This window comes from Marmota flaviventris, chromosome 4 (assembly GCF_047511675.1).
Source record: "Marmota flaviventris isolate mMarFla1 chromosome 4, mMarFla1.hap1, whole genome shotgun sequence".
Lineage (NCBI taxonomy): Eukaryota > Metazoa > Chordata > Mammalia > Rodentia > Sciuridae > Marmota > Marmota flaviventris.
Window position 1 is genome coordinate 33,940,000 of NC_092501.1, and position 288,358 is coordinate 34,228,357.

General features: G+C 36.2%; 2 protein-coding genes and 1 non-coding gene across 4 annotated transcripts; 1 reads left to right on the forward strand and 2 right to left on the reverse strand.

The window, feature by feature from the left end:
- Positions 1 to 2,908: 2,908 nt before the first annotated feature.
- Cyp26c1 (cytochrome P450 family 26 subfamily C member 1) lies at positions 2,909 to 19,104 on the reverse strand. Of its 2 annotated transcripts, XM_027939872.2 has the most exons (10): positions 18,566 to 19,104; positions 17,820 to 18,044; positions 17,110 to 17,385; positions 15,529 to 15,684; positions 5,680 to 5,904; positions 5,147 to 5,437; positions 4,900 to 5,058; positions 4,294 to 4,428; positions 3,622 to 3,774; positions 2,909 to 3,365 (listed from the first exon to the last, which is right to left on the reverse strand). In XM_027939872.2, the coding sequence occupies exons 1-10, from the start codon at positions 18,767 to 18,769 to the stop codon at positions 3,024 to 3,026; spliced, it is 2,166 nt and encodes a 721-aa protein (XP_027795673.2). In that variant the 5' UTR covers positions 18,770 to 19,104; the 3' UTR covers positions 2,909 to 3,023. The 2 variants fall into 2 exon arrangements, with proteins under 2 accessions (XP_027795673.2, XP_027795674.2); XM_027939873.2 differs by lacking the exons at positions 2,909 to 3,365; positions 3,622 to 3,774; positions 4,294 to 4,428; ... (1 more) ...; positions 5,147 to 5,437; positions 5,680 to 5,904 and adding exons at positions 9,293 to 11,308; positions 13,281 to 13,598.
- A 1,575-nt stretch (positions 19,105 to 20,679) lies between these two features.
- On the reverse strand, positions 20,680 to 219,025 carry Exoc6 (exocyst complex component 6). The gene is made up of 22 exons (XM_027939970.3): positions 218,903 to 219,025; positions 182,744 to 182,915; positions 181,445 to 181,492; positions 181,270 to 181,360; positions 177,733 to 177,778; positions 159,379 to 159,583; positions 155,814 to 155,969; positions 153,906 to 153,974; positions 146,719 to 146,802; positions 128,782 to 128,828; positions 128,534 to 128,654; positions 126,955 to 127,026; positions 123,625 to 123,722; positions 117,428 to 117,533; positions 114,358 to 114,467; positions 106,034 to 106,145; positions 105,167 to 105,301; positions 95,240 to 95,419; positions 72,414 to 72,555; positions 54,246 to 54,319; positions 23,613 to 23,725; positions 20,680 to 21,920 (listed from the first exon to the last, which is right to left on the reverse strand). Exons 1-22 carry the CDS (start codon positions 219,001 to 219,003, stop codon positions 21,788 to 21,790), a joined length of 2,415 nt encoding a protein of 804 aa, XP_027795771.2. The 5' UTR covers positions 219,004 to 219,025; the 3' UTR covers positions 20,680 to 21,787.
- A 2,828-nt stretch (positions 219,026 to 221,853) lies between these two features.
- LOC114096498 (U6 spliceosomal RNA) lies at positions 221,854 to 221,958 on the forward strand. Its single transcript, XR_003583440.1, has one exon. It is a non-coding gene; the product is annotated as a U6 spliceosomal RNA (small nuclear RNA).
- The last annotated feature ends 66,400 nt before the right edge of the window (positions 221,959 to 288,358 follow it).

The window sequence follows — 288,358 nt, forward strand, 5'->3', positions numbered from 1 at the left end:
GCTAACCTCAGAGATCACAGACTGTCTTCCAAAACTGAAAGACAGTCCTGCTCAACCCAGTTGGGGTGACCACCTTCAGAAGGGCCAGGACTGTTGTGGAGTAGTTGCTAAGCTGTGGGTACCCTGAGGCCTCTATCTATCTGTGCTCAAAGTGTTCTTGGGCCAGAGTGTTTGGACACTGGATTTCATGGACACTGGATTTCATGGACACTGGTGGGAAAACCACCAGTCCCTGAGTTTGGCATACAAGGGAGAAGCCCGCCCCCTTGTGGACCTCTTGGGGGTGGCAAGGTTCAAAAAGCAAGGAACTGGTCCCAGGAGATAAGGGATCTGGAGGGAGCAGCCACTTCCTCTTACTGCTCCCATTTTACCAGTTGCCTCTGATGGCCTGCAAAAGAACTGATCAGCACTGTGGGAGGAGAGGGGAAAGGTAGCAGGAGAAATGTAGAAAGTTATGAGATGGAGACTCTTGGTCTAGTCGTCTGGCTACAGAAAGTTGGAACAATATCAGGCAGGTATAATTAGCTGTTTAAAAAAAGAGAGAAGGGGAAAAAGGGGTATCAGGAGGTCTTTTCTGATTCCACCACCCCCAGGCAAATCAGTCCCTCTCTGGGCCCCCAAGGGTTGTGCTAAGCAAGGGCCACAATTTTTCTGAATGTCAAAGTTCTAGGCTTCTACATCCTTGCCGTGACAGTGCTCATTGGTGCCACTCCTCTGACTGAAGACAAGAGGTCATGGGAGGCAATAAGGGCAAAGGACATTGGCGGAAGGAGACAGAGGGTTCCAACTTGACCAGCTTAGCGGATATACACCCAGCCCCAGAAAACACAGCACCCCTTCATCTCTGCAAGATTCCAACAATGAGCCCCACAGCATCATTTCCCATACCATCTCCCCTCCTCCCACAGTTCTGGCCAAGTCTGCATCATTTCTCCACTGCATGGACAGTGACCTAGGGGCACCTGGGCCATAAGACACATTTGCCGCAGATAAACAAATCAGGCTCATTTTATGTCCAATACAGCAGCCTACAAATGTTCAGTCTACCCCACACTCACCCCAAAACTAAAGTGCCTTCACTGAGCACTCAGCATCATCGAAAATTGGGTTTTTAACAAGTTTTTTTCAGGTAATTCTATACTACTCTATAACTGATAAGCATAATTGAGCTAAAGGTAGCTCTGGGAAAGACAAAAGTTTTCCTTAAAGCTTGCCAGATTAAAAATAGGTGGAATTTAAACATTGAATTATATGCTAAAATGTCTCAAATTTCTTATTACACTATGCTTATAGAGAAACAGGGACGCAAAGCCACCAAAAACATCGTTGTTAGAGGCTAACTGTCCTCCAGCAAAATTAAGAGTTAAAATCTTTTTTAAAGTAATCTTACATAAATTATCTGAAATAATGATGCCCCTCAGGCTAGTGTGCTCCTGGCTGGAAAGATCTAGGGCAAATGTTATGCAGAGAAGGAGGCATTTTTGTACATTACAGAACACTAAATCTTGGCTGAAACTATGTAAGTCTATCACATTTTTTAAATGGCTTTATAAGGTTATTATAAAGCATTATAAGTTATTGTATAAACATTCTAAAAATCAGAAGATTCCAACAATGAGTGCAATCCAAGCTCTACCTAAATATTAAAGTCAGGTAGAACATGAAATTCTAATTGTATGAACAGAACTTTGTTCAAATACCTGTGTAGACTACCTGGTTTCTTCAGCATTGCCAAATTCTAAAATTGTAATGAAAATTTTAAAGTCCAACCTACAAGCCATCAGAGGTTCAGTGAGCAGATTGTGCCATTTCAAAACGGAAAATGTGCTTGCATAAGCAAGTCACCAGGCCTAACCTTTCTGGATTGAGAGTCTGGCCTTCAGTTCAGAACATGGCCATGCCAGGGTCAGAAATGTGACAAAACTGCGCTTTCACGGAGGTTAGCCAAGGTTCACAGGGTCATGACTGGGCCATTTTATCAGTCATGTCAGGCTCACACCCTATTGCCTGGGATAGATAAAAACTTTATCTGTCAGTTTGTTAAATCTGCTCCTCCTGCCTCATTTTGAATAAAGAAAATCTGGGCTCAGCTTATCTAAACCAGAGACTTGCCTTTCCCCGAACTGTTTTCAAATGCAACTTCTAAGTAAAGGTGACATGCCAATGAATTTTGGTCTCATTTTAGCCAAGGACTGTCCATAAGTGGAGTCACTAGCTTTGTCTTATCTACAACCTTAACTTCAGAGAAAAGTTCTGGCTCTATTCAAGCATATGGATTTATTATGTTTATTAAATGCTAGATATGATGAAGGTGTTATTGTAGAATGATAATTATCAGCGTGTGACCTTTTCAGAATCATCTTTCCCTAAAATGAAGTTAAAAAAAAAAAACTAAAATTGCCCTGGGTTCAATCCCAAGCACCACAAAATACAAAAACAAAACAAAAAAGTAAAATTAACTTTGGGCTGGGGATGTAGCTCAGTAATATAGCACTTGCCTAGTGTGCACGAAACCCTGGGTTCAATCCCCAGACAGCACCACAAAGAAAAAAATTTTAATTAATTAAATTAACCTCAATAGATTTTCCAAACAGGGAATCTAAATTACCTTTAAAGAATTTGCAAAGATACCTTTGAGCCAACACACACCTAATACTTATTTTCAAATAACTATTGAGAGAAAAACAATTAGCTAAGATTTCCTCCTTACAAAAAATAAATATGCACAGATGACAAATCAACCCAGGTAAACATTTAGAAATCTGGTCACAAACGTTAAGTCCAAACATTAAACCAGTGGATTTTTCCATTTCCTTCAATGCAAGAAAAATATTTTCAAATTTTATTTCATTTGGAAGTTATACAAATTCATTATTTTAATATTTAAAGACCATGGTGCTATAGTAGAGACACATAAATATTATAATATCATTTAGAAATTAAATATAATAAGTCAACACAACAGTATATAAAAACTCATATGTACACTTCAAATAAGTCCAAGATTTGAGCATTCATGCCCATCAGACTTCTCCCTGGAAATGAGTGAATCTTGCAGGGAGATTATCCACAGGATACACAGTGGGACTGGTTTTCATTGTAGGAGGTCCATTTAGAAGCCGCCAGTCACAATGCCTGGCCAGCTCCACTGTAAATATTTTGAGAAGAATTTTTGCAAATTCTTTGCCTACACAGCTCCTAAGGCCTCCTCCAAATGGAATGAAGCTGAACCTAGATGCATCCTCTGGGTGAGGCGGCATAAAGCGATCAGGATTAAATTCCTCCTTGTTAGTGAAGATATCAGCCACATCATGAGTATCACAGATACTGTAGATAACATTCCAGCCCTTGGGAATCTGGTATCCCTGCAAAAGATTATGAAGTCCCAAGGGCTGACAAACTGGAATTTAACTTTCACCAACAAAAAACTACCAGGGATCTCCTTGGGGGTGTTATGAGTTAAAAGAAAGAGGGTTGGGAGAGAGAGGGATTGGTTCTAGCACAGGACAATGTTATCAAAAGCATAAAGAATTCAAGCCAATGTTCAAGGAAGCAAGGATAGGTTTAAAACAACAAAAGGGGCAGAGCAGGAGTGGGATGCAGGTAGAATTCTTAACTTACATTTAATTCAAAAGTCTTCAGAGCAACTCGAAATCCTCCTGGAACTGGGGGATTCAGTCGGAGGGTCTCCTTAATAACACACCCTATATACTTAAGTTGTTCCAGGATTTCCATATCCAACTTGTTGTCTTGATTGCTCTTGCAAAGTAAGCCCTGCACACCAATAAAATCAGCCCAGAAGACATAAATAGGACTTAGATGGTAGCTGAACCCAAAGGGCCTCAGGATGGCAGAGCATAGAGGGAAACAGCAGCCAGGAGCCACTTACCTCCACTCTCTGCCCAAATCCATCCTCTATTTACAATTCTAAGAAAATGCTGATCACAATGAAGAAGGGTCAAGCTTCCCCACCCCTGTCACCGCCCCATCAGCTACTTGCACTTATCACACTATTCTATTCATGCCCTTGAACACCCAAATCTAAGAAAGTGGAAACTATCTGGAAATCTCCACATTTCTGCAAAATGTAGAGGACAGGCAGGAATACAAGGTCTAATCCTGCCCAAGTAGGATCACAGCTCAAAATTCTCTCCCCCAACAGGCCCACTCTGCCCTTGGCCAGGCACTTTCAAAATATTCAGTGAAATACTCAGCAGACCTAATCAGGAGAGAAGTTGGTAAGGGAGCAACTGAAATTCCTAAGCTAATACAGAACTCCCAGAATCCTCTTACCTTACTCTTCAGCTCCTCTCTAACTTTCTGGAGAACATGAGGATACAGTCCCAGGTAAGTGATCAGAGATGTAGCTGCACTGGCAGTGGTTTCGTGTCCTCCAAAGAGTAGTTCAGTTGAAGATTGCTTTAGTGCCTAAGAATCGAGTAAGACCGATATTTTTACAAGTTTCCATGCAGGTTCACAGTGATTACTCAGAATCCAACTGAGGGTTCTGGAGGGAAGACTAGAAACGCAAAAAGTTTTGCTGATAGAAAGTCAAGAGACCAAACGTCTTTAAAGAGAATGCAGTCTCTTTAGATTAGCTACCTGTACCTGGACCTCCTGAGTTAAGGCCTTGATTTTATTAAAAACGTCCAAGTTTCTTTATTAACATTTGCAGATTCCGATTTTTCCCTTTGAAATTTGGAAAGACCAGGGGACGCTCTTAGAGTTCGGCGGCAGCCTCTTTAGCGGCTCTACTGACCTAGTATCAACCCTTCGGGTTGTTATTGCTGGAGTCTGGGCAGGGTGCCCACTCTGAGAAGCTTTGAGGGCCCCCAAGCACTGCGGGTTGAAAAGCTGGGGACCCAATTCCACATCCCCCGCTTTGAAGCCATCACTCACCTGCATGTCCAGCCGCTCTCCCCTTTCCCAGGAGTGCTCAATCAACAGCTGCAGCGCGTCTTTACAGCTCCTGTCTGCTTCCCCAGCCCGCAGCCGGCAGATCTTGGCTCTAATGTTCTCCTCGATGCGCGCGTGAATGAGGTTCCGTGCCTTCATGCCCTGAGCAGAGAGAGAGAGAGAGTGTGAGGCGGTGAGCAGACGCCCGGCTCCTGCGCCCCAAACTTCGCACCCCGCCTGCCGCCCTTACCCGGTACAACCCGCTGAAAGGCACGTCGATGGGTAGCGAGAAGAGATTGCGGGTCATCTCCTCAAAGGCTTCGACTAGCTGCTGCTCTGCCTCTCCGCTGCCAGCCCGCGGGGGCTCACAGCCCAGCAGGATGCGCATGGCGATGCGGAACATGAGGCGCTTCACCTCGGGGTAGACCAGAAGGCCGCGCTCGCCGCAGCTCAGCCATCGTTCCAGGCAACTCCCCACTTCTTCAATGATCACTGGCACGTAGCACTGGAGTGCCTCGCGGCTGAAAGCCTGCATAATCACCTGGGTCCCGAGAAGCCAAGATCGTTAAAATCCTCTATCCGCTCCATCTCACCTTCCTGGGTCCCAGGCCATACAACCTCAGCTCCTCCAGACTCTACGTACATTCCGGCTGGGAAAGCTAAACAAGAGCTCGGAGGAGTCCAAGTCCCACCTCTGCTAGCACTTGCCTTGCATTTATCTGCCTGAACCATTCCAGAAAAGGAGTCCTGCTCCTTGCCCAGGAGTCCCCACCCCGCCCTCACCTTCTTGCGCTGCTTGTGCGAGGAATCATGCAGGTTGGAGAGACAGCCAGAGCCCAAGATGGTGCGCACAGACGCGGGCCAGTGGACAGACACCAGCCGATGCTCTCCGAGCAAGATGCGCCGCACGTTGTCCGCGCCCATCACCCGAACCGTGGGCCGCCCAAATAGATGTGTCTTGTAAATGAAGCCGTATTTCCTGCGCTTCATCTGCAGAAACTTCCTCCGCTGTGAGAAGACCGTAGAGAGACGTGGGCATGAGGGGGCGCCTGGGAGCTTCGCGCCTTCCGCTAGCTCCGTTCCTAGCTGCAGTCGTTTCCTTCACCCGTACGCCTAACCTGGCTTCAGCTGAGATCCAGAGCTGAGCCGAGCTCCGGGGAAGCGTCCCGCCCCAAGCTTCCTTACCTGCAGCACCATCTGCAACGTTTCCCCAAAGAATGGGAAGCCCATAGTCCCGGGGGGTAAGGGAAGAGAGCAGCTGCGGTCGCGGCTGCTCACGCAGTACAAGTCCCAGAGCTTGATCGCAGCCAAAAAGAGCAGCAGTGGTAGCACAAAGGTGCAGAGCGCACTGGCCAGCAGCGCGGGGAGCCCCATGGCACGCTACGGTCTCCCGCGCCACCTGCCGCCGCCACCAGCTCTCCAACCCCGCCGCGCGCCCGCTTTATAGGCGGTCCAGGTTACTGCTCACGTTACCTTGGTTAGACACAAATTAGTTCACTCAAAGTTCATCTTTAATTGCGGATTGGGCCCCTGGCTCCTCCCCCCCGCGAGGCGCAGCCCAAAATCTTTAACCGTTTGTTCTGCGCCGAAGCAGAGGCGGAGCGGTAGCTGCTACCCTCGGAGCGCGCCTCCTGGGGTGCTAGGCTAGGAGCGCCGCCTCCCCCATCCAAGGTGTGCGGAGCTCCCAGACAGCAGGGAGTGGGGGCGGACTCTGGGTTCCCAGGAGCGAGAATTCCTATCCTGGCTCTTTCAGGAGGCCCTTGAAATCCCTCCTGCCTGATCCAAGCGTCTCCCCAGCCCAAAGCCGCCTCCACGGGCTTTCCATGTACAAGTGTCGCGTGGGTTCCTGTCCACCTGCTCAAGAAGCAAAGGGAAGCGTGCTCAGCAATCTTTATTCAGTGAACTCCTCCCACAGGTGTGGTAACTTAGGTCCAGAACGCAGGTTTCCCGACTTTCAAGGATTCCAGAGAAGAGCCCAGGACCAGGACACAAGCGAGAACCACTGGGAGTCAAATATGACCTGCGGGTCGTGGATCCTAGCTCCCGGTCACAAGGGAGTACTCATAAAGTCTTGGAAAGTCCTCCGGAAGGGTACAAGTAAGCATCCAGGTCCCTCAGGAATCTGATGCAAACCTGCACAGCCTGATCCCTTATTTTGACTCTCCAGAGGCGGACCCCAGGGGCAATTCATCCACTGCTCCACAATCAACGCCAGGCTGTGTGATCCGGCTACGCCGCCGGTTCCCTAACACCCTGGGTCTTGCAGTTCTACCTGGGCAGCGGGGAAGAAGTCCTTGGTCATAGTAGGGTAAGGAGACCCAGACAGAGCAAAGGAAAGCCCAGGAGTCCTGGCTCCAACTCTACTTGCCTGACCTTGGACAAGTCATTAAACATTCCTGTGCCTGTTTGCTCCTCCTTAGGATGGAGGTGATCGTTCCCAATCTGTCTACAACTCAGGGCAGCTGTGAGTTCCCAAACCTAGCTTCTGGATGTAAAGACTCTTCCTCGTTTCAGGAACGCTAAGCTGCATTACCAGAGTGGCCAGGACGTTGGGCGCTTAGAGCCTTCCTCCGCTCCCCCACTTCCCAACCTGTGTAAAGCTACTGTCCTCACTCTGGCGAGAGGGCATTTTGGCCCTAAACCCAGATGTCTCTCGGCAGCTAATGGGAAGGTTGAGGGAATGTATACCCGGGAGCGGGTCCTCTGGACTCTGCCCAACTCCAATAAGCCGCTTCTGCAGCCAGTAGCTGAGCTCCGGCACTACCGGGTGCGCAAGAGCGTTCACTGTTTCCCACCTGGCCGAGCTACACCGCTTCCGACCAGTCAGAGCCACACGCTGCCTGGGTTTGCGCGCTGAACGTACCGGCGGCCCCGAAAATGAAACAGAATGACGTACGTTTGTTTAGAAGCACTGGCTCTAGCAGAAGCACTCCCTCACGCCTTGGAAAGCGTCCCTTGGAGACGGAAAATTTTAATCCTGAGAGCTTAAATACGTGGCACTAATGGGGATCGCGGTGGTCCCCAAACTCGGAGGGTCAGGAAATGTATGCGGAGGTCTTAGCGACCCGCACAGTCCAGCAAATCTCCAAGCCAGGGTCGCCACAGGGTGTGTTTGGAGGAGTTAGCGATTCAGAATCTCTGGGCAAGACGGTCTCTTACTGTCATTTCTTTTAGTCAACTTCCTGGGCACTAGCAGGAACCGGGGAGAATCGCGCTAGAGGTAATTCTCAGAAATCCCCAACCCTCCCCTTTGTAGAGCGCCTCCGGCTGGTGTGCAAAACTGACTATCGGGAGCGGGAGCGTGACCTGGGGCCCATTCCCAATCCTCGGGCCTGACCCGCCTGTGACCCCTGCAGGCCGGACCGTGACATCCGAGTGAACTCTGCGGGGGCCACCTCGCCAAGTTCAGCTCGCGCCGGGTCACAGGATGAGCGAGGCCTGCGCGCTGGAAGTTGCCACAGACAAAAAAAAAAGAAGAAGAAGAAGAAAGAAAAAGGAAAAACCTGCCTGCTCATCGAGACCCGCGCGGGGGTATCTGTTGCCAGGAAAAAAATTACATATGAGAGTGAAAGATCATTAAAGAACATCTTGAAGGGGGAGAGGGGGTCAATAAATTACCAGCCCCCAAAGAACTTTGATCTAGGAGCCTCGCCACGTTTTTTTGAGTGGTGGTGGGCGGGGAGGGGGGTTTGGCTGGCTGGAAATAGACTGTTTCCAAAATGTTTACAAAACATTTCATTGCTAAGCGGTGGAGGTGAGAAACCTTTTTTGTTGTTGTTGTTTTGTTTTGTTTTGATTTGATTTGTTTCTTTACTGAAGGGAAAGGGAGGATCCAGAGGTAGATAAGTCAGATGAACTAGGGCAGCTGAAGCACCCCTCCATTTTTCTCCCTTCTTCATCTCTCCTGAACATTTTTATCCTCAGGGTTCCATGCCTGCTGTTCCCTCTGCCACTCTCTGGTTCCTTCCAAAGTTGAATATCACCTTCTCAGAAAAGCTTTCCCAGCCCACCACTCTATTACAGATGCTTCGCTTTATATTCTTTACGGGGCTTATCACCACTGGACAGATTCTTGTTCTTATGGGTTTTTTTGTTTTATTTATTTATTTATTTTGCTAGTTCATTGCCTCCTTCCATGAGCAATATCAAGAACAGAAGGGCAAAGGTGGGAGTTCATAACCCACTTGAATCAAAGTGTGGAATATGATATGTCAAGAAATTTGTAATGTTTTGAACAACCCACAATAAAAAAAAAAATAATAAAAAAAAAAAAAAAAAAAAAAAAAAAAAAAAAAGAACAGAAGGGCAATAACCACATCTGCTCCTTCCCAGAGAATTTAGAGCTACTAAATCAGGGAACCTTATTCCTTAAAATTATTAACATGATGTAGCAACGAGAAATTAGAGTAAATTTGGAGCCACTCCTATGGCTTATTTAGTTCAAACCCAAGCGCAGGTAAACCAAGTTTCTGGGAACTGATAGACTATCCTGGTTTCTGAGAGGCTACGCCTCATATTTCTACACTTTCCCTAAATCAGAATCAATCCTGAAGCTGGGGTCCTTTGGCCTCCTCACCCAGACATATGCTTCTCAGACCCAGATGTCCTAAGTGTTTCCAAGAGCACCCTAAGGGCAGACCTGCATCCTGCCACCTTTGCTACCTCTGGCGCCTGCTGAGCTCAGGGTCTGGCGCCCGACCTGTGACCAGCCATGGGTGATGAATTGCGCTGTATGGGGGTTATGGCAGTGTCAGCCCCTCTTGGAAGAGCCGGCTATGCTTTGGAGCTGCCAACCCTGCACACCCCTGCTGAGTTCCCCCTTTCCTTCAGGCCCTAGGATCCACCTTAAGCATAAGGTCAGGAGGGCACTGGCTTCCTTCTGGTTCATTAAGGGGTCAGCTCTGGCCTGAGAGGCAACTTCCCCAGCTCACCAGTCATGTTCAGCTGCCCAGGCCTGTGTGAAGATGGGTAGCAGGTTGAAGTGGGCTAAGGATTCCTATGAAAAGCCAAAGGGGCTAAGCCCAGAGGGTGAAGCAGTGGGGTTAAGTGATGGGGTAGAGGAAGCACTGGTGGGGGAGTTCAGAAACCCATTGCTGGCTCCTTGGGGAGTCTTTGGTTCTTTCCTCCTTAGTTCATCCTCTGTAACAGAGAGGATATTGAAGTAGTAAACCAGGAGATTTCTGCAGCTAGCTATGGGGGAGATAATTCAAAGCCGTCTCCAGAACTAGGCTCAGAAATGAAGCCCGTCCAGTGAAGGATTGGTGCTGTCCACCTTCTGAATATGCTCCGGGGTGGGTCCTTCAGGTAGGTCCTTTATGTGCCTCCCCCACCCTCCACCTGGTGCCTTCCCACCAAGGAGCTCAGCTAAGCCCTAGCCTCCTTGCTCAACCGCTGGCAGGAACTTTTATTTCTTGGCCTTCCTGTTTTGGGTACAAATATCCCAAACCTCTCTGATTATATCTCAGCCTCCCATGAGGGGATTAGGTCTCAATCTCCCATGAACCATCTTTAGAGACATCTTGGTATGCCTATTCTACCCTGGAAAGATTAAATGCGTTCTTGAAGTAGGAATTTTTCTTTTAATAAGTCTCCAGCAGAATCCGGTGATGTTGGGCTGTTCAGGGACCTGGAAGCGCACCCAGTTCAGAGTTTCCGTGAGATTAGACGGGCAGAAAGACCAAGTCGCATGAAACCGGAGGCCCGTTACCTTCTGTTGGGCTCCCTTTTGGTGTTTTTTTCTCAAGGACCCAAATCAATTCAGGAATGGCCCCCCGGCGATTTGGCTTCCTCGAAAGTATTGTAGTTCCCACCACGTGCGCCTGGTCTCTGGGTAACCCCCGCCGCGGGCCCGCGATCCACGTACTCTCTACGGCGCTTTGACGCGATGGCGGTGGCATGACTTCTTACTCGCTAAAGTCCAGCACCGAGACACGTTCGGTGAAGGTTTGTTAAACTAATTAGTGACGGGTGAATGCGCGCGGGATGTAGGGCGCGCAGCAGCCACTGGGCAAGCCAAGTCTCGCAGCGCTGCCGCTCAGAGGTGTAGCTCATTCCCTGAGGCCGGAGGCGCGAGTGGGTGGAAGAGGAGCCGAAGCCCGTCCACCGGGTGCACGATGGGCACCGTCTGCATGGCCGGGAAGGCGGACGTGGCCAGTTCCCAGCGAGCGGTGCGCACCAGCTCCACAGCTAGTAGCTGCAGTACTGCCTGTGCCAGCTCCTGGCCGAGACAGCTGCGCGCTCCGCCACCGAAAGGGATGTAATGAAAGCGGCCGGAGGTGCCCGGAGCATCTTCACGCGCTGCGCTAAAGCGCTCCGGGTCGAAGCCTTCCGGCGGGCTACGATACACAGCTGCGGTCTCGTGCGTGTCCCGGATACTGTACATCACGCTCCAGCCTTTGGGGATCTGGTAGCCCTGTAAGGAGGCGAGGTGCACAACCTGACCACAAAATACCTGGAAACAGGGCCCGAAAAGACCCTCCACCCCCGTGCACCATGCCATACCGGCTTGTGAAACCCGGCAGGAAGGCGTCATTCTGGGCACCAGAATGATCTTCCTTCCAGCCTCCGCTCTTTCATTAGGAAGCTGTATGATCTTGGGCTAGACATTCAATCTGCGCCTCAGTTTCTTACTTGATAAAATGAGAACTGAAATGCCTATTTCGTTGTAAAGATTCGAAAAGGGGTCTGACACATACTAGTGTTCAGTAAATATGTGTTATTATATAGTAAATCTATCGTTTATATTCCCTTGTTTTGTCTTTCTTTTTTCTTCTGACATTAGATCAGAAGACTTATATTCCAGTTCTGCACCTACCAGCTGCCTGAAACCCCAACACAAAGGGCAGAGACCCCCATTCCTATAGGTCTGTTTAATTATAAAACTGTTCTTTTCATTTAACTGAAAACTTCCGGCCGTAACCACTCACTGTTTGGACAATACTTCAGATCTGGTAGACACACTTTAAGAAGTAGCACATGAGATACTGAAGACAGCCTTCCTGTAATTTTTGCCCACCTCTAGCCTTGCTAACCATTTTGCTTTTTTTGTTGTATTTTCCAATCCCTCGATCATCCTGCTGCCCTCAATTCAAGAGATTGCAGCTTTCTGAAGCCTGTTTGCCAACCCCCACCCCACAGCCTCACCAGGGTGATAGGACATCTTGGAGTCACTAAGATTCATCTTGGAATTGCTGGCTCTCCTCTCTAGTACACCCCATCTGTACACTGGAGGATGGTTAAGACTCTTCCTTGATCTCTGCTCACCCTCTGTGGGGACCCTCCCTGATCTTCTGCTCCTCTTCCTGTTCCCCTAAGGTCTTCCAAGGCATACCAGCATCTGCAGAGTAAACTGTGATTTCCAAGATTCGGCATCCAAGACACTTCTAAACACCCACCTTTGTCTGGGCTGTTCCTTCTCTGTGGTGCACTCTCATTCTACCACACTCATGACTTCAGTTCAAATGCCAGATCTCAAAATGTTTTGATTGCACCCAGCATTGGAAATCACTTCTTTTTTTCCACCATTTATGATGAAGCTATCAGTGCTGGTCCCCTCATTGTCCCCATGATACTCAATGCCCTCCCCCTGCACCCTGGTAGCAATGGGTCATGGATGCTCACTGTGGAAGGCAATGCCCACTCTTTGTTTGGAGTTGCTCAGTTATTGAGCGTGGTGCTCTAGAGATGGCTTTTTAGGCCAACAGTCCTCAATTTAGCAGTCGGAATGGGCCAATCCCAATGCTGCCACTTGGCTACACAACCCTGAACCCACCTGGAGAATCAGAGTTGGAGGACCAAGACAGTTTCCTTCCAGGGAACAAACTGAGGCCTGGAGTGAAGAGAGAAATGCCCACTGCATTCAAAGAGGAGTCAGGTCTAGACCTTAACCTTGCCCATCCCAGGGCAGTCAGCAGACCATTAAGAAATTCTACCCTGTAGAATTGCTGCACTTCACTGGCATCCAACCTTAGCTGGAGCCCTGGTCAGGTAACAATGATGGATTCTTTGATCTTGTTAGGGAGCCAGAGGTGAGATACATACTACAGTCTTTGCTTCCCACTCACCTTTGCTGAATGGGAGGGGGATGGTGTGCAGAGGAAAGCAAATTTAATTCTAAAACTTGATTATTATTGAGCAGACCTACCTAGACCGCTGACAAAATATTTAAACGAAATTCCTAACATTTCCCGGTTTACCAGGAGCCAGGCTTTGCATCCCTGTGCCGAGGACCCTGGTAAGTGGAGGAGGGCTCACCCCGTTTTACAGATGGGAAAGTTGAGGTCCTGGGCTAGGAGACCTGCGGCCCTAATCCCCAACCCTCTTTCCACCCACTCACTGCAGCAGGTGACAGGAGGCTGGCAGCTTGGCGGGCAAGGCGCACTTACGTCCAGCTCAAAGGTGCGCAGCGCTGTGCGGTAGCCCCCGGACACCGGCGGCAGGAGGCGCAGCACCTCCTTGACTACGCAGTCTACGTAGCGCAGACGGCCCAGCACCGCGAGACTGAGGTCAGGCTCGCAACCACAGTCTGGCCCTGGCCCGGAGGCCCCAGGCGTGCAACTGCACGCGCGTTCCAGCCCTTGGACTGCCAACTCCTGCTGGATCTTGGCGATGGCCGCCGGATTTTGCAGTAGCAGCAGAACGAGGGACGTGCTGGCACTGGCCGTAGTGAAGAAGGCGGCGAAGAGGAGCTCCACAACGGACTCCTGCAAGACAGCCCCGTCGTCTCTGATTCACAGTCTTGGCCACACGGCGGAGGCGCAGAAAACCTTAAACTATTGCACTAAGGCGGGCGAGCTACCGTGATGGCTGTGTGCTGTGCGAAGGTCCTGAAATCCATTAACTTCCAAATCTGCCACTTGGGAAAGTCGCATAGAGCACCAGGCAAACAAGTATCTACCTACCTTTCTTGTTGAAAGAGTTCCCAGAGGCAATGCTGGAAACTTACTCAGTGCATTACCCTTAGTGTTTTATTAACCCATTGGATTCTCCCCCTAATTCTGTGAGGCACAATTACTGCCATCCTTTTACAGGATTGGAAACTGAGGGCTGAGACGTACTCAAGCTCCCTACAACTAGGAGTTTTAGCAGTGAGGCTTGGGATTCTAAATGCTCTTGACCTCTTGGTGGTGCTGCCTCCAACTCCCACTGGGCCTTCTGATAGCAACTACAGTGAAACAAAGGTATCTTCAGCAGCCTCCCACCAAAGCCTGCATCAGTCCTTCATCTTCTTATCCGTCACTATATCTCTTCCTGGTCTGCCCTGCTCAAGAAGGGATAGCCTTCAGATTTCAAGCCTCACTGCTTTCCTCCACCTTCTCTCTGTCAAGTGTCTTCCTTCCAGGCAGCATCAGTGTTTGTGTTTATAAGGTGAACGAGAACCCTCCCTTCCCATACCTGGGAAATGGGAGGCTGTTTTGCTCACCACTGCACCTCCCATTTCAGCACAGAGCTTGGCAGTGAATAAGTACATAATATTTGTGGAATGAATATTGACCTGTTTGAAGGCTAACTGCTGGTCCTATCTTGGACAAGATGGACATCTGGGATGGAGGACCCCATTGCCCCAACATCCTCCCTGGCCAGTCTGGTCTCCCTTTGTGATGCCCAGGCCAGAACTGAAGATTCCTGGCCAGTGAGCACCTTCCTGAGGGTGTTGTCACCCCTTTCCAGTCCTGTCAAGGCATAGGGATCATCTACTTCATTCCATTCCACTTCCCTTTACTGCCCAGAAATGATCTTATCCATTGGTCACCCCCAGGACCCATGAGCTGATTGCTCATTCTTTTGTAACCATTTTGATGCTTCTGGACCTCAACCATCCAGGAGTCAGGATGGAGATTATTTGTTCCATTGTCAGAGAAGAAACTAAAGCTGAGCCCCATATTCAGTGGCTGGCTGGTAGAAAGTGGGAAACAAGTCAGAGAAAGGATGGAAATTGCTTATGGAAGATTGAGGTCCTTCCATTTCTCACTTTCTCCTAGCCCCCATAGTGCACTTCTTTCTGGGTTCTCAAATAGATCCTGGGCCATTCCAAGCTCCCTCCTTTTCTCCACTGCATCTACATGTAGGTGGAGAGTGGACCTAATTCTCCAGGAGACCCTGCAGAAGCAAAACAGGCAGTTAAAGGTGCCAGGTGCCAAGATGGTTCATAAAATGAGAATGTTGCTTTGGGGAGGAAGATGGGAGTTTTGAGGATGTGGAGGTTTTGGTTTTGGGTTTTTTTTTTTATTTTTAGTTTTTAATGGACACAATACCTTTATTTTATTTATTTTTATATGATGCTGAGATCCTGAGCCCCTTAGAATTTATAGAAAAAGAGTGAAGGGGACTTCATAGGCAGGGGACAGCAGAGACAATGACATGGGGTTGGGGGGGGGCAAGTGGAGGGGTTAGGTCCAGAGCTGTTTGGGGCCAGAACTTATGAGGACAGGCTTAAGATTCATCCTTTCAGTGCTCCTGGAAGGTGGGTACCAGCGCAGGGCTATGCAGCTAGTGTGTGTGGCTGATTCATGGCAGGAACCCAGTTTCCTCTTTCCTTTCATCCTAATATGTGCCTGTGCCTCAAAATGGTGCTAGTGTGTGTAGACACTTGCTGGGAACAAAGAGAGGAAGGAAAAACCTCCTGCCACCTACCTTCAGCTCCTGCACTGACAGTTCATGACCCAGCTCCCTAGCACTGTGAATGATCAGGTTGAAGGCATCTCTTGGCTCTGCCTCTGTATCTTCATGAAGCTTCTCGGCAATGGCCTCCTCCAGGTACTTGTGCAACTGGTCTCTGGCCTGGATGCCCTGATGCACAGGGAGAGAAGGCAGATGTGGCAGGAAGACTCAGGGACCATATTTAGCTGCCTGCCTCTAAAACTTCTCTGGTTTCACATACTTTGCCTAGATCCTGGTGTTAGATCTCTCAGCTTAGTTCCCTCCATGCTTGGCACGTAGTAGAATTCAATAAATGACCATAAATCTGTCCATTGTCTGCAATAATTATATCTTGATTATCATAAGTCCCTCTGAGCAAGACTGTCATCCTCAAGGCAGTACAATGAGGCTCAGAGGGGTCAAGTGATGATCCAGAGTAACACAGCACAGTCAGGGTACAATCATTCAAGTGCCCTTTCCTTCACTAGGCTCAGGCTGGGGCAGTGGGCATCACTGCTGAGAAGAAGGGGCACCCAGGAAAGCTCTTAGGGGACACTATCATATGTTCTAAGCATTAGCCTCTGTAAGGGGCTGGGGAAGAGGGCTGGGATGCCCCTTCAGAGTTTCAGGGAGCAAGCACAACTAAAACATAACTCCCTGGGGCTGGCGATGTAGCTCAGTAATACTGAGCTTTCCTAGCATCTGTGAGGCCCTAAATTCAATCCCCAGGACCATCTAAATAAAATGAAAATCCCCCTGGGGAAGCCTTGAAATTGAGCACTTCTTAACCAGAAGTATAGATTCAAATCCTGCCTGTGCCGGTAATAGCTGTGTGATCTTGGTTAAGGCATTTAACCCCAATGAGCCCGTTTCATCAATAAAATAAGAATAATAATGCTTAGCAGTCTGCAAGGATTAAATGAGAAAATGTATCCAAAGCGAACAGCGCACATGACCCTTTATACAAATCTGTTATTTTTATTCAGGTGACTGAAAACCAGGAAATCTGCAGACTGAAAAGCTCCATGCAGGGGAAAGGGAAGGCTAAAATAGGGCTTTTTCGGTGCTCTCGGAGCCCCGCCTGTCACTCTGAGCTGGAAATTAGCGGCCCAGGGCAGCGGTATTGGGGGCTAGCACCCATCCGCCTTCAACCAGGGCAGGTGCTGGGGTGGGCTGGGGTGTGCCTGCTGCCCTCCGGTTCCCACCAGTTCTGCAGCCATCCAGGCTTCCGAAGAGGCACTGGAGGCCCAGGCAGAAGCCGCCGCTCTGCGGAGGGCAAGGACTGATTGGCTGGACACCCGCCACTAAGACCCAAACTGAGGAAGCCAGTGGTTGCCTTGGCTGGAGTCCAACGCGTCAGGCAAGACTCTGAAAGGGTGTGTGGTCCGCCCCGATCCCACATCCAGTCAGAACAGAAGTAGCCCAGGAGCCCACCACCACAGCAAGCCGCCTCCCCATTCTGGGCGGCACCTCAGCCTCCCAGCAGATGTAATGTCGTGGTGCGCTAAGTCTCAGGGATACCCCCCGTGCCGTGGAACCCAAAAGGATGGAGGTCTGGGGCCGGGGCTCCAGTACCTTGCGCAGACCGCTGAAAGGCACGTCCAGGGGCAGTGAGAAGAGGTTTTCCACCAGCTGCTCAAAGGTCCGGGCCAGCTCGGCACACCGCACCTCGTCCAGCCGCAGACCCAGCAGGATGCGCGCAGCCAAGCGGAAGGTGAGCGCCTTGGCAGCCTGGTAGACAGCTACGGGTCCGCGGGCAGAACACCAGGAGCGCACCTCACGCCGCAGCGCCTCCTGCAGGCGCGGCACGTAGTGCTCCAGTGCGGTGCGGCTGAACACACGTGCCAGCACCTGTGGCGAGCGCGCCGGATCAGCGCTGGCGGGAGAGGGGACCTATTCCGCTGCGCAATTCTCTAGTAGCCAGAAGACCAAGTCTGATCCCTTCCTCCTCTTCTAAGCACCCCAAACCTAAACTTGCTGGGTTTTGCTCTCATCATTCCCTCTAGTTCTGCTGTTACATACAGTCCCTCCCATATATCCACGCTTTTCTAGAAGCCATCCTTGAAGTCTTCCTTGAAGTCCTCTAGGTTTGATCTCCAGCATTTCTGTATAACAGTCACTTTATAATTCAAAACTGGAGAATGTAAGAGACTGGCCCAAGGCCACCTGCTCTTAACCAGGGATCTCGGTCAGGTTCTCAGTGTACCCTTATACCTGGCTCCTACCTGGCCCACAGCAGGTGCCTGAGGATCGCAGTTCTGACGTTGCCCCTAGTTTCCACTCACCTTGCGCCGCCGCCGGTGAGGCTCACCAACCGCACTGAGAAGTGTGTGGGAGCCTAGAAGGATGTGAGCGCTCTTCGGCCACTGGCTGCGCACCAGGCGGTGCTCACCCAGCAGGATGGTGCGCACGTTCTCCGCACCGCTCACGCGGATCACTGGCCTGCCCAGCAGGTGGGTCTTGAACACTGTGCCGTAGCGCTCCCGGCGGGAACTGTGGAAACTCGAGCCCTGTGAGCGAGGGGAGCTTGGAGGGCTAGGGCCTCTGGGCCAGGTTGAGGCCTCTGGCCTAGGCCTCCCAACTGATAACACCTTGCCCCATCCCGGCCCGTTGTATTTAACAAAACAGGGCTCCAAACAGCCCCCGGAAATACCCGATGGGAATACAGATGCTCTTGTTTCCACTGGTAAGGTAAAGAAATAGAGGCTCAGAATGGGGACGTGAGAGCACAAGGTCTCATGACTGAGATACGCCCCCTGACTCCTAACTCTATACTTGAATCTTTACTCGCTCCTCAAGCCCCTCCTAAGCCCAGTATTGTTTAAGCTGCTCTGGGGAGAACTCTGGTAAGTAAGTTACGGTCTTTCTAGGAAGCAGAGAAGCTAGCATAAGCGAGGGTTGTAAGCTCTCCCCGGGGTCCTGGGCGAAGGGAAGGTACTAAGAACCCTGAGAGCATTGACAATGAGGAGAGTCCAGTGGGAGCTGCGGAAAGGGGGCCATATGAGGTTGCAGGGAACGGTAAATTGCTCACCTGAACCAACCAATGCAGCGTTTCGCCGAAGAAGGGCCAGCCCATGGAACCCTTGGGCAGAGGCAGGGCAGAGGTCCGGTCCCGGCTCAACTTCCAGCGGAGGGTCCAGAGGTACTGGGCCAGGCATAGCAGCAGGCCGGCGCACAGGAGAGCGGTGCCGGCCGCCCCAAGCACCGACAGGCAGCTCAGCCCCCAGGGAAACATGACGAGGCTGCGGGGACTAGGCCGCTGCGTGAACAGGAGCACAAGAATTGGGACGCGAGCGGAGCGCAGAACTCACCTGTTCTGTCCCGAAAGGGCCAGAGGTTTGGGGGCCAAGACCGAGATTAGTAAACCTCAGACGAGAGTCCCGCTCTAAAAACAAATTGGCAGTGAAAAGCCGCAGTGACCGTGCGCCCTTGAGGAACAGGTACTCCTCCTTTGGCTGGCGCACTTAAGATATTTTCCCAGCTTCCAGTTCAAAACACCAGTCCCTTTTGGGGGTGCAGGCTATCGGGAATGCTCACTCCAGGCCCCCGCTGGACACTCCCACCTCCTCCCCGGAATGGAAGCAGCGAGGGAGGGCAAAGCAACTCACCGAGATTGTCAACCAGGGCTGCAGACCCCGGCCCCAACTCCTCTCTCTACTAGTTTAACCCTTCTCAGATTATCCTCAACACGTTTATATAGATAATGGCTCCCTCCCTACCGACTGATCCCAGATCCCGCTTTGTACAACCCGACGTGCCTTTGCATATTTAAAGCGCCCCATGCAGAGTAATGATTGGAGGCATTGGGCAGGGGTGCAATCATGGAAGGGATCCTAGAAGGGAGTGGCAGCTAGGCAGTGGGCAGCGCCCGCGCACCCTCGGGCGGGGCTTGCGGTTTCGCGCCAGAACTTTCCGACTCTTCCCAAGAGCCTGGGAAGAAGGCAAAGCCTGCGCTCGGCTTACAGGCTTGCGCCCCGCAGCGCTCTAGGCCCACCCCCACCGCGTCTGTCTCTAGGATCCCCACTCTTCAGCACTAGATGTCCCCTTTACTACCACTCCACAGTTAATGGACTGGGAGTGCTCCCCTTTGCTCCGTCTCTTTCAGGGAAACTGGGGCATCGATGCCGGCCCTTGGCATCCCCAGATTCTCTGACTCCGAACCCTATCCGGGTTCTCTGATCCACCATTCAGGATCTTTGAAGAGATGGTAGTTTCATTGCTGCCAAAATTTCAGCGACACCCCGTAGTCTGGAGAAACAAATCCTGCTTTTGGGGTCTGAAGGACCGAATTCTCTCCTTTTTTTCCCCCCTCTCCCAAGTCCGACCTACGATCCCCTGTAGTTGTGTCTGGGGTTTTGTGTCCCATCCGAGGGTTCCAAACGGACCGGAGCGTCCTTGTCCCTACATCGCAACCTGTTGTGGCGTGGCGGGGTTGGGGGTGGGGAGGAGCATGGGGTCGGTGCTTTCTTTATTGGGAAGAGTAAAGGGTAGCCACACCGGTTGGCTCCAGGCGGCAAAAAGACAGCATCCTTCCTCTCTCTGAAACTCTAGACGCCTCCGCAGACAGGAGACAAAATGGGAGGCATCCAAAGTACCCTGGAGGGCAGGGTAAGGAAGCCAGGGGTAGCCACATTCCATAGTCTTCAGAGTATGCTAGCTGTTCTCCAAATGTCTAGATTTTATTGTTCCTGAAGAATTACCATGTTTTTTTGTATGATATTTTTTAAATGTTAAATACTTTACAGTAAGAGATGGTCAAGAGAACAAATGTTTTTGTTTTGGTGCCACTTCCATTCCAATAATTAATAAATAATATTCCTTTTTGCAAGTCTTTTTAAAAGACATGCTCAAACTTTCAATATTTCATCACAAAATCCAGAGATGTAAATAGTTCTTGACACTTACTTTTTTATTTTTAGCTTTTAGTTGTTGATGGACCTTAATTTTATTAGTTTATTTATATGTGGTGCTGAAAAACCAACCCAGTACCTCACACATGGTAGGCAGTGCTCTACCACTGAACCAAAACGCCAGCACCAATACTTATTTTACAGTTTCTTACAATTTTGACTTGGTTTATAGTTTTGCTTTCTCAAGGAAGCAATTTTAAATCTGGAAACACCAAATAGACAAAATCACAATGCATTTTCAATGATTTGTTCAACCTTTTTAATACTTCACCACAAAATCAAGATGTAAATATAGTTCTCGACACTTATTTTACAGTCAGGGATAGTTTCTTACAGGTATAAATACCAAAAATGCAAAGAGAGTATTCAGCATAAATACAACCAAGAGAAAAATAAGGATTGGATTTACATAACTATTTGGATATCAGTGACTTTATACAAAGGAAAATGTACAGTTGTTTTATGTTTTTTAGAGTTTAGTTGATTTGGTCTGCTTCCACAGTGAGGATACAGTACTGAGATCTGCTATTTAAAGAAAGTAATCTGACCCCTGTGGTCATTTCTATGTGTAGGAAGAACATATCTACCCTAGTTCAAGCTGCACCTGAAGTGGTTAGCCCCAGTTAACTGTTCTATCTTTTAATTTAAACCAAACCAAACCAAATCTAGAATGATATCAACTACAAGCAAATAGAAATATTAACTCTGATGAACAAAAACAACACTAAATCTTTAGAAAATCCAAAATCTTTTCTTCATATTCAAAAGGATTCAATTAAAGCACCCAAGTAGAACATAATTTACACTCTTTATTAAGTTTGATTTCAGGACGCTTTAAAGATATGTGTATTTTCCCCTCAGAATCAGCAGAATTAAAAGCTTAGTCTACTTAAAGCACATCAAGATGAAAATAAGACTGTCATAAAATGACAGTGAAATATTCCCACATTAGACATGATTGCATTCCAAACATAAACTGAAGAAAAAAACAGGTCGCAAGTTTAAATAAGGGGAGAAAAAATACTTTTAAGTAGAGGCATATGCTTTTCTAATGTATTTGCAATCAGTTTTATATACATTTTTTGACAATTTATATATTATAGTTTTACCTTTTCCCCTTAAAATTGAAAAAATTAGTTTCACATTTTTCATATATAAAATAGTATTCAATTTTTAAAAATCCATACAAATGTTATTACTATTTCTTATTTAAGCCCTCATCAGTGTATTTTCTCTATTGTATTTTTGAATTTTGTAAACAAATTATTACATCACGACCTGTGCTTGTTAGAGATCAATGCTCAGTCACAGATTAGTGTCACTGAGTATAAACAATGTGAAATCTATGTGTGCTGGGACATACCATTCACCAAATTTCTTAGCTGTTTCACGACTGTCTCTATCAACTTCTGTTTGTCTCGATCATTCTTCCTGAATTGGGCAAATATATTGTTCTTTTTGCTAGTATCCTTCATCCTAGAAACAAATGTGAATGAATAAGGTTATTAGGAGGAAATTAAAAGCTATGCTATCACAAGTAAAATATATTGGCAAGCTCCAAATTACCTCACACTAATTCTATGCTTACAAAATATTCTTCAAAGAAAAAAGGTACTAATGTAGTTACAGATAGAGAAAACACACACACACACACACATAAATGGTTTTATTTTACATTTTATATGAAGTGGTATTTTTGCATTAGAATGTAAATCTAAAATATGCTAAGTTTAAATATCATACCATTTTCTAATATTATTCCATAAAGTATGCTAAAATACTCTATGTGGATTCTGCAAACTACATTCACAGCAAGACAAGGTAAAAGGAAAAAATGCATTAGAAAATTTAAAACAGCAATGTTTTTGCCTCAGTGGTGTTTCATGACATTATAAATCTATATTTATTTTATTTAAATTTTTTTTGTAGTTGTAGATGGACACCATGACTTCATTTTATTTGTTTATTTTTGTGCAGTGCTAAGGATTAAACCTAGTGCCTCACACATGCCTTTAGGCAAGCGTTCTACCACTGAGCTCCAGCTCCAGCCCCTCTACATTTATTTTAAAAGTTCCTTAAGTCAAATATATCACACATATTGTGAAATGTGGGAAAATAATATATACTTTTAATTAAAAATTGAAGATTTTAGTAGTGATGTGTAAAGTGAAATATGATTAAGTCAAGACAGACTGCCACATAATGAGAAGAAAAAAACACCTTAATTTGTGTTTAGCTGGACAAAGATGTGCCAGTAAATTGTTACCTCAGTTCTGACAGTATTATTTTTTTTTTCTCTCTCACTTTTTGTGTGTATGGCAAGGGGCAGTATTAGGGATTGAATCCAGGGGCACTCTATCACCAAGTTATCCCTAACTTTTTATTTTTTGAGTAAGTATCTTGCTAAATTTCCCAGGCTGACACTGAACTTAAGATCCTTCTGCCTCAGCCTTCCTAGTGGCTGGGATTACAAGTATATGCCACCATACCCAGCAATATTATTTTTTTCAAATTACATATTTCTCTATCTTCAAAGAAACCATCATGTAGATAGCCTAGTGGTAAACATTCCAATTCCTGGGCATGTTTTACAAGTACGTTCTTTCCTGAACCATACAGTTTTTTGTTGTTATTGTTCTCTTTTTTTTTTTTTAACATAGCCTTGCTATATTGCCTAGGATGGTCTCGAACTCATAGGCTTATGCAATTCTCCTGCCTCGGCCAAATAGCTAGGACTATAGGTGACACCGCTGCACCTAATTGGGTTTTAATAAATTCAGTTGTTATTTATATCTGCAGGTTTTTTTTTTTTTTTTTTTTGGTGGTGGTGGTGTTGGGCCTGAAACCAGGGCCTGGAGCATGCTAGTAAAGGCTCTACCATTAGCCACACAAACCCAGTCCCCAATAAACATTTCTAAGGCCTATTAAGCCTGCAATTCAGGACACAAAAGAAAAAGTGTTTTGTTCACATTCATACAAAAAGCAATTGCATATGTAATTACAATTCTGAAGGGTAAGAAAAAAGCTTATTTTTTAGTCATTAAAATAGTGTGAGCTTTTAAAAGCTCCATCTAGATATATCTCTTCGTAAAAATTTCTAGTTCTTCATTTTGTCATTGACTCAAAATCTGTTAAAGGCTATACAAAATGTTTTCAGAATATACTCACTTCTCCAAAAGAGTAAGGGCTGTGTTTGGATTCACCCGAAGGTACTTTGAAGCCGGCTGTCCATAATCAGCTAGGTAAGTAGACCAATCCCAAACCATAAACAGGTCAAGGAGCTAAGAAAAATGGGGGAAATGTTATATTGACTTTTAATTATTGACCCATACACAAATTAAGTATATGCTATTCTTGGTCCATTTTAACATGATTTGCTTCTTAGATGGAATGGAATAAAGAAATTCATATCTAAAACTTCATTAACTGTATTTTATCTTGTTTAATGTTTATTTATTTATTTATTTTAAAAATATTTTTTAGTTGTAGTTGGACACAATATATTTATTTATTTAATTTTATGTGGTGCTGGGGATTGAACCCAGGGCCTTGCCCTTACTAGGCGAGCACTATATCACTGAGCCACAACCCCAGCCCTTAATATTTATTTTTTTAGTTTTAGGTGGACACAATATCTTTATTTTACATTTATGTGGTTCTGAGGATCGAACCCAGTGCCTCATGCATGCTAAGCGAGCACTCCACCATTGAGCCACAACCCCAGCCCCAGGACATTATCTTTTTTACTTTGGAATTACTAAAACTGTCAGTAGTTGCTTTTCTAATAAATACTGAATTTTCAAATGATCATAAATAAAAACTTTCATTGTTCTGTGAATTATATTAACACATGCTAATGTTTAGAGAATTTATGTTTATTCATTGTTCAGTCAGTACTCATATTTAATTAATAGGGGTTGATGCTACTAACTATACAAAGAAATTTAAAGAACCCTTTTCCTTAAAGATATGTTTACCTTTCAAAGGAGTTGTTTGCATGCAGACTTTTCTAAAGTAATTTAAACCAAAGGCTCAGATAATCTCAATTAAGTGCATTAAAGAACCTCTGCTGGATTCTCCCTGGTGACAGATCACCAGTATTATTATGAAAGGAGGACTTCAGGATTTGGCCTGTTAACTTTAGGCAATCATTTTGTATAAACAAACAACAACAAAAAAAAGAAACTCTCTTGTCTTCCATAGTGTCTTAAAATTGACTGTTTGCTTTATAAACTCCAGTTAGAATCATTGTCAAATATGGAAGTAATCTTTTAAAAGCAATGCCATGCCTAACCCAAAGCACCAAACTCCTTATCCAACTTTAAAACCGTAATCCTCTTTAAGCCATTTAAAACCAACTTCCTATCCCCATCTGAATTGTTTCAGAAAGCTAAATGCTTTAGTTACTACTTCCCCTATTTTTTTTTTTTTAAACTCACTGCATAAGTTAGGAGACTACTGGTTTAACTTTCAAATGAAGGAAGCATTTGGATTTACTTGAAGAATACATAAACTGACCTACTGACTCTGAGAAGGTTGAAACTTTCTAGAGTTATTAACCACAACTAAGTAAAGGTTAGAATAAACTAGCTTTTCTTTAGGAAGGCAAGGGACTTGTCTGACTATTTTTCCATCCAATTTACAACTTTCAATAGAGGCTCTTGCAAAAGGTAGAAACTGCTATAAAAAATATTACCTACTGAAAGTAACTACTTATGCACAAAGATGGTAAACTCAAAAATGTTATTTGGATGTTATTTGGTTATCAAAAAACTGAAAACACCTTTAATCCCAGTGTTATGAGTGGTTAAGTAGTGAGGTGTATCTGCATGATGAATATAATAGTATGTGCTTAATATTTACATAGAATTTTAAATTACTTGGGAAGATGTTTATGATAAATGTTGCTACTTAATTTAAAAAAACACATAAAACGTAACTAAAAGAAAAGCTGGGCTTGACAGCGTACACCTGTAATTTCAGTTTCTCAGGACACTGAGGCAGGGAGGATACTGAGTTCAAGGCCAGCCTCATCAATTTAGTGAGAACCCATTAAAAAAAAAGACCTGAAAAATATTAACAATGGTAGTTATTTATATGGTGACATTATGGGTAACTGCTACTTACTTTCATAATACTCTACAATGAACATTTGCTAATACTATAGATTTAAAATTTATATATTCACGTATTAAAATACATTCCAATAATGAACACCCTTCACAGTCATCAATAAAAGCCTCATTCTGAAGGATTCCTCTCAGGTTTATGTATGTGTTTGCACAAGTGTATGTGATCATGCAAACAGTCAGCAGAAAGTAACCACTTAATATATTGGTTGTCATCTCCCTTTCTTTCCAAAGGCATTATTAGCAATGTGACCTTTGGGATGTAGAAGAGGAAGGAGTCTTAAATAAAGTTCTTTTTCTTCCTAAGTTTTTCTACACCCTGGTGAGAAAGGAGGAGTCTACTTAATGAATTAAAAGCCTACACCAATTGCACCTCTGAATACAGTACTGTTTCTTCTACAACACAAAAACAGAACTTTCCTAGATAAACACTATACTTATAATTTTAATATATGGCCAAATATCACATGCAAATCTCTAGAAACTACAAGAATCACAAAACTTAACCTACCTGTTCACATGTAGACAAATATATGTGCACATTTACATTAGTACTTGTGCATAATTGATCTATACATGTATCTGTGGAAATCTGCACATTAAAGATGAAGCAATGCATTGCCAATATGGATTAAAGGTCTAAACATCAAGATAAAAATCCCTTTAGTTATTCAACAAATATTGACTGCCCACCTGTAACATACCAGACACTATGCTAAGTACCATACAGTATTGAAATCAGACAACATCCCATTCCCCAAGCAGCTTATATTATTAAGTGGGGATGCAATAAACAAGAAAAAAGCTGGGCATAGTTACACACACCCATAATTTCAGCAACTTGGGAGTGTGAGGCAGGAGCATGTTTGAAGTCAACCACAGCAATTTATCAAGACCCCATCTCAAAATAAAAAAAAAAATAAGAAGGGCTAGAATATTATGCTAATGAAGTAAGCCAATCCCCCCCAAAATAAATACCTAATGTTTTCTCTGATATGAGGATGCTGATCCATAATGGAATGGGGCAGGGAGTATGGGATGAATGGAGGAACTTTAGATGGGGCAAAGGGGATGGAGCAGAAGGAAGGGGGTATGGGGGTAGGAAAGATGGTGGAATGAGATGGACATTATTACCCTAAGTACATGTATGAAGACACAAATGGTGTGACTCTACTTTGTGTACAACCAGAGACATGAAAAATTGTGCTCTATGTGTGTAATATGAATTGAAATGCATCCTGCTGCCATACATAATAAGTTAGAAATAAGTAAACAAACAAACAAATAAATAAATAAATGGAGGACTTGGAAATGTAGCTCAGAGGTAAGACATCCCTGAGTTTGATCCACAAAAAGATAAAAACAAACAAAAATAAGGTAATATTTTGGTGTTAATATGAAATTATTTTTTAAAAAAACCACTATTCACAGAACATCCTACTATTAAGCTACAGTAAGACATGAGGAAGCTACTATCACTTTAATACAGAATAAGATAGAAACCACTGATTGTTTACTCATTATTCTCATTCTTTGTTGGATTCTTCTCTTCTCTTTTCTTTTCTTGTACTGGGTATTAAGCTGAGGGTGCTTTACCGCTGAGCTTCATCTCTAGACCTTTTTATTTTTTGTTTTGAGACAGGGTCTCCCTAAATTTCCCAGGCTGGCCTGGAAATTGAGATTCTCCTTCCTCAACCTCCCAAACTATTGGGATTACAGGTGTGTGCCAGTGAACCTGGCTTTCATTGAATCTAAAGGCTGAACATTTGAGCACCACTTCAGTGTCTAGGTTCCAAAGGATGAATGGATGTAGATAAGAGAGGAATGGGGCCAGCAAGCATGCTGATCTCATTTTCTGATTTCTCATTTCCATGAATATAAGGATTTTTCAAATGCACACTACTGCTGGAAGGAGTAAAGAGAGAAAAGCTTCACCAAGCTGGCAAGCAAAATCAAAGTGTGTTCAGCATAATGAAACCACTCAGTAGATATTCAAGAAAGAACTGATGGACGATAACAGACTACTATTCCAAGTATACCGAGGAGTTTTTACTTAAGTTTCACGAGTTTAAATTTAAAAAAAGAGCACATTATAAACTACTCTGGCTTATACTGTCTGTAGGCAAACTGACTCCCCTCCGTCTCTCCCAGGATTTCAATGGGGATAGGATATTGATAAAGAGGGTAGATTCCTTCATGATATTATTTTTGCATTAGGTCTAGTTATTGAGTAAAACAATTTCTAGAGAAAGCACCACTAATATTTCTGAATGTTATCTTTGATCCACAACAATTATAAGGTCATTTTCCAATTTTTAAAATACATTTCTGTTGAAAGAACGGTATAACACAAAACCAGGACTTTATTCCTAGGTCCCACTTGGCCAGATTTTAGGGCCTAAATCTATTTCCTTAGGTTGCTACCCATTCCTGTTCTGACTGAGAAGCACAAATCCTGTTTTTTGATTTTGATAGCTTAAAAACAATATGACTGAAAACAGAAGGGAGACCACTGGAGGAGAGGAAGGAAGCCAGGTGAAGGGAGGAGGGAAAGGAAAGGGGAGAAATGGAGAATAAAACTAACAAAATTATGTTATGTACACAGATGAATATGTAACAACAGTCAACTATTATGTCCAATTATAATGCAACAATAAAAAAAAATCAAAATTGCTCCAGCATCAGAGTGTGATGGGAAGAAAAGAGGAAACTTGGATGCTGTCAGGTACAATCACTGACATTCAGCTTCACTCCATATTATAGTCAATGCTTTGGGACTGCCTCTCACAATTGCTCAGGTTTCACAGGATATGCTGTGTTTTTAATATTAAAACCTCAATTATAGAAAATCTCACCTCTATTTGAGTAGTGCTTCCTTCAAATGGCAAAGCACAAATAATACATTTGTTATTAATCACACAAAATCTCTTTGAGTCTTGTAAACAAACAGTAAGACATCGTGTCTCAACAGGTGAATTTATTAGTTAACACATATAACTGAAATTCAAAGATGTGGATCAAACATGAACAAAAACAAAAATCTCCCTGGATTATCCAGAAGTAATTTTATAATTACTTATTAAAGGATAAAGTCAGGTATATGGTAATGAAAATTGGTATTAAGTTATATAAACAGGTTTGTCCCAACAGTTGAGTAAAATAATTCCACCTTAAATCCTTTTGGGAAGTAAGCAAACTATGGATCATATAAAAATGAATAGCAAAACAATGTGCCTCAGTTTTATCTCATCACAATTTATAAGATTATCTGAAATTAGTATCCTTTTTTTCCCACCAAGGATTCAAAAATACCCTTCATAACTAATAACATTAAGTGGATTTATACCAATACTTGTACATGAGTTATAAATTTCATTTCCTCAGTGCTCCCTGTGTGTCCAGAAAACAAAAAGAGCAGCTTAAGGGGAGAAGTGGTTGCATGGGTGGTCCCATTTATAGGCTCAAAATAGTTGAATTACGGAGGAATCTATCTGTGTCAACCCATTTAGCTTGCTGACAGCTTCCCATCCCAAGAACTCACTCCTAAACCACACCCAAGAAACTTGGGGTCTCAGACTTGATGAAGTCACTTTATGCAAATGACAGAATGAATCTAGGCAGATTTAAAACCATTCTTTGGAACTCTTGAAGTGGCTTTTTGCCTTTGTAAAAATGAATCCACAGTGCCAGGTCATTTTTTCCTTGAATCTGGTTTAGCTTTCTTTGTTTTGGGTCTTTTGGATTTTGCTTTTGAAGCACCTCAGGGGCAGTGACCCAAGACAGAAGAAAATAAAGTTAAGCCAACCTCAAGAGAAAAGCAATTGGGGATACTAGGTTTGCTTTTGTAAATGTGAACAGTGACCTGGGGGCTCAGGGTCAACCTTAGTTCCCCAAGTTCCCTTTTCCAAACACTAAATCCACCTGGGACCTCAGGGTTGCTTTGCAGATTCCAAAAGTAAACCAGGAGATCGGTTTTCCTTTGCCACCAAAAAACAAAGCTGAAGCAAAGCTTCCTAGAGTGCTCCAGAGGTTTAAACAACAACAAAACTCCTAAATCCAATACAGCTTTTAGGAAGAATACTTGTCCTTCGAACAATTCCTAATTAGCTGCCACTGGGAATTCAAGAAAAATAGGTCTTACTAAATTAGCCACACTGGAGAAAAAGCAGAAGTCCTTTTTCTAAATAGATAATGGAATCAAATAATGAGCCCCATATTTTTTATTTTTTATTTTTGAGATAGGGTCTTGCTAAGTTGCTGAGGCTGGTCTCAAACTTGAGATCCTATTGCCTCACTCTTCAGTGGAGTGAGGCAATAGGATCATGGAGACTATAGGTGTGAACCACCACACTTGGCTCCATGATTTTTAAAGCACTTGGCTTTTCCTTCTTTTACCACTATGTGAAACCATAATCAGAAAACTCCACTTGCAGGATAGAAGATAATTTTAAGTATCAACCAGAAGGAGCCTGGTCAAAACTATAAAGAAGCAAAACAATACTGTGCCTTTGGCAACCTCCCTTTCTTGCCTTTAGGTTTTAATTTTCCTTGGCTACCTTCTGGATTTCTGATACACTTTCACTCAAGTCTGCCTTCTTCAAATGTCCCATTTGCCAAGTCTAATGTCAGCCAGTCTTGCCACTCTTCCTCTATGAGAACTAGGAGTGACCTCTGAGCATTTCATGCAGAAGAGGCTGCTGAAAGGCACTGGTGCTCTTAAGTCACTTTACTCAGATGAACTGCATATGACAGAGGTAGAATGCTCTTCAAGTATTTTTGATGCTCAGCTATATGGAAGTCCCAGCACCACAAAAAGAAAAAACAAAAACAAACAAACAAACAAAAAAACAACTTCGGTAAGCAAGCAACTGTCCAGGCAGCCCTCTGACACCACCTTGTCTGGGTAAGCTGCTCCTTTTCTGTGTCCTCACAATACATTCCACATATTGCTATCACATTATTTATCATGGTATACTGTACTACTTTATTTTTCAGGGGTTAGTTTCTCTACCCATTAAATAATCAAACATCAGTAATTCATTTTTTAGTTTTAATGATTCATGGCTATCCAAGTCCTTGATATTTCCAATATCCCAGTGGTTGAAGTGCTTTTTCCTCCTCCTGTAACATACTCTGTAAATGCTTCAAGGATGATGACTTTGTTTTACTTAAAATGTACTCTTTCACATTTGACCCAGCACCTGGTAATATAGTAAGCACCAACTAAATGCTGAGATAAACTGTATATGTTACCTTTTTAAAAAAATTTCTTCTTATTTGTTCTACTTAGTTGTATATGACAGCAGAATGCATTTCAATTCATCGTACACAAATGGGGTGCAAAAACATTTCAATTCTCTGGTTGTACACAGTGTAGAGACACACCATTCATGCAATTATACATGTACCTAGGGTAATGATGTCCATCTCCTTCCACCATCTGCATATGTTACCTTTTAACATAATTTCATAAGTCTACACAGAATTTATGTCTTACATACTAACAATATGGTTATGTTATTGTTTACTTTACATGTAAATTACTAATACAACTTTTGAGTTTAAAGTTCTGCTCCTGAGATTAACTTATGTACTCTAGTGATGCCACCACCAAACATGTTAAATAGCATTCCCAGGTCATACATTTAATTTTTCTGTCCAAATTCATTACATCATCTGCTATACTTACAAAATAGGCAGTTATGTAATGACTTCATCAATGAGGCTCAAAGACTTTCAAAACTAAGGAAATTAAACCCTGAAATTCATGAGAGAGGTGTTCACTAGACTTTCATTTTTCTCTGATGAGTCATTTTGTTTCATTGAAGCTATGAAGAAATAAGATCTGCCAGTATGAATGGACTTTGGAAGAACTCAAGCAACAAAGGAAGACAATATGGATTAGTCAATGAAAAAAATTGTATGCTGATGTGTCTATATTACAGGACATGGCAGATGCTTTAATGACACAAGCTAGACTAACCTTGAATTTCTTTATGTACTCCTTTTTAGAGCACCTCTTAAGAAAAACAAGGGGGAGGGAATACTAGTTTTTTTCAAATTGTTAGGAATCTAAGTGGGTATTCTCCACCAACTCCCCCCATCCCTCCTAGCTAATGGTTGTGATTTTAAATCAAGCAAATGAAAACTTGGTGAATTTAATAGCTCAATTAACTTAATCTTCAATAAAATTAGTCACATGTGTGATTCTAAAATTTTAGTAAGTCAAACAATATTCATAATTTGCCATTATGAATGCCATTATGTTATTAATGCTGTTGATTTAAAGGAAAAAAAAGCTCAACTAAAATTAAAACTAAATACTTTAGACACCAGAGACATCTTGTCATTCCCTCTTTAAAAAGAAACTCAGATCAAAGAGAAAGAATATTATAACATAGTAGTGAGTACTTGCATTTAAGGGGGCTTGCATCCTTAGTCAGTTCTTTCTTTCAAATCATATAATAGGTTTTACTATATTCACTCAATTAAAAATATGTATTTAGTTTATTTTTCTTGAATCTAAAAGGCACTTATTTTTTAACCCCTAATTATTCATTTACTTCCAAACCTGATTGTATATGTAATTACCTTTTGTCAGGTATAATAATTTGCTCAATAAACATGTCAGAACACTTGCTACTTAGACTGTTTCAACAGATAAATGTCTTTCCACAACCTTAAGGCATAATTAAATATGGGGAGGAGGGCAGTTATCAAAATCAAACCACACTGAAGCTGATTCACTAAGGCAGGAATTCACAGCATGCAGGCAAGGCCTACTTTGGGGCTTGATGCTTGCCTGAATGCTCAGTTAGTGAAGAGATTTCTAAGACAAGGTAACAGTGATAACACTGCAACATTCTGACTCCCGCAGGTATCCATGTGAACTTCAAAATAGGCAAAAGATGAACTTTTAAGATGCAGTTTAATTAAGAAGCAACTACTGGCAAATAGCTATTGGTAACACATCCTTACTACAGGTTACAGCAATAGAACACAAAAAAGGAAACTAAATAAAAACAAAGGAAACACATTCCTTGGGAAGATAAATGCAGCCACTGGAATTAAATGGATTGTGACCTAAGTCCTACAATCCTCGTATAATGTGAATCTGCACTATGAGAGTGCAAAGAAAAATCCCTACCTGACCTCTGGATAACCTAAACAGGAAATCAGGACATTTCTAAGGAAAATCAACTGTGTCATCCTGTTAAGATAATTGTTTCCATTGACACTTTGCATAAACATCTTACTCGACCATCAGAAAAAAACCTAAGCCACAATGTCTCTTCTTTGTAACACATAAAAACAGTGCATAGCCCAGTTCCGTCAATTCATGTGAGAAGGTAAAATTTCATTGATGATAATTAGGAGGAAAACAAAAAAGAGGAGAAAGATATTAATAGGTAAAAAAGTTGGAAGTAGTTATAAATATTAAAAGTAGAACTTAATTCCTGGTAAGAATCTGGGGAATAACTTTAAAGAAAGCCTTAATAAACACCACAAGTTAAAATGAGTAAGCATTATTTTAAAAGAATAATTAAAAAATATGACATTTTATTATTGTGCTTAAGATTGTTAGAAATTAGCTCCATTGGTTGGGGACAATCAAGTCCTCCATTATCTCATTTCATCAATATTCCATGAAGCTGGATGTGGTGGTGCATTCCTGTAATCTCAGCAACTTCAAGAGGCTAAGGCAGGAGGATCACAATTGCAGGGTAGCCTTGGCAATTGAACAAGAACCTGTCAGGGGATGTAGCTCAATGGTAAAGTCCCACTGGGTTCCATCCCCAGTGCCACTCCCCTCAAAAAAAAAAAAACCTTTGTGGATATTATTTGCTTTTATTATTTGTCACTTGGAATAAGAAAACACCTAGGAGCTAATGCTTTAAGCTCGGGGTATAGCTCAGCAGAACACTTGCTTAGCATGATCAAGGTCCTGGGTTTCATCTCATTGACAGAGCTATGTACAAATGATTAGTAGTAGAGCATTAAATATTGCGAGGCAGGGTGAAAAGACCTGAAAAACCCTCTAAGGTGATACCTAAACTGAGTCTTAAGAAGGAGTTAATCCAGGATACATAAAGATATTTCAAGCAGATGGAACAACATGAGGAAAGGCACAAAGATGAGAAACAGTGTGCTCATTAGGAGTGTGATGCACTTTAGTACTGCTAAATTGAAATATGAGTTCAGGACAGGCTGGAGGAAAGGACAGGGGCTGGCTGGGTCACAAAAGGGTGTGTGCCTTATTTTGGGAATTTTGGATAGCCACTGATAGGTTCTAAAAAAGGGAGCTGACCTGGTCAGATTCACTACTTAGGTAACTCTAATAGTTTTGTGAAGAATGAATTTAAGGAGAAAAAACTTAAGACAAAAAAAAAATATAAGACTGTTTTGACAACCTTATAATAAACTGAGACAGATAGGTAGCTGGCATAGAAGAGGATGCATAGGTGTAGGCAGATACTTAAGATGGAGAGAAGAGGATGGGTCTGAGAAATATTTAGGAGAAAAAATTCCTAGGACATGTTGATTAGCTATAAGACATGCTTCCACCAACCACAACAGAACACAGAAAGAAGACATGATCCAACAATGAGGGAAAATGACATATTGAAAGGATGTGGGACATACATCTAAATAGAAGTATCTACCAAACAATCTGATGTGTATCTGGAGCTCATATCAGTTTACATCAGAGACATGATGAAGAGTGGATCAGCTCACTCAAGTAAAGAGCAGAGACAGAGGAGTATTCTGCAGAAGAAACCTCAGGGATATTTAGGGAACAGGAAAAGGAGACCACAAAGAAAATAAAAGGGGGCTGGGGATGTGGCTCAAGCGGTAGCACGCTTGCCTGGAATGCATGCGGCCCGGGTTCGATCCTCAGCACCACATACAAACAAAGATGTTGTGTCCACCGAAAATTAAAAAATAAATATTAAAAAAAAGTATCACATCATGATTTATAATATGGTTCTGCGTATTGCTGTCATTTAAAAAAGAAAGAAAATAAAAGGAAAAACATTAATAGAGTTCAACTTTCAAAGGAGAGGGGATTTTAAAGAGGACATGATGAACATCATTAGTTGTGCAGAAAGAACCAGTCAGATAAAGGCTAAACACATTTACTAGCCTTCTCTGGTGACCTAAGTGAATATTGTTTTAGCACATGGCAAAGCAGACACTAAGAACTGAGGAATGAACGAGAAATGAAGAAAAATGATAATAAGTTCTAAACTACTCTTTTAAGAAAATTTAATGCAAAAGAGAGAAGAGAGGTTGGAAATAGCTAGAATGAAACCAGAAGATTCTCTTTTGGATAGGAGAGATTTGAACATGTTTTTAGGCTGCAGTAATCAGGAAAAGGCTAAAGGAAAAGAAAGGTAGGTGAATACTGAAACAAAGTCCCATAGAAAAAATAGGGTCAAGGGCAAAGGAGGAGAGAGCCTCATTAAAATGGCTACCTATCACCTGAGAATGACAGAAAGGAAGTGCGGTTCGGTGTGCATATCTGCAAATTCAACAGTGGGAGACTACTGGTTATGGAAATGAATGAAAGCAAGCTCCAAGGGGCTGCAGCTTCTCTCAAGTAAGGAAGAACAAAGGTCTTTGAATAGAAATGGGCAATTAAGGGGACACCAATCTTTTTCATTGCTTAGCCAGTGAAAAAATGTGCATGGCAACTAGAGAGGGCTGCAGTGATAGAATACCCTGAATTTTATGAGGAGAAGGTGAAGAAAGCATTCTGACAACAGTTGAAGCAGTAAGGCCATTTATATTGGAGTGAAGGTTTTCAAGTGATGCAATGTAAGAGTGCTGGACGATATGAAAAGAGAGACTACATAGAATAAGGGAACAAAACAGGAGAAAGGTCAGGAGGTTGGGGAGGGGAAAATGAAAGTGAAAAAAGGGACTTAATTTCACTGAGAAATGGCAGTGTCTGACCAGGTCTCAGAGAGAAAAATGGCGAAGGTTGCAATTAGATTTCCAAAAGGGCAGGGAAACATCTACCTGAATGTGTGAAATCTCAGAACACCTGGAGCAGCTGCAACAGCCCTGTTAAGGGGAGAGTTTTTGAGAGCTGTGGAACCAGTGATTAGATTTCCTGAAGTCCCTTCCTTCTGATTCTCAAGTCTTAGGATATCATGATCATGAAAATCGTAGATTCACAGACTGAAGATAATTAACAATGCCCTGACATTTAAGAAAACACAGAAAAGAATCAAAGAAAAGGAGAAAACTTTACATTGTAAAATACTGTAGGAACTAAAATGAAAATTAACATTAGTATTAAGCATTGAAATATATACCTAAACATAATTTTAGGCAAAAATATTATAAAAGATTGATTTTCAAATTAAAAAGCCCTTCAGTAATTTGTTTTCTGATATTAGTAAAAAATTCATCATGATTATATCCAATTGGCTCTCAAGAGATCACTATTGACCTTTTCACTGATATTAATTTCTTTTATAATATACTTTACACATGCTAGTGGAGGAATGCATTCCTTTGAAATGCCAAAAGTTTTAGCAGTGTTGAGCTCTCTGAGCCTTCTAAATTTCAAGATGGGTAGCTCCGTGGGCTACTGATAATTTTCTGAAGTTTGGAGTAAGTATATATGCCGAGTTCTGGGGATTTGGAACAGAGGTAATAGCTCTCCCTTTAAGGTAATCAATAAAAGCTTACTGAACTATAAACTAAATTTTACTTCATACAACACTTTTGAGAAGCAAAAGATTAAGTACTGTGTCTTTTCTGGCACAAAACAGCCACAAAGGAAAAATAGATTAATACATAAGAAAAAGCTACTTTAACCATTGGAAAGGTTTGTATACAGTTTCAGTCTGAGATCATTTCACATACAGATGGGTTACCTATAGTGGATCCTGATTATGTAAAGTTCACTTAATCTCCTATGGTTAGTTTTTCTTTATCTCCATTCTAGATCATTAGCTATATTTGTGCATACATTTTCACTTGAACATCTGATTCAAGGGAATGCAGGCCTTTCGGTACTTTAAGGAGAAACTAAGTTTCAGAGAGATGTGTCTTGTTCTAATTTATATGTAAAACAGAACTGGAATCTAATTTCTTATTTATTTGTTTTGTTTTGTTTGGGGATGGGTGGGTATTGGGGATTTTACACAGGGGAGCATAACTACTGAGCTATAGCCTCATCTAATTTACTATTTATAGTGCTTAAAAAACTAAAACTAGGATAGCTTAATTGACATAATATTTCCTTCTGTTTGTATGTATACCAATCTGCTCTCAAAAAGAATGCTAAATAGGGCCTTTTAGAGCCCTATTTAGATTCACACTGTATATGGCAAATGCGGATAGGTGCTGTATAGGGAATATTGTTTTATAAAGCGAAAATTTGCTAATAGTGACAGTGGTGATTGTTTGTAATAGTCATTAGTATGTGAAACACTGTATTATTACTGTTTTGGGGTTTTTTTTTTTAGACAAAGTATTTAACTATTTAAAATTTCATAACTATATTCCAAACTACTTATATGGAAAAAAGAGAAACAATTTCATTCAATAAAAGACAATTGTTAGAGACAAATATTTCTTATCCATGAATAATAACAAGTTTGGCAAAAATGTGATTTTGTGTATGTAGAGGGGATTGAATTTGTGTGTTCTACCAATGAGCTTCATTCCCAGCCCTTTTTATTTTCGAGTTTATGATTCTCTTGTCTCAACCTCCTGAATTGCTGAGATTACAGGTATGCAGCACTGTGCTGGCCCAAATACGAATTAATTTTGAAAGATATGCTTCACTGTTGGATAGTGTCAATACTGAGTTTCTATTTAATAATTGAGTTAATGTATATAATATAGTGATCAAAGACCAAAATTCACAATCCTTTACTGTGATCAACTATTTTAAAATTTTTAAGCTATTCCTTTGAGTGAAAAAAATAATAAGAATATTGACGTTTAAAAAAACATTTAAAGGGGGAATGGGGGTGGGAAAGATGATGAAATGAGATGGATATCATTACCTAGGTACATGTATTACTGCACATATGGTGCAATGCTACATCATGTATGTCCATAGAAATGTAAAATTGTGCTGCAATTGTGTAATGAATCAAAATGCATTCTTCTGTCATATATACCTAATTTAAAAAAAATTTGAGGGCTGGGGATGCAGCTCAGTGGTAAAGAGCCTGTCTTGTGCTCCAAGTCCTTGGTTCAATCCTCAACACTGCAAAAAACAAACAAAAAAACAAAAACAAAGAGTATGCACACAAGAGAGAAAGAAACTAAAAATCAACAAAACTCAGCACAGTGATGGATTATGGACATCTGTAATCCCAGCTAGTTGAGAGGCTAGGGTAGGGAGATAGCTAGTAAGAGGCCAGCCTGAGCAATTTAGTAAGACCTTACGCTGGCCAACTTGGTAAGCTTTTATCTCATTAAAAAAATAAAAAGAGCTGGTGATGCTGCTTAGTGATAGAAGTTTGCCTAGTATGTGTGAGGCCCTGGGTTTAATCCCTAGTACCCCCCACCCCCGACACATACACACACATACATACACACACACACACAAAAAAAAAAAAACCAACTTGGGGTAAAAATGGGAGTTCATAACCCACTTGAATCTAATGTATGAAATATGATATGTCAAGAGCTTTGTAATGTTTTGAACAACCAATAAAAAAATAAAGAAAAAAAGAAAAAATAAATAACAAAAACCAACCAAACAGTAAGCATGTATTATTTCATGTTGTTTTTGTAGTTATTAAAGGGTATGTTTACTTCAAGTTTTTGTTTTCAAAAATTATTTGAGAGAGTAATTTTCAAAAGTATTAAACAGCTCAAACTTTATTCTTAAAGTAACAGTAAAACCCCCAAATCAAAATTTGTATTGATAACTGAAGATAAGAGTATAAATCACCAACATATTAAAACACAAACTGTAAACTTTCAGAATTATGACCCTGGAACACAAAGAAGAAAAAGGCAAAAGCCATTTAAGTTCAACTAATCCTTTATAACCTAAGCTCTCCCAAAGGGCAAGCATACTTTTCTAATATTTGGACCTTACGGTAAACTATGTGAGATGTCTGGTCTTGTTACATTCAGGAATAAACTCAAATACATTTTCCTTTAATTCTTTGGTACTTCAAATGAAGTAAAATAGTCTAAAGAAAAAAATGCCTGCTGGAGGAGCTGTGTGAACAAGCTTGTTGTCCTGCTACTGTATCTAGTCAAGCATTCGGATACTACAACTTTGGCAAATCCCATTAATACTTTAAGAAGTCAAAGGCTTTAAAACTTCTAAAGAAAGTTCCTGTGGAGTAGTCACATGGGCAAGTTTAAGCAAGCGGGGTGTGTATACAATATGGTAACAAATATAATACAAACAAAAGAAGATTTGCTTAATTATAGTGGAAATAATTGTTATTTAAAAGTGACTTCTTCATTATAAAAGAATAAACTGGACAAAAGAATTGTATGTTATGATGCCTTAAGACTAGAAACAGAAGACAAAAATTTCAAAGTAAAGTCCTGGCAGACACCCAGTCTCCATGGCAAGAATTCTGGCCAAACAATTCCTTCATAACTTCCAAGGCTTGTTCCTGTTCTTAGAGATAGAAGCTGACGTTGTTCATTTTTAGACAAATGAAGTTTGAGCCCTGCAAATTTTTAAGGTTCTCCTGTTTTTCCATGGTGATGTACATCAGAACTTATTTCCTAAAATTTATAATTATTTGGGCATGGAAGAAAGGAATTTTCAGACTATGTATAAAAGGATGGAAGAAAGCAGTTGATGGGGATAATAAGAACAAGGAGGTAGGTGCCCATGTTCCTTCTTTTTTTAAGCAATATTGGTGAATGAAAATGTCAGCTCCTAATAGTTCACCACAATGTAGACCTGGCAAACTAGCCTTGCCACTGCCCTGATGAAATATGCTAAGTACAGATAGATGGTAATTGCTGACTCCATCCACTATCCGCCTCTTTAATGTAAATGTCAAACAATTCACTAACTTCAGCAATGAAGACTAAGCATGCCAGGAAAAAGATCTTTCCTAGAAATAAACTGTACAATACTTTTTTCTTATAGATTTCATTAAATTATTAAAATATAAAGTTGAAATAGTCCAGGAAAGTTTCCCAAGGTCATGCAATGGTTATTAAGAGAAGCAGGATTCCACCCTGTCTCCAATTTCCTACTTAATAGTACTCTTGTTATTGCACCACTCAGATACTTCAGTAGCTTTCTTTTTATACTCTCTCATTTCTATCCTTTCAATAAGATAACTTTATCTTCATTGATATCAGCTAACTCATACCTCAAATAGTCTGGCTCTTATTTATATTGCTACCATTCACATATGTTTTCCCAGTGCTGGACTATGAGAGATACTGAATAAACATTTGTTTAATAAATGAAACAGTAAGTGAACAAGCAAATAAAGGAAAATCCATCCACATTTAATGCTTTTACTACTGCCAGTTTTGGGACTCCATTAGCAAATGTTTAATTTATTAACACACTACATTGTTCCAAAAGGGCTTTATGGCAACTTACAAAACTACACGCAAAATAAATACAACTCAATAAGTGAGAACAGCCAGGACCAAGAGAAAGTAAGAGGAGGAGTGAAGAGGAAGTTAGTATATGGAATGCAGGTGATGCTATCCTGTACACCTGCATTTTCTAGCTCCAAAATAAAGATGAAAATATAATTAATTATATAATTTACAGTATTCTTGAACCAAATTGCTGAGGATAATTTCAACTATCTCTAACACTAAAAACAGAACCGAGTCCACATGATGACACCATTATGAAATAGTGAAGCATATCATCAGTGATTAAGTAATATCAATTCAATCATCTATAGCTTAGATTACCAAAACAGTTTTCTGACTGGTTCTCCTGATTCTGATTTTGTCCTTTTAAAAAATCTATTCTCTTTAAAGCAAATAATTTTTTTCTTTTCTTTTTTTTTTTTTTTTTTTTTTTTGTGTGTGTGTGTGTGGTGGGGTAACTAGGGATCCAATTCAGGAGCTTCTACCACTAAGCCACAGGGCCTTAATTTTGAGACAGGGCCTTGAACAATCACTGAGACTGGACTTGAACTTTTGATCCTCCTGCCTCAGCCTCCAGAGTTGCTGAGATTACAAGCAAGTGCCACTGCATTTACATTTCAAAATGTAAATCAAATCAAACCCTTCAATGATTTCCCAACATACTTACCATCTAAACTCCTTAATAAGACCCTCAAGGTCCTACTTAATTTGGCCCTGATAATTTTCCTCATCTCATGTACACCTCTTTTCCCCTGGTTCACTAAAAATTACAGCCATACCATTGCCCTTTATGTTCTTTGACCCATCTTAGGACTTCATATTTTCTATTTCCTCTGTCAGGAATGCTATTTCCCTGTATCTTCCAATTTTATTCAGATATCTTCTCTAGTGTCACCTCCTTAAAGAGGTATTCCTGGCCAAAAATCTGAAGTTGCCTACTTCACCTCCAGTTATTATCAAACTACACTGTTTTATTTTTCTCTTACCATCTAAAAGTTATTTCTCATACCATCTAAAAGCTATTTATTTAAAGTTCCATCTAAAATTATTTGAAATTCTCATTATCTATTGGGGATCTCCTTCCAAAAAAATGAGATTACAAAAATGAGGAGAGGATCTTGCCTATCTTATTCACCACTGTACTCTCAGCACTTAGAATAGTGCCCAGAACAAGTGTGCAAACATTTATTAAACACATGAAGAAACACCTAAAAAAGAAACAGCTTCCAGTGATATGGCTTAATCTGAACAGCTTTCCATTTCCCTTAGAGTAGTCAATGGTAGATAGTTGATCATTTTTAGGTCTTATGTACTACTTTTGAGATGAAAACATTGAGCTTTCTTCTCAGAAAAATATACACAATAACAAAAGCTGCATGTACCTCCTAATAACAACCCATGATTCTAGATTAGAACCTGTGATCTAAAAGCCTTAGTAAGGGCCTTTGTGCAATGCAGTCTACACTATAACCAATTCCTGTCCATAGAGATGAAGGGTAAGGGGGGGGGGAAATATCAATAAAAATTTGCATATTATTCCTAACAGATTTCTCTGTAAGGTGATAGAACCTAACCTCACATAGGTAAAGTCCATGACTGATGGTTACTTAGTCCTTTTGTAGTGTACTGAGAAGCCAAGATTTGTAATTTAACATGAAAAAAAATGGTGTATGTGTTATGACACAGGTAATAAAATCTGTATTATGGACTGCCTCTTTTAAAAATGGCAAAGACTATACTCTTACTCTAATTAAACAAGATTGTATTGGCTTAGGATATAGATAAGAACAAGTGAGTTGTAGGGGTTGATAAAGTTAAACAACAAAAACACAGAGAGTGGTCATGTAGCCAGCTCAGTGGTAGGGAGGCCCTGGGTTCAATCCCCAGCAACAAAAACAAAAAGTACAAAGAATTGGCTTACATTCAGAATAGTCTATGAACTCTCACAGAGGCAGAGGCTCTTCCCTGAGTACTATTAATAAAAAGATGCATGTGCAGGGTCATAAAATTACTTTCAAAAAAGTATTATTTTAAAAACTATGTCAGATCAAAGAGGTAGTGGCAGGAAAGAAGAACATTTAAGTACATAACTCGTCTCCTAGCTGGCAAGGAGGACTTGATATCAGGTAAAAGAGATCATCTGAACAAAGTCACTTTTGTTTCTGTACTTTTCTCTTTTTGCATTTGTAAGTGCTTACAGTTAAGTTAACATGTAAATAAAGTAAGTCAACTGGGCAAAGACACTTCTATAAATTCTAAAGGACTTAAATCTTTTCTCCATAATATTTTTTAATATTACTGAATAGTAATACTATTTTCTTTCTGGAATTTTTGGCTTTGTTTTAAGAATTTTATTTTGACAAGTATTAGATATTCTGTCTTAAGGAAAGGTACAATTATCCTGAAAAATGTAACTTTTACTGTATTTCCTCTTTACTACAATAAGACCTATTTACAACAAGCAGAAAAATATAAAACTTAATAATTTTGTCAAAATATCTATTATTCAAAAATTTTCCATCTCATTTATAATATATGAAGTATATTAGTAAGGAAAAAAATCCCAATAATGAGTATATTCTTTCTGAGTATGAATAATGTGGCTCAACAATAATACCTTGATAATTCACTAAGGAATCTGACAACTGTTCACATTTGAACTTTATATGAGCTGGTATTTTAATTTCCCACTTAAATCTTTTCATTTTTCACAAGCCATCCTATGTTACCATTTCATGCTTCTTAAAAACAAGTTATTCTGTGTGACTGACTGGCTGGGTTTACTGTACTTAAGTATCAATAATCCTCTAGTAATTATCATCTTTCATAAAATCAACTGAATGCTTAAAAAAGGAAGTTTGAATTATTTTTAAAAGAATTAAAATTTAAATTTCTTACTTTTTATTATTTACATTTTAATATTTAAACTTTATCTATTTACTTTAAAGTTTAATCTATTTGCTATTATAATGCTCTGTTTTAATCTGATAGTTCTAGGGACCCACAAGTTAATTTACTAGTGGTCCAAACAAATCTGTTTTTAAACTATGCCACAAAACATTGCTTTGTAGGATGAAAAAATTTTTGTTTGTACAAAGTATTCAGCATCCAAACAAGTTTGGTGGTGGTGGGGGGAATATACTTTTACTATTGAAGCCTTTAATTTGCAAATAAAATTCAGAATTTACAAGAGGAAAACAATATATGGAATTTTCCCCATTTACTTGATCACAGTTTACTTTCTTCATGACTCACTGTTCCAGTAATGGTTTGAGAAATGCTGCTTTATATTCAATCACTGCTGATCACTTAATTAAGGTAGACATTGCTTTTGTGCAAATTTTTATAATTCATCTGCCCATAAATTTTTTGTTTTGTTTCTTTTTGCAGTCCTGAAGACTGAACCCAGGGGCACTCTACCATTGAGCTACACCTCCAGCCCTTTTTATTTTTATTTTGAGACAGCTTCTATATTAAGTTGCCCAAGCTAGCCTCAAACTTGCCATTCTTCTGCTTCAGCCTCTCATGTACCTAGGATTGTACCTGAGTGTGCACTATCATACCCAGACAAAATACTTTTTTACCCATTAAAGAAGAAGCAGTTGGTTCTGGGAAGATGATGACATTTCTTAGAAATAACATGACTGTTTTAGGATTCCTAATGCCAATCAAGATAAATCAAAATATATTTATATGTTACTTTAATTTGAGAATAAGTCTTACTTTAGAAACACTCTCACCAAAAATAGGATATAAAAATAGTTCTTTTAAGGAACATTTGTTTGTATGGAACAGTAACTTATGTGTAATACCTCAATTCTTAGCCAAAAAAAAAAAAAAAATCCAACTTTCTCCAAAAGTGGTTTTAAATAGAGCTAAAAGGTTTACATTCACTTATTCAACATTTATTGACTGTTTACTATGTGATAGGAGTTGTGCTAGGCCATAGATAAATAGCAATGAACAAAAAGCATAAATCTTGTCCTCATAAGTTTGTACTTTAGTTTTTTCTCTTTTTAGAAAACATATTGCCTATATTGTTATAAATACTTACTCTAGAATTGCTTTACTTTAATAACTTTGATGTGATAAGAGGATAGTTAGGGTGGTGTTCAAAATCCCCAAACTGCTGGAAATAGTGGAGCACACCTGTAACCCCAATCACTCAGGATCTGAAGCAGGAAGGTTGCCAAGTTAGAGTCCAGCCTGGACACTTATCAAGACCCTGCCTCAGGAAAAACAAAAACAAAAAACAAAACAAAACCCTATCAAAACTGCAATCAACTAATTGCTTCTGAGGATGGAACAAAACATGAAATTAGAAAAAAGTTAGAAAAAGACAACAAAAAATGTTTTACTTGATATTACATGCACATGTCACTTATATGTTATGCACATGTCACAGTGTTATGTTTTATAATTAGTTTACATTAAAATGCTTTGAGATTCAATTCTCTTTAATAAATGGTGCTGGGTCAATTGAATAACTGTGTAGAACAAAATGAGTCATCAACCTATATTCCACATCATATATAAAAATCAATTCCAGATAGATTGTGAACTTAAATATGAAAGATAAAAACAATAAAATTTTTAGAAGAAAATATCTTTATATTAAGTTGCCCAAGCTAGCCTCAAACTTGCCATTCTTGCCATATCAGTGGTAGGAAAGGATTTCTTAAACACAACATTAAAAGAACTAACATAAGCAGGGAAATGATAGACTTGATTTCATTAAAAGTATTTCATCAAAGGCAGTGGATATAGCTCAATGCCAAAATGCTTGCCTAGCATGCATGAAGTTTGTGTTTAATCCCAAGCATGGGGCTGTGGAGGGAAACCAGGCACAGTGGCACACATCTGTAACCCAGCAGCTCAGGAGGCTGAGGCAGGAGGATCACAAGTTCAAAGCCAGACTCAGCAACTTAGTGAGGCCCTAAGCAACTTAGACCCTGTCTCAAAATAAAAAAAGCTTGGAATGTTGCTCAGTAGCTCAGTAGTTGAGTGGCCCTGGGTTCAATCCCTGATAATAACAACAACAACAACAACAAAAAGACTTCCTCAAAAGACATTGAACAGCAGAAAGACAAGCAACAGAGCAGGAGAAAATGTCTCCAATACATATATCAGACAAAGGATTCATACTCAGAATATATAAAGAACTTCTATACATCAGTAAGAAGTAGACAACAAAATAGAAAAAAAGGCCAAAATCTGGATAGATTATCCATAAAAGAGGATATTCATGGCTAACATATATATAATAAGGAGTTCAATTTTATTAGCCATCAAGATATATATATTGAAACAATAATGTAGAATTACTATACAACTACTAGAGTGGCTAAAAATGAAGAAACAGACAATGCCAAAAGATGAAAAGGAGGTACAACAATTACACCACTGCCTGAAATGTAAACTAGCACAATTTTGTGGAAAACTGCTTCATAGTATTTATTAAAATATCACATGTGTACAACATATGATTCAGCAATTCCTCAATATAATGCCGCAACAGAAATGTATGCATATGTTCATCAGAAGACATAAAATTGAATGTTCATGTTAGCACTATTTATAATAGCAAATCTGGAATCAATTAATATGTCTACGAACAGGAGAATGTATAAATAAATTATAGCATATTTGTACAAGGGCTGTCTACTTAGCAGAGAGAATGAATGAGCCACAGATAAAGACAACAATATGGACATATTTCACAAGCATAATATGGAGCAAAAAAAAAAAAGGGCAGAATCAAAAATACTGCATGTAGGAACGGGGGATGTGGCTCAAGTGGTAGGGTCCTCACCTGGCACACATGAGGCACTGGGTTGGGTCCTCAGCACCACTTTATTTTATTTTTTAAATTTTATTTTATTGGTTGTTCAAAACATTACAAAGCTCTTGATACATCATATTTCATACATTTGATTCAAGTGGGTTATGAACTCCCATTTTTACCCTATATACAGATTGCAGAATGGGAGTTCGGTTACACATCCACGTTTTTACATATTGCCATACTAGTGACTATTGTATTCTGCTATCTTTCCTATCCTCTACTATCCCCCCTCCCCTCCCCTCCCATCTTTTCTCTCTACCCCATCTACTGTAATTCATTTCTCTCCCTTGATTTTTTTTCCCTTTCCCCTCACATCCTCTTATATGTAATTTTGTATAACAATGAGGGTCTCCTTTTATTTCCATGCAATTTCCCTTCTCTCTCCCTTTCCCTCCCACCTCTCGTCCCTGTTTAATGTTAATCTTTTTCTCATGCTCTTCCTCCCTGCTCTGTTTTTAGTTGCTCTCCTTATATCAAAGAAGACATTTGGCATTTGTTTTTTAGGGATTGGCTAGCTTCACTTAGCATAATCTGCTCTAATGCCATCCATTTCCCTGCAAATTCCATGATTTTGTCATTTTTTAGTGCTGCGTAATACTCCATTGTGTATAAATGCCACATTTTTTTAATTCATTCATCTATTGAAGGGCATCTAAGTTGGTTCCACAGTCTAGCTATTGTGAATTGTGCTGCTATGAACATCGATGTAGCAGTATCCCTATAGTACGCTCTTTTAAGGTCTTCAGGGAATAGTCCGAGAAGGGCAATAGCTGGGTCAAATGGTGGTTCCATTCCCAGCTTTCCCAGGAATCTCCATACTGCTTTCCAAATTGGCCGCAACAATTTGCAGTCCCACCAGCAATGTACAAGTGTACCCTTTTCCCCACATCCTCGCCAGCACTTGTTGTTGTCTGACTTCATAATGGCTGCCAATCTTACTGGAGTGAGATGGTATCTTAGGGTGGTTTTGATTTGCATTTCTCTGACAGCTAGAGATGGTGAGCATTTTTTCATGTACTTGTTGATTGATTGTATGTCCTCCTCTGAGAAGTGTCTGTTCAGGTCCTTGGCCCATTTGTTGATTGGGTTATTTGTTATCTTATTGTCTAATTTTTTGAGTTCTTTGTATACTCTGTATATTAGGGCTCTATCTGAAGTGTGAGGAGTAAAGATTTGTTCCCAGGATGTAGGTTCCCTATTTACCTCTCTTATTGTTTCTCTTGCTGAGAAAAAACTTTTTAGTTTGAGTAAGTCCCATTTGTTGATTCTTGTTTTTAACTCTTGTGCTATGGGTGTCCTATTAAGGAATTTGGAGCCCGACCCCACAATATGTAGATCGGAGCCAACTTTTTCTTCTATCAGACGCAGAGTCTCTGATTTGATATCAAGCTCCTTGATCCATTTTGAGTCAACTTTTGTGCATGGCTCAGCACCACTTTAAAAAATAAAATAAAATAAAGATGTGTCCACCTAAAACTCAAAAATAAATATTTTTAAAAAATACTGCATGCCTACGAAGTTCAAAATCAGGCTAAATTTATGGTGTTAGAAATCATGACAGGGGCTGGGGATGTGGCTCAAGCGGTAGCGCGCTCGCCTGGCATGCGTGCGGCCCGGGTTCGATCTTCAGCACCACATACAAACAAAGATGTTGTGTCCGCCAAAAACTAAAAAATAAATATTAAAAATTCTCTCCGTCTCTGTCCCTCTCCCTCCCCCCCCCCTCTCTCTCTCTCTCCTCTCTCTTTAAAAAAAAAAAAGAAAAGAAATCATGACAATGGTTATCCTTTGAGAGGAAGGACAATCAAGACTGGAAAGAGGCATCGTATGGTGACAGTACTTTCAAATTCTCTATATGTAATTGAGAGGAATGATCAAGTCCTCTTTTCCATAGTTTGCCCCAAATCAAATACCTGAAAACAGGACTTAATCTCACAAAGGATAAGGAAAATGATAATATTTATGGCCTAGAATTGTATTTGAAAGAAAATGGTATACTTTACTTACCCTAGGCTCAACAGAACCACACATTTGATTTTCTATTACAAAGGTATACCTCTAAGGCTTTGAACTACATATTCCAAGAGTTTTAAAAATGTTCTTCATGACAAGTATCTGATCCCTTACAAACCTTGTAAAGGTATACCAGGAGCTCTGCCATTTGTGAGTGCCTACGTTATCAAGCAATATTTGAGGCACAGTCTTTTGTTTTTTAAATGTATATTTTGTTAGTTGTAGTTGGACGCAATACTTTTATTTTATTTATTTATTTTTATGTGGTGCTGAGGATCGAACCCAGGGCCACACACATGTACTAGATGAGCGCTCTACTGCTGAGCCACAACCACAGCCCTTGAGGCACAGTCTTAATAGCTTCAATCACTGTAGTCTGACCCAAATGCCACACTATTTTATGAATGCAATCTAAGAATTCTCATCACATAATTTGGAGGTTAGCTAAAACTACCAGATCTTTTTCTACAGGTCAAATTTCCTCAGTACGTCGTATAAATTTTTCAATTAAAAAAAGTTAACTACAGCATATAATATATTCCTTACTAAATTTAAGTTGGTTACTTTTGGCTCATTTCTCAAGCCTATTGAGAACACTTTGATTCTGTCTTCTATCATCTTAGGTAACTCTCCTAGCTCTATATAATCTACACATATAATTCATATTTTTGTCTTTATTTAAGCTAATAATTTAAACATATGTTGATCCCAACTGTCAAAGATAATCACCTATAGAGTGCTACCAGAGTTGTCCCAAAGCAGCATTTCCCAAAGGATGTTTTATGTACCACATCCTAAAATGAGTCAGGAGAAAGGTTAGTGAAGAGTTTGGGAAATGCTAAGTTACTGAAGAATGTGTTTTAAAATTCTAATGAACATGATGAGTCTCTAAAAGGGGGGGGATTAGAATAGAAAATACTTCCCAAACATTTGATTTAGAAAACTTTTCTTTCCTTTTCCTTTTGTTGAGATGCTGGGGATGAAACCCAGGGCTGACACATGCTAGGCAAGTGTTCTACCTGAGTTTCCAGCCTGGAATTTTTTTTTTTTTTTTTTAACTTTTCTTACCTTGAGAAATCAGCAGTCCCAGAAAGACACTTTTAGAAATACTGTTCTAGGGTGATAATGATCCATTAGCCAACATTCTTTGGGGCATGAGATTATTTTATTATCTACAACCCACATTACTGCTTTATCATCAGATTACCTCAATATATTCATATTGTCCAAAAGATGCTCAAGACACTATCAAGTGAAACAACATCTCACCAGTCTAAGTAATTTATCATAAAGTGAAATAGGATCGGTTAAATAGGATTTAGTACTAGACTTGGTGAAGCCATAAATGCTCAATCTACTGTGTAATTATGCTACTAAGAAGCTATAAAGTTTATATATATATATAAACTTTATATATATATATATATATATATATATATATATATATATATATATATATATATATATATATGTTTTCTATCAAAATAATTATATTTAAAAAGTTTTGGTGATTAGAAAATAATCTTTAGTTACCTATGGAATACTTCATTTTCCAGTGAAATATTTATATTGTATAAGAATGAGTTATAAAAATTATCACTGAATACTGCATACAGAAAATCTCAAAAATTTAAGATTTTCATATATTGTTAAAAAGAATTTCACATATTCATTGAAGTCCACCTAAAAGATATATAACAAGTTTAACAAAATAGATGGGCTTTGTAAAAGAAAAAAAAACCCAGAAATAATATATTAAAATATATTATATTATATTATATTAACATATTTAGTGACTAAACTTCAAAGGGGTGGGTGGGAGGATGACAGGTTTTACAGGCAAATCATGATCTAACAGCATATTTAAATTGAGGCAGCATATTCACATACTATAGTACCAGTAGCACTAATCCTCCACATTGCCTATTGGGGCAGTAGCTCGTAAGATGTTGTTGAGATAACTGGCTTCCATTAGCAAGTATGTGATTGGCAGGATGATAAAGTCTTTTCACTCACAGGTCAGCTATTTCCTTTTCTTTAGACCAGGGCAATCCTGATGATCCATCTTTTAGCTACAGTCTCTCATTGAGTCCCAATTCTCTTGCCTTCAGCTTTGATACGGTTCTAGCTTTCCTCTTGTATTAGCTCATACTTGTCATCAACTCCTCTATTCAGTAGAGCAAATATCAGGAGTTTGACCTCAGGGCAAAGTCCGGGTGGGCAGGTAAAATTTGACCACTGGACTTACTTCCTAATCTTTCATACCCAGCAATTCATGAAGCAGTATCAAATTCAAACTAAAAAACAGAAGCATGACCTCTTATAAGTACTATGAAAAGGGCTCTTTTGCCTTTCTAAGTATACTTGAAAAGAACTGTCAGCTGCCCTATTAAGACAGAAATGGATCACAGGCTAGAAAAAAAAGAAGGAAAAGTGCAGAAACTGAACTAAAATGTAAATAAAGGTATTAGCACCCCTTTTATGTTTAGTGATATACTATTTCATAAAAGTGTAAAAACACTATGCCTTAAATATCTTTATGAACCCAGAAAAAAAGCATTATTGAAATTTTAGGGCATTCTTATTTAAATAATCACTAACATCTGATGCAAAAAAAAAAACTTGTATATTCTCATGTGAGGCTTTTGTTTTCAAGTTTAGTTTTATTTTTTGGCCTATTCTCATACTTGGCATTTTGCCACTTGTTTATAAATTAATTTAAAAAGCAAATATAGCTGAAAATACCATTTTAAATAGATTAACTACTGAAATCATAAGTTATGATTAAGTTATGCTACAGTGATCAAATAGCTAAGAACAAGAATTACTAACCATTTTAGAATATGAAAGTAGAATAGAATATGACCAGATTTTAACATTAATAATCAGAGAAGGGCTGAGGTTGTGGCTTAGTGGTAGAGTACTCACCTAGTACTGGGTTTGATCCTCAACACCACATAAAAATAAACAAATAAAAATAAAGGTATTGTGTTCATCTACAACTAAAAATAATATTATAAAACAATAATCAAGGAAAAATATTTTATGCCTTTTTAAAACTAGAAGAATTCTCATGAAAATCAGAGAGACCAATAGAATAGAGGAAAGGGTCCAGAGAAGAGAGGAGGTAAGAGAAAGGAGAAATATTGGGGAATGATATAAATGATACCAATTATATTGCTATATATATTCATCTACAAATATGTAACAACAAATCCCATCATTATATATGATTATAATGTGCCAATAAAAGTCCAATTTTCTATTCACTGATCTATAATACTGCATATTTACTACCATACTGCAGAATTGTGTTTAATATTTACATAGTAAAATTTTTTAATTCAGTTAAGTCTATTAAACAAATTATACTGATAAGGAAAAGCCAACCAGGACTTAATGTCTTCTAAGTGTACATACCTGAAAAGTAAATCAACCAAAATGACTTGAGATATTATTAATATTTAAAAGTATGCCTTAGTGACAATTCCCTAGGGAGTTATATTCTTGTAAAAAGGACTTTTATGCTATCAGATATCAATGGTCTTTGAAGAAAGAAAGTAACTGAATCAGAGGGTGTTTTGTTGTTGTTGTTGTTGTTGATGTTTATTTGTTTTGGCTGGGGAGTGAATCCAGGGGCATTTAACCACTGAGCCACAACCCCAGCCCTTTTTATGTATTTTATTTCCAGACAGGGTCTCACTGAGTTGCTTAGGACCTCAATAAATTGCTGAGGCTGGCTTTGAACTCATGATCCTCCTGTCTCAACCTCTCAAGCCACTGGGATTACAGGCATGCACCACCACACCTAGCTGAATCAGAGTTTTTAATCTAAATCGAACCAACTATCTATCCGGACAAATCATGGAATGGAATCATTTTTACTTTTTTATTTTTTCCCCAGGGCAGGAGGATAGAACCCAGGGTCACTGAGTTATAACCCCAGCTTACTAGGAACAGAATTCTTCAAGTTTCATAAGCCCATGGCCCTACTCACAATCCTACAATGAGATTAAGAACTAGTTAATATCATTAAAACTAGTTAATACCACCTTAATTCATATAACACAAAATATCATGTAATAGTTTTCAATTTTTTTTTTTTTGCAAATTCTTTGTGTATTATGGAACTTATCCTCAAATCATCCCCTCTTAAAGTTGTCCTTTGGGGTTAGAGAACATACTATGTTCTTGCAACAGGAAAACTTACCCCAGGTAAGCTGCATAACCTACTTGGAAAACAAAAATACAATGAAACCTATTTCCAACTTGCTAAAGAAAACAGTTTTCTATATTAGATCATTTTGTTCAGGGAAACAGAACTGCAATAGAGAACTTCTTCTACAGGAAAATGACTTACTGCCAGTAGAAAGAAATCTCTTCTGTTAAACTGAAATGGAAGTGGAGAGTCCATTTCCTTTATTTCCTAATAATTTTCCCAACTTAGCAATGTCAATCATCTATAGATCTAAGCCATTCATAAGAGTATTCTTAGTTTGACATAATATCTGAGCACTGAGCAAACAAAAATGTTTAGTGCTATACAGACATAATATGGGGACAGAAATGGCCGTTTCAGTTTCCTTCTAAACCTGACTTAAAGATATACCACTTAATTCCACATGTCTAATTGTCTCATAAGGATTCCTACCCAGTTCGTGGGTATTTTACTTCTATAAAGAATCTTTAAGCTCCACAAGGATGAAACTATCTCTATTACTCTTCTGTCTATTTCAACCACATTTCCTCTCTAAACAATGTATATATAGCCATTGATAAGTACTTATTAAACACCAGTTGGGAATTAGAGCAAAAATAGATCTATCCTCAAATATTTACTGAAATCAAAGTTCCTTAACTGCTCAAACTGGCCATCTGCAAATATCATTATGGTAGAGTGTGTCATATCTATAGAGCTGCACCCCAGTCATATTCATCCCCCAAAGGGAATGGGCATCATTAGGAGACTGATAACACAATGCCTTTGTTTTAATTCAGTCTCCATATGGTTCTTGCCAAGCACTCCTGAACCCTTGAACTCAGATCATCCCCTTATGCACACCCTTGTGATTCCCCAGCTCTATTAACCTCCTTAACCATAGAATTAAGGAAAAAAAAAAAGAAAAGAAAAGGGGAGAAGGAGGAAAGAGAAAGAAAGATATAAAATGAAGAATATGGAAGATGGAAAAAGAAAAAAATAAAACAACAAAGCAGAAATGTCAGAGTTGTAAAATGAAAGGAAGCAGAAAAAAAAGATTTTCACACTTGTTATTAAACTTAGAGTATTATGATCAAAAAAGAATTATGCAAATATCTAGTAACAATAGTAATAACATTATTATATAATAATACGTATTTTATTATATATTCTTTTCTTCTTCTTCTTCTTCTTCTTCTTCTTCTTCTTCTTCTTATTATTATTATTATTATTATTATTATTTTTGGTGCTAGGGATTGAATCCAGGTTTGCTTAACCACTGAGCCACATTCCCACATTTTTTATTTGAGACAGAGTCTTGCTAAATTGCTAAGGGCCTCACTAAGTTGCTGAAGCTGACTTTGAATTTGCAATCCTCCTGCCTCAGCCTCCGGAGTTGCTGGGATACAGGTGTGCACCACCGTGCTTGGCTTATTGGGTGTGTGTGTGTGTGTGTGTGTGTGTGTGTGTGTGTGACTGAGGATTAAACCCAGGGCCTTGTACATGCTAAGTGAGTGCTCTACCACTGAGACACCCCCAGCCCTCTAATTAATTTCTGAAAATTAGTTTCATCTTTCTGAAAATATATAAAGTTTGTAAAAACAAACAAAAAAGGCGTTCTTTACACCACTGGCAAAATTTTAAGCAAGGGGTTACTTTTAGGTTGTAATAATGTACATTTAACTTGGGTCCTGAAATTAATGTTGCTACCATCAATTTTAATATATGGCCATGAAATTCTTAAGAAATAAACTTCAACTGTCACTAAACAAAGCATAAATAAACTTCAATTGCCATTAAACATTATACCTGTGCTTTGCAGGTATAATGACTAAATTAAATATTAATTGTGAGAATGCTCTATAACACTGAGACATTGAATGAATATAGGTTCAGAGAGAAATGCCAAATACATGGCTATCAAGAAAGCATTTTTCAAAAGGTTGTTTCAAAGCAAACAAGCACTCATGTAGCATTAAAAATAAAAAAGATATGAGATAAGATAAAAGGTAGTAAATGAGAAGTACATTATTATATCTTACTTGTCTGAGGTCAATAAATGCTAGCTGTAAGGTATCCCCCTGGAATCCTGGCACAGGCTCAGAGCTGGCAAACACTATTAAAAACATAAAAATAAATTAAAAGGAATTAAAACAAGATTGTAAAATACACATGAGTTGAACTGCTAAATTTTACTCATTACACATATATTATAATATTTACATATAACCATTTCAACTATTTATAACTTCAAATTTCTACTAGTGAGAATGTTTTCCACACCCATTACCACAAATATTTTAATAATGTTAAACTTCTAATCTGCCATTTAATCACTGTAATCCTTAATCACAATAAATTTAGCAGGGTTATCCAACATGCAGTTCAAAAGTTGTAATACACTTCAATCAAGGCAAAATTTTTTGACTCTTTTTAGCCTTAGGTGAATGATTTTTGAAACTATACCAATTCCATGGCTGTCAACATATTCCAAACATTTGCTTTGTTATACAATAGGCTCTACAAAAATCTTACCTCTAGCTAATAGCAATAAAAGGCAGACACCGAGATAAGAAGTCAGCTTTACATGCAGACAACAGGTAAAATATCCAAAGCAGAAAAATCATGATTCAAGAATGTATACTCACATCTTTTAATAAATTGTTTTCATAAAGGAATCTTGTTTCTTTAAAACTAAAAGATATCTTAATATTTTAAACATTCAAAATATCTTTAATTCTTTGCATTTAAAATAAAAATTTTAATACTATGCACACAGCTTTAGTTTAACTAAAGATAATCTCAACAATATTAGTTATTTTGAAGACAAAGCACTCTGGGTTCATTAAAAAAAGACCTCATTATTTTTGTTTCTGTGCTAAGAATGTTTATACTCATTCTCCCTCCACATTAATATTATAATTTTTCTTAGAACATTATGAATTTTCCTTTTTGTATTTAACTGAGCCAGTACGTTAGAAGCCATTAAAAATTTCAGCCTTTATGGTTCTTGGAATTAAAAAAAAAATCTTAAATTTAATGGATTCTGTGTGAAGCATACTTTAGGAAGACACAAAATCAATAGTTAAAATCAGTAGATGCAACTTTAGCACAATTTAATTTATCTGGCATCTTTGGGGAATAAGGAGTAAAAACAAAGTTTTCGTTGTTGCTGTTGTTTTTAGATGATAATTTTTGCTTTAAGTAAAATTTTTCTTTAATCTTCAGCATTTTGTATAGAATTAAAAAATGTACTATAATATTTTCTTACCTCTTATTTTTATTTTTATTTTTTTTTTTTTTAATTTTTTATTGTGGGTTGTTCAAAACATTACAAATTTCTTGACATATCATATTCCACACTTTGATTCAAGTGGGTTATGAACTCCCACCTTTACCCCATACCCAGATTGCAGAATCACATCAGTTACACATCCATTGATTTACAAATTGCCATACTAGTGTCTGTTGTGCTCTGCTGCCTTTCCCGTCCTCCACCCTCCCCCCTCCCCACCTCTCCCCTCCCCTCCCCTCCTCTCTCTCTACCTCCTCCACTGTATAACCCTGAGGGTCTCCTTCCATTACCATGCAATTTCCCTTCTCTCTCCCTTTCCCTCCCACCTCTCATCCCTGTTAAATGTTAATCTTCTTCTCCTGCTCTCCGTCCCTACTCTGTTCTTAGTTACTCTCCTTATATCAAAGAAGACATTTGGCATTTATTTTTTAGGAATTGGCTAGCTTCACTTAGCATAATCTGCTCTAATGCCATCCATTTCCCTGTAAATTCTATGATTTTGTCATTTTTTAATGCAGAGTAATACTCCATTGTGTATAAATGCCACATTTTTTTTATCCATTCGTCTATTGAAGGGCATCTAGGTTGGTTCCACAGTCTTGCTATTGTGAATTGTGCTGCTATGAACATCGATGTAGCAGTGTCCCTGTAGCATGCCCTTTTTAGGTCTTTAGGGAATAGACCAAGAAGGGGAATAGCTGGGTCAAATGGTGGCTCCATTCCCAACTTTCCAAGAAATCTCCATACTGCTTTCCAAATTGGCTGCACCGATCTGCAATCCCACCAGCAATGTACAAGTGTACCCTTTTCCCCACATCCTCGCCAGCACTTGTTGTTGTTTGACTTCTTAATGGCTGCCAATCTTACTGGAGTGAGATGGTATCTTAGGGTAGTTTTGATTTGCATTTCTCTGACAGCTAGAGATGTTGAACATTTTTTCATGTACTTGTTGATTGACTGTATGTCCTCCTCTGAGAAGTGTCTGTTCAGGTCCTTGGCCCATTTGTTTAACCTCTTATTTTTAAAATACATTATTTAGATTTTTTGTAACTCTCTGAATTACCATTAAGAATATTCCATCCACCTCCGAGGGCGTTGGGCATGCTGAGCTACACTCAGCTACTTGGGAAGCTGAGGTAGGACTATAAATTTGAGATCAGCCTGGATAACTTAGTGAAGATCTGTCTCCAAAAAAGTGCTAGGGAAGTAGCTCAGTGGAAGAGAACTTGCCTAGCATGCATGAGGCCCTGAGTTCAATCCCCAGTGCCAACACACACACACACACACACACAAATTACAGTTTAATCTCCATTGGCTTGGCATTAAAGCCAAGAGCTTAATTATAAAACATCATAAATTTATACATCATTTTATCATAATACTTTATTTTAGTAAACAGGGCATACAAATGATGGATCATAAAATCTTATACCTAAAAGTGACATCCCTGCCTTTGGAAATATCTCCAACAGTCCCCTGAGGGCTCAGTTTAAAAGTTACCCAGTCCTTCATTTTAAATGAAAAGTAAAGTGACTTGCCCAGAATCACATAGCTAATTCTGGTCTCCTGGCATTCAATCCATTGATCCAGATCTTGATTAAGAATTTAGTTTCTCATCTTTTATCTCATTTTTTATGAGAACTTAACTAATACAGAGAAACTCACTGATTTATAACTCTCAGGGATTTTTCTCAAATATTTTTAAGGAATAGGAATTTAACAACCTGATAATCACCTGACACAGAGGACATTTGTAAGAATATGCTAGTCAGTTTGATTAGCAGCTTCATATTCTTTTCCTTTAGTACTTTAAAACTTAAGTGTACTCAATCTTACCTTTAAAAATCTCTTAAATCTATATCTGTCTCTACCTCAGTTCAAGCTATCATCATATCTTGTTGGATTATTAAAAGCACACTCCCATCTGGCCTCCCTATTTCCTCTGTGCAACCTCTTCATCCACTTCTCCCAATGTGATTTATGTAAGATGTAAATGTGATTTAGGCACTTCAAAGTAATATCATTTAATGTTTCACCATCACCTTCACAATAAAATAACAAGATTAAGGTCCTTTACAACCTGTCCTTTGCCTATCTTTCTAGCCTCATGTCTTACCACTTTTCTAGGGGCATCTTAAACTTTTCATATCAAATTAACCTGTACTTCCTTGCATACCAGTCTATCTCTCCTGTCTTTGCCTTTGATCCTTCTGCCTAGAGCATCTTTCTATTCTTTTTCACCAAAATAATAACTCTTACTTATCCACCAATTCAATCATCACTTTTCATGGGAAGAATTCCATTATCCCTGCAGATTGGGCTAAATCCTTCCTCTGGACTCCCATTGCAACTTCCTGTGTAAACCTTTCCTCAGCACTCATTTTTGTTGCTTATAACTGTCTGGGTCTCCCCAACAGACCATACTCCCTGAGGGTAGGGACTATACTTCCATTTCTCATTTCTATGACCTAAATAAGAAATATTTAATGAAAGTTTCTCAAGTGAATGAAAGAAAACTGAGCAAGCAATAAATTCTAAGAGGATGTCATTCAGTCTTGGTAATTAATATACTATCTGGGTTGCTGATTAGATAAAAAATAACACTAGCACTTTCTGCCATATGGAAATATTCCATAACTGCACAGAACACAATTTTTAGTTTTATGTCACTTAAACACATACACACTTTTTTTTTTCAGTGCTGGGGATCAAATTCAGGACTTTGCACATGCTAGGCAAGCACTCCATCACTGAAATACATTCCCAGCCCATTAATTTAAATTTAATAGCCATATGTGGCTATTGGATAGTACAAACCTAGAACATTTCGTGCATACTTAGTGTATTTATATCAGAATAAATCAGTGTGGGTGAGAACATTCCTAATGCATTCTTCAATAAAAATTGAAGAATTTCCACTTCCTGGAAAGTAGAGCTGTTTTTGTTTTGTTTTTACCTTTCATATCCTGTGCCTGGTTACAGGAAATCTTAACAAAGTATGTGCTAAAGGAATTATCAGGGATATAAAGAATTCATTTCTAATATTGTTTAATGGTCCCAGGCCATTGTTTAATGGTGTTGATGTGTGTGTGTGTGTGTGTGTGTGTGTGTGTGTGTGTAAGAGAGAGAGAGAGAGAGAGAGATACTGGGGATTAAACCTGGGGATACTCTACCACTGAAATACATCCCCAGTCCTTTTTATTTTGAAACAGGGTCTCACCAAGATGTCCAGGTTGGCCTGAACTTGCAAGCCTCCTGTCTCTCCTCCCAAGTAGGTGGAATTACAGGCAAATGCCATCACACTTGGCTAATGATCCCAGTAATTCTTGAGGTACATGTCAAATTTTTAAAGAACTGTTGACTAACTTTTGAAGTCTTTTGAATTATTACTTAAATTCCTTCTTAGTTCATTCAGATTCTCATTTTGTGTATGTGATTTGTCATATCCTGGGGTTTACTTATTCTACTCCTTTGGGCCATCATATAATTAAAAATATAATGCCTACTTCCCTAAAATGGTATCTCTTGTCTTCACAGTTTAGCCTTGCCTTTAAGGATATTTTTTTAAAAACATAAATTGATCCTGGTCCTAAATAAAATATTTTATTTACTTTAGAAATTTTTAAACAGACTATTCTGAATCTTTGTTTTCTTCTAAATTTTTATTGCCTCCAATATGGTCATTTTTAAAAAGACAAAATAACTTGATAATAAATTAATTTCCTACTATTTTCTGCCATATGGAACTTAGAAATAATAAATGATTCTATGTCTAAAAGTACTCCAAAAAAAGATTCCAGAGAGAAAAGTCTGATCTTGGAAATATCTATGATAAGTAATAGAATAAAAGTCTGCTATGTCAGTCTAAGTAGGAGGAAGACAGAATCAAAGCAGATGAAACTGAGAAGAAAAAGTAATTCATTTCAGGTGGAATTTTTTTGGGTCTTCTAAATATAAATCATGTCATCTGCAAACAGGGATAGTTTGAGTTCTTCTTTTCCTATTCGTATCTCTTTGTTTCTTTCTTCTATCTATTTGCTCTGGGTAGCGTTTGAAGGACTATATTGAATAGAAGTGGTGAAATAGGGCATCCTTATCTTGTTCCAGTTTTTAGAGGGAATGCTTTCAATTTTTCTCCATTTAGAATGATGTTGACCTTGGGTTTATCACATAAAACTTTTACAATGTTGAGGTGAAGAGAGAGCTTACAGAATGGGAGAAAATCTTTGCCACTTGCACCTTAGACAGAACATTAATCTCCAGGATATATAAAGAACTGAAAAAACTTAACACCAAAAAAAAAAAAAAAAAAGCCAAACAACCCAATCAATAAATAGGCTAAGGAACTGAACAGACACTTCACAGAAGAAATAGGAATGGTCAACAAATATATGAAAAAATGTTAAATGTTGACAAGCATGTGGGGAAAAAGGTACACTCATACACTGTTAGTGGGACTTCAAATTAATGCAACCTCTCTGGAAAGCAGTATGGAAATTCCTCTGAAAACTTGAAATGGAACCACCATTTGACTCAGTTATCCCACTCCTCATAGTATTCCCAAAAGACTTAAATCAGCATACTACAGAGATGCATCCACATCAATGTTTATAGCAGCTCAGTTCACAATAGCTAAGCTATGGAACTAACCTAGGTGTCCTTCAATAGATTAATGGACAAGGAAAATGTGATATATATACACAATGGTATATTACTCAACCATAAAAAGGATGACTTTATGACTTTTGCCGCTAAATGGATGGATCTGGAGACTATCATGCTAAGTGAAATAAGTCAATCCCAAAAAAACAAAGGTCAGATGTTCTCTCTGATATGTGGATGCTAACACATAACAGAGGGGAGAACAGAAGTTCAGTGGATTAGACAAAAGGAAATAAAGGGAAGGGAGGGAGGTAGGAATGGAAAAGATAGTAGAATAAATTGGTTATAACTTTCCTATGTTTATATATGAATATACCACCAGTGAATCTCCACAGTATGTATAACCACAAGAATGGAATCTTAATCAAAATAAATTATACTCCATGTATGTATAATATGCCAAAACATGTTCTACTATCATGTATTCTAGAAAACACAATTAAAAAAAAAGTAAGGGGAAAAAAAAGCAGAATAGAGATTACTCAGAAAACTTGGAATGGAACCACCATTTGACCCAGCTATCCCCCTCCTTGGTTTATACCCGAAGGACTTAAAATCAGCACACTATAGCAATTCAGTCACATCAATGTTTACAGCAGCTCAATTCACAATAGTTAAACTATGGAACCAGGACTGGGGTTGTGGCTCAGTGGTAGCATGCTTGCCTAGCATGCGTGAGGCACTGGGTTTGATCTTTAGCACCACATAAAAAAATAAATAAAGACAATAAAGTCCATCAAAACTAAAAAAAAAAAAAAATTAAAAAAAAAAAAACCTATGGAACCAACCTAGATGCCCTTCAGCAGATGAATGTATAAAGAAAATGTGGTATGTATACATAATGGAATATTACTCAGCCTTAAAGAAGAATGAAATTATGGCATTTGCAAGTAAATGGATGGAACTAGAGAATATCATACTAAGTGAAATAAGCCAATTCCAAAAAACCAAAAGCTGAATGTTCTCTCTGATAAGCAGATGCTGATCCACAGTGGACAGTTAGTAGGGAAGATTGAAGGAAATCTGAATTGTGCAGAGGGGAGGAGTGGGGCAGTGGGGATGGGAAGGATGGATTGTGGAATGAGACAGACATTATTACCTTACATACATGTATTACACTACTGGTATGACTCAGCACCATATACAGCCAGAGGAATGAGAAGTTATGCTCCATTTGTATACAATGTGTCAAAATACATTCTCTTGTTGTATATAACTAATTAGAACACATTTTTTTTTTCTAAAAAAAAGTAATTCATGCTGTGTGGGCTGTGATTTTAACAAAAAGGTGTCTTTCAAATTGGCAATATATTATGAAATTTTAGGAGACTAAAAAAGGAATATCTGTAGACAAAAATACAAATTTTATATATATACATATATATGTGTATGTATATGTGTGTGTGTGTGTGTGTGTATATATATATATATATATATATATTTTTTTTTTTTTTTTTTAAATTAGGATAACAGGCCTTTCTGACCTTAGTAGCTATACAAGATGTACTAGGTTTGGTTTAGGAGGGTTGTGGGAGGAAGACTGCTAAAAAGTCAGGCCCCAAGTATTTATTCTGACCTATGCACTGAAAAGTTCTTGAAAAATTTGTACTAGGCAGAAAGAAATTTTTATTGTAAAGTAGAGAATGTGAATTATTTACAATGTAGATATAAAAAACATCTACATTGGGTAGGTAGAATTGTCAGGGGGTAGGGAAAGGGGAAGAATGAGTCTAAATGGAGTCATAAGAGTGAAGAGACCAAGAGCTTGACAAAAGACTTAAAGGGAGGGTAAGGAGGCTAGGCTAGTCTCAAGACCTTGTTTACTGATGACAAAGGCAAATGCATATAAAATGGAGTCATTTTGTAACTAAATAAAGTACTGAATATGAATACCAATTGTTTGGTTATTGACAAATATTTTAATACATTCATTTCTCATATCTGAAGATTTAAAGTGGCTAGTTAGAACTCAAATTTTGGTTAGGCAAAGTATCTTATATGGACTAGATAGATCATTAGAAGAGTGCCACCTAGTGGTTTTTCTGGCAATACGAAAACTCATTCTCCAAGTCAGGAGTCAAGAATTTGGGGCTCTCACACTTACATTTGTTTACATGAGGTTGGCATTAGAGGAATGAAAGCTTTTAGAACATTTATCATCCCATTTTTACATAAGTAGTTTTAGCTCTATCCCTTTCTTGGAATCAAATACTGGTAAACTGCCTTCAATCAAATAGTTCAGGTGCTATTAAAATCCAGAATTGCTGGGTGCTGTGGTGCTTGCCTTATAGTCCCAGCAATTCAGGAGGCTGAGTAAGGAGGATCATGAGTTTGAGGCCAGCCAGGGAAATACAACAAGATCATGTCTTTTATTTTAAAAAAAGCAAGTAAGAAATTCAGGTATCCAAACAGTGTAATAGCATAAAAGTTTAGTTTAAATAAGACACTGCAATATTCTCATACCATCCACATAATTTTGCCATTAATACTTTAAAAACTTTTTTTTTAGTTGCAGATGGGCACAATACCTTTATTTTATTTGCTTTTACTTTTATGTGGTGCCAGGGATCAAACCCAGTGCCTCACACATACTAGGCAAGCGCTCTACCACTGAGCCACAACCCGGCCCCCACTAATACTTTTATTTGGGGGTGTGAGACTTTTTCAAGGCTGAAATTGGGGTTCCTGAGGTCATGGTCATAAAAAAGAGACTTAACCTCTTTTAAAAATTTTTATTTTTTTTTATGGAAGGTTAAGCCTTTATTCAAAATGAAGAAAGATACATGGAGATTTACCTACTTCTCAATAACTCACCTTTAAAGTAGGTGCTGGCACTCTTCAATCTGGAGCTTTTCTGATACCTAAAAAGATGTTAACTCTTAGGAGATAACCTCACTAGATATTTGTGTAGAATGCATGAAAAAGTACATTCTAAATCTATCCTGAAAACTTCAAATATGGGACAGAATTTGTAGTTCTCTGATGCTTTGGAAATATTTTGTATTTTGCTAGTAATACGAAGGATTTCTGAGACTCCTTTTTAATAACTATTTTGGAGGACATATTATCTTTTCTTCTACATGGTTATATCTGTAAGGCACCTATATTAGGCTCAATACAGAGCAGGTATTTAATAAATATTTAAGCAAAGTATATACACAGATTTAAACATTAGCCTTATGCCAGGTTGGCCAATGCATCTCCAACCAAGAAGAAATTTATTTATTTATTTATTTTGATACCAGGGATTGAACTCAGGGCACTTAACCACTGAGCCACATCCCAACCCTTTTTTAATATTTTATTTAGAGATAGGGTCTCACTGAGTTGCTGAGGACCTTGCTAAGTTGCTAAGGCTGGCTTTGAATTCACCATCCTCCTGCCTCAGCTTCCCAAACCATCAGGATTATAGGCATGCGCCACCACACTCAGCAGAAATTTATCTTGAACTTATACAAATCTATAATAGGATCACGTGTTCAATGTAAATTTTAGAGAGGGCTATTATTGTAATTCTCCAGCAAACATTACTTATTATCTTTCTGACTTTCTCAAAAATATAGTTATACTAGTATTATGGCTATGGTCAAGTTAACCAAAAGTATCTACTACATTCATGCACTGACCCTGCTTAATATTTTCAACCTATAAATTTTTATATCTAAATTAGATCTGTTTCTTATACTTTCTCAAAGTACCAGTTACTTTTGTAGAATTTAACACTTTATAAGATTTATCAGTGAGATTATTTAATGACTATCTCCTCACTGGGCTTAAACCTCAAGAGGGTAAGGACTCTTTTCTGTTTGGCTTACCTCTATATGCCCTAAATATCAACTATATAATAGAAACAAAGGAATTAATTAATATGTAATCCCAAAGCCCCTTCATTGCCTTAATATTTAATTGTCTCAGAATCTTAGAACTAGGATGTATCCTAGAAGTCGTTACTTCCAAATTCCATATTTTATGGGAAAAAATGAGGCCTCTAGGTGGTTTGATTAAATTAGAAACAGAGTCAGGACCAGAGCCAACGTCTTAACTTCCTGCCATGTGCTCAGACTATCTTAAAACATTTGAGCCAGGCACAGTGACACAAGCCAGTAATCCCAACGGCCCTAAGCAATTGATGGAGACCTTGTCTCTAATTGAAATACAAAAAAAAAAAAGGCTAGGGATATGGCTCAGTGGTTAAGTGCTCCTGAAATTTCACTAATTAAACTATCTACCCTTGATGTATCATCTCTTCCTCTTTTTCTTTTCTCTATCCTTATTCCCTACCCTCTAGCCATGGGAAGCACTCTTTAGGTTTCTTTCACTGTGTACTTCTCTGATTCTAACCACCTTAACATAACAAATAATACCTCTACTTAGTTCACCAATTATATGTATATATTCCCTCCTCTAAGATGTCTGGAATATACCCTCTTTTCTTCATTCCCACATTCCAAGGTCAAATTCTCTTTATCTTTTACATGAAAAAGTTCAAGAGCCTTTTTGTAGGTCTTTCTGTTTTTGGTCTCTCCCTTATTTCAGTTAAGTTTCCATGTAACACAAAAGTTAACTTTCTATAATATAGATTTCATAAAATCATGGTCTTGATTTAATAGCTTCAGTGGATCCCTACTTCCTGGATAAAATAAAGTTAAAACATTCAGGAGTCTAACTTTTCTCAGTCATACCTTTTGATACTTTCAGCAGGCATCTTGCTGTCTACTCACATGAAATTGCCTGAAGACTCCCTAAGCACAATCCCATCACAATGCTTTTGCCTATGCCATTCCCTCTTCTCAGAATGCCCTTCCCTGCTTTCAATGAAATGTTACTCATTAAAAGACCAACCTCAAATTTCACTTCTCATTGTTATCAATCTTACCAATCCCATGATAGGTAGAATGAATCACATTCTCTTTACATATATATTTCTATAAAGAAGTTGTTTTTTTTTTAAAAAAAAATGTTCTTTTAATATTTTTTGAGTTGTCAACTTTTGAGTTGAACTTTATTTTATTATTTATGTGTGGTGCTGAGGAGCGAACCCAGGGCCTCACATGTGCTAGGCAAGTGTTCTACCATTAAGCCACAACCCCAGCCTAAGAAGTTGTTATATTCTAATCATTTAATGCATCTGTCTCCTTCCCAGCCAAAAAGACTATGAAATATTTGAAGTCTGATTCATCTCTCATTTTCCAATATATGACATGTAAGAGGTTCTCATTAAACATTTGAATAAATGAATAGACTTATGTCAATTAACATGGGAAAAAAAACTTTCGTAATTACTGAAATTTTGGCTTAAGCTAGTTTACCTCACAGGTATGTGATACTCACTGCAAGAAACACCAGGGAAAGGAGTACCATAACAACACACTGTTTGAAGAAATAAGTGAGCCTGTAGATGATTAGTATTAATTCTTCTTCATCATCAGAAAAACACCCAAACAAAAATCAAAAGTACATGGCTGATGATGGTACATAATAATTTGTCAGCAACTGAATTAGTTCCAACTTTCCATCTCTTACATTTCATCCAGATGTGCTATTTGTTTATCGCTGTGAAATGACATTCTGCAGCCTAGGAATGTGTGTAAAATGTTTTAACAAAGTATTAAGGATGGTAAAGTAAATATTTTGGTTTCTGACTAAAGCAAATAGAAGAAATATCAAACTCAGAATAAACGGCACTTTGTTTGTTTGTTTGTTTATACTGGGGATTAAACTCAGGGGCACTCAACCACTGAGCCACGTCCCCAGAGAGAGGGTCTCACTGATTGCTTAACCCCTCGCCACTGCTAAGGCTGGCTTCGAACTCTCGATCCTCCTGTCGCTGGAATTACAGGTATGTGCCATAGCGCCTGGCCTTAAAGGGCACTCCTGATGATGCTTATATTTCATACTTGGAACTAAACTCACTCACTATTGCTTAAATTCTTTAAGTGCCTTTCCTGAGTTGTCCAGGATCTTTGGTGGTTCATGGGCTCCGATCTAAGTTCAATTCCTGTTATCTAATTTGCATGGACTCTGGATCTCTTGCTAATATGCCACAGATTGGTGGGATTTTACATAAATCTTGGGAACCAATCACAGACTATTATACAATGGTTTCTTGGAGTCTTAAAGAGAAAGTGATTACTATGAGTCAATTTGGGTTTATGAAGAATCACAGTAATATCATTTTCTTCTTTGAAAAGATAATTAGATGAGGAAAATTCAATGGCAGGTATTAACTCTATGTGCTAGCAAGTCATCTGACAAGGTGACGTATAATTTTGGGTAAAACATTAAACTATAAATTAGATTCACTTACAGGATTAGAAACTGGTTAAGACAACCACAAGGTACTCATAAGATTCTGAATAATGGATCTAAGTTGATATGAAGGGGGAGGTTCAGGTATTGCAGTGGTTCTCAAACTTTATTGTGCTTCAGAAGTCTCATGGAGGGCCTATTCAAACAAATTGCTGAGCTTTATTCCCAGGATTCCCAATTCAGCAAGTGGGGCTGAAGAATTTGTATTTCCAGTAAGTTCCCAGGCAATGCTACTGCTATTCATCTGGGGACCATGTTTTGAGAACCTATGATATACAGTATCTCAGAATATTAATAACAGGTCTTACCCAATGTTCTGGAAATGACCTTGTTAAATATGCAGACTGCATGATTAAAATCTATAGATAATATTAACCTGTGATGTAAAAAGATCTCAATAGGCTAGTTATAGAATAAATCTTAAAAATAAAAATTATGGAATAATCTTAAAATACTAAAATAAAAACCATACATACAAGTATAAGATTAGAAAAACAAAACTTAGAGGGCTAAAGCTCAGTGGTAAAGCACTTGCCTAGTACACATGGGAGGCCCTGAGTTCAATCTCCATTCCTATAAGTAAAACAAAACCTCCAGAGCTTAGCAATCACAAAAAAAGAAAAAGGTGTACAGATTTTAGTGCACTGTAGCATCAATGATTTAAGTATACTCTGGCCATTAAAAAAAGTCATAATAGTTTGGGCTTCATTAATAAAGTACAGATTATAGAATAATGTATTTGATAGACCACCTACATATTATGCTGGTTCCCCTAAACCTGGGGGATTAGACACTGACATCAAACAGAAACAGAGTCAAGCCAGTTGTTCAAAAAAGAGCACAGGAGCTAAAATTATATGTGAGAATAGGAAGAACTGTTAGTGTCTGGTCTTCAAAAGTTTAGAGGGATATAAGAGCTGTTTTAATATATAATTAGCTTATAGATAAGGATTTGTTGTTTTCTGTATGACTTTAAGCAGACTGCCACATACAGTTGTCAGGCTACTTCCTATACACAGGTACCCAGAGAAGGAGAAAGGGAGGGAGAAGTGAAATTCAGTTTATAGTTCATTCAACGAGTCACATGACTTGGTAGGGATTGAGACCAGCTAGAAAAAGGCTAGACTTTTTGTAATTCATATAAAGGAGAAAACTTTTGCCTTTTGATGAGAACACCTTTCTAATTTGCATAAAGGCACAATATTAACTAATGATAACACTAGCCTAAAGGTAGAACTAGGTCTATCAAGAGAAGTTTAGAGAAAAAGTGCTTTCAGCTCAATGTAATATAGTAATAGAGCAAGATATCATATAGAAAAACAGTTTCTGATGAGTAGCTAATCTCCCACACCAGATGTTCAAGGAATATCTGGACAACTATACTGTAAGGTTATTTTAGAGAGGATTTCAAGGTGGAAGAGTATGTGAGTTTGTGTTATGAGGTCGGCAGTGAAACTCAACAATCTTTTTAGCTTTAGGGATTCTTCATCTAAACTACCTATCTTTTCCTCCATATCCAAGTTGATTCCATAATAATCAGACCCCTTCTTTTCACAAATTTACCATGTACTATAGCCTTCTTCCTATCTAGCCAAATTCCTCTTCCTATCTTCTCCTTTCCCTGACCCATACATACTAAAGCATACATACTAATTAGTACTGAAAATATACTTTGTATACAAACTGCTTTCTAAAATGCTCACTATCTCTAGCAATCAGAGAAATGCAAATTAAAACTATTCTAAGATACCATCTCACTCCAGTAAGAATAGCAACCATTATGAAGTCAAACAACAACAAATGCTGGCGAGGATGCAGGGAAAAAGGTACACTCATACATTGCTGGTGGGACTGCAAATTGGTGCAGCCAATTTGGAAAGCAGTATGGAGATTCCTTGGAAAACTGGGAATGGAACCACCCTTTGACCTAGCTATTCCTCTTCTCGGACTATACCCAAAAGACCTAAAAACGGCATACTACAGGGACACAGCCACATAATTGTTTATAGCAGCACAATTCACAATAGCTAGACTGTAGAGCCAACCTAGATGCCCTTCAATGGATGAATGGATAAAAAAATATGACATTTATACACAATGGAATATTACTCAGCACTAAAAAACAACAAGATCATGGCATTTGCAGGGAAATGGATGGCATTAGAGCAGATTATGCTAAGTGAAGTTAGCCAATCCTCCCCCCGCCCCCCCAAAAAAAACAAATGCCAAATGTCTTCTCTGATATAAGGGGGGTGACTCAAAATGGGGTAAGGAGGAAGAGCATGAGAAGAAGATTGCCTCTAGATAGGGAAAAGAGGTGGGAGGGAAAGGGAGAGAGAAGGGGAATTGCATGGAAGATGGAAGGAGACCTTCATCGTTATACAGAATATATGTATGACAATGTGAGGGAAGGAAAAAAAAAAAAGAAGTGGGTCACATTAGATTGGGTAGAGAGAAGTGATGGTAGGGGAGGGGAGAGGAAGGGGGGAATGGAAGGACAACAGAATAAAATAGACATTATTATTGCTGTGAATATATATGTGACTGCATGACCAATGTGATTCTGCAACCTGCATACTCAGAAAAATGAGAAATTATATCCCATCTGATTCAAATGTAATATATGTCAAGATCATTGTACTGTCATGTGTAACTAATTAAAAAAAAGAAAAACAAGCCAAAAATTACTTAAAATAGAATGAAAATTTAGTTAAAAATTTTCTTAATATGTTCACTAGAGAAAGCTGCAGTTTTTTGTTATTGTTTTGAGGTTTTTCAGTACTGGAGACTGAATCTACAGGCACTTAACTACTGAAAAACATCTCTAACACCCTCACTCTTTTTTTTTTTTTTTTGAGACCAGGTCTCACTAAGTTGCTCGGGACCTTAGTAAGCTGCTTAGACTGGCTTTGAACTTGTGATCCTCCTGCCTCAGCCTTCTGAGTAACTGGGATTACAGGTGTGTGTCACCATGCCAAGCTACCGTTCATTCTTTTTTTTTTTTTTTTTTTTCGAGAGAGAGAGAATTTTTTAATATTTATTTTTTAGCTTTCGGTGGACACAACACCTTTATTTTATTTTTATGTGGTGCTGAGGATCGAACCCAGCACCCCGCACATGCCAGGCAATCACATTACCGCTTGAGCCACATCCCCAGCCCCATACCGTTCATTTTTAAACGATTTATGTCTCAATCACTGAAAGTCTATGAGTTGCAGTAGAAAAGAGTATGGGACTCCTTCATCACTTATACCACACTATTAAAAGTAAAAAGATGCCTTTTGGGGGGGAAAAACATTTAACATCACAAGTTGTGAAATAAACATGAAAATATAATCAATTTATATTTGTTTGGTCATTATTGAAAGTATGATACTGTATTTAAAAAGTAATGATTATGGTGATAGATGATGCGCATTAAGAGGCAGAGTCACCCAAAGGGAAAATCTTAAAAGGAAGCCAAGTTGTCTTTTATGGTTTCTCTTTGAGTCTTGGTCCCTTCCTTTCCCTATCTCCAGTGCCAAAATTTAGCCCCCAACAGGCTAGGATTTATCCTTCTTATTCTTGACCTCAGACTTTCCTAATTGAGTTATACCTCATACTCAGGGTCTTCCTTGGTGTTCTTCAAGAGATTAGTCCTTTAAGAAAACATCACATTTAAAAAGGATCCTTTAGCAATTCTGCCCAAAGTAGTGAGTAAAAGCAAAAAGTTATAAGGCAAAGATTGGCCAGGGGGTGGGGGTGGAGTGCCGACTTAGTTAGGCTACCCTTCATACAAAAGTATGAACAGAGAGAGTTAGACATTGAATTGCCTAACCAAACAGCAACTTCTATCATTCGGCAATAAATCTAATTGAGATGAAATAACCAAACATCAACAAAGGGTTCAACCACCTAATTATTTTGAAGTCACACTAGAGATATAATAAAACAAAATGTCTCAAGCTATATCAATGTAAAATATGTACATAAGCAATGTCATACTGGAATGAGCTCATAAGAAAACTTTTTTTGGTACTGGATATTTAACAGGGGGATTTTACTACTGAGCTACATCCTAGCCCTTTTCATTTTTTATTTTCTATTTTTTGGGGACAGGGTCTCACTAAGTTGCTTAGGGTCTTGATAAATTGCTGAAGTTGGACTTAAATTTGTGATCCTCCTGCATCAGCCTTCTGAGTCACTGGGATCATAGGCATGTACCACCACACCTGGCATAAGGCAACTTTTTAAAAACTTTAAGAAATCAGTTTTTAGCTGTGAGCACAGCTGAGAAGTACAACACACACTTAGTATGTGCCAGACCTTGGGTTCAATAAGAAAGAGAAGAAGGAAGGAAGGAAGGAAGGAGGAAAAGAAGGAAGGAAGGAGGGAGGGAAGGAAGGAAAGAAATTAGTTTCAAACTACTTATAGAATAATAATTTGAGCTTAGATAGCTTGTAAAAATTTTTAAAGTATTTTTTTTGGCAAATACAAAAATATTTTGTAAATGCTAGTTTTATTTTTTATAAAGAAAATAAATGTTTTCTAGTTAGAGAAAATTAGAAACACTTCCTAAGAAAATGAATTTTTTTCTCTAGCGGAAAACCTTATACACAATGGGCACACGAATATTTGATCCTTGTTGGGGAAAAAAAGTTGCAGGCTGCTGACATTTAATTTTTAAATGTCTTTCACAAAGAATATATTGTTGCAAATATTTCCTCAGACAAGTATTTTATAATCCTTCTTGTGCCCCACTGACTTTTAATTTATCAATGGAGGTGCCTAACTCAACTGTCAACAAGGGATTACTCATTTGAAAGTACTGCTTGAAAACTGCTAATGTATACTCATGTTCTATACTTTAAAAGTTATAATTTAAGGGTTGATAAAACCCATATCCAGAAGTACATATAATAAGGCCAATAACACACAAGTAACCAAATCAGTTTTGAAGCTGATTAGCTAATGTCAATACTAGATTATGGAATATGAGAACCTTAGTACCTAAACAAAATAAAGTAAAAAATAATGGCAACTATAAAGGCCTGAGAAATGTTTGGGAAAGATAAACAAAAATTTAGACACTTCATTTGTTATGCAGGGTCTTTTTTAAAAAAATTTTTTAAAGAGAGAGAGATAATTTTTTTAATATCTATGTATTTATTTATTTTTCTAGTTTTCGGCGGACACAACATCTTTGCTTGAATGTGGTGCTGAGGATCGAACCTGGGCCGCATGCATGCCAGGCGAGCGCGCTACTGCTTGACCCACATCCCCAGCCTGGATATGCAGGGTCTTAAGATTGTCCTTCTACCAAATATCTAAAAAGTTATTAATAGAAAAAAGTGACAAACTTAGAATCATCTCATTCATTTATGACAAACATTAAGAGTCCTGGCAAGAAAGCAAGAATGACTTGAGAGGGTTGGAGTTGAGGCTCAGTGGTAGAGTACTTGCCTAGCACATGTGAGGCACTGAGATTGATTCTCAGCAATCTATTCTATTTATTTACTTATTTTATAAAATAATCTATTTTATTTATTTACAAATAAATAAAATAATCTATTTATATTATATTATTTATAAATAAATAATTTTATTTATAAATAAATAAAATAGAGGTAGTATGCCCATCTACAACTAAAAAAATACTTAAAAAAGAAAAAAAAAAGAGTTACCTGAGAAAGAAATATTGGGGATAATGAGTTATCTTTTGAATTATCCCAATTTAGAGTACCATTTCAGTGCCTCTCTAGAAACCTTGAATGTGAAGCTGGTATAATTTTCATTTTTCTCTTCCTTTAAAGAAGTTAGTTCTACTCACAAGGCTGCCAAAAGTTTAGTTATATTAGATCCTTTCCTTCTTCAAAATATCCTACTACCACTATATATATAATTTTTTTCATATAATTTAAATATACATTCCTTGAAATTCATGAACTACCAACATGGTACTTACATTCACACTGTATGACATCTAAGTTAAATTGCTGAACAGCTCCCATGCTTATCTGTTTTAACTCACTATCCAGCAGCATCTGCATCAAGGATGTTGACAGATGCTGGCAGGCTGACATGCAAGCTGTCTGGGCGACTTTCCCCTGTTTAAATCAAACAAAAAACAAACAAACAAAAATAAATAAATAAGCAAATACAAAAATATACTATAAAGTAGTACAAAAATTATATACTGACAATCTTTTAATAGTGATTATTGGCTTTTCTGTTTCTGCATTCTGAATAGCTATGCCTTTGTATTGTAAGAACCAAAATTAATATTCTTAGTTCCCTCATCTTTCTCAGGATATATCATTAAAGATCTAACTGAAATACAAAGAAAACTGAAATACAAGTTAAAAAGCTATTATTATTTCAGATCTCTTGAAATATCTAAGATTAAAAGAATTAATATCTAATATTAAAATAATGTCTTAAAATTTTAAAAATATTGATATTTCAATATTAAAATATGACATTTATGACAAAATCACCATAACATCAAAAAACACACTTTTCCATATAATGCTCTCTAAGCTCTCCTTTGTATATTTAACTAAACCAAAATGAAGAAAGTTAATGTTGTAATTTATTATTACTATTTAAACTGTATCTAAAATTCAAAATATACTTTGAGCCATAAGTCTTTATTTCTACTCAGAATGCTAGTATGTGACACAGCTTTAATTACTGATGGGAGGGAGGCTTATTTACTAGTATGACTTCAAATTGAATTAAATACAGATCTGCATTTAGTTTTAGAAATTGAGTTTTAAAATCATTTGGTAATTTAGAAATATGTAGTAGTTAAGTGAACTACATATGCTTGTGGTTTTCTTTTATTAAGGTATATAACATTTAAATATATTTTCTACTTTAATAAGGTCCTGCAACTACATGAACTTTGATAGCCCTAAGTTTTCTTCTTTTAGCCTCTAGGTTATATAGCTAAATTACAATACTATATCACTTTTAGTATAAACTATTTATTTTAAAAGGCTTTTTTGCATTTGAAATAGAAGTTTAAAATAAAATATTTTAAAGACTCTTCTAGATAAAATCTTCTAGTATAATACTGCTCCTAGAATGGCTACCTCTAGCCATTATGAGATTTGGTGATTTGATGATAAAATTTAAGATCTATGGTTATGGTTAGAAAAAACGACTTTCTGGAGACAAGCCATGTTTTGCTTCATTCCATTAATAAATATTTAACCATTTATATTTAATAATTAGGTTTCTTCCTACTTAACACAAAGGCAATAAAGCTACAATCATGAAAAAATATCTTCCAAACATAATTGCTACAATAAATGGGTACAAAAATGTTTATGTGGATTTGATTTGAAAAGTAATAAAGAACATAAATATATTTTCACATTTGTTAGAACGTTTGTTCTTTAACTTACATATTAATAATCAGACTGGAAACAAAGAACTTTTATGAATGATTCGTTAGCATTTAGACACTATGCACAGTAGAAAACTGAAATGGAATGTCAATTTCTCAATCAAAAACTTGAGATAAAAGCTGATGCAAACAATATACTTGACAGATACTGATGAACTGCCAAAAAGGAATGTAACAAACAATGAAAAACCCAGCATGCTTCAAGATCCCCCAATCCTAAAAGGAATTAGTCTGGGAGACATGCAGCTCCATTCCCCAAGCAGAATAATATCAATATGAATGAGAGGGGGGATAAAAGCAGAAAAAGAAGAAATCAATGACCAGTTATTTAATTACAATATAATAGGTTTGTGAAAATGGAAATGTCATTGTGACCTAATGGAACAACTATTATATTTTAGTTTAATGTACTTCTTCATCAAATCAGCTCCATGTTCTATTTATGTTGCTACTATAATGTACTCACTACAAAAACAGATTAATAAACTGCAAATTTTATTATTAAATTCATTTTAAGTTCATTTAAGCAAATACACTGCACAATATAAGTAGTATTGTTTTCAGTGAACCTTTAAAATTTAACAGATTCAGAGGCTACAAATATATATATGTGTGTGTGTGTGTGTGTGTGTGTGTGTGTGTAACTGGAGCTGAAAATGATGGTTAGAGTACAGATAAAGTTATTCCATAAAATGGTAGAAATAGGTAATGAAAATTCATATTTAAGTTACATATAATAATAAAATCCTAACATTATTTTTTTTGATTAGGCATATTAAATACAGGCTTATTGTTCTCAAAGAAGTTTAAAATATTTATAAAATATTTTATAACTTTTTCAAATGAAATAAATTCTTCGTTACTAGAGATCAAAATTTAAGTTAATAATATCAAAGGTTCAGATTCTTTCCATTTAAAAAATTATGTTCTATAAGATTACATACTTTTAAAATGCCTACTTTCTAACAATAGAAAGTGTACATATATTCTTAGATTTCATCTACTACTTAATTTTATTTATTTATTTATTTATTTGAGAGAGAGAGAGAATTTTTTATTTATTTTTTTAGTTTTCGGCAGACACAACATCTTTGTTTGTATGTGGTGCTGAGGATTGAACCCATGCCGCACGCATGCCAGGCGAGCGTGCTACCGCTTGAGCCACATCCCCAGCCCCTACTACTTACTTTTAGATAGAAAAATTCTAATCTCTCCAAAATATGCACACCTAAAAAATATATTTGACAATTTATTTCTGATGTGTATGGCCCTGCACATACTTTGATATAATTAAACACCACTCTTGAATAATATTACTGCTGTTATTGTTGAAGCTTTTAATAATTTAATAATTTTATAAGACAAAAACAATCTAACAATTTTTATAATTATCTTTAAAAACTATCCCTTTTTATTAGAGATGACCTGGTTTTTAACCTGATAACAAAAAAGCCCAAATAATATATGACTGAAAAAAACACTGCACATTTAATAAATTTTAAGCACCTAGAAATTTCTCTTGCCCTCATCTGAAAAATTAATTGCAACTATTAACATTTTTCTCTTTAACAACACAAAATTCAATAAATAAGTTAAAACACCTGCTTAAGTTTTAAGTGTAACTATGTTTTCATGTTCTAACATTTTGTTGAAAAACAACTTGCAAAGAGAGAAAACCCTTAGACAAACTTCTTATATTTCAAAGGCACTTGTAAAAGAGAATCTGCTGACATATTAGATCCTTTTTGCATTACCCAAAAGCTTTTCTTCTAAGAACAATTGTGGTAAAGAGACATTTGGCTCCTAGGAAATTCCCAAAGGGTCAACCATATGCATCCTTCCATGCACCTTCACAGTGCTGCTTTCTAGATTCATGTCTCAAAAGCAGCTTTCATCATTTACTTGTGTGTCAGTCAATATGATTTATGGACTGCATTCAACAAAGTCAAAGCATATAGAATGAGAAATATGACTACAATCTGCTAATTTGTTTTGTATTGAGCCATTTAAGAGTCAAAGACCTGATGTCAGACTGAGACCAGCAACACAATTAACCAGCCGGTGACAGATTCATCCATCCTCCCTGCCAGGCTGTGCCAATCAAAGACAGCATGAGGTGACATTTGGTGAAATCAGTAAGAAAACTCATTCTCTAAGTAACCTATGTGAGACCTTGATTGACACTTTTTGAATTTAGTTTGTGGAACACAGCCACTCTTTACTCAATAGTTCCTCACTGCAAGCTGTGAAATAAGGCTTTTAATGCCAATCACAGGAACAATAAACCACTAACCATCAACCTCAGTCTAGAATCAAGAAAACAAATGTTTGTATGTCAAGCCAAATTTCCCAAATAATTTATTATTACAGGTTAAGCTAAAGATTGTTTCCTTTGAAATATTATAAAATAACATGGTAATAAAAATACATGTTTTATAAGATTATGGTTCAAATTGTTTGGGTTTCAAAGAAATGTTTTCAAAGATCTACTCTAATAGTGGGAGAAATGTTGAAAATTTATAAATAATTGGCACTTTGACTTTTCATTTGTAGTTTTGTCTCACCATTCTCTTATTTCAAAGATCTAATTTTTTTAAAAAAAGGATTGATTCCAACAGTAATTATTTAAAAGCATTTTTCAAGTCTGTTTCATTCTTTCAAGAACATCTCATGTAAAAATATGCTCCTGAAATCACAACCACCTTCCTGTATTGGTTTACTCTTCCTTAATGATCCCAGATGAGTCAAATTCCCTTTATTTATAATCACCACAAAAACCAACTCTGCACAATAAACTACTCTTTTTATTTAAGTAAAAAAAGAAAAATATAGATACAAATATACTATGCATAATGTTATTTTTTAAATTGATAACAGGTTTTGTTTCAAAAGGTTACATAACCCTTGACAGAAAAAAAATCATGGTGGATTTAAATATTACACCTAAAACTAGAAAGTGAATTTATTAATTCTGATCCTGCCTTTTAAATTATTTAAATTAAAGCAGTAAATTGATGTTATGCATAAACTTACTGCCTCTCAGTTTGCTATATAAATTTCAGTTAGCAGACTATGAAATAGTCTTTCCAGAGGCAAAAGGGGAAGAGAACTATTTTTTTCTTATGTCTTTATTTTTGTTTTATTTTTATGTGGTGCTGAGGATCGAATGTAGGGCCTCATGTGTGTGAAGCAAGCCCTCTACCACTGAGCTACAACCCCAGCCCGGGGAAGAGAATTATTTTGACGGATTCTTCAGTCTCCTAAAGAGCCACAATGTATATAGCCTTCTAAAATACACAGACTGAAAGAATAAGGTCTTTCACCAAATGTGGAGTAAATACTAAAATTAGAAATAAAAAATTCTTAATTCGAATTTAAAATGGTGAACCTAGGTGAAAAGTAGATATTTTAATTTAAAAAATCTATTATTTTCCTTCTGTTTCATACAAGAACTACTAATCAAAAGTCTCACTATATGAAACTACATCTTAGCACAGAGGTGCAAGCCTGCAATCCCAGTTATTAGGGAAGTTGAAGCAGGAGGATCACAAGTTCAAGGCCAGCATGGTAAAAAGTTGGTGAGACCCTATCTCAAAAAATAAAAGGCTGGGGATGTAGCCCAGTGGTAGAGCACTCTTGGTTCAATTCCCAGCACAACAACAGAGAGAGAGAGAGAGAGAGAGAGAGAGAGAGAGAGAGAGAAAGAACGAACTACATACTAGTCTTACTCAAATATAAAGATACTATAAAATCAGAAAAACTAAAACATTAGCATAGAATGTGGAATTTTCCCCAAGATGATTTCACAAATGCACAAGGATTCCTTTAGATTTTGATCCATTTTCTTATTTCCTACACTATATACAATAGTTAAATGTGTAAAATTCTCAATAAAACAGAATGGGTGAGTTATAAGTTTAAATATGAAGATGAATTTCTTTAGTGAGTTTTAATAATTGCTTTAATATTACTATGAAGACAGATTTTTAAAGTTATGCCAAAGAATTCTTAGGTCTATAAAAATATACTGATTCTAAACACACTCAACATTCTCTAAAATACTTCTTTTACATTTCTCTATTTCTCTTATACTTGCTTTTTGTCATCATCTAACCACTTCCATCCCTGAAAAAACTAGCTACCACCTTAGTTAGCCACAATTCTATAGTCAGCTAGGAATTCCCTTTTTCCCCTCTTAGGTTTTTCCACTCTCCTTCTAACAATTCCCAATCATAAGGATGCCAGACAGTAACATAAATACTTATTCTTGGGACACATGCATGTGCAAACACACACACACTGGGCGGGGCAGGAAGACAGAATAGAACATGATTATCTTAAAGTTGAAACAAAATTGTTTCCCAAAGTAAGAAAACCTCAGGACTAAGAGTAATACATGGCAAAATTCTAGTTCCCTCAAAACTTCCTTATCCCAATCACAGGGCTTATCAAATTTTGGCAGTCTTTGTTTTTAAACTATCTTTTGAACATGGACTTAGATGGCATGCAGTATCCACATTTTAGCTTTCTAGCAAGTATCATTGCTGCTGTCTGTCATGGTAGTCTCAGGTTATCTTTAAACACATCCTAACTTTAGCAGGAAGAAAGAGAACGCAAGGACAAGCAGAACAGTAAAGGTCTAGAAAGTTACAAGGTTTTGAAGAAATGCCTCTGCTTCCACACTACTCATTATTGGGCTGTTATGTTTATGTTTAAATAAGGAAGCGACGTAACATTAATGCCCTATCACTGTTCTCATTTGGCAAACATAAGAAAAGCAAGAAAGATAAAGATGTGCTTAATTTTCCCTGTGGCTGACAATACTACAATGTAGTACAGCCAATTTACAGAATTCAGTTTGAAAAACTGAAGCATTCCAAGAATCATTAAAATAGTAACTCTGTAATAGCAGACCCACAACCTTATTCCTTTACTATCATAAGCATATAGCTCTTGAGTGCCAAGACCACTAATAATGAAAATATTTTACAACCCTAGTAAAACTTAAAATTTCCAAAGAAACTGCCATAATACTAAGAGATTAGATAATATAGGTGGTTTCCAAGTATCATTAGTAAACTGGACAAGTGTCACCACCAAAAGCCTACAGGTTATCTCTTATTAATGCATGTTTGTGGTTAATACATTATAAACACAGCCATAATTAAAGACATAGCACAGAGGAGATCTTAGTCATTCAAGGATTTATATTTCAGTGCCAACCTTTTAAGGATGATTCTGAGGGTCTAGGACTAATAGGGCATCATTTATTTAGGTACACATTAGAATAGCATGTTCTGTGAAATAAGTATGATGGGGTAAAAATCATTCAAAGGCTGACTGCAGTCAAACCAACTTCCCCATCTCTATGTGGCTTTGCTGTCTTGGCATGGATGAAATAACTCTCATTAAGGTCTTTGGTTTTCAATTATATTTCATAGCATTTTTCTGAAAAAAATTATATAGCATAGTAGTATCCTCAAATTTGAGGATTCTCAAAGCCCAGGCATGTACTTATCCTGAATAACAAGGACTTGTGAATAGGTAATTCTGTTAAGAATAAGTCTTTACAGACAACTACAGCAGATCTTTGCCAATCGCTCCTCTTTTGCTTCTAACAATTTTAACCTTGGGGCTGGGGTTGTAGCTCAGGGTAGAGCACTTGCCTAGCACATGTGAGGCACTGGGTTCAATCCTCAGCACCACATAAAAAAACAAACAAACAAATAAATAAACAAATATTAAAAAAAAGAATAAGAAAGGAATATGCTCTTTAAAAATATTTTTACCTCAATACTACCATCTATCACATTGATTTCCATAAAAGATAGAAAGACTTAAAACATGACAGCTTTCTTACAACAACTAAAGTCTCCTGGATGAAAGTAAATGATTAAAAGGTGGTTTCCCACAGTCTGAACCTTCCCCCTCATATGTAATATTAGCCTGAACATACTACTTTGGTGGGACTTTACTCTGCAAAGCCTAATCTCTTTAACTTGTTGGATTTTAGTACCTTGCATAAGTTTTTACTAAGTGTATATCCACATGTTGTATTTTCTTTTATCTCTATCTGACCTGCAAACATCCTGTAAATGTATTGAGGTTGTTCTCCCCTCCCATTAGCTCTGCCCTTACCTTTCTCCATTATTGTTCCCTCTTTACAGGAGAGGGAAAGAAGAAACAAAGGAAAAATGGACTCTTTATGGCCTCACCAGATCTTGACTTGCACAGGAAACGTCTGACTCTAATATCTTTCTCTACCACCTACTTTCTTTTTCCTTAGAGATCTGACCTCCCTTTTGATTTTTCTGCTCACAATAAAAGGTAATTTCAATTTAAACAATCTGTTATCCACATATTTTAGTCCCTTTTCTTATTCCCCATTTGAACTTTTGCCCCTTAACTTAAAGAGGAAAAAAATCTTTCTTTTCTTTCTATTGTGGAATACAGATTAAAGGGGAAGATATTATTTGAATCCCTAGAAATTTGCCACTCCTTTCTGCAAAAAAAAACCTTAATTTTCTAAACATAAACCTCTGTTGTTATCAGGAAGTAAAGTGGCAGGATACTACACTTTAATTTTTAGTTTTTTAATATTGAATCTTCCTATTCAAAATGGTACTTTGCTCATAAAGCCTGAACCAATGATCTAGTCTATTTTCATCTTTAGCTCTGTCAAAGAGTGAAGTTATAAGATATGTAAGTGTGCATATTATGTATGCACACTAATACAGTGCATATACATATAGTCTATAGACTGAAAAGAGTCCATTATAATTATTTCTATTTATATCCCTCTTATCTGTCACAGGTCAGGTCTGAAGTCATATCCTAATTCACAGATTTCCTACTAAAACTCTCATAGTGTTCCCTTCTAAAATCCCTTCTAATACTACTACTACTTCCAACTGAGCCTTCACCAAAAGCAATTCAAAATATTGTTTTTTACAGTGTTTAACAGCAGGGAAGTATTTAAGTATGCTATGCTATATATACACACAATACTTACAAGTTATTAAATAAATCTCTCACCAAGATTAGTCAGCATTTAACTGAGATGCCTACTTAATAAATGTCTAAAAGTATTAAAGTTATAAAATAAAAGTATGCTCACTTTTGACAAAGAGGCAATTTTGTTTTGCAATTAACTTCCTACACTGAAAAATCACCTGTTTTAAAGCATTAAGAAAAACCTTCATAAAAACATAAATTCTACTTCACATAAAAGGCTTTGACTGTTTTCGACCTTTTCATATACTCTCTGTCTCAAAAATCTTTAGCTTTATCTAATGCAATGATTATACTGTCAATGGTTGGTTTTTGTTGATGTTTTGTGTACTTGGAATTAACTCATTATAACAGTATGAAAATAGATAGCAAAACATGTCATAGAAATGCCTAATTTATATCCATATAAAGAACTATTCTACATAAATAACTTTCAAAACACTGGACATTCAAGTACCAAACTTTAAAAATTTCTAATTAAAATTTATCTAGAACAATCCCCTACCCTCTAAAATCAAAGACAATAAACAATTTGAATTTTGGGACAAAGGGTCAGTCTCACTTATGAACACCATTTTTGCTTTCTGAATATATAAATGGTTTATCGGTAGGAAATATGTTAGCAAATTTAATATGTCTTTTATACTTTTTGCTAGCCTCTGGAATTTTTATTTGATTAAACAAACAATCAAGAGCCCCAGAAGTTTTTGAACAGGGAAATAGATTAAACTGTACTTTAGAAAGAATTATCTGACATTGGTGTATAAGATGGACTGAAGTAAGGAGAGACTGGTGGAAGAGATCAATCCAAAGACAATTACAATAATCAAAATTTGAACTTCAATAATAGGAATAAGAACAGAAAAAGAAGGATTCAAATTAGGAACATTTACATTTCAAATGCTAGATGAGATTTTTTTCCCCTAAGAATTTTCAATATTTATACATTTTGAAAATATTTAATTACTTCTTAATCTGGTTGTCAAGAGTTCAAAATTGTATGTTGAAAAGACAAATAGAGTAAAAAGAAAAATATGATAAAGCTATTTTAAAAAGAGAATTGCTTGGGCTGGGGATGTGGCTCAAGCAGTAGCGTGCTCGCCTGGCATGAGTGGGGTGCTGGGTTCGATCCTCAGCACCACATAAAAATAAAATAAAGATGTTGTGTCCACCGAAAACTAAAAAATAAATATTAAAAAATCCCCCCCCCCTCTAAAAAAAAAGAGAGAGAGAGAGAGAATTACTAAGGCAATTCAGGAAAGCAATACTGGGCTGAATTGAGAAAAATTTATACTGGTCATGAATCACATTGGCTCACAATGGGTCATGTACTAGGTTAAATTTCTACAAGTTTGGCTAATAGAGTTGCAGAGAAACTCAGAAAAGGCATAAATTGTCTTGGAAGTGACTAATAATAACAATATTTTTAAGACTGTATTTTATGCCAGGCACTGTTCTAAACATTTTATGTATACTATTTCACGTAAGCCTCACAAAAATCTTTGGGGTGTATATTCCCATTGACATGATTTCACAGATCAGGAAAGACCACAGAGAGATTTCCAAAAGTACAGCACTCCCCACAGATATGCCTTCAATATTAACTTTCATAATCAAATCACAGAGAATTCTATTTCATCAAAACAACTACTATTACCTTCAAACTTGTTTCTACAAAACTACAAATATATAAAAGTCACTGCCAAAAGAATTAGAAGTTAATTTAAATACAAAAGCAGAGAAAAATAAGCCTGTAGGAAGTTCATTATTTTCTAATGTTATGTGCTAGCTTTAGTTTGCATCTACTTACCGACATGGCTGCATAATCATTGTTGGTCTGAGGAGGAAGTCAGCAAGGAAATCAAATAAAAAAGGAAGATGTATTCTAATAACAGCAGAAACAGTGTTTAAAGCACCAAAAGAAAATATATTATACAACAAGCAAGTTAGTTCTACAAATGTTACTCTAATTTAAAGGTATTAATTTATCACATATATTATCAATTTATTTTGGAGATTGATGTGAGTTTTTATGTTCACATTAATCAGATAAATCTTCGTGCAAACTTTTGTCTATCTAATCAAGTTGTCTAGTCAGCGTTAAATTACAAGGATGTTAGCAAACTACTAAATGTCAGCTGTGTGGAAAATTTAGAAAACAACAGTTCTTCAACAGTGTTTTTTGCTATAAAGGAATGGTTCTCGAACTTCAAGGAAAAAAAAGCATATTTGTAAGCTTCAGAAGTTTTAGTGCAGTTAAGTCTACACCAAGCAATGGTATCTGAATATTTAACAAGCATCTCTTCTCAGAGGTGATTTTAATATAGACAGAAATAAATGTCTATTTTTTCACAAATAACAGGAAATAATAGAGCATACATGATTCTGAAGCTACTTAGGATAAATCTCTGTGTTCTCACATAATCTGTTAATATAACTTGAAATAAATTACTAAAGAAATGATGGCTAAGTTACCTTTTTAAAAAAATTTTTATAATTGTAGATGGACACAATACCTTTATTTACTTATTTTTTTATGTGGTGCTGAAGTTCGAACCCAGGGCCCCACATGTGCTAGGCAAGCGCTCTACCACTCAGCTGCAACCCCAGCCCTCACTAAGTTATCTTACAGCTAATTATTTACATGTATCCACTAGCAAATGAATAATAGTAAGCCAAAGTAAAACCAAATTTCTGGTCTCAATTTAAATGCAGATAAGCTCCTGTCAGAGTTCTATATTAACTATATATTTACTGGTTTATTCTTTACAAATATTAAGCATTAATTAAATATCAATATTAATTTAATATTCCTTAAAATAACAAGGATTAAATAAATTAAAATAAGTGTTAATTTTTTAAAAAATTAACTATTTTACTTTTCAAATTTCAATAACATGTAATATTTAAACACTATTAAAATTTTTATGAAAAAGTTATTTACTCAGAAATATGAATCTAACCTAATTACATTAGGTCAAAGAAACTCAAAACTATTTATTAGTGGAAGTTGAACTTCTGGTATAGACTAGACTGAAGGTTCTCCTCCAAAAGGGAAGTTGTCCTTTTTACCAAATAAAATACACAATGAGTAAAAGAAAGACCACAGCAGAAACTCAACTAGTCAGGCTGATCAATCTAATTAACCCTAGTAAGCAGTGCGCTGACAGGTGTATTAGCCAAACAATTAATTCTTCTGGAAGACTGGACTTGATCCCAAATAATTACTAAGTCTTTTCTAGATTTAACTTCCAATAAATTTTGTATTGATTATTATAATTATCCCATCAACATAGTAATTTGTTCAACAATTTTTTGTAGACTCTTTCAAAGTGTATGTAAAGATGTCTTGGGAAATATATAAATGCCACAAAGTGAAGACAAAATTCAGTTAAATTTAGAAACTTGTTGATAAAAGTCAGACAACAGCATTCAACATATGACTGCCATCTACATCATTGGATGTGTGATACTTTCATCATATTTCACATAATACCATTTTATATGAATTATATTAATAAATCAGATAAACATCATTCATTACCCTCTACATTTAAAAATTAATATCCATACCATCTCACTCCAGTAAGATTGGCAGCCATTATGAAGTCAAACAACAACAAGTGCTGGCGAGGATGTGGGGAAAAGGGTACACTTGTACATTGCTGGTGGGACTGCAAATTGGTGCAGCCAATTTGGAAAGCAGTATGGAGATTTCTTGGAAAGCTGGGAATGGAGCCACCATTTGACCCAGCTATTCCCCTTCTCGGTCTATTCCCTAAAGACCTAAAAAGAGCATGCTACAGGGACACTGCTACATCGATGTTCATAGCAGCACAATTCACAATAGCAAGACTGTGGAACCAACCTAGATGCCCTTCAATAGACGAATGGATAAAAAAAAAATGTGGCATTTATACACAATGGAGTATTACTCTGCATTAAAAAATGACAAAATCATAGAATTTGCAGGGAAATGGATGGCATTGGAGCAGATTATGCTAAGTGAAGCTAGCCAATCCCTAAAAAACAAATGCCAAATGTCTTCTTTGATATAAGGAGAGTAACTAAGAACAGAGTAGGGACGAAGAGCATGAGAAGAAGATTAACATTAAACAGGGATGAGAGGTGGGAGGGAAAGGGATAGAGAAGGGAAATTGCATGGAAATGGAAGGAGACCCTCAGGGTTATACAAAAGTACATACAAGAGGAAGTGAGGGGAAAGGGAAAAATAATACAAGGGGGACAAATGAATAACAGTAGAGGGGGTAGAGAGAGAAGGGGGGGGAGGGGGGATAGTAGAGGATAGGAAAGGCAGCAGAACACAACAGACACTAGTATGGCAATATGTAAATCAATGGATGTGTAACTGATGTGATTCTGCAATCTGTATATGGGGTAAAAATGGGAGTTCATAACCCACTTGAATCAAAGTGTGAAATATGATATATCAAGAACTATGTAATGTTTTGAACAACCAACAATAAAAAATTTTAAAAAAATGTATATGGAATAAAGATCTAAATAAATATATTTAAATAACATGAAAAAAAAGACAATGAGAACTGTAGCCTCTATAGAAATATGACCCAGTACATGCATTACTATCCCGTTCCCCTAAAGAACCAATGCATGAAAAACACATAATTTATGAATGGCATATGAAAAGAATCATGACAACACATGAGGAATATTTTTCCATTGTCCTCTCCTACATTTTAGACCATATCATTCATTTAATGACACCTTCACTTGATGTTTCCAAGGACAGATTCACTGGCTAGGCACACAGCTGTACCGAAACATAAGTCTCTGTTGTGCAATGGACTCTGTATGTGGGGAGCTCTCCTTTGTATTACCATTCATAGAATTTCTCTTCATTCTACATCTGATTTGTAGAACTCACACCCTACCCACGGATATAGAAAGCAATGAAATTTTGAGTTTGTACTAATAATTGTACATCATCATCAAGTCCATGATGTATGGAGGAAAAATAAGGAAAACGTTCGAAGTCAGCCAAGAAAACATGTTTAATGTGTTTAAATAAATTTTTAATTGAAAAAAAAAATAAATAAAAATTAATATCCAAATAAGAAAAACTAATTTATAAGAATATATGCCCAGTATATGGTTATATTTTCATTTAATAGGTAAACACTAAATGTATTCCTAATTGCTTGTGCCGCAATATAAAAAGTACAATACTTGTATTTTAAATACAATTCTTTCTGGTTACATAAAAAGAGGATGGATTAAAGTCAATAATTCTACTAAACTATTAAAAGTTTTCTTAAGTTTTCAGTCAAGTTAAAGGCCACTGGAACTCTTATACTTAACTCATAAATAAGTGTGAGCCAAAAAAAATGAAGTGCAGGTATAAGAGTAAATGAAGTGCCAGAATCAGTAAGGCCACATCTAAGCTGGGACTTGACATTCATCTAAAGGGATGATGCTTAGAAACATACAATATTATATATAGGGACCCTTGAGGTAATCTAATCCAATCACTTAACTTCCAGGAGAAGGTAGCAGGTTGTTCAGAATCATATGACAGACTAAGTTAACTTGTTTGCTTCCTCCCCATCCTGAGATACAAGTGAAATAAAAAGCACAGAATGGCAAAGCACAAACTGCTCAACAACAAAGGAAATTAAGATGCATGGGAAGATTCATCAAGAGATTATTTCTGGAAGACAGAGGCAGATGAAACAGAAAAAAGAAAGTCACTGACAGAGAACTAACTACAGTGGAGCTGCGAACCAGCAGTACACTGAAGTCCAGAGTTAGAAGTATGAAAGGGAAGAGAAATGAGATGGAAACAAAGATTTCTGGAACAACTGTGCCAATGATCCCCCACCTACAGAGCACAGGCAATTTCCCTAATGAAAGAACTCTTCAGGAACAGCTGAGGTTCCTGACTTAAGGGGAAGAGAAAGGGAAAGGGAGCAAGGGGTAAGGGGAAGAAAGCAAAGGAAAGAAAGAAATGAAAATAAAGCAAAGAAAGGAAAGGGGAAAAAAGGAAAAGTCCCTTTTCTTTTGGCAAGGTGATAATGGAAACAAAGGAAGGAAATAATATATAATTTGTGGAGTCAGTGCAAAATGGAAATGTGGGGACCCTTGTTCAAACATTAAGAATGTGCTGGGTGCACACCTTTAATGCCAGCCACTCAAGAGGCCAAGGCAGAAGGATCAAAAATTAGTTGCCAGTCTTGGCAACTTAGTGAGTCGCTGTTTCAAAATAAAAAGTGCCAGAGATGTAGCTCAGTGATAGAGCACCCTTCAGTTCAATTCCCAGTACAGGAAAAAAAAAAAAAGAATTCCAAGACTGTAAAAGATAAGAACCAATTCACATGAAGGGCCCTTCTAAACATGGTATTCTATAACTATAAGGTTGCATACCCAGGAAGTTAGTCCTGAATATAGAAGACCACAATCTCATGACTAGTTTCATACCTGCTGACTATAAAGGTAAAGAATCCTGGGCAAAATGCCCCCAGCAATGTATATAAATATTTCCTGCTCAAGGGAAAAGGTCTATCAAAAAAATAGGATATGTATTTACACAGTAGCAGAGTAAATCCATGTCAGATCTCAAGGCCTTCTTTGTTAAAAAACAAACAGAAAACCAAGGATTACCACACTGTGGAAAATATCAGAATAAAAAAGAATATACAAAATAAAGAAACAAAAACCTATTCCAGAGTAATAAAGGTAAGACACAGAAAACGACTTTAAAAATTTTCTACACTCAGATTTAAAAGATAATAAATTCATTAAAAAAGAAAATTCTATGAACAAGGAACACAAAAACAGAGATGATTCCTTAAAAATTAAAAATATAATTAATAAAATATCATATAGAAAGATGGAAAAATAAAATTAAGCAAATCTTCCAAAACATAAAACAAAAAAGATGGGGATATAGAAAGAAAAAAGAGTACGAAACACAGAGAACCAATCTGGGAACTCTAATGACAGTCTAGCAAAGAAGAGAAAAATGGAAGGAACAAAATTATCAAAAAAATTTACAGGAGGGCTAAGGTTTTGACACTTGCCTAGTATGCGTGAGGCACTGGGTCTGATTCTTGGCATGGCATATAAAAAAAATAAAGTCCATTGACAACTAAAAACAATTTTTTTTTAAATATAGAGGATAATTTCCCTCCCCTGAATAAGAACACTCATTTTCAGCAAAGGGCCACTGAGTAAATAGCTAAGTGAATGAAATAAAGGCTAACATCTCTACATGTTTCTATGTATTTCTTAATAGTAAGAACTTAAAAATAGATTCTAAAACCCAGATGACAGAAGACAATGCAGGCATGCAATGAAAATTGCCAGAGAAAAAACTACTTAACTTAGAATTATATAACTAGCCATATTATTAATAAAACATGAGCACAGAGATATTTTCTGATATTCAAGGACTTAAATAATGTACTTCCTTTCCAGGGGAAGTTATTAATTATTGAGGAAGTTCTGAAGCAGTACAAGACAAATCAGTAAAGCAATAAAAGACACACACACACACACACACACACACACACACACACCACACACCAAATCTAGGAAACAGTTCTCAGCCCAGGAGAGCAAGAAAGGAAAATAACTATGCAGCTATTATAGAGAACAACTGGTACAGATTAGAGACAAAGGAGTCTGGAAGAAAGGCCTCTGTGGAAGATTTTTACCCAAATGAAGGAAAGAAGGTTAGAAACACTTGATATTTTGACAATACAACACTCACTTATCAACAAAGATAAAATAAAAACATGAAGTCATCTAAAATGCAGTATAATTTCAGTAAATATGGAATATAATAAAAAAGAATCTATTTGGCCATGTTGAAAAAAATAATCTCCTTTAAATGACCAGAATTTAAAATACCAGACCCCAAACATGAAAGGGGAAAAAAATCCTAGCGTACTACACCTTGCCTAAAGGGAACAATATTGTCATAACATTAAAAAGTACTGTTTTCTGGTATTCACCTTGAAAAGCCAACCTAGGACAAAGCATAGATTAGGTGGTGGTTGTCAAAATAATGTAAATATTAATAACTTCAATAAAGGTAAAAATAAAAGTATACTTATCGGAAAACAGTACCAGATGGAAGAAATGATGGCACAAAAGATAGGGAAGCTAATACTATTACATTACATAGAAGAGAATTAAGATAGTGATTAAAGTAGAAAGAACTGAAAAATCGAAATACAACTATTTTATATAAAACAATAAATAAAATATAAAAATATATGGGAGGAAAAAGGAAAGGGGGGAGTTGCTACCTGTGCTTTATCCTTCATAGCAAGAAATTACTAGCTAGTCTCTATTTTTGTATTATGGTAACCACCAGAAGAAACAAAACCCAGTGGTGAAAAATGGTAGTCTGGGAGAATGGCAATGAGGATAGGAAAGGGCAAGAAAAGAGGCTGTTTTCCATTCCAGACTTTTCAGGACTACTGGACTTACTACCATTTAGCATATTAATTGGAATAAAAGTAAAATAAAACAAGAAAAACTTTATTTTCAGTTCTATGAAATAAAATATATTAGTAAATCAATCCAGATGGTAAATGATCTGCCTGCTTTCACAATGCAATTAATTGGAAGAAGCAAATCAAGTACCCAAATCTCAAAATATTAGTACAGTGCTACCTACATCTTGAAAAAAATTTTCAGGAGAGAATATTTTCAACAGTTAAGATACTATCCATTTCTGCCTAAGTTATGTATCTTCATTTAATATTGTGTGTGTGTGTGTGTGTATGTGTATATATATGCTTCTCAATTAAAGAGAGCATAATATGCTTAAAAATCATTAACAAATAAAAAGGAAATTAAAACTTCAGTCCCATCAGATATCTACAATTTAGTAAAAAAAAGGGACTGCAGCCTTAAGCACAGAGAATTTACAAAGAATATCAAATTAGCACATCAATAGAACCCTAACAGCCTAAAGCAAACAAATCAAAAAAAGGGAAGCACCTTCAAAGGAAGCAACTGAAAGAAAACACCTTGAAAGGGAACTAGATAGGAAATACAGCACTGCATTTAAAGACTAACAACACTTGCGACACATTTCCCTTAAAAGTTATTTCTACTGTAGTATTTTCATTTTATTTTTTTTAAATATATATACATATTTTTAGTTGTAGACAGACACAATACCTTTATTTTATTTTTGTGTGGTGCTGAGGATTGAACTCAGTGCCCAAGCATGTCAGGCAAGTGCTCTACCACTGAGCCACAGCCCCAATCCCATATTTTCAATTTATTGTTGAGCAACTCTATGTTTTACTTTTTGAGTTAAGTTTTTTGTTTGTTTGTTTGTTTTACAGTGTGATTTTTAAGGTTAAGCTGTATTTAGTGGTGTGCTAGTTAATTTTTAACAGTGATTCTCTGGAGGGAAAAAAACTTGGTTTGTATCATTTGCTGGTTACAGTGGTCTAAATACTCCTACCATGACTACCAGTGTAATGTAACTGAATACACAGTTGGGAAGAGGTATGCTCAATATCAGTTTCCCAGTATGATCTTGAGGTCACTTTCTCTCAGTAGGAAGGCATCTCTAATCTTAGAATACAAGCTATTGGGAGGAATAATTTGATTAACAGATATTGCTGTGAACAGTTTTTCAGACATTTATTCTCTAAAGTGAGAAACACCTATAACCATATAGTGATTTTCTTGAAAAACATCCAATTATATTTACATTTGATTAGAGAATTACATGCCAAAGGTAAAGTCATTTCTAAAAATGTCTTTTTTAGGGGCTGGGACTGTGGCTCAGCGATAGCACATTTGCCTGGCATGTGTGAGGCACTGGGTTCGATTCTCAGCACCGCATATAAAAAAATAAAATAAAAGTCTATCAACAACTAAATTTTTTTTTTAAAAAATGTATTTTCAAAAAACTGTCCACGCCACTTTCATTAATGCAGGAAAAAAAAGTTAAGTATATTTGAAAGCAAAAGGAAAAGATATTTCTGGGAAGAAAACATTGAAAAGTCAAATAGAAATCAGATATATCTACAAATCTAACACCTCTAGAGTAAGTAAAGAAGAAGAAAAGATTACATTATGGTTAAAAGTAAAACAAAGGAAAGTTCTTAAAAAGGAAGAAATATGAGCAAACTGATCATTTGAGAGTTTCCATTTATTTCTACTATAGAAGATAATTATTTGTTAGTACACATTTGAATAATCGGGGCCCTTTTGTTAATAAATATTTGTGATGAAATTAAAAACTATCATTTATATATATCCCTTAGTGGTTGTAAATCAATAAATTATCTTTATTAAAGCAAACGCATAGGGATTCCACCTCTTGGGTCCCCTTATTCCTCCGGGAGAAGTCTTTTCTGCTGTCCTTTAATAAACTTCTAATTTCTACTCTGAAAAAAAAAATAAAAAATAAAGCAAACGCATAAATAACATTTATGAAGGAAGGAAATGTTAACTCTTCTTTCCAGAAATAGACCAGTTCTGGGGTCTTGAAGCAGTAGTTGGAGTAAAATGTTACTGAGTTCCATTGGCAGGCATGGAGAGAGCCTAGATGTACAAGTGGCTCAAAATTTTCTTTCATTTATATTCGTGTTAACAGTAAGTAAATGTTTAATGCTTTTAAAAAATTTCCTTAGTATAACATTTTCTGGCTTATATAAAATCTTACAATACAAAAAAGTTTGCTTATAAGTTAGTTTAAAAAATACATGTCATAAATGCATAGGAAAAGACAACTGGCAGAACACAGGCTAAAATAAAAACACTAATCATCCCTTGACAAAATTAATTTTTTGTTGTCTTTCTTCTGTATTTTCTAACTGTCAGGGAAAGTTTATAAAAAAGAAGGGTTATTTACACATTTTGAAATAGTAAAACTTGTTTATTTCCAAGGGCACTGATACAGGGAAAAAGTAATTTTTATTTCACATATTAACTAAACCTTAAAAACATTTATTAATAGTGTCTACTTCACGCCAAGCACCCTGTCAGGCAATGTTTTTACACAGCATTTTAATTCATCCTATAATAGTCCTATGGAGAATGAATGGATTATATATTATACATATATATTTTCCACAAATATATATATTTTCCACAGTCCAAAATATATTATTATATTTTACACAGTCCACAAATAATCTGAAACTAATATATATATATATATTATATATACATTATATTTTGTGGAAGGGAAGAGGCACAGAAAGGTTACGCAAATTGCCAGGACCCTATAGATAGCAAATTATAAATTAAGGTTCAAACTCAATCATCCTAACTCCAGAGCCCATCCTATGAATATCGTCACTTCAGCACCTAAGCCTGTAGGAACCATAAAAGATTAATGAGTTTAATTCTAAATGAGCCATGAAAAAGGCAAGTTTCCTTGAAGCAGAAAACATAGTTAGCAGGGAAGCTTAATACTTTGAGTAATGGAAAAACAACTGTGATTACTACAAATACTGACTATTTCAATTTCTGTTAATTCTTCTGGCCAGAAAAGAGCTTGTCTTATCTGCTGGAGCACAATGAAATGAAGAGGAATAGCTAATTAAATATGGAGGCAAAAAAGCTCTTTTATTTTTCCATTTCCTAAAAAGGTTTATACTCTCTCTTAAGAGAAACAAGTAAGAGATATCCATTCTCTCACTCATTTAACCCTGGAGAGAAAATAAAAAGTGGACATAACTGGTAGTTCTCCAAATCCTACAGCTTTCTACTGCTACCATAATTTGAAAATGACAGAGTTCTTTCCCTAGGCTCCATCAAAACCATGATTATCTACTAACTTCTACTGTTCTCAGATCTTGTAAGCAGAGAACAAAACTCTGTTAGATAATTGTAACTTTTCTGGAATCAATTAAACTATTCACTGGGCAATGTGGTCGCCAATTGTACATGATGAAAGTCTTTGATAAAGAAAACATTCTTTTGCAACAGTGATAGAAATGACAAAAAAACCTAAATATTCAGTAAAGTTACAGGTGGAGATTTTAAACAGAACATGTTCAATTTTGTGTCTTTTCAGAGTTGCAGGGGAAGTAAGAGCCACTTTCTTTTATTGCAGAAAATCTACTTCCATGTCCCAATTTTTTGCACTTTTGGCCAATATTAGCACTGTTTGAAAGGGTCATTAGTTTCACAGCTTCCACTGACTAACTCACCCCATTTTTCAGGAACATTGCTAAAACCAAAGATAGGGCATGAGTCTAAAATTAGACACATTATTTAACCTCGTATGTCTATAAGTAGGATAACTAGTTCTGCTTGCTGCCTGAATTGGGACTAGATGTGATAAATAAATATATTCTGAAGCTTCTTTGAGGGTTGAAGAACTTTGGAATTGGTCTCTCTATCTCAGTCCACAAATAATCTAAAACTAAGAAATCATTTTCAGCTTAAAATATTTAAAAATGACAGCTTACATAATGTCATATTTGGTTTAGATAAATTATGCATTTAGTAACTATGTCAATTTGCTTGAAAGAAAACAATCTAGTTTAATATTTTATATAATTTCAGAGTTTCAGGGAATACACTAAGCCACAATATAGTTGCTCTATTAATTATAATTAAAATCTATCACAGTCAATAACTTAATATTTTTGCTTAAAAATTCTTTTAGTTCATCCTTAAATAAGAACATACTATTGTAAGAACATTCTCTTAGCTGTGAATTGTTTGGTCATGTCCTAAATTTATTGTTGAATTTATCTGTCTACACTGTATAAAAATTTATTTTCTTTATAGAAAAACCCATGTAGATAAGATAAAAATTTTAAATGGCATATGAATACTCACTTAAAATCAGACAAAATATCACAATGTATCAGGTAAGTGATTGAATCTAGTTAGACTAAGAGTCTGTTTCTCACAAAGTAATCAGTCTCTTTTGAGAAACTGGGATTTCCTCCAGGATATGAGCCTTCTAAAGCGAGGGATTTATCCTAAACATTTCTAACATATAATCTCTCTTAATTTTATCCCATGTATACACAAAATTCCTACCTATCACTTCTTACCAACTTGTGATGCAGATATTACAACATAAAAACACAATATATACATTGTGTATATATTTATCCTTGAAGATTGCTTTTGGCTAGAAGCATAGAGATTTATACTGACAAGGTGAATTCAAATTAACTCAATAATTATTTAGTGCATATACAAGAAAAGCACTTCTTTAGAAATCAGTTGATGTAAAAATTAATTAAAAATATTTACAGGTTTTTTAAATAAATTCAAGGACAGCAATTAGAAACAAAATATCATCCCCAGGTAAGCACCTAAAATTTCTTTGACCAAGAGCCATGATTAAAATCTCTTTAAGATGTTCTTCTATTTATTTCTATAGAAACACCTTCCCTCAATTTCTCTAATTAGCTCTTTGGAACAACTCCTGATGGGGAAAGAGGATAGGGTAAAGATAAGGAAAATACTTTTTTTTTCCCCTCCATTTCAAACAAGGAAGAGGGTTGGTGGTAGTTAGCTAAGTTTTGAATTAAATAGTTTATTTTTTATGTTCAGCTACATCTTCTATCATATGATAAAAATGTTGATAAAATTTATTCCTATTTTATTTGTGTAAAACTACTGTATTTCTGTTTTCACAGTGGTTATATTATTTTCTAGATACAGTTAATAAGAGCATGTTAATCCCACCCTTTGGCCTTTGTAGTCCTCATCTGGAGAATCCGGTGTTCAGCCTATTTACATCCAAATGTCCTTGCTCTAATTTTTTTTTTTAATTGTTTCATCAACCGAAGTTCAAGATATACATGAACTAAGAACATGTACCAGGACAGAACATGCTTGTTTTACTTTTCATCTCTTGTATAAAAACTACTCAGTGACTTCTTGGCCCTTTATAACTAGAAAAACCATTGATTATACTGATTTTTCCAAAAACTTCTACTAGTATTTATTTCTATTTAAGTCTACATTGTCAATTTCAGGCTTTTCCTTTGGTTTTAGTGAAAATAAATTTTTTTCGTTAGAAAGTAAAATAAATTAGAACCTCAAAAAACTGGCTAAGTTATGATGCCTTATAAACTGATTTATTAAAAGGACTAGACTAGACTAGACTAGACTAGACTAGACTGTTTTTGGTTTGGTTTTCTTTCTTTCTTTTTTTTTGCAGGTTGGAAATTGAACCCAGGGCTTCACACATGGTAGGCAAGTGTTCTATACTGAGCTACATGCCCAGTCCTTATAAACCGATTTATAATAATGGAAAAGGAAATATACAATCTAGGAATTTTATTTAAACAAGTAAACCCAATCTAGAGTTAAATCCTAAAACATATTTCATAAGCAAACTTATACTACAATTTTTAAAAATTGTTTATACTTACAGGCAGATGAGTAAACACTTGAAAGATACTTCTCAAAAAATTAATAAGATCCATTAAATAACCACTAGCTCTTCCATCTGGTTCAGACATTGTCCAGTCATAATCAGCAAGCTGAACAAATTCATCAATTTTTTGATTGAGTTTGGTATATATTTCTCCTTCTGCAGCATGTCGAGCATCCTGACAAAACAAAATAATAGCAAAAAAGAAAAAATAAGAAACAATTACAGAAGCAGATAATAAAGCAAGTTTGCTTAAAATTATAAATTTTATCTTATACTTTTCTTTGGTCTTTGGTCTAATATTTTAGTCATTTATTCAAAGCCCAGGAAAACTGTTAACTTCTTTATACTACTCTGTTTATTTGACTGAATATCACATTTTTTCTTCTTTCTTTTTCAACCTGTCACCTGTTTTTTCTTTGTGTGACCAGATACTTTATGAGATATTAATTCCCAACTTATTCTCATAACTTTAAGAAGACCCTAAGGAAAAGCAGAAATGGGAAAACAAAAGTCAATAATGCAGAAGATCATGCCTTCCCACTGAGGAAAAGGAAGCCAGATTATCATAGAAAAAAAAATATGAAATATAGTTGCCTTTCAGTATCTCAGGAATGAAAGTGGGGTTTATTCCTAAATGTCTCCATTATTTTCCCCCATATGCAATTCCAAGGACACATAAGTCTCTTATATAAAATGGTATTTGCATATAACCCAGAGCGTCCTCTCATGTATTTTAAATCATCTCTAGATTACTTATAATACTTAAGACAATGTAAACACTATGTAAATAGTTGTTACACCGTACAGTTTAGAAACAATGACAAGAAATGTCTGTACATGTACAGTACAAACAAAATTTCTTCCCTGGGTATTTTTGACCCAAGTTTGGCTGAACCCACAGATGTGGACTCCATGGATACAGAGAACAAACTGTTATGCTTTGAGTTTAAAACGTAGTAGAAGAAGTAGATGATTAATTTCTCTGAGGACAAAAGAAATAATGGGAGTAACCTCAACAAAAATAGCAGAGAATGGATATCTAAACAGTCTTCAAAATTTTGGTTGAAATACCTTAAATTTTTTTAAAAAAGTGTTGTGTACTCAAATGTGTTGCTAAGTGGGCCACATTCCAGAAAACAGCATATGTTAAGACATAAAACAAGCCTGAAAAGTACTGAAGGCACACCAATTATGTATGTTCTCTGGCCACAATGAAATGAAAAAAAAATAATAAGAGAAAAAAATTTATAAAATTCACAAATATGTGACAGTAGCACTTTGGAGTTGGATTTAATTTTATTTAAGTAGCTAAGCACTATTTCTGAAAAAAATGAATACCTATTTAATGCCTTGAGAGACCTAGTATCACTCACCATTATTAGTCACATTGTACATTTGAATATAATTTCACCTAATATACAATTTATATCATGTCTATGAGTAAGAACACTATAAAGACAATGGAATGGGTAAGATAGTTTCTAACATCAAGGATTTATAATGCAAGAAAAGATGCAACATAACAAAATGTGATTAATGTGACATTAAAAGTTTTGCAAACCATCCTGAGCAAATAAAGGAGAAAATAATTAGTACATATTTGTCAGATAAAGCTTTGTGGAAGCAATGCTACTTGAGTCAGAACTTCAAAAATACAATCAGGATGGGCTTAGCATGTAGCTCAGTGGTAGAGTGCTTGCCTCACATGTGAGAGGTACTAGGTTCGATCCTCAGCACCACATAAAAATAAATAAATAAAATAAAGATACTGTGTCCACCTACAACTAAGAAAATATTTTAAAAACATAATGCTCAAAGGTATTTTTGGTTTGAGTGCCTTAAATTTTTTTTTCTAAAGTGTATATGAGAAAGTAGCCGGGCATGGTGGTATATGCCTGTAATCCCATAGCAAAAGCAAGGCACTAATAAGCAACTCAGTGAGATCCTGTCTCTAAATAAAATACAAAATAGGGCTGGGGATATGGCTCAGTGGTTGAGTGCCCCTGAGTTCAACCCCCAGTACCAAAAAGAAAAAAGAGCATACAGGAAGTAAATATGAATGATCAAAATGTATCATCTTCACATTGTAACACTTTTTTGTTCCTAGTCCAATTTTCATACTGTCTAATCACTTACTACTCACTGCCACCCCCTGCTGAGAAAAACCAACTACCAGTAGATATCTTTCCATCTGCATGTTTAGCTTCACAGTAGAACTGGAACAGGAATTCCAAGAAGGATTTTTCTTCTTTCTACTCAAAGATCTAATACCAATTTCACATAAACAATAAAAACCTTCAACAGTGCCTCTCCTCAGCTATAGAAGAAAGTAAAGATAAATACCACTTTAAATAAAAAAGGAATTTAAGATAAGTTAATGTTCATGACATTAGCAGAAACCGTTATGAAGAACTACTAAATATGATAGTAGCAAAATGAGGTGACTCAAAATAGTTATTTATAGTAACTTATGCTTTTAGTCTCTCTTCATTAAAATTTCTAACCTCATCTCATAGAAATCTTGAGAAGCTAAAAACTAGTGTTTATCAATAATAATTTATCAGTCACTATATGTGCAGCACTCTGAGCAATGCAGGAATAAGTTATACAAAAATAAGTGAGTTCAATTAAGGCAGAAATTTGTGCCTATTTTTGTTCAACAATGTATCCCCAGCACCTAGAACAGAACTTGATGTATAGTAGATAGCAGCTAAGTACTTATTAAATGAAAATGTTGAAGAAGTTTATAATCTATTTGGAATAGAAAAGAATCACATGTAAAATACTCACAGAATGAATAAATAAATATGAATAAATCAGTATTGACTACATGTATAGTGAAAGTACAGCAAGAAAGAAGAGATCATTTAGGCTGGAAAAAAAGGTGTCATGGAAGAAAAGCTACCAGATGATATGCAAAAATAGGAACCTAGGGAGAAGTGTTTATATCAGTTGCTATTCCAATTACTACTGCTGAATAATAAACTACCCCAAAACTTAATGGTTTGAAAAAAGCATTTTATTATGTTCTCAGGTTCTAGGGGTGGGAAATGATTTTACTCTATAATAACTGGGATTCAGCTGGAACAACTTGAGTCTGGGAATAATATTCAACAATGAAGAGTTAGAATCATTCTGGAGGCCCCCCACTCATATGTCTGGCACCTGGTATAGGTAATTTCTCCATATGGCTTGGCTTCCTCATGAAATGGCAGCTCAGGGTCCATGCCCACATGCTTGGAGTAAAGCGGAAGTTACACTGCCTTTTATGTCCTAGCTTCAGAAGTCTTACAATGCTTTCACTGTACTAGTTGACTTGTGATCAAAGCAATCACAAGTCTACCCATATCAGGAAGGAGGGACATAGACCCCCCCCCCCACACACACACACACACTGCTCAATGAAAGAAGTGTTAAGAATTTGTGGCCATTTAAAAAACTGTCATCCTTGCTAATAATAAATAATGAAGAAATGGACCATAAAGTTTTCTTTAATGTACTTAAAGAATATGGGCCAGTATTTTAATTTACTTAACAGAAAAAGTGGAAAGGGATTTGAGAAAAATGGGAAGGGGTTTGTGTCCCACTATATCTTTACATCTTGCGCAAAATAACTTTTGTAGATCCTTGGATTATTATTATTTCAAAGGAAGTAACAATCATCCCTATCTCACAGGACACTATACAAGCTTCTATCATTAATTCAAAGTAACCATACTAGGCACCTATCATTTAAAAACACGATTAGTTTCCTTACACCTACTAGTGTTAGGTAGCTAGTAATGGTCAATAAATGTATATTAAGTGAACTGCATAAAGATGATTAATATATCAGCATTTCAAGCCTTCCAAATTGCCCAAGTTAACTTAACTTACAAAAGTTATTTGCATGTAGTGGAGAAAAAATGAATATTGAACATTCACAGAAAGATTTTTTTAAATGTGAAACACTAGCAACTAGCTAATGGGATCATAGATAATAAGTATTATCAATAGCAATAATTCACATCTCTCTTCAACTTCCCTAACAACATCAGGGAAAGGTAATTAAGATGACAAATGCTTATAACCTACAGAACTATACCATAACACATCTTAATACCACTTGTAAGTCAATTTCTTGAAGCCATATATTTTAAAAAATGCTCATTTATCACTTTCCATTTTGCCCCAACATTCATAATTAGTCCTTTTTCATGACTCACTGTCTTTGTTGAATCTAAATGGATTAATATAGGTCACAACAGAAGTGAAGCTAAACAACAATCCCACACACCACTCAGATAAAAGAGACCTAAAGCTCAGTGTTGTATAATCATCCTGTATTCAACATTTCTATTATAAGGCAAAGAAAATTGAGAGACTGATTGTTTCTATCTTCTGTTAAATTTCCTATATACATTCAGACTGTATTTATGATTTCTCTTGCTTTTCTGGGAAGCCTCTTATGTAGGCAAGAAAAGAAGATTCTTAACCAAAAAAAAAAAATATATATATTTATTTATTTATTTGTTTGTTTGTCTATTATAGTGCTAGGGATTGAACCTAGGACCTCACACATGCTAGGCAAGTGTTGTGCTGCTAACTATATCCCCCACCCCTAACAAAATATTAAGCCAGTTTCAAGAGACTCCTTTCCTCTAAATTTATGGATTTATAGCTTTTGATTTTTATAAAATGGAAATTCTTTAAAGATTCTAATTTAAATTCACTTTTAAAATCAATGGTATATTTAATACCCTCTTTTACTATACACAGTGTTATTAAAATAAAGAAGGTATTAACTAATATTTTCCTGAATTTTTAAAAAGTAATATGGGACAACTAAAATGCTAACCAAAAATTGAAAGAGTGAGAAAATATCTACAAAATTTGAAGCCATGAGGAAAAACAAAACAGTTTTTTATCTGAAAAAAGAAAAATTATTAAAATGATGACAATAAAGTCATTCACATTATAGTCATTACAATTGCGTGCGTGCTTTCTAGACTTCATGTTTCATGATAGAGTGATTCACAAAAAAGAAAAAAGAAAAGAAACTAAGCAACAATAAAGTGGAAATATAAAAATTTATTATTTTCATTGTTGTTACTGTCAAGAACTTTGGTGTTTAGTTTACTTTTCTGAGGTAACACCAAGGGTAGGTTCTACTTTCCCTATAAACTATTTAGGTTCAAACCAACTTTTTTCAAGATTTTTTTTTAAATTGGAAGGAGAAGTATTTAATATTTTAAGAAGTTTATTATAGTCCATAAACTATAAAAGAAAGCTAAGAAATCTAAATCAGGAAGTTAGTGGCTATGCTATGTGAAAGAAAAATTCAGACAGAAGTTCTGAGCAGGGACACATTTTAAGACAACATTTGAAAGAAATTTTCTAATGACTAAAAGTTTTACTTATTTTGTAATCCAAATACAATCATTAGGAAACATATATGACCTTGATACTGCATGAAGTGATCTTATGAAGGTCAGTTTAAATATTTTATTTAAATCTTACATAAAATTTAAAAACATTCAGCTTATAAACAAATTCATTCATTCTTCCTTTGCTTGTTAAAGAAACAGTGCCCTCTGGAGGCAGAAATGTATTAAGCAGAATTTGAGAACTATTTTTTATTGCAATGTATAAAAATTAAATGAGGTCATACTATCAGTAGTTTTCAACCATTGGTGCACAGCAGAACTATCCCAGAAGGATTTTTAAAACATGTATAAACTCCATCTGTACCTCCTAATCCATAAGCATGTGTGTTCTGAATGAAAGCTAAGTAGAAATACACATCTATAATTTTCTGTTTGTCATTTATTCTCCCTTTTGGAGCAGTCTTCAAACATGTTTTGGAAAACATTCACAGATATATGGTTCAGGCAGGACTGAACCTATATCTGGCTCCAAGGATGAATCTTGATGAGTATAAGAAAATTAGCAGTTTCCATCCTCTTACACAGGGAACTCCACAGCAGCTAGTGAAAGAAACATTGTCTCTCTCTTCAGATGATAAGGCATGAAAATGTGAGGTTTGGAACTGGGACCAGGCAACCATTCTGCTACCAGGAGAGCACCTACAGGTACTGGGTCATCACATGGTGTCTGAAAATGAGGTCAAAATTGCATAAAGTAGAGCTAAATAAAGGAGAGACTCTGGGTCCTTGGTGATATATCCTGAGCAGCAGGCTTCAGCCTCACCTGAAATCTGCCCTGTCTTTGGACTTTTCAGTTACTCTGGCAAAAAATTATTGCAGTTTTTTGTTTAGTTGGTTGTTTTTGTTTTTGTTTCAAGATGGAGTGCCATTATGTTGCTCAGTGGCTTTAGGAGCATGTCACTCCACCAGGCCCCATTATTGTTTAAGAAAGTTTTAGTTGATTTTTCTGTTAGTTTCTATCAATTTTTTTCTTAGTAGCTCTATTACAAGTATCCTATTTGAACATTTTATTGAGTATCTAAGGGGAAAAAAAGGTTATGTTTAATTTTACTCATTTAGAATAAGGCAAACAGTTCAATAACCTTTTTGGGGCCTTAAAAATCTAAGTAGTAGATGGCACTGGAACTGTCACAAGACTATTTTCCCTAGTTAATTTTTTCCTGCTTTTCTTCAAAAAACAATGTTATAGTAAGCCATAATTTTGATCCAGAAATTTCTAAATGTTAATTATACCACACATAGCATCCAAATCATTATCTTAATATCAGTATTGACAAAACAGGGGAAAAACAGATAAGACAATACAACAAACCTAATATTTAGTCATGATGGGGGAAGGAGTATAATAGTGAGTAAGATGGACAGGAGGATAAGCCAATTTAAGGAATCATAGTTTTAAAAAATAAATAGCTAATTTCATTAGATGCTTTAGATACCAGTTTGACAATCAAGAAAAGTTACTTTATTCTTATATTTGGTACCTAAAATCAACTTTAAAATGAAAGAAAGATTTGCCTCTTTATGCTTCTAATTAAATTAGTAAAGGAGCACTAATTCACTTGGCTACTTTTCAACACATTTTTTCATTATGCCATATTATTTTGATTGACTTACAGTTGCAATCACTACCAGGACTCAGAAAGAAACTCTTCAGGGTGACAGACTAGAAAAGTTCCATGGAACCAAGTTAAAAGATCCCTGGTGCCAAAGAGAGAGAACTGGGATCATTCCTCTACATCATAAACCAAAAAGGAAATGATATTCCCATTTCATCCCTCTGTCTTGATGCTAATTTTTTCAGTAAGCGTAACTCTTACATTATTTTTAAGTGGCTCTGTGTGGGTCCAAGTTAATTTCAATAAGTTGAAGTACTGTTTTAGGGTAGTAACTACTGTTGTACCTCAAATACCACTCACAGATTCAGCAAAGTGAAAGGTAAGCTAATAAGAAAATCTATAATAATTCATAAAATAAACAGATGACATACATGAGCACATATAACATATGTATGCATATGTGCATTTTGGAAGAAAAAAAATAGAGGTATGGTAAAGGAATCTTGAAAGTGCTTGTTTCCATGACCTTTAAGAAACCAAACAAGAATGTTTTGTAGGGTTATTGGATTGAAAAGAATTAGGCTAAGAGGTTAACTAAGCAATTCAATCTAATATCCATAACTAAGACTGTACCTCAATCATCTCTGTAGAATAGGCAACACATTGACTATTCAATATGAATGGAAATTCCCCAATGTCCCTGAGTAATTCACTCTAACATTGAGTTAACAATTCTCCCTGCTGAACCACTTCTTCATATCACAATTCAAGACAAATTCCTCTTGAAATAGATCAAAAGGTAGAACCAAATACTTGATTTTCCAATAATGAGCACAAAACAGCTCTTGTTATATTATGAAACATAGGATGAAACAAAGAAATATTTACTAAGCTCTAAGTGAAAACAAAACAAAGAATAACAAAAAATGAGGAAGCTATGCTATTTGTAGTGGCAGAACTTGATTTCTGATTTCCAAGGAAACCCACCTAAGGGTATATGATGGTAGTTGGTGTTTCAACTAAATATCTACAACTATGGAGTGGTGAACCAGAGCTAATATTTCGAAAATTCTCTCCCTACAGACAGATTTTGAGAAACAGTTTCAAGATCCCCCAATATAAGAGCACCATGTTCCAGCATCTTTGATTCTAACTGATAATAAACAATTGCTTGAAAATTCCTAGAAACACCAAGGTATTTCATATTTTATTCAGAGTACTGAGTAAGCAGATCAAATTTAATGTGAGCAGTTAATTAGGCTTACAACTCTAAGCCTAAGTAAATCCCCTCTTGTCAGGGACTGAAGCATACATGAATATAAGGACAGAAAGAACAATTAAGAGAGAGATTATTTAAAAAATCTAATATAAAAGCTAAGGATTTCTGAAGGCAGTGGCACACATCTGGAATCGTAGACACTGGTGAAGCTGAGGCAAGAGGATCACAAGTTCAAGGCCAGTCTGGGCAATTTAATGAGACACTGTCTCAAAATTAAAAAAAAAAGAAAAGAAAGAAAGAACTGGGGATATAGCTCAGTGGTAGAGCACCCTTGGGTTGAATCCCCAGTACCATAAAGAAGGAAAAAAGAAAGAAAAAAGCTGAAGATCAATGCATCTTTGGATAAATAAAGGTCCAAAATTGTACTCTCCCCTTATAATACTTAAGTGATACTGTTACGTATCTTTTACAGTTTTTTCTTCCTGTGAGCTTCTTGAGGGAAGTGACAGATATTTGTATACTTGGGGCCTAATAGAGAGCTCAGAGCATAACTGATAAACAATGAATTGCTCTGTGCTATCTCCTTTAATCTTTATAACCTCATATGAGGTATATAGTATATTGTTACTCTGATTTTACAGATGAAGAAATTTGTAATCATTAAGGTTAAAAAACTTGCACAGGTCACATAGCAGTCTACTCCAGAGTGTATACTCTTAATCACTACATTATATTATTGAATAAATGAATGCCTGCTTTTTCACACCGTTCTGTCTCAATTCTAATTTTATAAATCCACTGACACAGATGCCATTCTTAATTTGTCTTCTGTATCAGGCTGACAACATGAGCTTAAGAGTCATCGGGGAAGCATAAGATTTAGGGACCAAATAGATAATTTTAGGAACCCACAGTTGTTTCTGGGCTTTGCACATTCAAAGTCAGAGTAAATATTAAGTTAATTATATCTAAATACAAGTGCACTTAATTTTAAAAATAAATTATTACAATATAATTTTAGGAGATAAATTGAATAATTTATAATATAGAAAAAGTAGGAAGATAAAAATTCTTTTGGATTTTTAAAGTTAGAAGGGATCAGTAAGTGGTTTATAATTAATTTAATAAAATATTCCTTACAAGGAAATTTACAATGCTAGCCTATTCCAATGTATCATTTGTGTTTCCAAATCAAAAAAACAAACATAAAATTATTGAATCTTGCACTCTGCTGAAAACAACCATCAATTCATCTTTCAGTATATCCCCTGCTACTATACAAGTATAAATCTTTTCATCCAGAAAAAAGAACTTCTGTGACATATTTTTTTCTTCAGTATAGAGTCAATAAGGGATGAAAAGCAAATCTCACACTTATTTATCTCATATTTTTCATTTCCAAACACACACACATGTAAAATTAATTATTGAACTCTAAAATTCAGCTAGCCTAATTCAACCTTATCATTTGTTTTCAAAACATAAACAAAATGTAATACATTGTAGAAAATCAATGTTTCTCTCCACTTTTATTGAAGTTTAAAATGTTTTATTAATATTTAAAATGCCAAAAAGGAACTGACATTTATCTGTTTGTTGACAATAATTAGCTCTAATTCTCAATATTTAGAAATACAATGAAATCACACACAAAAATTGTCTTTAATTACCTAATTTTGCTAAAGTAATTGAAAAGAAAACTTTGGTCAGATTTTACATACCTTAAAAGTAGAAAGTCCATAAAGTCTTGTGGTATGAACAGTTTCTTGAGAAATATTTGTAATGTTAGTTATAAAGTCCTCAAGGTATTTACAAGCTTGTTCCAGGTGTGTTGTGTTTATGATGATTTGCACTAGCTAGAAAACACAAAATATATACAGTAAAATGCAATTTACACATATACAAAACTATCTGATTTTTAAAAACAGCATTATTACTTCCAGACACTGTACCATTTCTGCATAATTATAGCAACACAGGAAACAACTGATTATCTGATGTTAAAAGCCTGATGCAAATACTGCTAACATCATTAAAAAATATATATGGATACACCAAGAATCCAACTGCCAATAATTTAAAAATAACTTTCCATAGTACTTTTCCAATCTCATACATTAAATAAGTAAAAAAAAAAAATGAGGATTGAGGATTTTGATCCTCCATGTAAAGACTGGCAATGAGATATTTAAATGCATTTTCTCACATTTCCTTTATTTCTGGTGTAAATAAATGAAAACATGAGAAGATGCACATTGGATTAGATACAAGGGAATGAAGGGAAGGGAGGGAGGATGGGGTTAGAAAAGACAATAGAATGAATCTGACATAACTTTCCTATGTTCATATATACATACATGACCAGTGAAACTCCATTATCAAGTACAACCACAATAATGAGATCCTAATTAAAATAAATTATTCTCCATGTATGTATAATATGTCAAAATGCTCTCTACAGTCACGTATATCTAAGAAAGAACAAATAAATAAAATACCAAGCCAGTTTTATATTATGATGTTCATCAATAATCTATAAATTTTTTCAAATAAAAAACTATTTGGTTGTATGTGTCTTCTTAACCTACCTCTGTCAAACCTATATGAGGCTTTCTAATAAGGTTCAGTAAACAGCTACTCAAAGTTCTGGTCAGCAGCAGATTTGTTGCTTTTCTAAGCATATCATCTATTTCTGTTGAACTAAAAAGAAAGGTTGATATTATTAAACTTTCCAAGGGTATAGTTAGTTAACATTCTAAATAATTTAATATTATTTGTTAAAATAATTTGTTCTAATCCATTCTTTCTTATCTTTAAATGAATTATAATAACTCATACTTACTAAATCACAAACTTCAATTCAATTTCATAAATTCACAAAGCAGAATATTCTTTTGTGGCAATAATTTAAATTCATCAAATCAATCACTACAGAAAAATCATGAGGTACTTAGTACAAGGAAATAAAACTATTCTTAAATTACAACTACATTCTACAGTCACTTTGCAAGACACTTCATATATAACTATAGCTAAAAATTACTTTTTTAACACACATTGATGTGAACTTTTCTTAGATATAAATTTTCAGATTTAAATTTTAAAATAATTAAGCTATCCATTTCCATTGAGATTTTTGAAGACACTTATATTTTAAACTAATTTCAATTTAGTGCAAAAAAACCTATGATGCTTCTGAACATCCTAAAGATTGTTAAGCTGGCACTATTCTTATGCTTTCCTCCTCACCACTAGGCCTTCAACCGAATAATAATTTCTTGGGATTCTCAATCTCAGCACCATTAACATTTTAGACTGAATAATTCTGTGCTGGGGGGCCCATTCTGTGAATTGTAAGATGTTTAGCAGTATTTCTGGTCTCCACCTACTAGTTCCATGTAGCACCCCTCCCCGAAATTGTAACAACCAAAAATATTTCTAGACATTGCCAAAGGTAGAGAGGTGGGTGGCAGCAGGGAGGAGGCCAAAATTATTCTCCGTTTAGAACAACTGCCTTACACCTTTTACTTTTTTAAAATTTTTTTTGGTATTGCCCAGGGGCACCTTACCACTGACCTACTCCCTAGTCCTTTTTATTTTTTGAGACAGGGTCTCACTAAGTTGCTTATGGCTTCGATAAGTTGCTGAGGTTGGCCTTGAATTTGTGATCCTTCTGTCTTAACCTCCCAAGTCATCTCCTTTTATTTTTTACTGTATTAAAATAACATTTCTAAAACTATATAAAGCACAAATATTTATTACATTTTAAAATTGTTTAAAAGATGGACACAATATCTTTACTTTATTTATTTATTTTTATGTGGTGCTGAGGATTGAACCCAGTGCCTCACGTGTGCGAGGCAAGGGCTATACCACTGAGCTATAACCCCCAGCCCCTACATTTATTTATTTTTTTTTTAAAGAGAGAGAGAGAGAGAGAGAATTTTAATATATTTTTTTTTCGGCGGACACAACATCTTTGTTTGTATGTGGTGCTGAGGATCGAACCCAGGCCGCACGCACACCAGGCTAGCGCGCTACCGCTTGAGCCACATCCCCAGCACCCTACATTTACTTTTAAAGATGCAAATAAAGCAACATTTGACCAAACATGAACACTTCTTGCTACTGTTCTAATGTTCTCTCTTTTAATGCAGGTCCTTTTCTGTTTACTTTATTTAGTTTTTGGTGCTGGGGTCCAACCAAGAGCTTTCTGCTTGCTAAGCCCCTGCTCTAACACTGCTTCCACCCCAGCTCCAGTGCAGGGACTGTACTATTTCTGCTAACCCTAATTCTAGTAGGCCCAAGGAGGCTATTTCTCTCTGATTTGTTTTAAAATATAGAATCAAGACTTCTCCAGAAATGAGCAGGGCTTCAGGGTTACTTGGTATCAAACATTCAAGACAGAAAATGTTTTAATTGATCAATAGTATCCCTTGAACAAGCCAATTATTCACCCTAATAAAAGAAAGGTGGTTGACAACTCCTCTGGTTTTTCAGATACACTGAAATTGTGCTTAAAGACACACTGCATAGCATCTTTTTCATGTGAAAGTTATCATTTACAGATAATATCTTTTGTTTAATTTCCCTATACATCCTTGAATGCTGAGTCTGGTTTCTTCAAAAACCAGAGAAAGAAAACCTATCAGCACCTGTGTCCTATTTGGGCCAGCAAGATTTACCTTATGACTAGTATTCCCCCCATGTAGTTTTTAATATCAACTGAGCAATTTTTTCCTTAAGTCCTTGCCCTTTGAACCTGTAACTTATACTCTTCCTAAATTTTAAAGAACACTTCACAATAATTAAATTTAATATGCAATAACTCTCCTAAATATCTTACAGCTTAATTTCTTATGAGGACTAAAAAAATGCTTAAAGACAACATTCAAATCTTATATTATTCCTCTACAACCAAATAATCATGAAACTTTGGAGTCTTTTATGAAGTCATTTAATTCTCTGGCACTACTTTTATTCATAATAAAAACATTCATACTATAAAAGCTATAAAATACTTCTTATTTAAAAAATCTTAACTCCAAAATATGTTTAAACAAAAATAAAATATGAGCTTTAAACACAGACATGATTTTTTTTTATCCATAACTTTTTTTTTTTTTGTAATGGGGATTGAACCTAGGGATGCTTTACCACTGAGCTACATTTCCAGTCCATTTTATTTTCTTGTTCTGAAACAAGATCTCAATAAGATTGCCCAGGCTAGCCTCAAAACATGCAATTTTCCTGCCTCAGCCTCCCAAATCACTGGGATTAGAGGTATAAACCACTGTGCCTGGCTTCCATAACTCTTTAATGACAAAAAACATAACAACTCTTAAAGCTCAATTTTAGGTTATGTATGTAGAGTTTAAAAATAAAAATGTCAAAGAACCGATAATCTAGAGTAAATTTAGATTTACGTATCTTTTAATTAATCATTGTCTGTTCCTTCATATCCCAATTTTTTTTTTCTTTTTTGTAGTAGTGGGGATTAAACCCAGAGTCTTCACATGCTAAGCAAATACTCTACCACTAAGCTACATCTCAGCCCCATATTCTGAATTTCTTTTTCCTCTTAGTAACAAAATTAGAATAGTGAGTGTACTTGGCAAAGCATAATTTTTTAAAAATGTCAGCATAAATACTTTCTTGAATAGATAATGATCACAGCTTATTAAAATGAGCAGAACACCAGGCACAGTGGCACACATCTGTAATTCCAGTGGCTCAGGAGGCTGAGGCAGGAAGATTGCAAGTTCAAAGCCAGCCTCAGCAAAAGTGAGGCACTAAGCAACTCAATGAGACCCTATCTCTAAATAAAATGCAAAATAGGGCTGGGGATGTGGCTCAGTGGCCAAATGCTCCTTAGTTCAATATCTGGTATCCCCACAGCCCAAAAAATGATCAGAATCAATCTAACAAAATTAGATATTTTTGTCAAACAGAGAAGGAGAATACTGTAGCCTTTTCAGTCGTAGCATTAGCACACAATCTTTGCCTTTTAAACTTCATATATAAAAGGAGTTGGAACTGATGTTCTAGTTTTATATTCGGACATTAGGTTTTAGGGAAGATTATACATAATAATATGATTAATGACTTTTATCTTTGGTATTATAAATTCAGTTTAAAAATAAAATCATAATTATTAGAAAGCCACTATAACTCCTCTGTAAATAAAAAAATAATAATTCCAAAATGCTATATTTCTATGCTTTCTACAAGTGGTTTTTTGTTTGTTTTGGTTTGTTTTGGTTTGGTTTGGTTTTGGTACTAGCGATTAAACCAGGGGCGCTTAGCCACTGAGCTACATCCCAGCCCTTTTTTATATTTTATTTAGGGCCAAAGTCTCACTAATTGTTTAGAGCCTTGATAAATTGCTGAGACTAGCTTTGAACTCACTGTCCTCCTGTCTCAAGCCTCCCAAGCTGCTGGGATTATAGGCATGAGCCACCATGCTTAGCTCTACAAATTTAATAATATCTTAATCAGGTATGAGTATTGTGTTTCAAGAATCCACATTAGAGTAGGTAATAACAAGTACATGTTAGAACATTCAAATTGTCCACACAACAAGTTTAAAGTAATTATATTTAAAGGAAAAGGTAAAGGGAACTAATGCTATAGATTAGGATTGCAGTTTCAAGAATAACTCTCAAGACCAGGGATGAGCCAGCACATTCTTTAGCATGCACAATGTCCTAGGTTTAATCCCAGGATCTCCCCACTTCAAGAATAATTCTCAATTTTACTCTATTTAAGTCAAGTTGTAAGATGAGTGCTAAAGAGATACTTTTTGTTTTTCCCTTTCGCTAGCATTTGTTCACCTAAAAAAAGATGAATATATCCCCATCTTTAAAAACTTAAAGATAATAGCGATTTCAGTTATAGTTAGTTATTAGAGAGTATATAAACAAATTCAAATCCACTGAAATATAAGTCAAATTATCCTCCATCCCTTTATTCACAAGTACTCCTATTTCAGGCTCCTAACACTTCTTGTATATGTTCCTTTCTCTTTGTAACCATTGATCCTATTTCAGTCATTTTTCATCTTTTTCTTGAGCCACTGACTTCACTTCCTTAACATGATACTTTTTGTTATCCTTCTCCAATCTACCATCCGTGTTGAGCCAGAGGTAAACTTTTGAAAAAATAATTCCAATCATGTCACACCTTAAACATTCTTCAATAGTTCCCCAACACTTTTATTTTTTTTTAATTTTTTATTGTTGGCTGTTCAAAACATTACATAGTTCTTGATATATCATATTTCACACTTTGATTCAAGTGGGTTATGAGCTCCCATTTTTACCCCATATACAGATTGCAGAATTACATCAGTTACACATCCATTGATTTACATATTGCCATACTAGTGTCTGTTGTGTTCTGCTGCCTTTCCTATCCTCTACTATCCCCCCTCCCCTCCCCTCCCCTCCCCTCTTCTCTCTCTGCCCCCTCTACTGACATTCATTTGTCCCCCTTGTATTATTTTTCCCTTTCCCCTCACTTCCTCTTGTATGTACTTTTGTATAACTCTGAGGGTCTCCTTCCATTTCCATGCAATTTCCCTTCTCTCTCCCACCTCTCATCCCTGTTTAATGTTAATCTTCTTCTCATGCTCTTCGACCCTACTCTGTTCTTAGTTACTCTCCTTATATCAAAGAAGACATTCGGCATTTGTTTTTTAGGGATTGGCTAGCTTCACTTAGCATAATCTGCTCTAATGCCATCCATTTCTCTGTAAATTCTATGATTTTGTCATTTTTTAATGCAGAGTAATACTCCATTGTGTATAAATGCCACATTTTTTTATCCATTCATCTATTGAAGGGCATCTAGGTTGGTTCCACAGTCTTGCTATTGTGAATTGTGCTGCTATGAACATCGATGTAGCAGTGTCCCTGTAGCATGCTCTTTTTAGGTCTTTAGGGAATAGACCGAGAAGGGGAACAGCTGGGTCAAATGGTGGCTCCATTCCCAGCTTTCCAAGAAATCTCCATACTGCTTTCCAAATTGGCTGCACCAATTTGCAGTCCCACCAGCAATGTACAAGTGTACCCTTTTCCCCACATCCTCGCCAGCACTTGTTGTTGTTTGACTTCATAATGGCTGCCAATCTTACTGGAGTGAGATGGTATCTTAGGGTGGTTTTGATTTGCATTTCTCTGACTGCTAGAGATGGTGAGCATTTTTTCATGTACTTGTTGATTGATTGTATGTCCTCCTCTGAGAAGTGTCTGTTCAGGTCCTTGGCCCATTTGTTGATTGGGTTGTTTGTTCTCTTATTGTCTAATTTTTTGAGTTCTTTGTATACTCTGGATATTAGGGCTCTATCTGAAGTGTGAGGAGTAAAGATTTGTTCCCAGGATGTAGGCTCTCTATTTACCTCTCTTATTGTTTCTTTTGCTGAGAAAAAACTTTTTAGTTTGAGTAAGTCCCATTTGTTGATTCTAGTTATTAACTTTTGTGCTATGGGTGTCCTATTGAGGAATTTGGAGCCCCACCCCACAGTATGTAGATCGTAGCCAACTTTTTCTTCTATTAGACGGCGTGTCTCTGATTTGATATCAAGCTCCTTGATCCATTTTGAATTAACTTTTGTGCATGGCGAGAGAAAGGGATTCAGTTTCATTTTGCCCCAACACTTTTAAAATAAAATATAAACACTCCAAGCTCCAGTCTCACATCTAGCATCCCATGCTCTCCTAAGCTCTGTGAGCCTACCATGTGCTAGGTATTGTACTCGGTGCTTTATTGCACATGCACTACCTCCTTTCATTCTTACTACAAATTATTTTCCTCATTTGACAGATGAGGAAACTGCAGTTTAAGGAGATGAATTGACTTGTTAGCATCAAGACTCAAACTAAAGCTTATGTTATTAAGCACTGCATAGCTTCTGTTTAGAACAGAATGTTAAATGAAAAACAGGATAGGAATAAATTGTTGATGGCTCTGATATATCCACTAGAAAAACTTACCATTGTAATCAGACTTACTCTTATGTTATTCCTTTTCAGGTAATACTCAACTTATATTCACTACCTTTTTCAAAGGCTATATGATGGTGTGTGTGATATTTTATGCTACATAACCTCTAGTATCTAAAGCTAAAGTTAGTGTCTTTAGAAACTTTGGTGTAAGTGGTTGGTAAAGTATGATGAAGCTTAAGCAGTGATTTTTTTAAAAATTTTGCTATACAACAGAGTCACTCAGAGAAGTTGGTAAAACCTTGGAACTCACCCTCAGTTTCTAATTTAGGAAGTCTGAGGTAGTATTTCTAATTATTTCCTCTGTGATACTAATGTTACTGGTCTGGCAACTACTTGAGAACTGCTGGCTAATGGGAATCACATAGCACAACAAATGCTATTTGTTAGACATTTGCCTTCCTTTCTTCTTCTATTCTTATTACTCATGAACAGGAATTACAAAATCTTTCAAAGAATCACTACTCACAAGGAAAGAACAATGTAAGACTTTAAATCAGATACTCATTCACACTGGCAGAACACATTTCTTTTTCCATTTATTTTTATCTTGTTTAAATCCAAAATAGTAGTACTTTATGATAAGAAACAGATACAATAAAATTTCTGCTTGAAAAACAATTATAACATATGAACTGCCTTTTTGTGATTTAAAATTTTGAGTTTCCCTGAAAAAGAATATCTCCTGCTATTCCATACATAAATTCAGAAGAATGAATTTCAGAGTAAACATGAAAGCAAGAATTACCACTTCATGTGTTCCAGAGTGTTCACAATCAGAAATGTATCACCTGACTATAATGCAGGATCTTTCTAGATAACTGGATGTAGCATAAAGATTAATGCTTTGCTTCCATTAACTGAACCTTTTTTATTATGCCAGACATTTTTACAGATGTGAATCAGAAGACCTGCTCTTCATCCCAGCTCTCAACCTAATGAGCATGATCATTCTGAATTATTGATTTAGCCTTTCTGAGCCTCGGTTTCCTTATCAGCAAAAAGGAATAATATCACATTTCCCATTTCCATAAACATAGAATATTATTTTCATCATATCAGATAAATGACATTTCTTGCCTATAAAATTAAATTGGCTATTACTACCAATAGTTGTGCTGCTCTCCATTATTGAGTGTATCAACTTGCTACACCATTCTTTACTTATTCTATTGATTTTGTCTGAATCCTCACTTTAAACCTTTCTGAAAAAAAAAAAAAAACAAGCTTAATGATATCAGATCTCCAACAAGGCAGTCAATGTCACAGATAAAAAGGGAACATCATGAAACAAATTGAATCATGAATGCAAGGTGTGAACCTTGTTTGGACCCATTGAAAAAGATAATCAAGACAACATTGACATATACTAGGAAACTGATACTATGGAATCATATTAATTTTGTTACATTTTGTTAACTAATGAAATGTCCTCATTGTTTATAGAAACACATATTGAAGTATTCAGGGATAAAAGATCATTATATTAGGAATTTGCTTGCAAATATATCAGCAAAAAAAAAAAAAAAAAAGAAGATATGGCAAAGGCTGGGGATGTTGCTCAGGGGCAGAGTATTGATCCAGCATAAGCAAGGCCCTAGGTTCAATCCCCATCACTGCAAAAAAAAGAATATATGACAAAATTTTTATTACTGTTAAATTTAGATGCTGAGAACATAGAAGTTTCCTATAAATTATTTTTACTTTTATGTACTTTGAAGATTTACATAATTAAAAGTTAAAAATACAATATTAGATTTATATCAACTAAACCCTAAATATAACTAAATAAAATATGTAAACTTTTTTTATGAGAGAATAATTCATTAAAGAGTCATGGTATGAAAACTAAATGTTAATGATTCATAAAAACAGTATGATAAAGACACATTTCTTATTAGTAAGCTTACCTCCGGTGCAGCGATTCTGAAAATTTAAGGCTGGCATAAATAAATTCTTTAACTTGAATGTATATATGAGGCACTGACTGAGACATGGGGAATTTTTTGGGGAAAGATTGCTGTAGAAAGAGAAAGTAAATATTGTTTTTGAAAATTTTGAAAAAGTCAGTCTAATCATTACAAAATATAAAAATTAAATTGACCTCATATTTGAATTAATAGTAAATAATTACATAAATTCTATTGCTGCTTTTCTACTTTATTTTTTATATTTTAAAGAAATCCAAAATAATTCTGAAAAAACTGCAGCAATTTAATCTTATACTTAAAATCATTTTAGTATACTTCCAACAAGCAGAGACAGCACATATCAATACCTCTTTGTGTTCTGATGATAAGCATTGTACAGATAAAAATCTAATAGCTTACTACTTTGTATCCATAATACTTGTATACTTTGCATGATCTCATACTCCCATGATTTCAATGACCATGTAAATGTCAGTATTTCCCAAATCTACAATTCCAGATTGAATCTTTCTCTTAATGTTCAAATCCATATATCTAACTACCTACTGGACACTCCCATTTAGCTGTACTATTTCAGACACAATATATCCAAAAGTGAAATGATCATCTCTTTTTTTTTTCAAAACCTGTTCCTTTTGTGTTTCCCATCATAGTGAATGCCACCACTATTCAAGATAGAAATTTAGTTATTATACTTGACTTCTTTTATTTTCCTTATCCCTCATAAGCAAATAACCATCAGCAGCTTCTGTTGTTCAACTTCCTAATTACCTCCTAAGTCAGGTTCCACAACCATAGGCCCTATTCAGGTCACCAACCCCTCTCAATTGGATAACTGTAAAAATGTCTTAGCTGTACTCCCTGCTACCAGTCTTACTCTTTCCAGTCATCACAGGTTAGCCAGAATGATATTCCTAAAGCACAAATCTAATTATGTTGTTACTGCTTAAAACTTTTCGGTGACTTGCCTCTGAGGCTAAACTCTCCAACATTATTGACAAGGGCTATTATGGTCTGACCCTTTCTATTTCTCCAATTACATTTCTTTCTTTCTTTTTTGGGGGGGCTACAGAGGATCTAACCCAGGGCCACTTTACCACTGAGCTATATTCCCAGCCATTTTTTATGTTTTATTTTGAGACAGGGTCTCACTAAGTTGTTGAGGCTAGCCTCGAACTTGCAATCTTCCTGAGTCACGAGGATTACAGGAATCTTCCAATTACATTTCTGGATCTTCATCTACTAAACTTCATCAACTGTACTTTACACTACAGAATTACAGCCTTTCTACATGCAGAAATGATTTTTCTAAATTAGGAGCTTAATCTAAGGGATAAATGAATATATTGGAAGCTCCTCACAAGAAAGTTTTATTTTAAATTATAAACCTACTTAGAATTATTTAGCATAATTGGAAAGGACAGTAAACATCACTCAGTTCTACCTCATTTGACAGATTAGATTAGGCCCTAATACCCAAATAAGGTAAGTCACTTGGCCATAGTAAGCTACAAGCAGAGCTAATGTGCGAATCCAGCCTGGTTCAGTGCTTTATTTTAATGGCAGGTGGGTGTAGGTATTGAGGATTTAACCCAGGGGTACTTTACCACTAAGTTATATCCCTTGTGCTTATTTTTATTTTGAGACAGGGCATCACTAAGTTGCTAAGACTGGCCTCAAACTTGTTATCCTCCTGTCTCAGCCTCTCGAGTCACTGGATTATAGGTGTGCACCACCACACCTGGCTGGTTCAGTGCTCTTGATACAGATGCTATAGTCTGAATAAAACTCCTTACCAGTAACTACAAACAAAAGAAAACAAAACCAAGCCATGAGAGGGAGAATATTCTAGTAATGTTTCTTGACACAGGGACAACTCTGGGACTTTAAAAAATATAGAATTAGAAGAATTATTCTGATCTTTTAGCAATGTTAGCTATAATCTAAAAGCTATGCATTTAATTGTTTTTTCTATATTTAGTGATTATTACACATTTATGACTAAGTTGTACATAAAAATATGACAAAAATTTATAGTCACAATTCACTCTGAATTCATTCTTGCTTATTCTGACAACAAAGATATAGAAAATAAGCAGAGCATGCCTGTAATCCCAGCAGATAAGGAGGCTGAAGGAGTCAAGAAGATCACAAGCTCAAAGCCATTATCAGCAACTTAGCAAGGCCCTGTCTCAAAAGAAAAAAAGGGCTGGGGATATGGCTCAGTGGTTAAGTGCACCTGGGTTCAAACCCTGGTACCAAACACAAAAAAAGTAGGAAAGCACTGAATTTATAAAGAACTGAAAAAAAAAAGAAAAGAAGCAAAAACAAAAATAAAGAAAATAAAATAGGTGACAGCTGTAGGAAATATGCTATTCATATTCATATTCAAATCTCATAAGATTTGAGTCTCTCCAGCAACACTGGATAATTGTAATTGTGTGTGTGTGTGTGTGTGTGTGTGTATGCACTCATGTGTAACCCAGAATATCCCTCATATTGATCTACTTCCTTTCTCTACCCTGTCTTTTATTTAGGTATCTTGACTCTAAAAATATATCCCTTCTTCCAGAGGAAATATGCAAGGAGCTATTGCCTCCATGTATCTTTTACTTAACCAAGATAAAATTTTTATAGAACTATACTTCCTTTAAAAAGCCACAATAAGATCTTCCACAGTGCTGAATATTTCAAAGAAATTCTCTTCTCTTTCCCTCAATTTATTCTTATTAAAATAATTCATTCAACATTTAGTATATATAACTTGGAATTCACTCAACGTAAGTACTTGCCATAAGAATCCACCTAACATTTGGGATAACATTTCCTTCTAGCATCCCCAGGAAAGCCCTTCTTCTTTTCATCAAAATAGTAGAATAATAGCATAATCTTTAAAAGTTAACAAAATATAAAAAATTTTCTCAAATAATACAACCAAAAAATTGTTCCAAAAAGCCATTCTTACTTAAAATATCAGGTTAATTTTATGTCATAATACAGATCATGAATTTATTTTTTTTTAATTCTTAAATTAAAAACTAATTCATACCTTCTCAAGGTCTGGATCTTGAAAGGGAAACTTGCTGGTGACTATTTTATATTCTTCTTCACTGACAATAGGGATGGGGCTATAATTATCTTCTTCAAAAATATCCCTGTTAAGAAAGGAGAATTAAAAAATTATTAGAAAATATATCATTAAAGCATTATAAGACAGTATCTTAAGAGCCCAACTACAACAAAAGCATTTTTTATTTGTCAGTTACAAGTCCAAATAGGAAAATACTGTCTAATCATCTACAATTCTAAAATCCAGTATAAGTCTTGTCTCTCAAAATCCATGTGTTATATCCTGTCAGTACTTTTAGTTTTCTTGTCTAGAACAATTCTTAAGATATAGTCTGAACAAGAAGTTCATCATTGGCATTAAAAACATATCCACGAGATGAAGCATATTCAAATCAGATTTTTAAAAATATTTTCAGTTGTAGATGAACATAATACCTTTAATTAATTAATTTTTATGTGGTGGTGAGAATTGAAACCAGTGCCTCACATGTGTGAGACAAGCGCTCTACCACTAGCCAGAACCCCAAGACCAATCAGATTTTTTGATACAGTTTTCAAATTGTCTTGTGCCTTCTCTCTTCCCAACTAGAGCACTTGATGAACCAAATATTATATTTATTTAGTCTCTCATAATGTTGTGATTATAAAGGACCTTTTATAGTTAGTGAGACAGAGACATGTACTACTGATCACCTATTCATGTGCTCCCCTACACAGCCCCCCTACAGTTAGGAAGGACCACATAACTAGTTGTTGTCACTGGCTATGAACGGAAGGGATACTTTGAGTCTAAAGTATTTATGAGCCAACTGTGTAACCCTCCTCCCCATAGTGACAAGGGAAGCAATATGTTGAGGAGGCAGAATCACAAATATAAATAGCTTGGATCTCTGATTACTAAACCCACTGTAGACTTCAGTATAAATAAGAAATTGTGTAGAGATTTGGGGGGTTTTGTTACTTTTCTGTAGCTGCAGCATAATACAGCCTATCCTAAGGTAGCTGCTGCTGTTCAATTAATTATATATATATATATATATATTTATTTGTAGATGGACACAATATCTTTATTTATTTATTTTTATGTGGTGCTGAAGACTGAACCCAGTGCCTCACATGTGCGAGGCAGGCGCTCTACCACTGAACTACAGTCCCATCCCCAGTAACTTATTTTTATTCAACAATTTGGTTAAATATTTACTATACCTAGTATATTCTAGGCTTTGAACTGTGATGAAAATTCCTTACTTCATAAAGATAAAAGCAAGATCCTGGCCAGGCATGGTGGTGCACATCTGTAATCCCCATGGCTCGGGAAGCTGAGGCAGGAAGATAGCAAGTTCAAAGCCAGCCTCAGCAAAAGCGAGGCATTGAGTAACTCAGTGAGACTCTGTCTCTAAATAAAATACAAAATACGGCTGAGGATGTGGCTCAGTGGTTGAGTGCCCCTGAGTTCAATCCCCAGCACCACTCCCCCACAAAAAGCCAGATCCCTGTCCTTGAACCAAATACAAGAGACAGATATACAAATTATGTATATAATGAGATGTTTTACATATAATAGTTACAAGAATCAAAAACAGGACAAGGGAAGAAGTAACTATGAGAGCAGGTGGAGGAATATCTCATGGGAAATTCTACAGAAGAACTATGGACTCTGTAGATGAAAGATGAAAAGAAACACTACTGATGAGATTATGGGAGAAAAGCATTTGGGACAGAGGAACATATGTTCAAAGGCATAAAGAGTGAAAAAGTATAAATATCAGGTGGTGTCAAACAATAGGTATTGAGATACTGCCGGAGTCTAAAGTTTATTAGGCATATGTTGAAAGACGAGGTTGAGCAGCTTGACAAACTCAGGTACATAGACTTTATCCTTGAGGTAATAAAGGTTTTAGGAAGGAGAATGTCATAGGAAGATTGCTACTATATGGGAGAACAAATTGGAAAAAGGCCAATAATGAGTACAAAAAGACCAGTTAGAAAGACTGAGGAATAACCTAAATAAAAGGTGAGGAGGGTTTGACTTAAAACTATAGTAGAGAAGGCAGAAAAAGGTAGCATAAACAAGTGCTTTTAAAAAAGTAGAATATACAGGACCTAAAATTAAATAGGATTGTGAAAGAGAATATATTTATGACAAATCTGGTTTCTAGAGAGGGCAAATGAATAAATGATACATAACTCATCAGAGACATTTTGTTGAGATAAGGCACATAGAGAAATGTGTGGTTTGGGTAGTGGATGATGTCCACTACCCAATTTTTTGATAAAAATTTATTCTTAGGTCTTAATAACAGGATAGAAATATAGACACGGGTTTGTAAATCATGATGGCACACAAAGTAAGGCATAGTTCACTTAAAACATAGTGAGAAGCTTCCATTTATTCTATTCCATTCTAAATATTGTTTAAAAATAAAGTAAAAAGATTAAAAAGCAAGTTATAGGACTAAAGTTATAGTACCAAATTCTACAAACATACAATGAGTGCCTATTCTGTGCAAAACAGTGCATGAGGGCTAAGTAATCAAGAATATATAAATAGCTCCACAACACTGGTCTGGGCAATGATATTTTGGATATAATCTTAAAAGCACAAACAACAAAAGCATAAGTAGACAAATGGGACTACATCAAACTAAAAAGCTTCTGCACAGCACAGGAAACAAGAGTGAAGGAACAACTTAGATTGAGAAAATAGTTGCTTATATACATCTGATAAATCTGGTAAGAGATTAATATAAAAAAATAAAAGGAACTCAACAGCAAGAAAGAAAATGTGGTACATATATACATTGGAACCATTTGACCTTAAAAATAAAGGAAATTCTGTCACTTGCAATAAAATGAACAAACTTTTAGGATATAAGTGAGATAAACCAGGCAAAGAAAGACAAGTACTAAGGATCTCGCTTGTAGAATCTTAAAAAAACCAAACTCATAAAAAGTAGAGAATAGAATAGGTAGCTACTGGAGGGTGGTTACCCCTCTTTACTAGAGACAAGGGGTGAGATGAGATGTTGGTCAAAGGGTATGAAGTTGCAGTTAGAGAGGAAAAATAAGTTTTTGAGATCTGTTGCACAGCAAGGTGACTATTATTAATTATGTGGCATGTGTTTCCAAACAGCTAAGAGAGTAGATTTTAAATACTTGCACTACAAAAAAGTATGCATATAAGATGATGAGTATAGCTGGGCATGGTGGCTTAGGAGGCTGAGGCAGGAGGAGCAAAGTCAGCCTCAGCAACATATCAAGGCCCTAAGCAACTTAGCAAACAAGACCCTATCTCAAAAGAAAAAATAAAACAAAGGAGCTGGGTATGTGCTCAGTGATTAAGCACTTCTGGATTCAATTCCTGGTACCAAAAATACACACACACACACACATATACAATGGGTATGTTAGTTTGATTTAATCATCAATAATATATTATTAAAACATCACATTATGTTCCATAAATATAAACAATTATTATTTGTCAACTAAGAATAATAAATAAATAGCCAGGTGTGGTGGAACACACCTGCAATTCCAGCAGCTTCAGAGGCTAAGGCAGGAAGATTGCAAGTTCAAGGTCAGCCTCAGCAACTTAGTAAGACCCTGTTTCAAAATAAAATATTAAAATGGGCTGGGGAAAGGGCTCAATGTTTAAGTGCCCCTCGATACAATCACTGGTAATAATAATAATAATAATAAATAGGGCTGGGGATGTGGCTCAAGTGGTAGCGCGCTCGCCTGACATGCGTGCAGCCCGGGTTCGATCCTCAGCACCACATACAAACAAAGATGTTGTGTCTGCTGAAAACTAGAAAATAGATATTAAAAAATTCTCTCTCTCTCTCTCTCTCTCTCTCTGTAAAAAAAAAATAATAAATAAAAAGTATGGGTATATAAAATGTATAAAAAATTAATAAAACATTGGTACTCACAATGTGGTCAGAGAGAACTACATATAGATAAAGTATACTAGTAGTGAAATTATAAATTCTGCCATGGATATGGTAGAGTTTTAATTATTCAGTACTGATGAAAATTTTTACTTTTTCCCCCATTTTACTGTTAGATTGTCAATTCACTACTTGTAAAATATTTGAAGATATAAATCAGGGTAAGTCAAGCCAAGCTAAAACTTTACTATTTCCAAAAAATTTAGGCAAAAAATGTGACCTACAATGATGTTGAGAATTATGTATTACAATCTGTAAACTATCATTTGTTCTCCTCCACTATTACTTTGAAGAATAAAGTTCATCTTAACTCTATTTGAATGAACTCCTTAGCTTTCCAAAGAAAAGGTACTTCCTGATTTCCTTAATTTGGGGGAGTAATGTCACTGCTAGAAGTCTTAAGATAGATAAAAGAGAATGTCTGGCTCAATATAATCCAGCAACAATTATAAAATCTCAAACTTTCTTCTGAAGAGGCCAAATAAATAACAACTCTAAGATTTTACAAGTATAAAGATATTATATCATGGGGCTAGAGTTGTGGCTCAGTGGTAGAGCACTCGCCTAGCACTTGCAGGGCCCTGGGTTCGATCCTTAGCACCAAAAAATAAATAAATGAAATAAAGGTATTAAAAAAAGATATTATATCACATCATATCATAGTATATGTTATAGATAACTGCCTCTATTAATAAGCACTATTGTATCTCTTAAATAATATAAAAAATTGATGATAATAATATGGACTTATCAGTATTGTCAATTATTTCAACCAAGACATCATCTTGACAGTATTACTCCTAAAAAATGTTAACACAATAAGCTCAAATAAGAATCTATTTAGTTTATTTTAATTTTAATATAAATGTATCATCTTATAAATATGATACAATATAAATATAATTTTAATATGTATATCACCAATTAATAAGATTTCTATTATAGAATTCGGAAGGTTAATTTCCCTACAAACTGTTGGGGTAAGTGTTAAGCTGGTATTTTTAATTTAAAATCATCAGACATTATCGACATATTACTTTTATCATATTTTGGACAACCTAGAAGATCTCAAGATCGACTTTTTTTTCTGAAAGAGAAAGAGAGGGAGGGAAAGAGTGAGAAAAGGAGGAACAAAGTAAAAAGGAAGAGAGAAGACAGGAAGGTAGGAAGAGGGAGGGAGGAAAGCTTTCAGTAAGTAAAAGCAAGGGCAGATTTCTCTTTTCATGGCAATGCAAAGTCTCACAGATATTAAAATACTTTAATCCATGTCTTCAGGTAAGTGGTTATAGTAAAGGCAATTTTCCTATTTACAGTCTCCACAATTCTTAATCTACTTAGGTTATTTGTTAAAAAAAATAAAAAAATTTCCCCAAACCAAATTTAATGGCTATAAATTTCAGTTTCATATATGAAATTCCTTTGAATATTCATAGACTTTTAGGTATCTAATTATTTGCTGAAAAATTACAGATATTAGAACTAAAAGTAAGTATAATTAAAAATTGATTCTAAATGGTATAGTCACTAATAGTCACTATAGAAGACAGTATGGCAGTTTCTCAAAAAATGATATATTTACCGTATCCTGGGTATAAACTCAAAAAGATTAAAAGTAGGAACTCAAACAGATATATGTATAGGAATGTTCACAATAGCATTACTCACAATAGCTAAAAAATAGAAACAACCTAAATGTCCATCAACAAGTGAATGGAAAAACAACATGTGGTAAAAAGAAACAATGGAACATTATTCAGCCTTAAAAAGGAATGAAATTCTAATTAATATATTCACTGTGAATGAACCTTCATGATATTATGCTAAGTAAAATGATCCAGACACAAAAGGACAAATATTGTATGGTTCCACTTACATGAGTTACCTAAAACAGTTAAATTTTAGAGATAAATGAAATTTTAGAGGATGGTGGTACTGCCAGGAGCTGAGAAAAGAAGAAATGGGAGTTATTGTCTAGTGGGTACAGAATTACTGTTTGAGAAAATAAAAAGTTTCTAGAGATAGATGGTGGCAATGGTTGCAACAAGGTAAATATACTTAACAACACTGACCTGTACATTTTAAAATGATTAAAATGGTCAATTTTATGTGTACTTTACCATATTAGAAATTGATTATAAGCATTTTTGGGGGCTATATGCAAAATCAATTGATTAAGCATTTGACAAACTTATTCACTACATTAAGGCACATGGCTTAGACTAACCTGAAAACTCCAGCCCATTTCTTAAGCAGTGTTTCATTATATTGATCTCTTATTTCAAATAAAAGGTCAAAAAGTCGGTTCACTGGAAAACCATAACCCTAAAATACCAAAAAAGAAACAAAAAAGCAGATAAACAAATGTATAAAAATATTTATAAAAAATGGTGGGAACACTAAAGAATCATTTGGAAGAGTTCACTAAAGCACGTTGTATGTCACTCTGAAAGCATACAATGATTTTTAAACTTTCTACTGAATTGCATTAAGATAGAGGTCCACAAAGAGTTTTAAAGGACTGGAAATTTTTTTCCACTTCTCTCTTTTCAGTCAGGACTTCAGTGTTAGCCTCAAAAAGTATTAAAGAGTCAAGATGGGAAAGAGTTCAAGATTAATATTCTACATAGCTCTGTACCTAAAGAGTAAACAAAAGGAAAAGGAACAAATTTGTCTGGAAAATGGTAACTTCCTTTTGTACCTTCAATTTCAGATTTACTTTTTTGCTTATAAGGAAAATTTGTATCTTTCCATTAATTACATATGTACTCCCTAAACTTCAGTCCTTTATACTCCGAGCTCACTGAAATCCTACCCATTCTGGGGCCAGACATCTTTTCTTACTTTGCAGAGTTGTCCCTTTTCCTCTCCAAGGTTTTTCCTTCATCTCTGTTCTTGATTTTATCTCTTTCTGTAAGAACTATTCCATGGATTATCTACTTAGTCTATTATGTCTTCAGTTTTCCCTAGCTCCTTTCCCTTAGCTAAATAAACATGCTAAATTGTCTCCCATCTTTAAACTAAGAACAACAAAGAGACCAAAAAAGTCCTCTCTGAAATTTCTGTGGTTCCTAAGTGTTTCCCTTTCGCTTCTTTTATGGCCACCCCTAATGCAATCTAATTCCCATTCCTACTCCTTTATTTAAACTGCTCAACAATGTGAAAGATTATCTCTTAAATATAAAATTCCATGATCTCAAGGGAGACCTCTTCCTTGAAACTCCTCTGCTTTGAATTCTGTAACACCACCTTACTCTCCTTGTTCTTTACATCTATAAACAATCCTTCCAGTTCCTTGTTTAATTTCTATCACTGTCCTTCTACTTTTTCTTTTAATTCTCTAGAGCAATATTAACTCTAATGACTTTAATCACTATTTTTCTGATTATTCTGAATCCATATGTCTAGCTAGACCTCTCTAAATTCCAGACAATTAATTCCAATAAATTACAACATCTTGTTAGAAAATCCACTCAGTTAGCCAACAATCACATTAAAATTAACTTATTTTCTCCCTTTCTAACTAAACCATGTGTCTTCTTACTTTCTATCTATGGTAATAATTCTATCATCAATACAGTTTTTCAAGAGAAAAACTTTAAAATCACCTAAACTCCCTTATATATATTTAATCAGTCACCGAAAACTTCATTTTTTCCTCCTTCACAAATCTCCTTCAAATCTTTCGTTCTTCTAGAAATATTCCCAGGAAAACTGAATTATTTCAGGTCCTTCACATCCCTTGCATAGGCCATTGTAAGGGTTTCCTAAACTAAAATCACACCCACCTATTTCAACTGAATAGATTCTCAACCCTCAAAATTACCAACCATTCAAAAGTGCAAACCCAATCATACCATTCCCCCTAAAAAGTAAAAAAGATTTACTAAACTCCCTCCCACAAGACCTGCCACAATCTAATTTAAACTACTTCATCAATTTCATCACCACTATTTGTACTTCCTTGCTCATACCCACATACTAGTTTCTAACATAATCAAGTTGCTAAATCAGTCTCGAATTCACCATCCCAAACTAGATCTATACTTTGCACATGCTTTTCTCTTAATGTCCTTTCCTTCCTATCAGCTTGCTGAACTCATCCTTCAAAATCTAGCTTAAATTTCAACTCTCTGTATATAGCCTTCCCCAACTCCTGGAATCAAAATTAGTCATTCTATCTTCTGTGAGCTAGTGCTCTTTAACATATTGTTTTATTATATTGTTTATTAAATTCATTATTTGTTTACAAGTAAATTGAATTTATTAAAACTAAGGATTTCTATGCCCATACTTTCTTACTAATTTCTATGGCTCCACCATTTTATATATCAAATAACTGCTAAAAGGATGCTTAAAAAGTGTTAATGAATAAATCAATCTATGTTTACTTTCAATTTGCCTAACAGTCAGTAAGCAGAACTAGAAATGTGCTGGTGTTACTTTTTATTTTATTGTTTAGTCACCTTGTTTTAAATGATAAAACACTGGTACTTTAAAAAGCAAAATTTCCTTAAGATGGCCAATTTAAAAAACTAAAAATTAGTTGGGTGCAGTGGCACATGCTTGTAATCCCTACTACTTGGGCAGCTGAGACAGAAGGATTACAAGTTCCAGATAGGCTTCAGCAATTTTATGAGACTTTGTCTCAAGATAAAAAACATTAGAAGGAGTGGGGATGCAGCTCATGGTAAAGCATCCCTAGATTGAATCCCTAGTACCAGAAAAAAATTATATGACATTCCTTAACTGGTTTTAATGAAAAAGACAGGTCCATTCTTCAATAGGTTTAAATTTACAAGCCAGATAAAAATCCTCCAAATAATAAGTCTGTCAATTTTCAGCAAAATGAAAACTGCAGCATTTCTGAATAAGTGAAAAGAACTGGTGTCCTCCTTAATCTTATTTTAAAGTAGTAAGATTAGAAAGGTATCCCTGGCAAGGATTTACATAACCATCACTGCTGCTTTTCCAATGCAACAATTTTCCAGTTTTCTTTGATTTCCTGCAAAGGTCCTTAGAACCATGTCAAATACTCTAGATTTAGTCGTTCTGAAAGTGCCAATCCAAAAACTGTTTGTAATGATCTACAAAGAGATAAGGAGCTTGTACCAGAAGATAAATCAATGTTGTTAAACTACACTGACAAATTATCACCCATAGCAAGATGCCAATTGACCTAAACACTGTACTTAATAATATAGTTAATTCACATTCTGACAAAAACTCCTTTTTGTTGCATATCTAACAATATGCAAATATAGCTGTTTCATACTTACAAAAATGCTAGCCTGTGTTTAATAAAAAAACTTAATTCTAACCATAAAATCCCATAAGTTTAAGCATAAAAACAAAAATGCAATCAATTCTCTGTTATTTTAGAAGGAAGTGGTATGAATAGTTTGAGGTAATAGGAGAATGCTAATACATAAGTAAACATTTATTACTACCTATTTACTACCATTAATCCACAATAAAATAAATGAGCATGCTCTGTATTTTGTATGTCTTTAAGTGCTCAAAACAGCCATTAATTGAACGTTAGGTTATTACTCACCTGCAAAGTATCTGCAAAAATTACAATGAGATTCTTCAGCTCCAGAACAAGATCAGGATCAGTGCAATAAGACTGAGGGAACAAGGATGGGTTAGTGTGGAGATGGAAACACAACACAGGGTGGGAGGGTGGGGGGAAGACAGAGACATTTAATTAAAAATTAAGAAATAAGAACCCCAAAAAAGTTTCTTTTAATTTAATAGACTTCACAATAAAATTAAAATCTTTATTAATCAGATCCACAGCTGGCTTCTTCTACTTGGTATAAATTTTTAGGGAGATATTTAAAGTAACTGTATTTTTTTCTGAAATTTGCACATGATAAACCTTGGACAAAACAATAATACTTATATTTATAAAATTTTTAAGATTTTAAGAAACTAGTTATTTTAAACTGACACAATGGATTTAATATAGACCATGCATTTTTAGTTTTCATTCATTTATTCCCCTTCTTATAAAAAGATATAATGTATTTTTTTAACATAAGAATAACAATTAAAATATCTGGGATTATTTTTTAACAGCATTTAATGAGATTCTGAACATGATATATTGCATTTAATAATATAATTTAACATTTAATGTCATGGAATTAATAGGAAACATACCATAATTTTATATACTTAGAGCTGATCTGATAAAATGTATTATTCAGTGGTAGAGCACTTCCCTAGCACGTGTGAGGTCCTGGGTTTGATCTCCAACACCCACCCCCCCCACAAAAAAAAAAGTATTACTCTTTATTAATATGTCAGAAAAAGTTCCAGTTCATAGGATAGTGCATCTAGATTCCTGATAAATAAAAATGTAGTGTGTTTACAATCTAAATATTATATATGATAATTAATCCTCCCTCAAGATATTTTAAATCTCTATTTAATCAATAATAAAATTATTATAAATATCAGATTATAAAATTTGAATACGGTGATATTTTACTGAGGGTTAGTAAACTAAGACAGTTTAGACTGTCTTATTAAAGAAAACTCTACAGTGACCAATTTTTAATTTCAATCTTGCTTATGACACTAACATATTTATGATTTCCACAAAAAGCCTTAGGAAAATATTTGCTCAATTTTAGTCCATAAAAACTTCTCATTACACAAAGGTTCATTATTTCAAATGAGTTCAACTTTTTAAAACTGAAAATTTTTCATAAATTCATAATTGTAGTGTACTACTGCAAATTATAAACATTGAAAAACAAGTTCTATTGAGTTTTAATGGTGGAGCTTATTTTGGAAACAAAGAATTTGGAATGATAATTAAAAATCCTTTCTTCATGGTGCTTTTCAGTGATCCAATAAAGAGGTCAGTTGAGACTAATGAGACCAGCTTAATTCTTCATTTTCTATAATGCTAGAATAAAAATGTCTTGGGAAGCCCCCGTCAGTTGCAAAATCCAGAGTGATATTACCAGAAACATAAAGGCCTAACATTACTGCTTTCAAATTGAAGAAATTATCAAAAAAATGCAGAAAGATGGAAGTACAGTTTTCCTTTGAATTGTGTAACTCCAAAGTTCTTGAAGTAACCGAATTAAAATTTTAGTAACAAAAATTGTCTGACTTACTGAATGAGCTCTAAGGACAGCAATTATCTTTGAGAGGGCCATGTTCCAAAGTTCATCAGTGTATGTCCTGGTTACTAATCCTTGAGTTACATGTAAAATATGATCTTCCACAACAAAGAACCTAGAATAGCAATTACCAACACAGCATGTGTTAAAAAATTTTTTTAAAAGCCCAAATAGAAAATGTTTATTTCTTATGTTTAACATAATTAAAATTAATAATAGTTGCTTCCATATTAGATACATACCCTACAATTTGAGTGAAATATCTTCTATAGCCATCAACTGTTTCATGCTTTAAATGAAAAACAAAAACCATTTAAACCAATAAATACCAGTGATATAAAGGTTCCAAATTACTACAACTTCACTAACAAATATTTATTGACAGCCTACTGTATGCTACATATATTTTTAGGTACCAGAAATACACATGTAAATAACAAAAAGTGCTTACATATGAAAGAAGATAAGACATTAAATAAGTTAAAAGTAAATAGGATTTCAGAACCCCCTCTCAGCACCCAAGTTGAAACTACCATCATCTCTTACTTGGGTTAACGCATCATTTTCCTACCTAGTCTCCCTAGCTTCCAGCCTTGCCTCCTATGGTATATTCTCATATAGCTGCAGGATAATGCTTTTCAAACAATAATCAGAACATTACATCTTCTGCCAAAAAGAACTTTTAGTGCCTGATGCAGTGGCATACACTTGTAATCCCAGTACTCAGGAGGTTGAGGCAGGAGGATTTTGAGTTCAAAGCCAGCCTCAGCAAAAGTGAGATGCTAAGCAACTCAGTGAGACCCTGTCTCTAAACAAAAATACAAAATAGGGCTGGGGATGTGGCTCAGTGGTCAAGTGCCCCTGAGTTCAATCCCCAGGAACTTCCCCCGCCAAAAAAAAACTTTTAGTGCCTTTTCATATAACAAGTTTAACTTCTTAAAAATAGTCTACATTTGCCCATTGTTTATCATTTTAACAAAAGGCATAAAAGAAAACATTTGATCACCTGACTTGTCATTGATAAAAACTTGCTGGTAGAAAATATTTCATATTTCTATTGTTCAAATTATATATTTGCATATTTCATAAATGTGATCAAATTTTCAAATTTCTGGGCCTTTTTTTTTTCAATTTTTGCAGGGAGAAGACTGTTAATACCTTCTAACTTAAAAAATACTGTGCTCAGAAACTATAGTTTACAATGACACCAAATGTTTGATATTCCTTGATACTTGCTTTATTCTATACAGAATGTAATTAAAAATGTTTTTTATTATCCCATGTGTACTCTAAAAGAGTATATATATGTATGTGCAACTGTTGAAATAGGGTTCTCTATGTTCCATTAGATCAAGCCTCTTAAGTGTACTGTATATTCTTACTGGCACTCTGTCCACTTGGCTTTCAAGATACTGAGACAACTGAAAATCTACCATGCTTGTGGATTTTTCCACTTCTCCTTGTAATTATGGCAAATTTGCTTTAAATATTTCCAATCAATGTTATTAAGTGCACACAGGTTTATAATTATAATTTTTAACAACTCTAAGACACACATATATTTTATTTTTTTATCATTATAGGCTTTATCTTGTATTATATGAAAGTATATACTTGGTTTTTATTCCTTTAGAAATTACCCTAAACACCACATTATATATCTGTAAGTAATCAAACTCTAAAATTAGTCAAACATTTTTGCTGCTCTTCTGGACAATTCAGACACTTTCATTAACTCCAATCTCATTCTAATGTTTATGTTATTATTTTGTATTTTAATTCCATCTTAAGTCCATAATATCTTATTGAAAATTTTGTACCGTCAACATAGGTTTATCTACATATTTATACTTTCTTCACTATTCATTCCTCCTCACATCTCCTATCTTCCACATGGTCTCACTTTCCTTTTTCCTTTTCTTTTAAATTTTCCTTAAGTTCTGCTTTTCTTTGTTTAAAATATGTATCTTTGACCTTGTTTCCTAGGTTGACAGTTATTTTTGTTCAGCACTGATAATATTTCATTGTCTTGTTTACTTGATAATAATCTCTTCTGAGGATTTTAAGATTGATTTATCTTTGTTTTTATGTACAGTTTATTGGCATATAATTTACATAGCATAAAACCAACTCTTTTTCTACAGAGTTCACTAAATTTTGACAGATGTAGACAGTTGTGTAATCACTATCAAAATCAAAAAGTATAACTAGATTTTTAGCTCATAAAGTTTCTTTATACCCTTTTGCAGTGAACTATTTGCCCAACTCCCAGTCTTTGACCACCACTAACCCATTCTGTCCCACAGTTTTGCCTTTTCAAAAATGTCAAATAACATAACTTCATTATCTAATTTTCTTACTCAGAATAATGCTTTTGAAGTGTATCCATTTATCTATGTTTATCAATTCCTTTTTATTGCTGAGAAGTATTGCATTATATGATATGCAACAATTTGTTTATCTACTCATGTGGATTAACCACAATTTATCAACTAGTTCACAGAAATTCAGGTTGGTTCAAGTTTTGACATTTATTAATAAAACTACTATAAACATTCACATATGAACCACTGTATAAAAACATATTTTCATTTCTTCTGAGTAAAAATCTAGGATTGGGGATGTAGGGTTTTATGATAATTCATTATCTTAAATTGCCAGACTGTTTTTCAAAGTGGCAGGGTAATTTCTATACCCACCACAGTATAATAGAATTCTAACTGTTCTACATCCTCATCAGCACTTGGTATTATCAATTTTTTTAAAGTCAGTTATCCTAGTAAGTATGTCATAGCAATTCACTATGGTTTTAGCTTACATTTTCCTGACAAAAAATTATACTGAACATTTTTTCATGTGTTTATTTACCATCTGTATATCTTTGATAAAATGTCTATTCAAATTTTTATTGTCATTTTCAAAGCTAGTTTGTTTGTCTTTTAACTGTTGAATTATATGTTATTTTTATATTCTGGATATAAGCCCTTTGTTAGACATGAGTTTTGCAAATATTTCTCCAAATGTGTGTCTTGCCTTTTGATTTTCTTGAAAATGCCTTTTTAAAAAATGTTTTTATAAGTTCATTATAGTTACACATAATAGTGGGGTTCATTTTGACATAATCACATATACATGGAATTTAGCTGTCTCCATTTCAGTCCCTAGCACTTTCTCTCTCCCGCTCACCCCCCTCCATCTCCCTATCCTTCCTCCTTTATTCTACTTATCTTCCTTCTGTTACTTATTTATTTTTAAGTATTTATTTTTTAGCTGTAGGTAGACACAATATCTTTATTTTCATGTGGTGCTGAGGATCGAACCCAGTGCCTCACACATGCTAGGTGAGCAGTCTACCTCTGAGCCACAACCCCAGCCCTATTTATTTATTTCTTAATTGGTGTTTTATAGATGTACATAAAGATGGAATTCACTGTGGTATATTTATATAGGTACATACTGTAATTTCCTCAAATTCATTCTGCATTTCCTTCTTTTCCTCCCTTTTCCCATTCCTCCTCCCTCCCCTCAATCTCTTTCCTGTAACACCACTGTTTTCTCTCTTTTATTTTTTTGAGATCTGATTCCTACCTCCAAACCCCCATGCCCCCCTTTTTCCCTTACTTTGCTTTAACTTCCATGGATGAGAGAAAACATTTGACCTTTGACTTTCTGAGTGTGGCTTAATTCATTTAGCATGATGTTCACTAGTGTTATCCATTTACTAGCAAATGCCATTCTTTCATTTTTCTTTATGGCTGAATAAAACTCCACTCTGTACATACCACATTTTCTTAATCCATTCATCTGCTGATAGGGACCTTGGCTGATTCCATAACTTAGCTGTTGTAAATTACACTGCTATAAACATTGACAGGCCTGTATCACCATAGTATGCTGATTTTAGTTCTTTTGGATAAATACCCATAGTGAAATCGCTGCGTGATATGGTGGTTCTATTCCTAGTCTTTTGAGGAATATCAATACTACTTTCCAAAGTGGTTATAGTAATTTGCATTCCCACCAACAATGTACGAGTGTACCTTTTTCCCCTCATCCTCTCCTACATTTATTATTTGTATCCTTGATGACTGCCATTCTAACTGGGGTAAGATGGAATCACAATATACTTTTGATTTGCATCTCCCTGATTGACAGGAATGTTGAGTATTTTTTCATATATTTATTGGTCATTTGTATTTCTTCTTTTGAGAAGTGTCTGTTTAGTTCTTTTGCCCATTCATTAACTGGGGTATTTTGACAATGGCTTTGAACAGCAGAAGTTTTTAATTTTGCTATTCAATTCATCAAGTTTTGTTTGTTTGTTTTTGAGGATATCAAAATTATTTTAATAGACATAATATGACTCATAAGACCAGTCTATATAATAGCTCTTTAAAAATAATCTGTTATTGGGTTTTATTTTTTTAATTAATTTTTAAATTTATATATGATAAGGGAATGTATTACAATTTTTCATATCTTTGGTTGTATAAAAAGTATATTCACACCAATTCATGTCTTCATACATGTACTTTGAATAATAATGTCCATCACATTCCACCGTCATTTCTAATCCATTCCCCCTTCCTTCCCCTCCCACCTCTCTGCCCTATCTAGAGTTCATCAATTCCTCTCATGCTTTGCCTCCCAACCCCACTATGAATCAGCCTCCTTATATCAGAGAAAATATTCGGCATTTGGCTTTTGGGGATTGGCTAACGTCACTTAGCATTACCTTCTCTAACTCCATCCATTTACCTGCAAATGCCATGATTTTATTCTCTTCTATTGCTGAATAATATTCCATTGTGTATCTATGCCACACTTTTTTTTATCTATTCATCTATTGAAGGGCATTTAGGTGGTATCACAATTTAGCTATTTTGAATTGTACTGCTATAAACATTGATGTGGCTGTGTACTGTAGTATGCTATTTTTAAGTCCTTTGGGTATAGACCAAGGAGAGGGATAGCTGGGTCAAATGATGGTTCCATTCCCAATTTTCCAAGAAATCTCCACACTGCTTTCCATATTGGTTGAACCAATTTACAGTGTGTAAGTGTACCTTTTCCCCACATCCTCGCCAATACTTACTGTTGTTTGTGTTCTTAATAGCTGCCATTCTGACTGGAATGAGATGATATCTTAGTTTTGATTTGCATTTCTCTAATTGCTACAGATGATGAATGTTTTTTTCATATATTTGTTGATTGATTGTATATTCTCTTCTGAGAAGTGTCTGTTCAGGTCCTTGGCCCATTTATTAATTGGGTTATTTGTTTGGGTTTTTTTTTTTTTTTGGTGCTTAGCTTTTTTAGTTCTTTATACACCCTAGAGATTAGTGCTCTATCTGATATGTGAGGGTAAAGATTTGCTTCCAAGATGTAGGCTCTGTATTCACCTCACAGATTGTTTCTTTTGCTGAGAAGAAACTTTTTAGTTTGAATCCATCCCATTACTGATTCTTGATTTTCATTTTTGTGCCAAAGGAGTGTTATTAAGGAAGTTGGGGCCTAATCACAGATGATGAAGATTAGGGCCTACTTTTTCTTCTATTAGATGCAGGTTTAATAGTTTTATTCCTGGTTTTAACCCTAGATCCTTGATCCATTTTGATTTGAGTTTTGTGCATGGTGAGAGGGGTTTAATTTCATTTTGTTGCATATGGATTTCCATTTTTCCCAGCACCATTTGTTGGAGAGGCTATCTTTTCTTCATTGCATGTTTTTGGCACCTTTGTCTAATATAAGGTATTATAATTTTGTGGGTTAGTCTCTGTGTCTTCTATTCTGTATCATCGGTCTACCAGTCTGTTTTGGTGCCAATACCATACTGTTTTTAAACTACTCCACTTACAATAGCCTCAAAAAATATAAAATATTTGGGAATCAACTTAATGAAAGAGGTGAAAGATCTATATAATGAAAACTACAGAACCCTAAAGAGAGAAATCAAAGAAGACCTTAGAAGATGGAAAGATCTACCTTGCTCTTGGATAGGCAGAATTAATATTATAAAAATGACCATACTACCAAAAGCACTATACAGATTTAATGAAATTCTGATCAAAATCCCAATGACATTCCTCACAGAAACAGAAAAAGCAGTCATGAAATTCGTCTGGAAAAATAAGAGACCCAGAATAGCTAAAGCAATCCTTAGCAGGAAGAGTGAAGCAGGTGGCATCACTATACCAGACATCAATTCATCAAATTTTTAAAATCGTTCATGCTTTATGTATCTTACCTAAAGAAATGCTGCCCAATCCAAGGTCACAAAGGTTTTACCTTTCTTTCTTTCTTTCTAAAAGTTTATAAATTTGGCTCTTACATTTAGGTCTACGATCCATTTTTTAAATTGCTAAATGAGGTTAAGAGTTAATATTCCTTTTTTCTATTGCATGGAATCATATAATATCTTGTGAATAGAACACAAACTTTGTATGATTTCAAGCCTTTTATATATGTTGATATTCGTTTTACGGCCCAGAATATGATCTGTCTTGTGAGTCTTCCATGTGCACCTGAAACATACATGAATTCTGCTGTTTTGGATGAAGTATTCAATAAATGTCAGTGAGATCAAGATAATATGATAATGTTTTTCAGTCTTCTACATTATCTTTGACATTGATATTCTGAAATCTCATTATAGGGTTTCTGAGAATATGTTTCTTTTTCTTTAATCTATTTAGGATTCTTTGGGCTTGACTGTGAATTTTCATTTCTCATCTCTTTCAAAAAATTATCAGACATACATCATCAAATATTCCTCTGTCCCATTTGTTCTACTCTCTTTCTGAAACTCCCTTCTTACACACACACATGAGAACTCTAGTATCTTTGTATCTTCTATGTCTCTCATCTGATTTTTTTTCTTTCATTTCCCTGTGATGCTTTCTAGGTGATATCTTCAGATCAACAAAGAAATGATTAATGAACTGTTAACACCCATTCATAACATTTTAACTTCAGTTAATGTATCTTTAATTTCTAGATATTCTGTTTTCTTCACATCTGTTTGGTCATTCTTTGTAGTTTCTGTTCCTTATTATATTTCTTAGAAAGCTTACTTTTTATTACTTTAAGCATATTAAATAGTGTTATTTTATACTCAAAGGTTTGTAACTTTCACCACCTTTTTCTGTTATCAATATTCTTTTTTTTTCATGTCTTCATACATGTACTTTGGATAATGATGTCCATCACATTCCACCATCATTGCTAACCCCCTGCCCCCTCTCTTCCCCTACCACCCCTCTGCCCTATCTAGAGTTCGTCTATTCCTCCCATGCTCCCCCTCCCTACCCATCTATGAGTCAGTCACCTTACATCAGAGAAAATATTCGGCATTTGGCTTTTTGGGATTGGCTAACATCACTTAGCATTGTCTTCTCCAACGCCATCCATTTACCTGCAAATGCCATGATTTTATTCTCTTCTATTGCTGAGTAATATTCCATTGTCTATATATGCCAATTTTTTTTTTATCCATTCCTCTACTGAAGGGCATCTAGGTTGGTTCCACAATTTAGCTATTGTAAATTGTGCTGCTATAAACATTGATGTGGCTGTGTCCCTGTAGTATGTTGTTTTTAAGTCCTTTGGGTATAGACCAAGGAGAGGGATAGCTGGGTCAAATGGTGGTTCCATTCCCAGTTTTCCAAGGAATATCCATACTGCTTTCCATATTGGCTGAACCAATTTGCAGTCCCACCAACAATGTATGAGTGTACTTTTTCCCCCACATCCTCACCAACACTTACTGTTGTTTGTTTTCATAATAGCTGCCATTCTGACTGGAATGAGATGATATCTTAGTTTTTATTTGAATTTTTCTAATTGCTAGAGATGATGAACATTTTTTCATGTATTTGTTGATTGCTTGTATATTCTCTTCTGAGAAGTGTCTGTTCAGGTCCCTGGCCCATTTATTGACTGGGTTACTTGGGCTTTTTTGGTGCTTAGCTTTTTGAGTTCTTTATATACCCTAGAGATTAGTGCGCTGTCTGATGTGTGAGGGGTAAATGATTCTCACTTATCTGGTAATTACTTTTGACTGTGAATTGCTAAATTTTCCTTAAAACTTTAACTATGAATACTCTTTAATTCTGGAATGAAAGTGCAAAGATCTACATTCACTTCTGCCAGACACTTGAAAGCAATGTCACCATGGAGCAACTTTTTTTTTTTTTTTTTAATTTTTTATTGTTGGCTGTTCAAAACATTACATAGTTCTTGATATATCATATTTCACAATTTGATTCAAGTGGGTTATGAGCTCCCATTTTTACCCCATATACAGATTGCAGAATCACATCAGTTACACATCCATTGATTTACATATTGCCATACTAGTGTCTGTTGTATTCTGCTGCCTTTCCTATCCTCTACTATCACCCCCCCCTCCCCTCCCCTCCCCTCTTCTCTCTCTGCCCCCTCTACTGACATTCGTTTGTCCCCCTTGTATTATTTTTCCCCTTCCCCTCACTTCCTCTTGTATGTACTTTTGTATAACTCTGAGGGTCTCCTTCCGTTTCCATGCTTTTTCCCTTCTCTCTCCCTTTCCCTCCCACCTCTCATCCCTGTTTAATGTTAATCTTCTTCTCATGCTCTTCGACCCTACTCTGTTCTTAGTTACTCTCCTTATATCAAAGAAGACATTTGGCATTTGTTTTTTAGGGATTGGCTAGCTTCACTTAGCATAATCTGCTCTAATGCCATCCATTTCCCTGTAAATTCTATGATTTTGTCATTTTTTAATGCAGAGTAATACTCCATTGTGTATAAATGCCACATTTTTTTTATCCATTCATCCATTGAAGGGCATCTAGGTTGGTTCCACAGTCTAGCTATTGTGAATTGTGCTGCTATGAACATCGATGTAGCAGTGTCCCTGTAGCATGCTCTTTTTAGGTCTTTAGGGAATAGACCGAGAAGGGGAATAGCTGGGTCAAATGGTGGCTCCATTCCCAGCTTTCCAAGGAATCTCCATACTGCTTTCCAAATTGGCTGCACCAATTTGCAGTCCCACCAGCAATGTACAAGTGTACCCTTTTCCCCACATCCTCGCCAGCACTTGTTGTTGTTTGACTTCATAATGGCTGCCAATCTAACTGGAGTGAGATGGTATCTTAGGGTGGTTTTGATTTGCATTTCTCTGACTGCTAGAGATGGTGAGCATTTTTTCATGTACTTGTTGATTGATTGTATGTCCTCCTCTGAGAAGTGTCTGTTCAGGTCCTTGGCCCATTTGTTGATTGGGTTGTTTGTTCTCTTATTGTCTAATTTTTTGAGTTCTTTGTATACTCTGGATATTAGGGCTCTATCTGAAGTGTGAGGAGTAAAGATTTGTTCCCAGGATGTAGGCTCTCTATTTACCTCTCTTATTGTTTCTTTTGCTGAGAAAAAACTTTTTAGTTTGAGTAAGTCCCATTTGTTGATTCTAGTTATTAACTTTTGTGCTATGGGTGTCCTATTGAGGAATTTGGAGCCCGACCCCACCGTATGTAGATCGTAGCCAACTTTTTCTTCTATCAGACGGCGTGTCTCTGATTTGATATCAAGCTCCTTGATCCATTTTGAATTAACTTTTGTGCATGGCGAGAGAAAGGGATTCAGTTTCATTTTGTTGCATACGGATTTCCAGTTTTCCCAGCACCATTTGTTGAAGATGCTATCCTTCCTCCATTGCATGCTTTTAGACCCTTTATCAAATATAAGATAGTTGTAGTTTTGTGGATTGGTTTCTGTGTCCTCTATTCTGTACCATTGGTCCACCCGCCTGTTTTGGTACCAGTACCATGCTGTTTTTGTTACTATTGCTCTGTAATATAGTTTGAAGTCTGGTATCGCTATACCGCCTGATTCACATTTCCTGCTTAGCATTGTTTTTGCTATTCTGGGTCTTTTATTTTTCCATATGAATTTCATGATTGCTTTCTCTATTTCTACAAGAAATGCCGTTGGGATTTTGATTGGCATTGCATTAAACCTATAGAGAACTTTTGGTAATATCGCCATTTTGATGATGTTAGTTCTGCCTATCCATGAACAGGGTATATTTTTCCATCTTCTAAGATCTTCTTCTATTTCTCTCTTTAGGGTTCTGTAGTTTTCATTGTATAAGTCTTTCACCTCTTTTGTTAGGTTGATTCCCAAGTATTTTATTTTTTTTGAAGATATTTTGAATGGAGTGGTTGTCCTCATTTCCATTTCAGAGGATTTGTCGCTGATATACAGGAATGCCTTTGATTTATGCGTGTTGATTTTATATCCTGCCACTTTGCTGAATTCATTTATTAGCTCTAATAGTTTCTTTGTAGAGCCTTTTGGGTCTGCTAGGTATAGAATCATATCATCTGCAAATAGTGATAATTTAAGTTCTTCTTTTCCTATTTTGATGCCTTTAATTTCTTTCGTCTGTCTAATTGCTCTGGCCAGTGTTTCGAGAACTATGTTGAACAGAAGTGGTGAGAGAGGGCATCCCTGTCTTGTTCCAGATTTTAGAGGGAATGCCTTCAGTTTTTCTCCATTCAGAATGATGCTAGCCTGAGGCTTAGCATAGATTGCTTTTACAATATTGAGGTATGTTCCTGTTATCCCTAGTTTTTCTAGAGTTTTGAACATAAAGGGATGCTGTACTTTGTCGAATGCTTTTTCCGCATCTATCGAGATGATCATATGGTTCTTATTTTTAAGTCTATTGATGTGGTGAATAACATTTATTGATTTCCGTATATTGAACCAGCCTTGCATCCCAGGGATGAATCCTACTTGATCATGGTGCACAATTTTTTTGATATGTTTTTGTATCCGATTCGCCAGAATTTTATTGAGGATTTTTGCATCTAGGTTCATTAGAGATATTGGTCTGTAGTTTTCTTTCTTTGAAGTGTCTTTGTCTGGTTTAGGTATCAGGGTGATGTTGGCCTCGTAGAATGAATTTGGAAGTTCTCCCTCTTTTTCTATTTCCCGAAGTAGCTTGAAAAGTATTGGTATTAGTTCCTCTTTAAAGGTTTTGTAAAACTCTGCTGTATACCCATCCGGTCCTGGGCTTTTCTTAGTTGGTAGTCTTTTGATGGTTTCTTCTATTTCCTCAATTGATATTGGTCTGTTTAGGTTGTCTATATCCTCCTGACTCAATCTGGGCAGATCATATGACTTAAGAAATTTATCTATGCCTTCACTATCTTCTAATTTATTGGAGTATAAGGATTCAAAATAATTTTTGATTATCTTCTGTATTTCTGAAGTGTCTGTTGTGATATTGCCTCTTTCATCCCGTATGTTAGTGATTTGAGTTCTCTCTCTTCTTCTCTTCGCTAGCATGGCTAAGGGTCTGTCGATTTTGTTTATTTTTTCAAAGAACCAACTTTTAGTTTTGTCAATTTTTTCAATTGTTTCTTTTGTTTCGATTTCATTAATTTCAGCTCTGATTTTAATTATTTCTTGCCTTCTACTTCTTTTGCTGTTGTTTTGCTCTTCTTTTTCTAGGATTTTGAGATGAAGTATGAGATCATTTATTTGTTGGTTTTTTCTTTTTTTAAGGAATGAACTCCAAGCAATGAATTTTCCTCTTAGAACTGCTTTCAATGTGTCCCATAGATTCCGATATGTTGTGTCTGTGTTTTCATTAATCTCTAAGAATTTTTTAATTTCCTCCTTGATGTCTTCTATAACCCATTGATCATTCAGTAACCTATTGTTCATTCTCCAAGTGATGTATTCTTTTTCCTTCTTTCTTTTATCGTTGATTTTCAGTTCCATTCCATTATGATCAGATAGGATGCATGGTATTATCTCTACTCCTTTGTATTGTCTAAGAGTTTCCCTGTGACATAATATATGATCTATTTTTGAGAAGGATCCATGTGCTGCTGAGAAAAAAAGTGTAACTGCTTGATGTTGGGTGGTATATTCTATATATGTCAATTAAGTCTAGGTTATTAATTGTGTTATTGAGTTCTATAGTTTCCTTATTCAACTTTTGTTTGGAAGATCTGTCCAGTGGTGATAGAGGTGTGTTGAAGTCTCCCATGATTATTGTATGGTGGTCTATCAGACTCTTGAACTTGAGAAGAGTTTGTTTGATGAACATAGCTGCACCATTGTTTGGGGCATATATATTTATGATTGTTATGTCTTGTTGGTGTATGGTTCCCTTGAGCAGTATGTAGTGTCCCTCTTTATCCCTTTTGATTAACTTTGGCTTAAAATCTATTTTATTTGATATGAGTATGGATACTCCTGCTTGTTTCCGAAGTCCATATGAGTGATATGATTTTTCCCAACCTTTCACCTTCAGCCTATGTATGTCTTTTCCTATCAAATGCGTCTCCTGTAGGCAGCATATTGTTGGGTCTTGTTTTGTGATCCATTCTACTAGCCTGTGTCTCTTGATTGGTGAGTTTAAGCCATTAACATTTAGGGTTATTATTGAGATATGGGTTGTTCTTCCAGCCATATTTGTTTATTTATGTTACTAAACATGGTTTGTTTTCCACTTTGATTATTTTCCCCCCTTTAGTGTCCTACCTCCCACTGTTGGTTTTCATTGTTATTTTCCATTTCCTCTTCCTGTAATGTTTTGCCAAGGATGTTTAGAAGAGATGGTTTTCTAGCTGCAAATTCTTTTAACTTTTGTTTATCGTGGAAGGTTTTAATTTCATCTTCCATCCTGAAGCTTAATTTCGCTGGAAACACAATTCTTGGTTGGAACCCATTTTCTTTCAGTGTTTGAAATATGTTATTCCAGGATCTTCTAGCTTTCAGAGTCTGTGTTGAAAGATCAGCTGTTATCCTGATTGGCTTACCCCTAAATGTGATCTGCTTCCTTTCTCTTGTAGCTTTTAAAATTCTCTCCTTATTCTGTATGTTGGGCATCTTCATTATAATGTGTCTAGGTGTGGGTCTCTTATGATTTTGCACATTCGGCGTCCTGTAGGCTTCTAGGATTTGGGGTTCTGTCTCATTCTTCAAGTCTGGGAAGTTTTCTCGAATTATTTCATTGAATAGATTGCTCATTCCTTTGGTTTGAAACTCTGTTCCTTCCTGTATCCCAATGACTCTTAAATTTGGTCTCTTGATGTTATCCCATATTTCTTGGATGTTCTGCTCATGGTTTCTTAACAGTCTTGCTGAGGTGTCTATGTTCTTTTCAAGTTGAAATACTTTATCTTCATTGTCTGATGTTCTGTCTTCTAAGTGTTCTACTCTGCTGGTAGTATTCTCAATTGAGTTTTTAAGTTGGCTTATTGCTTCCTGCATTTCTAGGATTTCTGTTTGTTTGTTTTTTATAACCTCTATTTCCCTGTATAGTTGATCTTTTGCTTCTTGGATTTGTTTATGTAATTCATTGTTGAAGTGATCTTTCATTGTCTGATTTTGCTGTCTGATGTCTTCCTTGAGACTCCAGATCATCTGAAGCATGTATATCCTGAATTCTTTATCTGACATTCCATCAGCTGCAGCTATTACCTCTTCTAACGTTGAGTTGACCTGCAATGCTTGTGGTCCTTTCTTTCCTTGTCTCTTCATACTGTTCGCGTTCCTTTCTTCTTGGTGAAACTGTTGTGCTATTGAATTTTCCCCCTATATATTTATATTGGTCTTGTATAGTTGCAAAGTCTCCCTCGAAGGCGCGGGCGGCGGCTCTGCCCCTCCGCCAATTGGGGCAATGTGCCTACCACGCCGGCAGGCCGCTGGGCCTGCTCTGCCAGTGGGTAGCAGGTCCGCCGACCTTGCAGGCGCGGGCGGCGGCTCTGTCCCTCTGCGGGCCGCTAGGCTTGTTCTGTCGGTGGTCGCAGTTCTGCCTACTTTGCAGGCGCAGGCAGCGGCACTGCCCCTCTGCAGGCCTCTGGGGCTGTAGTGCCAGTGGGTCGCAGGTCCGCCTACTTTGCAGGCGTGGGGGGGGGGCGGCTCTACCCTTCCTCAGGCCACTGGGCCTGTTCTGTCTCTCGGTTGCAGGTCTGACCTGTTCTGATGGTGGTCTCAGTTCCGACTACCTTGCAGGCGCGGGGGGGAGTGGGCGGCTCTGCCTCTCAGCAGGCCGCTGCTCCTCTTCTGCCGGTGGGTCGCAGGCCCGCCTACCTTGCAGGAGTGATTGGAAGCTCTGTCCCGCCGCGGGCCACTGGGCCTTTTCTGTCGGTGGTCACAGTGCCCCTACCTGGCAGGCGCGGGGGGTGGGGGGCGGCTCTGCCCCTCAGCAGGCCGCTGGGCCTGCTCTGTGTTTGGTCCCAGTTCCCTCTACTATGCCGGCGCAGGGGGAGGGGGCGGCTCAGCCTCTCAGCAGGCGGCTGCTCCTCTTCTGCCGGTGGGTCGCAGGCCCGCCTACCTTGCAGGAGTGATTGGAAGCTCTGTCCCGCCGCGGGCCACTGGGCCTTTTCTGTCGGTGGTCACCCTTCCCCTACCTGGCAGGCGAGGGGGGTGGGGGGCGGCTCTGCCCCGCAGCAGGCCGCTGGGCCTGCTCTCTGTTTGGTCCCAGTTCCCTCTACTATGCCGGCGCAGGGGGAGGGGGCGGCTCAGCCTCTCAGCAGGCGGCTGCTCCTCTTCTGCCGGTGGGTCGCAGGCCCGCCTACCTTGCAGGAGTGATTGGAAGCTCTGTCCCGCCGCGGGTCACTGGGCCTTTTCTGTCGGTGGTCACCCTTCCCCTACCTGGCAGGCGAAGGGGGTGGGGGGCGGCTCTGCCCCTCAGCAGGCCGCTGGGCCTGCTCTGTGTTTGGTCCCAGTTCCCTCTACTATGCCGGCGCAGGGGGAGGGGGCGGCTCAGCCTCTCAGCAGGCGGCTCCTCCTCTTCTGCCGGTGGGTCGCAGGCCCGCCTACCTTGCAGGAGTGATTGGAAGCTCTGTCCCGCCGCGGGCCACTGGGCCTTTTCTGTCGGTGGTCACCCTTCTCCTACCTGGCAGGCTAGGATGGTGGGGGGCGGCTCTGCCCCTCAGCAGGCCGCTGGGCCTGCTCTCTGTTTGGTCCCAGTTCCCTCTACTATGCCGGCGCAGGGGGAGGGGGCGGCTCAGCCTCTCAGCAGGCGGCTGCTCCTCTTCTGCCGGTGGGTCGCAGGCCCGCCTACCTTGCAGGAGTGATTGGAAGCTCTGACCTGCCTCGGGCCACTGGGCCTTTTCTGTCGGTGGTCACCCTTCCCCTACCTGGCAGGCGAGGGGGGTGGGGGGCGGTTCTGCCCCTCAGCAGGCCGCTGGGCCTGCTCTCTGTTTGGTCCCAGTTCCCTCTACTATGCTGGCGCAGGGGGAGGGGGCGGCTCAGCCTCTCAGCAGGCGGCTGCTCCTCTTCTGCCGGTGGGTCGCAGGCCCGCCTACCTTGCAGGAGTGATTGGAAGCTCTGTCCCGCCGCGGGCCACTGGGCCTTTTCTGTCGGTGGTCACCCTTCCCCTCCCTGGCAGGCGAGGGTGGTGGGGGGCGGCTCTGCCCCTCAGCAGGCTGCTGGGCCTGCTCTGTGATTGGTCCCAGTTCCCTCTACTATGCCGGCGCAGGGGGAGGGGGCGGCTCAGCCTCTCAGCAGGCGGCTGCTCCTCTTCTGCTGGTGGGTCGCAGGCCCGCCTACCTTGCAGGAGTGATTGGAAGCTCTGTCCCGCCGCGGGCCACTGGGCCTTTTCTGTCGGTGGTCACCCTTCCCCTACCTGGCAGGCGAAGGGGGTGGGGGGCGGCTCTGCCCCTCAGCAGGCCGCTGGGCCTGCTCCGTGTTTGGTCCCAGTTCCCTCTACTATGCCGGCGCAGGGGGAGGGGGCGGCTCAGCCTCTCAGCAGGCGGCTCCTCCTCTTCTGCCGGTGGGTCGCAGGCCCGCCTACCTTGCAGGAGTTATTGGAAGCTCTGTCCCGCCGCGGGCCACTGGGCCTTTTCTGTCGGTGGTCACCCTTCCCCTGCCTGGCAGGCTAGGATGGTGGGGGGCGGCTTTGCCCCTCAGCAGGCCGCTGGGCCTGCTCCGTGTTTGGTCCCAGTTCCCTCTACTATGCCGGCGCAGGGGGAGGGGGCGGCTCAGCCTCTCAGCAGGCGGCTGCTCCTCTTCTGCCGGTGGGTCGCAGGCCCGCCTACCTTGCAGGAGTGATTGGAAGCTCTGTCCCGCCGCGGGCCACTGGGCCTTTTCTGTCGGTGGTCACCCTTCCCCTACCTGGCAGGCGAAGGGGGTGGGGGGCGGCTCTGCCCCTCAGCAGGCTGCTGGGCCTGCTCTGTGTTTGGTCCCAGTTCCCTCTACTATGCCGGCGCAGGGGGAGGGGGCGGCTCAGCCTCTCAGCAGGCGGCTCCTCCTCTTCTGCCGGTGGGTCGCAGGCCCGCCTACCTTGCAGGAGTGATTGGAAGCTCTGTCCAGCCGCGGGCCACTGGGCCTTTTCTGTCGGTGGTCACCCTTCCCCTACCTGGCAGGCTAGGATGGTGGGGGGCGGCTCTGCCCCTCAGCAGGCCGCTGGGCCTGCTCTCTGTTTGGTCCCAGTTCCCTCTACTATGCCGGCGCAGGGGGAGGGGGCGGCTCAGCCTCTCAGCAGGCGGCTCCTCCTCTTCTGCCGGTGGGTCGCAGGCCCGCCTACCTTGCAGGAGTGATTGGAAGCTCTGTCCAGCCGCGGGCCACTGGGCCTTTTCTGTCGGTGGTCACCCTTCCCCTACCTGGCAGGCTAGGATGGTGGGGGGCGGCTCTGCCCCTCAGCAGGCCGCTGGGCCTGCTCTGTGTTTGGTCCCAGTTCCCTCTACTATGCCGGCGCAGGGGGAGGGGGCGGCTCAGCCTCTCAGCAGGCGGCTCCTCCTCTTCTGCCGGTGGGTCGCAGGAGAGCAACTTTAAACTAAACTTTCAGTTGATTTTTTTTTTTGACTATCCAACAAGAATGCATTTGAGCTGCAAACACATGTGACAAACTTCTAATGAATCCTCAAAAGAATTTTTTCTCCCTGTTCACTCAGCAATGACATCTGAGATAAGTAATTTTCTTTATAGTATTTGCAAGAAGGAATAGAGAAGATTTTAGATGGTTTTATTTGTAGGACATCCTAATAATGGGGCTTTAAAAGGGATATAATTTCTAACAGGACATCTACTTTGGTTTGGCCCTGGGCTTAACCCTCTGAACTCCATATCCTGAAACGTATGCTTTCCAATTCAATATATGCTCCTACAATAAAAACTACATTCAATCCCCGTTATGGTCTAGATATGAGGTGTCATCCAAAAGCTCAGTGTGAGACAATATAAGGAGGCTTAGAGGTGAACTAATTGGATTATGAGAACTTTAACTCAGTCAGTGAATTAATTCCCTGATGGGGATTAACTGAGTGGTAACTGAAGGCAGGTAGGGTATAGCTGGCAGAGGTAGGAATTGGGGGCATGCCTTTGGGGTACATATTTTATATCTGATGAGTGGACTCTCTCTCTGCTTCCTGATCATCATGTGAGCTGTTCCCCTCTACCACACACTTTCGCCATGATGTTCTGCCTCACCATGTGCCCTGAGGAATGGAGCTGGCTATCTATGGACTGTGACCTCTGAAACTATGAACTCCCAAATAAACTTTTTCTCCAATAAAATTGTTTTTGTCAGGTCTTTAATCACAGCAGTATAAAAGCTGACTAAAACAGTCCCTCACCAAACCTATCTGAGTTTCTCCTTTCCTTTAGGTTTTCTTATTTCACTCATCTGTTTTGTAGTCAGATGTATTGAGATAAAGATTACATACAACAAAATTCACTCTCTTTCATATGCAGTTTCTTATGAGCTTCCACAAACTAGTCACATTAACTATTACCACAATCAACGTATAGAAGAGTTCTACATTCACTTAGTTTTTGGCCTGATTATACTATTCTGTCAGGTCTTCTGTGCTTTTAAAAAGAAATTTAAAAAAAACTTAAATGTCTATCCAGCATCTTTAGGTGTGACAATTAATCAACATACACAGTTTCCCATATGATCAGGAACTAATTATTACTCCCTGACATTTTACATATTCATTTTTATCTTTTACTATTATTCATTTTCTTCCCTAGTAGAAGGCAAACTCATGGGAAAAGGGATTTAATTTTGTTCAGTGCTGTATCCTTGGCACCTAAACCAATTACTACAAAAGGTAAATGTTCAACAGATATTTGTAGTTGAATGAATAGTGACACATGCTCTGAAGAAATTAAAGCAGGATAAGGGGATAAAAAGTACCAACAAAGCTAATAAATAATTTTAACATACTTACCATACTTGATTGGGGTTGTAATACCAGTCTTGCTTGTTTCTTTCTTTGTTTTCGGTAGTAATTTTCAAATGTTTCTTCATCACCCTAAATAATAAAGTCAGTAGAATAAGAAAAATTCAAGCTTGCATGTGTGCACATACACATACATTTACTGCTAAGAGTAATTAACCCACTAAGAGTCATTTTAAACTTTCTAACTGGAAAATAAATGCTGAATGGATTTCATACTGAATGTCAAGAAAGGGTTTTTGTCATTTTAGCAAAGACAGCAACTTTATTTGGTATCTTAAATATCATGACAAATAAAGTGCAAACATTTGACACTTTCCCAACTTATCACTTAAGCTTTATATATTTTTGAATGCCAAGACAATCTGGAAGTTAATAAGAGAAACTAGAGATTAGCTGTCAAGCTGGTTGTGTTGGGTGACATTTGAATCCCAGCTACTCGTGAGGCTGATGCCAGAGGATCAGAAATTCAAGGCCACCCTGAGCAACTTAGTGAACTCCTGTCTCTAAATAAAATCTAAAAAGACTGGAGGTGTAACTTAGTTGTAGAGAATTTGCCTAGCATGTTCAAGGGCAAGAAAGGAATTCCCTAATGCAACCAGAAAAAAAAAAAAAAAAAAAGGAAGGAAGGAAGGAAATAAAGAGATATTAGCCACCAAGCCTAAACTTCTGAATATGTTATATAAGGTCCTATATAATGATCTGGTTTCTTCCTCAATCTCCTGTTTCATCTCTTGCCACACCTTAACTCTTAGAATATCTAATACAAAATTTCTTTTCACTGCCAGGCTTTTGTGCTGGCTATTTCTGAAATATACTTGCAGTTTCCCTTCTCTGTACAATTTTTACACATCTTTTCAAGATTTGCCATTAATGATACTTCATTTAGAAAGCTTTCCCTAATTTCTACAGGCTTGTTATTTTCTATTATACCACAACAATCTGTACTTCCCTATCACAGCATTTATACTGTGCTGTAATTCCCCAATTATTAGTCTATCTCAGTGCTACCCAATGAAACTTTCTATGATGGTAGAAGTATTCTATGTTTGTACTATTTACTATGGTAGCCACTAGTGACATGTGGCAACAGAGTATTTGAAGCAGCTTAATAGGACTGACACACTTCAATTTTGCTTAATTTTAACTAATTTCAACTTAAATGGCTACATTTAACTAGTGGCTACCACAGTGAACAACAGAAATCTAACTTTTCCTTTTTTGGGGGGAGGGTACCAGGGATTGAATCCAGGGGCACTTAACCACTGAGCCACATCCCTAAACCTTTTATTATATTTTATTTAGACAGGGTCTTGCTGAGTTGCTTAGGGCCTCCTAAATTGCTAAGGCTGGCTTTGAACATTGTCTTCTGGCTCTGAATGAATTCTTTGAAACAGAGAAGAAGATAGAGAAGATGGATATATAGTCATTCATTTATTTGTTTAATTATTCATTCAACAAATATTTTTGAGTGCCTTCCACATGCCAAGCATTCTTCTAAATGATGAGCTTATACTGGTGATCTAGATGAATATGGACAATTTGTTAACAGACTAAGAATGGAAAAGTTAGCTGGGTGTGGTGGCGTATCCTATAATCCCAGGGGCTTGGGAAGCTGAGACAGAAGGATCCCAAGTTCAAAGCCAGCCTTAGCAATTTAGGAGGCCCTAAGCAACTCAGCAAGACCCAAATAGCTCAATCAATAAATGGGCCAAGGAACTAAACAGACACTTCTCAGAGATGGTAAAACATTTATAACCATTTCACTGAATCGTAATGTACATGAATTCAAGAATGGGATTGGTCAATGTCACTTAAAACTTTCAACAACCCCAGAAAACATGCCAGTTCTGTTCTAAAAACTCAACTTCACTAATCCATATCATTTTGGCTACTGAAAGTTATTTTTCTTTACAGCAAACAACACATCCTAAAGAAGGGTATTAACATCTGCCGAAATCATTTAATGCACAAGACATAGTTTAAGCATTCAAACTTTTCTATGTTTTCCATGCTATACTATTAGACGACTCTCTCTTAAATGTAACATAGTAAGGAATAACTATATTGTCAATAGTTAGAAATAAAAGAAATCAGGTCATTAAGAGTAAATTGGTGCTGTGCACAGTAGCACAAGACTATAAATCCAACGACTCAGGAGGCTGAGATAAGAGGATCTCAAGTTCGAGATAAGCCTTGGCAACTTAGTAAGACCCTAAACAATTCAGCAAAACCCTGTCTCACAATAAAAAAGAGTTGGGGATGGGCTCAGTGGTTAAATGCCCCTGGGTTCAATCCCCAGTACCAAAAAAAAAAAAAAAAAAGAGTAAATTAATATTACTGGCAAGTATGTCATTATTCCCTACTATGTATGTGAACTAAGAACACCCCACCATAGGACAAAATATATTGTTTCTAATATAATTTACCCTTAACAGGAAACTGTGTAAGACAGGAAAGAAAGGCACCCTTATGTGTATATAGTTTCTTCTTTTTTCTGTGACATTCTGGAAGCGTTTTACAGATCAAGACAATGCATCGTGGTAGTCTTGAATATTAGTGAAGGACACAACTTTCTTTGATAAACAGTGGGGTTGTCTATAAGATAGCTTCCAAAGAATACCTCATGATATTCATATTCTGTGTAGTTCCCGTCTACCTTATATCACAGTTGGTCTATGTGACCAATAGGATAAAGCAAACATAATAGCTTTATGTTTGGATAAAGCTATTATGTTTGCTTTATGCCACTTTGGATACTAAGTTATAAAAAATCTTATGGCTTCCATCTATCTTGATTTCTCTCTTGTATCACTCCAGCGGAAGTCAGCTGCCATGTCATAAGGACTGTAAAGGCGGCCTTGTAAAGAGCCTTCTGCCATCAATCCATTGAAGAAAAAAATCCTCCAGCCCCTTTCAAGCCTTTGGATGACTGTAGCCCTCACTGACTTCTTAACTAGAACTCATGAGAGACTTTAGGCAGAACCAGCAGGTAAGCCACACCCAGACAGTTGACCCTGTGAAGCAGTAAATATTTATTATGTTAAACAAGTATTTTATGCAGCAAATAGATAATGAATACAACAGTATCTTAGGTAGCTTTCCTAGGAACAGAACTAAGATCAATAATATACTAAAGAAATGCTTCAAAAAGGAAACTGCTCAAAAAATGAAGAAAGCAAGCAAAAGAACAACAGGAAGCCAATCCAGGATCCCATCTTAGGTAAAGAATTGCCAAGAAATTTGGCTTCAGCTTGATTCCACAATATAAAGTTAGAGTATAAGTTGTAACTCTAGAGTTGTCCTAATTGAAGCAAAGAATCTAGGTTTCTAAACTGCCATACCCTCATACAGTGACTGACTAATTTTAATCCTGGTCACATGGTATGGATCGTAGTGGTAATAGACTCCAAGGCACTTCTAGCTCCTAAGACAGGGCTTCAAAGGGATTTAGGCAGAGCATCAACATTAAGAGAAGAACTATTATGCAAACAGGCTGTGTCCAAGAAAGGTCATTTTTAGGAAAAAGATGAGAATTCAAACATTTTTTTTTTTAATTTTTAGCCCAGGACTCCTTGAAAAGCATTCATATACTTTTAAAATGCCTAAGACAGCAATTCTCACACAAGATTTTGTATTTGTCTAATACATTCCAAAAATTAATTCATTCAGATTTCTAACAAAATAGTCCCTTAACTCACCAAAAGTTTAAAACATGGTCACCTAAGAAAATTCACCACGCACGCTCTTAGGATGAGTGTGATAAGCTATAATATAGATGTTGTTTGCACCATTTTCCAAAGAGAGCCCTGCTTTTTAATAGTATACCTATTTGCTTTCATGAAACACTTATAGTTGATTAAATAAAGAAGGAAATGCTCTCTTAAAATTTTTGAACATGGGGCTAAAATGGACCTACAGTAAACAGATCTATTTCATACATTTTAATGTAACCCTTTTATAACATTTTTTAAATGCTTTTAACATAGAGGACAAAAAGACATATGACATGTTTAAACAAATGGCAAACAGCAGACTCAAGTCCTACCATATCAGTAATTACATTAAATGTACATGAACTAAACAGGCCAGTGAAAGACAGAGATTAGCAGATTAGATTTAAAAAAAAACAAATTAAACCATATATTATCTGTATAAGATACAATTTATGTTCAAAGACCCAAAGATCTTAAAAGTAGAAGGATGGGAAAACTGCACTATGTTAACAGCACCCAAAAGATAGACTTTTATCAGCTAAAATAGATTTCAAACCAAAAAACATTACCAAAAAAAGGGACATTTAAGATGAAAAGTGGATCAGAATCAGGAGTATGCAATCCCAACAACTCAGGAAGCTAATGAGAATTTTATTTTTAACTCACTGTATTCCAAAAAGAATTGGGTGGATTTAAATGGAGACTTGAAGAACATATAAATTACTATTAGCTATTCTAACCAAATAAAAACAGTGAAAAGAAGTATGGAGGAAGATGAACAAATTTAACCTTCTAAAAATTTATAGATCTACAAACAAAATTAAAAAGCAATGATGATAAACTGGGGAAACTATTGTAAACAACAAATGTTTGATTTTTTTCCAAACATTTGATTTTTAAGATGTAAATTAACTAGCAGTAATATAGTTTCCCCTGTGAATTACCACAGTTCTATTTTTGTTTTACTTGAAGTAAAATACCAATTTTGTGTGGAGTTACTCTTTTGTATTGGTGGTGGTGATGATATGATCTGCTCTAGTCTTTCAGGAGGGCCCTTTAAAAACACATGTAAACCAACTACAATGGCACAGACCTGTATTCCCAGATACAAGTTCAAGGCCAACTTTGACAACTTAGCAAGACCCTGTGTCAAAATAAAAAATAAAAAGGGCTAAAGATGTAGCTTAGTGGTAGGGCACCCTAGGTTTAATTTCCACTACAGGAAGGAAGGAGAAAATAAAAGAAAGGAAAGGAAGGGAAAGAAAAGGTCAATCTATAAGGAAGACACAACAATTATAAACATATATTCACATACCAACAAAATCTCAAAAGCATATAAAGCAATAATTGGCAGAACTGAAAACAGAAATAGACAATTCAAAGGTCACAGAGGGAGACTTCAATACTCTCACTTTCAATAACAGAATAGGAAGATAACCAACAGGAATATATTAGATATTAAATATAAATGACTCTAAAAATCACTATATCAAAACAGATATCTATAGAATATATCACCCAGCTACAGTCAGAGATACACTCTTCTTAACACAGAAACATGTTAGGCCATAAAGCAAGACTCAATAAATTTGAAAGGGCTGAAAACATATAAAATATAATTATAATCTTTGACCACAAATTAGATTAAATTTGAAAACACTAACTGAAAAACATTTGGAAACTCAAAAACATATAGAAACTAAACAAATACTCCCCTCCCCCCCAAATAATCAGTGGGTTAAAGAAAACAATTACAAAGTGTAACTAGAAAATACTTCTGAGATAACTAGAAACAAAAACACAACATATCAAAACTTATGAGATAAAGCTAAACCAGCACTTACAGAGAAATCATAGCTGTAAACATAAATATTTTAAAAAAAAATCTCAAAAACCTTTCACCTACATAAAAGAAGCCAGAAGCTAAAAGCCACATATAATATGATTCTACTTAAATGAAATAACTAGAACAAGCAAATAGAAACAGAGAGTAAATCTGTGGTTGCCATGGACTGGGGGAAGAAGGCAGAGAATGAGGAGTGACTGCTAATGCAAGGGGTTTCTTTTTTAGGTAATAAAATGTTTTTTTTTTGGAATTAGTACAAACAGTTGCATGTACTTGTGAATATGCTAAAATCACTGAACTACATACCTTAAAAGGATGAATTTTTGGTATGTGAATTATATTTTAATAAAGCAGTTTTTTTTAAAAGGATAAGGGATTGGTTAACCAAAAATAAGAATAACATACTTTATAATAAAACATATGTAGAAATAACATAATTATAATTAAATGTGATGCAACATTACCACAAAAACAAGGGGAAAAATGGAAGTACAGTCATGTGTCACTTAATGACAGAGATCTGTTCTGAGAATTGCATTGTGTTCGTTGTTGTGTAAACATCATAAAATGTTCTTACAAAAAAACTAGATGATACAGCATACAATACACCTAGGATATATGGGATAGCCTATTCAATTGTTTTTTAATTTAAAAAAAATTTAGTTGTAGATGGATACAATATCTTTATTTTTTATTTTAATTTAAAAAATTTAGCTATAGATGGACACAATATCCTTATTTTTTTTTAATTTATTGCTGAGGATGAAACCCAGTGCTTCACACATTCAAGGTAAGCACTCTACCACCAAGCAACAACCCCAGCCCTGTTTTTTAATTTTTAATTTTACTTTTAAAACTTTTTTGTTAAAGACCAAGACCAAAACATAAACACTACACATTAGCCTAAGCCTACACAAGGTCAGAATCATCAATATCACTATCTTCCTTAGCTACATCTTATTTTACTGGAAAGCAGCAACAAAAGGAACTGTCATTTCCTTTGATAACAACGCCTTCTTCTGAAATACCTGCTGAAGGACGAGGCTGTTTTATAGTTAACCTTCTTTTGTGTTTTTTTAAGTAAGACTACACTCTAAAATAACAATAAATGCTAAGTAAATACATAAATCAGTAATATAGTTTTTACTATTATTATAAAGTATTAAATACTATAAAGAAATTTGTGTGCTCTACTTTTAAATGACTGGCAGCACAGTAGGTTTGTTTATATTAGCATGACCACAAACACATAAGAAATGACTATGCTAAGATATTACAATGACTACAGCTATCAATAGCCAAGGGGAATTTCTCAGCTCCCTATAATCTTACAGGGCCATTGTCATACTTGAAGTCCATCATAATTCAAAACATTGTTATATGTACATGACTGTACACAACTGTAAGGTTCCTATGATATACATAAATATGTTACTTGAAATTTGATCATTGTAAGTTAAAAAAAGAAGTGCATATACACTGGATATTTCACAAATTTTTACTGTATTAAGATTTATAGTATCTAAGATTATGATCATTCTTTAAGGCTTAAACTACATATATGCCTTTTAAATAATATAAATATGTATACATACATAAATATGAAATATTCTTACCAAAACAGAATAAATGTGTAAACATCGGTAAACAGGGGAAAAATCAACAAGGTCCTGAACAGTTAAGACCTGAAAAATAAAATCAGTTTTTAAAAAAATCATAGTTTAAAATATTAATCTGCTATTGGATAACACAGTCAAGAAAACTCATGGATTTTGTTTTATAATATTCAATTAATCCTCCCATAGAAAGCATACAATATAAACAAATACCTGCTTTATTTTACTATAGCATTTTTGCAGTAGTTTATTCTTCATCTATTTTTACCATTGTTGACTAGTTTAGATTATAAAGTTTATTTTTATTGTACTTGATAGAGTACCAGAAAATTGCTACAAATACCTACATGCTTCATTGTTGTTTTTGTAAAATGATGCATGAACTTATGGTTTACCTATAAAACAAAAGTTCCTTCTGCTAAGCAGCTAAATCATATGGTTTACCATTATACCTACAAATTAAAGACACCATCGCTATTATTTTATGGGACACTAAAGAAAAAAATAATGCAGCAATTTGAAACAATGACACCAGCAATTTTGAGATGTATACCAACTTCTGGAATGTTATAATATGAAAAACTACAGCTTGGAATTAATAAAATATAGTAGAATGAAACCCTTTTTTAAAGAACACATTTCCTAAATTATTTTTATTATAATGTTACTTATTAGGGAAAAATGATAGAAACAAATTGTACTAACAGTAGAAGAGACCCAAGAGAACAGGCAAACCACCACGGTAACTCTAAGAGTGTAGATCTGGGCTTGTTAAGGCATGACTGTAACACTCTAAGTAGCTAAAGATACACAAAACAGACCAGGGAAAGCAGAGATAAGAAAACTAGATGGTCTGTTTTTACTATTTTGAACTCCTAGAGAGAATAGAAAATAGAGATCCTCTGAATATTACAAAAGAACAAAAGTGTATATTTTAAAATCACTTATATAATTTCAAGGGATGAAGCAAGACACACTAATTCTACATCAAGAAAATGTTTAGCTGCCTATATTCAGAGTGATAACAGACATTCACTGCATATATATGTGCACCAATATATGTTATATATACACAGATACATACACACAGAGAAGAGTGTTTTGTCTTATCCTCAGACATACAGCACAAATGTATATAATGAACACTCAGTTATTTCCCCATCTACAGAGGAAGCTTTGAGCACATATTCACACAATTCAGAGTTCTTATGGTGTCCCAATTAGATTCTTAGAAGAAGAATTTAAGATTTCATTGATAAACTTATAAATAACCAAGAGTAACTAGGTTCCCTATGATATAAATGAAATTCAACTAAATTCAAAAGAATTCAAAGAAGATAAAAGACACAAAAGAAAACTTTGTGGAGGGAATAAAAAATGCAATAAGATAAAAGAATAAATTTGGATACCAATGGTGACAGAAAATAAACACTTAAAGATAATTTCAAGGTTTGTAGACTTTTTAAGACTTCAAAAAAATTTTAAACTTAACTGTAATAAAAAATAGAATTACTCTGCAGTATTTCAGCACCAACTAGAAAAAAAAAAAGCATAAGCTAGCCAGAATTGGGGCAAATGGCAAGGTCAAAACCTTATGAAATAAAAAATTTGCCAAAGATAATTCAAAAGTGAGACTACTATAAAAAAGTCATTAGGTTTACATTTTTACTGCTAATTATGGCAAAACACCCAGGCTCAACTATCAATGGTTTTTGAGTACATAATATGCCCTATTTGTCTATCAGTTATGTAGTTTAGAATTTCAGATGATTCCAAACCTACTGCAATCTGATCAATATCAATGGAAAGATGAAGAGTCAACATGAATTCATGGGAAAACTAAGAGTCACACAGATATACATTATGATCCAAAAAATTATCCAATAATAGATAAAGAAACCCCATTACCTCCTCTTCATTCTCATCCTCTTCCTCAAGTATATGTCTCAATACAATTTCACGCTTTTCTTCTATAATTCTATCATGATTTATATACATATTCTTCCCAAATTTCACATTATTTTGCTTCTGCAGAGCAATACTGAAGGCTTTTTGCTGTTGTGCCTATTTTTGGGAAAGCAGAATTCAAATTATTTCAAAATTTATTATGGTAAAAACTGGTTCAAAATATTGTCCATACTTCCTTATATTTTTAATGTAGGTATAGTATCTGTAGCAGTGTTTGCTTGTTTACTCATGACATGTGCCTCCTCTCTTCCTTTACAAACAATCTTGCAGGAGTTTATCAACTTTATTTGAAAAGATGAAGAACCAACTTTTGGCTTTGCCATTCAACTTACTATATTTTATTTCCTATCATGTTGATATCTGTCCTTATTTATATTCTTTCATTTTTTTTACTTCCATGTCCTTTAATGTATGTCTTAAACCATGAGGAAAATTCAGATCACATTGTTACCCCCCAAACTGATCAAAATATGTTCACATTTTCAAATTGAGAAAAATAACATAACTGATATCTCATTTCCTATATTGTTTTATGTAATCTGACCATGAAAATTTAATTTATAACATTACCAAGAGGCCACATTGTTTATTTTTTAATTTGTTCTTTTTAGTTACACATGACAGGAGAGTATAATTTGACATATTTATACAAACATGGAGTACATTTTATTCTAATTAGGATCCCAGTCTTGTGGCTGTACATGATGTAGAGATTCACTGTAATATATTTATACTTGTCCGTAGGAAAGTTTATTTCTATTCTTTTTTTCTTTGAGTTTAATTTTCTATTTCTCTAAGTTCCTGAAATGGAACTACTAGATCATTGACTTCAGCCTTTCTTTCCTAATTTGTAAATTTAAGGCTATAAATTTCCCTCTAAACATGGGGCTTTCCTAACCTTGGAAGAGTTCTGTGGGTAATCATAGTTTCTAGATTCAGAACCTCTGGATTCTTTTCCTCAACTATGACTTTGAAATTTATTTTCTCATATCTTCTTAGATTCTACTTTTTTCAAGTTACTAACCAGATGTTGGAACCCTAACCCATTGACCTACAATTACCATTTCTATTCCTACACTATCACTCACAACAGACCACATTCTCATTACCACATTGGTAGGGGAAATGACCTCAAACCTGGCTTCCATAGAAGAGAGAGGTAGTAAGTTTGGCTTAAATTCTATTTTGTGGCTTTATTTATCTATTTATTATTTACAGCAAATAAAGTTTTTTTTGTCAACTAAGTATTAAATGTTAAGCTAAATGAAAGATACTATCAAAAATCATTTGAAAATTGAGTCTGTATAGTTCATCTACACATACGCAAGAATTAACTACAACTGAGAAAAAAACTAAGCTATTTCAGAAAACATTATTGTATAAGTCCTATGTTACTATACATGGTTCTAATTTTATAAAGTAAAATGGTTGTGGTAAAGAATTTCCAAAATCAATAATCCTACAAGTAAACAATCTATTAATAAAGAAAATTAACATGGAGGAGCCAGACACAAAAGATCATACATTATATGGTTCCATTTATACAAAATATTCAGAATAGATAAATCCACAGAGACATAACACAGATTGGTGGTTGCCAAAGGCTGGAAGGAGGGAAGAATGGGACATGACTAACCACTTAATGGACACAGGGTTTCCTTCTGAGGTGACGAAAAATTTTTTGAAACTAGACAGAAATGATGGTTGTACAAAATCTTTACCAACTAGCTGAATCTTTTACTTTAAAGTAATTAATTTTGTTATGTGAATTTCACAATAGAAAGAGAAAAAAAATAGAATACAGTATATTACTATGCAATGCTGAGAAAATTAGAAGTAAAACAGAAATTATCTGATTTATAGATAATCCTTTAAAAGATTAAAATAGGGAATTCAATTCATATATGGAATTTTAATTTCCTCTGATTTAACACTGTTCTGTTACAGATGAACTTTTTAAATTACAAAAATAAAATAAAACCTCCCTAAAAGTAGTTTGTGATACTTGGGGGAAAAAACTCAGGCATCAGAAATCAGGTTGAGCACTGTTTTATTCTTAAGATGTAATTATTATTATGAGTTTTAACAGTTCTTAGAAATTTGAATTAAATCATAATCATTTTAAAACTTTTCAACAATGAAAATTCTAAACATAAGCAAAGTAAATAAAATAATATAACATACTCTCAGGTACCCACCAATAATCTCTAACCAAGTAATATTTTTACATTCTTATTTATTTATTCATTTATTTTAAGACAGGGTCTTGCCCTATTGCCTAGGGTGGCTTCACAACTTGCAATCCTCCTGCCTCAACCTCCCAAGTCACTGGAATGAAGGTGTGCAACACTCATCCACCATAAATTTTTACATACTTGTTTCATCTATACATTTACCCACTCATTCCATATATACCCTTTTTTTAAACAATTTTCTTTGGAGTACGATTTATATACATTAAAATACACACATCATAGCTGTACAATTTTGACAGTACACTTTCATCATGTTACAGAATATTTGTCTTCACTTGTTTCCTTTCCCAGGCAATCTTCCCACTCAAGCTTCTAGTTACCTACAACTATATTGATTTTTTTAATCTTGTTTGCCTGCTTTAAAACTGCATATAAACAGTGCCTTTTTGTGCTCAACTTCTGTTGTTCAGCATATCTATCTGAGAGATCCCTATGTGTTATATTATCAGTAATTCCTTTCTTTTTACTGCTAAGTACTATTCCACTGTGTGACTACACCATAATTAGTGTATCCATTCTGCTTTCCTTGTGAAAGCAATTTGAGTTTTTTCCAGTTTTTGACTAATAGTTGATATAAACATCATAAGGCCATGTTTTCATTTCTAATTGATAAATAATCAGGAGTGGAACCACAGACTCAAATGGTAGAACTATAACTTCATAACTGCTGAATACTTTCTATTGTTTGTATTTTTTAATTTTATTTATTTGTTCTAATTTGTTATACATGACAGCAGAATGCATTTCAGTTCTAGTACACAAATACCATTGTTTGTCTTTTTATTATTGAACTGTAAGAGTTTTTAATTCAAAAACTTTGTTTTAAAAAAGAGAACAATTTAGAATTTTAGCATAAAAGGGCTACTTCCTGTCTCTGTGGCTGTCAGTTTTAAGATAATTTTATAACAGGTTTGGCAATGGCAAAAGTTATTGTAACACCACACAAGTGGAGAAGATTACTGAGAATTCAGGTGAAGTTCTGAAGTCTTTAGACTTCTCTGAAGTACACTTCTACAGCAGAGTGACTGAAGAATTAAAATTAAGACTGACTTTATTTAAGTATAGAATAGCTATAAATCCAAAGAAAACACTTACAAAATCTATTCTAAACAAGAACCAGGAAGGATAAGAAAATGGTAAAACTAAACAAACAAACAAAACCATTTCAAGTAAGTTAAAGAAGTAAACCTTGGAATATATTTTATATCCTAGATTATTAAATATTAAATTAAAATTATTTTTAATCTCACCTGTTTCATTGCTGTTTCACCTATTTTGTCAGAATGTTTTCGAATGCTTTCCAAAAAGTCTTTGAGATCAGACATGGAAATTTCTTTAATATCCTCACGGAGTTTAGGAAGATTTTCTATCATTAGCTGACAAAACCGGTATTGACTAACCCGGGGAAAGTACACGTTCTCTAATTGTTCCATAGTTTTTAGGGCAGAGTAATACCTGTGAGAAGTTAAAAATAAAACTCTATAAATAAAGTTTTTATCACATTAATTTTTAAAGTCTAAATAACTAGCAAGAAGCCTTAGGTTTGATACCCAGCACTGCAAAAACAAATGGGGCAGTGGGAGTTACTAGTTAAAATAAGAAAAATTCCCATTTATTTCTATTCACAAAGCACACATTATATACCATATACAATTTACAGATTGAAACCATCACACTAATACAAACTTCACTATTTAATTTTATCTAAATATATATCATAAAGAGCATCATCATAGTCCTCACGGTGTTTTAAATAAATAAGTATAATATTACTATCCCTTTTGTCTTTTTATTATTTTGTCTTTTTATTATTGAACTATAAGAGTTTTTAATTTTACAATGGGAAAAAATGGAAAAGTATAATATTTCTGAATGATAATAGTTACTTGATATATAATTTAGAGTCTCTCCCATCATAATATCAATTCATACCATTACCATCAAAAAGTAATAGATTTAATTCTAATTAAAGGAATACTAGAATAGATTCTACAGACGTTAAAAGGATGGCTAGAGAACACTGTTAATTATTAATAACTCTATACCAGTAAATTTAAAAACTTACAAGTCTTTTTAAAACACAAAATGTACAAACTAACTCAAGAAGAAATCAGAGGTCTTGCTGATTCAACACATACTAAGATAATGGAATTAATATCAAAATTCTGCCAAAGTATTTTGTTAAAGAGAACAGGGTACTCTATTTCAAACTGATTACTTTTTTTTCTTCCTCCTTCTGAAGTTTTTCTCCAGTCTTCACCTTGAGAATCTAGTATATGGCTCCAGAAAGTTTAATATTGTGGGAACCTTTCTAAGAGGGGACCCCCACACACACACCATTCAACTAATACACGCTTAATCACCTTTTAAGTGTTGCTACTAGGCTCCCAGTATTGCAGTATTCTATCTTTGCCAGTCTCTCCAGTTTTGGGGGGAATCAGTTTGCCTGTGAACTCAGTTCTTTGGTAGATTAAGGAAACTTGCTGATTTTCAATTAATTTCACTTTCTGCTTTTTTTTTTTTTTTTATTATTGAGGATGGGAGCAATGGCATCCAAACCATTCACATAGTAGTTTCCAGACAAGAAACTAGAAGTTTCTTTTTTAAATCTTTTTTATCTTTTTATTAGAAATTCATAGGAGTTCTTTACATATTATGTAAACACTATAAATGTTTTCTCCTTGTGCCGGGCACAGCGGCACACACCTATAATCCCAGTGGTTTGGGAGGCTGAGGCAGAAGGAGAGTGAGTTTAAAACTAGCCTCAGCACAACAACAGATGAGGTAGAGAGGGAAGATGGGAGGAGAGGGGAGGGGGGATAGTAGGGGATAGGAAAGGCAGCAGAATACAACAGTCACTAATATGGCATTATGTAAAAATTGTGAATGTGTAACTGATGTGATTCTGCAATTTGTATTTGGGGCAAAAATGGGAGTTCATAACTCACTTGAATCAAATGTATGAAAGATGATATGTCATGAGCTTTGTAATGTTTTGAACAACCAATAAAAAAACAAAAACAAAAAAAACTAGCCTCAGCAATTCAGCAAGGCCCTAAGCAATCGAGTAAGACCCTGTCTCTAAATTAAAAACGGGGGGATGGGGCAGAGGGGGCTGGAGAAATGACTCATTTGGTGAGTGCCCCTGTGTTCAATCCCTAGTAGGGAAAAAAAAAAATGTTTTCCCCTGTCTGTGACTTATTTATTAATTTTCTGAAAGATGTCTCTTTTTAGCTGGGTGCAGTGGTGTGTGCCCATAATCTCAGCAGCTTAGGAGGCTGAGACAGGAAGATCCCGAGTTCAAAGCCAGCCTCAGCAACTTACCTATGCAAGTCAGTGAAATCCTATCTCTAAATAAAATTTTAAAAGGGCTGGGAATGTGGCTTAGTAGCAAACACTCCTGTGTCCAATCCCTGGTACAAAAAAAAAGTCTTTTTTAAATTATTCTGATACATAATTTTACATATTTGTGGGATTCAGTGTGATAATTTTATACAGTATATAATGTAATGTGTTTTGATGAGAAATTTTTAATTTTGAAGCTCCATTTATCAATTTTTTGAAACTTTTTGTCTAAAAAAAATCTTTCCTTACCCAAGGATTATGAAGATATCCTATAATTTCTTCTATAACCCTTATGATAAGCCAACTATATTTCTCTAAAAAAATATCACTTTAAACATAAAGACACAAAAAGTTCAAAAATAAAGAGATGAAAAAGATATACTATGTTAACACTAATCAAACAAAAGCTAGAACAGCTATATTCATGCAGACTTCAGAACAAGGAAAATTTCCAGAGATAAAAAGAAGGATTACATTATAGTAAAATGGTTAATTCTCCAAGGAGACATAACGATCCTATTATGTACATGACTAACACCAGTGTATCAAAAACATGTGAGCTATGGCTGGGGATACAGCTTAGTGTTAGAGTGTCTGCTTAGCACACTCAAGGCCCTGGGTTCAATCCTCAGCATTAACAAAGAGGATGGGAGGCAAAAACCGATAGAAATGCAAAACAAATAGACAAATCCTTTATTATAGCTGCAGACCTCAGCACCCCTCTAAATATAATTAACAGATCCAGCAAACAGTTAATAAAGACAAAATTGAATCAAAAGTACCAACAATTAAATGGATCTGACATTTATAGAATACTTCATCTAACAACTACCAAATACACATTCTTTTCAAGCTCACATAAGATATTCACCAAGACAGACCACATTCTGGGCTATAAAATATGCCTTAACAAACTAAAAAGAGTAGAAATAATATAAAGCTAACTTCATATTTAATGGCAAGAAACAAGGTGCTTTACCCCATGAAATTGAAAACAATGAAAGAATGTCACCTCTCACTATTTCTTCCAACATCATACTGGAAGTTGTAAATAACACAATATAAAAAGAAAAGGAAATAAATGGTATTCATAGTGGGAAGAAAGAAAGAAAGTCTTTGTAGTTGACATGATTGTCCATGTAGAAGATTCCAAACAACTGACAAAAAAAAATCTGAAACTAATACCTGATTATTAAAAGGTTGTAGTGTATATACAAAGTTAATACACAAAGCCAAATACTTTTCTTATAAACAAATCCTTTCCAGAAAGGAACAACTGGCATTTGAAATTAAAAACAATACTATTGGGCAGGGGATGTGGCTCAAGTGGTAATGCACTCGCCTGGCATGCGCGGGGCGCTGGGTTTGATCCTCAGCACCACATAAAAATAAAATAAAGATGTTGTGTCGACCGAAAACTGAAAAATAAATATTAAAAAAAATTCTCTTTCTCTCTCTCTCTCTTAAAAAAAATACTATTCACCCTAGCACCCCTCCCCAAATGAAAAGTTTAGGAATAAATCTAACAAAAAATATATAAGATCTATGTGAAATAAACTACAAAACTGATGAAAGTAAAGAAAATCTAAATAAATGGAGAGAGATTCCATGTTCACAGGAAGAAAGACTCAATATTATCAAGATAAAAATTCCAAACTTCATCTTGGCAATCACATTCAAACTCCAGCAGAAGGCTGGGGTTGTAACTCAGTGGTAGAGCACTTGCCTGGCATGGGTGAGGCACTGGGTTGGTTCCCAGCATCACAAAAACAAACAACAACAACAACAACAACAAACTTCAGCAGTTTACTTTGTGGATATTGTCAATCAAACTCTAAAATTTATATAGAAGGGCAAAAAAAAGACTCAGAATAGCCACAAAATATTGAAGAACAAAGTTAAAAGATTGGCACTACTCACCTTCAAGATATAATATAAAGCTACAGTAAAAGAAAAGATAGTGTTATAAATGTGAAAGGATTGAGAAATAGTTCAAAGAAATAGAATACAAAGCACAGAAATACATCCACACAAATATAATCAAATGACTTTTGACAAAAAAAAAAAAGCAAAGGAAATCCAATAGAAAAGTGTAGTCTTTTCAGGAAATATTGCTGGAACAACTGGACATCCATGTGCAACAAATAAGTAAGTAAATAAATCCACTGATTTTCACTTTTCACAAGAATTAACTCAAAATGGATCACAGACCTACATGTAAAACACAAAATTCTAACCCTAGAATACAACATAGGAAAAAAATCTTAGATAATCATGGTTTTGGCAATGAGATATTAGAAATAATACCAAAGCACAACCCATGGGGAAAAAAATAAAAGTACTCTTTATTTAAATTAGAAACTTGTGCTCTGTAAAGACACTATTAAGAAAACGGAAATACAAGTGATAAAATGGGAGAAAAATTTTCAAAGCCCGTATTTGATAAAGGACTTGTATTTAAACTATACAAAAAATAAACTTAGTAATAAAAATACAACCAACCAAATTAAAAAGTAGGCAAAAAACCTAAACAGAAAACTAATCAAAGAAAATAAAGCATTATGACCTAACAATTGCACTCCCAGGTATTTACTCAAATGAATTGAAAACCTATGTGCATAAAAACCTGAAAATGAGAGGTGGAGTTGTGGCTCAGTGGTAGAATGCCTGCCTAGCATGTGTGAGGCACTGGGTTCAATCTCCAGCACAAATAAAATAAAGGCATTGTACCTGTCTACAACTCAAAAAATATTTTTTAAAAAACCCTAAAAATGAATGTTTATAGCAGCTTTATTCATAATCACTCCCAAATTTGAAGCAACTAATATGCTCTTCTTTGGTGACAGAATAAACACTGTGGTACATCCATAAAATGCAAAGTTATTAAGTGATAAAATGAGTTATCAAGCCATTAAGAAGATATAAAAGAAGCTTAAATGCATACTATCAGGCTAAACATGTTATATACTGCATACTTCCAACTCTCAGCCCTCGAAAATGTACAAAATTACATATAAGAGGTTGTGAGGGGAATGGGAAAATAAACAAGGAGAGAAATGAATTACAGTAGATGGGGTAGAGAGAGAAGATGGGAGGGGAGGGGAGGGGGGGTAGTTGAGGATAGGAAAGGTAGCAGAATACAACAGTTACTAATAGGGCATTATGTAAAAATGTGGATGTGAAACCGATGTGATTCTGCAATCTGTATTTGGGGTAAAATTGGGAGTTCATAACCAACTTGAATCTAATGCATGAAATATGATATGTCAAGAGCTTTGTAATGTTTTGAACAACTAATAAAAAATAAATAAATAAAAAACATGATTTGGAAACTTCTATATAAGAGGATTTTTTGTTATAAACACAAATGCCATTTCTCTATGGTTAATTCATCTTTTGAAGAAAAATTGCTGTTTGTGTGACTCTTTGCATTAGCAAATAAAATAAATAAAACAACAAAACAAAAAAAAAAGAAAATGTCAAAACTATAGAAATGAAAAGAGACAGTGACTGGCAGGGGTTTGTGAGAGAAAAGATAAAGAAAAGATGGAGAATAGGGGATTTTTCAAGCAGTGAAATGCTTCTGTATAATACTACAATGGTGGATACATGTTATTATGTAACTGTCATAGAAATGTACAACACAGAGTGAAACCCCCCTCCCCAATGTAAACTATGGACTTCAGTTAATAATGTGCCAATATGGATTCACTGATTATAACACATGTACAATATAAAGCAAGATGTTAATTATAAGGAAACTGTGCATGGGAGTAAGCGGAGAATATATGGGAACTCTGTAAATTTTGTTCAACATTACTATAAATCTAAATTGCTCTAAAAATAAACTCTATTGTTTTTAAAATAAGCAGAGTCTGGTAGTGCGCACCCAAAATCCCAGCTACTGAGGAGGCGGAGGCAGGAGGAGCACAAGTTCAAGGCCAGCATGGGTAATATAGCAAGACCCTGTCTCAAAATAAAGAGCTAGAAATGTAGCAATGGTAGAGAACCCCTGTGTTCAAACCCAGTACTACCAAAAAATACACACACGTGGACTTGAACAGACACTTCCCAAAAGGAAATACAGAAATGACCAAATAGCAATGAAATGAAATACAACATCAGTCATAAGGACATCTGTAATGCAAACTGAAGCTAAAATGATATGTTATTTTACATTTACCAAAATGACTCAACTAAAACAGATTAGCCAGATGTTGGCAAAGATGTGAAACAAATGAAATTCTCTTAGATTGCTGGTGAGAGTGTAAATTATACAGCTATTTTAGAAAACTATTTAATGGTTTCTTGTGAAGCATAGCATACATCTATGCTATAACCCAGTAATTCTACTCACATATACTTATTAAAGGGAAATATAAACACATGCCTACAAAAAAGATTTGCACACTAATAATTGTTACTAGTCTTAGTAACAATACCTCAAAACTTCAGGCAACCCCAAATATCCATCAACTGGTAAATTCTTCAAAGAAACAATAGAATTGAATACTATTCGGCAATGAAAAGAAACAAACTATGCAAAAGCAGATCTCAGAAAACATTATAGGGAGTGACAATGATTTCATTTATATTAATTCTAAAAATACATAAAACTAATAATATGGTGATAGAAATTAGAAAGTGTTATTTCTGGAACATGGAGGAGGAATTGTTTTGAAAGTGGGTGAGGAAACTTTGTAGGAGTAATGGAAGTATTCTATGTCTTGTGGCAAAACCTTTACAAGTAGTAATAACATTCAACATCTTGATCTTGGTGGTTACACAGGTGTGTTTACATATTAAAAAATTCATGAAGTTGCAGATTTATGATCTGTGCATTTTTGTTTATGTTATAATAAAAAGTCAACTGAAAAACTACTCAGCAAAAAAACTAAAAAGAAAAAAAATGCACTATAAATACAGAAAATATTTTATAACACATATGACAGAAAACAGGCCAAGTTCCAAAATATACAGATTTTAAGCCTACCTCAGACATGTTGAACATGATGAGTGAAACAACCAAGTGAAAAGATTCAAAAAGAATCAAGTAAACTTGAGCTTAAGTCATGAGAATCAGACTAGGAAGTCATATGAATAGAAATTAAGATTTTTTAAAAAAAACAAATTTGAAGTGATAGTAACTACTACAAAATTTGTAAATACTATATAAGTTAAAGCAAATACATCTGTGAGTGTTTGACTCTGTAGGTCATGAACTTGCAATCTCTGGTTGACTGGCAAGAATAAAATCTGTCCATTCTGTTATCTACCTTATTACCTAGTATAAATACTTAACCTTTACAACAAAATGGCAGGGCACCTTTACAACAAAATGACAGGGCACCATAAATCAAAGAAAGGGAAATGGGGTCCTAAAATGCAGCAAGTTTGCAGACTGAATACATGTTTTCACTTTCACTTCTTTATGAAACATCAATGAACAAAGTTTTTTTGGTTTTTGGTGGGTTTTTTTTTTTTGGTATTTTGGTGTTTGTTTGTTTTTTTAAAAAAAAAAAAGCATAAGCCCACTCCAATGGAAAGAAAAGAAAAAAAAAAGAATAAAATTTTAGAAGCTGGAAAACTGATAGGCAAGTGGTAAGAACTCAGCAAACAGGAGAAAACTGAATCTTAAGCCAAAAGTGGAGAAACCAAGAATGATCTAATTTATTCTGTAAAATCTGCAAAAGACTCAGGGATTGATAAGAAACCTACTGTTTCTGGAAGTAGGGGTGAAAGGAGGACAAAAATAAGGAATATGTTGAATGTTTTCACCATAAAGAAATGATAAATGTTTAAGGAAATAGATATATTTATCCTGGTTTAACACTATACAAAATATATATGTATCAAAACATTAAATGTACAAACATGTACAACTTTTATGCATCTGCATTAAAAATTAAATTAAAAATCACATAAGGAATGTGGTTGAAAATGTGAAACAGACTCTAAATTCTCTTCTCCATTCCAAGCCTATAAGTAACCGTCCTTTATCCATTCTGGAAAAGGCTAAGGAGACTGAAACAATCTCTGAATAGGGGACACCAGCAAAGACTGAGGACCATAGTACTGGTTCAGAAACAAGAAGATTAGTTGAACCCACATACACTAGAGTCCTCTTCATCAACTGAAATCCCAGAATGCTAGCAGTGAGACTTTCTACCCTCTAGACAGAAGACAGAGGAAGTTTCCTCTGGGTAATCTAACAAACCCAGAAGAAAGACCTCAAGATATTAATTAATGATAGAAATTTCCCAGCCAAAAAGAGTCCAACTAAATAACCAACCATACAGGGAATCTATAATTAAGTATCATTAGAAGCTCCAGAGCTTCTAATCAGTTTGTTTTATATACCACATTTTAATAAGAGTAATCAACCAAGGAATTACCAAACATCTAAGAAATGTCTGTAACAGGAAAGGCAGAGATAAAAACAAATATTAAAATTTAGAGGAAATATACTATGTAAGGAAAGTGCACATCTAAAAATCTCAAAAGAGTTCAGAGAAAACACTATAAATCAAAAAATTAGAGATCAAAATTGAGTTCTATTGGGTTTGATTTCCAGTAGGGGTGGGGGAAACTTCCTAGAAATTAAAATCAGACAGCAGAATAGGAAAATAAAAACTGCATACTCTCTGAAAAATAAAGATAAAGAAATTACATAGAAATAATAAAGACAGGGCTGGGGTTGTGGCTCAGTGGTAGCGCACTTGCCTAGCATGCCTGGGGCACTCGGTTCTAAGTCTCAGCACCACATACAAATAAATAAAAAAAAGGTCCATCAACAACTCAAAAATATTTTTAAAAAGAAATAATAAAGACAAAAAAGATTTTTACAAAGCCAAGAAGAGACCCAATATAAAAGACTGAACATTAATACCTGTCCTGGAGAGAAAATCCAGAAAACAGAAGGAAAAAAATTATTCAAGAAAATTTCCTAGCATTTAAAGGCATTATCAGATTGAAGAATAGTTTCTAAGTTAAAAGGAGTCTCCCCTTTTATTAAATTTAAAGTATCCAGCACAATGGAAGTAAATAGACGTATACCAAAGCATGTCATAAAAAAAAATTAGATCTCAAGAAAAGATAGATCACTGCTGGGCATGGTGGCACACACCTGTAATCCCAGCAGCTGAGGAGGCTGAGGCAGGAGGATTGCGAGTTCAAAGTCAGCTTCAGCAAAAGCCAGGCACTAATCAACTCATTATTTAGAGACTCTGTCTCTAAATAAAATACAAAATAGGGCTGGGTGACCCCAAGTTCAATCCCCAGTACAAAAAGAAAAAAAAAATAGGTCACAAATGAAGGAGAAATCACAATGACTTCAAACTTCTCAATGGCGAAGGTGGTAATCTTCAAATTTCTCAATGGCAATCTTGGAAGACAGAGGAATGAGACAGAGGAAGGGGGGCACTGTTTGTATATGTATGTGTGTGTATGTGTGGACAAAGAGCCCATCTTACATGCAGATCTTAATTATTCTAAATACCATTACTGACTTAGAGGGACCAATGTGCCTTAGAGAATTGTTTCCAAGTTATTTTGGGGAAGAAAAATAAAATGAGATGCTAGATCATCTTATTGTACAACAAGCAAGAAAGTATACAAAGACAAATGAGGACAAAGAAACTGGCTTGAGGGTTTCTCTAGCAAAATTTATAACAATCTATGCATCAAATAGAATAATGACATTAATAAATTATGAGACATTTATTTTTTAAAATTCATAAATCCATAGCAATAATCAGAAGCAAGGAAAAGGGAGATTAAAAAGGAAAATCCTTTATATTTAAAAGTCAGCAATGATAGCATTTTAAAAAGAAACTATAAGTCCCGTATAATAACTGATTGAAGCAAGAATCCTAAAACCACTGGGTAAAAGATTATTAGGAAACAGGTATCAAAGTGTCACTTCACAGATTACTTATTAATTGCAGAGATAAAAATAGACCTTTCCAAAAGAGATCTAGTCCCCTTAACCAAATGATCAAATTTAGCATTAGCTAGAAACAACCTAACAGTAAATGCCTTCTAATGTCATAAGATGAAGAGGTACACAATGACCACTTATTGCCAAAAAGTGGTCATTGTGTACCTCTTGCCAAAACATTTACCTCTAATCATGAGGAAACAAATAGACAAATCTAAAATGCAATCTTTAAGAACTGACCTGGACTTTTTCGTGAAAAATGAAGAAAGGCAGGAGGACTGTTCTAGATTAAAAGAAATAAAAAAGACATACCAAACAATGTTTTCAGGGAAGAAGATATAAGACCTTCGGGGGATAATTTAAAACATTTTAAAATAAATATTAGATTTTATTATTGAAAAAATAAATTAATGCCCTAAACTAGAAAATAATAAGATAATAATAAAAGTTAGTTATTTGAATACATAAATGTAAATGCCAAAATAATCAGTTAAGAAAGAAAATTGGGATCTGGGGTTCAGTGGTGGAGCGCTTGCCTAGCCACGTGAGGCACTGGTTTGATCCTCAGCAGCACCACATAAAAATAAATAAATAAAAGTTTTCTGGGTAGTAGTGAGGGGAGGACCAAAGTCTTGCCAGATCTCACTGCGTTGGCGGTAGTGGCGGCAGAGGAGGCAGCAAGAGAGGTTCCTAATGAAGGTGATAAGAAAGAATGTAAGGCAGGAAAATAATTAAATATTTTTACTGTGGATCACTAGGCAATGCTGAGCTGACGTGGATCTGGGGCGAACAGTCTGGGCCCCTCAGAACACACACACCGAGCCCGGATCAGCTGCATTCAAACTCCGGTTCGCCTGCTTCTCGTGACTCAGCACTAACGATCCCCCTGAAATAACTGGTCGGCCTGTCTGAACTTACAGAGGTAAAAGCCAACCGAGCCTTCATAGGCAGTGGCCACAGGATTGAAACGGGGCTTGGGAGAGACAGTCAGGACCCACCCATTGCATTGGTCACCCGGCAAAGGGAACGAACGGTCACCATTTGCACGGGATACCACCATGGCAGAGAACTGACGTCACGGGCGGAGGAGATAACTTCATTGAAACCAGCATGACAGGTGTGTAATCCCCTAGCCATCTCTCTCCACACAGTGGGGAAACCTTAAGGGCCCCTCCCAGACCGAGGGAATCAGGAGTGGCGCAGGACTCGCGGCGCGGAACTCCCGGCTACCGCTCCCACCAGTGCTGACAACTGAGGTCTCTTGCACCAGCTACCGGAGGCGTGGCTACCGGAGGGCAAGCAAATTCGCTGGGGGTTCTCAGCCCCAAGCTCTACAAACTTAGGGTCTGAGGGAGGCAAACAGGGAGAGTGTGCCCAGGCGTTCATGAAAACAGGGCTCCCAGGAGCAGCAGACCTGGTGTGTAGCCAGTATTGTGGTGAGCGTCACAGGTGAGCGTGGCCTGGCTTGAGGAAACACAAGAGAAGGCCCTAGGCACTCAGGATTGGAGACCCGCCCAGTCTGGGACGAAGAGCTGCTGCACAGTGAATGGTTCCCACCTATTGAGAGGAGAAGCTTGGCCCAGTGGGCACTGCTCCACCTACTGGAAGAGAAGTTAATCGAACTCTATGACTGCATTTATTATTATTTTTTTTTTCTTTTTCTTTCATTTTCATTTTTTGTTGGTGCTGTTGTTCTTTAACTTTTTAAAAATGTTTTTATTTTTTTTTAATTTTTTTATTTTATTATTATTATTTTAAATTTTCATTTTCATTTTTTATTATCATTATTATTTTAAAAAAATTTTTTTTCTTTCTTTCTTTACTTTCTATTTTTTTTTCTTTTGTCTTTTCATTTCTTTTCAATTTTCTTATTCCCCCTTCCTTGAACTCTACCTGCCTACTCTCATTCTCTTTAGTGACTTCTTCCCTTCCCTTCTAATATCTTTCCTCCCAAGCATCAAATAAATTTATAAGAGTAAACAGTAACTCAGCAGTCAAACAGAACAAGAAGTAACATGAGCAGCATAAAAAAGCAAGGAAGAAAAGGAGTACAAACAATGAAGGACAGCCTAAATATTCAGGAGGATCTAGAGTCATCAGAAAAATGGTCATATAAAGAACTCAAGGAATACCTTAGACAGATGGAATGGAACCTTAAAGAGGATACGAGACAGCAAATCCAAACAGTGAAAGAACACACTGAAAATGAATTACATAAACAGATAAAAGAAGAAGTTAAGCATCTTTATAAGGAGATAGAGATTATAAAAAAATCAAACAATAATTCTAGAAATGAAGGAAACGATAAACCAAATTCAAAACTCAATTGAGAGTATCACCAACAGAGTGGAGCAAGTAGAAGCCAGAACGTCAGATAATGAAGACAAAATATATCATCTTGAAAAGAGTCTAGCCAACTCAGAAAGGCTGGTAAAAAATCACGAGAAAAACATCCAAGAGATATGGGATAACATAAAAAAACCAAACTTACGAGTCATCGGGATAGAGGAAGGTACAGAGATTCAAACCAAGGGAATGAGTAACCTGCTGAATGAAATAATTACAGAAAACTTTCCAGAAATAAAAAAGGAAACGGATATACAAATTGTAGATGCATACAGGACACCGAGCACACAAAATCACAGTAGACCAACACCAAGACACATTGTTATGAAGATATCCAATATACAGAACAAAGAGAAAATATTAAAAGCTACAAGAGAAAGGAGGCAGATTACATTCAGGGGTAAACCAACAAGGTTAACAACGGATTTTTCATCACAGACGCTAAAAGCGAGAAGATCCTGGAACAACGTATTTCAAACACTGAAAGACAATGGATGCCAACCAAGAATTCTGTATCGAGCAAAATTAAGCTTCAGGTACGACAATGAAATAAAAATCTTTCATGATAAACAAAAGCTAAAAGAATTTGCAGCCAGAAAACCAGCATTGCAAAACATCTTGAGCAAAACACTACACGCGGAAGAAATTAAAAACAATAACCAAAACCATCAGTGGGAAGTGCCTCTGTAAAGACAGAGGGTGGGGGGAAAGCTAATCATGGAGAAACAAACTAAATTAAAAAAAAAAAAAGATAAATAATCAAACATGGCTGGAAGTACAAACCATATATCAATTGTAACTCTAAACGTTAATGCCTTAAACTCTCCAATAAAGCGACACAGGCTGGTAACATGGATTAAAAAAACAAATCCAACAATATGCTGCCTCCAGGAGACACATCTGATTGGAAAAGACATACACAGGCTGAAGGTGAAAGGTTGGGAAAAAATATACCACGCACACGGTCCTCGTAAGCAAGCAGGGGTGGCCATCCTCATATCGAATAAAATCGACTTCAAGACTAAGTTAATCATAAGGGATAAGGAAGGACATTATATATTGTTAAAAGGAACCATTCACCAACAAGACATAACAATTATCAATATTTATGCACCAAATAATGGTGCTGCGACGTTCATAAAACAAATTCTCCTCAAGTTCAAGAATCAAATAGACCACAACACAATAATTATGGGTGACTTCAACACACCTCTCTCACCATTGGACAGATCCTCCAAACAAAAGTTGAATAAAGAAACTATAGAGCTCAATATCACAATCAATAACCTAGACTTAACTGACATATATAGAATATATCAACCATCATCAAGTGGATATATTTTTTTCTCAGCAGCACATGGATCCTTCTCAAAAATAGACCATATATTATGCCATAGGGCAACCCTCAGTAAATATAAAGGGGTGGAGATAATACCATGCATCTTATCTGATCATAATGGAATGAAACTGGAAATCAATGATAAAAGAAGGAAGGAAAAATCCTACATCACATGGAAAATGAACAATATGTTACTGAATGATCAATGGGTTACAGAAGACATAAAGGAGGAAATCAAAAAATTCTTAGAGATAAATGAGAATACAGACACAACATATCGGAATCTATGGGACACAATGAAAGCAGTTTTAAGAGGGAAATTCATCGCCTGGAGGTCATTCCTCAAAAAAAGGAAAAACCAACAAATAAATGAGCTCACACTTCATCTCAAAGCCCTAGAAAAGGAAGAGCAAAACAACAGCAAATGTAGCAGAAGGCAAGAAATCATTAAAATCAGAGCGGAAATCAACGAAATTGAAACAAAAGAAACTATTGAAAAAATTAACAAAACTAAAAGTTGGTTCTTCAAAAAAATAAATAAGATCGACAGACCCTTAGCCATGCTAACGAAGAGAAGAAGAGAGAGAACTCAAATTACTAACATACGGGATGAAAAAGGCAATATCACAATAGATGATACAGAAATACAGAAGACAATTAGAAATTATTTTGAAAACCTATATTCCAATAAAATAGAAGATAGTGAAGACATCGATAAATTTCTTAAGTCATATGATTTGCCCAGACTGAGTCAGGAGGATACACACAATTTGAACAGACCAATATCAATGGATGAAATAGAAGAAGCAATCAAAAGACTACCAACTAAGAAAAGCCCAGGACCGGATGGGTATACAGCGGAGTTTTACAAAACCTTTAAAGAAGAATTAATACCAATACTTTTCAAGTTATTTCAGGAAATAGAAAAAGAGGGAGCTCTGCCAAATTCATTCTATGAGGCCAACATCACCCTGATTCCAAAACCAGACAAAGACACCTCAAAGAAAGAAAACTACAGACCAATATCTCTGATGAACCTACATGCAAAAATCCTCAATAAAATTCTGGCGAATCGGATACAAAGGCACATCAAAAAAATTGTGCACCATGATCAAGTAGGATTCATACCTGGGATGCAAGGATGGTTCAATATACGGAAATCAATAAATGTTATTCACCACATCAATAGACTTAAAGATAAGAACCATATGATCATCTCGATAGACGCAGAAAAAGCATTCGACAAAGTACAGCATCCCTTTATGTTCAAAACATTAGAAAAACTAGGGATAAGAGGAACTTACCTCGACATAGTAAAGGCTATCTATGCTAAGCCTCAGGCTAGCATCATTCTGGATGGAGAAAAATTGAAGGCATTCCCTCTAAAATCTGGAACAAGACAGGGATGCCCTCTATCACCACTTCTATTCAATATAGTTCTCGAAACACTGGCCAGAGCAATTAGACAGACAAAAGAAATTAAAGGCATAAAAATAGTTAAAGAAGAACTTAAATTATCACTATTTGCGGATGACATAATTCTATACCTAGAAGACCCAAAAGGGTCTACAAAAAAACTACTAGAACTAATAAATGAATTCAGCAAAGTGGCAGGATATAAAATCAACACGCATAAATCAAAGGCATTTCTGTATATCAGCGACAAAACTTCTGAAACAGAAATGAGGAAAAACACTCCATTCACAATATCTTCAAAAAAAATAAAATACTTGGGAATCAACCTAACAAAAGAGGTGAAAGATTTATACAATGAAAACTACAGAACCCTAAAAAGAGAAGTAGAAGAAGATCTTAGAAGATGGAAAAATATACCCTGTTCATGGATAGGCAGAACTAACATCATCAAAATGGCGATATTACCAAAAGTTCTTTATAGGTTTAATGCAATGCCAATCAAAATCCCAATGGCATTTCTTGTAGAAATAGATAAAGCAATCATGAAATTCATATGGAAAAATAAAAGACCCAGAATAGCAAAAGCAATTCTAAGCAGGAAGTGTGAATCAGGCGGTATAGCGATACCAGATTTCAAACTATATTACAGAGCAATAGTAACAAAAACAGCATGGTACTGGTACCAAAACAGGCGGGTGGACCAATGGCACAGAATAGAGGACACAGAGACTAATCCACAAAGCTACAACTATCTTATATTTGATAAAGGAGCTAAAAGCATGCAATGGAGGAAGGATAGCATCTTCAACAAATGGTGCTGGGAAAACTGGAAAATCATATGCAACAAAATGAAACTGAATCCCCTCCTCTCGCCATGCACAAAAGTTAACTCAAAGTGGATCAAGGAGCTAGATATCAAATCAGAGACTCTGCGTCTGATAGAAGAAAAAGTTGGCTCCGATCTACATATTGTGGGGTCGGGCTCCAAATTCCTTAATAGGACACCCATAGCACAAGAGTTAATAACAAGAATCAACAAATGGGACTTACTTAAACTGAAAAGTTTTTTCTCAGCAAGAGAAACAATAAGAGAGGTAAATAGGGAGCCTACATCATGGGAACAAATTTTTACTCCTCACACTTCAGATAGAGCCCTAATATACAGAGTATACAAAGAACTCAAAAAATTAGACAATAAGATAACAAATAACCCAATCAACAAATGGGCCAAGGACCTGAACAGACACTTCTCAGAGGAGGACATACAATCAATCAACAAGTACATGAAAAAATGCTCACCATCTCTAGCAGTCAGAGAAATGCAAATCAAAACCACCCTAAGATACCATCTCACTCCAGTAAGATTGGCAGCCATTATGAAGTCAAACAACTACAAGTGCTGGCGAGGATGTGGGGCAAAGGGTACTCTTGTACATTGCTGGTGGGACTGCAAATTGGTGCGGCCAATTTGGAAAGCAGTATGGAGATTCCTGGGAAAGCTGGGAATGGAACCACCATTTGACCCAGCTATTGACCTTCTCGGACTATTCCCTGAAGACCTTAAAAGAGCGTACTACAGGGATACTGCCACATCGATGTTCATAGCAGCACAATTCACAATTGCTAGACTGTGGAACCAACCCAGATGCCCTTCAATAGATGAAAAAAAATGTGGCATTTATACGCCACGGAGTATTACGCAGCACTAAAAAATGACAAAATCATGGAATTTGCAGGGAAATGGATGGCACTAGAGCAGATTATGCTTAGTGAAGCTAGCCAATCCCTAAAAAACAAATACCAAATGTCTTCTTTGATATAATGAGAGCAACTAAGAACAGAGCAGGGAGGAAGAGCAGGAAGAAAAGATTAACATTAAACAGAGACATGAGGTGGGAGGGAAAGGGAGAGAAAAGGGAAATTGCATGGTAATGGAGGGAGACCTTCATTGTTATACAAAATTACATATAAGAGGTTGTGAGGGGAATAGGAAAATAAACAAGGAGAGAAATGAATTACAGTAAATGGGGTAGAGAGAGAAGATGGGAGGGGAGGGGAGGGGGGATAGTAGAGGATAGGAAAGGTAGCAGAATACAACAGTTACTAATAGGGCATTATACAAAAATGTGGATGTGTAACCGATGTGATTCTGCAATCTGTATTTGGGGTAAAATTGGGAGCTCATAACCAACTTGAATCTAATGTATGAAATATGATATGTCAAGACCTTTGTAATGTTTTGAACAACCAATAAAAAAAAAAGAAAAGTTTTCTGTCCATCTACAACAAAAAACAATTTTTTTAAAAAAAGAAAGATAAAATTTTGCCCCTATGAAGTAGGAATGGTATATGGAAATTAAGGAAGGTGATGCTTGATTTTTGTTTTGTTTTGTTTTCTGTTTTTTTGCAACAAACACATAAAACTACTATTTGAATCTTTAAAACATGAGGATGTACAACAACAGAAAAAAAAGAGGATACATTAATAGTATACACACAAAATAAGTATATATTATCTTATCTACTAATAAGGAAAAAAAATCATTCTACTAATTAATACCAACTGGTAAAGCCTAATGAAATTCAATGTGTAGCACTATAAAGCAAAGCATACACAAATCTTTGATCATAGATTTGTATAAAATGTGCTGTGAAAATGAAATGATTATTAATAAACCAAGAAGAAATATTTTCCTAGTCCAAATATGTCCTATTTATTCTGGCTTTTCCATGTTACTTTAAAATTGTTCGTTTTAAATCATTTTAAACATCATTATAGCTAATGCTCTAATGGCAATCAATAAATGATTTAAATTATTTTTCTTTTGTCATGTATTCATTTCTTTATAAAACAGAATATGAACAATAGCCCTGATGGTCAAAACTGCGCTTTGCCTTCACTCCACATTATGTCCTTAAGCCCTTGATTGTATGCAGTATTAGTACACTGGCAAGTTAATAAAAATTTTCTCATTCCTGTTTAGCTCTCTATTTATCCTTTATCAATATTATCAATCTTTGATATCAAAAACAACAAATATTCATAAATAAAAAGTTTGCTTTCTTGGGTGATCCTGATAAGCAAATTACAAGAACAAAGGTTAATGTGAAGTACAAAGCAAAATTCACATAATTCACTATGCTTTACAGTAAGTTTATCTGTGCTTTCACTAATAGGAAAAAAGCTTACTTAAAATAACAAGAAAGAAACCAACTTACCTTTTTGCACTCATCTGTTCTTTTAGTTTACTATACATTTCCAGCACTGCATTCAAAAAATAACATTTTAGCATTTAAAATGGAAAAAAAGAGCATTTTGAGAGATTATATTACAAAATCATAGTCTTCACTACATTGAATTAGCTTAATATTTTCTGATAAATATTATATGTTTCAAAGTAAATAAAAATATTTTAATTTTCACATGTTGAATATTTTATAGATAGGTAGATATTGAACATTTTATATATATATTTTTTGAACCTGGAACATTTGCATATGTTGATACCTATAATTGAGAAATTAACCTAGTAAAAATTATACTATTCAGAAATTTCTAATATTTTTTCCATGAACTGGAATTAGAAGTTTGGACTTTAGTTATTTGAGAATTAAATTTTCTTTCTCAACTGATTCTGTCCCAACATACCAAACAAAAAACACAACTGTGTTATAATTAACCAAACACAAAAACTTACACCAAATCTACAAAGAAAAATATCAAAAGTTTACTGCAAAGAGTGATTTACAATAAAGCTAGAAATAAACATAGCATATTGTATGCATATATAAATAAGTAACAAATTCCATCATTATATACAACTATAATGTACCGATAAATGAGATTGTGTAATTCTGGAGAAAAAAAGAAAATCATAGCAAAGCATCTTTATTCATTTTATTCTTTCTATTAAGGCACAGAAATGCAGTTATTCAATAAAATTGTCATAAGCTTCAACAAAATGACCTACTATCACCAAGAAGGCTTTACTGCAACCATGTAAATAACCATTTAACCTTAGTAGAATTTGAAAGTGAGTCAGTAAATCATTATTGGCTCATCAAACCAACTCATATTTTCCTAGAACTAGACAACAGTTTTCTTTTCAGATTTGCTATAGTTATATGTCTATTCTCAGGGGTCTACAAATTTACTAAAGAAATTATTTACTTGTCCAAAAAACATCAGACCTGCAATGGTGGCTACAGTGAGCTGCCCTAACTCTGTGACCTCAAAGGACCCTCTGCATTTCTATCATAGCCCCTATAGGCAATACAATAATTCTCACATTTTCCAACCAAAGTATTGGAATGAACACATAACATGGGACAGATCCTGCTGCAACAGTATAAACTGGTTTTGAAGTCTCCTGTTTTACCTCAATAATTCATACAAATTTCAGATCTACCTCATTATTTCTACCTTGTTTCCATATAAAAATTATGCTTTCTTCAAAAATAATCAAATAAAACTAATCCACCAAGAAAATGCATTATTTCTGCTATGAATTCTTATATCCTCTCACACTCTTCCAAAACCAAGGAGTCGTTAGGCAACTGTATTATAATTGATGACTTAATTGTCTTTATTCACATTAGATTATAGGATCATTCTAAAGCTGGGACTATGTCATTTTCAACTTTATATCTCCAATACCTACCATAATGCCTGACACACACACAAAAAAAGTAAGTATCATTTATCATTGGATACTTAGAAGGATGGACAGAGGAAAGGAGGTACTGTATTTCACTACATAATTGTTGCACTCTATTTTTTCAGTCCAAAAATTGGTTAATAATCATTCACAGCATAATCATTGTATAGACTAATTCTGTTTGTTATGCTGCTTAAAAGGTAAATGTAATAGCAATGTATTCACCAGTAGCATATGGATGTGCCATTTGTTTTTGCCCACACTAAAAGCCAAGAGCCTAGAATTCTCAGCACTTGTTCATTGTCAGTATATTTCAGAAAGCTGACTTGAGCAATTGGCTTAGAATGCTATAGTGCTGATGTATTATCAATACATTTTACATGAGAAGCACTGAGGACAATGTGTCAGATAACAAAATCAATGATAGCAAGCACAGAATCTTCAGATCAGATGATTAGATTTTGTCAGTTTATGCTTCACAACACTGTAGTAAATTTTCTCAAGTGTAGTATTTTGACTATAATGCACAAATTAATAACAATAAGTTAACTTCTTTATAAAGACCAGAAAATGTTCACTAAACTGGCTAAACTGTCATGAAGAAATAATGTACATCAATTTGTACTATTCAATTTTAACATATATTCTCAAGTAGTTTGTGCAACTTACTCTTGGACCAAAGATAGGTTAGTAATAAATGATTTGTAAGTAATACCAGCAAAATTTATTATTTTAAAAAGCTTCACATAATGGTCACACCCCACTGTTTTGAAAAAAAGTTGGCATAAAATCTGCAACAATTATACAATGAAATGTGGTCATGCTGGATGTTGCAATTCAGAACACAATATTTACATGAACTTACACATGCTCTCTGGCCTTAAAAGCAGACAGTGACAATAACAACAACTTGACCTCTACTTTGAAGTCTTTATTTCTCTTATGAATATCTCACCTACAGAAAAAGCTGAGTTTAGCTCTTTCTCATTCCATCAATACCAATTTTTAGGCTTATTATCTAAATTAAAAAGGGACAAAGTATAAATCTTGGGAGGCTGTCTTCATGGCTGTTATGATATATCAGCCAAACATATATTAAACATCATCATAAATAAATATGTTTCTCAATCCTGAAACCTAATATTATAAGTAGGTATTTTATTTACTCAAAGTTTATGCGTAAATATCGCTGGCCCATCAAAGATTAAACTTAGTAGGCTATCACTGATTCTAAAAAAAGAAAAGCTATTTCTTTAGCCAATAAAATCTGCTGACAGTTTTAACAATATAATTTGTATTCTAAGTTAAGTTTACACCATATAAATATTATACAAAACATTCTAGTCCCCTGGATGCATAGGTTTAGGTTCCTTCCTAAAAATTAATAAGTAAGTCAAATGAGACAATTTTAGCTTACAATATTAAGAAAAAAATGGCATATACCTGCTTCCTTTTGTTTGAACAGGATGCTTCCAACTTAAAGTTATATTAAGTCCAGGTAAAGAAAATACTGATTAGTTTCTTCAGAATTTATGTGATGTCCCAGTAATATCTGAGCCCTAACAGAGAGACCAGAAACTAAGTCTTTCCAAAATATAGGAGAAAAAGCAAGAAGGGAAAAGTCCTAACACTTTTGATGTTTTCTTTCCTTATCAGCAAAATGAGATTGTGAGCAAAACAAAACCAACCTGTTATGTGACAAACAGAAAATGATGGAAAACTAGAAGTAGGAAAATTAGGCAAATTAGGCAAAGATGAGAAAAAGTAATGGGCACTCTCTGCATGGGAAAGTATTCTGAGAGGGGAAAAAACATGGACAGGGCAGGGGGCTGGAGTGGACAGATGGCAAAGTAGGCAGAGAGGAAATGCAAAACTAACAGTTGTTCTAGAAGACCACTATAACAGATAATCAAACAAGGGCCTTATTATAAAAAAGAAAACCATGGAAATTCATGAAATTGAGTGAATAAGAGAGGTAATCAAAAGCTTTTTTGCAAGGCAATCACCAAATAATCAAATTCCCATAATAAAGAATGACTATATGCTATTATGAAATTTGCCTATAATATAATGTTTGACTTGGTAAAATTAAACTCACCTGGAAGGCATAACTGCAATTTTTCTACTACAGTTGTAATATTCCTCTGCTGAATTCTACATCGAATAATATCTTCTGTTTGGACTATCACCTTAGAAAAAAGAAATATACACATCTTTTAAAAAAACAATTAAATAACACCCACATATATTTTAAAAAATTATCATTTTCTTACCTCTTTTCCAGCATCTTGAAATCTTCGGTTGGTATCAGTAACTTGTACCTTAAAAATAATTTCACCTTAGTTAGACAAATATGCATAAAACTGCCCTGATGTAACTGCTCACCCTTGTAATCAGATCATGCTTCATGAGAAACTTAGAACAAAGAAATGCAAATTCAAATTAACTCTACAGCTTGAACTTGAACTTTTGATTGAAAAGGGCTTTTGTTAACTTCAATTACTTATGACAGTTCTTTTTAACAGATTCTGTGGCAAACTTCTCAAATTTACTCAGGATTTTTGAACTTTACTTGCTTCTCTAAGTCTGTCAAACAATTCAAATCACTGACCCAATTGACCACTGGTCCCTTTTTGATAACTTCAATGAGGTCTATGTGCCATTCACTGTCTGTAGGAAATGGTGATTGCATTTTATGGTAATTAAACATTCATACTTTGCTGAATGCAAACACTGGGTGGTTGATTAACATCAAACACGGAAATCTCAATCCACAGCAACATTTTAATGCTGCAGGTGCAGGCAAAGCTCAACCTCAAATTTTCCCACATATTAAGTGACTCATTAGGTCATCATAGTAAGGAAGCACATTCTGGTTTATTAAAAATCTCATTAATTTCTGAACAAAGATGCTCAGTGACCTCATTGATGCTGTATTTGGTCTCTTGTTATCTGAATATCCTTTATATATAATACATAATAGTTTTCTAATCATAATCTTTGAATTGTCTGCTAAGCACTCTAAATACAAAGATAAATAGGACAATTCTTATAACTAAATATTTTATATTCTTACTGAAAAAATCCAGGTTTCATTTAATATATAATATTTTTACTATATGACAGAAAATGTAGACCATCTTCCTTTAAAAAATTATAAACTGCTGTTAAATTATTTCAAATTTACAGTATAATTAAATAATTTTGAGAACAAAATCATTTATAGTAAATTTTAAACAATTTTAGGATGTTTTTAAATCAACATTGTATTAATTATCATTTTAAAAATTCTAAAACTGCAAACAGGACCTTACACTGTATGAATGTTTTGAATTCACTTCCCTGGGTGGAAAAAAATCCTATTAAGTCAATGTACTACTTGCTTTAGAAAAAAAGAGATTACTCCTGTCATTAGCATGACAACCGCGTTAATAGCCATAAAGAGCATTCCCAAATACATATACTAATTCAGTTCCTGAAAGCGCATTTAATAGTAACTTACAGATATGTACTATAATAGTTGAGTAATTTAATAAGAACAAAGGAAAACAAAATTTTAACATATTTCCTACCTTCAGTTTTTCTGCATCAGTCCTTACTTTAAGGAGTTCTGTAATAGCATCTACAAAACCCTGATGATGAAAATTACACATTTTTTCAATTTCCTTGTCATGATTTCGGATACAAGCATCTAACTTTTCCATAAACTTCTTGTGTGAATTTGGTTGATCATCATACACTGACCTGTATATATATAAGAAAACTAAAATTAACTTCCCAGTTCACCAAAATTTATTCTTTTTAAGTCCAATTTTTATAACAACTAGAGATTAAGTCTGAACAAATAAGATGGTATTGTCTTCAATAGAAATAATTTTGGTGAAAATATTTCACTTCTTTTTGAACATGGTAATATTAAAAAACCAAAAACCCTCAAAATATATCACTAGTTATCCACAAGAAAAGATCTGAGGCTCAGAAGATAAGTGCCAAATACAAGTCTTATACTAGTGCTCAAAAAAAAAAAAGCAGCAGGGCTAGGGCTGTAGCTCAGTGGCAGAGCATTTGCCTAGCGTGTGTGAGGCACTGGGTTCAACCCTCAGCACCACATAAAAAGTAATTAATTAATTAAAAAAGGAATCTACATGTGAATAAGGAATGAAAGAACAAACTCATGGTATCTATGGCATTTACTATGTGTCAGCCATGTTCTAAGTACTTTGTATATTAACTCTTTCATCCTCACAACAATCCCATAAAGTAGGTATTATTATTATTATTAATCTTGTTTTGCTTGATGTGTTACAGATTGTGTAACTGCTGTAAACTCAACAATTTGCAAATGATAGCTAGGATATGAATGCTGGCAATCTAGCTCCACTGTTCATATTCTCAAGTACAAGGTCATATTGTAGTCACTACAATATTCTCTAAAGATGGCATCACATGCCTGATGTATCTCAGTTCATACTCATTGCCACTTAGAGGACATCCTCCCCACCATTCACCATGTGGTAAAGAACTAACCTTGGCCCTGGCTCCTGAAATGGAAGCCTTTGGTTCTCTCTGCCTCTTGGAGGCCTTAACAGTGTGATTTATTGGGAGGAGCTTCATCCTTTTAGCTTTCTAAGGTGCTGAAGACTTAGGTTAGCAATATAGGCAGTCAGCAACATGGATGTCAGTCATGTCTACCTGGGTGGTTACTCATGTTCACACAACCATACCCTAATAAAACACCTAGACTTCAAGGCTTAAGTGAACTTCTCTGATCAGCCATTCTCTGAGTATTGCCACATATCACTGCTGGGAAAGGTGCTGTCCACACACTTCCACTGGGAAAAGACAATTGAAAGTTCATACCTGGCACTCTCTTACACTTTGCCCTATGTGCCTTTTCTTTCTCTGTAATTTATATGTGTGTGTGTGTGTGTGTGTGTGTGTGTGTATGTATATATATATATATATATATATATATATATATATATATATATATATATATATATATATCTTTGCTATATTCTGTGAATCATTCTTGCAAATTTTGAACCTGAGGGTAGATCTGGGGATATTCTAAAGTGTATTTTCCCATCTGTTGCCCATTATTCGGGGTTCAGTGCAAGTTCCATGTTCTCCAACAGACCTCTGCCTATCGTTTCTATGCAAAGTAATCCTTTCATCTGCAAGACAGGTAAATTTATAGTCCTTCACAGCTATTCTGACAGGTAACCATGTATAACTTTGTATCTAACTTAAATGCTTTATGGGTATGTCACATATTTTGTTTCCCCAAATAGATCATAAGCTTCTTGAGGGCAGCCTCCATAACTCAGGTTTTAATGAGTACTAACTATAATACTAGAAACACCAATACAGGATAGTAATCCTGAAGAATTTAGACTCTTTAAGATGAGCTAGAATGAAGCTCTGAACTTGAACACGCTCTCCTTTCTACCTATATTTTTCTTTTGCTCTAATCTTGATGTATAGCATTAAATTCCATAAACATATTAACATCTCCCAAATTTATATATCTAAACGTGACCTCTCTCAAACTTCCAACTCAAGTCTCTCCAAACAGATATCTGATGAGCATCTCAACTATGTTAAAAATGAATTCCCAAACTTCTTTCCCCAAATCTGTTTTTCCCATAGTCTTCCTCATTCAGCAAATTCCATTCTTCTGACTGCTAAGAAAAAGAAAAAAAAAAAAAACTTTGAAATCATCCCTGACTAATCTCTTTCTCTCACCCTCTTCCCCCTATTAATCTAGCAAACCTAACCACACCTTTCTACCTCCACTGGGTATCACCCTGGACTAAGCCAACAACTTTTCTCACCTAGGTTATCGTTAATTGCTTTCTAGCTGGTCTCCATGATCCTACCCTTGCTCCCCTTCAGTATGTTCTCAACAGAGTAATCAGATGATGTCTAGCAGAAATCATAAGTTAAATTTTACATAAGTAAAATTCCATGTCTCTCTTCTGCTCAAAACCCTTTTTTCTCTTACAATAATCCTTAAGGCCCTACATAATTTTGCTGCATGTTACTTCACTGGCCTCACATACTTCTAATTATTTCCATTTCACTTATTCCATGTCAGCAACATTGGACTCCTTTTGGTGTCTTAAACACATCAGGCATGTTCTTGTCCTCATCTTTGCAAATGCTGTTTCCTTTGTCTGGATCACATTTCTTGTATGTGCTTATCTCCTTCACTTCATTTAAGTCTTTATCCTCTTTTTGAGATGGCTACAACATCTACATTACACACACACACACACACACACACACACGATCCCCTTCTCTTTTTTTTTCTAAAATAAAGGAATTTATTTGGTAATGGTCTTACCACTACAGGATATATTGTTTCACATTTTTATCTAATTATCTGTCTTCCCTATAGAATGCAAATTGCATGAAGACATAGATTTTATATAGTTTCTTCTGTTGAGTCCCAGCCCCTGAAGGCACAGATTTTTTTGTCTGTTTTATTCCCTGTTGTATCCCTAGCTCTAGAACAGTATCAATCTTATCATATAACAGATGTTCAATAAATAATTGATACACGAGTTGCATAAATGGAATCAGAAAGCATATTTACTATATTCAACTTCAGGTAAGGCATCTGACTTCTTTAAATATAAATTTTCTTAATCATAAGATAAGAATAAAAATAGTACCTATAGCAAAATGAACAAGAATTTAAAGTTAAAAACATAATACTATTAGATTAGGGTTATAGTTCAGTGGTAGAGAGCTTGCCTGGCATGTACAAGGCCTGGGGTTCAATCCTCAGCAACACATACACACACACACACACACACACACACACACACACACACAAATTAGCATCCCCCAAAATGAAATACATAGATATAAATTTTTAAAAATACTTAAAAATCTATGTGAAGAAAATGACTGATTAAAAAATCAAGAACTATATAAACAAAAAGATATTTCATGTTTAAGAATGAGACAACAATATTGTTACAATGTCATTTCTTCCCAAAGTGATCTATAGACTCAATGCAATCCCAATGAAAATTCCAGCAAACTATTTTATAGATATCAACAAACTAATCTTTAAGTTTATAGAGAGCAGCAAAAATACCCAGAATAGCCAACACAATATTGAAGGAGAAGAACAAAGTGCCGACAACTCCAATTCAAATTTACTATTAAGCTATAGTAATCAAGACGTGTGGTACTAGTGAAATGGCAGAAAAATGGATCAATGGAACTGAATAGACAGCCCAGAACCACATTATTATAGTCAAACACATTTTTTTGTTTGTTTGCAATGCTGGGAATTAAACTTGGGGCCTCACACATGCTAGGTAAGCACTCTCCCACTGAGTTACACATCCAGCCCAAGTCAACTGAATGTCAACAAATGACCAATATAATAAAAAGGAGAAAAGATAGCCTTTTCAACAAATGGTGCTAGTAACTCACATGCCAGACAGTGGATTTAAACACAGACCTTACACTTTTTACGAAAATTAACTCAAAATGGATCACAGACTTAAATGTAAAATTAAAAATTAAAAAACTCTTAGAAGATAACATAAGAGAAAATCTAGATGACCTTGAGTTTGACAATGACTTTTTAGAAGTAACATTAAAGGTACAATTCATGAAAGAAAGAATTGATAAACTGGATGCTACTAAAATAAAAAATTTCTACTCTGTGAAAGATACTGTGAAGAGAACAAAATGAGAAGCTATACACTGAGAAAAATATTTTCAAAAACATATCTGAAAAAAGACTAATATGCAAAATATACAAAGAATTCTTTTTTAATTTTTATTTTCAAAGAATTCTTAAAACTCAACATAAGAAAATAACTTAATTTTAAAATGGGTCAAAGACCTTAACAGATACCTCTTTTTAAAAAAATATACAGGGGCCGGGGTTGTAGCTCAGAGGTAGTGCGCTTGCCTAGCATGCGTGACGCACTGGGTTCGATTCTCAGCACCACATACAAATAAGTAAAGGTCCATCAACAACTAAAAAATATTTAAAAAGTATATATATATATATATATATATATATATATATATATATATACATACACACACACACACACACACACATACATACAGATGGCAAATAACATAAAAAAAGAAGATGTCTCATATCATTTGCTACCAGGGAAATGTAAGCAACAATGGCACACCAGTACACAACTATTAGAGTGGCCGAAATCTAGAAAATTGAGAAAACTGAATGTTAGTGAGGATATGGAACACCAGGAAATCTCATTCATTAATGACAGGAATGCAAAATGGTACAGCCACTTTGAAAGACAGGTTGGCAGTTTCTTACAAAACCAAACACATGAAAAAAATGTTTTTTAAATATTCTTACAACATGATCCAACAATCATACTTCTTGGTATTTGTCCAAAGGAGCTGAAAATTATATTCACACAAAACCTCTACATAAACTTCACAACAGTTACTTCATAACTGCCAAAACTGGGAAGTAAACAAATGTCCCTGAGTAGGTAAATGGACAAATAAACTGGTTCACCCAGACAACTAACTATTAGTTGGCACTAAAAACAAATAAGCTATCAAGCCACAAAAACAAATGAAGGAAACTTAAATGCATATTACTGAGTGAAAGAAAGCAATCTGAAAAGACTACATACAATACAATTCCAACTATGGACAGTCTGGAAAAGGCAAAACAATAGAAGCTGTAAAAAGATAAATGGGAAGGAAGGAAGGAATGGTAGAGTACAGAAGATTTTTAAGGTAGTGAAAACATTTTGTATAATATTATAATGATGGATATATGTAATGTATTTGTCTCAATCCACAGAGTGAACCCTAATGTAAATGATAATGATGTGTCAATGTAGGTTCATCAATTATAACAAATGTACCTCTTCGGTGAGAGATACTGATATTGGAGAAGTTTTGCATGAGTATAACTTCCTCCCAATTTTGCTATAAACCTAAAACTATAAAGTCTTTCTAAAAATACTATCTACATCACAAGGTGTGGTGGCACAGGCCTGTAATCCCAGTGGCTTAGGAGGCTGAGGCAGGAGGATTGAGAGTTCAAAGCCAGCCTCAGCTAAAGTGAGATGCTAAGCAATTCAGTGAGACCAGTCTCTAAATAAAATACAAAACAGGGCTGGGATGTGGGTCAGTGGTTAAGGGCCCTGAATTCAATCCCCCATACAAAAAAAAATATTATCTACATCAGAGTGCTATGACAAATTAGTAAATATGAAAATTTCTTAGCACAATAACTGACATATGGTAAGTGCTCAGTATATATATTGGCTACTAATGCAGTGTACACATAAGAGAAGCTGAATAATTGAGTTCTAGCTACAATTATCAAATAAATATGGCTAATTATCCATGCTAAGTGATCTGCCTTCTACTGATATTTCACATTTGGATCTGGCCTTTTTTCCTAGTGCATTTATTGCATATACCACACCAGAGAAAATATCATTACCTCCTTTTCACAAATGAGGAAACTGGAGTAGAAATGATAAATGATATGCTCAACATAGCCTAGTTTGGGATTAACTGAGGCAGTATTAAAATCCTACTTGATGCTTTTCCCACAAGTAATACATAATTAACAAGGACTCTTAATTAAATCAGTAATATTATTTCTATGGAAAATCCATGAGCAAGAAGTTTATCTAACTCAACCTAGTATGTGTTTCATAATTACGAGGAAAAACAAAATATATTTTGTTTGTTATGACTAAATTTTACTTTTATTCCCTCCACAGAAAACACTAAAACAACTTTGAGCCAAAAATACATGACTTTCTACAAACAGTGTAAAGGTGTTTTTTAAATGTGTAATATTAGGCAAAATTATATAAAGACAATTAAGTTTTAATTTAAAACATTTTACCTGCTGTGAGTCCTTCACTATCTATCAAAGTTACCTTAGTTCCTCTAAATTTGAAGTTCAAAATTATCTTCAAGATATCCTTTTTAAAAGAACTGGCACTTAATCCAGTTGTCCTATCAGCCTACAATTCCTCTATTCAGGCTTCTTTTATCTCCAAGTTATGGACATACTAATGACAACTTCAAAATTCCCCATCTACAATCTTTAGAATCTAATTTCTTCAGGAAATTTTCTTGGGGGTCACTTACAGGGTAAATGGATCTTCCTGGTTCTCAGTTGCTGACACCTTGTCTAAACATGAATGAGTTCAAATCATTCCTTCCTAAACTATCAAATTCAAGAGTAGTACAGATCTGTGGACTATGCAAATACAGTTAGACATATCTTCAACTTCAAACATAATATTTTCAAGACAGAAGCCTTAAAAAAGGGCCATCTTCATGTTCACAACATGAAAAGTGAAATACTAAATCAGAATAGCTCCAATTTCTCTCATGCTTTTTAATTATCAACTTTTTATTCCTAGAACCAATCTCAAGGATTATTAATACTCCCATCACTATAAACTGTCATCGATATCATCATATTCCTTTGTATATGTTCAAAACTCACTGAATAATTCACTCTGAACATTTTTATAATTTTTCTACATATTTTAATGAAACAGTTTGATATATACCTGGCTCTTAAAATCCCCACTAGTAGGGACTGGGAATTTGGTTCAGTGATAGATTGTTTGTCTAGCATGCATGGGGTCCTAGATTCTATCCCTAAAACCTAAAATGTGTGTGTGTGTGTGTGTGTGTGTATCAATAAGTAAACAGGACATATGAAGAGAAGGAGAGGCTGCCATTGCTGCTGCTTTTTTTTTTTTTTTTTTTTTTTTTGGTCTCTCCCTTTCTTAACCTATTACAAGTATCACACTGTAGGAAAAATATAGCGAGAGATATTTCGTGACTGCTCTACCAAAGGAGAGTCTGACTCTCTTCTCTCTTTTTAAGTAAAAAGGCAAGACTGTTATCCCTTTCAAAATTATATAAATAAACAACATAAGAGAAATATGTTCTTTCCCAGAAGTCTTTCATTTTATATATATTTTATATGTCCATCCTTTGGCATGTCTTTCCAATTTATTCCCCAGAATTTTAAAAACAATACTGTTTTATAATATTTCAGAATACTACCAGTACATTCACTGTGAACTCCTCTTTTTATGATAATTTATTACTGAGAGAAACAGTATCAGAACATACTGTTTCTCTCAGTAATAAATTATTATAGCCTGCAAAGAATAATCTATTTATATTCCTATTTTTCATAAAGCCTGCAAAGCATAACCTATTTATATTCCATGTCTTCTGCTATTAAAATAGAACCATAAGTTTCTAAGAAAAAAATAAAAATATTGAGATTTCAGATAAGAGATATGCCAACCTGTTCTATGAACATGAAGAACAGGTCTTGATTTACCTATAACTAAGTCTCAGACTCCCCACACTTCTCCTGACCCTTAATAGCTATTTGCTATTTCATACATGAATACAAACTCCAAGTTTATATCTATAATCTATATCAGTGAGTGGGTACTCAGAAATAAAGTCATCAAAATTAAGGAAAGTTCTAAACCACAAAAATAAGTTGCATTTAAACAAAGTACTGAAGTATCAGGCAAGTGCCAGAATCCAAAATTCAACAAATGATAGAATGCTGACCCTAATAAAGACCAGAAAGTTCCTAGATCTAACTACCTCATTTTAATAAATACAGCACAAACCTAAAAGACAGTAAGCAAGAACTCAAAATGGAATTAATTACTACATGTAGTTGATTTAATCCTTTATTCATATCAATGAAAAGTAATATAAAAATAACTACTCTAGAAATTTACTTATAAAGTCAGTAAGAAATAGCTGACAGGATAGAGACAAAAGAGACAGAGAGAGACAGAGACAGGATGGATAGATATCAGAATACTGGAAAGGGGAAAAAAGTAAAAGGAATTGTTAAGCCCAAAATCTTGAAGCAGTATATAAAACAGGTATTGTCGATCCTTTTTTTCTGAGGAGATTTATATTTAGTCATAGATATAATTTGAAAGCTTGTAGTGAGACAAGAATAGAGAAAGAAACTCTCTCAGTAAAGATTCTCCACAGTGACTTATCTGTCTATAGAAAGGAATCATGGCTGCTGCTTCTGGCTAATGATGGTGACTAAAAGAAACAATAACAAACCACCAAGTACTCACTATGTGTTCAATGCTTTACAAGTATTATATCATCAAATATTCACTGCCACTTTATGACATAGATTCCGTTATCCCAATATACAAATGTAGTTTGGGAAGATTAAGATATAAAGTCCAAAAGTCACATAGAAACAGAGCCAAGATTTAACCCTGGGTCTACCTGACTCCAAAGCCAATGTTCCTATTATGTTATATGAACTCTCCAGTTAGCAATGGTGATAAGCAGCATGGAATGCAGAGAGGAAGTACCAGCATAGCAATCAAACAGATCACCTTTGAAGATCAACAATTGAGAATGACTCAATAGGGAATCCCTGATGTGCACTGTTGCACCCATCAGGTGAAATCAACCAACGGACAGAAGAAAGGAATGAGAACTGAGGCAAAGCTAATTGTTAGGCAGTATTAAATTACAAATGCAACAAAACAAGAAGCAACAAAATATGAAATGGAGAAAATTGAAGGTCCCATACTTATCTGACCTCAGTTGAAGGGACTCTGAAAAATCTTCTTTCTTTGTCCCTTTTTGTCTTTAATGATCATTATTATTCTTTGAAACTTTGATTTGCAAGAAAATACTGTTCAAGACTATTCACTCTTTGAACCTGAGCTGGTTAAGTTATATCCACCCAATACAGTTATGTGCCAGTTATACAACCATTCTATTTTTTTAGCAATGTACAACTTAATGAAAATAATGTTTTCTTCTTTCAAAACATTCTCCCAATTTTATGTCTATTGGCAAATCTAATCAAATTTCTATAAACAGGCACATCAATATGACATAACTAGCAAAACGGAGCATTAGAAAATTGGGAAATTTTCCATTATCCCATATCCACTAAGGTTGTATCTTAATATTACATATTACAGACAATGATATCAATATGAGAGTTCAATCATCCCTTCCAAAAGCTTAGCACAGTAAAATATAACTTCTGTTAAAATTTAATGCTATGCAGACAAAAATACAGATACAAAATCAACTTTAAAATTTATTTTAAATAAAAAACTGATGGTTTACACTAAAGATTTTATCTACATATTTTAATTTTAGCAACTAGGAATTCATAAAATCACTGTCTCAAAAACATAGCTGAAAATTTAAGTACAAAGATGTCTTTTATTTTTATTCTGTCAAATCACCAGAGTAAAATGTTGAAATATGAGTTACTACATAGTATTTGATCACCTAATACTGTAACAAGCTTAAGGAATTAAAATAAGTAATTATCTTCCACAGATGCCTTTTTGAATCATGTACATAGGACTCCACCTAGTGGTAAGAAAATAAAAATAAAATGAAGATTAAAATGTTAAATTGATTCACAGAAAATTAATGCTTTTATCATAAAACCAAATGTCTTAACTGAGAAACTGACTCTACTTTTATATTATTGAAGAAGCTACATTCTATAAATAAAATTAATGACCTACCAAACATATTCCACATTTTTATCTTTGTAAAGAAAAAGTTTATTTCTAACAAAAGAAAAAAAAAACATTCACAAGGTACTATACGAAAAGGACTCTCAGCTCTGGTAACATATGAGGATATTTTTCATTAAAAAGCACATAATGACAATTTTTTTAAAAGCACACAATATTCTTATACTATTTTCAGTATTTTTCCTTTCACTAAATATAAATTATAAAGAATAATTCCATCACAATATCTGGAAAAAAAATAAAATGTGTTAACTTCCTGGGAAATAATTTTTAATTTACTAAAATAATATCTATACTTTGAGAAAAGTTAGCATACTCTCAAAGTACCTAATCCTAACTTTCCCCAAATTACCTATATTTACTAGAACACTATAGTTTTCTTTTCTACACAAAACAAAAATGGCTTTTCTCTGTCTGCAAATATTTTGCTCTCTAATAGGATGGATATACTGGTTTTGTAACCATGAAAGAATGGTCAAGACCTACGTCTACATACCGTCTATTGTGAAATTGTCACCTAGAGCACTGGCCATTAAAATGATAGCCACTGACAGACTTTCCAAGGAATTTTATAAAATGTCAATCAACTGCTTTTTTAAGAAAAAACAAAGACTAGCAAGAAAATGGATTTTCAAATACTGGAAAACTAGAAAGGGAAATACTTTTTAGAACTCTGGGCATTAACGATGCCTTTGACCTTTTGGTGTCAAATATATTTCTACAAACTTTTTTTAGAAAACAAAATTTCACTCTTTTATCTCTAATAAAATTGTATCAATTACTTCTAACTTCCTGTGGATGCTTCCTAATGTCATCTTATATTATATGTTTTCAAAAGATTAACCACATTTTTTTAACCAGTTCTTCAATAACACAGCAGTCTTAAATTAGTATTTTTGGCAATAAAATAAAATTTTGGCTTTTATGTTCTTTTAAGCATTCTGTATTTTTTCCGTCTACAGGCATTTTTGCTATTTTTCATTAATATTTCAAATGGCATATCAAGCTTAATTTCTAACATCAGCATTAGCATATTTCTAATACAAATTTAATATTTCATATTAACAAAATGACATACTTCTTTAGCAACTGCACATTTATAATTAATTATTTTTAGATTCTGGGTATATATCTTAGTGGTAAGTACTAAAATGTTGGTTATTAAAAAATTTTTGAATATTAAATATATTTATAAGACAATCAACTACCCTAATAATTACCAACTTTGGACAAACTAAACATTAAAATGCTACTATGAAGACAATTTTAAAGTCATTATCAAAAAAACTGTTCAGAAATTTCCAGAAGTTATTTAAACCATCCCATCCAATACATACTGCTTGCTATCAATCTCAAAATAGTTTTAAAAATATAATTTTGGTATATTGGTAAAAATTATCACACAACATATTAATCATTTGGCAACTGACCTAAAACTAAGATTTGAAAACATATTCTTAAACAGAAGCACAAGAATTGTTTCTCTCTTTTTTGTGTGTGTATGCGTGTTTTGTTTTTTGTTTTGTTGGTACTGGGGATTGAATCCAGGGTTGCTCTACCACTAAGCTCCATCCCTAGCCCTTTTTATTTTTTATTTTGAGATAGTCACACTAAGTTGCTGAGGCTAGTCTAGCACTTGTGATCCTCCTTCCTCAGCTTCCCAAATTGCTGGGATTAAAAGCACACACCATCACACTAATTCACATAAATTGTTAAAGCTCTTCAGAATGGAACATATGAACACCTCAAATATAAGAGGGCAGTTAAACAGCAAAAAGTAAGCATCTGAAATCCAGTGAGATCTTACTATACTCAGATAAATTCATCAGCAATTCTCTGTGCCTCCTACATGGAGCCTGGAAACTAGAGGAAGTTACATTGAAATATTTTATTTGTTCCTTACTATTCATTTTTAGGAAGTTTTTGTATTCTTGGATATATGTATAGGGAATTTAACCCAATCTTTTAGTGGAGCTCTCTCTTGAATACCAATTTTTAATCCACTTGAAATCCTGCAATTAGAGTCAAAGGTAAGACTTGAAACACTACAACATTTTTCAGTATCCTTCAGATATAGTTAAGGCACCCAGATTTTCATTTAAAAAAATACGTAATAAACAGTGGGCTAAAATATTGTTCAAAGATAGCAAATAAATTATCACTGGGGAGAAGAGTCATTTTTCATAAAATCATATGACCTGAAATTCACCATCTGTTACTTGCTCTAAATAGCTGCTCAATCTTAGGGAAAAAATATTTCTACCATAGCTACTTAGCATCATGAACTAGCAAGAAAGAACATAATCAGTATAAAAGTATTATATCCAGTACTCCTAACACTTTCCCAATCATTTTATCAAATATGGCAGCATGAATAACAAGTTTCCCATAACTTTCACTAATACTTTGTAACCAGGAACAAATAAGAAATTAAATAACTCCAAAACAATAATAGCCAGATAAAGAGAAAAGAGGATTATTTTTTAACTTTGTTATTTTTTTTAAGTTGAACATGGACAATATCTTTGTTTTATTTATTTATTTATTTTATGTGGTGCTGAAGATTGAACCCAGTGCCTCACGTGTGCATGGCAAGCGCTTTACCACTAAGCCACAACTCCACCCCCAAAGACAGGATTCTTTCCAACAATATTTACTAAATATTACATGACTACATATACAATAGAAATTAGAAACCAAGTACAGAAAACAGGCAAAGACACAGGAAACTTTAATACAAAGAATAATTGTTCCTTACATCATTAAAATTTATCTGCACTGGGCCTAATTCTTCAAAGAAGCAGGAAAGCAAATGAAAAAGTTTTATAACATAGATCCAAATTCTTTGATAAAGCTTACATTCAGAGATAGGAGCTATAGCTTACCCTTTGAATCTGGGCAAATTTGCAATTATTCTGACCAATGGAATATGACAGAAATAATAAATATAGTGTGATTCAGGAAAATAGAAAAGGTCGTGCAACATCCACCTGGACTTCTTTTTTTTTTTTTTTTAATTTTTATTGTGGGTTGTTCAAAACATTACAAATTTCTTGACATATCATATTCCACACTTTGATTCAAGTGGGTTATGAACTCCCACCTTCACCCCATACACAGATTGCAGAATCACATCAGTTTCATATCCATTGATTTACAAATTGCCATACTAGTGTCTGTTGTGCTCCGCTGCCTTTCCCATCCTCCACCCTCCCCCCTCCCCACCTCTCCCCACCTGGACTTCTTTAGAAAGCCATCTATCATGTAAGAAATCTGACTATCCTAAAAATGGGATGCTGAAGAAGTCACATGTAGGCACTCCCAATGACGGCCACAGCAACTGCCAGCAATAAAAGTGAGCCATCATGCTTGTTTAGTCCAGTTGAGCCTTCAGATGACTTCCAACTCAAACAAGTGGCTAAGAACAACCAACATCTGAGTACAACCATGCAATGGTTTGGATCTTAAGTGTTAACCAAATGTTCACATGTTGGAGGCTTGGCCTTCGGGAAGTACTGTTGGGAGGTGGTGGTACCTTTAGGACATAGGGCTTAGTGAGAGGTCTTATGATCATTGAGAGCATGCCCTTGAAGAAGATAGTAGGACCCCAATCCCCTTCCTCTTCCTCTTTTTTGCAACCTGGCCTCAAAGTGAGAGGTTCTTCTCTACCATGTGCTCTGGCCATGATATACTGCCTTGCCACAGACCTAAAAACGATGAGTCAACCAATCATGGGCTGGAACCTTTGAAACTGTGAACAAAACAAACCTTTTCTCTTAATGTGATATCACAGGTATCTGTTATAGTAACAGAAACCTGGCTAACATAAATCACATAAGAGATGCCAAACTACAACTTCCCATCTGAGACCTTCCTGAATTCCTAAATAAAGGTCTCCAAGTATGAGACAAATTTTTGGACATTTGCATAAAATGCTTAAAATAGTATTACATTAAAACCTTTTTAAAGATAATTCCCCTCTTCTTAATTTTTTTCCTTTTTGGCATTAACCCTTTTGGGGACTATTCTAAACTTTTTTTGCATTCCTGGGATGCTCTTCTCCTACCATATGCTCCAATACTAATCTTAAACTTCCTTCAAATTTCAACTCAAGACAGTTTCTCCAGGATAATTTCATGAATAGATATAATGTATAACTTTTGCTTTACCTGGAATTTTTATAGCTTTTCTACATAAAACCTATACTATACTTTTATTTTTTATTTAATTCATAAGTGCTGTGAAGATACAAACTGGAAATCTTAATAAAAGAAAAAGGTTCACTAGAGGGCACCCTTCACCAAAAAGTATTCCCCCAAAAATCTAATCTTTTACTACTTCATCAAAGTATTTTGTCAATCTCATAATTAACACTATGAAAGCAAACTAAAAGTGATATTTCCCTATTTTTGAAGCTATTTTGTTATCTATTGCTTTGATATAATTATTAAAATGACAGAACTACAAAACACTATAAGAATTCTCTAATCCCAGGGTCTTACGAGTAAATATGAACAATATGGCATAGAATAAACTTTTATATATTGTATTGTGCCTGACATATAATAGACACTTGGGTACTGAAAGAACACACATAAAAATAATTTTAGTTTGAATTTAAAGTCAGTTTGAATTTAAAATAAATACACTAAAGTACATGTAGTAGCCAGGTGCAATCGTGCACGCTTATAATCCCAGCAGTTGAGATAGGAGGATAACAAGTTCAAGGCCAGCCTCAATAACTTAGCAAGACCCTGTCTCTAAATTTTTTTTTAAAGGGCCAGGGATGTGGCTTAGTAGTTAAGCACCCCTAGGTTCAATACACTTGAAAAAAAAAAAAAAAGACATGTAGTATACTGAAAACTGATGAAAAATTAGCACTGACTCATAAATCTAAAAAGAATTAGCAATCAAATATGAATAAAAAATATATTTTATTTATGTCCTTCATCAGCATTTGGAAACCTACAGATGATTTTTATGATGTGTTCATGCTAAAATTACTGAATGAAAAATACCCTAAAATTTCTAACAGATCTATGAGATTTTCAACCTACTTCTAAACTAAATAATAACATTAGCCTTCTTATAGGAAAAGTATCTTAAGTAAAGCTAATATTTTTAAAAATATTTTTTGAGGTCCTGGAAAAGGTATCATTGTACAAAATATATTCTGAAGTGAAAACAAAAACTTTACTAAATTGCAGAAAATATTAAGAATGAAAGCCAGGGCTGGGGTTAGCTCAGTTGATAGAGTGCTTGCCTAGTTATATAAGATCCTGATTTTGATCCTCAGCACCACAAAAAAAAAAAAAATTAAAAAAGGAGAAAAAGTCAAATGCAGATGTATTTAATTCTAACTCTGGAAGAAAGAACCTCCCAAAAAAATATACAGTACATATTAACATATAATACACATTTACATATAAATTATCTATTTATAGGTATTTGCAGATTATTGACATTCAACTTTTATTAAAAATTAAAAATGAAGTTCTTATAAATCTCAACCTGTCTAGGCATAAAACAATTTGAAAATCTTTAAGGGTATTTTAAGAAAAACAAAGTTTCTTGCAAAAACATGTTTCTCGGGCTGGGTTTGTGGCTCAGCGATAGAGTGCTTGCCTAGCATGTGTGAGGCCCTGGGTTCGATCCTCAGCACCATATAAGAATAAATGAATAAAATAAAGGTATTGGGTCCAACTACAACCAAGATAAATAAATAAAACATGCTTGTCTTTACCAAAAATATGTCCAGGACCCTCCTTGCCAAAGATGGCCTAGACTGAAAAGGATAAAGGAAATCCAGATGAGACTTAACGTCAGCAGTCACCTCAACATCAGTATGATGGCAACTTCAATACCAAATGCAAACACTTAGAAAACTCTAAATCATAAAAATGCCGAGACAAAAGCAGCAGATCCACCATCTGAGAATCCCTCTACTCCAGAGGGTAAAGTATGGCAGAGCTGAATAACAATGGCTCACCATCTCTACCATCATCTGGTTTAGTCATCCAACAAGACAAAAGTAATATGAAATTGCAACAATAAGAAATGAACAAAAGACTGGAGCTTGAAGATCTTCACTGATTACTTTATATCTACTAATAAAGTAACTAGAACTATCTGCATTATCTCTGTAGCCCGTAACTTTTATTATTTTTACCTAAAGATGTTTCCTTTTGACAATGTCAAATATAAATATGTGTAAGTTATTATATACTTGTTTTAATAAAACAAGTATATAATAACTTACACATATTTAATTTTTATAGTGTGTTTGTCAAAAGACAAAGGATTTTTTTTACCAATTAAATATATTCAAAAGTAGTACAGAGGAAAACAGAAACATGGTTACTCTAATAGAAAGCTGATCCCAACTCACATTATTGATCCTTATCACAGAGTCTCCTTCCCTTGGTCATTTCACAGCTTTGCAACAGGAGAGAAAACAAGTTAAGAAGAGCACTGTGCCCACTCAAAAGCAGACTGTAAGTAGGAAAACAAAACATAATATTTACATCTGTGCTCATCATTTGCAATCTACAAAGCTATTTTGCATGCATCATTGTACTTGATCCCAAGAATTGTGAGGAACTCTACATCACAACTGGTTTTATATCTACTGACAAATTAAAAAAAGAGAGAGGCTCAGAGAGGTTAAGGAATTTGTTCAACACCATATAGCTACTAAAAGGTCAGAGCTAAATAGATAAATCTTGACCTCATAAGGAATGTTAGAGGATACCACAGGGGGGCGGAGGGAAGGTAAAGGAGCTCACGGCAAAAATTGCCACTCGGTTGCTGAAATTATTTCTTAAATATGCCAGGAGTATGTTCATTGTTCATTTCTACAATTTCTTTCTTAGTAGTGGGGCAATGCCTCAATTAATGAATTCTTTTAAAATTAAGCTCCTGCTAGTGAAGTGGATAACACTAAAACAATAATACACCCTCACAAACCATACAAAGGGGAGTAGCCTGCCTTCACAGTCAGGCATAACAATAAAAATAAATAAATAAACCACTGTACAGATACTACACCTACCCTACCAAACTAAAAAGAATCAGCCCTTCCAATAAGTGAGCACTAAAAACAAACTTGCTGTAGGTTCTTTTTCACCATTGGAATGAATGAATAAGGATAGAAACAAAAAGGGAAGGTAAGGAATGACTACACCGTTTTGTTTTACATCATTTAGAAATGAAAAGGAGTGTGGATAGGGTAAAACTTCAGTGATTGCTCTTGTACCAAGCAGCCCCCATCTCCTAGAGGGAATAAGCTGGAGACTGTCCTTATTATAGCTTCCTGAGATCTGTTTAGGAATAAGAGGAAGAAGATACCTCCATCACTTTTTTGAAGTTTATTTCAGGATCTGAGCCTTCTCTGATGTAGCACAGGTTCAATTCTGGTCATATTCCTTACTGCTCCCAAACTTAAGTGAAGCCTGTTTTTCAAGTTTAGTTTTAATGTTTTTGACATTGCAGGTTTTATTATCAGATACTCTAAGATTGGAAGGCAAAACATAGTAATTAAAAGCTTAGGCTCTGGAGTCAAATGGCCTTCATTCATTTAGCTCTAGTACTTAACTGAACACCTGGAGCAAATCACCTTATAGTCCCTACCTTGATTTCCTCATTTGCAAATGGGTATATAATGGTACCTCATTTGCTTCTTGTGAAGTAAATTACATAAAAAGATACACTGAAGTGTTTAAAACTACAGCACATAGAAAATAGATACTATTACAGTTATTACCCAGAAGATCGCTTTTACCTCTAGGAACAAAGATCTTGACTAAGAAATTAGAGTTAATATAGAATTTTACAAAAAATAAGAAACACCTGAATGTGCAACATAAGGAAATAATCAGGTATATGTGCTTTAAAATGTAATAAACCATTAAGAATTTGGCTTGTAGAGTGCATGAAACAGCATTTTGATAGATATTGAACAGTACTAATTTTGAACAGGATAAACACAAAGGAAAAATCTGGAAATATGCACACTAAATATTAATTCAGTATTCTGAGTAGAAGAATTTTAAGTAAACTTTATAAAAATACATTTGTTCTGGGAAATATTTTAAATGAATAATTTTTGTTTGTTTGTTTTGGTGGTACTAGAGAATGAACCCAGGGCCTTGCACAACCCTTTTATGTTTGAGACAGGATCTTACTAACTTATCCAGGCCCCCTTGAACTTGCAATTTTCCTGCTTTAGCCTTCCAAGTAGCTGGGATTAGTTTGGTTTTTGTTTTTTTGTTTTTGTTTTCTGTTTTGTGGTACTAGGGGATGAACCCAGGTACTTACACAGGCTAGGCAAGTGCTCTGAAACTGAGCTATATCCCCAGCTAACATTTAATTTTTGTTTTTGTTTTTGTATACTAAGGATTTAACTCAGGGACACTTAACCACTGAGCCATATCCCCATCCCCCCTTTTTTAAAAATATATTTTATTTATAGACAGGATCTCACTAAGTTTCTTAGGGCCTCACTAAGTTGCTGAGGTTAGCTTTGAACTTGTGATGCTCCTGCCCTAGCCTCCTAAGCTTCTGGGATTACAGATGTGCACCACCAAGCCTGGCACATTTAATATTTTTATAATCAGAAAAGAAGGTACTCTGATTTTGGTGGAGAAAACATGATGAAAATTACATATAATGAAGTTTGCCTTCATTCAAAAAATCTTTGACAAGGGCCATTTATAGTGGCACATGCCTATAATCCCAGTAATCTGGGAGGCTGAGGTAGGAGGATCACAAGTTCAAGCACAGCCTCAGCAACTTAGTGAGACCCTAAGAAACTGTGTGAGAACCCAGTTTAAAATAAAAAATAACAAGGGCTGGGGATGTAGCTCAGTAGTATAACACCCTGGGTTCAATCCTCAGTACCAAAACTATTTTTTTAAATTAACAGTAGGAAACATTTCATATGTTGAATATCATAAATCCATTCAGTAAATGTTCAATAAATATTTACTGCATGCCTACAACAATAGAAAAAAAACTAGAATTGGTATAAATAATGATTGTTCTTTAGTAGGAATAAAAGGGAATTTTTTCTCTTTGTTCTTCTAATTTTTCAAGTTTTTATATAATAAAGGTATTTGTTTTTCATCAATTTAATTCAAAAAGAATCCAATAAGAGTATGTTATACCCATGTTATTCTGCTACCTAATATAATAGGAAATATATATATATATACATAAACAGATATATATATATATATATCAACCATGGGTCTCAAGGACAATTTCATCAGGCCTGTATTTAAGATACACATATGCATACATATACTAAGACATACATTTACCCACAACTAACTAACACTGTATAGAACTTAAAAGTCCATGCTGGAAGAAAGAATCCACACAAACAAAAAATAATGTGTGTGTATCCTTGTAGAATGTGTGTGTCTACGATGCAAAAATTTCACAGAGGAAGAAGGACCTATAATGAGAATTTAAAAATAGGTAAATATTTGCATAAGTGGAGAAAAAGGAAGGTAAAGACAGACAAGAAAGAAGATGGCATTATAAAAAGCCAATTAAAATGTTTAACTTATATAAAGGATATCATCTATTGTTAGTATGAATTCTATTATAATTTTTAAAATAGCAAATCTTTATTTGGGCTGTGGCCTAAGGGTGGCAAGATCCTCCACAGCGATTCTGACAAAAGTTATAGATATCCCCAGAAAAGCATAAAAATGCAACTGGAATAGATACCTTCTCCATGAGAATTGTTGCCCATCCACAAGGCTGAGTAGAGCAGCACAGTCTCTTCCAATCCCTTCATATTGCATCCAGAGTATACAACTAATCTAAATTCAATCTGAAAACACTTTTTCAGAAATTTTGAACTAGAATTTTAATGATCATCTCAGCCCTCAATCTAATTTTCAGCTTGTTTAATAACATAAAAAATGCTGAGAAGCACTACCATATTATAATCCAGAAATAAGGGTCTCAAGACATATTTTAAATTAACAGACTCCTAAGGAAAAGAGCAAGTCAAACAGTTCTGCAGAATAATGAGGCCATATGATAATGCATCTAACTTTTATACACTTTTAAATTTTTTTCAAAACATCTATAATATTATACTGTTAAGAGTTTAGGATAAGGCATGTATCTTAAAATTCTGCTGCTGGATATCCAAACCTAATTAGGTATCCTGTAGTTAAAGAATAATTTTGAGTTTCTAACAAATCCTGGGGAGGAGGAGGAATACAAACACAGAATCTACGTCTTTTCAATACAGAACAGTGAAAAAAGATTTTTTGCTTACAAAATATTCACCTCCTGTGAATTTTCCCATGAAATATCTCATCTAGTTTGCTACATGTGTTTTAAAATGCTTTATAAAATAACAACCAGGTGCTTCCTCAAATACAGTTGAAGATATTCTGCCAAACTATTTTTAAATTACAGAGCTAACATACCTTATTTTTTTAAAAGGGGTAGAAGTAGCTGAGGATAGAACCCAAGGCCTTGCACATCCCCAGCATCCAAACAAACAATAAAAAGAGACCATATAATCTGTCAAAGCATCAATAATAAGCAAATAAATAAATAAAGGATTGTTTTCAATGTATTTCAAAGTTTAATTTTTCTTGCCTTGATTTCCTCTCTGTGCAATTTCTGTGACTTTGTTCTCACTAATAGTATCCTGTTCCCAGGCACAGGAAAGAACTTGGTGTAGTTTGTTAATTAACATTACTTCCTATAACTAAAGTTAACCTTCTGTAGTACTAACATTAAGGCTCACTACCATTCTGGATATCAGCATAGCACAATTGCTAATGAACATCCTTTATGGTGAAACCTAAATTTGTAATCAGCCAACACAGATTTGCAATAGACTTCCTCCTTCCTGTTTTCACATTCCTGACCAAAGAGATGTCTCTTCCTGTTGACTTTTGTGCTACTTGGTAAAATGTAAAAGATAAGAAATAGAAATAACAATATATACTTATTTGATTTGTCCTCTTGGATAAATAATTGCTAAAATAAATTTTAATTCACAAAGTTTAAATAATTAATCAGATTAATGAATATGGCCATAGATTATTTTCCTAGAAGACTTTAGAAAATTAAACAAAAATATCAGATTACAAATGGCAGAACTAATATGCATTTTGCCAAATGACTTAAGAGATGAACTATATAATCTGCCAAAGTCCTTTACGGAAATATTAATCTACAATTATGGAGAAATATGCTTAAGGGTTTACTTCTCAACAAAGCAACAAAAAAATTCATTTGTCTCTGTGGAAAACAAAACTAAAATAAGAGACTTAGAGTTTACGCATTTTGTTATGCTAAAAATTACAAATGAAGTAGTCTACAAATATTTTCATTTTTCAAAGGCAAAGATGTAACATTAATATCTTTTTACTCAAAACATCAACAACAAATTTTCAAGAAACAAACATTACAGGAGATATGAGACAAATAAATCAATAAAAAGGGACATTAATACATCTTTCTTAATCCAAGAAAGATCAAGTGAAAAATAATATGAGGCTTTAGAAGATATAACAAACTTAACTAAGTGTGCATGTATTTGAAACTGTTAATCCTGATAAAAAAGAATATACCTTCCTTTCAAGAACATATGAAATAATCAGAAAGCTAACCATATATTAAGCCACAAATAAAATGTAATGATTTTGAAAAATAGAAATAATTTAAATAGACTAATCTAAATATACTGTAATAAAACTAGAATGTTTTTAAAACTTTTGGATTAAAAGGAAACTACAGGGGCTGGAGTTGTAGAGTGGTAGAGCACTACAGTGGTAGAGCACTTGCTTACCATGTGTGAGGCACTGGGTTTGATCCTCAGCACCACATAAAAATAAATAAATAAAATATTTCTAAAAAATATTTTTTAAAAAGGAAAATACAAAAATAAAACAGCAGAATTTCTTTAAAATAGCAATAAGGAAAATAAAATATATAGAATATGGCTAGAGAAAAACCAGACATATAGCAAAATCATCAGATAAGCATTAGTTATATCAGTGAATGTTAAAAGATACAAAATATAAAAAGCTAGAAAAAAGAATAAAAGAAGCAGAATCAATATTTAAGAGCAGAAATCAAGTTAGAAAATTAGTGGAACTAATAGATCCAAAATAAGTTTATTTTTAATGAATCAACAAAATAGACAAACCATTAACTAACCTATGAAAGGAACGGGAAATGCATAAAACTGCAAATATCCAAAAGTACAACTGACAATAGGCATGTAATTATGAAATACAGAAGAAATTATAAAAATGTAAAATCATGATCATATTGCATAACTATTCAGATGTATTTCATAAATTTAAAGAAATTAATAAATTTTCAAAAGTATACAACTTATTGACCATCTAGAGATAGAAAAACAGACCAATTACCACAGAAGAAACAGAGAAAGGAGTCAGGAAACTCCTTACCCACAAAGCCCAAGACCCAGTTGATTTTCACTGGGGTGATTCTAAGAAACCTTTAAAGATCAGATAATACATTATGCAAAGCACAGAAAGAGCAAAAAAATCCCATTTTGTTGAATGAAATGGGCATACCATTGATTCAAAGATCTGAAAAAGATTGCACCAAAGAAGAAAATGTCAAACCAATTTCACTTAAAAATATCAATACAAAACAAATCATTGAAAGCATAGTAACAACAGACTCCAATAGCACACTGAAAGAGCAAATCATAACCAAGTGAGATTTATTCTATGATGACAAATATTTCAATAATAGGAAATCCATTGATAAATTCAATTATATTGATGAAGCCAAGAAGAAAAATCATATGACCATCTCCAAAGTTGCAGAAAAAAATATCTAACAAAATTTAACAGCATTTCTTGTTAAAAACACTAAATAAAATGGATATGGATGGATACCTCTTAAACATTGTAAAATATAAATACCTCAGCCCAAAAACTAATGAGGAAACACCAGAAGCTTTTCTGCTAAAGTGGAGAAAAAGATGAAGATGCTGACTGCCTCAGCTACATGTTAAGTATCTCTAATTTCAAATGTTTGGGACCACAAGTGTTTCAGATATAATACCTTTTGGAAAGGTATTATATAATAAGATATCATACACATAGACAGAGATAATTTAATAGTTTTAAGAGTTGTATTTATTAAATAAAGTTTCATTGTGCGGAATTTCCCCCTGGTGGCATCATACTGGTGATCAAAAAATTTCAGATTTTGGAGCATTCTGGATTTCAGATTTTCAGATTAAGGATGCTCAACCTGTATTATATTGCAAATTGCAAATTCTTTATTAAGCTATTAAAGTTGATAAGAAAAAGCAATCCAAGATTTAAGAAACAGAAAGGAAGAAATAAAGTTATTTCTAAATGCAGGTTATTTTATTTTATAACTAAAAAACCTAACAGAACCAGTAGAGGAAAACTGCTACAAATAATAAGAAAACTTTAAATAGCATTTAACAGTTAAAATTTAGTATACAGGGCTGGGGATAGCTCAGAGGTAGAGCACTTGTCTAGCATGCACAAGGAGGCCCTGGGTTCAATGTGCAGATAATATACAAAGATCACTAGCATTTGTATGTGTGCACACATGTTAATGTGTTTTAAATCAACTGTCACTATAACAAAATATCTGAGATAATTAACTTAAAAAGAGAAAAGGTTGGGCTGGGGATGTGGCTCAAGCGGTAGCGCGCTTGCCTGGCATGTGTGCGGCCCGGGTTCAATCCTCAGCACCACATACAAACAAAGATGTTGTGTCCGCCGAAAACTGAAAAATAAATATTAAAATTCTTTAAAAAAAAAAAAGAGAAAAGGTATATTTTGGCTCACAGTTTTGGAGATTGCAGTCTTTGACTGGTTCCATTTCTTTGGACCTATAGTAACTCAGCATATCATGTGGCAGAGCAAAACTGTTCTGCCTCAAGAGTCAGGAAGCAGAATAGAAAGAAAGGGGCTGAGATCCCACAATCCCTTTAAAGGTATGCTTCAGTGACCTAAGGTCCTCCAACTAGGCCTCACCTCCTAAAGGTTCCATGCCTCCCAAAAGATCTACCCCAAGTATAAAATATTTAACACATGGACCTTTGGGGGACACTTATCCAAACTAACTTTGTTTGTTTGTGTGTGTATGTGTATATGAATGTGTATGTGTACATACTAGTTACTAATAAATATATATACATTCGAAAACACCCAAGGAAAATAACAAGAAATACAGTCATGTGTCGCTTAACAACAGGGATATGTTCATTCATTCTTTTTTCTTTTTTGTGGTACTGGGAATCAAAGCTAGAACAACACATACTACATGCTACACATAGACAAATTACCCCTTGTCCTGCAGAATACGTTCTAAGAATTGCACTGTTAGATGATTCTGTCACTGTGTAAACATTGTTGAGTATACTTAAATGAACCTAAGTAGTAAAACCTATTTTCAAATTTTTTAAAAAACTTTTTTGTCAAAAACTAAGGCACAAGGTTGAGAGTGTTGCTCAATTAAAAACTAGACACAGGGGCAGGGGCTGTGGCTCAGTGGTCCGCACTTGCCTGGCATGTGTGAGGCACCAGGTTCCATTCTCAGCACTGCATATAAATAATAAAATAAAAGTCTATCAACAACTAAAAAAATATATCTTAAAAAAAAAAAACTAAGACATAGGGTTGAGAGTGTAGGTCAGGGGTAGAGTGCTTGCACAACACAAGATCCTGGGTTCAATCCCAAGGGAAGGAAGGAAGGAAGGAAGGAGGAAGGAGGGAAGGAAAGAAACCTAAGTCAAACACACCCCTTAACCTTGGCTACATAGGGTCAGAATTATTATTAATACTATCTTCCACTTGCATATCTTGTCTCACTAAAAGGTCTTCAGGAGCAGTAACACAAATAGAGCTATCATTTCCTACGATGATAATTCCTTCACCTCCTGAAGGACTTGCCTGAGTCTATTTTACAGCTAACTTCTTTTTTCAAATAGAAGGGCTATACTCTAAAATAATGATTAAAAGTATAGCACAGTAAATATATAAAGAAGTAACATAGTCATTCATTATCAAGTATTACAAAATTGTATGTGCTATGCTTTTATATGACTGGACGCACAAGTTTCTCTACATCAGCCTCACCACAAACATGAAAGTAATGCATTCATTGCACTGTGACATTACCAGGACTATTACATCACTAGGTGATAAGAATTTTTCAGCTCCATTATAATATTTTTTAATTTTAAAATTTTTTTTAAATAAATGACAGAAGAATGCATTACTATTCATATTACACATATAAAGCACAATTTTTCATATCTCTGGTTGTTTACAAAAGTATATTCACACCAATTCATGTCTTCATACATGTACTTTAGATTATGATGTCCATCACATTATAATCCATATAATTCCATTATAATCTTATGGGACCACCATCATATGTGTGTTGTTGACCAAATATCATTATGACACGTATGACTGTACCAACACATAATCTTAAGGAATTCTAAAAGTTATTTATGAAAAACTTTTAACCTAGAATATGTTCTTGGATAGGAAGATTCAATATCACCAAGATGCAGGTTCTCTCTAATTAATTTATAAATTAGGTTAAATCCCAATAAAACACTTTAAAGATTTTTTTTCGAGAGCTAGACAAGTTGATTATTAGGTTCATTTTTCATTAACATGTTCTAAAACTAACTCTGTAAGCAAAGCATGTTTGAAAATAATTTCCAAGATTTAGGTAACTTAAACCTTAATATTTAATTAATATATAATCATTACCTAGTTAATTTTTAAGCACAGGAGAACACTAAAAGACTGACTACTAAACATATATAGATTTTTACTTAGGTTTCTTATTTTTATATGCTTACAGAGCCTTTAGTTTTAGGACATGTTAATGAAAAATTTGCCAGTTTAAAGTATAAAAAGGATATTCTGTGGTTGTAGGAAACTGTATTTGTATGAACTTTACCAGTACAGTAAAATGCTTGCATACAACAGTTCTAAATGTTCTGCTCCAGGGGTTTCAATGTGAAATATAAATTAGTTTGTTCAAAAAGTTAAAATCAGTACCTGAGGCTATGAACACTCTCGAGAAAATCGTGACCAAAAAACACAACTGTGTATGTGCTTTTGTTTTTCAAGAAAAAAGTCATTTTATCCTAAAGCAGTTCTCAAAATTTTTTGTTCTTTTATAGACTTAAAACTCCAAAAAGCTTTGTTTTATATCAATCAATATTTTTTTCCAAACACTGTTAATCTTTATTACTCATGTGTGCAAGCAAAACACAAATACATGTTTTTTCCTTTACTACTTTTGAACATTTCTTTTTTTATTATTATTAGTTGTTCAAAACATTATAAAGCTCTTGACATATCATATTTCATACATTTTCAATCAATATTTGTTGCATTAATAATTAAAACAAAGAAATAGATCAGTCCAGGAGAACTATGTGACTTGCACAGTGATGCTAAGATGTGAGAAAGAGAGTTTTACTGTGTTAACTATAAAAAAAAAACTGGGCATTATTTTTTAAAAAAGAAAGAAAGAAAGGGAAGGAGAGAGGGACAGAGGGAGGGGGAGGGGAGAGGGAGGGAGGGAGGGAGGGAGGGAGGGAGAGGGAGGGAGAGAGAGAGAGAGAGAGAGAGAGAGAGAGACAGACAGAGAAATAACCAAAGTGAAAACTCCAATAGTAGATGTGACATGACAGAACAAAAAAATCAATGAACTTCAACATAAGCTAACATATGCAACTCAAAAGAAAAAAATTAAGAAAATAAACATTGCCTCAAAGAAATATGGACACCATTAATCACACCAACACTCATGTCATGGGAGCACCAAAGCTGATAAGAGAAAGGGGCAGAAAATCTGTTGGAAAAAAATAATGCTTATTCTTTTCCTAAATTCAATGAAAAACATTAATCTACATATCTAAGATCAAATAACTCCAAGTATGATGAATATAATACACAGAGAACAGTAAAATAATGTGAGATAAAGGAAATATACTGAAACAAAAAAAATATTCATCATACACAAGGGGAAAAAAATGGAGGCTAAAAGAATGACATATTCAAAATATAAAAAGGAAAAAAAACTGTCAACCAAGAATTTTATAGCCAGGAACAGTTTCTTTCAAAAATAAAGATATTCCCAGATAAACAAAAATAGAGAATTAGTTACCAGCAGACCAGTCTTAAAACAAATGGCATTTCATCAAGATCAAGAGTAACCCTGAGTAGCAATGTGAACACACAGACACACAAAGAGCCCTAGTAAAAGTAACTCTATAATTATACAGTATAAATATATATTTCTTCTTCACGTTTCTCTTAACTGATTTAACAGCTGACTTCTCAACTGCATAAAACTGTATGCATAATTTGTAATGGAGGACACATAGTATGTAGAAATATAATTAATTGACCATAAGAGCACAAAAGGGAGTTTATGAGCAAAGCTATACTAGAATCAGAAAATGACACAAGATGACAGCTAAACATCCAGCAATAAATGAAGAAAATCATAAATGGAAAATAAAAAGATTAACATAACAAACTCTATAAACATATTCACTCCTTTTTCTTAGCTTCTTTAAAAGGACAAAAAGTTGTAACTATGTATTATTATATTTATAACATGTAGATATAAGATTATAACAATATAGCAAAGAAAGAATAGAGCTATATAGGAGTACTATTTCTGTATCTCACTGGAATTGAGTTAAAATAACAGATCTGAAGCAGTTCTGAGAGCAAGTACTGCGACAAAACTTTTGAAAAAGATTATTAAAGTAATTAAATATTGCACTAGAAAATAATTAATGCAAAAGAAGATATAAAACAGGGGCTGGGGTTGTGGTTCAGCGGTAGAGCGCTTGCCTTGCACATGTGAGACCCTGGGTTCCATCCTCAGCACCACATAAAAAGATAAACAAATGAAATAAAGGTGTTGTGTCCAACTACAACTAAAAAATAAATATAAAAAATTTTTAAAAAGATATAAAACATATAAAAAACAAAACAACAAATATAAATCTAATTGTATATATAACATTAAATATAAATGAACTGAACAATCCATTCAAAATGCATAGACTATCAAACTGGATAAAAAATAAGATCCAATGATGTGGTATCTAGAGGAGGTATTTTATATTTAAAGACAAAAAGGTGCTGAAAGTAAAAGGCTAGAAATATATATGTATCATGAAAAGAACAAGCACAAGTTGGAATAACTATATCAGACAAAACAGACAATTCTAGAGATAAAGGAGGATATTTTATGGTGGTAAAAGTGTCACTCAACCAAGACTATATAATTAATATAAAAATACATACTCCTAACAACAGGGTACAAAAAGACATGAAACAAAAACTATTCATTACTCAATAATGAATAGAACAACTACACAGAAGACCAAAAAGGAAATAAGAGACTTGAAAAAAAATATATCAGCTAACAAGACCCTAGATATGTATAAGATTCTCCACCAAACAACAGGAGGTACCTATTTTTCTCAAGTGCACATGGAATATTCTCCAGAAGAGACCACGTTAAGACATAAAGGAATCCTCAATAAATTTTAAAAAACTGAAATCATACAAACTATTATCTCTGACTGCTACAAAATGAAACTAGAAATGAATAAGAGAAGAACATTTGGGAAATGCACAAATATATGGAAATTAAACAACATACTTCTAAATAACCAATAGTTTAAGGAAAAAATCTCAAGGGGAAATTTAAAAAAATATATATGTGAGATGAATGAAAATGAAGACACAATACCAAAATTTTTTTAGATAAAGTTAACACCATGCTTGGAGGGAAATTCTATAAAAGCCTACACACACAAAAAAAAAAAAAAAAAAAAACCAGAAAAAATCTTAAATCACTAATCTAAACTCCCACCATAAGACACTAATAAAAAAAAAAGCAAACTAACTCAAAACAAATAGGAAAAAGGAATAAAGATTAGATCAGATATAAATGAAATGATAGAAAATAGAGAAAATGAATAGAACAAAGAGTTAGTTTTTTGAAAAGATCAACAAAATTAACAATCCGATTGAAGAACTAAGGAGAGTCAAATTACTAAACTCAAGCATTACCCTAGGACCAAAGCCAGCTAAAGATCTCACCAAAAAAAGAAATAAAGAAAATTACAGACCAATATCCCTTATGAATACAAACATAAAACTCCTAAAAAAAATACTAGCACACCCCCATAGTATAGTAAAAGAACTATATATTATAACCAAATAGGTTTTATCCTGGAAATGCAAAAGTGGTTCAATATATGAAAATCAATCAATGGTAATATACCGTATATAAAACAGAACTAAATGGGAGGTAGAAATGATCATATCAAGTGAGTGAACATTAACTCATAATATGATATCTTATTTTCATGCAAAAGAACATCAGAAGAAAATGACCGATCAATATCTCTTATGAATACACATGCAAAATCCTCAACAAAATCTAGCAAACAGCAGCTGGCAAAAAAATAAAAGGGCTATATATTATGGACTATGACCAAACTGGATTTATCCCACAAATACAAGATTGCTTTATATCTTAAAAATAATTAATATAATACACTATATCAACAGAATAAGGGACAAAAACCATTCTGATCACATCAGATGTGGAAAAATCATCTAATAAAATTAAAAACTCCTTTTTGTGTGTGTGCCGAAAGACCATTTTCATTCAAGTTTTCAAAATACACCTGCAAAAGTACAATTCCAAATTTTACTTTAAAAAACATGTTCTCATCATGTTTCTTTGTCTAAAAATAACTGGGAGATTGAAATGTAAGTTTTTCTACCCAATGTTTCTAACACATTGAGAAATAAATCTATTATTTAACATTCTCTTTTTAAATGAGAGGTTATTTTTTCTTTCTTTTGCATTACAATTCTTATTACACATATAGAGCACAATTTTTCATATCTCTGGTTGTATATAAAGTATGATGTTCACACCAATTTGTGTCTTCATACATGTACTTTGGATAAAGATGTCCATCACATTCCACCATCCTTACTAACCCCCTGATCCCTCCCTTCCCCTCCCACCCCTCTGCCCTATATAGAGTTCATCTATTCCTCCCATGCTCCCCCTCTCTACCCCACTATAAATCAGTCTCCTTATATCAGAGAAAACATTCACCATTTGTTTTTTGGGGGGATTAGCTAACTTCACTTAGCATTATCTTCTCCAACACCATCCATTTACCTGCAAATGCCATGGTTTTATTCTCTTTTATTGCTGAGTAATATTCCATTGTCTATATTTACCACATTTTTTATCCATTCCTCTACTGAAGGGCATCTAGGTTGGTTCCACAGTTTAATTATTGTGAATTGTGCTGCTATAAACATTGATGTGACTGTGTCCCTGTAATATGCTGTTTTTAAGTCCTTTGGGTATAGACTGAGGAGTGGAATAGCTGGGCCAAATGGTGGTTCCATTCCCAGTTTTCCAAGGAATTTCCACACTGCTTTCCACATTGGCTAACCCAATTTGCAGTCCCACCAGCAATATATGAGTGTACCTTTTCCCCACATCCTCACCAACTCTTATTGTTGTTTGTCTTCATAATAGCTGCCATTCTGACTGGAGCAAGATGATATCTTAGAGCAGTTTTGACTTGCATTTCTCTAATTGCTAGTGATGATGACATTTTTTCATATATTTGTTGATTGATATATATCCTCTTCTGAGAAGTGTCTGTTCAGGTCCTCAGCCCATTTATTGATTGAGTTATTTGTTTTTGTTTGTTTGTTTTTTGGTGCTTAGCTTTTTGAGATCTTTATATATCCTAGAGATTGGTGCTCTATCTGATGTGCGAGGGGTAAAAATTTGCTCCCAAGATGTAGGCTCTCTATTCACCTCACAGATTGTTTCTTTTGCTAAGAAACTTTTTAGTTTGAATTCATCCCATTTATTGATTCTTGGTTTTAATTCTTGCACTGTAGGAGTCTTATTAAGGAAGTTGGAGCCTAATCACAGATGATGAAGATTAGGGCCTACTTTTTCTTCTATTAGACACAGAGTCTCTGGTTTAATTCCTAGGTCCTTGATCCACTTTGAGTTGAGCTTTGTGCATGGTGAGAGATAGGGTTTAATTTCATTTTGTTGTAAAAAAAAAAAAAAGATCTCAACAAACTAAAAATACAAGAGAGCTTCCTCAACCTGATAAAACACATCCATGAAACTCTTACCATAGTTTAGAGTACCAGTTCCTCCATATTCTCACCAATATATGGTATAATGATCTTTTTTTTAACTAAACTTTTATGATTATACACACACACACTCACATATATATATATATTAGTTGTATACACACACACACACACACACACACACATATATTAGTTGGAGATGGACAAAATACCTTTATTTTGTTTATTTATTTTTATGTGGTACTGAGGATCAAACCCAGTGCCTCACACACGCAAGGAATGTGCACTACTACTGAGCCACAACCCCAGCCCCTGGTATATGATCTTTAAATTTCAGATGTTCCAACAGTGTAGTGGTTTAACATTGTGGTTTTGATTTGCTTTTTTTTTTTTGGTATAGGGGATTCAACCTAGGGGTACTTAAACATTGAGCCACATCCCCACATTCCCAGCCCTTTTTTAATATATTTTATTTAGAGACAAGATCTTGCTATGGTGCTTAGGGCTGGCTTTGAACTTGTGATCCTCATACCTCAGCCTCCCAAGTCACTGGGATTACAGGTATGTGCCACCTTGCCTGGCTAATTTGCATTTCTAATGAATAATAATGTTAAACATCTTTTCATATGCTTATGCCCTTTGTGTGTCTTCTGTGAAGTGTCTGTTCAAATCATCCTTTTTTTTGTTTTTTGTTATAATTCAGTGTCAAAGACTTCCTTTTATGCATCCTGGATGCAATTTTTTTTAACTAGATACAGATTTACAAATATATTCTCTCAATATGGAGCTTGCTTTTTCATTCCTTAACAGTATTTTAGAGGCAGGGAGGATAATGGGAATCGAACCCAGAGGCACTTTGTCACTGACCTACATCCCCAGCCCTTTTTTAATTTTTTATTTTAAGATGGGGGTCTCACTAAGTTGCTTAGGGCCTTGCTTAGTTACTAAGGCTGGCTTCAAACCTGCAATCCTCCTTCCTCAGCCTTCTGAGCCACTGGGATTACATGTGTGGGCCACCATGCCAGCCCTTAACAGTATTTTTGAAGACCAGATGTTGCTAATTTTGATGAAGTCCAATTTACCAATTTTCTCGTTTATGTTATTATGCTTTTGGAATATAGTATTTAAGAAGTTTTTGCCTATCCCAAAATCACAAAAAAATTTTCCTGTTTTCCAGTTTTAGTAGTTTTCCATTTTACATTTAAGTTTATGGTCCATTTTGAGTTAATTTTTAAACATAGTACAAAATACAGATCAAAGTTATTTTGCCTGTGGAAATCCAATTGTTCCCCCTCCATTACAAATAAGATTCCAATTCTACTGAGTTGCCTTTTTATCATTGTTAAAAAGCAATTGACCATACATAAATCTATTTATAGGGTCTCTATTCAATATCATCAATTTATTTGTGTTCCTGACGCAAGTACCTCTTTGTCTTCTTGTATCTTTATAATAAATCTTACAATCAGGTAGTATAAGTCCTGCCACTATGTTCATCTTTTCCCAAGTTAGTATGGCTATTCTAGATCCTTCATACTTCCATATAAATTTTAAAATCAGTTTGCAAATTCTACAAATTTTTATTCAGTGGGGATTGTAATTGAGATTTTTTTTTGATCTATTGACAAAACTGGGGAAAACTGACATTTTAATACTGAGTTTTCAAGTCCATGAACACAGCATACGTATTCGCTTATGTAGGTCTTCTTTAATTTCTATCAGTAATGTTTTATATTTTTGTCACATCTTTTGTCAAATTTATCCCTAAATATTTCATATTTTCAAAGTTATCAATTTTTAAATTTCAGTTTGATTGTTCATTGCTAGCATACAAATACAATGTTACTGAATTCACTTATCTGTTCTATTAGGTTTCCTATAGATTCCACAGAATTTCATACTTTCCTATATCGATGATCATATTGTCTACAAATAAAGTTCCCAAATTGCCTAGGGTGACTTCAAACTTGCAATTTTTCCACCTCAGACTCCAGAGTAGCTGGAATTATAGGACTATACCACCACACCCATCTAGATACTTTTTTTTAATGGCTTCATTGTACTGGATAGAATCTCCAGTATAATGTAGCATTAAAAATGAAGTGATAAAAATATCCTTGCAATTTGGTGTCAACATACCTTATATATAATCAGAGATATGATAAATTATGGTATAATGGTGTATTAAGAATTGTAATGCAAAAATAAATAAATAAATAAATTTTTTTAAAAAAGAACATAATTGTGATTCTTATGTGCGAGATATTCTTAGGCATTAAATGTAATCAAAATATTTAAACATTAAAAAAAATAACCTTGCTTTATTTCTGGCTTTATAAGAAAAACATTCACTCATTCATTACCATTAAGTATAATGTCAGCTATAGAATTTTCATAAATGCCCTTTTCAAACTGAGGACTTTCCATTCCTAGTTTCTGAGGAGTTTGCTTACTTTTTGACTTTTTTTTGTTTTGTTTTGTAGTACTAAGGATTGAGCCAAGGGCCTTTAGCATCCTAGGGAAATGCTCATCACTGAGCTACATGCCAGCCCCCCTATTTTTTATAATTATACATAATAGTGGGATTCATTATGCCATATTTGTATATATACATAACATAATTTGATCAACCTCGTTCCCTAATACCACACAGTCTTTTTTTTTTTTTTTTAAGTTTCGTCCATGATTTCTCTGCATCTACTGAAATAAACATACAGGGTTTTTTTTTTTGTCTTAAATGTTCATTTTGGTGAAAACGTTAAACTGATTTTTTTCAAACATTAAGCCTGCATACTTTCTTAAAATAAGGCCCACCTGATCATGATATGTGTATGTGTACATATACATTATATATCATTTTAATATAATATATACGTGTATGGATATATCTTTAGCTATATTCTATAAATGACATATATTTTCATATTAAATCCATGTGTGGATTTAATTTGCTACAATTTTGTCTCAAGTGTTTAGATTAATATTCATGAGGAATGTTGGCCTACAATTTTTTTTAAAGTAATGTTTACTCCTACCCTACCCCCAGTGCTGGAGATTGAACTAGTAATGTCTTGATTAATTTTGCTAATCAAGGTTAATGTTAACTCAAAATGAATCAGAAAATATTCCCACCTCTTTAATTTTCTAAAGAGTTTTTGTAAACTTGGTGTTGATTCTTCCTTAAGTTTTGTAAAATTCACCAGAAAAAGCACTTGAGTCTCAAGTTTCTTTTAAGGAAAGAAAGCTTTAACAGCAAACTATATTTCTTTAATTGATAGAGAACTATTTGGTGATCTAAGTGAGCTTTGATACTTCATATCTTTCAATAAATTTGTACATTTCTGCTAGGTTGTCCAAACTGACAAGAGTCCTTCTAAATATTACCTTTTCTAACATTTATAAAATCTACTGTAGTGTTAACCTTTCTTATTCCTGTTACTGGTAATTTGTATCTCTTCCACCCACTCCCTGCTCAAGGTTTATCAAGAACTTGTGTTTTGGTTTTATTGATTTTCTCTACCTCTTTCCATTTTCTTTTTCATTGCTTCCCATTCTAACCTTTATCATCTTTCTTCCACTCTTTGGGGTTTCATTGGTCCTTTTTTTTACTTCATTTACTTAGAAACTGAAATTCCTTTCTAGTAGAGATAGTCTACAAATTTCTCTTTAAATAGATCTTTAGCTGCATTCCCAAAATTATATATTGCATTTTCATTTTATTCACTTCAAAATACTTTCTAATTTCTCTTGTGATTTCGTGTCTGACATAGGAATTATTCAAAAGTATATCATGTGGTGACTAAATATTTGAGATCCTTTTCCAGAAGGTTTTCTTTTTTTAATTTTTTAAAATTTTAATTTGTTATATACGACAACAGAATGCCTTACAATTCACATTACACATACAGAGCACAATTTTTCATATCTCTGGTTGTACACCCAGAAGGTTTTCTATTATTGATTTTTAATTTTATTCTCTTGTGATCAAAGGACGGTATTGTGGAAAGTGTATCACATACTTCTCAGGGAGAAGGCTGAAAAATTCTGACACTGAGGAAAATAATTTAATAAAATAATAATATAAACTGACAGGCCAGCTAAAGGATAATTAGGAAATAACAAAATGTCAATTTGAATACTAAAATATATATTGGTGAGCTAATACACCTTGGATTTGCTTCAAAATAATCCAGAGTGAGGGTGAATGGAGAGGGGGAAAGATCAAGCACAACTGAAGCTAGACGATGGTTCATACTGGTTCGTTTATTATTTTACTTTTTAAAAAAATATTTATTTTTTAGTTTTAGTTGGACACAATACCTTTATTTCTTTTATTTATTTTTATGTAGTGCTGAGGATTGAACCCGGGGTCTCGCGCGTGCAAGGCAAGCGCTCTACCGCTGAGCCACAACCCCAGCCCCTATTTTACCCTTTTAAACATTTAAATTTTTCCAAAATAACATGATGCAAGGTGCTGGCATCTCCCGCTCAATTTCAATTCTTCCACGCTGCCGGCGGCCCAGCGCGCCCTGCGCGTGACCTGACTCCTCAGTCACGCCGGCTGCCAGCAGCTAACCTTCGCCCCCGGCACCGCAGCCGCACGAAGCCAGCAGGCCTACGGCGGATCCTCGGGACCTGCGCAGCGGGCGACGCTGCAGCTACATCGGTCAGAGACGCCCCGGCAGCCACACCCACCGGCTGCGTGGTGACAGCTCGCTGAGCTGACCGCCTCACTGACAGGTGCGGCCGCCCGCTCTGCCCCTCCCGGCCGCGGCCGGAGTCCAGCCGCCCACTAGCGCCCCCGTCCGCCCCCGCGCGCACCACCTGTCGGGCCAGTGCGCGCGCGGCCAGCGGTGGACACCCCGCCCATACACCGGAGGTATTGGCAAGACGGCCCGAAGTCCCGAGAAGAAAAGAGTTTTACCGGAGAGTGGGCCCCACGCAGGCGGTGTCAGTGCTCTCGATCTCCTGCAAGATCCGCTCGTGCTCCGGAACGGTGCCCAGGGCCTCGCCGCTCTCCGCCATCTTGGCTGGAAGCTGAGGAGCCGGCGAGGCGCGGCGCCGCGCGAACGGCGGGGGCGAGCGGCAGGTGGCGCGAGCGCGAAGGGCGGGGCGGGGCGGGGCGAGGGGCGGGGGCGCGCCAGCCGGAGGAGAGCAAAATCGCCTCCAGCTTTCTCCCACGACGTGACCCTGGTTGTCTAATGCCTGCCTGGCCTTTGGGCTGTAACGTACACTCTTGTATTCTGTGTGCCAAGGTAATGAAGGAGGTAGCCCTTCGTCACCCTCAATCTGTAATAAAGGATAGGGGATCGCTGAACAAGAGGCCCTGATATTCTTAGTGATGGGAAGTCAGGGAAAGGAAAACATACACTCACAAAAAGCAAAACTGTGTATGGAAGTTAAGTTTATTTTAGGAACGAATAAAAAAAATCCTGATGAGGACCGATCAGGGTGGTTTTGTTTCTCCTGCCCAAAGCAAGTTCACAGAGGCCATTAAATTACATATCATCTAGGAAATAATCACAAACTTAAGAAAAAGTAAACGACAGGAATTTAAGACACTTAATAGCAAATATACAAAAGAGGCCCAGAGCAATGTGTGATTTTATTCCAAAGTCCTTGAACCCAAGTGCCCCCAGGTAGTGGTAGCTGGGATGAGAAGAGGTGGGCAGCAGAGTGGTGGAAAGAGAAGTGGGCGGCTTGAGCAAAGGTACCTGTGTAGAAAAGTCCTGCTTAACAACATGTTTGTGGGAGTAAACCAGTTTGTCTTGATCAAAGAAGCCACCGAGTAAGATTAATCAGGGACAGAGTGTGAACCTAGCCTGAGGAACAACTATTTACTGGCCTCCATTAATCCAGGGCTTTGAGCTTCCCTTTGAGTTGGCCAGCCCTGTCACTATCCGCTCCTTTCAGTGAGCCTCTGCTAGAAACCGGTCTCCTTCCTCCTCCCCACTGTAAGTCCTGGGAGATGAAATTGCATCATAGATAAGAGCATGAGTTCTGAAGTGTCTTCAACTGAGTTCTTTGGATTAATGTCACTGCACAGTTGTGTGACACTGGGCAAGAATCTAAACCCTTGATTTCTTAGCTTCCCCATCTGTAAGTGACAATAATAATAGTATCTACCTCATATTGCTGTCTCATATTAATTTTCTATTGCTGCTATAACAAATGACTACAAATAGTAGCTTAAAACAACTCAGGCACATTATCTTACAGTTCTGCAGGTTAGAAGTCTGACATAGTTCTCAATGGGCTACAATATAGGTATCAGCACAACTACATTCCTTTCCAAAGACTCCAGTGGAAAATTTGTTTCTTTGACTTTTCCACCCTCTAGATGCTGCCCATATTCCTTGGCTTATGACCCCCTTCCTTTATGTTCAAGGCCACATTACATCTGATCATTCCTCTGTAGATACATCTCCCTCTGACTCTTAGACAAGAAAAAGTTTCTCTGCTTTTAAGGATCCATGTAATCGGATTGGGCCCCACTGGATAATCCAGGACAATCTTCCAACTCAAGTTTATTAACTTTAGTCACATCTATAACACTCCTTTTGCCATGTTCCATTCACAGGTTCCAAGAATTAGGATGTGAGCATATTTGAATGTTCATTATCTTGCCTGCCACACTTTGTAAGGGTCTTTTTTTTAAAAAAAAGAATTTTTTAATATTTATTTTTTAGTTTTTGGCGGACACAACATCTTTGTTTTTGTATGTGGTGCTGAGGATCAAACCCGGGCCGCACACATGCCAGGTGAGCGCGCTACCGCTTGAGCCACATCCCCAGCCCCTATAAGGGTCTTATAAATATTATTTATTGCCCCTTCTATTAATCTGAGTCTCTGTCCTTCTTGGAAAATGCAACTCAAAATTTGTTTGCTTCATGAAGATTCCCAAAACTAATCAATCTTCTCCAATGACTACAGACTCAATTTAGCACATTTATCCACTCCACCAATTGTTTTAATAGTAATCACTGATTTTGAATTGATCCTTTTTATACACTTGTGGGTTTTATTTGTTTTATATACTTGATCCTCCATGGAAATTCACTGCACATTGGCATGGAAAACCAAGTAATCTCTGCTACATACAACTGCCCATTTCATCAGGAAACTCCATTGCAAGCCAGTGTGAATTCATCAAACTTCACCCCTGTTTTCACTGCCTTGATGGTACAAGAGACTCCAGACCTCCCCCTGGGAAACCCCACTTCCTTGTGCTTTAAGAATACACAGAAACAGAAAGTCTCTTCCCCAGTCCACCAGCATTGGCACACCATGGTAAGGTCCTTGAGTTCAGATGACTTTTTTTTTTTTTTAATTTCCAGCTTCCTATACTTCCTCATAGAATTCTGCACATAGATGAGAGGAAACTGGAGGGGTTTTAAAACCAAACAGTGCTGAAGCTCTAAACCCATCAAAATGATTTCAGAATGAATTAGAAAAGAACATTCCAAACAGGTCTGAATAGAAGGTAGGAGTTTGGATTAATCTGTGTTTGGTGACAATTCAGAATTGAGACAATATAAAATTGTAAAAAATTTCTTCAAACTTGCTCTTCATATATTGACAATAAATATAACATCTTAGGGGCTAGGGATGTGGCTCAACAGTATTGTGTCCAATTACAACTAAAAAAATAAATATTAAAAAAATATATAACAGGGGCTGGGGTTGTGGCAGTAGAGCACTTGCATGGCACGTGCAAGGCCCTGGGTTCCATCTTCAGCACCACATATAAATAAATAAAATAAAGGTATTGTGTCTAACTACAACTAAAAAACAAATATTATATATGTATATATATATATATATATATATATATATATATATATATATATATATATATATATATAAAACATCTTTGTGCTTGCTTCAGCAGCACATATACTAAAATTGGGATGATACAGAGAAGGTTAGCATGGCCTCTGCCCAAGAATGACATGCAAATTTGTGAGGTTCCATGTTTTTCATCTCCTGCCATCACCTAGCTGCCTGCACCTATCCTTTAGAGAGATGGGGTTCATTAAAGGAAATTGAACATTGAAAATAATAATAACAGTAGAAGTTTATTGTATTTAGTCCCCTTGATAGAAACTACAACACTGGCAAAGAATGTTACCTGAAATTCCCTGATGCCTGCTTTTACCAAGAGCTCCAATGTAAGAAACAGTATAAACTGTATCCACTTCTAGTTGTTAAAAAATATATATCCTTAGATCAAACCAAATCTCTTTGTACATATAAATTGTTCTTTTAATCAAATCATAAAGAACAACTTTTTCCTTGGCTAACTGCTTCTTTGATTACTGAGGCTCCAGTACCCATTGTTAGCATACCCCCACTGCAGGTTCAGGGGAGAGAATAAGCCTTTTGAAAACTGAATCTGAAACTGAATCATAAAAATATGAGTACAATTTTTATCTCCTCCTACAGGGAGAATAAAAAGCTAGTCCTCTCTGGAGAAGACAGCAGACTATTCAGCTCAGAGGGTAAACACAACCAGAATTCATGGCTCTGCAAAGTAGAACAAGGCAAGGTAAGGCACATAGATAGCACAGGCTAGCTCCCTATTTGACAACCCTCTCCGGGAGTAGTCCTTTCCTGAGCAATTGTTATCAAGACCTTTTCTCCTTCTCTTCAATCCTGACACCATCTATGGAAACCCAAACCCCAATACCCTGCTCTGGGAAGCCAGGCCTGCTTAGGCACTTCTCTTACCAGGCCTGTTTCAACACCTGCCCATAGAAATTAACTCAACATAGCAGTAGTATCATCTCAAAATTCAACATGGAAGGAAGTTCATTTACCACTTCTTCTGTAACAGTGTTTGCTGTTTCCTCTCTGTGACTTCTGATAGTTCTGTTAGTACCTGAAAGCTTTTGCTACGACTTTAAAGCTAAGTACCCAAAATAACTAGATTTTTTTTCTTAGTACTGGAGATCAAACCCAGGGCCTCAAACATGTGAGGCAAGCGATCTACCATTAAGCAACATTCTCAGCCTGCTCACTGTAGGATTTTAATCATGGACATAATATAACAAATATATAAATGTGGGGAAAAAAAGCCTACCCAAAAGATAAATAATTTAATTATTCTGGTTTGAGGAGGGGTAGGCGGGGTAGGGGACATAAGCATTTCATGTACATGTTGGTGGCAGAGGATACTGTCCTTTCAGTAAACCACATAACCCAGCATTTAACATCTTCTTTAATAAAATGAGAATAAGAGCCGACCCACAAGCCAGACATGGTTGTGCACACCTGTAATCCCAGCTAACCTGGAGGGGGAGGCAGGATGATTGCCAAGTTCAAGGCCTGTCTCAACAACTTAGCAAGCCCCTGACTCAAAATAAAAAATAAAACAGGCTTTGGATGTAGCTCAGTGGTAGAGCATTCCTGGGTTCGGTTCCCAATACCCCCCCCCCAAAAAAAAACAGTCACACAAATGGTACTTTTTCTAACCATTGACAAAGTAATGTGATTGTGTATTTGGGTCTGTGCACCTGAATCTCATTATTTGTGAACCCCTAAAGGATGGAAAGTCTGAAATTTGTTTTCTGCTGTTATAGAGGAGGAAAGAGGAACACATCTTATTTCCAGATCCACTTTACTTAGTCCTCTGAGTCTTGTAAGGCAAGTGCCATTTCATGGTCCTTGGAGGGAGTGTCCATCCTTTGAGGCACATATTGTGGTGGCAAATTGCTAAGTCTATCTCCACCTCCAGGCAGTGCTCCTAAGCCAGACACAGGGACCTTGTAGTACTGTTCACCCAGTCCACTATCTGGCATGTAGTAAGAGCTCCATTAATATTTGTAAAATGAATTATCCACATGCAAATATTTCTCATGTTAAACTTGATCTTGTAAAAGCATGTTTTATGAAGTAGGATACATCTCTACAAAAAGATTCTCCCCTGCTCCTGGCTATCCTACAGCAGACTTCTGATCTTTATCCTCTTGAGATTTTGCTAAAAGCATTCAAATGTTTCTTAAGGAGTTTTACAGCCCTTCATGTATAATTGCAAAACTGTAACAAAATGTAAAGCACAAGTAGCCTTTATACATTGGTTCTAATAAATTAACCCTTCCGGGGTGCTTCTAGCTGCTTATCAGTGGCTGATTATCTGATAAGCAGCTAGAAGCACCCTCGAAGGGTTATTTTATTAGAAGCTAGTCTTCCTGATTAGCTTCCGCCTTCCTTTGTTGGTGCAGTGACCCCAAGTGGCCATATTTTGCAAATGCAAGAGAATAAACAAAGCCCAGCCCATCCTGGGAGGATTCCTGCTACTAAAGGATGTTGAGGAATTTGCTGTTCCATAAAGATCTAGACCCCACATGGAGAACAATAGAAGGAAATTTGAATTTGTGGCCAAATAGAATAATCTTTTCATTAAATATGACCCAGTCCTCTGAGGAGCTGAAAGGTAATTAGCCTCCAGTTTTATTCATGCAAAAACTCTTTATTAAATGTTTGCAATTAACTAGGCTCTGTACTAAACTCCCAGAGATGGCAGACTCAGGGATCTTTGACCTATTCAGTTGTCCTTGGTTTAATACCTGCCATCACCATTTCATAATTCTTAATAATTTTTTAACAAAGGAGTCTGAATTTTAATTTTGTACTGAGCCCAACAAATTACATGGCCAGACTTACCCTTAAACAATGCCCTTAAAGTTCTATTAGCATGCTCATCCCAAACTAAACATTTTTAAATCTACATAGTAATTAAAGAGTAACATGATTTTCTCTGAATTTCATTCTCTTTCCTTCAGAGTTTTCGTCTCAGCTTATTACACAAACTATTGTCGCTTCTCCTCTTACTTTCCTTCTCTTTGTCGTTGCTTTTTTTTTTTAACTTACCATCCTGTCCAGTGCACTCTCCATTCCTGTTCTTCTCCACTCAGCTTCCTTTAATGTCCTTTGCCCATTTTTCCCTTTCCTCTCCTCTCATTAGTCCTATTTTTCTTTCTTTCCTCCTGACCAAAAAAGTTTAGAAACTTTGTAGATAATGGAATGAAACAAAATAAATATAATAGCTGATATTTACTCCCCAACCACTCTCTAAAATAACTTCCCTGTTTTGTTATTCTTCGTAGTACTTGTTTTCCATTTTTTATGTGTAGATTTCTGGTTCCCCTCCCTAAAATGCAAGCTCCCTGTAGGCAAGGAATTTTTAGGTCTTGATCTAGCTGTATCAACAGGACGCCAACCATGGCCTGACATATTCTAGTAGACCATTATTATGTATTTACTGAATGAAATGAGTGAATAAGCGTTTGCTATGAATGAGACATTACATTGAATACATTTCATGCCTGATTCAAACAATCCTTTAGATGCTCTTTTAGCGATTATAAAGGCAGATTTGAAACCATGTCGTCGTTCCAAAGGCCTTTCACTTAACCACAAAATAAATAAAGCTGTCTTTCTAGTTGAAATACTTGGTTCAGAAACATTTTTTTAAAGTTGTGTCTAGAGTTGTAATGAAGATCAAAAAGCTAATAGTATTAGTTTAATGTCCTTCAATAATTGGGCAATTATACCACCAACTCTAATCAAGGACCCAGGCTTTCCTGAGGTTTTACAGAGGCAGCAGGCCTCAGTCATGGTTGGACCTGCATTTACTTTTGAACTGTTTCCCCAGACTCTATTTTATACCCACAACATGTAGCATACTACACCATTCTCATTAGAGAATAAATAAGGTCATGATATTGCATTAGTATAAAATATAAGCATTCAGAAATATGATTTCAATAATTATATATTTCAAAATGCTAAAAGAGTGGATTTTAAATGTTCTCATCACAAACAAAGATAAATATTCAAGGTGATCGATATGTTAATTAGTTTGATTTAATCATTCTACAATGTAAACATTTCAAAACATCACATTACACCTAATAAAAGGTCTGGGGGTATAACTCAGTGGTATAGCCCTTGAGTAGTATGCACAAGGCTGTGGGTTCCATCCCCATCACCACAAAAGCAAATGAACCAACAACAAGAACAAAAAAGATTATACCCAATAAATACAATTATTATTTGTCAATTTAAAATAAAATTTTAACTAGGTACAGTGGGTCACTCCTATAATCCCAATGACCCAGGAGGCTGAGGCAGGATGATCAGCCTGGGCAACTTAGCAAGATCCTGTCTCAAAATTTACAAAAAGACTGGGGAAGTATTTCAGTAGTAAAGCATCCTTGGGTTCAATCCCCAGACACACACACACACACACACACACAAAAAAAAAAAAAACTTAAGTAAAATAAATAATTATTTTAAGAGAGAATTTTAAATGTCCTCAATACAAAGAAATGATATTTCTGAGGTTATTGATATACCAATTACCCTGATCAGATCATCACACATTGTATACATGTATTGAAATGTCACACTGTGCTCTATCAATATGTACAATTACCATGTGTCAATTAGAAATAAAATATATTTCAAAAAAAGGAAAAAATTTAAATAGTGATTACCCTGGACATTTCTTTCTTGGTCACCATTTACGGTATTTCTCTGTGCCCTTAAGATGTAAATTAACTCTACATCTTATCTGAGAAACTGTTCCTTTAGGGGGAATGATTCTTAGGGGGCAAAAAGAAAGCAAGAAAGGAAAGCCAAATATATCTATTATCTGTCTGAACCTGATGAGATGTTTAAAAGGATTTTGTAGACTTCTATGGTCAATTTGGTTTAATTAAATACTGATATTTGGGTTTCAGGTATATTTCTGAGATCTCTACTTTCTCTATTGGATCGAACAACTGCCTTTATAAATTAGTGAGCTTTTGTACCTGACTTGTGGCTAAAATTTTAAAATAAAAACTACAAAATTTCCTTTTTAAAAATTCACATGACAAGATTCCCTACCTACTTAGAATTTCAAGATATTGTACCTGTTTACTTTGTCAAGATTCTGATATACATATTAAAATATGAATGTATTAAATTATACTGAAATATATATCCCAGATTAGACAATAGTAGTAGCAGCTAATATTTCCTAAGCATTTACTATGGGCCAAGCAACACTATGCTGAGCACTTCATGTCCACTAGGGACATTTTATTATACAGTCTGTTACAGTGTCAGAAACTAAAGCCAAATCATACAATTAGTAGGTGTCTATTCCAGATCGAAATCTAGAACTTTGATCTTCATATACTTGCTAGAATAAAATATGATATAAATCTTACATTTCTGTAAGATTTCAACAGCAAGAGCATTCGGGAATATCTATAGCTGAATGTAACTAGTTCACTTATTTTTGTTTTTATGTAATCCTAAGATTTGTATAGTATTTACAGTTTGCATTTTTATTTTTTAAAATATATTCTGTCCTTTTCTAAAAGCATGTTATCTTCATTCCTAAAAACTTTAAAGTCAAAGAAATATAATATCCTGTTTGCTATTAAAAATTCATGGTCAGATTTTGGAAAAGAGCCCAAGAGAGGCTGTGAATACAAGTGTAAAACAATTATGTTATCATAAAACAATTACAAAAATTTCTTCTGGTACGTCATCTTGTACAATTCCCTTTTCCTCTTATTTTTTTTCCCAGCCCTCTGCAGTCCCTTTTTTGGCTCTGCCCTCCTCTACCTCCTACTAACTTTGTAGTGCCCTACAGTGTAGCTACAATCTTCTTATCAGTTAGGCTCAGTTACAGCAACAAAACACACACGTTGACTTTTGAGCCAAATCAATTCAGACCTATTTTCAGGGCCTGGTCCAAAGAGCTAACAACACAACTGCAGGACCCCCAGGAGGCATAATGAGTCCCAGGCTATTTCTGGCCTGAGTGGGATCTAATGATGAAAGCTGGCAGTTTGAAGTTCTAGTGTGAATATGGCAAATAAAGGTTTTGAACACTGCTATGGCCCTATTAGGACCATAGCTTCTATTACTAAATTTGTCAGAATCATCTTGGAAGGAAGAATTCAGACAGCAATTATCAATGCATCTGAATTTAGTATTAGTTGGTTGAGAATTTAGAATTAGTTGGTTGAGACCCATTCATTATCTTCCTTGTTGAAGGAAATTGGTAATGCTGAATCAAACTGGTATTAACTGTTTCCTTTAGCACAACTCCAACAGCCATTAAGGGACAGACAGGTCCTCTAAGGGGAAGAGCTGGCAAGAAACCAGTTGTATCTAAAGCAAGTAGAGGGACTGGAGTTAAAAAATCAAGAACCCCAAACAAAATGAGAACATCCTGTGGAAATTAGCAAATGGTTGCAACATGATGAAAACAGTGATACCCAGGGCGAAAGGATTTGGGCAGCAAAACCAAGTCCAATCCCCACCTGGTGGTTAGATTCAGCCTTCGAATATTCTGCCAGTGGCAACACTACTAGTAGCTGTGGGCCTTTATCTTTCCCTTATCCTTTTCTCTTAAGTGCAATCACCATCCCCATGAGTTCCATTTTCCCACCCTGAATTTATTCCCCAATTCAATTTGTACAACTGTTTGAGTTAGCTTTAACAAATGTTTCATTGGCAACAAATAACAACAAAAACCAATGGTGGGGAGGGGGGAGGGAAACATAGTATCTCAGCTCTACCCTGAAACTCTCCTTCAAACTTAATACTAGAAACTTAACACACCGAATAAAAACAAATGTAAGACCTCAGAATCATCTGATTTTTACCCACTCTTGCATAAAGGGTGCCAAAGATGCTGACCCAAGGGCCTATGGAGGGAGTCAGGTAGGAGACAGGATGGTGGGGAGCTCTGGGAGCAGACACATAATGAAATCAGGAGAGGAAGGAATACAACCTGAGCCTGGTGGAGGAGACTAGGCCATTGACAATCCCTGCCAAAATGACTCCTTGTCCCAAAAAACCCACTGACAATTCCTCAGATACATATCAGTTCTCCCCATGATGAATAGGGGTGAGCGTGTCAGGAAGGTCGGCATGCTCTGTGAAAGGACAGAAATTGAGTCTTACTCAGGTAACTAGTGGAACACCTCTGAGTTCTGAGTCACTGAACTCTCTGAGCTTACCCTATTGTAGAAGCAGACCCCACCTAGCCCTGATATGAACACTGAGGTGACCAAAGCACCTCAGATTCCTACTTGAAAAAGAAGGTGACAGGGAGGGGACATTTACAGAGTTGAGAACATGTGAGTTAAAGTGATGCCTAACTTCCATGACAGGGAAAAGCAAGCAAGGGAACTCTCCATTTTCCGACATTCTCCCTGCCTCAGTTCCCAGGTGCACGGTCTTCCCTGTCAATGTTTCTCTGACATCCTCAGCCCTATCATTTCAATGCCCCAACTTTTCTCTCGATATCCATTCCAAGGCCTCAGAGAGGGGCCATTATGGCTCTGAAAGACAATCAACTTCCTGCCAAACCCCTTAAGCTTGAGTTTTAAAATACTTTTATCTTCTTTGCTGAAATAACAATGTTCTTTCCAGACCGCCTCCTTGCTTTTACCTCGTAAGGTTATATTAACTCATAGGCTCATGAATCAGTTCAACAAATATTTCTCCAGCTACTATGTACCAGGCACTGTGGAAATTTCTACAGAGGATACTAAGCTACAAGTAAAACACAGGCCATGCCCTCAGGAATCTTCAGCCTGGAAGTGATTATAACCTAAATCATGTGACACACACACACATACACACACACAAGACTAAATGCCTTGGATTATCTGGAACTTCAACAAATGGAGTGTTCACACCTAGTAGGAGGAAATAGGAGAAGCTTAATAGAAGAAATCATTTGAGCTGGTATTGAAAGTTGGGTTAGGTTTTCAGCAGACAGAAGTAGGAGCAAATAATAAGAAAAAAACAATGATGATCTCCAAAGGAAAAAATTTCTATGCATACTGTCAAGTAATAAACAGTCCAGTTTGATCAAAATGGATGTCCTGTATTTATTTTTCAAACTTCATTTTCTATCTGGCCAAATGAGCTGATGATGTGTTCCATAGAAACAGTTTCACTGGAAAACCAATGGCATGTATAGGTATTTTTAAAAAGGCATCAAATGCCAGTGTAAGATATCTTCATCTAGTAAAATGACCAAAGCAACAGTTGTGTCTAACATTGACCCAGATACAGTCTGTGGTCTGTTCTGTGACTCCATTATATTCCCCAAAATAGCCCTTGCAAAAGAGGGCTCTAACCCAAACGCAAAGCTAAAGGGGGCATTCCAAGCCCACTGGGTTGTGGTGACAGGACAGCACCCGGGGAAGGTATCTGTACTCTCTCTACTCAAAAGAGTGCTGCAGGAAGAGTACTGTGACTTCCAGATGGCAAAGATGTAGTTAGGAAGCTAAGGTGGAAGCTGGTTCTGGGGATATTTGTCCTAGGAATAGAGGAAAGAAAACATGCAACAACCCAGGCAGGAAGTCAAGTCTCCCACCAGAGAAAGACAGCATAGAAGATAGTTGTGGATGGATAAAGTCTGTGGATGTTGGCCAGGGGTGTGAGACCAGGGGAAAGGTAGAGAGGACCAGGGGTTGAAGGCTGAGCATTCTGCAGCAAAGGCCGCAGTAACTAAAACATGTGTAGACCCCCTACACTCCCTCTCACTTTCCTTTAAACTTCTGACCTAGCCACAAGGCAAAAGCACAAGTTTTAGAAGGAGCTGGTTGGTATAAAGTACAGTACAGTACAATGTATATCCCATATGAAGAAATTTATTGTTTCCCATTTCTAAAAGGCAGTAGTTCTTTTATCTATTGAATACAGTAAAAATTACCTACCTATGAAGGGGCACCAAACAGTTATGATGGAGCTGTAATTATTTCACAATTGCAACTACATATTGATATTCCAGTAACTAAGCAGTAAAACACAACAGTTTTCTGTGGCCCCAGCACTACCCTAAGCCTTTCGAAGACATTCAAACTATGTTTAATACAAAATAAGATTCAAATATAGGGGAGAAATTTATTCAGATTTAAACTATAGTGGGTTTCAAAGCACGTGGCCCTAAGACATTCTTGGAAAGAGGGAACGTTTCAAAAATCCTTCCATTTAATCTACAACCTTTAGTCAACAAATATTTATTGATTGTCACTATCATATGCAGTGATTGGTATCTTGTTCCCATACTGATAATTGTCATATCTAGGCAGACACTCAGAGAGGATTAAAATTTCAAAGTTGCCCTTTAACACAAAGACACACTGTCTTTAATTTTAATCCTGTTCTTGAACTGTGCAAATTAATACCCGTATTACCAAAGAAGCTATTTTTAAATCTTATATGAAAATTAAAAAAATACAGATCTGAGAGGTCAGGATATCCAAGAGAGCAGCAACAACATGAAACAAACATTCTATATTTTTTTCTACAACTTATATCTACCCAAGTATAAATTGGTTTCATTGATATGTCTAATCATTATAGACATTTTTTCACTTAGTGATATTGTAAAGAAAGATATTTTAAAGAAAACAATTGAAACCTCACATAAACAAAGACAAAATATCTATTTTGAGATGGTATAGGTCCTTTTTGGTCACTTGAAGGTCATTTATATTTTTTAACTATGTGGTAATGAATTAAGAAACAAACATAATGTAAAAAAGTAGATTAATTATTTATTGTAATTTCTTTAAAGATGAGCAAACTGTGAGAATAAGTGTATACAAAGCTATAACTGTTCTTTAAAAATATGGGTTTTTTAAATTCTGTTATTTTTATAAAGTATAAAAGGAAAATGGAAAGACCGTCTTAGGCCACCAAAGAAGAAACAATGAAATCTAAAGGTGCCCTACCTTAGCGTAGCTTCAATGGGCAGCTCAAAAGACTGAATCTCAGCCAGGACATTCTCATAAGTTTGATCTGTGTCTTCTTCCAACATTGCTCCATATGCCCCTGGTCTTCCAGCTGCAGACATCCGATTTTACATGAAAAATGATTGTAATTTATAAAATAAATGCAAGTTCCCTTACAATTATTATAAGGAGTCTCTGTTCACCCAAAGAAGCAACAAAAACAAGCTCACTGTCTGATCTCATGCTATCAGAGTCCTTGCTTCCAAGAATGTTGCACAGCTGTTGCTGTCCTGTGTCTACTTATAACATTTTACTTATTATTAACCTTGACACAGTTCAGAAAGTTCCTGCCTAATGCCTGCTATATTTATTCACTTGTTTCTCAAAGTAACTATAAGTAGGAATTGGAACCATTGTAATTATAAAAATTTGTTAAATACATTTGATTTGATGGGCATTTATTTTAATATATTAAATGCATAATTTACTGCATTAATTATGTTGACATATGTTCCTGATTATTCCAGTACCTCTGCCCATACCCATAAACCCAGGAAGGCAACTTGCCTAGGAAAAAATGTAATGTCCTATGGAATGTGATTCTGAGGTCTTTGGCCTAGTTCCTTGGACCCTGTGTCCTTTGCTTCTCCACCCTACTCTATGCTGTGTGAGTTCCCTCCATTCTAGGGCCTTTAGTTCTTTTCCCTCATGTTCAAATGCATAATGCTCCTAGAGGCATTTAGATTTTAATCCTTATCAGTCACTTACACCTCACTGTGACAGAGCTTGCCGGATCCATTCTTCAGAATAGAGTTTGCTTGGGAAGAAGACAGATCATGAAGATGTCAGAATTCAAGAGAACTGGTTGCCGCTGAAAGAAAGAATAAGTGCAGGAACCAGAGGCCCAAAATATCCATGGAAAATTACCTATCATCAGCCCCAAGTAAGCCTAAGAGACTAAATGTGCATTTGTACCAGATCTTCCTTAAATGAGTTTATCCTCAGACTTTCTTGCTCTGAGTACAAGAAAGTGGTTATTTAAGGAGATGGGTAGTGACATTCTTTCACGTGAAGCTATTATTTTTAATAGCTCTGAAAAAAACTCATGTTCTCATAAAAATATAATAGTCAAAGTGTGATATGACCACAAGGCATTTGACATACATAGCATCAGTTTGTTACTCCTGTCTGCATCCATACTCTGGCTGGCACTTCACTGTGGGCCCGGTATTTGTTCTTTTTTTTTTTTTTTTTTTGGATTCTTTGAATTTTTATTTATTTATTTTTTTAGTCATACATGATCGGTATTTGTTCTTGCACTATGACTTTGGCCTTGGCCATGTGATATCTGTTGGCCAATGATGTATGAGCTGAAGGGACACTGTGTGAGTTCCTAGCCTAGGCTTTGTAGGACTTCATATATTTCTGCTTGTCCTCTTGCATTTTGTCATTCCCTAAGAAAAACATTTCTTAAGAGATCCATGAAACAGAGTCATCCCCACTAATCCACAGACTTACAGGGAGAAGCATGTTTTTTCATCCAGCCACAGCTGTGTGAAATGAAACTGCCCAGGATAGATCAGCCAAGCCCCAACTGACCCACGGACACATTAGCAATAATAAAGAACTGCTTTTCAGTCACTAAATAATGAAGGGTTACACAGCAATAGCAAACCGGGGCAGGATTTCTCACTTCCACCCCACCAACAGCCCTGACATTCCCCATATGAGATGAACAAATGCAACAGGAATACGGTTAACACCACCTGGCCCTAACTTGAAATAATGTCTACCTTTGAGACTTAACGAAAATGTTATTCATTTATATATAAGGTTTTTCATTTATATCAAACCATGAGGCTATTTATGAGCAGAATGTCAATCAGATTCATATTTGTATTGCCGATAACCCTTTAATAGTATACATCCTGTATATAACTAAATACCACAGTTAAGAAATTGATTATTCCTCCCACACACACACAGCTGAAATTTTATTCCAAAAAATTTCAAATTTATAGGAGTCTTAAGAAGAATATAATGAATAGTCACATGCCCTTTTTCCTATTGTAACATTTTGTCACATTTGCTTTTTCTGTCTCTCTCTACTGAAGGGGATTTTAGAATATAGGTATATGTTCTTAACATATGGAAAGAAAAATCGTAGTGATTTCAATAGAACTCTTTTAGAATAGGATAACACCATAATAAAGTAGTTTGGTCGACAAACCACTGTATCTTTGACTTACTGCTACTGCATGACCCCAGACCCACTACACAGTGCCAAGATCCTCTTCCAGGACAGCCAGCACCACCAGGAGATTCAAGGTCTTCTAATCTGGTGGCCTGGTTGCCTCTCTGTGCTCCTGAGTTCTCTCCACCCTCCTTTTCTCTCACTCCTCTCTCTTCTGCTCCTCCCATTTCTGCAAAGTGAATTTTCTCCCTGCCTCTTACTTTCCTCCACTCTGTATAAGACTCAGGCAACAACTTCCTGTTTCCTCTGGCTCAAACAGCATCTTCCTTTTATTCAGAACTTTCCTTGAGTGCCATTTCCTGCCGGAAGTCCGCACAGATTGAACGAATAGGAGAAGGCTCTCCTCCCAAAAGTCAGAGTCAGAAAAACAACCTCCCCTGTGGCAGAGTGCTGACTGCAAATTCACCAAATAAGGAAGAGAAAAGGAGGAAATGGAAAATTTTTAAACAGTCGTATTCCAAGATGACCATAAAAAAGAATGGCATGTGGGACTGGAATGTTCCCAGTCTCAACCCTTAACCTCTCCTCCAACTATGGCTCAGTTTGTCTACTTCACAGGATCAAGCCTGACCGCTGACGGGAGATGTTGAAGGGTCCTGTGATCTTCCGAATATGCAATCAAGCCATAAGTAGCTCTGATATGATCCTTTCCTGGGTTGGCCCAGTTGCCCCCTCTATAATTTACTGACTCTAGGAAACGTCTAGCCGCTGGGGACAAGGCAGGGTGTCCTGGAAGGAAGAGAAGGGTAGATGGAGCAGACAGGCAAATGTTACCTGGTGTTTAATTCTGCTCAGTCTTAGTGGAGTCTGAGTCCCATCCTCCCTCTCCTGCGGTACCTCCCTGTGGAAGTAGTCCTCTCACCTTTATATGTCTTGATGGGTCCATAAAAGCAACTCAGGAATATAGGAACAAAATGTGTCAAACAAATAGCTTGGTTGGTGACTAAATACCAAGCATTGGCCCCTCCCCTCAGGAAAATAACCATCATCATTAGCTCTATTCAAAATTGTCCCAGAAGTCCAAACCAGTATCATAAGGCAAGATAAATAAAAGATGTAAACATTGGTAGGAAAGAAGAAAATTTGACATTTATAGAATACATGGTTGTCTATATAGAAAATTTAAATAGACTGACAATGAGTAAATTCCACAAGATCTCTAGGTGAAATTTAAATGTATGTCTATACCTTGATATCAGTTAGGAAATGAAATACAAAATCCATACTATATAAAATAGCATTAAAACACATCAAATATTTAGGACTGTGCCGTGCTACCTGATAAGGATTTAGGGATCCATATGGCCATAGCGCAAAGTACTAACGGAGTCATAAAACATTCAAGAAATGATGAGCTCAAAGACTTCAAAAAGGCAGAATGAGGGTTTCCAAATCCAGTGGGACCAGAAGTCAGCATTCAGGGTGTGTCCTATCAGATGAGAAAAAGCCCAAGAGAATCAAGAATAACTGGAGTGTGGGAACCCCTAAGTCTAGAATGAACTTTAGCCCTTGCAACATGCTTTCCTGGACTCATTTGATATGTGAATGAATTTTCTAGCTTTAAGGGTCAGGAGTGATACCACAAGTACAATGACTTTTCATATGTCACAAAATGTCATCTGCCTTTCCCCTCTGACATGCTGCCTTACCATACAAGGGACAGGGTAACTTGAAATACAGGAACTCTCCACAGGGTGTACAGGTATTTTTCACTTCCTCCCCATAAACTCAACATGTGAACTTCTAATACCCATACATGGTGAGTTTGGTTTCACCTGGCCCTCTCCTGTCCACCCAGCCTCTTTGGTCAGCAAACAAGCTCTCTTGGCCTGGCATTGTCTCTGGAAGGGGACTCAGAGATCCACCTTGCTCAATGTCTCTCCATTCCCTCCTATCTTATTCTGTGTCTATTTTAATCTTCAGAGACATCAGATATTTGTCATTCCTACCTCCCTTTATTTTGTTTCTTATCTAAATAGTTGCATTGTTACATGCACACACCTCTCTGAAATCTTATGGTTGATAGGATCATCTTTGGAGATAAGTGTTGTTGTTTTGCTTTGTTTTGTTTTTATTGCCTAACCTACCTACCTACCTACCTTTTTCTTTTTCTTTTTGTGGTGCCAGGAATCAAACCCAGAGCCACCACTGAGCTACACCCCCAGCCTGAAATTGCATAACTTTTTTTTAAAACATTTTTTCTAGTAGATGAACACAATGCCTTTATTATTTTTTTTTAAATATGGTGCTGAGGATTGAACCCACTGCCTCACATGTGCCAGGCAAGCACTCTGCCAACTGAGCCACAATCCCAGCCTCCATAATTTTTTTTTAACTGCCCAGGATCTTTCTACAGAATCAAGAATACAATGTGGACTTCCTGACTTGTCTAGTGCTCTTTCTCTGTGCCATTCTGGACTTTTTTCTTTTTTTCACTAACTACAAATCAAGCATGGCTATCCTCTTTGGTGAGCAAAAATCTCTGAAACAGAGACTTTTTTTAAAACTATATTTTTAACAAGTGCCTACAGAGCAGTTCATGTATGCCAGATATTATTCTAACCAAGAACTTCCCAAATATTAATTCATTTATCCACATGACATGTTAGGAGGAAGACGTTAGTATTATTAGCTTAATTTCGTAGAATTTAAAAAAAAAAAAAAAAACCCGAAGCAAAGAGAAACTAAATAACTTGCCCTTGGTGACTTGATGGATAGAAGCAGAAGTTTCTGAACTCTGCATTTAATCACTACCTAAGTCACCTCTAAGAAACAGGAGCAATGCTGCTGATGGAGTGTGTTGAAGAAAGAAAACTCTAATTCAATCACATTAAAAGTGCCATATTTGAACTAAAACTTGAGGATTTTAATTCATTTGATATTAAATATCTATTCTGGGACAGTTATATATGAACCTACTTCCTTCTCTCAAAAAACTTGAAGTCTGTTATGGGAATCAGATCATTTCAATACAGCATATTTAAGTGCTATGGAAGAGACTTTAGTGGGGCGTGGTGGTGCACCCCTGTAATTTCCAGTGATTCAGGAGGCTGAGGCAGGAGGATTGCAAGTTCAAGACCAACTCAGCAACTTAGCGAGGCCCTAAGGACTTAGCGAGGCCCTGTCTCAAAATAAGACATAAAAAAGGGCTAAGGAAGTTGCTCAGTGGTTAAGCAACACTGGGTTCAATCCCTAGTCCAAAAAAAAAAAAGAGAGAGAAAGATAGAGATAAAACAGACTTTGAGAGGCTGCTGCTGTGGGAGTGTGAAAAAGGGGCACCTATAGGGTTCAGGAAGGCAGGAGCCTTTCTTAAGAAGATGACATCAGGACTGGTGTTGTTGTGGCTCAGTGGTAGAGCGCTTGCCTCTCACATAGGAGGCACCAGGTTCAAACCTCAGCACCACCTAATAAATAAATAAATAAACAAACAAAATAAAGTTAAAAAAGAAGAAGATGATGACATCAGAGCAACCATAACAAAGAAATAGAAATTTGCCAAGTGAAGGAGGGAAAGAGTATTCTGGACAGAGCACAGCATGGATGAAGACACACAGGAAAGCTTTGAGACCATGAGCTTCATGTAGTGCAGTGTGTGATCCCCGCTGAAAGTCAAGTGCAATCTCAGGCTGCATCAACAATGCAAAGGGCAGAGCAAAGAAGGCAACAACTCCCTCTCATGGTGTGGTGACCTGGAGGTGTTTCCTTAGTGCCATCCTCTAACAGAGACGGCCCTGACATGGAGTGCATTCAGAGGAGGCTATCACTCATTCATTCAGAGAGTATTCTTTCAAATAATAATTCTGACTCAGACACATCTCCTGCTCTTGAGAATGACCTTCCATACCTCGGTGCTCAGTCCTTCCTGCTGACCTCATCTCCTGCTCTCCTTGCTCGTGGCAGCTAGCTGTCCTGGCCTCTTCACTGTTGCTCACTCTCCCAGGCATGCTGCCCGCAGGGCTTATGCTCTGGCTCTCCCTCTTTCTCACATGCTTTTGCCTCTGATGTTCCCTTGGCTCACTCCTTCAAAGTTTGCCTTCTCAGCCCTGCCTTCACTGGAAACAGCATCCAACATTTTAACCTTGATCTGACACTCCCTCTCCCCACCCCATTCTCTCTGCTCTATTTTTTCCCCCTCTGTCTTATTTTTATCCCTTCGTACTTACCACCAGGGGATATACTATAGATGTTACTTAATTATCTTATTTAGTATCTGTCTCCCCTCTTAGAATGCAGATAAATAGGACAGGAAATTTTGTTCACTAATATGTCTCCAGTTCACTAATAGGCCTAGATCTGTTTTATGAACAATCCATAAATATTTGTCGGATGGATTGGTGGATAAGTAAAGAAACATACAATTTTTTAAAATTTAGAAAGAAAATTGCAGTTGAGAACATTTTCATTCATGAAGGTAAGAGATGAGCTAAAAAAAGAAAGGATAAAAATGCTAGGAAGAGCAGCCCAAGTACCCACCAATGGACATGCACAAACGAAATGTGGCATAAACATGCAATGAAATATTATTTAGCCTTGAAAAAGAAAGTAATTCTCTCATATGCTCCAATGTGGAAGAACACTGAGGGCAAATTCTGTGTCATTACACTTTTTTTGTTATATATGTATATATTTTAAGTTGTTGATAGACCTTTATTTATTTATTAATTTATTTTTATGTGGTGCTAAGGATCAAAACTCAGGGCCTCACACGTGCGAGATGAGGCCACATGCATGCTAAGCGAGCACTCTACCACTGAGCCACAACCCCAGTCCCTCATCTCACTTTTATCAGGCAACTAAAGTAGTCAAATTCATAGAAATAGAAAGCAGAATGATGGTTGTCAGAGGACAGAGAGGACAGGTGAGGGGGAAATATGGAAGCTCCTGAATGAGTGTAGTTTTGGTTTTTGCAAGATGAAAAAGTTCTGGAGATCTGTTGCACAAAAATGTTGATATACTTAACACTCTGAACCATTCTACTTAAAAATGGTTAAGGTGATTTTTGCTATTTTTTAATACCAGGAGAACGCAGAAGAAAACTAAATTATCTACAGAGGCTAAGTCACTGGCCTGAAAACTAAACAAGAGGTTCCATTTGCTTATAAGAGGGTAGTGAAGGGACAAGCAGCCAAGTCATATGCAAAGAAGTTCCTAGAAACGAGGGCCCCTAATGTGGACAGAGGACATGTCCAGGGAGGGGGAAGTGTGGCTGGGGTGGTGAACAAAGGTACACTTGCCTGAGATAAGGGTGGAGATGGAGACACAGCAGAGACTGGGCCCTCGTTGCTTTGCTGCTACGGTAGCTAACAGGCACAAGGTAGGTGCTCAATAAATATTTGTTCAATAAATAATCCTTACACAGAAGCAAAGTATAAGTAATGACAACCAATAAATATTTAATCATGATATCACAGTTTGTCTTACAAAGGCTATCTAAAATAAAATAGTTAAAGTTGTTTTTGTTATAGTAGTAGTAGGATTTCAACATGAGGAAATCTTTCAAGATAGTCAGTTAAGTTAAAACCATAGATAGCATTCTTCTTTTCAGGAGACACACAGCAATATGGTTTGTTACTTGAAAGTTAGTTTACTTAAAGAAACATCTGTAGTATCTGAAATTGTGATTCCACAGAGCTATCCTATATTTTTTTATCATCTTCAAAAAATTTAGGATATAATATTTGACTCAAAAAAAAGAAGTTTTGTTCTTTCATTGGATCTGTGTTTTATTTTTTTAAAATATTTATTTTTTAGTTTTAGGTGGATACAATATCTTTATTTTACATTTAAGTGGTTCTGAGAATCAAACCCAATGCTTCATGCATGCTAAGGGAGCACTCTACCACTGAGCCACAACCCCAGCCCCCTTTGTGCTTTCTTTTTTAAAAAATATTTTTTTAGTTGTAGATGAACACAATACCTTTATTTTATTTATTTATTTTTATGTGGTGCTGAGGATCGAACCCAGTGGTTCACATGTGCTAGGCAAGCGCTCTACCCCTGAGCTACAACCCCAGCCCGATGCTTTCTTAATAGGCTATATTCCTATTTTTCTTAAAAGAACAAAATTTCTTTGAAATATTACGTGGTGCTCCACATTTATGTACAATTTTAAGGTGTTAATTAAAATAAACAAATAAGTAATAAGAAAGTATTCTTTTAAATTCTATTCTAAATCTCTAACACCACACTTTTCTGTTTTTAAAATCATTGAGGACATGGCATTTCTTTGAATATTTTAATGTCATTACTGATCCAGTCTACCTGCTCATTGGAATACGTCAGGGCATGATACATCTCTGAGTCCTTACACACAAGGTCTTCCACAATGGGCTTTCTTGTTTGTAATACGGAGACAATATAATTGTTGTGAAGATAATTCGACTTTGAAGCATTTGCCCAGTAAAATATTAGGAGAGAGTTGAACATGTGATGCATAGCAATAAGTTACAGATGTTATTATTTATCTTTCAAGTCCTTGTTTAAGCACTACTTGCTTTATAGAGTGATTTTCTGCTATCGTGATTCTTTTGAACATGCCTTTATCAAAATCTGTACTCCTTGGTTTTGTTACATCTTTATCCATCTGCTGGATTATAAAGTACACAAAGGCAAGGAATGTGCTTTAGACCTAATATAGGCATAGAGTGGGCTGCTCCTGAATCATTGCTGAGGGGAAGACTTGTTTAGGAATGATGAAAACAGCAATGACTCAAAACAAACACCTGTAGCGTTTATTGCTTAATTAAATTTATGGGATTTTGAGCCAGATGTGGTGGCTCATGCCTGTAATCTCAGTGACTGTGGAGGCAGAGGCAGGAGGATTGAAAGTTCAAAGCCAGTCTCAGCAATTTAATGAGGTGCTAAGCAATTCAGTGAGACTCTATCTCTAATAAAATTCAAAATAGGGCTAGGGATGTGGCTCAGTGGTTGAGTGCCCCTGAGTTCAATCCCTGGTATCTGCCCCACACCCCCCCCCCCCCCAAAAATTGTTTTTTTCCTAATTGGACAAGAAAAGTTTATACTAGTTATTTTAATTAACTATGGTTATTATTTTTCTTTATCTCCATGCAAATGTGGGGTTTCTTTAAGAGATACACCAGGTACAGTGCTGTTTTTCTGAATTCTCAATAAAAATAATTGCTATAATAGAAATAGTTTCATCAAATGAATACTTGAATCTTAAGCCTCGGTTTGTTTTGTTATGATCTTTTCATTGAAAATTTTTAAGCTGACCTTGTTGTTGTTTTTTTTTCCCAAGTGTAAATCTTAAAAACTTTCACATCCTGGTCAATATAGAATCAACGGGTTAGCAGCACAGTTAGCCTATGATGCTACCTAGTGGTCAACTTTTGAGCACACACTTGAAATGCTCAAACTCTTACAGGTTTTCCCTTTACTTTTGAATTGTCAATTGTAAAATGTCACTAGAAATCACTGAAGATCTTGCTCTCTTCTTTTTAATATTTTTAGCAACTGCTTTATGTGTCGTTTATCCACCATTCATCTAGCTTAAATCTGTTCAGTAGAACTGAAAATTTAAAGACATGCTACAAGATCTATTATTGGGCTTCAAAGATGCCCTTTCCTCCCAGGATCGGAGGGACTTATACAGTAGGCAGAATTCAGGACACCAGCTTCCTTGGGCCTTGCTATGGGAGAATGCACCTCCATTTGCCCCCTCTGACTCCAGGCAGGTTTTGGAGGCTGCCTGAGCAAAGGCACTTCTTTCTCCTTTACACACATTCTTCTAAACAATCATTCTCTTTTGAAACCAAACAATCCCCTCAAAAACACTGTTTCAGGCATAAAATAGGAAATAGTACTAAACCAACGGAAATGTTTTGTTTTAAATACTGAGGCCATTTGTTTACATTAAAAAATAGTTTGCATTCAAAGCCCATTATTGAAAGAAACATGAATCATCAATCACAAGGGGACTTTATAGATAAGAAATAAGCCATTGACCTAAACAATTGTATTAAGCATGAACAACCCTTCTTGGGACCTTTTGCTGAGTCACTTTTCAGGAAGTGAGCTGTCCAGGGAGATTTCTACAGGAGGAACAATCGACAATATTTTCATATTAATAACCTCCAGTTGCTTTATTGTTCTCAAAACTTTTGTTAATAAGTATTTTCCTGTTCAGTGAAAAAAACATTAATCAAAAGACAAAGGCTAATCTGATTTATTTTTATGTGTTTGGGATTCTTTTCTGCTGTAAGTGATATTCAGTATTTTTAAATAAAAGTTAGCCAATTATAAGATGCCCTCATTCACTGAGCATAATTTCAGGAAATATTTTTTTCTGAATTTGTGTGTAAGGTGGGGGGTGGCCTAGCACACACTAGGCTAGTGCTCTACCACTGAGCTAGCCCCCAATGTGAACTTCAGGGGAAAAAAAAAAAAAAAAACACATGTGCTATAACAGATATTGGACAGATTTTTTTTTAATTGAGGACTTAATCCAGGGGATTAAATCACTGAGCTTCATTCCCAGTCGTTTTTATATATTTATTTTTAAATTTTTGAGACAGAGTTTTGCTAGTTGTTTAGTGTCTCACTAAGTTGCTGAGACTGGCCTCAAAGTTGCAATCCTCCTCCCTCAGTCTCCCAAATCGCTGGGATTACAGGCATACACCACCGTGCCCAGTTTGTAAATAATCATTTTGAATTCAAATTCCTTTCAAGGAGCAGCAGTGTTTCCATTTCATGGTTAGAATTCTCTTCTGCTTAACTCCTTTTAAGATTTCTCTCACTTACCTCTCAGAAAAAAAAAAACAATCACTGCAGCCCCCTGGAGACCAACTGAAAGATAACAGCTCATTCACACAGCAGTCCCTCAGAAAACTCGCCAGCAGGACCATAACAGACAGACAGGGTCAGTGGTCCCTGCTCACAGGCACTGAGCCCTTCTTAGCTTATGATGAGGATTTGTGATCAGGGGCTTAAGGCACTTGCCCACGTGACTGGGGAAGGTAAATTGTGGAATCAGACCATTGTGTGATTATGATTTGTTAGTATAAATAAACTATCATGCTTGTTTTCTGATTTAACACAAATACATCTCCCACAACCTGTCCCCACAGAAGCCTTGTGTCACATGCCCCATGTGGCTTTCCTTCTGTACTCGACAATAAACAAAGCGTCTCTAGCTACATCATCAGATATCAGAATTAAAGAGTCTACTCTGCACCAAGCACTCTGTGCGGGGCAGCAGTCCTGGTGTTGAAGTGCCCGGTTTCAAATCCTACCTCTGCTACTTATTAGCTATGTGACCTTGGGTACTTTTCTGTACTTGGAGCTTCTTTTTCTACACAATAGATAAGTTCCTGTCCCATAAGTTTGTTAAGTGATCCAGTTAATTAATGAAAACAAAGTCCTCAGAACAGTGCCAGGAAAGTAATACACTATGGAAATATTACTCTTATGCCTTTTCTTAATGATATACCATGATGTACCATTGAGGATGCATTTTTCTTAATTCATGAATTTCTATTTTGGGTCTGATGAGTAGCATTTTTCCTCTATTTCTTTTTAGATGCTACACTCTTATGATCTGAATTTCACAAAGGTCAACAACACATAAAACTGTTAGGAGACCACAATGTCCATGTGCTTATTATAAAGCTATTTCCTCTGCAGTATTGTTTTTGTTCATTTATTCATTCATCTTTATAAAGAAAACTATATACTAAGGAATATAGTATATAGTTTGTTTATACTACTATGTATCAAGCCCTTGAGAACTCCAGGGTTCAGCAGAGAAATTTCTTCTGTATTTCAACTTGATTGAGGGGGTGGGGTCTGGGAGTGAGAAATCTGCAATCTATACCCAGGATGGCATGCACATACTGGAAGGATCCACCTCTGGACCTCAGCGACAGTATTTGAACACATATCTAGAGCTCATAACCTTTATGACACATTGTCCTTTTAACCTGACTCCTAGAAGCATCCATTCTGCATGCAACTCCAGAGGTAGCCACCCATTTGTTCAAAGGGAAGACTTTGAACAAAGGGAAGAATCAACACTAGAAAAAGAGCTTCCATCTCAAAATAAAGAATCTCAAAATAAAAAGGACCTGGCTAAGTGCTCCTTTAGTGTCTCCTGTTCCGGTTTATCATCCACTTTGGTCCATCACTAAAGAAGGTCTGTACAAGAAGAAAGGAAAGCTATCATTTTCTTGTGGTGTTTTTTCTTCATATTTCCCTGGCTTCTCTTTCTCAGCTTCCTTCCCAAGTTCTACTTTATAAGTTTGTCCTTCAAATGTAGTTTATTCCCAGCATTCTCTCCTCAACTCTCCTCTTACTTTAGGGTCCTTAAAGTATTCATTTTCCACTCATGTGTCGACAAGTCCCAAATCCAGATCTTTTTTTTTAATCTTTATTTATCTATTTATATGTGGTGCTGAGATCAAACCCAGTGCCTCACATGTGTGAGGTAAGCGCTCTACCACTAAGCCACAGCCACAGCCCCCCAAATCCAGATATTTAACTGCTCTTCTGTCCTAATCTCCAAACTCTATTTCTCACAACCTATAATATCTCCACCAGAATAACCCACCCCATTCAACATGTCCAACATTAAATTCATTAACATTCCTCTCCTCTCTTGCCCTTGAAGTCTCCCTCCACGCACTGAATGCCCACCTGCAAATAATGATAATACCCCAACATGGATATTCTCAACTTGCTTTCATTCTCCAAATTAATCTCTGCCAAGCTCTGAACCATTAGCTCTGACCTGGGGACCTCTGGGCATTTGTAGATGCTTTTCCTTTTGTCTAGAGCGGCCTCCTGTGAACAAATCTCTGTGCATTCTTTAAGACTCAACACAGACAACACCCTCCTCAAAGCCACTCTAGATCTGAATTGCACCTTACATAGGATGCAATTTACTCTGTTTCCAATACTAAATTAAGTAACACCTCTGGGTGTTGCCTGCCTTTGTAGTTCTCAAAGCCCTTTTAAGGCACAGGACCTTGGACATAGAAGTCATCAATAAATGTTTGTTGGACTAGTTAGTCAACTAATTAATGTAGAAAAATGAAACCAGTGTGTTTTAGAGTGGTGAGTGATTTCTTCCTCCACTCATTCAAACTTTCCATTCCCTACTATCACTTTTCTGGATTGTTCACCACTCAGAAATTCTGAGTGTCATCAACACTCTGTCTTACAAAACTTCTGGGAAAAATTTGGTTTATAAATCCTGACACAATCTGATCCTTTATGAGTACAACTGTTGTAGAGTAAACACAGAAGATGACGGTTGTGGATTCCTTCATTTTGAACACTGGAATAAAAAGAAAAGTTTCCATTTGTACCAGGTTTTACAGGGTTGTGGTTCAATAGGTGATCTGTATGCTTCCTTTTTACTTCTAAACACATGTGTTCCTTTGTTTCTCAGGAAGTAATCATCATGTAGCCATGGAAATCAACAAGTGCAAAGGAAATGTTGCAGGGGAATAATGAAGCCAACTAACTCAACTCCACAAGAGTTGGTCACATCCTAAAACGATTAAAACCCAACCATCCAAAAGCTCTTAGAGGAAGTGTTGATCGGTGCTTGGTATTTGACAATAACTTGTACAGTACGTGTGAAATCAATTCAAAAATTCTGAAGCATTTATAAAATGTAATACATTCTCAAGACCAATGAATATTCATTGAGTGACTACTATGAACTAAGCCCTTTTGCATATACTCTCTCATTCTGTCATCTCAACAGCCTTATGCAAATAACTATTTCTTTATTAATTCCATTCTTTAGATTTTTTTTTAAACTACTTAGATTCTGAGAGTCTAGAAGACTTGCTTAGAGACTCATCAGTGTGGGAGGCAGCACTTGAATGTACACACTCTTTCCACCAATCAGAATTCATTTCAGGGATGAATGATTTCCAGATCCCATGGCACAAATATCCAGAAGGGCAAATCATCTCCCAACCCACTTTCCATATTTGTAACCATTTTTCTGTCTGCTTTACTAGGCTGACAGTTCCTAACCTTGGAGGTAGAACTTGTGGTTTAGAGGTTTAAGACTTTATCCCAAGAACAGGAAAGATCAAAATCATGCATTGATTTCTATTAAGTAATTTATAAGATGTCCATATTACATGGGTCAAATTCAGATACCATGAGCAATCCTTTTATTCTCTTTCTTGTAATAGTGTTGATAATGTTTCTTTGTAAAGTCCAAAATTTGCATTATACAGAAATTTGTCTCACGATGATATTTCAGTGGAAGGAATTGAGAGTGTGCTGCAGCGTGGATCTGGACTGTTCCCTAAAGGCTTATGTGTTAAGGACTTGGCCCCCATATAATGGCTTGTTGGGAGGTGATAGAAACATTAGGAGGTGGGGACTAGTTGGAAGAAGTAGATCACAGGGGGTATGCCTTGAGGGGTTTATTTTGTCCTTGCTTTCCGTCTCTTTCTCTGCTTCTGGGACCTCCATGAGGTGAGCAGCTCTGCTCTACTATGCCCTGGCTGCTATGACGCTGTCTCACCACAGGCCCAGAGAAATGGAGCCAATTAACCTGAACTGAATCCTCTGAAATCATATGCCAAAATAAGTCTTTCCTCCTTTAAGTTGATTTTCTCAGGCATTCTGTCACAGTCACACAAAGCTGACTAACAGGTTGGTAATAGTACTTTATAATCCTTAGAGTTTTAAAGTGATGGAGCTTTCATTTGTGAAATCCTATAGACTCAGTCTCATTACTTTATAAGCCATACTTTATATTTAATACAAATTATGTCGTTAATTTAAGTCTCTCCTGTAAAAGATTCTGGATAAGGACTAGTGATGCTGTGGCAGCTCCACAGAGTCCTCAGACAGCCAGACTGCTTCTTTCTACTTTCTATCTCTAGCCGCAGCTTCCATCCTCAAGTTCGTCTCAGGTTGAAAAAATGCTGCTGCAGCTCTAGACACAAAGTTCCCCACCTAGGCAGCAGAAAGGAGGGTGGGGAAAGGACAGAAAGGATGTAGAACAGCTGTGTGGCCTGCTTACAAGAGTTTTCCTGGAAATTCCACCCAGCAGCTTCTACTTATCTCATTGGCCAGGGTTTCATCACATGGCCATACCCATCTGCACATAAGGCTGGGAAAGACAGTCTTTATCAAACCTAAGGGGGAATGGAATAGGGAATTGATACAGGGGAGGTATCTACAGCTGTAGTCACAAAAGGTGTAGAAGCAGAAGATTAGAAGAACCCACACGCAAGAACAAAGCCTTCCAAATGGAAGAATTCGTTGGATTTGAATTTCAGATCTGCTACTGACCAATTGTAACCGAAGGAGGGTGACCAGCAAGAGAGGTGTTTGGAGCAGGGTGGTAGTCATGGAGATGGTGAAAAGTGGTCCGATTCTGACTCTATCTTGAAGGCAGAGCCGACTGGATTAGCTAATGGATTAGAATGGAGGTATGAGAGAAGGAGTCAAGGTTGACGCCAAGATCGTTTAAGAAACTTGCTGAGAAAGGGGCACTATGGGGGGAGCAAGTTCCGGATGGGAATGGAAGCTCAGCAGCTCGATGTGTATCTGACATCCAAAGGCACATTTTGATTTGGAAGTTGAACATATGTGGTCTGGAACACAGGGAGGTGGTTTAGACTGGAGATACATATATTTAGAAGTAATCAATACAGAGGTAGTAGTTAAAGTCCTGAGACTGAATGAAATCATTAAAGTGGTCAGTGTCGATGGAAAACAGAAGAGTTCCAAGGACTGAGCCTGGGACACTCTGCCATAGAGAGACCAAGGAACAAGAAAAGAACCCTGGGGTCAGAAGTACTGCTCCATGACAGAGGGTGTCCTGGGCTCAAGCCTCAGAAGAAGGAAGGAAGGAAGGAAATGAAGGGGGTGGGGAGAAACTGACAAGGAAAACAAGAAGCAATGAGAGAGAAGGAAAAACCAGGAGTGTGGGGGGAACCACGTGAAGGCAGATGATTGAAAATGGAGTGACTGTGAAATGCTCTGGGTGCCTTACCAAAGTGTTTCAGTGGGTGGTGAGGGTCAGAGAAGAAACAAGGCAAAGAGAATTGGAGAGACAATTTTGCTGAAAAGAGAAACAGGGGACACAGAGGATATAAGCTAGAAGGGGAAGTGAGATCAAGAGAGTTGTTTGTCTTTTTTTGTTTTCAACAGTGGATGGGAGAATGCTTGTGTGGTTCTGAGCCTGATGATACAAGAGAGAGGGGAGGTGGCGTGTGGCCTTGTCCTTGATTGGACGGGGGTGGGGTCACATAGTGTGTAAGTGAAGGTGCTGGCCTTTGTAAAGAGCGTGGAGAGTTCAGGCAGAGGAACGGGAGAGAAAGCAGAGGCTCATTTGACTGTGTGCCTTTCTCCAGCTTTGTTAAATGGTGTAATGGGGTAGGGAAAGTCCAGTTTATCAGCCAAGTCAATTTAACAAAGGGAGACAGGGACAAGGGAGTCCTGGGTATTTTCAAGAGAATGGTTGAAGTGTTAGACCACAAACCTGAGCTAGGTAAGGAGGGAGACAACATGGAAAACAGAATAGAATAGTGGATTTGGGCTCCAATGGAGTTGAAGGACTGTTTGGATTTACAGAGTATGTACATGTCCATTGATGGGGGGGGCGGAGCCTGAGACACTCAAATCTAAGCCTTAATGGTATCCAAAGATGTCTAAAACCTAGGGGCTTAGCAGTGTGAGCTCACCCACCTAAAAATAAATCAGCTTTCTCCCAGCCCCTTTCAACCACTGACCTGAAACAGAGAGTGACCTCCTAATGTGGCATGATTAAATCCTGTTCCTGGATTCCGGATTTTCATGCACTTCCTGCCATTTCCTGCAAATGACAAAGTTGAGATTCCAGTGGGCTCTCTGACATGGCAGAAAGCCAGGCCAACCAAAGCGTCTCTAATTTCTATAACCTGAAGAGAGCTGAACATCAGAGTTCCTGCAGTCTATTGTGTTCATCAGTTCAAAAGCAAGGCCAAGTGTGTTTCTAACAGGGCTCGTTCATGCTCTTCCCAAGCAACATGGCTGCTCTTTCCACAAACATTTTATTTCCACAACGTTCCCTGGTTGTGGAATAAGTCAGAACCTCTTCAGCCAGGCTCTTTGCACAGGAATACCCTGGACATGTACAAGAAAGGAATAATGTAGCCACAAGTCAGACACCGCAGGAGAAGCATTCCGGGTGGGTTGCCAGGGCCCAGTTTCCCCAGCCAGTAACTAACAAATGCACACCCAAGAATCTTTTAACTTTTTGACTAACATCACAAAAACATCAGAGAGCCAAAAGGGCATTTGCATAAGTCATGCTGAAATTCTCCTTTCTCTTTCTCCTTCTGCCATAGAAAACCCAGTTTCTTTTAGTATCTAAGTGGATGACTCCATAGCCAGGCATTTTCAATTTCCCTTGTGCAAAAGTCTGTTGTCAGGATCTTAGAATTTTCTCTTCACTGGGTAGTCTGGGCCTGGAAGAGAGGAAATGATCAGTTAATAGCCCTTTGTTTTTCAGCTTTTTTCAAAGAATCTCCCAGCAATAAATATAACACTGACTATACAAAGGTCTGAACAACAAATGTGAATTTACTTACTTGATTATAATGAACAAAACCAGCAAGTAATGTGCTTTGCATTGTTGAAATTAAAGGTAAAAGGGTTATTTCAAAATTTGAAATGAATGTCAAATACTGCTCCTCTTTCAGTCCTTAGTTAAGTGGTACAGCAGCTACAAAACTTGTCCCTCTTCACAAACACCATGTCCTGTCAATCATTGAACTGGATTGTTAGGGTAAAGATTTGCCATCAGAAATTGAACTGAAATCAGAATGTCTGCTTGCTTCTGTGAGTTAAAGAAAAAAAAAACTTTTTTTCCTTCTGTTTTAATGTAGAGTTTGGAGTTGAGTAGCCTTTAAAGCACTAAACTGTCTCTCTAGTATTTGAGGGGATTAGGTTTAGAGTTCATTGTGTTGACTGTTTTCTGAAAGATTAGATAGTTTAGTTAGGCTCCTATTGGCCATGTAAATGTCTCAGTGTTTATTGACTGTCTGCAGACGTTATCAAAGACTCTGGACACAATCGACACCTAGTAAACAGAAATCCCATTATTTTTGTGGTGCTGATAAGATTTACAGAGGATTTAATTTTTTTATGATAGACTGGTTAGTTAAAGATACTAATACAGTACAGAGGAGTAAGATAAATGGGGATGAATTCAGCCAACGCACTTGCCCTTTTATTTGTAGTTTGGAAACTACAATTTCATTTTGCCTGTAGATTGTAGAAATGATTATCTGAATACTATTTAGCTTAAAAATACTTCTTAAGTACACTTGAAAACATTATATACATGTCTACTAATGCTTCAAATGATCTACAGAGGGGTTTATGTTTTCATGGAAAGATGTCTGAAATCTTTCAGTACATTCAAACATTCTATGGATAGTGTACTCATTTAGTGTAAGCACTTATCTGTTGGGTGTTTTGGACCTGCTATAATCAAAATAAAATTGGGGAAGATATATAATAGATGTGTTTGACCACAGGTAAAATTCATGGGATCAATGTCTTTGTTATTATTATTTTTTTATGAATTAGTGATCTCTGATAGGGGATACCAGTCAAGCTTCCTTCTCTGTCTCCACCAAGATTAGTGATAGGTGGAAGAGGGTAAAGGAAATGTGTTTTCCCTGGAGACCTGCATGGCACTTAGAGTTTAGTCAAAGCAACAAAGAGCCTTATGGCAGGAAGTGTTGAAGAGGGTTGGTGTTTAGGAAAAAGTAGAATGACAGAACTGAAATTAGGCAGTTTGCCTCCATATAAAACACACACTGCTTGAACTTGTGTGTTATGGTACCAAACACAGAACTTGTACCACAAAGCTGCAACATACCTGAACAGCCTCAGCTCCCAACTCTGCTCTAACCCTCCCTTGATGCATCTGCCCCCTGCTCCACAGCAGGCACCTTCCTGCCCCAGGGCTTTTGCTTCTGTTGTTCTCTTCTTCCTCCCCTTGACAGGAAACTCTTATTCACCCTGACACTCCAAATGTCAGCTCCTCTATGACCTTTCCTTTACACACTCTTTCATACGCCTAACTTACTAACTCCATTATATTCACAGATCCCTGGTAATTTCTTTGTGTGTTGAACTCCCCAACATCAGTAAACTCCTACAGGGAGGTTTTTGTTTTTGTTTTTATCCTCCGGGTCTAGCATATAATATATGCTTGATAAATCCATATAGTAGGAAGAGGGAAGGCTCATCCCTAATCTTTGCTTGCACACCTCCTCTCTCTTCACTAGAGAACTTACCCATCCTCAAGAACCAACTGCTTTTTGAAGACTTCTCTGACCAAGGACCTCCCACTTCTTTAAACTCTCATAGCATCCAAGTGAGAATTGCACAATTGACACCCAACAGACTTTGTCCTCGCCTTACTAGTGTTTTTCTAAGTAGGTGCTATTTCCCCACCACAATCAAAGAATTCCTTGCAGCACCCACAATACCTAATATTCTCTGCTTGGGGCTTTTAGCTACCAAGGGTTTGTTGATTAGGGAGGAAAGGGGGTTGGTCTAAAAGGTAGTCCAGCAAGGTCATTTGACAGGCTGTGAAAGAGGGCACATTTGGGACCCCCAGGCAAAAAACAGGTTAAGCAATAAGAAGTAGCAGACAGACAGCCCTGAATCCTCAAGCACCTCAAAAGAAAACAAAGCAAATCCACCAAGTGTTTAAAGAGGCTGGGAGGGGTACTGTGCTGAAGTTAATGAGAAGCCAGGACACTACAAGAAAGTGATTGTCCCATCAGTCGCTGAAGACCAACCAGCAAGGAGGAGAAAGTCATAAGAGTGAAAATTTATTGAGCACCAATTATGTGCTAAGCATTTGACACACATTCTGTTTTTTTAACAGTTTTCTTGAGAATAACTCAAATACTATGTAATTTTCCCATTACTTGGATACAATTCAATGGATTTCAGTGTATCCATAGAGTTGTGCGATCAATAGCTTAATTTTAGTATATTCTCATTACCCCAGAAAGAAACCCTATGCCCATCAGTGGTCGCTCCCCATTCTCTGCCCGCCATTGCCCTCCCACTCTCACCTCTAACCTAGTCACCTCTAACCTAATCTACTTCTGTCACCTCTAACCTAGTCACCTCTAACCTAATCTACTTCTGTTGTTTATAGATGTTCCCATTCTGGATATTTCATGTCAAAATGGAATATGATGTGGCTTTCTGGGTCTGGCTTCTTCGTTCAGCATGTCTTCAAGGTTCATCCAGGTTGTAGGATGTATCAGAATTCACTCCCTCTTATTTTCAGCAGTATTCCATTATATGGATGTCTCACATTCATTTATTAGTGGATGGATAGTTGGGGTTGACTCTTGACATTATTTCATTTATTCTTTCTGATGTTCCCAGAAGGTAGGTGTTAGTGTCTTCATTTTACAGTCGAGTAAATTGAGACTCAGAAAGGTTATCTTATCCCTTCATGTAGATAATGGCACTGGGATGGGACTTGGGAAGACCTACTGTGTTTAGTTGCCACCTGTTGTTGGGCAAACATTGTCAGTGGAGGGCTATAGATCATAACAAATTCCAAAGACTAATAGAGCTCACTGGTGCTCCCCACCTTGTAAGGAATTTAGCCATAAATAAATACATGGGTATGCTGGAAAGAGCATAAGCTTTGGACTTAGACAATCTTGATTTTGAATCTGGCATACTGGCTATGTGACATGGGGCAGGTTTTTTAACTTCTTTGAGCCTCAGTTTCCACTCCTATAAAAATGCAGATAATTCCTGCCTTACAGGATTCTTGTCAGGATTAAATGAGCTGATAATATGAAGTGTTTGACATGTAGTAGGTAACTAAAATATGGTAGCTATCATTATCATTACTGTTTGCAGTAGTAGCAAAAGCAAGTAACACATGCACGCCTGCACATGTACACACACACACACACACACACACACACACACACACACACAATCCCTTCCCCATTGATTGAAGTCTGAGGAGGTCAGTTTTTAATATGTGCTGGTGGGAAATCCATGCAGAAATCGCCAGTGGTGGGCAGACAGAGATAAGAGGCAGGAACTCAGGTGAGAGGTCAGGGCTAGAGATATAGATTTAGGGGTTATCAGCATGGAGGTGAGGGTTGAAGCTTGATAAATCCATATAGTAGGAAGAGGGAAGGCTTTTCAGGTAGAACCAGGCAGAAAATAAACAGATGAGTCCAGTGCCCAAGCCTTGGGATGTCCACAGTTAAGGCCAGGAGAAAGAATGAAAGCAGCAGAGGGCACAGAAACAAGGATTTGGAGGATCTGGATTCAACCAGAATTGCGTTTGATTTTTTCCCCCCATTATCCTTAATATATTTATTTATTTTGATTTTTTATTAATTTTTTTATTTATACATGACAGCAGAATGCATTACAATTCTTATTCCACATATAGAGCACAATTTTTCATATCTCTGGTTGTACACAAAGTACATTCACACCAATTCATCTCTTTATACATGTACTTTGGAAAATAATGTTCATCACATTTCATCACCATTGCTAACCCCTTGTGTTTGATTTTGAAAGCCAAGGAAGGATAGATATTTGAGAAAGGAATAAGAGATAGGGAAGAAAGTTGAAAAGCTTAGGTTGTAAAAAGGTTTGCAGTCATGAAAACTAAAGTAGGTTATTAAATTTGGCAGCCCAGAAAGTCAACAGTGGCCTTATTATTCTGAGCATCTATCCATCCATCCATTCAAGCGTCCATTGTTTTTTTCCATCATTCATTAAATTTCCACAGTGCATTACCAGAGAAATACGCAAGGAAAACACAATCCCTTGCTATTCTGAGCGTGATGTGAAACAAAAGGAAAAGTCCAATAATCTGAGACCACTTGAGTGTATACGTTGAGCTCAGCAGGAAAAATTGGACTCTGTGGGACAACTCATGGAAGGACAGAGAATCAGAAAATTGGGAATAAACTGAAGGGCATGTGAAAGGCAAGCTGAACAAAGGGAAGGGCTTTTTATTTTTACAGGGGAGTTAAAAAGGGGGAAAAGATAAGGCAGAAATATTTGGGTTTACTTATCAGACAAGAAAGTCTAGAAGCTTTTCCTTTTCTTATTGGTTTGTAGTTGAGATGCTGTTAGAGTGAGTCTGTTTTTTAAACGGGGGGGGGGGGTGAATTTTTAAAGTTGACACCCATTTCAAGTTCATATACACTTGAAATTAATCTTAGTACTACCAGTAGTATTAATACCAATACTATTATTAATTTATGGTTAGTATAAATAATTTTTCTCTCCTTCAAAGATCTTCAAGAATCCAGAAGCTTTTTCTCTTAGCATTTTTAGTAAAATGGATTCTTCAAGAAAATGCACTGTTTATGTATAGTTCCAGTACCTTTGACCCACTACAGAAACGATATTCTCCTTCCCTCTGTTGTCCTCTACTTTCTAGTCAAAGTACCTCTACTTGGAGAAGCAAGTTAGGGAATGAAGACCAAAATACTATGGCTTCACATCTGTGGCCATGTTGCCTACTTACCCACAAAATGAATAAAAAATAGTTTATGAAAGTTAATTTAGAAATTATGGTTAGGCCACAGAAGATAGACATCACAGAAATGGGACTACTAAAGTTAAGAAAACCAGAAACCCAAAATGTAAAAGGAGAAAATTGTGACACATTGAATATTAAAGAGTGAACAAATTAACATTGAAAAAATTTAATAAAAAATTTAATAATTAACTTTAAGCTGTTAAAAATAAATGTTTAAGGGTTGGGGATATAACTCAGCTGGCAGAGTGCTTGCCTCGCATGAACAAGGCCCTGGGTTCAATCCCCAGCACCATAAAAAATTAAAAATAAAAATAAATGTTTAAATTGAGCATAGTGGCGCACGTCTAATAATTTCAGCCGCTCAGGAGGCTGAGACAGGAGGAAAGAAAGTTCAAAGCCAGCCTCACCAAAAGGGAGTTGCTAAACAACTCAGTGAGACCCTGTCTCTAAATAAAATACAAAATAGGGCTGGGGATGTGGCTCAGTGGTCGAGTGCCCTGAGTTCAAAAAATAAAAATAGAATAAATATCTAATAAAAATTAAAACACATGTCTAGGGCGGGGGACAAAGCTCAGTTAGTAGAGTGCTTGCCTCGCATGCACAAGGTCCTTGGTTCAATCTCCAGCACCACAAAAAATAAAAATTAAAAAAAATAAATTAAAAAAACTACATGTCTACATAGGACAGTTGACTATATTGTCCATTCTAGTGTGATCCTCCAGATTTATGGAGCTACTTCCACCCAGGCCACTCAGGTGAAGGCAGAGTCAGGGAAATACAACAGAGCAGTATTTCTGTCCTCCATCTAGTTGGGAACTTAATGCATATCCAGGGTGCCAATCAAGCCTGCCTGTCCCATGAGCAGCTAGGCAAAGCCAGGCTCCCCAGAGACTTTCTAGGAAAGTGTTGCTGCCTCCTTATTGCTCCACACTGCAGAAACTCTTATAGGTGGTGACATCATAGGACAACTGGCAGCCTGACAAAGGACCTACATGGCCTCATCTGGTCTCTCCTTCACACTTAAATAAGGAGGTATGGTTAGGTTAGACCTAACCAGGAGCAATAGAGACAAGGATAACAGAAAAAGCGGGAATTGTATTTATTTCTCATGTAATAGTCCAACAGTAAGCCCAAACAGACATGGTAGTTCTGCTGCATGAAGACTTCAGTGTTCCGGGTTCTTTTTAGGCTGCCACTCACCATTCCAAAGACCTTACTCTTAGGCCTTGTCATCCTGTCCCAAGATGAAACTCTAGCCAGCTCTCTACATAGGAAGGACATAAGAAAGAGCAAAGGACATACACCAGTTATCTCAGAAGGGAGGTTTCCAAATTGTCTCATATCACATCCCTCACATTTCATTGGCCAGACTAAGTAACTAAGCTGCAAGGAATGCTGGAAAATGTAGTTTAAATTCAATAGCCACATGCATATTTACAAAAATCCTGTGATGGTAGAAAGTGAGAATGAGAATACTGAGGTTCAACTACCAGCCTTTGTTATTCAGGAGGATGCAATATCGCACTCTTCTCCCTTCCCCTCCTTAGGAAAGCACTTTAATTTCAGGTAAGAGCCCATTTTAAAGTCCTTGATTGTCTTGGTCTTGGGAGAGGAAAAAAGACAAGCACAGCAATATGAACAAATACTGGTAGGAATATAAATGTTTCTCCGCTTGTTAGAGGGGTCATGACTTGATTAAAGGTGACATCTCACTCTGTTCTAATGAATCAGGAATCTATTCATTAGAATCAAATCAAGTCACCATCCAGCTGAGGAGACCCAGGGTTGCCTCTTTAAGTACAGGAATCCATTTGCTTTCTGATTTGACTTCTGACTCCTACTTAGTTACTTGAACATCCTGGTGCCTGAATAATTTGTTCACCTGGATAAGCAGATTTTTCTCCCCATTTTTCTCTTTGAATACGCCTGCTGGACCCCCCAAACTCTCAGAGTAATTTAGAAGAATGTACAGATCCCCCGTTATGTCTCCACAACTGTGTTAGGCACTAACAAGTACCAATAAAGGCCTTTGGATTCTGTGAAGAAATACATACATTTATGGGGCCTCAGAATACCTCTTGAAATAAAGTGATTGAACTGGATTTAGTTGTTCTAAAACTATGGTCTATATACACATCACAATTGATAGCCATTTAAAAATGTAAACTCCAGAGAGATGACCTTCAAGATAAAGGTCTCTGAAATAGGACCCTAAGGATTTTAATGTAGAAGTATGAAAACTTCAATGATTTCAGATTCTGCACTGTAGTTACCCTTTAAGAAACTGCTACTTGTCTGCTTTTTTGCTTGTTTGTTTGTTCCAGGGATTGAACTCAGAGGTGCTTAACCACTGAGTCCTTTTTATTTTTTATTTTGAGGCAGGGTCTCAATAAACTGCTGAGCCTTCCTAGGTTACTGAGGTTGGCCTGGAACTTGTGATCCTCCTGCCTCAGCCTCTCGAGTTGCTGGGATTACAGGTGTGCACCACCATGTCCAGCTACATGCCTGGTTTTGATGAAATAGAAAAAAAAAATTACTATTACCTGAAAATGCTACTAAAGCAACCCACTTTTTTTCCCAGCATATCTGTATGAGGCTAGATTTCATCCAGAACTAGCATATCACAATAGATTCAACACAGAAGGACACAGGAGGGTCCAGCTGTTCTCTATGAAACCAGATATTAATTATCTTTGCAAAAAAAAAATCATTCCCATCAAATTATTTGTGACTTTGGAAACTGTAAGTATTTGTTCATAAGCTATGCTATGTGTATTGACATGTGACAATTTTATTGTTGCTATTTTAAAATAATTTAATAAATACTAATTTTTATTTAAATGCAGATTCCAAGTCCTCTGACTCCTCAGCACCACCACCATCACTACCAAGGGTTCTGGTTCAGCAGGAATGAGCTCACGCTGGGAGTGTTTATTTTTTTTGTAGTTTTCCCAGGTGTTTACCATGCAAGTGGTCCTCAGACTACATTTTCGACAGATCCCTGCCACCCCTAAATTGTAAAAAGAAAAAAAAAAGAGAAATACATTATTTTAGAGTTAGTGGACAGATTTCAGGTAGTATTTTAGTTTCCTTTGAGTAGATTTCAGGGCCAGTCATGTGGCCTCAGCAAAGACAAGTTTCTTTAGTTAATGCTCCAAAGCGTCATGGCTTCTTCACCTGCCCTTAAACCTGCCTTTCTGGCTAGTGCATTTAGCTATGTTTGAACTCGGTGTTTCCTTTGGTAAAGCTTTTCCCCATTATAGCAATTTATCAAAGGATTTATAACCTTCAAGGTAAAGGTCTCTGAAATAGGACCCTAAGGATGATCCCCACCATAGACACATTAAGAGCACTTCAGGTACATTAACGTCCCCAGTCCCTGGATTTATTGCAACACAGTAAAGCCTCTTTTCAGAAAGCATACTCTTAGTTCCATTTATCCAGCAGCCTTTTCCAGAAAGAGATTAGAAGTAAAATGATTTGAGATAGAATCAAACCATTCCATCTTTTTAATTAGTGTGCTAAACACAGAAACACCTAATACAAATATTTGGCTATGTGGTCAAGCATTGGCTCTAAGGTCACAAGAGGACATTTATAGGGAACTCTAAAGACCCTACACAATAACCGACTTGGGTTATGACTTCTTGAATTGTTCTTCATTGCCAATAGCACTACATTTGGGCATAAATAAAATTTGCTCAATTAGAGCACAGTTCTGCTAAAACGTTTAATCTTTAGTTTAAATGAGTTGTGGTCACCAAAGTCTTTTTGTTTTGTGGAAAAAGGTTCCTTTACACAAGGATAACTCTTTTTACACAGCCTAATGACTCACTAATTTAAAAAATGCCTTTTGGGTAGATGGCAGGCCTGTCTGACCAATGTGGGGGCAGGGAGGAAGCAGAAATCTATTTCCAAAATATTTTAGATCAGTATGATTCTATATTACCTAATTTATTCTAAAATATATTATGTACATGGCTACATTAAAAGCTGTGTTGGAGAGGTTGCCAATCATGTATTCAGACGTGCTCTGCTCTGTGTGAAAACCTGTCTCACAGATGAGATTGGCTGTTTCATTCCATGATGTTTGCACCACGGGCTCTGGACCATCTGCCTGGGATGTGCCAGATTTATTCCTTGTCTGAAATGAGAGGCAGCTGTGCTGTGTACTGAGAAGAGGCAGAGGAATCCTCCAAGGCCAGGACAGATCATGGAGGACAAGAAGGAGGAAAACAAAACGAAACAAAAACCCTAGGGCCAGGGTTGTGGGGAGGAGCATAAGTTGCGTTTCAGAACATGTTTAAATGGACCTTTAACTTTTCACTACATTTTTACTCAGAGTTATTTTTAAATACTATACTGGGTAGACCCTGAAATAACTCCCAGTTTATAACACACTCCCCTCATATTACTCCAGAGATTATTGCCACCCCCTACATAGTACCTGAAAGTCCTTATTTCCCTTTGTAACACCCTCTAGAGGACAACTCAAGGCATCATGAACTTTCATTCATCTTTGAGTGCCCCAGGACCTAGTCTAGTATGTGGCTATGGGATGTACTCATTAAATGTTTGTTGACTGCACAGAGAGATGGAAGGAGAGGATAGAGAATCATCAATTTAACAGTGTTTTAAAAGTACAGACCTTCCTTACAAGGGATAGAGGACTGTCAATTATTGTCATTATGGGTGCTATGCTTTAAATATAGTCGTGTTCCCCAAAAGCTCAGGTGTTAAAGGCTTGGTACCAACTTAGTGGTATTGGAAGATATTGTTGACCTTTAGAAGGTGGTACTACTTAAATCATTAGGGGTAGTCTCCAAAAGGGATTGTGAGACCCTGGCTATTCCTCTTCCTCTTTGCTTCTTGACTTATGATGTAAGTGGTTTGTTCTATCACTCACTCCTGCCATGATATGCTACCCTTCCAGAGGCCCAAAACAACGTTCTTCCCAATGTTGGACTGGAACCTCTAGCACCATGAGCTAAAATAAATTTTTTTTCTCTCTTTATAAGTTAGTTTTCTCAGATATTTTGTTATAGTAAATCAAAGCTGCCTAATATAATGGGTATAAATTAACTTCATCAGATTGACTTCCCCTGAGAAGGATTAAAGTGATGAGCAATTCTGGAGCATGTGACAATATCAGACAAGAGACAAGAAGGCAGGCCTGAGTCAGGACATCAAGGAGCAGCCAGGAAACAACAGGAGGGTGCCAAGCACCTGAAAGATGGGATATGGGTGTGAAAAATCCCAGGAAAGTGCTCTCTTTCCTGAGCTTTAAGAAAACTATTATTTTTATTCAGCCCCCACTCTGATTTCAAGCTCTTGAAAAACTGAGGTGTCTTCTAGCAAAGAAATGTTTGTATTTACTTATTTTGAGCATCTCAGGGGGGTAGTTTAGCTCAAAGTGAGCTCAGGGAAAGTCAAAAAAGCATCCACAGTGGCCCTCAGCTATACAATTTGGACAACTTATTTAATTACTCATTTTATAACAGACTTGCCATCCTCCTTCTGAAAAAGATGCTATTTTCACCATCATAAAGATTCTCACTGGGCATGGTGGTGCACACATAATCCCAGCAACTTGAGAGGCTGAGACAGGAGAATCCCAAGTTCAAGGCTAGCCTGGACAACTTAGCAAGACCTTGCCTCAAAGTAAAATTTAATTCAGTGTTGAACTCAGTGTTTCCTTTGGTAAAGCTTTTCCCCATTATAGCAATTTATCAAATGATTTATAACCTTCAAGGTAAAGGGCTCTGAAATAGGACCCTATGAAGTGCCAGGCTATGAAACTTAGTGGTAGAGCACTTGCCTGGCATGCATGAGGCCCTGTATTGAATCCCCAGTGCCACATACACACACACACACACACACACACACACACACACACACACTTTAAATTACACTGGTATAGCTGGAGATATAATAGTAGGGCACAATAGTAGAACACATGCTCAGAATGTACAAAGTCCTAGGTTCAATCTCCAGTGTCAAATAAATAAACAGACAGATAGATACATACATACATGCATACGTACGTATGTACATAAATTACACAGGTATAGTGGCTTACACTACATTTCTATTGGACAGTGCTGATCTAGATAGCCAAATTTTTAAATATAACTGATTACCTGAATAACTATATAAATCAGTGAACTTATATGGTAAACAAAATTTTGCCTCTAAGAAAAGTTAAATGTAACCAGGCACAACAATGCACCCCGTAATCCCAGAAACTCCGGAGGCTGAGGCAAGAAGATCCCAAGTTCAAAGCCAGCCTCAGCAAAAAACGAGGCACTAATCAACTCAGAGAGACCCTGTCTCTAAATAAAATACAAAATAGGGCTGGGAATATGGTCCAGTGGTCAAGCGCCCCTGAGTTCAATCCCCAGTAACCACCATACCATCCAAAAAAAGTTAGATGTGTACTTAAACAACTTGGATCCATTTTGACTGGTTTACATGCAAAAAAACTACACTGATATCTCCAGGACTTCAAATGTAGTTTCAGTTTCCCCATCCATAACGTCACCCATCTCATTTGCGTTATGGGGAGAATGAAAGGAGATTATCCATTCAAGGTCCTTAGCCTGGAATTGTCTATATGTGCAGTCCTTTTTGAGCTGGAAACACAAAGTACATTATCCTTTTACCGATTCAATAGCCCAATAAAGCCCAATAAATGTTGGTGCCCTCCTCCTTCCTCAATTCAGTAATAAAAAAGACACTCATGCAACTGTTGGTTGATCCTCATGGATTTTTAAAAAATGATTTTGTTTTCAAGTTAATGCCACCTAATATGTTATCTCCTCTTCCTCCTCCTCCTCCTCTTCCTCCTCCTCCTCTTCTTTTTCTGAATTTGTCCTGGCTGTTACATCATATTCTTTTAAAATTAACACCTCATTCTCAAAGCCCTTCATTCTCTGAGAAACCTCCTTCAGTGCCCACCTCCTCCCCTCTGCCCTCCCACTGTGTTCTCTGCAAATACAGACTCCCTACAAAACCATTTCATTTGGCCTTAATGATTTGGACATTGATGTTTGTTTAAAGCAACCATGTCCTTTTATGTTCTAATTTTATTTTCAAGTTCTGTACCCTTGGTTATTTGGTTCTGTATTACAGATCACTCTTTTCCCAGAAAGAAAGTGAAAATAATTTTAATATATTTTGTAACATGATTCTCCCCAGTCCTTTATTATGAAAGTAGTGGAGCTTAAATTGTTCAGTAAGCTCAATCAATTTGCTGCAGGCAAACTATTCTTCAATTCTTTAAAAAAGTAATTGAGCCAGACTTTTTTTTTCTCTAAAGAAAATAAATGCTTCTTTCTAGTCCTCGTTAATATTCCAAACAAGGGATCTTAATAGACAAATGGGATAACAATAGCTAATATCTCTTGAGTGCTTACTATAGGTCACGCACTATGACAGGCACTTGACATTTAATATTTTCAACAATGATTCCAGAGCCCTGATTAAAGGAAAATTGTTAGTTCCAATTAAGAGTTCATTACCTTGTCTTTTATTTGTCTTCTTTCTTTTATGTACTCAGGAAAACCTCAGGTCCCAAGTTTCCCAATCCTGATTTTGAATTTTCACACCAAAGTCACTAATCTTTCTTGTTAACATCTTGTAGTTTGGCCCTTGATTAATTCAATCAGTGATTAGCACTTCTACAATAAGTGTTAATCTCTCTTTTAAAACACCTCCAAGCTTTGTACTGAAGGTTTCTGCCTCAATCCCAGTGCCCTGGAGAGGATGTCCCTATTGTGAGCCATATCTACAAGGCATTTCCCTTGCACACCACCAGCTCAGGAAAGGCCTGCTTCCAAGTCCTGTTGCACAATTAAAGCATGGAATTACAGGCCCAGGTTTGCTCCGACCCCATGCAGTAGATTCCACCTGTTTACAGCTAGTCATCTGTTAAAAGCAGAGGCTGAATATTTCAACACTGAGACCACAGTGAATAAACCTCCAGAGGGCACCCTCCACAGTTCCGTCTGGGAGGAAGGGATGCTGGGCCTGACAGGGCCATGCTAGGCTCTGGGCTCAGCTTTCCAGCCACCCAGATGCTTAGCTGCCCAAGTGTGGGAACTGTGGCCTTCTCAGAAGCAGCCAGTTCAGCCTCAAATGCCCCAGCTGGCAGGTGTAGAGGCCACCAGCTCCCCAAGAGCAGGTTTCTCCTTGACAGTGGGTTATATGAACTCACAAATAAACTTCAGGATTAACCTTACAGTGGTCTTTTCTATTTCACAAGGGAGAGTGTGGGTTTGTCCTAAATGCTGTCTAGGGTCACACTCCCAAAGTGGTAAGCCCTTAGAAGCTACCCCACATGAAGAAAGACAGACAAAGAGTTAACTTTTCCCTCTGCATTTGAAAGAGAACAGCTTTGGTCTTCAATTCAGGGCAGGTGGTCAGCTTTCAGTGGAGCACTGTAGTTTCAACATTGTTGTTTTATTTTTATTTCTTAAGTTTCTAATAAAGTCAAACTTCTTTTTGCCCTCCCCAACTCCTGCACTACTTATAGAACCTCTGAGGGATTTCTCTCAACATAAAACAGTGTATGAATCTTGTAATTTCTAAAGCATGATTCCATCGAATTTAAATATTTCCTTAATAGCACAATAGTAATGTTACTGTCTTTCCTTTAGGAGGCATTTTTACATGGAGTAGCTTGTCCTTCCCATTCGCCAACTCTTTGACATAGGTATAGCAAACATGCCTATCCTATTTTACAGATCATCAAGCAGAGGCCCCAAAAGATCCAGTGCCCCAATCATGTAACCAAGTGAAGTTGAGCTTTAAGCTTGCATCTCTCCAACTTACATGACCAACAACATCACTGCCAGATTCTATTTGGCTTCATAAACTGAGGGATCAGAACTGGGCATGAACTAACACTTAGCAGCAGAGCAAGGGCTATAAAGACAATTAGCAGGCAACACATTTACACTGGGATAAATGGACTCTGTATTTGTCCATAGCCAAGCCTAGGGATGGGAAAACCCCAGAACCAGGCATGGTAGTAGCAGCCAGTTCAACAAAGACCCATAAAACTGCAGCAGACAGAAGCAAGAATTCTAAAGGCGTCAAGGGCAACTGTGAGTGAGCAGGTGCTTTCAATATGCTTCACCCTCACTGGCCTAGACAAGATGGGCCGGGACCCATGAATGGTTCTTGAGCTTTAAAATAAAGCCTCTGGAGAATAAGGGGATGCTTAGTAAAACACAGATTCCTAAGTCTACCTACTCATACGAATCAAAAAACCCAAAAAGGAAACCCTGGAATGTGTATGTAAACAAGCTTCCCAGGGATTCTGGCCACATTGGAGAAGAAAGGGCCAGATGACAGAGACAGGTCTACATGCCTACAGGTATGTGTGGCTTCCTGTGGCAAAGATAGCTCTACCTGCTCCTGTGTTTAATTAATGAGAGCAGATAAGCAAGAAATGAGCTGAAACAGGACAAGAGAAAAGAATTTTTAAAGGAAGTGTGAAAGTAAGAGAAACAAACGTCCCCACCCATCCAAAGAAGACTCCAGTTGGGCTCCAGGGTGCATGCCTGTAATCCCAGTCGCTCAGGAGGCTGAGGCAGTAGTGCAAGTTCAAAGCCAGCCTTAGCAATTCAGAAAGGCCCCAAGCAACTTAATGAGATCCTATCTCAAAATTAAATATATATATATATATATATATATATATATATATATATATATATATGGTATATGTCATAGCATTATTAATTGGACCAAGTGACATAATCAATGAAAATCCCTTGACAGGAGGCTGAGGCAGGAGGAATCTCAACTTCAAAATCAGCCTCCCTAAAAGCGAGGCACTAAGCAACTCAGTGAGACACTATCTCTAAATAAAATACAAAATAGAGCTGGGGTTGTGGTCCAGTGGTCAAGTGTACCCAGTAGTGCTTAATAAATTGTAACTTTCAACACTATTATAAAGTTTAAAATAATTAACAAATTTCATAATTATTATATAATATCTTTCCAAACTGCTTTCAAATTTGAACTAAATATTTAAGAAGAGCAACATGGTGACTATATTATAAAAGAGAAATAAAGATCAATTTTGTTTCCCAAGAAAATGCCAAGGAAAAAAAAATAAAATAACCAATTTTCAAATCCCATGAAAGAATAGAGTACATGGTACCAATCCTATTAAGAAAAACTCTGGTCAGTCTAAGAAGATAGATTATATAGGGCAGCAGGCACAAAACAGAATCCACTTGGCTAATTAATAGTGAGACTTTTTCTCCCACATCCTTGGCTTTTCTAAAAGGTCAGGAAACAGGAGTTTAGTGACATTGTTCTTGGCTAGAAAGGCAAAAATTCTCATTAAATCAAGGAACTGAGGAGAGCTTTGAGAGGTCAGTCCTAGGTTCACTAGTACTTGAAAGGTCCACTGGGGAGGAATCAGGAAGAAAGGAAGGCACTGCCAAGGCTGTGAAGAAGTCAGAGGGTAAAGGTCAAAGGGAAGAGGTCACCTCAACAGGCACCCCACCTTGATAGGTCTCATCCTACTTCCCTGAGAAATCCTCCTGAGAGTTCCTTCCCCCTACCAGCTGGAGAAATATTCATCTAGAACATTTCAATCTTGAAGAGCCACGTGACACAGAAACAGAGACCAAATATGTACATCTCCCCTTGTTTTCCTGAATATTCCTTCATTCACTCTTCCTTTCATTGACATATATTGATAGGGTGCCTCCCAAGTGCTAGGCTTAGTGCTGGGGATACAGCAGCTAAGTCCTGTGGATACAGCAGTGAATAAAATAAAGTCTTTGCTTACATGAAGGGACAGGCACACAATAAAATAGATATATAATAAAACGTCAAGTGCCAATTTAGAGGAGTTGGTCAGGGAGGGGTTATCTGAGGAGGTGAAGTTTGAGCAGAGACCTGACTGAGAGAGGGTATACAGATCTCTGTGGGAAGAGAACTGCAGGCAGAGGGACAGCAAGAGCAAAGCCCAAAGAAGCCTAATATACTGGGGAAACAGCCGGCAGGTAGGTATGCCTGGAATGAGGACAAATGATGGAGATGTGTTGGAAGACCTAGGCCAAAATATGTGAGACTCTGTGACTCATTTAAAGAGAGCCTTCCTCCACTGGGTAGTCACTGAGCAGCAAATATAGAGGCCATTCAAGAATTCCCGTCGGGTGTGGTTGCATACACCTGTGATCCCAGCAGCTCAGGAGGCTGAAGCAAGAGGAATCTCAATTTCAAAATCAGCCTCACTAAAATCAAGGCACTAAGCAACTCAGTGAGACCCTGTCTCTAAATAAAATACAAAATAGAGCTGGGGATGAGATCCAGTGGTCAAGTGCCCCTGAATTCAATCCCCAGTACAAAAAAAAAAAAAAAAAAAAAACAGAAAAGATGGAAGCCCAGAGCAGGATGTGAAGAGGTGGAGAGGGGAGGAATGACAAACTTGGAATATGGTTATGATGCCTAGCACAAGATCATAGGCATTTTTTCTCCTCCTGCTTCTTCTTTAGAAAGCATGATTTCCTTTTCTACAAGGCTGTACGGAAAACAAGTTCTCTTTTAAGCATGTGAATTTTTTGTTCTAAAATTCTTTGGAGCAATAAATTAAACTAACCTCTTGTCAATAATAGTAGCTATCTTTTTTTTAGTTGTTGATGGACCTTTATTTTATTTACTTATTTATATTTGGTGCTGAGAATCAAACACAGTGCTTCACACATGCGAGGCAAGCACTCTATAGCTGAGCCACAACTCCAGCCCCAGTAGCTATCATTTTTAAAACTTTTATAATATGACAAGGCACTGGGTTTAAAAGTCTTATGCACGCTTGTATAATTATATCAAAATAGATTCTACTGTCATGTATAACTAAAAAGAACCAATAAATTAAAAAAATATTTTAAAAGTCTTATACACATCATCTCAGTGAGTTCTTATAACAACCTGTGAAGTTGACAAGAAAGTCCTGATGAGGTAAAGAACTTCACAAAGGTCACAGAGCTGGGGGAGATTCAGATCCATGTTGTGTCACACCAAAACTCACCATCCTCTTTGCTGGTCACTTCCCTGTATCCCTGCCACAACTTTTTGGGTACCATATTTTCATTGCAACATTATTTGAGGATATGTACAGTATCACAAGAAACATGTCATTGAATTCTAATTGATAATATTACTAAATCTTTAATTTATTTTAAAAGAGGTGCTCATAACCCACTTGAATCAAAGTGTGAAATATGATATATCAAGAACTATGTAATGTTTTGAACAGCCAACAATAAAAAATTAAAAAAAAAAAGAGGTGCTTTAATGTAGGGTCATGGATCCCTTTGTCAAGGATGGGAGTGTCTATGGATTGATTTTCAAAGTATTCTGTGACCCCCTGAAATTATGGGCAGAATCTGGGGGATATAAGTGCATATTTCTGGGAAGAAGCTACCTACCTTTCATTTTATTCCCAAGGTATACCATGATCCCAGAAGGTGAGAGCTGCTGCTGCTTTGAAAACCACCATTTCCTTGTCTTTGATGTTTGGTTACTTTTCCATTTCAGGTTATTCTAGCTTTCTTGTCACAGAATATTTTTTCAGAAAGACAGAAGTTATAAAAATAAACAAAAAGATTATTTTAAAGCCTCTCTCTCCTTACCTCAATCTTAAATTGTCTGCAGGAGCGGTGGTGCACACCTCTAATCCCAGCAATGATGTGAGAGGCTGAGACATGAGGATTGCAAGTTCAAGGCCAACCTCAGCAATTCACAGAGCCCCTAAGCAACTTAGTGAGACTCTGTTTCACAATAAAAAATAAAAAGGCGGGCTGGGGTTGTAGCTCAGTGGTAGAGCGCTTGCCTAGCGCGTGTGAGGCCCTGGGTTTGATCCTCAGCACCACATAAAAATAAATAAATAAATAAAGGTATTGTGTCCAACTATAACTAAAAAATAAAATATTTTAAAAATAAAAATAAAAAAGGTAGAGCACCTCTGGGTTCAATCCCCAGTACCAAAAGTAAATAAATAAATAAAAATTATCTGTTGGTGATAGCATTCTCTTTTCTTCACCTTTTCGTTTGCTAAAAGCTACAAAGTGAATCCTTATTTGCTTTGTTATTTCTTAAAAGATGCTTTTTTAAAAAAAAAAAAAGATGCATTTTCTCTTTGGCTTGGCCTTTTAATTTAAAAGTTAGTGATGCTAATGCCTGAAAGTTAACGGTGCTTTCTCATGTTCCTTCTTACCTAAATAGCTTGATTTCCATTTTTTTAGCAGAATGTTCTTTTATTTATCAGTTGTGAGTATAGCTGAAATCTAAGATATGAGTGATACACTCCTTTTTTAAAATTTATTTATTTATTCTAATTTGTTATATATGACAGCATAATGCATTTCAATTCATAGTGCACATATAGAGCACAGTTTTTCATGTCTCTGGTTGCACACAAAATTCAGTCACACCATTTGTGTCTTCATACACGTACTTGGGGTAATGATGTCCATCTCATTCCACCATCAGTCCTGTCCCCCCTGCCCCCTCCCTTCCCCTCTCTCCCTTTTGCCCTATCTAAAGTTTCTCCATTCCTCCCAAGCTCCCCTGGCCCATCCCCAGTATGGATCAGCATTCTCATACCACAGAAAAAAATTGGGTATTTGTTTTTTTGGGATTGGCTTACTTCGCTTAGCATAATATTCTCCAACTCATCCACTTATCTGCAAATGCCATGTTTTTATTCTCTTTTAATGCTCAGTAATATCCCATTGTGTGTATATACCACATTGTCTTTATCCATTCATCTAATGAAGGGCATCTAGGTTGGTTCCATAGTTTAGCTATTGTGAATTGCTCTGCTATAAACATTGATGTGGCAGTGTCTCTGTAGTATGCTGTTTTTAGGTCCTTTGGGTATAGACTGAGGAATGGGATAGCTGGGTCAAATGGTAGTTTCATTTCCAACTTTCCAAGGAATCTCCATACTGCTTTCCAGATTGGTTGAATCAACTTACAGTACCACCAGCAGTGTATGAGTGTGTCTTTCTCCCCACCTTCTTGCCAACACTTATTGTTGTTTGTAATTTTAATAGCTGCCATTCTGACTGGAATGAGATGAAATCTTAGAGTAGTTTAGATTTGCATTTCTCTAATTGCTAGAGATGTTGAACATTTTTTCATATATTTGTTGATTGATTGTATATCATCTTCTGAGAAGTGTCTTTTCAGCTCCTTGTCCCATTTATTGATTGGGTTATTTGTTTTTATGGTGTTAAGATTTTTGAGTTCTTTATATACTCTAGAGATTAGTGCTCTATCTGATGTGTATGTGGTAAAAATTTGCTCCCATTCTATAAACTGTCTATTCAACTCACTGATTGTTTCTTTTGCCGAGAAGAAGATTTTTAGTTTGAATCCATCCTATTTATTGATTCTTGATTTTATTTCTTGCACGATGGTAGTCTTATTAAGGAAGTCAGGGCCTAATCCAACATGATGAAGATTTGGGCCTACTTTTTCTTCTATTAAGCACAGGATCTCTGGTCTAATTCCTAGGTCCTTGATCCACTTTGAGTTGAGTTTGTGCATGGTGAGAGATAAGGACTTAATTTCATTTTGTTGCATGTGGATTTCCAGTTTCCCAAGCACCATTTGTTGAATAGGCTATCCTTTCTCCTATATATGTTTTTGGCACCTTTGTCTAATGTAAGATAACTGTATTTATGTGTGTTTGTCTCTGTGTCCTCTGTTCTGTACCATTGGTCTATAAGTCTATTTTGGAGCCAATACCATGCCATTTTTGTTACTATTGCTCTGTAGTATAGTTTAAGGTCTGGAATAATGATGCTACCTGCTTCACACTTCTTACTAAGGATTGCTTTAGCTATTCTGGGTCTCTTATTTTTCCAGATGAATTTCATGACTGCTTTTTCTAATGTCATTGGGATTTTGATTGGAATTGCATTAAATCTATATAGTGGTTTTGGTAGTGCAATCATTCTGACAATATTAATTCTGCCTATCCAATAACAAGGGAGATCTTTCCATCTTCTAAGGCCTTCTTTAATTTCTCTCTTTAGTGTGCAGTAATTTTCATTGTAGAGGTCTTTCATTCAGTTGATTCCCAGGTTTTGAGGGGTTTTTTTTGAGGCTTTTGTAAATGGGGTAGTTTTCCTAGTTTCTCTTTCAGAGGATTTGTCACCAGTGTACAGAAATGCCTTTGATATGGGTGTTAATTTTTATATTCTGCTACTTTGCTGAATTCATTTGTTAGTTCTAGAAGCTTTCTGGTGGAATTTTTTTGATCTTCTAAGTATAGAATCATATCATCAGCAATAGTGATAATTTGAGTTCTTTTCCCATCCATATCCCTTTAATTTCTTTTGTCTGTCTAATTGCTCTGGTTAGAGTTTCAAGAACTATGTTAAATAGAAGTGATGAAAGAGGGCATCACTGTCTTGTTCTTAAAGGAAATGCTTTCAATTTTTCTCTATTTAGAATGTTGTTGGCCTGGTGCTTAGCATAGATAGCTTACAATGTTGAGATATGTTCCTGTTATCCCGAGTTTTTCTAGAGTTTTGAACATGAAGAGATGCTGTATTTTATTGAATGCTTTTCCTGCATCTATTGAGGTGACTATATGATCCGTAAGTCTATTGATGTGATGAATACATTTATTGGTTTCCGTATGTTGAACAAACCTTGCATCCCTGGGATGAACCACACTTGATCATGGTGCACTATCTTTTTGATATGTTTTTGTATTCAATTTGCCAGAATTTTATGGAGAATTTTTGCATCATTAGAGATACTGGTCTGAAGTTTTCTTTCTTTGATGTGTCTTTGTCTGGTTTTGGAATCAGGGTGATATCAGCCTCATAGAATGAGTTTGGAAGTGCTTCCTCTTTTTCTATTTCATGAAATAATTTGAGGAGTATTGGTATTAGTTCTTCTTTAAAAGTCTTGTAGAACTCAGCTGGTCCTGGGCTTTTCTTGATTGGTAGGCTTCTATGATGATGTCTTCTACTTCATTGCTTGAAATTGATCCATTTTAACTTGTGTATATCATCATGATTCAATTTGGGCAAATTATATGACTCTAGAAATTTATTGATGCCTTTGATATTTTCTATTTTATTGAAGTACAAATTTTCAAAATAATTTCTAATTATCTTCTGTATTTCTGTAGTGTCCATCATGATATTTCCTTTCTCATTGCATATGTTAGTAATTTGAGTTTTCTCTTTCCTTCTCTTCATTAGTATGGCTAAGTATCTATCAATTTTATTTATTTTTTCAAAGAACCAACTTTTTATTTTGTCAATTTTTTCAATTGGTTCTTTTGTTTCAATTTCATTGATTTCAGCTCTGGTTTTAATTATTTCCTGTCTCCTACTGCTTTTGGTATTGATTTGTTCTTCTTTTTCTAGGGCTTTGACATGCAATGTTAGGTCATTTATTTATTACTTTTCTTCTTTTAAGGAATGAACTCCATGCAATGAACTTTCTTCTTAGTACTGCCTTCATAGTATCCCAGAGATTTTGATATGTTGTATCAATGTTCTCATTTACCTCTAAGAATTTTTTAATCTCTTCTTTGATGACTTTTGCAACCCATTGTTCATTCGATAGCATATTATTTAGTCTCCAATTGTTGGAATAGCTTCTATTTTTTATTTCATCATTGATTTCTAATTTCATTCCATTATGATCTGATAGAATGCAGGGTAGTATCTCTATTTTTTTGTATTTTCTAAGAGTTTCTTTGTGGCATAATATATGGCCTATTTTAGAGAAGGATCTATGTGCTGCTAAGAAGAAAGTGTATTCACTTATTGATGGCTGAAATATTCTATATATATCTGTTAAGTCTAAGTTATTGATTGTATTATTGAGTTCTGTAGTTTCTTTGTTTAGCTTTTGTTTGGAAGATTGATCCAGTGGTGAAAGAGGTGTGTTAAAGTCACCCAGAATTATTGTGTTGTGGTCTATTTGATTCTTGAACTTGAGAAGAGTTTGTTTGATGAATGTAGATGTTCCATTGTTTTGGGCATATATATTTATAATTGTTATGTCTTGTTGATGTATGGTTCCCTTAAGCAGTATGAAATGTCCTTCTTTATCCCTTTTGATTAACTTTGGCTTGAAATATACTTTATTTGATATGAGGATGGAAACCCTTCTTGCTTCTGCAGTCCATGTAAGTGGTGATTTTTCCCAACCCTTCACCTTCAGTCTGTGGATGTCTTTTCCTATGAGAAGAGTCTCTTGAAGGCAGCATTTTTTTAATCCAATCTGCCAGTCTATGTCTTTTGGTTGGTGAGTTTAGGCCTTTAACATTCAGGGTTATTATTGAGACATGATTTGTATTCCTGGTCATATTTGTTTATTTTTAGTATTTAACTTGACTTGGTTTCTTCTTTGATTAGTATTTCCTTTCATATAATACCTCCCTTTGCTGATTTTATTGTTGTTTTTCATTTCCTCCTCATGGACTATTTTGCCAAGGATGTTCTGTAGTGCAGGCTTTCTAGTCGTAAGATCTTTTAACTTTTGTTTTCATGGAAGGTTTTTATTTTGTCAGCAAATATAAAGCTTATTTTTGCTAAATATAAGATTCTTGGTTGGTGTCCATTATCTTTCAGAGCTTGGTATATGTTGTTCCCGGATCATCTAGCTTTCAGGGTCCAGTTGAAAAATCTGCAGATATCCTAATTGGTTTTCCCCTATATGTAATCTGATTACTTTCTCTTGTGGTTTTTAAAATTCTCTCCTTATTCTGTATGCTAAGCATTTTTATTATAATGTGTCTTGATGTGGATCTGTTGTGATTTTGTACATTTGGTATCCTGTAAGCTTCTTGTATTTGATTTTCCAATTCATTCTTCATGTTTGGAAATTTTTCTGATATTATTTCATTGAATAGATCATTTATTCCTTTGGTTTGAAACTCTGCCTTCCTCTATTCCAGTAATTCTTAAATTTGGTCTTTTTATGTTATTCCATAATTCGTGAATGTTCTGCTCATGGTTTCTTACCATCTTCACTGTGTGGTCAACATTCTTTTCAAGATTATAGATTTTATCTTCATTGTCTGAGGTCCTGTCTTCCAAGTGATCTAATCTGCTTGTGATGTTTTCTATTGAACTTTTAATTTGGTTTATTGTTTCTTGCATTTCAAGGATTTCTTTTTTTTTTTTTTTCAGAACCTCCATCTCCTTACTGAAGTAATCTTTTGCTTCCTATATTTGCTTATGTAGCTCTTTATTGAAATGATCTTTTGGTACCTGTATTTGCTCTCTTATATCATTCTTTAATTCACAGAACATTTTAATTATGTACATCCTGAGCTCCTTCTCTGTAATTTCTACTGTTGTACTAGCCATGGATTCTAATAATGTAATATCTTGGTTTGTTGGGGGCACTTTCTTCCCTTGTTTTTCATGTTGTTCATGTATCTTCCCTTCTAGCACTGCAGATCTGAAGTGTTACAGTTTTTACCCTATAGGCTTATAGTGTCCCTGTGGGATTCCAATACCTTTCCTTTAAGGGAGAGAACAATGTGAGCAGATCCCAATACAAACAATATGCAACCTCAACCACATAGTTACTATTAAGACATTTACGGTTTTGTCACAATATACAGAAATGGTGAGTTCAAATATTATCTACATATAAACTGTAGGTTTGTAAAAGGGTCTACAGTTTCTGATGGTAAACAAAGAACTGGGGGTGAGGTATAGGATGAGATGTTGAGGGAGTAGTAGATGAGGATATAGAGTTATTAAATTTTAGGAAACATGAAAGAGGAATCTAAAGAAGTTGGTTAGTTGCAAGAGAAGAGAGAGAAAGTGATTTGAGGCAATCAAGTAAGTGGGAAGACAGTAGAATACAACAAACATAAATATAAAGAAAAGTAAAAATAAGAGCTAAAAGAATATACAACACCATCATAATATACTATTCGCCATTCCAGTCCTCAGTAGCCTAATTCATGAAAAGTACTTGGTTTCACAAATGTTGGGGATGTGAGGTCGGGAGAAGAGAGAGAAAAAAAAATTAAAATCTCAAAGGAAGATACAAGGATAGTTTGGGTTGGAGATCAGTGTCTTTCCAGCTTCCCTTCTCATCCAATAGGTGGGGTTGTCTGTTGTTTGCTGGTATCTCTACCCTCAGGCTGGTGAAGGTTATTAGGGTGAGAGGGTTGGTCTTGGGGTTGTGGCTCCTAGCGGTAGGGTATAGTACTTGCTCTCTTGGATGGGAGACTCTGGGGTGGACCTGCTGTTCTGCAGGGTGATCCTAGGCCTGGGGCTGGGGTCCTGCATGGATCTGGTGGTCAGCGGGGCAGTCCTGGGCCAGGGTGTCTGGGATCCAGGGTCAATATACTCCTTTAAAAAAGAAAAAAAAAGGAAAACAACTATACCTAAGTAACTGAAAATTTCACAATTAAGGACAAGATTTAGAACATACAAAATAGTACAATGAATTCTACAAAACATTTTTTTTTTTTGCTTTGACCACAGAAATTTATTTTCTCATAATTCCAGAAGCTGTATATCAAGTGGTTGGCTGGAATAATATCTTCTGGGGCCTCTCTCCTTGGTTGGTACAGTTGACTATCTTCTATTTCTATGTTTACTTGGTCTTCTTAAGGGCTTCTTTTCTTTCCCAGAGACACTTATACTTCCATATGTTTTCCTGTTGGCAGTTTGCACTTTTTCATCCATGCTCAAGGAATCTCTTTAGCATTTCTAAGGCAAGTGGACTGGTGGTGAATGTCTTCAGTCTTAATCTTGGAAACTCTTTTTCTCCACCTTAACCCAGACTAGGTACAGAAAGAACTCACAGACTCAAATAACTGAATGAGTATATATTATGCACCGCATGCTCCCTTCCCAGACTCCTCACAGGTATATGAAAAATAGTGATTTTTCACATTTGTGTCAATGTACAAAATAATAAATAATAAGCATAGGGATAAGCCCTCACTCACCCTATGGAACTAATGAAACAATATAGATATGCTCCTCATATTAAAACAGGGTTAGGTCCTCATTAACCCATCCTAAGTTGAAAATATAAGAAGTCAAATGCATTTAATACACTAAACCTGCCAAATACCCTAGCTTAACAACACAGTGCACTGTAAAGTATCATTTTTTCACCCTTATGATCTTTTCCCTATTTTTTACTGGATTATGTCTTATTCATTTATAAGAATTCTTCAACTATTCTGAATATCAATCATTCATCACTTAATATACCTCTCTTTCTGCAGAAGAAACATCAACCTGAAATTGATTTTTATCATTGCCTGCATGTTGTTTTGCATAATTTAAAGTATACAGAAGGATAAGCATAGGTTATATGCAAAGACTATACCATTTCATATAAGGGACTTGAGCATTCATAGATTTGGGTATCGGTGGGGGTCCTGGAACCAATCTTCCATGGATACCAAGGGACAATTATACTTTGAATTATCTTTAGATTATTTATAATACTTAATACAATGTAAATGCTATGAATAGTTGTTATACTACATTGTCTAGGTAGTAACAAGGAAAATAGTCTGCATATATACACTATGGATACAATTTTTAAAAGTGTTTTTGATCTGCCATTGGAGAATCCATAAATATGAAGAGATGATTGTATTTACAACAACTATGTACACTTAATAAATAACACCTGCTAGATGAGAAGGACCAACCTCCCAATAGGAATGTAACTTAATTCCTAGGTTGGGGTATTTGTCAGTTTTAACCATTACTAAATTCCCATCATTTAAAATAGCCTTTGACATACATTAGGAATGCAATAAATATTTATTCATTAAGTCAATGAATCTTTGACGTCTGTTGAATTTTTGTGGTAGTAGAGTTGCTTCCTATTTGAGTCTTCCTATTTCCTTAAATATGTTGCAATCTGTTCACTTCTTGAGGTTCACATGAGGAAACTATTAAATAAATTAATTATTAAATAAAGGGAAGAACTCTAAGATTTCATCTCACTCCAGTCAGAATGGCAATTATCAAGAATACAAGCAATAATAAGTGTTGGCGAAGATGTGGGGGGAAAGGTACATTCACACATTGCTGGTGGGACTGCAAATCAGTGCAACCACTTTGGAAAGAAGTATGGAGATTCCTCAGAAAACTTGTAATGTAACCACCAATTGACCCAGCTATCCCACTTCTCAATTTATACCCAAAGGACTTAAAATCAGCATACTACAGTGATGCAGCCACATCAATGTTTATAGAAGCTCAATTCACAAGAGCTAAACTATGGAACCAACCTAGGTGCCCTTCAACAGATGAAAAGATAAAGAAAACGTGGTACATATGGATAGAACTAGAGAACATATCATGCTAAATGAAATAAGCCAATCCCAAAAAAACCAAAGGCAGAATGTTTTCTCAGATAAGTGGATGCTGACCCATTGTGGCTGGTGGGTAGGGAAGAATGAAGGAACTTTGGATTGTGTAGAGGGGCGTGAGGGGACGGTTGGGGCTGTGAGGATGGGAAGGATGGTAGAATAAGACAGACATTATAACCCTATATACATGTATGATTACACTATTGGTGTGACTCTGCACCATGTACAGCAAGAAAAATGAGAAGTTGTGCTCCATTTGTGTATAATGTGTCAAAATGCATCCTACTATCATCTATAACTAATTAGAACAAATTTTAAAAAATAAAATGGAAACCAGTAGAATAGGGGGAGGGAGGGGAGTGAAAGAGGAGGTACTGGGGAATGAAACTGATCAAATGATACAGTTTTATTGTGTGCATGTGTGAATATATTATAACAAATCCCACTGTTATGTAAAATTATAATGCTTCAATAAAAAGGGGAAAAAATAAAGGGAAGAATGCCTGGTGACTTCAGTCTCCCTAAGAGAAGTGGTAACACACAGAAAATGACACATATGATTGTTAAGTCTGGGATGAGTCAAATGGACATAGTGAGATTTAGTCATTCTGAATTACCTCACTCATTAAGACAGCATAGTAGTAATGACTAGACACTGTCCTAAGTGCTGTATATATGACCTCCAGACAGGTGTTATACCCCTGTTTTACAAATGAGAAAACTGATATTTAAAGAAGACAATTGATTCAACTTTAATCACCCAGATAGTACTAGAACCAGGGTCTTTGGGGGTATAAACCAAGGAGTGGGATAGCTGAGTCAAAAATGGTGGTTCCATTCCAAGTTTTCTGAGAAATCTCCATACTGCTTTCCAAAGTGGTTGCATCAATTTGCAGTCCCATTGGCAATGTATAAGTGTACCCTTTTCCCTACATCCTCACCAACATTTATTGTTGCTTGTATTTTTTAAATATTCTTTAGTTGTTGATGTACTTTTATTTTTTAAATTTATTTATATGTGGTGCTGAGGAACGAACCCAGTATCTCACACATGCTAGGCAAGTGCTCTGCTACTGAGCCACAACCCCAGCCCCTGTTGCTTGTATTCTTGATAATTGCCATTCTGACTGGAGTTAGATGAAATCTTAAAGAGTAGTTTTGATTTGCATTTCTTTGATTGAAAGATACGTTGGACATATTTTCACATATTAATTTACCAACTGTATTTCTTCTTCTGTGAAGTGTCTGTTCAGTTTCTTAACCCATTTACTGATTGGGTTATTCAGTTTTTGTGGACCAGCTATTTCTTATTTAAAAAATCACCCCCATGAGGGCTGGGGTTGTGGCTCAGTGGCAGAGTGCTTGGCTAGCATGTGTGAGGCACTGAGTTCAATTCTCAGCACTGCATATAAATGAATAAAGCAAAGGTCTAGGCTGGAATTGTAGCTTAGTGGTAGAACACTTGCCTAGCATGTGTGAGGCCCATGGTTCAATTCTCATTTATTAAAAGTAAATGAATAAAATTAAGGTCTATCAACATCTGAAAAATATATTTTAAAAAAAAACAAAGGTCCATCAACAACTACAAAAATTTAAAATTTTTTTTAAAAATCACCCCCATGAAAGTATCATTGTAGGTCTTTGGAAATCAATAGCATTCTATTTGAAAGCATACTAGCTAGAAATATTTTCAGTGTTTTTAAAAATTCTTTATTGTTAAAAACTTCAAACATATTTAAAAGGAGAAAGAAAAGTACATTTACCTCTCACTTAATGAATGTAATCCATTCCTGAAGATGATTCCCCTAGAACAAGGAAAGCAATTTTACATAAGTGTATTAATTTTCTAGAGCAACCATAATAAAGGAACACAGACGGGGTGACTTGAACAACAGAAATTTGTTTTTCCATAGTTCTGGAGCCTGGAAGTTCAAGATCAAGGTGTCAGGGTTGATTTCTCCTGAGATCTCTCTCCTTGGCTTCTAGGTAGCCATCCTCTTCCTTTGTTTTCACATGATTTTCCCTTTGTACAAATTTCTGTTCAAGTTTCCTCTTGTAAGGACATCAGTCATATTGGACCTAATAAACTCATTTTAACTTAATTTATCTCTTTAAAAGACCCTATCTCCAAATAAAGTCATATTTGGAAATACTGCAAATTAGGATTTTAAGTCTTAACCCATGTTAGGAGTTTTGAGAGAGGAAATTAATCTATCCCTTAATAGTAAGTAATTAACAATTGGAAAATAAATAAACACCCCACGTGCATAAAATTCAAGGTCATAAAAGTTTATTGTGTATATGTACCACATTTTCTTCATCCATTCATTGTTGAAGTGCACTTAGGTTGATTCCATTGCTTAGCTACTGTAAATTGAGCTGCTATGAACATTGATGTGGCTGTGTCACTATAATATGCTGGGATTTAAGTCCTTTGGATATATGCCAAGGAGTGGGATAACTGGGTCAAATGATGGTTCCATTCCAAGTTTTCTAAAGAATCTCCATAGTGCTTTCCAAAGTGATTGCACCAATCTGCAGTCTCACCAGCAATGTATGAGTGTACCTTTTCCCCCACATCCTCACCAACATGTATTGTTACTTGTATTCTTGATAATTGCCATTCTGACTAGAATGAGATGAATGAAGAAGAATGAAATTAAGGCATTTGCCAGTAAGTAGATGGAACTGGAGACTATTATGTTAAGTGAAACAAGCCAATCCCCCAAAACAAAGGCCGAATATTCTCTCTAATATGAGGATGCTAATACAAAATAGGCATTGGCCGGAGCTGGGGGAGGAATGGAGGTTCACTGGATTGGATAGGGGAGAATAGAGGGAAGAGAGGGAGTATGGGAATGGGAAAGACAGTAGAAAGAATCAGACATAACTTTCCTATATTTATATATGAATACGTAACCAGTATAACTCCACATCATGCAAAAAAAGGGAAGTTATACTTCATTTATATATGTCAAAATACATTCTACTGTCATGTACAACTAAAAAGAACAAAGAAAAATGTTTTAAAAAGTTCACTGTACTCACCCCAAAAGAAAGAAAAGCCCTAATGGTATTGAAGACAGATGAAGAGGGGGTGAGGAGCTATTCTTTGGGATGTGTGATCTTCTTTTTTTAATGTTTATTTTTTTTAGTTTTAGGTGGACACAATATCTTTATTTTTATTTTTATGTGGTGCTGAGGATTGAACCCAGTGCCCCATGCATGCCAGGTGAGTGCGCTACCACTTGAGCCACATCCTGAGCCCCAATGTGGTCTTCTTTATACATCATTTTCTAAACTAATTCATTATACTCAAGCCACACTTATAAATAAGGTTATAGCATAGGAAATCATGTTATGAAAGAAAAAAAAAGACAACATGCATAAGAATCTGTCACAATGGCACTCATTGCCCTTTCAACTCTTTCCTGAGCTGTGCATGCAAACAAATGGTTTCAGTCCACTCAAACATGGCAAACAATTCAAATGTGTTCCATGTTTTATTCTATAACTAGAATGTCTTATTGAGCACATTGAGGAGTATTTCTGATTATGAAATCCTGATATTGAAATACATTTATTGTGGTACATTTAAATGTGTGGAGTGGAAAGTCTTAATACCAAAAGAGTCATTGCCCAAAAAGTAGTATAACTTTTCAAGAGCCACTGTGATGAAAGGTCAAGAATTGAGCAGTTGTCACTCAATTGTACAGTGAGTCCCTGTGTTCTAATTCACCCAGCTTCAGACATCAATTCATGGCCAATCTTCTTCCATCTATTCCCTCACCCAGGTTTCCTCACCCCCCACTGTATTTGAATCAAGCCCTAGATTACATTTCATCTGTAAATCAGAATTATTTTTAGAAAGAGTAAATTTCTAAATGTTTAATTAATGACAGGTAAATTGTGGTGGACTAAAATTCCACAGGTATTCCCCATCATAACATAAACCTCCTGATGAAAGAATATTTTCATATTAAAAACTTATGATTTAGACATGGTTTCAAAGCTCAGCTATGTCACTTACTAGCTATATAATTTTGGCAAATTATGTAAATCACAGTTTTCCAAACTATTTTTGCAAAGACTCTATTCCTTGCTGTGTGTGGTCTCTGTTCCTTTAGCTGTATTCAAAAAGAGGTTTTTTTTTTGTTGTTGTTGTTTTATAACAGGAGCTTTTTTAACCTCCACCCCCCAAATTGAACACCTTTCCCAATCTTTGAGGATTGGCTATGCTGGGGCACTCCTTTAACACTTAGCCAGGATTCTTACAACTCTGCCTTAACCCTTAGCATGCTGCTAACACTAAATTAAGAAATTATTGATAGGTGAAAGTATAGGGTCTTTTCAGGACTTTTCTGAGCATATGTCCTTCTTGGGCATGGGTGTGGCTTTCTAAATTCTCCAGTGTACATGGGCTTGTTTGAACATCCTAGTTTACTGAAGAAGCCCCTCCCCAGCTTTTGATTTCCCAGGCTTTAGGCAATCTATTTAATGTCTCAACTGTAACATTATATCCCCGGTAGCTGCAAGTTTGGGTTTTGGTTTTTGGTTTTGCCTTTGTTTTTTGTTTGTTTTCACTTTATTATGTTAGATCAATGCCCATTACTTTTCTGGCCTGAGAAAGGTTCTGAGTTAGGTTAAACAGAGACCAGTACCTTGCCTGAGTCCTTCAAGGGCTTCCAGACAAATGAGAATAGACAAACACAATGATTTGTGAATAAGGGCTGCTCTGCTCTCTCCAGATCCAGGGTTTCTCACTGGAACTCAGGTTGCCATCTTCCAAACTGCCATGGAACCAGGACAAGGAAAAATGCTCTGAGTTCCTATGTTTTTAAAAAAAATATTTATTTTTTAGTTGTAGTTGGACACAAAGGTATTGTACCTTTATTTTATAATTTATTTTTATATGGTGCTGAGGATCAAATCCAGGGCCTCACACATGCTAAGCTAGCTGCTCTACTGCTGAGCAATGACCCCAGCCCCGTCCTATGATTTTTTAAGTGGCCTTTCTTTTTATGCAACATTTGTTTGGGTTGCACTGAATAATAATAATAATAATAATAATAATAATTATTATTATTATTATTATTATTATTATTATCATTATTGTTGTTATTATTTTCTTACTGTTTTCCAGAGTTCTGATAAAGTGGGTTTTGACTGTTTCTGATTTTTTAAAAAATTCTGTGGAAGGAAAGGTATTTGAAGCTGCTTATACCACAATTTTTATGGTGTCAACCTTTTATAAGCTTTTTAATATTGAACTTTGAAATAATTTCAGACTTTTTTTAAGAAGTTGGAAAAACAGTATAAAGAATTCCTGGGTATATTCCTGAGGCTTCACAAACTTGAACATCTTTTATGGCCACAGAACACTTATCAAAATCAGGAAGTTAGTATTATTAATAAATATCATTTCCAAATCTACAAATTTATTCAAAGTTTTCCAAGTATCTCACTAATGATTTTTCAGGGATCCAAATGGAGTCTAGGATCATATCTTGCCTTTAGTTTTAACATCTTCTAGTTTACCCTGGTCTGGAAGAATTCCTTGGTCTTTGTCTTTCATGATCTTGACATTTTTGAAGAAGTCTATCATTTATACAATATCTCTCTAAGATATTTCCTCATCACTAGATTTGGGTATGCATTGTTTAAAAAGAATTCCGCAGAGGCAATGTTATGCCCTTCTCATTGCATTATATCAGAAGCATATGATGTTGATTTTGTAATGATGGTTTAGAGTTTCCACCAGGCTTTCCTAATATTACCATTATCCATGACACCTTTGTTAATATTGGTACAATATTAACATAAAAGGAGGAACTTCTGAATGCAATATGGTATCCTGGATTGTAATATTGGTACAATACTAACTGAACTATAGATTTTACTTGGCAGGTTTTTCAGTGTTTTCCAGAAAACAGAACATCCTATTGGTAACAAACAGGAAGAGATTTACTATAAGAATTGATTCACATGTTAATGGAACCTGAGAATTCTCAAGACTTGGCAAACTGGAGACCCAGGTGGGCCTATGATGTAAGTTCCAGTCTGAGAACAAGTTTAAAGGAAGAAGAACAAGCTTTAAGTCAGTCAGGAAGAGAAAGCAAATTATCTCATACTTCATCTTTTTTTCTATTCAGGACTTGAACATATTGGATGAGCTCCATTCGCATTGAGGAAGATAATGTCTTCAATTCAAATGTCAATCTCACCCAGGAACACCTTCACAAACACACCAGAATAACGTTTAACCAAATATTTAGGTACTCCTTGGCCAATCAAGTTGACACAAAATTAACCATCACACTTGTTTTCCACAAATGTTCTTTTTCTTTTCTGAGATACAATCCAGGATACCATATTACATTCAGAGATTCCTTCTTTTTATGTGAATACTTCCCCACTAACCCATAGCACAGGGAGTCCAATCTCTGCTCTCTCCACCTTAGAACCTCACTATACTGGTAATATGGTTACCAATGGCTACCAAGTTTCACTTCTCATATGCCCCCACCACAAGAGAGGAACTGCTCATACATTCTGTGGTTCAAATTCAAAAATCCTAGACAAGGATTTTGATAGACTTGGCTTACGACAAATGGCTTCCACTAGATCAATCAGCTATGGCTGAAAGAGGAGGGTCTTACAACACAACGTGCCTAAGTAGCCGAGCTGCTTACGCAGGAGGAGGAACATTGTGAACTATGCATGACCCCAGTTGAAGTCTACCACACTAGGGACCATCTAGCCCATTTTGCTCAAAGATAAGGAAACTGAAATCCAAACGTAACTTTCCAGAGGCCCAGAGCTAATCTTTACTAAAAGGAAGGCTAAATCCAGGCTTTCTAGTCACCAGTCCTGGGCACTTTTCTCTATGTCCTTAGCACTACTACAGTTTTGGATTTAATCCCAAGAATCAAAGAATATATTAGGAGGAACCTCAAGGTGTATGTAGCTTTTACTGATGCATGAGTTTCTTTGTGTATCTAAGCCAACTCTAGAGAAGTAGAAGCCATTTCTGTTTATTTCTCTGGGATTAGAATTTTGGGGTAATTCACATTCCTCAGGTGGGGATGCAAACTATTTTACTTGGAAAATTTTCAGGGAAAGGAGGGAAAAGAATATCCATTTGCACTCTTCTTAAACAACCTAGACAATAACCCACATAATGAAACACTATACAACCTGGTAAAGAGAATGAAGAAATCTGTATGTCTCAATAAGGGAAGATGTTTCATATAGAGTGTTAAGTAAAAACCAAACTGAAGAAAAAGTGTGAATAGTATAAACCCGTTTATGTGGGAGATAGTGGGAATAACAGTCTTCATCAATAGTGGGTGGATTACATACTATTTTCTGTTTTCTTTATTATACTTTTTTGTAATGAGAGAGTACCTAAAAAATATTATTCTAAGTGAAAGAAGCTGAACATAAAAGAGTACATATAGTACAATTCCATTCATATGAAATATCCAGCATAGGCAAATCCATAGAGATAGAAAACAGATTGGTGGTTATCAGGGGCTAGAATGAGGAGGTATGGGGAGTGGATGCTTAATGAGTATGGGCTGATAAAAATGTTTGGGGATTAGATAAAGTTGATGGTTGCACAATATAGTGAGTTTACTGAATGCCACTGGATTGTTCACTTTAAAATGATTCATTTTATGTTTTGTGGATTTTGTTTTAATTAAAAAACTATTTTCTTAAGTGTGGAAACATTAAGATTCATATCCTCAACTGTGGGGTTGGGACAAATTGCTTCTCTCTGCTATATCAGTTCAGCTGCAGCTGGTCTCTAAGATACCTCTAGATTTTAAAACTTTAGTTCTAGTGGCTTAGGTTGTGGCTCAATGGCAGAGCACTTGCCTGGCATGTGTGAGGCACTGAATTTGATCTTCAGCACCACATATAAATAAATAAATAATAAAGGCACATCAGCAACTAAAAAAAAAAAACTTTAGTTCTAGACACATTCATTCTCTGTAAATGAATTGACATTTAGACTAAGATTGCAGAAAGTTTCTTTTCTTCCTTCCTTTTTGTTTTTGAAAATACATCACACTTATGACCTAACATCAAGAGGGCAGAAGTGGTAAATTATTACTTTAAAAGATTATAAATGAACAAATGTATAGATTCATCCAAGCCCAATAATGAATGGAAAGTGATTAGAGAAAGAGTGTGGGAGGACGAAGTCAGAGACATAGAGGAAATGACAATCATTCATATGTATTGAGTGTCTTCCGCTGGCCAAACACTATTCTTAGTACCTTATGAATATTATTTATATTTTATTTTATTATTTTTTTTATTATTATTTATATTTTAAAAGGTAATCATTAGAGTAGAAAATTGAAGCTCAGAAAAGGTAAGTAACTTACCCAAGGACCCACAACTAGTAACCAGATATAGAGGTGTTGAAACTAAGGTTTATTTATACTCCAAAGTCCATGTTCCTTCCATTCACCCATGTTGTTTTCCAAAAAGAAAAAGGATTCAAGGGAAATGAACTCAGGAGGCAAGGAATTGCAAAAGCAAACTGGAAAGAAAAGTGAAAAAGGAACAAGAAAAATCCAGGCTCATCCCTGTGCTTAAGTATGGCCTCCCTGACCAGACCAGATTTTCATCTTGATCCTCTGGTCTGCCTGCTGTACAGCTATTGAAAACTGTGTTCTTTGAACTTTTTTTTTTTTTAAGTTTCTCTGAGTTCAAAGACTCCTAAGTATAAGAGTCCAATATAAAGGTCCAATAGTTCCAAGAAAAAAGTCTAAGAAATACTACAATTTGGTTGGATATTAATTCACCTGTTCACTTTAACAGAGGAATGAGTTAAACAGAAAAAAAAAAAGTAACTCTCAATAATTGCAAAGGATAAATGAAACGCAAATGAAATATTTAAATAAAGTAGGAGTACAAGTCATTAGATAAAGAATCAAAAATTCTATAAAGTAATTCGAAGACACTACAACATGAAGAAGCAAGTGTGGTTTTCCCAGCACACAAAGCTGCTTGATAAGTTTTGGGAAACATGGGGAAAAGAAAATATGGGAAAAGACACCAGATCATTTGTTGGCGAACAGTCGATTGGCAAAACTCAAGGGACAGCCAGTGGACAAATTGACTGATAAGTCTGGAAGGAATAATTGTGGTTGCTTCATATACACCAAAGAAATGGGAAAGGTAAGGAAACCAGTGCATCAGGAATGATAGCTTTTGAAGGTGTCTCTTATTTGACTGGAGTATGACGGCTAGTGTGGTGACCCCACTTGATGAACAGTAGCAGATGGTGAGGGAATCTCAGTGCTGGTGGGAATGGCAGACATAACAGGAGGAGTGAGGATTGGAGTCTCTCAAAGATGGCTGACTGCTGGGATGGCCAGAGTTCCCAAAGAGAAGAGGCTTCGGGAAAGGTGTTCCTACTTTTCTGTTCCTATATCTGAAAGCAGGGGTTTATTGGGCCTCTACATAATCCAGCTAGTGTAAGGGTTTAACAATAAATAAATAAATAAATAATTTTTTTTTTTTTTTTTAAAAAGAAGATTTGTCTTTTGGCCAGAAGAAATATGCTTCAAGAATTAGGAGGCACTAAAAACTCTTCCAAGTGAACCATTTTCCAAATCAAACTCATCAAGTCAGGGAAGAAATTCTCAACGAAGGCAAGAACACAGAGCACCCAGCACACATAGAACCAAAGGACAAGAAAAGGCCACTGAATATGATTATATCAGCTTTTCACTGCTTGAGAAAGACTAGTCCATGGGGTGAGCAGATTCTGGACTCTCACCCTGCAGCTGGGCAGCATCCTCCTTGGAGGAGCAATCATTCCATTCAGGTTGGAAAAGAAGAAGTAAAACTATTGTTATTCACAGAGAGCATGACCACGTATGTAGGAAAGCCTAAGAAATCTGCCCAAAAAGCTACTAAAGATAACAAGTTCACTGGATACAAAAGTAAATATACAAAAAACAAGTATATTTAATACTAGCAACTAAAAATTGAAAATAAAAAATTTCTAAAAACAAAATAATTATGGATAAATTTAAATCATAGCTATCTAGGATTTCCTATGGTTAAAAATGAAAGTGGATACTTTCTTCAGTCTAATAAACAGATGTTACTGTAGCTGTTGTGTTAGTCAAGAGGCAAAGAACAGGAGAAGGAGGGAAGGAAAGAGGGACTGATCATTGCTCCAACTTTCATTTTGGATTTGTTGAGTTAGAGAAAATAAGAATAGATCCGAGGAAGAAGGATGAAGATTAGCCAAATAGCCAGGTGCAGTGGCGCATGCCTGTAATCCCAGCGGCTCTGGAGGCAAGAGGAACCCAAGTTCAAAGCCACCTCAGCAATTTAGCAAGGCCCTGTTTCAAAATAAAAAATAAAAAGGGCTGGGGATGTGGCTCAGTGGTTAAGCACTGGTACCAAAAAAAGAAGAAAAAAAAAAGATTAGCTAAATGATTCTGGAACTCAGCCTTCCATGTCTGCCTTAGGTTTATAACAATCTAGAGCCCTAGTACCTAGAACATGCCAATAGGCTCTGGGAGTAGGAAACATGAACTTGATGAGGAGCCCTAGCCCACTGAAAGATAATTTGCTAGGAATAAAAATGTAACTAATATCAGATTTCTCTCTCTTCTGAGGCTGCTGACTCATGAGAAATAAACAAAGCAAAACTATATTACAATATCCCTTACAAGGAATACCTCCTTTTCTCCCTATGCCTAGTGCAGAGAAGAGGGGAAATCCCTGGCCAAAAGGAATGAAGAGAGTTATAGCTTCTCACTGCTCCAGTCAGGGTTCATCAGCCATCAAAAATGGCTACCTGTGGGCTCCTGGGAAACCAATCACCCTCATCTGGGGAGGCCTAGAAATTCTGCCAGCTCATCCTAGCTGGCCTAACAGTCAACACAGCTGCTACCTCTGGCTGCCCAGAGGAGAATGGCTTGAAGCCATCTTGCTTTAAGGGGCTAAGACAGTAACACTAACTTACTAAGAATGGCTGGATCTTAAGGGATTGGAGAGTTTATGGTTAAGTGATACATTGTCCTCTAACTCAAAGCCAAATATAATCTTTATATTTCAAGTATGGACTTTGCCCCAAATTCATCGTTGCAGTATAATAAAATTACACTTACCTGCTTCAACTAATTCAGAAGACAACATAGTGACTGATGAGGAAAAGTTCTACTAAAAATGACAGATGCATGGGTATCTCTGCCTAGAAAGGGACAAGTAACCCAATCTTAGACAACAGGACCAGAGGAGACAGGAGGAGGGAAGATGTCTATAAGGAAGCTTCTAGGAAGAATTTTACTTACTGACCAAAAGAAAAGCTTGAGAATTTGGAGTTGGAGCTTTTTTTCAGGGGATTGTTGTCCAAAATGTGACGACTAGAACTGTGGCAGCCATATTGAACTATGAAAGTACAAATTAGTAGGACTGAGCAGAAAATGATGCACATGATCTATGAACCACTTCCAACCCTGGGGTATCCTTCCTCCAGACACTGTATTATGGAATATAGTAAACAGTAGAAGTTGTCTGTATTTCCTGCCAAAAGGACCCTTTACTGTTTACCGATGCACAGTCATTAAGAAGAAGACAACTCACCTACCTGATATATTTGCTGCATGTCTATAATCCCAACAAACCATGAGGCTGAGGCAGGAGGACTGCAAGTTCAAGGCCAGCCTCAGCAACTTAGCAAGACCCTGTCTCAACACTTAAAACAAGAAGAAGAACCAGGGATGTAGCTCAGTGGTAAAGTACCCCTGGGTTCAATCCCCAATACCACAAATTTAAATAAATAAATAAAAGACAATTGAAAAAAATTAGATAAAGGATACAAACAGAAAACTATCAAATTATTCTAGTTACACCCAAATTGGGGGATTTTCTCATTTGGTGCCCAGACAGAATCCTCTGATCTTAAGGAAAAGATTTTTAATCTCATCAATCTACAAAACATACTGGTGTTGGCTTAGCATTCACAGCTGTGCAAATGTCCCAACTGTCTTTCCAGACAAGGGAAGGCAGGGATACAGGATCCACACTGGGAATCTGTGTCCTGCAAAGAGTCTGAAGGTGAGATGAGACCGGTTCTGTGGCCATTTAGGGGAGTCAGAAATATCTGCCAGGGTTAAAAGATATCTAAAGAGCCCACCCCCAAGACAGACTGAGAGGCAAAATCCTGTGGATGGGACCCCTGGCATTAACCTCAAGCCAGCCAGAGGTGGTTGGTGACCTCGAAGTGATCCTCTAAATAGCTGGGATGCACTGTGGCTCACAGGACATACCTCCAGAACGATGGGAGGAGCTATGAAGAGAGCAAGCCATCAGTGAATAAGGGAGGAAAAAGAAGCCGTAAAGCACGAGGCTTGCTCCAGTTTTCTATTTCATGTGGGTTCAGATTTTTTAAAAGAAAAAGGAGAAGG

Bases quoted from the DNA above. Each gene is read 5' to 3' on its own strand.
- Exoc6 (XM_027939970.3), bottom strand. From the start codon at position 219,003: ATGGCGGAGAGCGGCGAGGCCCTGGGCACCGTTCCGGAGCACGAGCGG. The intron at 155,970-159,378 runs GTGAGATTAAAA...TCCCAAAAATAG, and splicing joins GTGAAACAGCAATGAAACAG to GCACAACAGCAAAAAGCCTT. The intron at 146,803-153,905 runs GTAAGAATATTT...TTTATTATTTAG, and splicing joins TACACATTTATTCTGTTTTG to GGTGATGAAGAAACATTTGA.
- Cyp26c1 (XM_027939872.2), bottom strand. From the start codon at position 18,769: ATGTTTCCCTGGGGGCTGAGCTGCCTGTCGGTGCTTGGGGCGGCCGGC. The intron at 5,905-15,528 runs GTAGGTGGCAGG...GTCTTCTCACAG, and splicing joins TGTCAGTGCAGGAGCTGAAG to CGGAGGAAGTTTCTGCAGAT. The intron at 3,775-4,293 runs GTAAGAGGATTC...ATTGGTGTGCAG, and splicing joins GAGAGGAGCTGAAGAGTAAG to GGCTTACTTTGCAAGAGCAA.